Source organism: Zootoca vivipara, chromosome 1 (assembly GCF_963506605.1).
Source record: "Zootoca vivipara chromosome 1, rZooViv1.1, whole genome shotgun sequence".
NCBI classification, from domain to species: Eukaryota; Metazoa; Chordata; class Lepidosauria; order Squamata; family Lacertidae; genus Zootoca; species Zootoca vivipara.
In genome coordinates, this window is record NC_083276.1 from 19,469,867 (window position 1) to 19,722,886 (window position 253,020).

General features: G+C 43.5%; 2 protein-coding genes across 6 annotated transcripts; both read left to right on the plus strand.

Annotated features, from left to right (window-relative positions):
- The first annotated feature begins 49,884 nt into the window (after nucleotides 1-49,884).
- On the plus strand, nucleotides 49,885-118,881 carry CLMN (calmin). 4 transcript variants are annotated; one of them, XM_035106652.2, is made up of 13 exons: nucleotides 49,885-50,984; nucleotides 87,616-87,677; nucleotides 88,802-88,897; nucleotides 90,371-90,454; nucleotides 95,343-95,435; nucleotides 101,775-101,965; nucleotides 103,206-103,399; nucleotides 103,611-103,693; nucleotides 104,406-105,674; nucleotides 108,429-108,616; nucleotides 110,445-110,505; nucleotides 111,544-111,608; nucleotides 113,435-118,880. In XM_035106652.2, exons 1-13 carry the CDS (start codon nucleotides 50,903-50,905, stop codon nucleotides 113,595-113,597), a joined length of 2,631 nt encoding a protein of 876 aa, XP_034962543.2. In that variant the 5' UTR covers nucleotides 49,885-50,902; the 3' UTR covers nucleotides 113,598-118,880. The 4 variants fall into 4 exon arrangements, with proteins under 4 accessions (XP_034962543.2, XP_060128023.1, XP_060128033.1 ...); XM_060272040.1 differs by lacking the exon at nucleotides 49,885-50,984 and adding an exon at nucleotides 60,557-60,811 and having other exon boundaries at nucleotides 113,435-118,881; XM_060272050.1 differs by lacking the exon at nucleotides 49,885-50,984 and having other exon boundaries at nucleotides 88,807-88,897; nucleotides 113,435-118,881.
- Nucleotides 118,882-133,976: 15,095 nt separating this feature from the next.
- Nucleotides 133,977-185,664, plus strand: DICER1 (dicer 1, ribonuclease III). 2 transcript variants are annotated; one of them, XM_035106668.2, is made up of 29 exons: nucleotides 133,977-134,241; nucleotides 143,076-143,142; nucleotides 143,862-143,957; nucleotides 146,135-146,327; nucleotides 147,714-147,876; nucleotides 148,823-148,953; nucleotides 150,180-150,314; nucleotides 151,575-151,735; nucleotides 152,024-152,192; nucleotides 153,598-154,070; nucleotides 156,141-156,273; nucleotides 157,244-157,486; nucleotides 158,521-158,675; nucleotides 159,804-159,936; nucleotides 160,657-160,732; nucleotides 161,923-162,062; nucleotides 163,489-163,668; nucleotides 164,838-165,051; nucleotides 165,907-166,060; nucleotides 166,561-166,743; nucleotides 167,240-167,345; nucleotides 167,818-167,993; nucleotides 169,132-169,912; nucleotides 171,260-171,415; nucleotides 175,456-176,338; nucleotides 176,467-176,735; nucleotides 177,487-177,649; nucleotides 177,742-177,817; nucleotides 178,597-185,664. In XM_035106668.2, the coding sequence occupies exons 4-29, from the start codon at nucleotides 146,184-146,186 to the stop codon at nucleotides 178,760-178,762; spliced, it is 5,763 nt and encodes a 1,920-aa protein (XP_034962559.1). In that variant the 5' UTR covers nucleotides 133,977-134,241; nucleotides 143,076-143,142; nucleotides 143,862-143,957; nucleotides 146,135-146,183; the 3' UTR covers nucleotides 178,763-185,664. The 2 variants fall into 2 exon arrangements, with proteins under 2 accessions (XP_034962559.1, XP_060128036.1); XM_060272053.1 differs by lacking the exons at nucleotides 164,838-165,051; nucleotides 165,907-166,060; nucleotides 166,561-166,743; ... (7 more) ...; nucleotides 177,742-177,817; nucleotides 178,597-185,664 and having other exon boundaries at nucleotides 133,982-134,241; nucleotides 161,923-162,043; nucleotides 163,489-163,625.
- The last annotated feature ends 67,356 nt before the right edge of the window (nucleotides 185,665-253,020 follow it).

The window sequence follows — 253,020 nt, forward strand, 5'->3', positions numbered from 1 at the left end:
GCATCAATTCTTCAGCGATCAGCCTTCTTCATGGTCTAGCTCTCACTTCCATACATCACTACTGGGCTGGGGAAACCATAGCTTTAACTATACAGACCTTTGTCAACAGTTGTTAGGAGACTCCTATTCCCCTGGAGTTCCCAGGGAAGAGGGATTGATTGCTAAACCACTCTGAGAATTGGTTGCCATCCCTGATCACAGATGCATGGCTTGGCTGCAACCCTCTCCATAGTTACCTGCAAGTAAGCTTGATTGAACTCTGTGGTGCTGATCAGTTCCAAGTTGTAAAGCACGTTAGGCTTTAACAAAAGGCCTTCAGCTAGCTGAATTTCAGCCTTTAGCTTTTAAACAATCTTGCAAAGAAGTGTTACCATTTGAACGGCCCGTGTGAAGAAGGAACTCCATCAAAGAAAAGGAAAGATGTGTCCAACCTCTGCTTGTTACCCCCCCCCAATTCTCTGACTCCCTCTATGCTAATCTGTCACAAACAATAGGGGGAAAAAACTTCACTGACAACTCAGTGCACCTTACCATGGTGATTTCATCCCTTCCGCTCTGGAAAAAAAGTCTGGAACTGCACCCCCTTCCTCTCTCTTTCCGCGCCTATTCCTGCTCTGCTATACCACTGGCATCTTTCACTGCTTTTTTGCACTCTGGTCCCATAAAAATTATTCAGAGGAAAGGTCTACTGATATCGCTTAACTGTGCTTAAAAGATTTTGCCGCTGTGGATTAAGACTATTACCGTTTTGCAAATAAGGAGGCTGCTTCACAGGGATGTTAGCAGCCCAACTGCACGGGATGTTCTTATGCTGTTGGCTACCCGAGTGTCCACTGGAGGCTGGCTTTGTTCAGTGCTCAAACCGGCACCGTGTGGTTGGGAAGAAGACTCATTTGCCCATGCAGGGGTCACCTAAGGTGGCAGACTTTCTTGCTTTAACCCAGCTGCTGCTGCTGCAGCTGCTCAACTTTTGTCTCAGCCTCCCTGCTCAGAACCTAGAAATGGTTTGTTTGCTGATAGACTATGACCTGGAAGCTGTACGCTGGCTCCCTCAGCCAGTAAAGTGAGATGAGCGCCGCAACCCCAGAGTCGTCCACGACTGGGCCTAATGGTCAGGGGTCCCTTTACCTTTACCTTTATGATCACTTTAGCAGCCATTTTCGCCTTTAATCACTGCTCTCTGCAGAATCATGGTGTTTTCCAAAATATTACGCTAGCTCTCTCTTTCATGTGATTTTCCTTTCCTTTCCTGTGGAACAAAGAAGTTAGCCTTTTTTTTTCTTTTTCTTTTTAGATCCGTTATATTTGTGTAAGGCTAAGAGGCAAGCAGATCCACTCATTTTCTGCCATTACTCCATGCAGTTCATGTTGTGCTCTTCATTTCTGAGAGAGAAAGAAATCTAGCATTCAATATCCCTCCTTAAAAAAGAAAAAGAAAAAGAAATAAAAACCGGCCTCAGTTCTGTTTAGTTTAAAACCTGGGCATGTGTTTACTAAAGTATTATCAGGGGTCTCCAAAGAATAAGACTTATCTTGGAAAAGCTGAGCTGACCTGTAGTCTAAACGGCACCACCGTAATTGCACAAGGGGATCCATAAGCAACCCATTGTTACTTTTTCTGCTTCGGAAATTGCACAAGGATTGGCTAGTCGTATATTTTTCCAGGCTGTCTTCCCATAAGGCATTCACACATACTGCTGGTGAGGCTGGATTGTCAAGGAGTGGGGAAAGTGGTGGTCCTAACTGGGGTCGCTTCCAGGTAGGAATGGGGGCAGAGGGTGGGGAATTTGATTCAGTTTGCACTTAAACTTACCTAATTTGCACTTTCTGGAAATGCACTAACAGAAACGCGGCCACCCTTCGGAATTCGCACTTTGCCGCATTTTCGCAATGCAGTTCTTCAGACAAGAAATGTGTACAAATAATGCCTATACTAGGGCAAAGTGTTCGTGTAAATGCATATATTAATGAGCAAACAAATGAAACATGCCACGTTTCGTCTTTCAAACTGACTTCAACTCCCAGGGAATGGTGGCGGGCAGAAAGCCTACTTTCTGCCTCCAGTGCAAACTGACTTGTGGAGCTTAAGGATATCGTAAGACAGCCTTTTATTTAAACCTGATAGCTATAGGTTACAAGGGACTACAGTGGTACCCCTGGTTACAAACTTAATTCATTCCGGCGGTCCGTTCTTAAGCTGAAACCGTTCTTATCTTATTCGCTAATTTGGCCTCTGGCACACGATTTCCGTTCGCATCCTGGGGCAAAGTTCACAACCACAAACAGCTACTTCTGGGTTAGTGGCGCTCGTAACCTGAAGTGTTCATAACCAGAAGCATTCGTAACCAGAGGTACCACTGTAAATGCAGGTATGTACAGGTGAAACTCGGAAAATTAGAATATCGTCGAAAAGTGCATTTATTTCAGTAACGCAGCTTAAAAGGTGAAACCAATATATGAGATAGATGCATGACATGCAAAGCAAGATATGTCAAGCCTTTATTTGTTGTAATTGTAATTATTTGTCGTTGGGCGGGTCAATTATAAATGGAATTTAATTAATGAAATGAAATAGCGATGTTGATTTTTGTATTATTGTAACTATTTGTTTTATTACTGTGGAATCTCCAAAAGAAAGCATTTGTAAAAATTAAAAGAAAAAGTTGCATTACTGAAATAAATGCGCTTTTCGATGATATTCTAATTTTCCAAGTTTCACCTGTACAGGGAATCCAGTGCAGGCAAATGAGCAGGCTGGTAGAGGAGAGTTAGAGTACTCCCTCTCATCCCTGTGCCTAGCATAGAAATCAAGCCACCCTCAAGGCAGCACAAGTTAGTGGAAGTCCCCGTAGGGTCTGTGCTTTAGAGGCTCCGCAACATTTGATTTGTCCTGGAGAGACAGGATGCACTTGCTTTTTCAAACAGCGATAGTTGATGAACATAGGAGAGTGCCTTACAGCAGAGATGCAGGATGGGGGGGGGGGCTCCAGATGTAGCTGGACTCCAACTCCCATCATTCCCGACCATTGGGCATGCTGGCTGAGGGTGATGAGAATAGGAGTCAAACCATCTGCTTGACGGCGGCAGCTCTCCAACATTGGGGTACTAGCCTCACTGGAGGTGGTGGGGAGTCAGGGGAAGTGCCCTCTCTCCCATAAATAGATACCCTTTCCTACTCTGCTCTCCCCACAATTAAGCAGCAAATTGGCAGGCGGACATCCCACTTTAGGTACACAGGAAGCGACCCCTGTCTAATGTGTCATTCAATCGGGAAGGAAAGGCAATGTTTTTTTTTCAAACGTGACTCTCTTGCTCCAGCTTCGTCATATGGCTTTTACAAGCTTGGCCGTGCATTTTGATGTCTGGAGCCCCACTTTCTGCTGGAAATGTGTGAAATGGTACTACACAGCAGGGTCTTGTGTTTTTCAGAAGGAAAAGACAGGGGTAACTGTGAGCAGGTGGCAGTAACAAAGCATTTACCCGCAATCTTTCTCTTTTTCACACGTCTCCTTCTGGAATTAGTTTAGATTGGTTCCAAAAAAGGCACAGCAAATTTCTAGAGGAGGAGAAGGCGGCAAACTGGTCTTGTTCCCAACTACTTGCCTAGCGCTTCTGCCCCTTGAAGCCATCATTTTCCTGCAACCCCAGTTGTTACTTGGGGGGGGGGGTGTCTATTTTTCTCAAAACGAAAAGCCTTTGTCAACTCCAATAAGAGTAAAAGAGTGCAGGCTTAGCATTGCCCTGCACATGCATCTGCCTCTTAGCTCCATAAGTAGAGCCTAACCATTGCTGTGATCTGTATATAATAGGAAATGTCATAATTGCACTATTTAAAGGAAGGTGACGTTCCACATCCATATAATTTTCATGCCCAGCTTTATAAAAAGTAAGAATGCTTTCATAAAAGTGGATATTTTTTGCGGGGGGGGGGGGGGCGGACTTATTTTGCTAAGCTTTCCCTTCTGCTAAGGCTTGATCCTGTTAGTTTCAGATAATAAAAAGCGTTCTCATTCATTCCATCCGTGCTATTGGGATTTTGCTGGAATTGACCTCTTTATGGTGCTGCGGGGGGAGGGGTTGAATTTTGAATTGAATATTGTATTTTTCTCAAGATACATGGATACCCATGGTTTTGTGTTTGAATTATCAGGGTTATCAACTTTTAGACATAAATGCAATGTAAATTGTGAAAGTACTGATTATCTGGGGGTGCCTTTTCACAGCAAACTAATATATATAACTAATCTTTATGACAATTTAACTTCCATGGCTCCCTGCCCCACCCCCACCCCCAAAAATTGTAGTTTGGGAAGGGTGCTAAGAATTCTAGCCACTACACACATAATATCATTAGCGCCAGATTTAGTTCTGTCTCTGAAGTTTAATAACTTTCAGTCTGGCCAGTATCTGGATGGGTGATTGGCTAGGAACCTTATCTAAGCATGGTACCTTTCCTGGTATTTATTTTCTCTATGGTTCTGTCCTGGAGGTAGATTTTTCAAGTCCTTTTTGTTTCTTTTTCTTTTTCCTTCTACCCATACGCCACATTTTATCAGATACTCTGCTATTGTCACCCATCTCTAAGAGCTTAGAAACTCCTAGGAAGAAATAACTCACAATCCTAATATGTGACGAAACCTTTAGCTTTACATGATGACGATTTTTCATCTCCAAAGCATCTCAAACAACTTACCCCAAAACTTAACACTTTTATTTATGTGTATCTGAAGAAGTGTGCATGCACACGAAAGATCATACCAATGACAAACTTAGTTGGTCTCTAAGGTGCTACTGGAAGGAATTTTTTTATTTGTGTGTGTGTGTGACTTCACAGTGAGCTGATCTCACATGCAGATATCTGTACAAATGGCTGTTTGAAATGTTTTTCCAGTGTTAAAACAACCAAGAATCTTATGACACCTTAAAGACTAGCACATATATTGTGGCTTAAGCATGTCTCTGATGAAATAACCTCTGGCCCATTGAAGCTGACATGACAATATATTTTTTATTCTTTAAGGTGTCAAAAGACACCTTGTGGTTTCTAGTATGTGAGAAAGACACAGATACCACTCTGGGACTTCTTTAGTCAGTGAACCTGAACCATGCATGAATCTTTCTTATGAACTGGACACAGCTCCATAGTGATTTTTGGGAGGGGAACCATTAGGTGTACGGCTTATTTACATAACACGATATAGTACCAGTCAAGCAAATTGATGAGCTACAGATCATCACACAAAATCTGGTACCAATGACTGTCTAGGAATGCAAACCACGGAGCAATGTTTCTATGCATGATCCATTGAAATGAATGGACTCTTAAGTGTGACCAGTGCTCCAATCCACGGGAATATCGATTGTGCTTTAAATTGCACTGACATCAGTTTCTACTTGCAATTCTGCAACGTGAGTCACTTCACTGGGTGTTCCATCTTTGCTTCTTCTGTGCAGTGCACCAGGCAGCAAAATGCTTTTGTGTGTGTTGTGTGTCAAAAGTAAACCACTTGATTTCTGTAACTTTTGTGTTCGTGCTAACTCGAGTGTGTTGTCTGCTCAGAAAAAGATCATGATCATTGTTTAGCCCAGGGAGAAGATTGTCTTTCCTGCCTTCCAGACATAGAACCTCATTTTTTACCCTACATCACCTAGGAGAGATAGAGATGTGTTTTACATTGAATCAAAACTATGCTGCACCTTGCCCTGGGCCTTCTAATCACCAGCTCAACAAATCTCAGGCAGGCATCCTTCTCAGTTTAGCACCTGAGATCTTGAATCAGAGATGCTATAGACTAGTCTTCCTCAACATGATGCCCTCCAGTTGTTAGACTACAAGTCTCATCTTCCCTGACCATTGGTCATGTGAACTGGGACCAATGGGAGTCAGAATCCAGAACGTCTAGACAGCACCGGGTTGGGAAGGCTGCTGTAGACCAAATCAGAGGCATTAATATGAAGCTATGGCCCTTCTTTCCAAGTTACCGTATAATCTCATCTCATCCCACCTGACAAGGCACATGATCAATGAAGCTTACTGGTGGTGGTAAATTGTTTGGGGCAGAGCATTTCCACATGTTAGAGAGATTCTCCGAGTCCCTTCAGAGAACAATTAAAGCATATTCAACACAGATTTAAAGCACATAGCTTCCCTCAACGAACCCTGGGAACTCACAGGGCTTTAATTCCCAGCACCCATAAGAAACTACAGGTTCCAGGATTCGTCGGGGGAAACAGTGGGTTATAAATGCATGCTGTGGATCTGCCAGTGGATCTGTTACTGTATAGAAAGACTGGCTACATGCAGACACGTGTTGCCAGAAGGCCTTGCGTAGTTCAAGGAACGGGTTTCGTAAAACAACCCAGGTGGCTGGAGAAAGTGTGCATCATTCCCAGCTTTCCTTGGCAATCATGGTCCTTTGACAATGTACTACTAGGACACAGGCTTCATACTTCCTGCTACCCCAGCCCTTTTTTGATGTTTTAGCTTGGGCACTTATAAACAAATACCCCATACTGTAGGGACCATTTCCATCACACTGTCCTATGGTGTGTGGTTTTGAACTATGTTTGTAGTAAGCTGGGCTCATTTTAGCTTAAAAAGTGCTGGAGCCAAACAGATGTCTCGGTACATGTGCAAGCTATTGCAGTTTGTACCTTCTCTTAGGCAGATTTTGTGTCCTGGACTTTTCCTAAAACTTTTTGGCGTCATAAGGAGAAATGTTGACCAGCCTAACTCCTTCACAAGATAGAGTTGCCATATTTCAAAAAGTAAAAATCTGGACACAAAAGTTACGTTTTTGAGGGAAATCGGCAAAAACAACACTGCCAACATGGGTTGCCATACGTCTGGATTTTGCCAACTTCCACCTGGTCACTGCTTCCGAATGCAGTATTCCAGGTATGTCCGGGAAATTCCAGATGTATGGCAACCCTGTCATAAGTCTGTTGTCTTTGTGAAGCGCTGAACTTTTTAAAAGAAGAAGTTCGAAGGAAGAATCCGCTGTGTGTTCATTTAACGTCACTGTGGTATTTTTGTAAATGGCTTTTTTCAATTAACAAAATGCATATATTTTTATTCGAATAAATGCCTTCCTGTTTGTAAGCTGCTGTTTTAGTTTGGTTTTGGGGGGGGGGCGGGGGGGGAGAAACTATTATATTAAAAGGGGTTCTGCACATGCCACATGGCACCCAGATGTCAGAGTGGATGTCTGAGGATGTTGAACAGTGAGCAGATGATGCTGATTTTAGGCACATCCACTGTCAGCTTCTGGAGTCGAAAGGCCAGCTGGCTAGCCCCCCAGGTGGATCGTCTCCTTCTAGCTGTGCCACTGCAAAGATCCATCGACCTCTGGTTCCAACAAAGATCAATGCCCCAAGCCTCCCAGACTTGGGCACACTATACTTAGCTGTGTAACTGCACAACAGATGAGGCTGAGGCTTGTGGATACATACTATTAACTACGAATTTATTAAACATAAATCAAGACAAAGAAACATGTCATCTTTCCATGCCATCTCCGAGGAGAGAGAGTCCAAAGCAAAAGCAATACAGCGGAAGTTCCGCTCACACCAGCAAACTGTGCTGGAATGTAAACAGACACGTGACACATAATAATCCCATGTCTGCAACTAAAGGTGGAATGGAAAATCCCAATATTCACACTATTCATTTCAAACACATTCAAAGCATATGGTTTTCCCTAAAGAATCATGGAAATGGTGGTTTGTACAAACATAGCACTTTTTTGTTACTAAATCAATGAAAAGGGGAATTGTGGTTTGTTAAGGGGAGGCCATGTGTTTTAGACGTATGATGTGGCTGTGACCCTAGTTGCAAATAATAAAATAATCAATTTGGGGACCTTCTTACTATTAGTTATGGAGGAATGTAATATGCCAACCTATTGTAGACAATTTATTCTTTCTCCCCTCAGTCTGATCCATAGCACACTGGTTTCCTATTAAAAGAACAGCTTCTTAACCAGGCATCCCCAGACTTCGGCCCTCCAGATGTTTTGGACTACAATTCCCATCTTCCCCCACCACTGATCCTGTTAGCTAGGGATCATGGGAATTGTAGGCCAAAACATCTGGAGGGCCACAGTTTGGGGATGCCTGTTCTTAACTTTGGCAAATAGTATGTTTTGGCTGCTCTCTCTTCAAGTGCTGCCTTTCGTACTCCTTTGCTTCACTCAGTTTATTCCTCCGTCTCCCTTCTAACACATGGCACTATGAGACAGGCAGTAGTTGGCACCATTAAATATGCAACTGAGTGGTGCAGCAATAAAACAGCTAGCACATTTGCAAAGCTAAGCAGGGTCCGGCATGGTTCCAAAGTGGATGGAGGACCATGTCTTGAGATTGGTTGGTAGACGGACCTCGGGGTGTCCCATCCAATTCTAAGATTCTCCTAATAAGCATTAATACCCGCTTAATCTCCAGCCTGCAGAGTGTACGGAAAAGAAAAGGTGCAAGTCCTACCAACCTCGCGCACAATATCCTAACACATCTTTACTTAATTCTAGCAAATGTGTACAGGATTGAAGCCCTAGTGTGCATTCACTGGGATGACACCACTGGTCATATATGGTGGGGGTAGGTGGCTTCATTTAGCAAAGCACACTTCAGCCTCTCTGCTTGAAAACCGTGGATCTCTCTTTTATTTATTTAACAAAACACTGCTGCAGATGGTTGCTTATCCTGTTGCCGCTGGGCTAGCCTCGGCATTACAAAAATCCTCCTATTTAACCCAAATCTTTTCTCTGCGAGTGCCAGACCAGGGCAGTCACTGAGAACAAGTGGTTACTATTCAGATTATGGCAGCTCTGGGCTTTCCCTCACCGCAGCTTTCTTCCTAGGGCTAAGAATGTTCAGCTTCCTCGGCCTCCTCAGTCTTTTCTAATTAGTTTAACTGTAGTACCCCAGGTGAATGAAAAGTGACAGAATAGCCTTTCGCTGCCCACTTTGACGGCGCTGTGAATTTCTGTTCGTAATACTATCTTTGTTGTGATGCCGGGAGGCAGGCTGAAGTCTGGCCCGTTAGATGAAAAATGGGGACCAAATCGCCAAGGAACATAGTTTCAACCAACGGCACCGAGCCCTCACAATTTCTGCTCGGTTGAACAGCATTTCTGGGTCTGTTTCCAGAAGCAAGGCCACACATCTAGAAGTAAGTAATCCAGGGCCAATAGAAAAACCCCATTTTGTCGAGGTTGAGCCATAAACAGCTGTCAAGAGATGAGCCATGAAGCCAGAGCTGAAGAACACACAGATACATGCCAGGTGGAGGAAAATGTTGAGGCAAAGTCTCAGCCCAAGCAGGAACATGTTTGTAGACCTTTGTTTCCAGGCAGCAGAGCCAGCAGAAGATATTTTGCTGCCTGAGGCAAAGAACAAGATTTCGCCTCTGACCTCCCTCCCTGCCACCATTTCACGTGCAGAGGCTGCATGGCCTAGCAGTTGATTTTTCCTTCAACACTGGCAAGTGGATAGCATAGCTGCCAAGTCTCCCGTATTCCGTTCTCAGCTGGAAAAACGGATTTTTTTGTTTTTTCTCAGTTTACTTACCAGCCGGGGGAGGCTCCTTCTGCACATGTCTGGAGTCTCTGGACATGCGCAGAAGCGATTTCTGGTGTGGCGGCCATTTTGGAACTGGGCAGAGCATGCTCAGAAGCGACTTTCGGTGCTGCTCTACCCAGTTCCAAAATGGCAGCAACGCTACTTCCGGTCTGCCGATCCCTTATTTTTCCGGCAGGAACTTGGCAGGTATGGTGGATAGTGTTCTCCAATGTGCCTGAGGGCAGCAGGCTAGTTTCAGGAAAATATGACAGGCCTGTGGGGCATACAGCTCCGGCCTCCAACAAGGGGCACCAAGAGGGATGACTGAGGGCTCCACGTTAGGGACTCTAGAATTACATTAGAGAAGAAAGCAGCAGTTACCATGTGCAGCTCCCTGCTTCCAGACAGATGGTCAGGGAAATTGTTGTATATACTATTGAGCTACATGAACACAGTGGCAGTTGTCATTATCTTTCCCGTCCTGCACCATAAGGTCAAGAGGAAGTTACAATATTGTTGGACACAGCCTGAAGTTCCAGCTGGCAACAGACTCCATGGGATTCTGAGCTTACTTACAGTTTCCATGTACTGAAGATCAGTGGAGACTGTGGGTTTTTGTATACATTGCATAATTTGAACATAGGTGGGGTGGGGTGGGCAGGGTGTCACATCATTAACATTCAAACAGATATTGCTTCCACATTAGGTTTCCCGAGAAAGTCCAATCCACTGTTGAACAGCTTTTACTGTCAGAAAGTTCTTCCTGATGTTTAGTAGGAATCTCCTTTCTTGTAACTTGATTCCATTGATTTGGGTCCTGCCTGCCACAGCAGGAGAATTCAGGCTTGCTCCATCTTCCCTGTGACATCCCTTTAGATATTTGAAGATGGCTATCATATATCCTCTCAGTCTCCCCTTATCCAGGCAACTCCCTCAACCGTTCCTCTTAAGGCTTGGTGTCCAGACCCTTGATCGTCTTGGTCGCCCTCCTCTGCACATGGCCCAGCTTGACGTACCTCTGTGTCTCCAGCTTCCAGCATCACCCCAACTCTCACATACACAATCCCCCTTGGCCTGCTGTTCTCCATCCTAGGGTGACATGACATCCATAATAATATAACATTAAAATCAGGGTTTTTTTAAAAAGCAATTCAGAATAAGAAGAATAGGGTGGGTCCCAACAATACATATCTCAAGTGTCAAAGGCTGATGGGTAAAAGAGGTGTGTCTTCAGCATATGATGAATGCTATACAATGAAGGTGCCAAATGTGCCTCTGTGTGGAAGGGAATGCTACAGGTTAGGGAACGCCAAAGTGAATGTCCTTTCCCAGGCCACATACATGAACTTCTGAGCGTGGTGGAACAGGAGAAGGGTAAACACAGTTCCCAATCACACACGTGGTTCTCCATCCCACTAGAGATATACGCAAAAAGAGAGAGCCTGTTTATGCTTTCAAATGGTCCCTAGCTAAGTCATAGCATCTTGAGACAGGGAGTGCATCAAATGCATTTCAGTGGATTTGCAGTCTGCGTCTTTTGCTTTTCCCTTCAAGTCGGAAATTCGCTTGCCAGAATAAAAGCAATTTCAGGAGCTGTGCCATGATGCTCTTCTCCCCAATTCAATGGCACCATCATTTAGAATTCTATAAAAGTGAACGGAAAGGGACAAGACTGCCAGAGGTGAAGTGATAGTAATGAAATGAGCACTAACAGGCAGCTACACAATTGGAGCCATCCTTGGTTCAATCACGCTCAGAAACATTTAGCACTGAAATCTGACATTGTCTAGAGGGTTCGGCCAAATGCATCATGCAGGAGAGATTTAATGAAGAGGAATTTGATATTTTTTTGCTTGGTTTTTTATTTTATTTTTTGTCTCCCTTTAGGTTAATATTTCAAGCTTTCAGAATTTTATTTCTTGTGATTCCATGAAATCAAGTCTCCACCTCCAGCTGTGGAAAATCACTCACGATAAACCCATATTGCTGCAGTGGAATGAAGCCGAAGTCTCATCCAGTTTAACTGTAGCATTTGTGGCATTACTGAGGATTGTAATATAATCTTCTTCAGTGAATACACCAAACAGATGGTATCAGCTGGGCTGCACCGTACTGACTATAGACCTCTCGATACAGCTCCCTTAGTGGAAGCCCTGTTCATAAATTCTACTAATGGGCTGTTTAATTTTATTTTTTTAATAATTTTTTGCCAAGTCTATGCATGCACTCCATCAGAGTAATGTGGGAGAGATGTGGTTAACAGTGTCCATAAATATGTATAATTCCCATCTGCTGTGCATTACAAATGCACTAAGTATTTCATGCCTCTTTCTCTCTGTCTCTTCTCTCTTTTTTGTTTTTTTTGTTTGTTTTTTACTATTCCGGCAAATAAAAAGAGAGCTAATCTTTCAGAGGAATGTTTCCTGATTGGCAGTTTGAATGTAAACATACATAACATAAAAAATATGTTTAGCTGTCCATCTTTCTATATTTTTTGGTGGGTCCCCTTAAGGCAGTTAGCTGGACCAAAGCAAGGCTCCATGAACTTCTAAATTACTTTTCCTCCCTCTTCAACTATTGAGGGAGGGAGGGAGGGAGGGAGGGGGAGAGGGAGAGGAGAGAGAGAGAGAGAGAGAGAGAGAGAGAGAGAGAGAGAGAGAGAGAGAGAGAGAGAGAGAGAGAAATGGAGATGATGAATGATCTGTTCCGTCTGCTGGGATTTCCTGACTTCCAAAGAGATAACACAATGAAGTGAAAATGGAGACAGGGAGCAGATCATGACCGGTTGCCGAAAGGGGATCATTTGGAATACCTGGGAGCTACCTAATGGCATTGCTCTTCCCCATCGGCAGTGCTTTTTATTACCAATAACTTAAAGCCACTTTCTCATTATGGAATAATAAAGTATTGCAAAGTTGCTACATGACAACCATTTCTTGCCGTAACATTTCTTAACACAGGGGCTGCAAAGCACCCAGACGATACATCTCTATAATTTAGACATTGTGCTGTGTGTGCATTTAACTTCCAGGCACACATTCAAATCCATTTTTGGGGTGGGGTAGAGGAGCCACATCTTTGATCATTTGCAAATGACAAAGCTGTGCAAAGGTTCTGGCTGCTTCCCAACATGTAGCTAAAGGCAGATTGTCATAGGTTAGAGAACTATGATTGCATATACTGAGAATCTCAGCTTTCTTTTCTTTTTAAAAACAAGTTTCTAGTCCCTGTTGGATTTGGTTGGAAGTATTGAACCAATACCTGATGAAATATTGGAAGCCAAAGGATGATATTTCCAGTGATCAGAGGTGTAGTTTCATTGTCATAGAAGGCTCCTTGCCTTTCCCTGTGACTCAATTATGCAAAGAAGTTTAAAATGTGAAATACATTTTGGAAAAACAAGCCAAACCTTCATGTAGTTTAGGCAGATCATAAAATGATGCTTCTCTTGGTGGATTACCTTTGTCTGTAGCAGTGGCGTAGCAAGGTCAGGTGGTACCTGGTGCAGAAAATTTCTTGTCACCTCCCTCCACATTGAAATCTAGTTGGACTCCCAAGAGACTGCGATATACTCATAGTATAAAAAGACTGGCTGTGATCTACGCATTGTCATTGCCAGGAGTTGCTGAGCTTTTTTTTTAAGGAAGGATTGACCAAAGTTGTTATGGGAGGGTTGGCCAAAGTTGTTGAGTTTGGGGGGTTGCAGGGTTTGGGTCCTGAGTTGAGGGAGCTTCTCTCCTCCCCTCCCCCCTCTGCTTGTTTGCTCGCCTGCCTCCTTCCCGTCCTCTCCTGCCTGCATGCATGGCTCTTCCAGCAGCCCAAGAGCGCAGGGCTGTCAAAACGAAAAGGGAAGGGGGGAAGGCAGCCGGCAAAGCGGCAAAGCTCTCCCCCATCCCCCAATGGCTTGGGATAGGCGGGAGTCGCAGGTGGGTGGCACACCGAATTTCACCCTCCTCAGAGATGACACCCAGGGTGGACCGCCCCCACCTTGCTCCGCCCTGATCTGTAGCTCTGCTCATAAGAAGTTGACCTGATTCAATTACATGTGTGCATCCAAACAGAGGAGACTTGATGCAGTGGCTACATTCGGATGTCACACTAAACTTTGGTTTGATGAGATGTGAAATTAGTCTCGCATCCTGCTAGAGCTTGCGCAGTACAGTACCTCGCTCCCCTCCAACATCCTTAAGGCCAAGAGAGGAGCTTACAAGCTTTCACTTTCAGTTTTAACCATTTGCAGTTTGTCATGCAGTCCAAGCCAACAAACCATGGTTGACGTTAGCCATGGTTAGGATGGAGGAGGAGGTCGGTTTGGTTCACATTTTAAAGGGAACCTTCATAATTTGCTTGTCCTGGGACAGCATGCAAAATGAAACACAGCTATCCTTTGAAATTTGAGGTGCAGTTCTCTAACAACAACAAAAATGGGCACAAAAATGCGTATATTGTTTAAAAATGCAGGTAGTGATAATAACATTTTGTGTGTGCAATTTTGCCTTATGCACACTATTGCCATAGCTGCCAAGTTCTCCCTTTTTTAAAGGGAAATTCCCTTATGCTGAATAGGCTTCCTCGCAAGAAGCCAATAGCTGCCAAGTTTTCCCTTTTCTCGCGAGGAAGCCTATTCAGCATAAGGGAATTTCCCTTTAAAAAAGGGAGAACTTGGCAGCTATGGCAATAGTGTGCATAAGGCAAAATTGCACACACAAAATGTTATATTCCCTGTTCAGGGAAGTTTTTAACGGTTTGTTTTTTTGGTGTTTTTTAACATTTTGTTGGGAGCCGCCTAGAGTGGCTGGGGCAACCCAGTCAGATGAGCGGCATATAAATAATAATAAAAATTATTATTATTATTATTATTATTATTATTATTATTATTATTATTAAGCAATGCAGGAATGATGGTAGCCCACACTCAACACAACAAGCGTATCCGTTAAGCTGTTTGCAGCAACAGTTGGTACCTGGATTATTAAAAAGGAACTGTAACCTTAGGTCATGCCGGTAAATTCTTATGTGCCATTCAGGTAAACTTGCTTCTTTTTTAAAAGATCGGTAATGTTAAACTATGAGTCATAAAAATATAGGAAACAGTACAGCCCAGAATGCAAGTGACCCCGGCAGTGTCTGATCCACTGTCACTGATAATACCCACACGAGACGAGAGTTATGGATTGCACCCTTCCCCCTTTTTTATTCTTGTACAAATGAACTGCTGTAACATGTATGAAATCTCTGCAGGCCATCTGTGGCAGTAATTCATTTAGCTGCAGTTGTACAGAACAGATACACACAGAGAGAAGCGGAGGGGGAAGTCGCGGCGAAGAGAATCTGTGAACCATGTCTAAAAATTAAAATTAAAATATATGTGTGTGTCAATTGTCACTTTTGATGAATCAAGTGCCTGATGCAGATATGGGCAGCCAGTGGAGGTGGGAGGGAGCCATAGCAACTAGATAAATACGTTTTAAAACATTTTAATTTTGACACATTGGAGTGAACAGCAACAGGGGCTGGCTGAGGTTGAAATTAAGCAGGCGTTCCAGTCCCTCTGAAATTGTTTAACTTGGAGGAAATGTTCCTGGAGATAACTTGGAAGCCCAAGAGGAAGTTTCTCTTCAAGCCCAGCAAAGCACTTCTGATGATGGGTTATGATTACCTTTTTTCTTCTAAATCATCTGTTCCTCTCAAGGTGCCAGAACAAGTCAGGGAAGATTTGCATTAGGCTAGACTAGGCCGCTGGCCAAGAACACATCAGACACTTGGCTTCTGACGGTACAATGAAATGAACGCACAAGGTTATGACCTCAGAAGCAACAACTTTGGTGTTGCTATTGGTATATAAAATCCTTAACAACCTGGGACCAGTTTACCTACGAAATCACCTTACCCCCATAGGTGCCCATTCAACCGCTTCAATCAGCAGTCGGCCCTATCACAGGTGCCGCATAATGCCCCTTCCGCGTTTGTAAGAATTTGGTCATTTAGTGCCTAAACTTTGGAACTCCCTGCCCATTGAAATCAAGCAGGCACCTTCACTGTACTCTTTGGGGTTCCTGCTAAAAAAAACATTCTTGCTTTTACCTTACCTAGACTTTTAGAAAGTTGGTTAGTGTTTTAATCTTGTTTTCTGTCTGTTGCTATTTTAACTTTTTGAATGTCTTAGATTGTCGTTAAAATAATTTTTAGCAAGAATATTCTAGTTTTATCTTTTTTGTAAACCTATTTGAGGGATTTTTTAAACAATCAAGTAAAAGGGGTTTGGGGGGGGAACTCTCGTGCTCTGACACAGGGTGTTGTTGGGGGTGGGCTGAGGCCATGGAGACCTCTCCTCTTCTTTACTTAACAGGTTGTTTGGCATACTTTAAAAAAAGGTACAAGCAAGACCCCAGACACCTTGCTCAGACACCTAAATCAGCCATGCACCCAGGTGGTTTACATTTTTTTAAAAAATGTAGAATAGATAGATGATAGATAGGTAGATGATAGATAGATAGATAGATAGATAGATAGATAGATAGATAGATAGATAGATGATAGAGATTTTCCTATTCATATTGAAATATTGCCCCTCACTGAGGCCAAGCTTAGATTCACAAAATGTTTAGGGTATGTGCACCCCTGCGTCCCCCCAGGAAAAAAGCACTGGATAGATAGATAGATATGATCCAAAATGAAATCCATAGGAGCCAGAATGAAAACTTATATAAAGTCTGGGAGAAGAAAAATTCATTTGCCAGTGTGGCGTAGTGGTTAAGAGCGGTGGACTCGTAATCCGGTGAACCGGGTTCACCTCCCTGATCCTCCACATGCAGCTGCTGGGTGACCTTGGGCTAGTCACACTTCTCCAAAGTCTCTCAGCCTCACTCACAGAGTGTTTGTTGTGGGGGAGTAAGGTAAAGGAGATTGTTAGCCGCTTTGAGACTCCTTAAGGGGAGAGAAAGCTAGGGTATCAAGTCCAAACTCTTCTTCTTCTGGCTCCAGAAAGTTTACAGCATGGGTATACCAGGGACATTTAGCTGGGTAAAGGATGTCACAAAGGGGGCATCACCGCTGAAAAAAGCCTTCCATGGCATGAGAGATTTCTCAGAACTCTCCTACAATACACCCTGGACCCTTTCATTTTCCTTTCACAGCAGCATCACCTCAGGAAACTGGCGGAGATTCTGGGGAGGCACTCTGTCCCCAAATATTAGAAGGAAAGACTAGAGTTGCCAACACAATTCGGATTTTTTTACCTCTTTGCAACCCTAGGAAAGACACGAATAGAGTAATGAGACATCTGGGTCCAAAGCATCACCTCTGGTGAACACAGTTCTGGACACACACAAAAAAAGAAACATTGGGGGGGAAAGGGAAGAACCAACCCCGAGTGAGAGAAATTCAATGGAGGAGCTAAGTAGTTAAGGTTAAAATAATAGCATTCGCACATGGATAGTTAAAAGGGGTGTGTGAGAAAAACGAAATGACAGCTTTCTAGCAGAACTAAAGAGAAATGGAAGCAAAAGCAGATGTAAATTCTATAGCAGAACAAAAGCGGAACAAACAAAGAATAATCCAGGAGGAGGCGGGAGTCAAACCAGACGGAAGAGCTTAAAAATTATCAAAGCAAAGCAACGGTGCACAGGGAGAGCGACACAGATTTGGGGCGGGGGTGAGTAGAAGGCCTGGAAAGAATTTTACAGGGGCACTGTGAAGTGTGAATGCAACATGCATGTGTTTTGCCCACATTTACATAATGCAGGCATCTTTGGTCAGGGGGCAACAGAGGTTTCAGGGAGCGCGCCTGAAATCTTCCCTTGGTTTTTCTCCAGAATTCAGACCAGGAGAAGTGGTATGGTTGCGTGCAACCCACAATCATACATACACACAGTGCTTTTTACATGGAAAAGTGAGGTGCTGGTGCTCATATATCGATAAAAGTGCCGTAGATGCCAGCTCAAGATGGCTGCCATGGATGGCAAAGAAGAGGTCCCAGACACCAGTACTCCGTACCAGTGAGTACTGTCACACACAAAAAGCAACCACCACACACCCTCCATCTGGCTTGCTTTCTATTCCCTGCAAATTGTGGAATTCAATACTATTTTATAATTGATTGGATAAATGGATGTCATTTTTTTTTAAAAAAGAGTTTATGTGGGGTTTTTTATATATATATTTGAACACTGCCCGGAGAACTTTTGTTGAAGGATGACTTAAAATAATAACCAAAACATATAAGCCATGGTAATAATTCTCCATACTTTTAAACTGTCTGTTTGCTATTGCTATTGTGGGCCCCTCTGGAGCAGTGTTTTATTGCAGCACAGTCTGCAACATGATCTTGATCATGACCCAATAACAGTGCATTAGTGGCAGGTTTATCCTGCTTTAGCTTGCTCTGTAGTGCTTCCACAATACTACATAGCTCAGTAGTAGAGCATCTGCCTTACCTGCAGATAGGGCTGGGAGTGACTCCCACCTGAAAGTATAGCAAGCCGCTGTGGAGTCGGTGTAGATAATACTGTAACTTGCCACCCCAATCCCCAAGCAGTGCGATATTCCACGGCTTACAAGCGCTTACCCAAGGTTTGTGTTTCCATTTGGAAATGAGGCACAACAGAGACTGTGGTGTCCTTATGATACAGTGGTATCTTCAGTTACGAAAGGGGTCCGTTCTGGAGGCCCGGCCGCATCCTGAAAACTTCGTAACTGGAGGCTCCCTTCTGCGCATGCGCGCTGTGCACAGAGTGCTCCTGCTCATGCACACAGAGCGCTTCTCTGCATGCGCGTGCAGCAAAACCCGGAAGTTCGCAACCCAAAGTTTATGTATCCAGAGGGATATGTAAGCAGAGGTACAGTACGACTATATATGGTTTATTTACACATATGCAACCTAGGCCTATGATGGAGGGGTTCACAGCATGAACACCCCGAAAGGGTCTTGTTTCTCCTATATCCACAGTAGGGTGATGACTTTTTTACAACCTCATTTCCCTGTATCATAATTTGATGAGCTTTCATTAAAGATTAGATAAAATCTTACTTTCAAAGAGATTTGATAAAAAAAAACCTCACGCACAAAATGATTTAAAAAAAAACTATTTATCAGTTTTTTTACCATTTTTGAAGTAACTGTAAGCAGATATAAAATTGAACCCAAGCTTTAGAGTCACATATATACAACATTATATAGGGTCATCAAACACACAAGGAAGCTTTTTTTAGCTGCAGTAACAGTATAGACGCCGCTAGAGGACGATGTTTTGCTACTTCTCCTGTAGGTTCTTTTCCCAGCATGCCCGGCAGGGTCTGCTGGCTGAGTTTTGAGGTCCCCCTTGCGCAGGTGTGACATTTGTATACCCTATGTTGCTAAGAACACTCCCCATTGTAGAATGTGGTGTTGTGTCCAAATTTGATACGAAATATATATAGAATTGTTAATACAATTTTATGAAATGGTAAAACGGCATACAAAAAAATTAAAAACAGTTTGTGTGTGACCTTATTTCAATGGAATATACCTCATTTTAGTCATTAATAGGCAAAGGTTCATTCATTTGTGCTACAGGAAATAATTTTTGAGGGAAAAAAGAAAAAGTCATCACCCTAATCTACAGCCTTAGATTCAAATGGAAATCAACCATTGCACTCTAGCCCTCTGCTCTCAAACTCAGGCTTTTGTCTTTCTCACTAACCGCAGGCTGGGGGAGGGGTCTCACCCATTTGCTGTCTCACACGGAGCTCCTTTCCTTTGTCTCCCTTAATGGCCCATCACCCAGGCGATCGCCTCATCAAGAAGCAAGCCCAGCTTGATTAGCTTTTGACACTTGCTAGATCCAGGGATTAGAGGGATCTGGCACCCACAAACTCATAACACTACTAAGCTACGGTAGATGGGCCAGTGGTCTCATTCAGTATGCTCCTAGGCTACTGAATTATTGCTACCCAAATCAGAACATTTGTGGTATAGAAAAGTTTCGGAATTTCAGCAGGACATTATGGGCTACCCACTGGTAAGAAATGAAGCAGTGTGGCTCCCCCAAAGGCTCAGAATCTTTTGGACTTGATATTCAGATTGTTCTTTGAAGAGGGCACACACTCCATTCTTTCCTACTTGAGTCCTGCAAACAGTTTAAAGCAGGCCTGTAAGTTATCAGAGTCTGCCAACCTTCCCAACTCTTCTGGATCAGTGTCTCTCTCCCTGGGCCAGGCTGGACTTCTGAAGCCTCTTGGGTACAATCATCCTACCCTGAAATCCTATCTAAACTAAGCATTCTCCAACTACAGTCATACCTCTGGTTACATTCGCTGCGGGTTGCGTACACCACGGGATACAAACGCGCCGAACCTGGAAGTACTGGAGTGGGTTACTTCCGGGTTCAGCGATTCATGCATGCGCATAAGCACCAAATGACGTCACGTGCATGTGCAGAACCGCCGAATTGCACGGCGAGCATGCATAGACTCAGCGCTTCAAGTTGTGCACTGCTCAGGTTGCGAACGGGGCTCCGGAATGGATCCTGTTCGCATCCAGAGGTACCACTGTACATCTAGGAAGAGAAGGAGGGTGGGTAATTGCTACACCTTATGCTGGTCAATATAAGCATGCTGGATTTCTGCTTGAGAAAGGAACTACAACATTTGACACCAGCATGGTTAACAGAAACAAACGCAGAAGCAAACTGAAAATGAAATTAGCACATTTATAGTATCGATCAATGTCAAGTTCGGGGCATCTTGCAAGACTACACAATAGAAGCAACACAATAAAAAAAAATAACAGAGTAAGCACGATATCATTTTACTTAACTAAATGACTCACTCCTCTTCTTTTCAATGTCAACAATGAGAAGGCGTGATTCTCTCTGTGTGTGATTTATGATGCACAGAGACCCAATCTCCTGTTCTTCTTTGAAGCAAGTGGGGGCAAGGAGGTAGCAGGTAGAAGAGGAAGAAGAACCATTGTAACCATTTGTCATGCACAATCTACAAGCACTGAACACTGTCAAGTGTTATTGCACCCAGGTCCTGCTTGTGAGCCTCCCATAGGCATCTGCTAGGCCATAGTGAGAACAGGATGCTGGACTGGACGGGCCTTTTGTATGATGCAGCAGGTCTCTTCTAAGGTTCATATGTACAAGAGACAGAGTTCCTCGCTCTTGTACCCACCCATAGCAAAGAATGCAATATGGAGCAAACAAACCCTCAATGTGAGCTCTCACTGAAAGAGGCTTATGCCTGTGCTACACAGATGAAACCTGGCAGGGGAGGGAAGCTGGCAATACTACAGAGTTCTGGCATTTCAATGCAGCTTGTGTGAAATAATTTCCTTGGTAATTATACCACCATCCAGGAAAGTGTATTATTATTATTATTATTATTATTATTATTTGTTGTTGTTGTTGTTGTTGTTCCATTTATTCCCCACCTTTTTCTCCAAGGAGTTGAAGGCGGCATTCACAGTTCTTCCCCTCCCCAATTCTATCCTCACAACAACCTTGTGAGGTAGGTTAGACTGAGAGGCAGTGACTGGCCCAAAGCCACCCGGTGAGCTTCACGGCCAAGTGGAGATTTGAACCTTGGGCTCCCAGGTCCTAGGCAAACATTCTGACTACTATATCACACTGGCTCTTCAGAAAGCACAGAACACATTTTCCTACCCTCCAACACTTCTCCAATGAAAATAGGGATGTCTTAAGGAAAAGTGGGACCTTCCTGAATCAAATCAGAAACTGGGGCAGCTTCTGTAAATCTGGGATTGTCTCTAGAAAATAGGGACACTTGGAAAGTCTATGTTTTTTTTCTACAGGGGGCTGAGGATGAGGGAAATGGACGAACCTGGTAGTCAAAGAGCTATGATGCCAAGACTCATCCGAAGTGCAAGATGGTAAGGCCAAGGCCAATCCAGTTGCAGGCAGTTCCAAAGGTGAACTGCAGCACAGTGCATAAATTGGGGGAGGTTGTTGGAATATTCATTCCCTGTGTGCAATCATAGGTTTATTGTGTATCATATGACTGTACGTGTTTTCATTCCACAGAGTGGAAGTGACGTAGACAGGATGTTTGTCTTACTGTGTTCCTAAGTGGAACTGTTGTTCTTTTGTTCTTTCTCTTTGCTGTCTGTGAAGCTAGAGAGAGGGAGCCATGATGAAGAGCTCTGTGTGTGTTTATATAGTTTATAAACTAGTTTAGCCAAGATGCTGTGCTACTGAGGTCTTGTAAGGACACCAGAAATATAATATGGATGATTGGCTTCCCAAATTGACCAGACGAAATCTCAGGCAGTTGTACATATTATAAAACAGATTTATTAAAACATTTATTGCAATAAATGGTGGCAGTGAGAATGAGTTTCTCATTCTGCCCGACCCATGGGCATACACAGAGTGCTTTTATACCTTTTTGACAGAGTGAAGATCAGCCTTTCTGCAGTACTTCATCAACCAATCAAGAGAGAGCACCCCAAGATGCAAAGTCACCCGCCCAACTCTAGTAGGTGGCGTTATGTACCTGGTACTTTCATACACGTGTCTATCTGGAATTTTACAGGCACAATTGTGGTTGTGCTCTACTTAGAATTTGCGGTGGGCTGCATCCTCTTGCTCTTGTGGTTTATGCTAGAATTTCTCAGAAGTGCTGTGTGTGGTTAGATCTTTGCATTAGATGTGCAAACATGCTGTGCCTGTTTGCTTTCTATCAGAGGCAGAGAGATTTAGAAAATGGAGTTCCTCTTGCTTTTAGGGCCTGCATGGCCTGACCAGGATTATTCTGGCCCTGGTCATTGCCACCCTATATTCCCTCCTCTTCAATATGGAGATGAAGAACAGGTGTGTTTCTGCATCTCCATTTGATTGACCCATCGCACTACAGTGTTTCCTGGTGTTTCCTGTTTGGCAGGGGGTTGGACTGGATGGCCCTTGTGGTCTCTTCCAACTCTATGATTCTACAGAGGAGCCAGCAGCTTCCCATGCTCCAATGTTAGGCCAAAGGATGGGCAACAGAGAGCAAAGTAAGTGAGGAAGCTTCTGCTGACTTTTCCCAGGCTTGTTATTCAGCTTGTCTCAGAAGGGCTACCAAAAGCTTTATACAGACCAAGGTTCTGCATAGGGCTAAGACAATAAGAAAGAAAATTAATATTATGAGCAGAATCTCTTTTAACTATGACCAACCTGGGAGCCAAGAACTAATCTAACTCCATACACTGGGCAGACCTTCACCGTCTAGGCTAACCTTGTGGTACAAATCAGCCTGCTTCTTAATGTTTTTAACATCACTCTCAACACGTTTACCCTGGTTGTATACAGATGTTAGTTCCCTGATCCGTCCAATATCGGTCACCACGTGTTGAGCCTGATTGATGTACACACAGCAGGAGGAGTTCAGAAGGGCTACCTGGCCAGCTGCATCTAGTCCTGAGAGTCTGGCCAAAACCTAATGCTTTATTGAGGGACTTCAAAGAAGTATGTAGGGCAGAAGAAGGCTAACTGGAAGCTTGTTCAAATGTTAGGTTTTGACTTCCAGGGAAATAGTGCAAGGCAGATAGAGAACTTCGGGGTGGGGGCTGCCTTTTCTACTGAACAGTTAAAATACCTGACCAAGGCTGTTAAATGTTTCTTAGGGTCACCAGAACTAAGAAGGTGCTAGGAACTAGCAGTCATTAAAGACATAGTGCATTACTTTCTTAAATCAAATAGCAAAATATTTCACAAACAGACCTACATTTTGTCACCTGGCACATTCAGACCTTCATTTTGAAACTTCTTAACTTAAGGTATACAAGCTAGTGTTTCTAAAACAAGTGAATAATGTGCACTACTAAACAGTTTAAAAGTGCTACCACACATGCACATGGGGTTGGAAATCTTTCCTAAGGGGGAAGAATAATTCACTGTTAGGACAGACACCATCAGCTAATTCATAGGACTATACACAAACTCTGAGAGCCTGTAGATTACGGTAAGGCATTCAGTCTGCAGAACTGTCAGTGTAAAATAACCATGAAAGTTTTTTCCCCCCCGCTTCAGCTTGATGCTATAAACCAGAGTAAAAATGCTTGCTGAATTTAAGCCTGGTTCAGCTTTTGATTAATCTATTTCCATAACTCCTAAGCATTTCCTGTTGAAATTTTTAGCCTTTGTGTTAGACCTAACTGGAAACACATATTTGCATTATACAAACATCATTTTTGTCGAAGCACAAGTGCCACTTTCTACTACATTGCATTTCCATTTGAGGCACACACAAAAAAATCGCAATACAGACTTTTGGCAACAAAGGGTTCTTTCTCTCAGGTGGGTCATGAATCTATAACGGCCACACTAGTCTTCAGAGATACTGGGTGTGTAACTATAGTTGCTGGAAATCTAAAAGCCGAGGGGCTTTGGCCACTGTTTCCAAAACTTTATGTCAGCAGGAAAATACACAGTTCTCTCTCAGCTCAGTACTGGGCTTCAATGCAAATCAGTGGGTTTCAAGAGTTCCTACACAGTTCTAAAGGCCAGGAATATATATATATATATATATATATATATATATATATATATATATATATAACAATTGGAGCTTTGTCCTAGCTGAGCATTTGGCTACAGAAAGAGTGGCTATTGTTCCAGTTTGCCAGAGTCAGGAGAGGCTTGCATCAGACATCAGTGGGCTACCATCATTTCCAAAGCCAGAACTGAGGGGTGCACCTGGCCAGCTCTTCCAATTACATCCCCAACCCAGCTATAGCCCTGTATCACCTAGGGAGTTGCTGGAACCCTTCCCATATCTGTATGACCTAGGGAGTTGCTGGAACCCACCCCATGGTTCAATTTCTGAAACTGTTTGGGGTCTGTTCGCTCAAGTGAGGCAGGTACACTGCCCTTCCTTCCAAATTAAGGATACTGCTTTGGGGGCAGGTAGAGTTCTACTGTGGGTCCCACTCAATTGATGCCTCCCATACAAATATACATACATACATACATACATATATAAGGGTCTAAGATTTACTGCGTCTCCTTGTCTCCTTGATGTTTGGTGCTGCATAAGATGGACGTTCCTCAACCCGTGCGTCGAGTGACAGCCTCCGGAGTGTCACAGCAGGGGCTACTTCGGTTTCCCATGCACTGGGCGTCTTTTGCCGGTCAGACGCTGCAAGGGGAAACTGGTGCACCGTGCGCTGGGTACCCACTTCTGATTAGGTACAGCAGGGTGTGGATCCAGGGGGTCATCTCAGGCACTTTCACCGGATGGAATGGATACCTCACCACCTAGGAATGAAGAGGGTCTCGTCTCCATTCCTTCAGGGATTCACTCAGGGACTCGCTAGCGTCAGGCTGGAACCATCGTGTCAGGCTCCGCAAGGCTACACGCTCTTCGCTCGAGTGATTTCCTGTAGATAAAAAAACAAAGGAGGGGGGGGGAGAAAGAGATTGTCCTTGTAGCTGCCGCTGCTGTTTTAGAACTTCTTGCTGGTAAGTCCACCACCAAACTCTCCGAGGTAGTGCGTCCCACGTATGGGACATTGAGGTGTGTCTGGCACACAGAAGTCATCTCTGGGATGTAGCAGCAGTTAGTTGAGAAGTCATCTCTGGGATATAGCAGCAGTGCCTTACAGCAGTCTTTGCAGAATTTCACAAGGCTTACAACAGGATTCCACGTCTGGTCCATCTTTCAGGATCTCCCCGTGGTTTCTCTTTCCTTCCACAGAACTTCATGCATGTGCAGGGTTAAGGAGGGGTCCTTTAAATCCGTATTTGCCTCCCATCCAGCTGCCGACGGCTGAGTTCTGCTAGGATACTGAAGCCTGTTTTTCAAATTATGCAAAGTCTTGTGGTTTCTAGAAGAAGAAAAACTTATAGCTGCTTTGTAGCAACGGGCTGTTTCCGTGAGACATAAAAATTTTAAAGTCAAAGCATTTAGAGCAGTAGTGTTTTTGTAAGCTGAAACGTGGACCTCCAAAGCATAACATCTTTTTCTCCCTACTTTCACAGCAACGGTCTTGGTCACACAATGTCACACAATAGAATGTCCGAAATGGCAACACCAGCCAGGCACAGCCACAGTCTCTAAGTGCAGGTTGCAGGAGAAAACAAGTTGTGCAAATACAAATCATGCAGAATCGCTTGTGTAACCAAATAAGGGGGGTTACGCCACACATCTCTGCCGGAGGTTTGAGAGTTATTGAGATGTTGCAGCCTGTCTTCCAACGTAGTGTTAGATTCAAACTATGTCTTTACACACAAATCTCAATTCAGTATAACTTCCTTCTACCTTATCCTGAATTCTTTAGTTGACAGACATTCATTTCATTAAAATATGCAGTTCTACAAATTTTCCAACATGTTGCTGTCACAAAAACATATGAAATGGGGTTGCAGGTAGGAGGGTTAAACCCTTTAAACGTAGTTTGTTTTTAAAGGTAAAGGTAAAGGGACCCCTGACCATTAGGTCCAGTCGTGTCCGACTCTGGGGTTGCGCGCTCATCTCGCATTATTGGCCGAGGGAGCCGGCGTATAGCTTCCAGTCATGTGGCCAGCATGACAAAGCCACTTCTGGCAAACCAGAGCAGCACATGGAAACGCCGTTTACCTTCCCGCTGTAGCGGTTCCTATTTATCTACTTGCATTTTGACGTGCTTTCGAACTGCTAGGTTGGCAGGAGCTGGGACCGAGCAACGGGAGCTCACCCCGTCACAGGGATTCGAACCGCCGACCTTCTGATCAGCAAGCCCTAGGCTCAGTGGTTTAACCACAGCGCCACCTGGAATCAAATGTCTCTTTTTCCCCATTCTTGTAAGTTTCCCCAAAAACTGCACAGTTCCAACAGGACTTGGGGAAAAGATGTTAATTGTTCAAATAAAATCTATTGTCTCTTGTGTTGTGAACTACTTAAGTACATGATTTTTTTTTCCTTTTCTTTTCTTTTGAAGCCAGCTGAAGCATATGAAAACATTTTCTGAGCACCGTTACTGGCATTTTGTCAGTATCCTGTGCGGCGGTAGCCTCATTTCTAGTGTGGTGAATAGCATTTTAAAGGTTGCAGAGATGATTTTTCTGAACCAATCCTCCGCTGTCTGTTTGTACAGCCCTTTTAGGCATAAAATCAGTCTGATGCTTCTTTTGGCTTTTTGGGGCTGTTTCAAGGATATTTAAAAACAGAATACTGGGTGCCTATGTTTATAACAAAGTCCAGATGCAGGTAACTCTTAAGTCACCTTGACCATGGCTCCTTGCCATGCCTGCCAAACCGACGAACTCTCTTCTGCTGGGACCCCTTTGTCCCATCTTTCTCCAAACACTCTTCCTTCCTCTTTTACATTGATCGAGACATCTCCGTCCTAGCAACTGACCTTCACCAGTGACCTTTGAACCCCTTCTGGTTCCTCACTGGTCCTTGAGCCATTATTTGTTGCTGTTTAACCACTGCCTTTCTCTTCATCTTCTTTCTCAAAATGCCTTTCTTCTCTCTGGGGGGGGGGGAATACTGGTTTGCGCCACCCTTTTTCTCTGAACTTGTTGTTGGCAGGACTTGTAAATTAAATTTCTTTTATGACATTCTGAATTTATCTATCATGAATTCTAGGGAAATCACATTTTTCCCTCCTCTTGACCATACTCCTCCCATTTATGGCCCTGTAAAGTATCCCCTCATTCAACCAGAGCATGCACTGCAAACTTTGCCACACATACCATGCATTGGACACTTTACCACACTCTACCTCCCAGTTTTTCCTTGTTTCCTAAGTATCTATTTGTCAGGGGACCTCCTCCCTACTGACTACTAACATACACATTTTCCTCCTCCCTTTGCCTCTTACCCAAAGCGCCTGGTTTTCCCAGTTGACCTCTGATTAACTGAGTACTACCAACACGCTGGAGATGTGATCAGGATCTCCCTTCCCCTCATTAAAGGGGGCCAATTCCCTTCAAGGTACCTTTTCCCTTTCTACTTACCCCAGCCGGCTTTTCCTGTTCTTCCCTTCCAACCTCGGTCCTTTTGCCTCTTCGTCCAGGGCACGGAAACTCAAGGGCCACCTCTGATCCTGCGGAAAAAGTCTGCCGGTGTGCACCAGACCAGAGGCGCCGTTAGGAATCTGCGCCCTGTCCAGTGGGGCAAAAAGGGGACTGCCTCTGGTTCAGGGAAAAGCCCTCATCCGAGTCACGGCACCAGAAATATAGTCTGTTACGCAACTGCGCAACCTCTGCGGATCCCTAAAGTGTGCTGGTGTCTTCTGCCACCAGTTGCTGTGATGTTCGGGCTGGAGAATGCTTATGAAGCTCCCGAACGATCGCCCAGGAGGGGGAGAACATGCCAGCCGGGCATGTGTCTCTGCCAGGGTCCTACTCGCAAGTAGGCCTTATCCTGACAGAACCTAGGAAGCTGTCTTATACAAAGTCAGACCAGTGGTCCATCTAGGTCAGTGTTGTCCACCCTGACTGGGAGCACCTCTCCAAGATTTGAGGCCAGAGTCCTTCCCTTTCCTATCTGGAGATGCCGAGGATTGAACTTGGGGCCTGCTGCTGCATGGAAACACCCATGAACAACAGTCCCTTCCCTACGCTGCAGTCCTTAACAGCAAGCAAGCCGCTTCCTGTGTGGCATCTTTGCTCCACTATCGCCCACTGAAGTCTATTCCAGGCACCTAATTGGGGTGCCAATATGAGCCGGGCTGTCAGTTCAGTGACTCATCAGGGCTGGGAGGATTTTCTGCTGCGCCAACCCTGAGGGAGGGTGGGAAGAGCTGTCAAGTTTATTTCTCTCCTAAATGGGAAAGAAGGGAGAGCTATCTCATCAAAAGTAGATTATGAAGTGACTTGTAGGTTTGGTTTACTGTAGGAGATGCTGACTTTCCCCCCTCTTTTTTTAAGCATTTCTAGCACGTTTACTGGGTAAGGCTGAGACCCTGCCGGATTTCCTGACCAGCAAATCTGCTCCTCCCTACAGTTAGGAAAAGTTGGGGGGGGGGACATAGCTGCCAAGTTATCCCTTTTTTAAAGGGATTTTCCCTTATGCTGAATAGGCTTCCTTGCGAGAAAAGGGAAAACTTGGCAGCTATGGGGGGGGGGGAGCAGCTCTTAGGCTGGGGTTATTCCAATTTTTTTAGGCTCAAGCTGAAAGCGAATGTTCCCTGGGCAAAGTCCTCTCTGGTGGGCCACAGAGCCTGTCAGTAGGTTTACATATTAGGGAGGAGTTTGCTTCCTTTCAAAATCCTTATTTCAACTGCTCAATATGGGCCAGGGTTGTGGTAGTTTATGTGGTGCATGCTAGATTTGTTTTGGACTACAACTCCCATCAGCCTCAGCAAGTGTGGCCAATGGCCGGGGATAATGGGAGTTGTAGTTCAATAAATCCCAAGGGCACCCCCATTGGCTACTCCTGGCCCAGGGCCTCCGGTTGTTATTCTCTACAGATGGGCTCACCCAGATGGCCTCGGGCCTTTTACTATGTTGCTACCACAGTCATTTGCCTCACCCGGCTATTTTAAAGGGTCATGGTGTGAAACCAATAAGCCCGCCCACTTTAAAATAGCTACACGTCTTCGTAGTATTGACATTTTGTCATTGTCAATTCAACTGGGCCCGTTCTTAAGTGAAAGCAGCACAATTAATGGAGAACAATACGTTAATTGATCTACATGACCAACTGGTCCTCCTATTAAATGTCTGTTTTGCACATGTCTGGCTCAACGAACTGGAACTCATTAACCAGAGGAGGTGAGTTTCCATGAACCTATTCTAACCTGTTTTTTGTTTCCTGCCCACAACCTTGAGGATTTTCTGCTTCACTAAAATAAGAAATAAAATGTTTTTTTTTTTTAAAAAAAAGTGGGGGACCTGAGCTTTTTCAGTTCCACCTGCCACAAAGCACCAATTTATTTGTGTTACAAGGTGAAATGGAAATGACACAGGGAGAAAGCACCTTGCTCACCTCAGCGGCCAACAACGAGGGACAGATCAAAAAAATTGAGATGTACCTCAGCCAATTCAAACATGTCGGGAAACCTTTGCAAGAGCGCAGAAAAGAAACCAGATTGCTGTAGAAATGGGCGCTTAACATTTCAGCTGGAAAGCACAGCTTCCATGAATAAATAAATAAAAGGCAAGGAAACCAACTAAGGACCCCCAATGGCACACATATTTATTGAGAATCCAATAAAAGTCTCGGAACAAATAACCGGAAGGACCTGTAGACGCAGTCTCCACTGTAATAAAAATGCAATACAAGGCATGAGGGAAATAGTAAAGGGTGAGGGGAACAAGACTGTTCCATGAGAAAAATCAAACAAGAGTCCCATAGCATAAAACCTGGAGACAAAAGCTGAGGATGCTGTAAAGTTGCTGCCTTTGGGGAGAAAGAACAAGAAAAACAACAGGTTCTCTTTTTTTAAGCATACAAAGAAACCCCAGATCCATATAAATGAAGCTAGGAATTCTGCACAAGCTGCTATAAAAACACATCGGAAAATAGGAAGAGAGTAACGACTTCTGAGCAACTAACTCCTGCAGGTTCACCGAGAAAGCACGTGTGCTAGCCTGACAGCTGCAGGGAATGCTGCGTATGCTCAGGAGACCCGTGTGCATAAAGGTGAGCAAGCTGCAGTTGCAAATGACCGGAAGAAATTTAACAGGGTGCTTCTGTTCCATTCAGTTCAACGTGGCTTCAGCTAAGGGGCCATCATTGGTTTTAAAACATGTTCAGCAAACCATGAGCCACCTCACAGCTTGTTTCTCCAAAGCATGGTTGGTTTTCCATCAGGTCCTACTTCATGTCTGTGCACCTTGGCAAGCTTCAGGCATGTGTGTGTGTAACCAAATTAATTTTATTTAATTTATGGTGATTGTTATAACAATTAATTTATTAATATAATGGAGAAGGAAAGCTCTCATCCTAGACCTCCGCTGCCTTGCGGCTATAGTCAGTCATGAGAAAGGGACATTGGAAGAAGATATGGCTAAGGAGTAAACCCTACACGAAATCTGGAGCGGAATCCCTAAGACGGTTGGATGGCACTTCTATGCCTCCTTCCGGCAAATCCTGCAGCCAAGCTGGTGCCAATTGTATTGCTCTGCTTTCCTTTGGAACACATCAGTGAGGCCAAGAGGAGGGTCTTGTTGTCTGGACAGCCCAGGAACCCCATACATCAGTGGTGGCCAAACTTGGCTCTCCAGCTGTTTTTGGACTACAACTCCCATGATCCCTAGCTAACAGGACCAGTGGTCAGGGATAATGGGAATTGTAGTCCCAAAACAGCTAGAGGACCAAGTTTGGCCACCACTGCCATACATAATGCCCAGGGTAGTGTCCTGAGGAGGTCACTTTGGTGCTGCTAACACAGCAAAAACAACGCTGGAGGAAGCTGTTACGAGTCATCTGTTTCTGCAGCCACAGCGGGTGCTGTGATTCTCCAGAGGTTTGATTTCGACCCTGGAGGTGCACTCCATTGTCTTTCAAGACAGACGGAGGCCAACGAAAAAACATTATACAATCATCTCAAGGCTGAGCACCTCCATCAGTCTGCTAAACAGTTCACATGGGCGGTTTTGTCACCCATTCCAATTTCTTGCTTGATGACAGAGATGGAGATGGTGGATACACCACTCATAGAGTCTACATCTACTGCAAGTGATGAAAGCCTACCTCCAGGTGCCCTGGGAAAAAGGGACATCTTGTTTTTTTCAAGCAAGATTGTGGCTGCCATTTTGGGTGCCATGGTCCCTCTTGAGGTGCACTCTCGCTTTTTTCCAGGGCAAGAGTGAGGCCACATGACTCACCCAGAAGACGTGCATCCCGGTTTGGTGCTTTTGAAAAAGTTGGATGCCATGTGAAAGCCCTTTTTATTAAGACTGGCGCTGGGAGGGCAGCCCCGCCAAGAAAAATAGCACACATGCCCTTGGAGATGGACAAGTTATCAATCCAATAAACCAAGCAACTTATAATTTATTGCCCTACTTTTCTCCACTAACTATGGATATTGCTTAAAAAAATAAAGTCACTAGCAAGTCAAGTTTTATAAGAGACTTTGATTTCTCTCATGTTAGCAAAACCGCAGCTAGATGGATCTCTAATGAGCATGCCTCCACTGCTAAATTAGTATTACATAGCAGATATAATTATAGCCATGTAGCAGCATACGAAAAAAACAGACTACAGCGCCTCTCCATTGACTCAGAATGGAGCCGAGCAGGTTTTGGCTCCTCTTCTCACTTTCCCCTTCCTTAAGTTTGTTATAAGAAGTTTATAGCAAAAAGTCAAGTACCTGTGTTTGCTTTGTTCCTCCTCCCTCGCCATCACCTTTCTCTGGTGTTGTGTTCTTCAGATTATAAACTTGACAGTAGAGCTTGTAACAATAATAACAACAAAAACAACAACAACAACTGGAAGCCTTTTTTTTCAGCCAAAGACTAGGATTAGAATCCTTCAAATGAAAAATAAAAATAGTAATTGAGCATAATAAGCCTTGGTAGTACTTGTTAATTCAGTACTACATAATACTGGTATTCCTCTCTATTTGTACCTGTCTGACATCTATTTGTTCTTTAAGACAATAATTTCTAATAAGAAACAATATAATTTACTGCTATACTCTTGCCAACATCACTTTATGAACAGCAAAACGTGTGGTTCTTCTTCCCTTTGATGCCATTTTCAGTCCTATTATGTAGTGATCCTATGATGATTCTGTTATGATTATGTAATTCATTGATTGTAGAGTGTTAGGAAAACCAAGAATGAGCTTAAATGCTTTGCATAACATCTTGCAAAATTCCTGTGCAATTTGTCAACTTCTGCATATCACATTTCATTGCATGTGCTTATTTTTCTTTGGCAACCTCTTCTCCATGCAAGGGATGTGTGTGTGTGTGTATTTATTTCCCTAAAAACAACTTGAGCACCAGTTTCATCTTGACTCACCACACCTGGGTAAAATCAAGATCACATGATCTGGAGGCACTTCTAAACAGGAAATACTCCATTTATTTTTTTAGCTGTGTTTGGGTAATAAAGTCTAGCATCCAAGTGTGAGCAACACATTTTCTTGTTTCATTAAACAGCATGAAAGGATTTATTACTTCTCTCCACCAAATGCATTTCTGGCTCTGAAAAGTGCAGGATGGCGAACCGCAAGGTAACAAGGTTAACAACATTGCAAGGGAACTCCTTTGGTAAGGCGGGAATCAACTGTGAAATACAAGGGAATCTATTTCACAAGTTTGGAGGCTTTGCTTGCTGGTAATGTTCCAACAATGCATTTTTAAAGCAGGTCTCAGCAGTAAACCCCTGTTCTAGCAATGGTACAAAAAAAGAAATTTAGAGGGAGGAAACATTCCCATGAGGAATGAGCTTGATCAGTGGTCATGGAATAAGAACAGAAGAAGTGCCTGTTGGATCAGGCCAATGGCCCATTTAGTCCAGCATCCTGTCCTCACAGTGGTCTGGGACGTAGGTGGCACTGCGGTCTAAACCACTGATCCTCAGTCTAGGGCTTGCCGATCAAAGGGTTGGTGGTTCAAATCCCCGCAACGGGGAGGGGTGAGCTCCCATTGCTGTGTCCCAGCTCCTGCCAACCTAGCAGTTTGAAAGCACGCCAGTGCAAGTAGATAAATAGGTAAATGCAGCGGGAAGGTAAACGGCATTTCCGTGTGCTCTGGTTTCAATCACGGTGTCCCGTTGTGCCAGAAACGGTTTAGTCAGGCTGGCCACAAGACCCAGAAAGTTGTCTGTGGACAAACGCTGGCTCCCTCGGCCTGAAAGCAATATGAGCGCCACAACCCCATAGTCACCTTTGACTGGACTTAACCCACAAGCAGGATCCGAGCACAAAAGCCCTCTCCCTTCCTGTGGCTTCCAGCTACTGGTAGTAAGAAGCATTGCTGCCTTCAGCTGTGGGGATAAGGTATAGCCATCGTGGCTAGTAGCCATTGGTAGTCTTCTCTTGCATGAATTTGTCTGCTCCTCTTTTTAAAGCCCTTCAAGTTGGTGGATATCACTGCCACCTGAGGGAGGGGGTGCCATACTTTAAATATGCACTGCATGAGTAAGTATTTTCTTTCCTCTATCCCAAATCTTCCAACATTCAGCTTCTCTGGATGTCCACGGGACGGGTGTGGTAAACTCATGGACCTCTTTTACAATCCTGATTGCTTTCAATAAGTCAGAGAGCAACATTCTGAAGAGGGAGCACTATCATGGAGGTCCACCATATGATGCAGAACCTCAACAGATGGGGTATGGTGCTTAGAGGCTTAGCACCCTCTTCCTCACCCTCTCGCCCCCACATGTTTCTTCTAGAGTGGAGGATTATAACACCTCAAGAGAGCTCATATGAGTGCCCAATTCCATGGAGGCCCTGCTCGCACAAGTCTTCATCATTTTTGACAGGAATGATCACATAAGTTGTGTCTTTGTGAGATCAGGCAGTCTTGTGGGATTGTTGAGCTCACATAACCTCATCTGCATGATGGAAGGAAGAGGTCTCCACATGGTTCCTCTGCCATGGGATCACCCAGCCCATTTCATATGAACCAAAGGATAGTTTCATGTGACAATACTTCCACGAAAACCAGAGCAGGTTGTCTGATACATTTTCGGCCCAGCAGAGGGCAGCGGGTCTCATCATTATTTCCTTGAGGCTACCTGATCATAGTGCCTGAGAATGGTCCTCCCTATTCACATAGAAAGTGGTGGAGAGGGAACAGGAGAAGGAGGAGAGGGGTGCTGAACCCTCAACCCTCTGCATCTTGCTTTCTCCTCTGAGCATAGCGCTCCAAGTCCTTTCTCAGCTCACTTCTCATGCAGGAGCTGAGAACAGAGAAAAGTATTTTGAGAAACTGACTAAGGGAGAGGGTACAGCACCACTTCCCCATGCACCTCTTTTGTACTTAGATTTGGGCCTCTGTACCCTGATTTATGGGACCCAGGTGGCGCTGTGGGTTAAACCACTGAGCCTAGGGCTTGCTGATCAGAAGGTCGGAGGTTCGAATCCCTGTGACGGGGTGAGCTCCCGTTGCTTGGTCCCAGCTCCTGCCAACCTAGCAGTTCGAAAGCACGTCAAAGTGAAAGTAGATAAATAGGAACTGCTACAGTGGGAAGGTAAACGGCGTTTCCATGTGCTGCTCTGGTTTGCCAGAAGCGGCTTTGTCATGCTGGCCACATGACCTGGAAGCTATACGCCGGCTCCCTTGGCCAATAATGCGAGATGAGCGCGCAACCCCAGAGTCGGTCACGACTGGACCTAATGGTCAGGCGTCCCTTTACCCTGATTTATACGTCATTGTCACAGATGCAGATTTTTAAAAAACGGGTTTGCAATAATCACATGTAGCATTGTCAGCTCTGAATGTTGTGAACTCTCATGCCTATTGGGAACTAGTAACCAACCTCAGCACCATGACAGGCAGTGGCTCTCCAGAGCCTTAGGAAGGGACCTTCCGCATCACCACCTTCATGATCTTTTAATGGGAAAGGTTGGACCAATTCTTAACTATTGCAAAAATTCCCATGGCACTGTCTGGTCACGGAGGGCTTCAGGAGAGGTTTATGATCATGCCACATGTGAGTGCAAGTGCCAACAGTGAGATCCAAAACAAGGTTTTCTAGAGCTGGGGTTGAGCTGGACCAGGATCCATCGAATCCTGATGTAGTCCAGGTGCCGTCATGTGGCAGCGTTGGGCCCGATTTGGATGTTAACACAGTGAGATGTCTACCACCACTTTCCACCATACAGGGCAAGGCTGCAGGCGAGGTGATTGCCCTGCAGCTTCACAAAGCCACACTGGGTTGAGGTTAGGATTGCGCCCTTTCTCTGTATTTTATTTAACGTATATATTGAAGTCTCAAAAGGTACACTGTCCTGTGTTTGTGCATCTCTCTCTCTCTCTCTCTCTCTCTCTCTCTCTCTCTCTCTCTCTCTCTCTCTCTCACACACACACACACACACACACACACACACACACATCATTCTTCTGCCGCTGATTGAATGGCAGATTAGAACATTGCAATCAGCTCTAAACAGAAGGGGATGCCTCTTCTGAGCTTCTGCTTGCTGTAGCACATCTAAAATTACCTACAAAGCATTAAAATGCAAATATATGAAGATTTAGGCAGCACTCCTGTGGACACTTACTTGGGAGTAAATCCCAGTCAATAAGGTGGGATTTTCTTCTCAATAAGTACACACAAGGGGACTGCTACTTAATTAATCTATTTAAACACATACAATTAATCAACTAAGATTTATTCAGTTCAGTGACAGCTATAATGAAAATGTGCGTGTGTGGCAGGGAGGCTCAAAACAGAGTTGGCTTGAGGGCCGTTCGCCTATGATAAATGTGAAAACAGATCACCCTCTGTTCAAAGGAGTTCTGTGTTTAAAGGAGTCCTCTGACTAAAGGACTGTGTCCAGTCTGGTTTAAAGTTAAAATACCATATGAAACCCTAAGAAGAGTGGCCTTGAAGCTACATATCAACAGTGGGCACTTGGACAGCAGATTGAGCTGGCCCACAAATCACCCAGTCACAGCTTTTCCCTGGGGGTACTCAAGGGCACCGCCCCCTTTTTTTCCTAGAAGAAAAGCACTGGGTGAGATATAGTGTGTTTTCATTTACATTATAGTCATTTGTTCTCAATTTGCGTCTGTGCGTATAAAATAGCATATGCAACTTTAATGCAAATCTGTCGCCGTCCCCCCTTTATTGGCATCTCATGCACAGGAGGCATGACAGGTGCCAGGTCTTCTGCCATTTTGGCGCCAGGTGAAAACTCACCCGTTTTGCCTAGGACCAATCTCTGTTGCTCAGTTGGTTTTCTCTGCTCCTGAAATTTGGGCTGAACTGTTTTACTGCATTGAAACCCACCCTGGGATGATCATATGATCAGTAGAGGCTGATGCTCATTGGGAACAGTAAAGCAGAAAGCTGGGAGACTACCAGAAGGTGGTGCCAGAGCCAACTAATTCTGGTTTGGTTCCAATCCTGCTGAATTTTACAAAGGCAACATGGAGGAGGAAGCTGACCTCTGGTGGGTGCTACCCCCTAGACCGGTTCTAAGTAAGGAAGAAGGCAGGTGGGCTATCTGCGGGCAGACTAGGATTGGTAAGGCAGTACCCCATTGCCCTGATAAGCTAGACTTCCTTGCATGTGACAGGCAGGCTAGAAATCCTGTTGTTAATATATGTATTAATTAATGGTTCACGTGACACTGCAACAAATGCAGGTATCCCAACCAAGTTCTTCCATGGCAAACTGAAAGCCCCAGGGCTGTTCCCTGTTGCTTGCCAAACCAGAAATAAATGATTGAGGAAGTGAATTACTTCCTAGCACAAAGTAAACAGTTTCTGTGCTCACTGCCTCTTTTTTTTTTTTTTTTTTTAGCATGCTGATCATGGAGGCTTGCCTTCAAATATTTATGTAGGCTGCCAGGAGACAAAGTGCATCTGATCATTGCAAAAAACAACAACAATGACTCCTCATAGAATTTACATCTCATTCCAACTAGCTGCCGGTGGCCACTGGGGAGTTCTCAATGGTGGTTTTGTGTCTAGAAATGCATGCTGCAAAATGTGCTTCGTGGTGTGCATTGTTACCAGCCTCTTTCAGTGAGAAACGGGAAAGCAAATGTCAGAGATTGAAAACCAGGTCTTCAATAAAGCTGAACGGATGCTGCAAGACTGGACAGTGGGTCTGGTCAGGATTTGAGCCAACAAGGAATAATTCCTTCCGGCACTTCTTGTTGTTGTTTAGTCGTTTAGTCGTGTCCGACCAGAGCACGCCAGGCACTCCTGTTTTCCACTGCTTCCTGCAGATTCACCAAATTCATGTTGGTAGTTGGTAGTTTTGAGAACATCTCCCGGCACTTAATGCATGCTAAATGGCAGACACTTCACATATGCTGAAGACTGCATATTGGCAGTGCAACCCTAGCCATGCCTACTTAGAAGTAAGGCCCTCTGATTTCAATAGGACTTACTCCCATTTAACGGTGCAGAGGATTGTTGCCTAAAACGATTATAGAATACAGTACAGGAGGGGTGGCAAACGTTATCCAGTCCAAGGGGCACATTCCCTGTTTGGGGGTTGTTGCATGCCAGTGGTGTGTTGGGCCAGAGGCAAAATGGAAGCAGCAATGAGGGCAAACTTTGCCTTTGTACGTTAGGCTAGTTTCGGCACACATCCCTCTGAATCCTTCATCCTGACAAGCACAAGGCATCATCAGAGTTCAGAGACATATGCCTGCCAGCCCAGTGAGGGGTGTGGCTAGGGAGGAGTGTGGCCTAGAGAGAGTCCCCAGGCCCACATTAGTGTCGTGGGTTGGTTGGATACAGAGGAACAGTGGGAGGCACCAGTTGGGGAACCCCCAAGGGTAGAAGGCTCAGAGACCGGGATTGGTGGATGAGGGAGAAGAGGAAGAAGACTGGGAAGAGGGTGCATTGGAAGCAGCTGCTTCATGGTGGCAAGACCTGATGAAGATGAGTTGCTGTGCTCATCAGGCCTAGCGCTCCTGCGCAGACCCTGTTTCCCCCCTTCTAATAAAGAGTTAATTCCACATACTTTGTGTGATTTCCTGCTGGCTTGCTCTTGTCTATTAGACACCCAGAGCTTAGGTTTCTCACCTCTGGAATAGAGAATCACACACCCAATCAATCTTGGAGCCAAACTATTTGAAACAGAGGGGATTCTGTGATTGGATCCCATATGTTTATTTCTCAAATGGAACCATGGAGGAGTTAGATGAGGAGTGTGACACCAAATCTTTCCCACCACACCGTTTTCCTAGCTGAAATGTTCCCCCTTTGAACCTGCTATTTGACCTATACAAGACCAAACATCCGTGTTTGATGTTTTATTATGGTTTTTTTATGTGTTGGAAGCTGCCCAGAGTAGCAGAGGCAATCCAGCCAGATGGCAGGTTGTAATTACATATAATTATAAAATTATAATTAACCTGCAGATAAAGCCTGGGAGGCGAGGAGTCTTTCTCAACTATGGTAATTTCCTAAAGGTTCCAATGGCTCAAGTATGGTAGGGCTCCCTTTAGCAGGAAGTTCCACAAAATTGGTGCCAACAGTGAAAGATTGTTTCATCAGATACTGGTTGATCTTCGTTGCACATGGTCCAATCTTTTGAAGTGGTTAACAGAGTAATGACGCAAGACAGGAATTCTGTCCCAGGAGACATTGGACTCACCCGCACCACATAATGACTTAAGCTGTGGTTAAAAACACTTTTATTTCCTAGGCTTTAGGATAATGAAGGAAAGAGGCTTTTAGTGTAGTGGTGCTATGGATGTTGTCACTGCTGTTTCCCCTAAGATTGGATTGTGGCCCTCTGATTTTAATTTTAGATTTATTGACATTGAAATTTATTATTACATTACAATGAATTAAAATTTATTATTACAGAAATAGCTTTGCTGTGAGCACACTACGCTCCTGATTTGAGGAAGGGCAGATTAATGAAAACTGGAAACGAATAGATAACCAGATAGATAAACAAATTGCATAAAATATGAATAGAACATAGTGCATGTTTTTGCTGCTAAGGAAGGCAAAGGGCTTAATGATTTCATGTCTTAACTGTACCTCAGGGCATTCTCTTATTTGGAAGAGGTACAGCATTGTGTTGCCACATATGAAATCCAAGCAAGAAGTGTCGTTTTTAACAAGCTAATGACTCAACTATCAGCTGCTGGGCACGGTGCCCGGGTATCGCCCGGTTTCCACGGAAAGATGTTTACCTTGATAGGTGCTTGCACAGTCTGAAGACGCCGTCTGAATTGCACTTCTGGAGCGCTTGACGAAGCAGGTACTTAAATCAGCAGACGGACGGAAATAAATATTGGAAATGGGAAGAGATTGTATAAGTTTTGACTAGCATCATGAGGACACCCTTCTCTCAGCCAGCTCTTGAAAGCAGCAGGTAGCTGTCAGAGGTAAAGAAAAGAAGATAAACATCTAGACAGAATTTCTTCCTCTTAGCTCTCTCTCAACAGTCTGGCTCTCCTGAGCAAAGCTTTGGGGAAAGTAATGCATATGGGATTTTGTGGAAGTATAATTGCTTTATTGCCCAGTTTTTCAGTCACCCATAGAAAACCTGCTCCCAATTGTGCTTCGTTTTGATTTAGTGTTGTTGTTGTTTATTAGATTTATATACTGCTCTTCATCAAAAGATCTCAGGCTGGTTCACAAGATAAAAATACAAATAAAAAGTTTAAACACAAAAACAACAAAACAATACCCTGCACAGCACAGGGTGAGCACAGCAAATCCCAATTCTCTGACCTCCCTCCATCAATCTTGACAATTCCCGAGTCAGAACAGGTAAATTTTGAGATCACTGCACTGGCTGCCAGTGAGCTACTTGGACCCAATTCCTGGTGTTGGTCCCAGTGTAAAAAACTGTAAATATCTTGGGTCCCAAGGACTATTTATGTACAGTGGAACCTTGGTTTATGAACACCTCGGTTTATGAATTTTCGGTTTACGAACGCCGCGGACCCATCTGGAACGGATTAATCCACTTTCCATTACTTTCAATGGGAAAGTTCGCTTCAGTTTATGAACGCTTCAGTTTATGAACAGACTTCCGGAACCAATTACACCCATGTTTCGGGTTAAGTACGCTTCAGGTTGAGTACTTCGCGGACCCGTCTGGAACGGATTAATCCACTTTCCATTACTTTCAATGGGAAAGTTCGCTTCAGTTTATGAACGGTTACTCCGCGGACCGTCTGGAACGGATTAACCCACTTTCCATTACTTTCAATGGGAAAGTTCGCTTCAGTTTATGAACGCTTCAGTTTATGAACAGACTTCCGGAACCAATTGTGTTCATAAACCGAGGTACCACTGTATTAATTTCATTTTTAAAAATGAAAGCAATTCGCAATATAATAAAAACCATAATTCAGACCAGTTCTGGTTACAGGTAGGTAGCCGTGTTGGTCTGGATCGAAGTAAAATAAAAAAATTCCTTCAGTAGCACCTTAAAGACCAACTAAGTTTTTATTTTGGTCTTATTCAGATACGATCTGAAGAAGTGTGCATGCACACGAAAGCTCATACCAAAATAAAAACTTAGTTGGTCTTTAAGGTGCTACTGAAGGAATTTTTTTATTTTATTCAGACCAGTTGTATACTTAAAAAAACAACCGAAGCATTTGCATATACCGTATAAACACAATTTAAATCAAAACAACAACACACCCACCCATATAAATCCATTGAAATCCAGTAGATACCAAATTGGATAGAAGTCCCCATTCAGAGCTCAACAGAGGGAGAATAGGAATTGTGGATAAGCCCTTAGAAGGCATCTTGAAATATTTTGTTAGGAGCCACCCAGAGTGGCTGGGGCAACCCAGTCACGATGGGCAGCATATAAATAATAAAATGATGATGATCTTCAGCAGGTGGCAGAAGCACAACAGAGAAGGTGCCTGTCTGATATTTTATGGGAGGGGATTGCAAATGGTTAAGTGCCGTCACACTAAAAGGCCTCATTCTGACATAATGCAGAACAGACCTCCAGATGATGTTAGTAAGATGCAGAACAACATACAAGATATATGGGGGATGGGAAGGTAAATGGGAAGGTAAATGGCATTTCCATGTGCTGCTCTGGTTCACCAAAAGCGGCTTTGTCATGCTGGCCACATGACCTGGAAGCTGTACGCCGGCTCCCTCGGCCAATAATGAGAGATAAGCGCTGCAACCCCAGAGTCGGTCACGACTGGACCTAATGTCAGGGGTCCCTTTACCTTTACCCAATTTAAAATGAAGTATTCACCCTTTTTTTTGCATCTCTCTTGATCATGGTTGAAATCAAGCAAGTGACTTTTGTATTATAGGCTAGAAGATAAATGTTTCAGTAGTGACCATCAACAATGCTCCTTGCCTGGCTGAAGATCATTAAGATAAAATTTGCTGGAATGCTATTGCTGAATGTTCTGGTGCTAGATTAGTACAGTAATCTTTCTGTTCCATGTCAGGAAATTCAGCATTCGGGCCATGCGGCTGACCCATGCTGTGCTTAACAGTCATCATAATTGTGTCACAAACTAATGGCAATTTGATGTAATTGGCCAAACTTGCCTCAGGACCTCTGCCTGTCATAGGCTGGTGACAGTTCCTTTATAAGCTTGCTAGAGAACTGCCATAAGCTGCCAACCAGACTACATTAGACCCTTGCTGTCTTTGCAGATTATTGCAAAGTTACAGCCAGTTTGCAGCAATTCAGCAGCCAACGTTTCGACTTTTCATGTGGGCGGAACAGCTGCAGGACTTAATCCCTCTTAGACAGAAATGTGAATTCGGAAACCAAAGAATAGATCCTATCAACAAGCAGTAGCGAACGCTGGCAGTGAGAACGTCTACAGAAAAAGAAAATGTGACACATGGCTAGAGCAATGAGGCTGCAAGTTATTAGAAGGTGACTCGGAAACTACAACTAATCCAGAATGCGGCAGCTAGACTGGTGACTGGGAGCGGCCTCCGAGACCACATAACACTGGTCCTGAAAGACCTACATTGGCTCCCAGTACGTTTCCGAGCACAATTCAAAGTGTTGGTGCTGACCTTTAAAGCCCTAAATGGCCTTGGTCCAGTATACCTGAAGGAGCGTCTCCACCTCCATCATTCTGCCCGGACACTGAGGTCCAGCACCGAGGGCCTTCTGGCGGTTCCCTCGTTGTGAGAAGCCAAGTTCCAGGGAACTAGGCAGAGGGCCTTCTCGGTGGTGGCGCCTGCCCTGTGGAACGCCCTCCCAACAGATGTCAAAGGGGAAAACAACTACCAGACTTTTAGAAGACATCTGAAGGCAGCCCTGTTCAGGGAGGCTTTTAATGTTTAATAGATTACTGTGTTTTATTTTTCTGTTGGAAGCCGCCCAGAGTGGCTGGGGAAACACAGCCAGATGGGCGGGGTATTAATAATAATAATAATAATAATAATAATAATAATAATAATAATAATAATTACAGAAGGAGGGATTTTTTCCCCATAGCAATTATACATTTTCCTTTTGACTCTTTCCATACTGTAGAGTTTGGACTCTGGTTCAGATGTTTACCTAGCCTTCACACGGAGGAAGAGTGTGCAACTTTGCTTCCAGATGCTGGGTACCTCCAGAGTGACTGTCAGGAGGGAGGGATTCCAGCACATACTAGGAAATTTAAGTTTGTGCAACTAAAGGGGATTAAAACGCTGCTGTTGCCCTAGTATTTTTCATTAATATATGTTAGCCACGCTTTCCCTTAATATGTGCATTATTTGGTTGTAGAAGTGCATCACCAAATCTGGAGAAGATTGGATTTTGAAGGATAGCCATGTTTAGTTTTGCATATTGTTTCTGAAAGTTTGAATCTGGTAGGTTCACAATGAAATTCACACTTCCTCTCATGGAAAAAACAAAAGCGCCAAACCTAATCCATTCTGGGAGTCCGTTTGACTTCCAAAATGTTCAAAAACCAAGGTGCAGCTTCTGATTGGTGCAGGCACCCCAGAAACAATAGCCGACAACCACATCGGACGTTTGTTTTCCAAAAATTGTTTGAAAATCGGAACACTTACTTCCAGGTTTTCGGCATTTAAGAACCAAGGCATTTGAGAACCAAGGTACCACTGTACGTTATAAAGAGGAGCCCCTCCCGGCACTTACAGCCACTTAAGGAGGTGGGATAAGCCACAGCTCCTTTTTTGTAACCATTCAGTCAAAACTGTTATTCAAACTTGCATAAGTCAGTGATTAATTTGTTCCAGGCCTCATCTTAGCTTAGGGCATTGTCACACACGACTTGAAAATCACTTTAATTATCACTGGTCGATAAAAGACGTTAAGGTTCAAATCCATTCCCCCACCACCACTACATAAATCCTGCTGGGGCACAAAAAGTAATGGATTTTAAAATTCATTATTATCATTATTATAGATCATTAATAATATAATTCATGAATTGATTTTACATGAGCGTCAATGCAATTTACAAAAACAGCCCAAAAAGTGCTAAAAATATTGGGTTTTGTTTTTTAAAAATGCTTTAAAAGCTACACAAAATGAACAACAAACGCAGCTTGCCGGAACATAAATGTGCTTAATTGTTTCTGGAAAGTACAGATAGCAGGCATCTTTTGTATCAAGGGATGAGGAGTACGTTAGTGTAGACTACCCTTTATTATTAGCTTTACATCACACCTGTATCCTCACAAGAAGTTTCGTCACAAGGCCGCATACAAAATCAACCACACAACATGTAAGATAAGTAACTTGAAATCTACAAAATAAAAAAATTCCTTCAGTAGCACCTTAAAGACCAACTAAGTTTATATTTTGGTATGAGCTTTCGTGTGCATGCACACTTCTTCAGATACACACTTTCGTGTGCATGCACACGAAAGCTCATACCAAAATATAAACTTAGTTGGTCTTTAAGGTGCTACTGAAGGAATTTTTTTATTTTGCTTCAACTCAGACCAACACGGCTACCTACCTGTAACTTGAAATCTACAATTACACCCTTTAAAATTCAGCAGTAAAAACATCATTGAAAACACAGCAGTTAATACATATGTAATAAAGAGCAGGTTGAATTACTGGCAGTCTTTTTAAAAGTCACCAATGAAGGAGCCCTAGGGACTTCACGTGGCTTCATATTCTATAAATAAAAATCCCACTCCTGTGCTGAAACAGTTCTCTACTCCAGAAAGGGGGGGGAAAGTTGAGGGTTCTAGAGAATCATAGAGTTGGAAGAGACCACAAGGGCCATCCAGTCCAACCCCCTGCCAAGCAGGAAACACCAGACATCAAAGCATTCCTGACAGATAGCTGTCAAGCCTCCACTTAAATACCTCCAAAGAAGGAGACTCCACCACACTCCTTGGCAGCAAATTCCACTGCCGAACAGCTCTTACTGTCAGGAAGTTCTTCCTAATGTTTAGGTGGAATCTTCTTTCTTGTAGCTTGAATCCATTGCCCCGTGTCCGCTTCTCTGGAGCAGCAGAAAACAACCTTTCACCCTCTTCTATATGACATCCTTTTATATATTTGAACATGGCTATCATAATGACAAGCAGGCTGCTGCCTGTGCCCTCCATCTTTTGCCGCCTGAGGTAACCACTGTTTAATGGTAGGGCCAGCACTGACTGATGGAGGAAAAGAGTGAGAGATGTAGTGGCTGAATCCTGACTTGTTTATTAGATCTTGCAATAGTCTACAGCACCATTGGGGGGAGAACTGACAATCCAGTTCTCAGGATGGTTGTGAGAGCAAAGTGTAACCAACTGTACGTGAGACGCTTGTTGGTCAGAAGAGAGAGATACTGAATAAACATCAACGTATGTGAATTAGAAGTACTTAGGTGCATAGGCTTATGGACTTATACTTCTTGCCGTTCCTAAATATGGTACGTTGAAGTATGATCCATTAATTTCAATAGAATCTGTTACACCTTTAGCATGCTTAGGATTGTGGCCAAAGTTATCTAAATACTTTATTACACAGAAGAATCTAGTCTGTGAAAGTGCATACCACAATAAATATATTAGCACAATCCTATAAAGGTATATGCACCTCTTTACCCCTTTGAAGCCTGAGAAGTATATTCTTAGGATGCACTCTCATTTTGCAATTGTTCGTTGTTTTAATGCTGCATTTTAAATTGTTGTAACCTGCCCTGGGACCTTGGGGTGATCATGGCCACGTAATGAATAATAATAATAAAATCCATTTTGCTAAGTGGGGCTTATTCCCAGATAAGTGGATGTATATCTATGGCTGATTAAGGTGCAAGAGGGCTTTTTTCCTATCTATGGGAGATTCCCACCAAATGCCTTCTTAAATGGATCTATGATTTCCCTCCTCTTTTGGATGATACCCAAACCAGTGAAAGGAATCAAGTATGGATGAGTACACGAAATATAAATTAATTAAATGACATTTTAATTTTGAATAAGGGGAAGGGATGTAGCTCACTAGTAGAGCATCTATTTTGCATGCCAAAAGTCCCAAGTTTAATCTCAAGATAGGGCTCTGAACGTCCCTTGACTGCCACCATGAAGAGCTACTACCAGTGAGTGCAAACAGAACTGAGATAGAGGGGCCAATAGTCTGGCACAGGTAGTTTCCTATGCATGCAAATCAATACATATTTTTTATAATGGAAGAGGTATCCGTGAGCCGATGCACGTCGTAACTGGCTGGCACCCACAACTGTTGTTTGTTTTACGCTTTGCTTTATGGGTATGATGCTGATACCTGAACCTACCCCATCCACCCTATCTGATTGTTACTACCGATACTAAAAGTTGCTAGACCAGTTATGGAAACTTAACACCATTTGAGTTCTGGCTAAAACATGCCAAGTTCACAGAACAGAGATCCATTTGGAATCACAACAATCTATGGATCTATATAGAATACTAACCGTGCATCCCGAGATTGCCAGGGAAGCCCTGTATGAGGGAAAGTGCTAATAGGTGAACCAGCATGTTATTTTAACCATGATAGCAGCTAGAATTCTTTCAGCCAAGGCACACTGACCTTTCGCCAGCCCTGCCTGGAGATGCCAATGAACCCAGGAGCATTTGCAATACAAAGCAGATGCTCTACCACCGAGCTACAGCAGACCATGCCAATCTCAGTGGGTTTTTACATCTGAGTCAACATGCATGCGGAGGATCGTGCTGCATGTATCTTTATTGCACTTGGCCATGTATTAAGCACACAGGCAAGATGGAAAAGCTTTAAACTGCATAATCAAATATTTATTTCAATTACTAGTGGCCATTACTTATTTAACAGCTCAGGAATTTATTTATTTTTGGAGAGGAGGTGTCGTCATTTCTCTATGGGATAGCCTCCTCCATATTTGCTTAATGAAGGCAGTTGTGCATCAGGAGAGCAGTGCTCTTTCTCCACATCATAGTTAGCAGAGGCTCTGATATCCTACCCACCCACACAGAGCTTTTTCCTTGTGTCTGTTGCAGGAGAATCACTTGGCCGGCCAGTTAGTTTGTATGTGTTTCTGGCAGCAAAAACAAAACAGGTCATAGAATCATAGAGTTGGAAGAGACCACAAGGGCCATCCAGTCCAACCCACTTCCAAGCAGGAAACACCATCAAAGCATTCCTGACAGATGGCTGTCAAGCCTCCGCTTAAAGACCTCCAAAGAAGGAGACTTCACCACACTCCTTGGCAGCATATTCCACTGTCAAACAGCTCTTACTGTCAGGAAGACAGGTGGACAGGTGGAATCTTCTTTCTTGTAGCTTGAATCCATTGCTCCGTGTCCGCTTCTCTGGAGCAGCAGAAAACAACCATTCACCCTCTTCCATATGACATACTTTTATATATTTGAACATGGCTCTCATATCACCCCTTAACCTTCTCTTCTCCAGGCTAAACATACCCAGCTCCCTAAGCCGTTCCTCATAAGGCATTGTTTCCAGGCCTTTGACCATTTTGAGGATTTTTACCATCAGCTTCTGCTTCCGCCCAAAGGTCACAATCATTTTTAAAGGGGTGAAGGAATTTGATGCCCCAGTAGAAAAATTAGCTGGCCAGTGGGGTAAAATCAGTTTTTGGGGCCCAACAGTATAATGGCACTAAACCATAGTTGGTTGCACGCAAGACACATCGAGTGCCGTGTTTCTCTGAACAGGGGAAGACGGCTTATGATGTGGAACCAACTCCTAGTCACCTCTGACATGACAAAGGGAGAGAAGAAACAAAGGCAGAGAAAGGATGAGCAAAGTAGGAACTCACTATAGGGTACAGAGCCACTTGCACATTTTTTAAAAAGAAGAAATGCCTGGTGAAAAAAAGAAATGTATTTGCATATGTCAGCTGATATGTAAAGATGCAAATATTTTAAATACAGACACAATCTATGACCATGTGACCAGTGTGTCTGCTGTGGAACTTCTACCCATTAGTGGGCAACCTTAAGTAGCCCTTTGATCTCCCTTTTTGGGGTCCTTTGGACTGAACAGCCCTTCAGATTGAAGGCATCTTCTAGCAGAGGTTTGTCGTCCGACATAGTCACCCTGCTATTGTGGCTCCAGTTGAAGCTGATCTCAGCTCACCAAGGTTCCTGCTTCTGTTATCTCCCAATACGCACCACAGTGTGCACTGTCTCACACAAATACTTGTTCTTCCCATCATCCAGAGGTTCAGCTCCTTCTCCTTGATGACATAGAAAAGGAGATCCAAACCTGAAAACTTTGGATCAGATCCAGAGATCTGGCAACATTAAACAGGGTAACTGTGCCCCTGAAGGACCAGGTGCGCAGCCTGGGAGTCATTCTGGACTCACAGCTGTCCATGGAGGCGCAGGTCAATTCTGTGTCCAGGGCAGCTGTCTATCAGCTCCATCTGGTACGCAGGCTGAGACCCTACCTGCCTGCATACTGTCTAGCCAGAGTGGTGCATGCTCTAGTTATCTCCCGCTTGGACTACTGCAATGCGCTCTACGTGGGGCTACCTTTGAAGGTGACTCGGAAACTACAACTAATCCAGAATGCGGCAGCTAGACTGGTGACTGGGAGCGGCCACCGAGACCACATAACACCGGTCTTGAAAGATCTATACTGGCTCCCAGTACGTTTCCAAGCACAATTCAAAGTGTTGGTGCTGACCTTTAAAGCCCTAAATGGCCTCGGCCCAGTATACCTGAAGGAGCGTCTCCACCTCCATCATTCTGCCCGGACACTGAGGTCCAGCACCGAGGGCCTTCTGGCGGTTCCCTTGTTGCAAGAAGTCAAGCTGCAGGGAACTAGGCAGAGGGCCTTCTCGGTGGTGGCGCCCGCCCTGTGGAACGCCCTCCCAACAGATGTCAAAGAGGAAAACAACTACCAAACTTTTAGAAGACATCTGAAGGCAGCCCTGTTCAGGGAGGCTTTAAATGTTTAATAGATTATTGTGTTTTATTTTTCTGTTGGAAGCCACCCAGAGTGGCTGGGGAAACCCAGCCAGATGGGCGGGGTATAAATAATAATAATAATAATAATAATAATAATAATAATAACAACTTATTATTTATACCCCGCTCATCTGGCCGGGTTCCCCCAGCCACTCTGGGCGGCTTCCAACAAAACATTAAAATACAGAAATCAAACATTAAAACCTTCTCTAAACAGGGCTGCCTTGAGATGCCTTCTAAAGGTCTGGTAATTGTTGTTCTCTTTGACCTCTGGTGGGAGGGCATTACACAGGGTGGGTGCCACTACCGAGAAGGCCCCACACACTGATAGGGTTTCTCCCCTGTATGAATTCTTCGATGGGAAGTGAGACTGTAGCTGTGATTGAAGCTCTTTCCACATTCCACACACTGATATGGTTTCTCCCCTGTATGAATTCTTTGATGGGAAGTGAGAGAGGATCTATCAGTGAAGCTCTTTCCACATTCCGCACACAGATAGGAATAAAATATTATTATTATTATTATTATTATTATTATTATTATTATCATTATTATCATTATTATCATTATTATTATTATTAACAAGCAAGAGGGGGAGCAGAATGCGTCACTGACTTGCCCTCTGTGATGTTTATGGGCAACTAGGACTATCTTTCCAAGCTCTCCCAACAACAGTACTGGTGCTAGTAGGGAAATTTTTGCAAACTGGCCAAAGATTGCACTTTTTGAATCCTGGACAAGAAACATCATTTTCTTGTTGCTATCCGGAAGAAAGGCATTCGGATTGCCTGCAATAAATTAAAAGAGTTGCGCACAGTGCTTTTCTTCAAGGGAAAAAAGGTGCCGGTAAACCGATACTGCGTACCCTTGAGTACCCCCAAGGGAAAAAAGCACTGGTTTTGCATTCCTTAAAATAACAAGGCCATCATCCGAAGAGACCCTCCGGTTCAGAAGCGCCCCAAACGTGAGAGTCGCCTCCCAGATTAGGGCCATTCGATTCCTACGTAAAAAATATTTCCAACCTGCTCCCACGTGAAACATGAAATCGGCTGAGCATGTGCCCTATGCTATAAAGCTATTTATCGTGTATCGCATATTGAGAAGCACTCAATTGGCAAACGGATCTGGAACCCATCCAGTGCTAAAAGAGATGGTTGGAGGCAAGAAACAATTCAAGAACCCAAAGAAAAGATCTCTCTCTCTCTCTACTGTTGCAGCTTGTTACTGGCAGACGGTAGGACCGGAAGAAGCCCTCGTAGAAATTAACCAGTTTGCCCAAATTCTTCTTCTGGGCATTTAAAAACATTTGCATTATTTTTCCTTGAGTCCTGGATGCCCCCGGAACCTACAGGTTGGAGGGTTTTGCTCCTCCTCCGCCCCCTCCTGCTCTCTCTCTCTCTCTCCTTTTTCTCCTCCCTTTTTTTCTGCTCGGGTGATACGGATCTCCTCCCTCCCGTCCCTCTGCGCTGCTTTCCTTTACTCTCCGCCACACACAGGTTTGAAATCCCTAAGCAGGAATGCAGAGCTTCGTCTCATGTCTTCATTTTGCAAACGGGGGCGGCTGCTGCTGCTGCTGCTACCGGCAGAGGGGACGGTAGCGCTAACCAGAATATCTGCTTGCTTTTCCCATAGATTTGGAGAAACCCCCCTCCCTCTTCTCCTTCCTTCCTGACTCCCACCCACCAATTTGGAATTGAAAAAAATGATTAATCAGATGGCGACTGTTTTTATCCTCTTGCCCAGGAAAAAAAGAGAGCAGAGGAGGCGAGGCTGACGTTGGCCGAGAGAGAGAGAGAGGGGGGGAGGGAGGCGTGTGAATAGTGGCCGGCGCCAGCGTTACGCGTCTTGCTCTCCAGTAAACATTAACCAGGTGGTGTTTGTGTGCGCATTTCTGCGAGGCTGCTCCTTCCTCACTCAAACCAGCGGCTGCGTCGCCTCTGTGCGAAACACCACAATATGCAGCCGAGAATCCTCAGGCTTCACCTCCGTCCTTTAAAAACTTGATCCCACCGGGAGGGGGGGAGGGTTGGGGAGAGCGCGGGGCTTTCCTTCCCGTCCAGATCCCTCTCCAGCCAGCCCCCTCCCCATACCTTCTGCATCCCTCTCCTCCCCGCGCACTGCCCTTTTCCTGTGCGTAAATGTGAGGTCTGGGTATTTTTTTTTCGGACCCACCCTCCCTGTACCCCTCCTGTGTCTGCTCAGTGGCTTTGAACGCCGCCTCCCCCCCCGCTCCCCAAACTCTTCTGGCCAAGCAGTTCCTGCTCCCTCCCATCGCTCCCCTGCCGGTTGCGCTCTCTTCTCTCTGTGTCCCTCCTTCTCTTCCTCGTTCTGCTCTCCCTCTCTCCCCCCATCCTGCCTCCGCCCGAGTGCGCTTTCGGAGAAGGGGGAGAGAGAGAGAGCTCACGGAGGGGTCCCCCGCTTTTGCAGCCGCGGCGTTTCCATCGCCACTTCTGCCTCGCTCCTTCATGGCTGGGAACGAATGGGACTGGTTTCAGCGGGAGGAGCTGATCGGACAGATCAGCGACATCAGAGTCCAAAATCTCCAAGGTAAAAGCAAACAAATAAAATACCTAGATTTTTTAATATTTGTGTCCCCCACCCCCACCCCGCACCCCAATGCTACCTCTGTGTTTCGAATTTGCGCGTGAGGCGTGCGCGTCCGCACCCGAAGAGCGCGCTCCCCTCCGGCTTTGGCTTCCAGATGGATTCGATTTGGGGATTTTAAACTCCGGTTCCTTCCTTCCTCCCCCCCCCCCAACTCCCGCGTCTTAATTCTGCCTGTGCATTTGAGCACAGCTTCCCATTCGCTGGCTGCTTTGATCCGCTGTGCTTGGGAGACCAAAAAATAAAAAGAAAGTAAATAGTCTTAATGTGTGTAAACTTAAGGATAAAATATCTGACGCTGGGGCACGAAGAGGAATTGTTGTTGGTGGGGTGCTCTGTATGCAGGACTGGGGAATCAGAGGAGGCCAAAGATGTAGTGTTAGGTGACTTGTTGAAGGTATCATTAGCTTTTTCTGCTAATTTTTTGCTTGGAAATCATAGAAAGAGAGGCTTGTGCACAGAAGGAGAAGCGGTTATGTGCGTTAGCTTTGGTCTTTAACTTTAGGAAAAGTTGAAGCAATCAGCATTGCAGAAAACCTAAAAACTGGATATACTGTACTGTATTTACGTGAATCTAATGCACCATCGAATCTTAACACGCACCTCCATTTTCAAAACCTTGAAACCCCAAAAGTATTTGCTGGCGAATGTAAATGGGGTATCAAAGCTAATGTGCAACCTAATTTTCGTGACGTAATTTAGCCAAAAAAGGTGTGCGTTACATTTGAGTAAATATGGTAATGTGACGGTAGATCATGGTTCACTGGGAAACCACTGGGCCAATTTCTAGTGCCTCATCCCCCCAAGGCCTGCTGGGATTCTTGCAAAGCATGCTGGACTTGATGGGCCCTGGTCTGAGCAAGCAAGGCACTTTTTTCAGCAATAATGTACACTCAGGAGCGCATAGCACTGATTAGCCATTCCTTAACCTCCCCATGTGCCACAGCAACTAAGTTTAAGTGCGTGCAACTGAAGCAATATATACCATGCTGCTGCCTTCATCTCATCTCTCCCTCCACCACTTTTTCTGTGGTTTTCCCACTGTAAAAACTTAAATGGCAATCTCCTTGGGACAGGTGAGTGCCACCTTACGGTATACTTTGTGAAATGCCAGTCATCTTGATGGTATTTTGTATAGATGGCAGTAGATCCTGGTTGTGCATTCTTGCATTGTACATTGATAGACCATGAAGATTTTAGTTAAAAAGAAAGAAAAAGGAAACTAGACAGGGCAAGGCCTACATCTCACCTAGTCCTGATCTAATGGACTCGTAAGGCTGGATACTCTGATTTCATAGATGTCCTTGCACTGTCCTTCCTTTCTCCTCCACAGCTTCTAAATCCTATCACAAATACTCACATTTTCAATGGATTAAGGGAATAAATGTGCTAAGTATATAATTTGGGGCATGGTTAGCAAGGGCAGTGGGAAATTGTAATGGACTATTTCCTATAATCTGCCCTTGCTTCCTCCTCCACATCAGGTAGCTTAAAAATATTAAGCTTTCATTGGATAAGTAGAAAAGTCCATTAAAATCTCCCCTGACAGAAGACCCACAGTATCATCTAGAGCTGTGGTTCCCAACATGGGGCACATGCCCCACAGGGGGCAATTTGATTTTTTTTTTGGGGGGGTGTAATTCAAGAATGAATTATTAACAGTGAATGGCCTTTTAGGCGTCACGTGAATAGGAGTCCAATTTTTGGAATAATAATAATAATAATATGTCACCGGGGGGCGGGGGTGGACATCAGGATTTTAGAGATGCTTAGGTGGGGCATGGCCAAAAAAAAAAAAAGGTTGGGAGCCACTGATCTAGAGGATAGCTAGGCAGCCTTTTTTCTCTGGGAGAATAATCAGGGGCCAAAGCCAGCAGCGGTTGGGGCTAGAGGACAAATTGGACAGGCAACTCCTTCTATTTTTCTCTGCCACCCATCTCTCTCTCTCTCTCTCTCTCTCTCTCTCTCTCTCTCTCTCTCTCTCTCTCTCTCTCTCTCCCTTCCTCTTCATACCTGGCCAGTGGGTTGCCAAGGGAGGGACAAATCACTCTTGCCAGCGGTCCTGATCAATTGCAGAGGCATTTTGAAACTGGGCCAAGGGCTGAAGGCCACAAGTTGCCAAGCTTTTGATCTAGAGCCAACTTGGCAAGAGGAAGGTCTGTCCATGCTGTAATTCATGGGATATCCATGTTATTCATGGGATAGCTGTGGTACCTGGTCAATCCTCCCAAGAATGTGACATCGTTAGGATGGCTGTTACTCTTGGCAATGGGTAACTTTCAGAAATGGCATCCTTTGGAGCACGCTGTTGATGCTGAACTTAGTGCAGACACCTGATCGGCATAGCAGCCCCGAACTCCTGAGCTCAAGCAATCCTCCAGCCTCCACTTCCAGGATTACAGGCATGTGCCACTGCACTCTTCCTCTTAGGTCACTAAGTATAAAGCATTTTTTTTCTGAACATGGATGATGCTTGAATATAGATAGCTAAAGAGCTAGAGACTACGGAAGCCATCTTTGCAAGTATGGACTCTTAAGTGGGTCTTTGTATGTACGGTATATGTTCATAGAATCATAGAGTTGGAAGAGACCACAAGGGCCATCCAGTCCAACCCCCTGCCAAGCAGGAAACACTATCAAAGCATTCCTGACAGATGGATGTCAAGCCTCCGCTTAAAGACCTCCAAAGAAGGAGACTCTACCACACTCCTTGGCAGCAAATTCCACTGTCGAACAGCTCTTACTGTCAGGAAGTTCTTCCTAATGTTTAGGTGGAATATTCTTTCTTGTAGCTTGAATCCATTACTCAAGCATGCCCTGATTTCTGTATTGAGAGGCTGGGATTGGAAAGCATATTTATATACTTGCTTGGAACATTTTGTACAACTATAGTATTTCTGCAAAGGACTGGACACAGAGTCCATGCTGGTCCTTCCAGTATGTATATCTCTCGAGTGTTACCATTGAACATATGTTTCTTAAGTGCCCATGCTTGCCAGAGTTTTCTGTGTACCCAGCCACCAGATCTGTGCCACATCAGCTTTGCTTGAATTTCTTTACAGCTGCAATCCTAAGCGTTGGACTCGCATGGGGTTAGGCCTGAGTTGACGTGTTTAGGTTTGAGTTTTAAAAGCAATAATTCGCGTGCTTTCATCATGCAGGGCTGAAGGACTATAGCACAATGGTACCGCGCATGCTTTTCCTCCAGAAGGTCCCAACTTCATTTGCCAGCATCTCCAGGGAGGACTGGGAAAGATTCCTCTCTGAAAAACCTGGAGAGCCATTGCCGGTTGACGAAGAATTAGGTGGGCTACTGGCCCAGGCGCAATAGGCTGTTAGTCTTCCTCTTAAGGTCAGTAGGAACTAGGAGGAACTGGTTGCTAACAGAAATACACTTAAATGTGACTTCCATGAACGCTTAGAGGCATGTACATGATGCAGTTTGGCTCCTCAAAATCTCTATTCTAGCTACACCTGACACAGCCATCCCTGAAGAAGTAATTTTAGAGTATTTCTCCCAGGCACTTTCTTGACAATCTGTTATTCAAAGGCCAGTATTTGTAACAATCTTGGTTCTTCTTCTTCTTCTTCTTCTTCTTCTTCTTCTTCTTCTTCTTCTTCTTCTTCTTCTTCTTCTTCTTCTTCTTCTTCTTCTTCTTCTAAGGTCAAATATCGTGGGGTAGACAAAGCAACTTGAGAGCCTGTGATCTTTGCAGGGTTTGAGGGCTCTTGTAGTTCACTTTGAAAGCGAAGTTTAACCTTTGATCTGGAACTTTATTTTCAGATGTTTGCGTTTATGCTGTGTATTTTTTGTGTTTTTTATATCGTGACCCTCAGATGAAGCGCAGTATAGAAATAATTGTTGCTGTTGAGTCTGGCCATAATTGAATGACCTTAAGCCATGATTTTGAGAGAGCGGAAAGCATTTAGAAGTGTTGGGATGCTTGGACATATTGATAATGAAGCTAGTAGGAGGTTAGAGCAGGTATAGGCAACCTGTTGCTGTCCATATGCCTTTGAGCTGCTACTTGCATCAGCCAATGGACAGGGAAGATGGGACTTAGTCTAGAAGTGTCTGGAGGGCCCTAGGTCCTACTTCCCTGGGTTGGAATTTTATTCTGGCAGTGCTGGTCTAAAGGGGAGTCCAGCAGTAGGTCCTTGGCTGGTGATGGAAACGGGTTTCCTTGCAATGGAACCTCGCTGGAGCAAATTAAGGGGGAAATGGCACATTGATTGTTCTGTCCGCATTGCCTATAGATCGGCTAATGCAAAAGCAAAGCTGTATTGACTTTCATTAGCTCTCATTCCGTATGGATGAAATATGTCCAGCAAAGTTTATATTTGCTCGTCTTCAGTATGCCTGAGTTGGCAGGGGCTGTGCCAACTCAAGTAACAGTAAAAGAAGAGCTGTGGTTTATTTGGGGATGGGAAAACAATTTGCTTAATGTAGCCCATCTTTTTAATCAACAGTTGATGTTAAGCTGAAGTATAGCTGTACCTTGTATTAAAATAATGGGTTTGGGATTACATGCCATTATCATTAGGAGCAGGGAGCAAATGTTCTTAATACGACAGGAAAGCATGCAGAGAAAATTGCTGCAGTTGGTGGGAAGCAATGTGGTTTCTGTTTTGTAACAGACTTGTTTTCTACCAATACCAACCCTAAGCACACTTAGCTGAGAACCAAGTTCCATTGCACTCAGTGGGACTCAGTTGGGATTGTGTTGCGCACGAGCAAGTGGCTTGAAACTGCATTCTTACGCATACTTACCTGAGAACAAGCTCTACTAAGTACAGTGGTTGGACTTATTCCTCCGTAATCGTACATAGGATTGCACTGTTTGTGTAGGACTGAGCCGCCACCTTTTTATAGTGTTTGTTGAACAGTGCAGTAGACTTTCATCATTAAAGTCACAAACGAGAATCAAGCAGCCTGGCATAGGAGCCAATTCCAGGGGGCCGTGGGTGCTTGGGCACCCACAATAATGTAATTGTGGGGGGCAGGCACCCACAAAGTCAATAAGAAAAGGTGGCAGGCAGCCGCGGCACTGCCTCTGAGAGAAAAGGAGTTCAGCTGTGCCCTCTGCAGCCAGCCAGCGAGGCACCCTTTCCCTCTAAGTCTGAGCTCCTCCCGCGGAAAAGGGTGTCTCGCTGGCTGCGGAGAGGAGGAGGAAGAGCAGCCATCGCCTGCCAGCACTGCAAGGCAGGCATGCAATGTCAAATACACACGCCATGCATTGTGTACAGGCGTGTGCATGTGACGTAGCACACCTGCGTTGTGGTGGAGGGCATCCACATATCCTGAGGGTGAGATGGCACCCCTGCAGCCTAGTCTGTAAGTGTGTGTGTGTGTGTGTGTGTGTGTGTGTGTGTGTGTGTGTGTACAAACATAAACACACATATATCTCAATACAGTGGTACCTCTACTTACGTTCACCTCCAATTACATATCCTTTGGGATACGTGCGCAGCAAACCTGGAAGTATTTTTTTGGGTTTCGCCGCATGTGCAGAAGTGCTAAACTGTGTGCATGCGCAGAAGTGGCACCTCTGGATACACACACCTCTGGATCCGACCGGAACTCTGGAACAGATCCCGTGCGCAACCGGAGGTACCACTGTATGTGCTAGGAAGGTTGTGAGGTTCAGGTTACACCTGCGTTTCAAGCTCATCGTAGCTCCTTTCGAGGTTTCCTGACCACTGCCGTAGAATTTAAAAGGAAACATTTTAAACAACTCTTAAAAGGTATAAGTGGATATCCAACCAAGTCATGCTCAGAATAATAATAATAATAATAATAATAATAATAATAATAATAATAACAATAACAATAATAACAGTTATTTATTTATACCCTGCCCATCTGGCTGGGTTTCCCCAGCCCACTCTGGACAGCTCCCAACAGAATATTAAAAACACAATAAAACATCAAACATTATTATTATTATTATCAAAATGATTTTTTCTAAAAAATAATAGACAATACCTTTGCAGTATAACTTTTTATAAAGTTTTCTTCAGTTGCTATGTTGGTTGAAATCATTGGCTGTACCATTCCACTCTGTAAGCAGAGAACCTCCTATTTGCTTACATATCTGTTTCATGTTTTTACTGTTCATCTACCAGCCCCTCTCCGGGGGTAAGCCTAGAAAAAGTACAAAATACAACCAGCAAATATTAAAAGTGGTATAAACCAACTACAAACAGTTGCAAACAACTACATACAAAACCTAATAGAAATTTTGCTGCATCTGTATTTGCCACCATGAAGCAGACTTTGCTCTGCTCACCACGTTTAAATGTCTTTTTCTTTCTTTCTTTCAAAGCTTTGTGGAGGAATGCAAAGCATTTAATCTTCCTGTGCCTGGCGGCAGCAGCAACAACACCTAGCCAGCTAGCCACGTACAGGGGATCCGACACGCACAGGAATTCAAGCTGCTGCCATGGGCCCAAATGGCTGTCCCAATGGGCTCCCAGTTCCCAATAGGATATGTAGATGCTTTTCCAAGCCAAGCATGTACATCTGGCAAACTCCAGTACTGAGGACCAATTCAATGCACAGGAGTAGACTGTCCAAGTAGCAGGAAAATGGGAACACTTGAGTGGAGTGTGTATATAATATAACTGTAAAAGCAAACAGAGATATATTTCTGCATGCAAGTAAGCTCTTGTTTGCATTTTACTGTACGTTGCATTACTTGTCCCAGGGCTCACGGGACTTTATAGGTGTGTTTGAATTAAGGGTTGGCACCCGGTTCTTGTCAGTATGTTTATTTAACTGTTAAAAGTATTTATAACCCACCGTTCTTCTAGATACCTGGGCAGGATACAATGCAATATACAGTCATACCTCGGTTTACGTACGCTTCGGTTTGAGTACTTTCGGTTTAAGTACTCTGCGGACCCGTCTGGAACGGATTAATCCACTTTCCATTACTTTCAATGGGAAAGTTCGCTTCAGGTTAAGTACGCTTCAGGTTGAGTACTCCGCGGACCCGTCTGGAACAGATTAATCCACTTTCCATTACTTTCAGTGGGAAAGTTTGCTTCAGGTTAAGTATGCTTCAGGTTAAGTACAGACTGCCAGAACCAATTGTGTACTTAAACCTGGAGAAAGAGATTCCAATAAGGCTGCAAACTGAGGTACCACTGTGTAGACAAATGATACAAATAAAAGGATAAAATGCTGTGTGAGAATTCTGTTGCATCTTCTCCATAGCTGAGAGTTCTAGCCAACTAACTTCTACCTAGAGTAGACCCACCCCAATTAATGGATCTGATTTCATGTCCATTTTTCAATGGGTCTACTGGGTATGATTAACATTGGATACAGCTGGTTGTCTTTTAATGCAAATTTACTGGTGCTCTCTCTCCCCCCCCCCCCCCGGTGCATCATTGGTAAAATCTGTTCAGGGACTACAGTGGTACCTCTACTTATGAATTTAATGCGTTCCGAACGCATATTCGCAAGTCGAAAAAATCTGTAAGTCGAATCCCATAGGAATGCATTGGGAGAAAAAATTCGTAAGTCGAAGCAACCCTATCCAAAAATTTGTAAGTAGAAAAAATCCTATCTAAACCGCATCCAAGATGGCGGACGAAGCTCCGTTCATAAGTAGAAACATTCGTAAGTAGAGTTATCCGTAAGTAGAGGTACCACTGTAATTGGAGCCTGACAAAAAGCTGGAAAATGCAATTCTAGAAGATAAGCAGTGATTGACTATAGCCGAATTATTGCTTTGGGATGACAGGGACTAACTAGTCAAAATATATTATATGTATTCTCATGGGCAACAGGCCACATCGTCTGATGTAATGGACCTGGTGCAGCAGTCATCCAGTTAAAAATCCAATCTGTTTTTCCACCCAATGTGATGTACGATCTGAATGCACCAGTGAGGTTTTTGAAGTGGCACAGAATGTTTGCCTTGCTCTTACTCTGAAGTCCAGGGGGAATTTTGTTTATTGATTTTTAGAGAGGGCAGGGCTTTAAAGCTCCATTTGCTATGGTGCCAAAGGCAATTTCGGCTGCCAAAGTGTGTTCACCAGCAGAGCATCTAATTTTTTAAAATAAAATAATAATAATAAAACCTGTTGTGACTATGATAGTCTAACGTAGGCCTAAAGTCCTTTTATGACCTTGAGCGAGAACTTCACAAACTCATGGAATTCTTTTTGACCAAGTTGGGAAAAAAATCACATCTTGCTTGTTTCCAAATAGAATGCGAGAGGTTATGTTTAGAAAGCTTACTCGAAATGTTTGGATCTAAGTTTGTGAGCGGGGTGAAAGCCACTGACAAAAAGATGCGCATTGAAATTTATGGAGTTACGTGGAATTGCTTTGCATAAACATTATCCTGTTCTGAATCCTTTGGTGAAAAGGGGCATAGTTCAGCGGCAGAGCAGATGCTTTGCATGCAGAAAGTCCCAGTTTCAATCCTAGCATCTCCAAATAGAACCCGAACGTTGGAAGGGACCCCCAAGGATCATCTAGCCCAACCCCTGCAATGCAGGGATCTTTTGCCCAACATGGGGCTCGAACCCAAGACCCTGAAGTTAAGAGTCTCATGCTCTGCCAACTGAACTATCCCTGGCTTTGTAGAAACAGCTTAGTGTTCCTTGCAACATGTGAACCAGCCTGTTTTAGATCCCCTCTTCCAACTCCCCCTCTGTGAATGCAGATCTGAACTAACTTACTTGCAGGATGTTGCGTAAAATTAGGCTGAGGGAACTACAGGTTCCCCGCTCCTGTCTTGAAATTATATCGTCTCTACAATTTATCTGGGCTCATTTATAGCATTTCCAGAGACACCTGTTAACTGAAGGAAGCTGCCACTCTTCATCCTTGGAATAAGTGGAGGAGGGAAAACATCAGCTTTGAAACAGGCCCTGGCACCTGGGACCGCATCCATGCAAAAATGATGATATTCCGTTTGTTGTCTTCTCTTCCAAACTCGGTTTTTACCATGCTGCTGCCTTCCTGCCAACTGAGCGAGACATTAGATGCAGGCGGTGCTTAAATCTGCAGGAGCAGCTTCTGTTTCAGATGGAACACTTAAGCTGTCTGAGCTTAGGAGAATGGGGGTGCTGTTGTGCTGAAGGGCTGCACAGACATGGTCCCGCGACAGATGTTGGTTGCTCCCTCCTTCCAGCTGCCAACTTGGGGCATAAGGCGCAGAGAGTAAATGACATCTGTGGCAGCAGAACATGGTGCTGAGGCCACCTTTGGAGGCTGTGGGTTGAGCCCCCTGCATGTACCATACTTTTTCGTGTATAAGTCATAGAATCATAGAGTTGGAAGAGACCACAAGGGCCATCCAGGCCAACCCCCTGCTGAGCAGGAAACACCATCAAAGCATTCTTGACATATGGCTGTCAAGTCTCTGCTTAAAGACCTCCAAAGAAGGAGACTCCACCACACTTCTTGGCAGCAAATTCCACTGTCGAACAGCTCTTACTGTCAGGAAGTTCTTCCTAATGTTTAGGTGGAATCGTCTTTCTTGTAGTTTGAGTCCATTGCTCCGTGTCCGCTTCTCTGGAGCATCAGAAAACAACCTTTCTCCCTCCTCTATATGACATCCTTTTATATATTTGAACATGGCTATCATATCACCCCTTAACCTTCTCTTCTCCAGGCTAAACATACCCAGCTCATCATAAGGCATCGTTTCCAGGCCTTTGACCATTTTGGTTGCCCTCTTCTGGACACGTTCCAGCTTGTCAGTATCCTTCTTGAACTGTGATGCCCAGAACTGGACACAATACTCCAGGTGAGGTCTGACCAGAGCAGAATACAGTGGTACTATTACTTCCCTTGATCTAGATGCTATACTCCTATTGATGCAGCCCAGAAGTTGAGGGTTTTTTTACTCTAAAATTATGTTCAAAAACGCACCTCGTCTTATACATGGATAGTGAATGGGGTGGATGGGTGATTGGCTGCAGCTGCAAGCAGGAGCTTGTCACCAGTGATTGTTGGCTGCTAGAAGAGCTGCTTTGGATTGGCTGCATCCAAAGCAGCAGCCATCCTGGTAGACCAGTTGCTGATCAGGGATATAAAGGCTGTGGTGGCCAAACTACATGTTACGCTGGAGCTCCTACTTAATACAGCATGTAGCGTGACCCCGAGAGTAGCCTAGGATCTTCGCCTTCATTTATTTCATTTTTAATGGTCCAGCCAAATGTCTTTCATTCATACCTTTGAGCTATTTATGCTGTCGGTGACATCTCTGGGCCATTATCACTCAGAGCAGGAATGGCAATTAAAATAAATGAATTTGACAAGATCTGCAGAGTGCAAAGCTACATCATGAAGCTCTAGAACATTTTGTAAACTTCCCAACCAAGGAATGAGATTTGCATACTTGTGATCTGTAAACTGTGCAAGGAGCAAGCTCCCACTGCCAACCTTACAAGGGTTTTTGCTAAAAACACACGCAGCTCAATAGAATTTGAGTTTTGGAAACACTCTGAAAGGGAAATATTGAGGCTGGCAGCGAGTGTAATTTGCACATTTCACCATGAACTGTGGCATATATTTATGGGTGGGTGGGTGGGTGGGTGGGTGTTTGTTTGTGGGTGTGTATAAACTTCTTGTTGTGGACCTGGTGCTTTAATATAATCCGTGTTTGAGGTTGTCGAAATTTACAGTGAGTTAAGAACATAAGAAAATTCCTGCACACTCCCCACTTGCAATTCGCAGCAACTGGTATTCAGAGGCACACTGCCTCCCACAGTGGAGGGAGAACATTGTGGTCGATAGCCATTGTTAGCCTCATCCTTACCAGCTAAACTGGAGGACTGGGTGAACTTATTTTAACACAGCTCCTTCTCTATTATTTAATCCCTCTTTTTCAGCTAAATTCAGTAGAGGCAGGCGAGTCTTAACAATGAGAATTGCAGGGGAGGGGGTGTACTCGATCATAATTGCTGGTGTGTTTCCTAGCAAGCAGCTGAACTACATCTCCTCGCTGCAATCTGCAGTTTTAAGGCCACGCTTCTTTACTTTTAAGTCAAGCATCTTTCCCCCACAAAGCAGCAGCTAGAGACTGTCTGATGAAGAAGGGCTTGGGGAGGATTTATTTCTCCAAACAGATAGGACTTGCAGCTTTGCAGTCGGGAACTGTCTGTGCAGAAACAGTAATCAGTAAGACTTAAAAGGCAAGTGGGAATTTAGAAGACAATACAGTAAGCCCACAACTTATGTGCATTTACATTTAACTCGTATGCATATAGCTGTATGTGTATGGCCCCCAAAAATCGGGCGGAGTGGAAAGGGGGCAGGGTTCTGAGAAAAATGACTTTGGCGACCCCACCTGCCGTCAAACCCAGGGTGTTTTGACTTTCCAAGATTTTGGCTTTAGGTGAGATCCCTGGGATGTAAGTTTGGGGTTTGCTTTAACATTGGGGAAGCATTTCAGAACCACTAACACAATACTCTTGCATCAGTGACATGCTCTGGAATACAGCTGTAAAAAGAAAATACTGCCCTGGAGGTGCCCAATCTTGACATGCCTATTCAGAAATGCAATTCCTGAGGCGATATGGCTAATAATAATACAACCAATGAGGCCGGACTGATTTTGAAATACATAGGGAAGAGAAGGGTAGGAACTGTACAAAGACAATATAATTTTCATCTTGACAGCCAGCTTTTAATAAAGAAATGCCAAGTCCTAAATCCTATTGAAGAAAGAGACCCTCTTGTGGCAGAAATCTTTTAACACTCAAATCACTCTGCAAACTTCTTCATTTCTTTCCAGTTCTTGAAAGTAGCTTTCATTTTTGTAGGTACACAAAGTTGGAAGGTTGGGAAAGTACTTTTTGTTCCAGTTTCATTTTGACACGTTTGATGCAGGTTCTAAAAGTAACTATCCTCTTGTGCCCATGCCAAGGTCAGAGAAGGTTTTTGCTCCGTAGGCTTAATTTTCTCCTGTGGCAACCATTGTGTGCTTTTTGTGTGTGCTTTTTTTAAAAAATGTTGCATTCTGGCCTTACTAACTTGAAACATTCTGCTTTTGTCAAAAGGATCAAAAGCAGCAAGAAATCTAATAGATGCATATAATTTTGGAGACAAAAAAAGGGGCTCCTTTGATCCGAATTGCTACTAGGATTGAGCACATGATGTACCTAGTCTGCTGGCAAGCACATTATTGGCATAACATTCCTTGAAATCCTAATCCTGTAGCATAGGATCAGCCAGTGTGGTTACCTCCATAGGTTGCTAGACTCTAACTTCCATCAGCCCCAGCTAGCATGGTCAGTGGTCAGGAATGTTGTAGTCCAAGAACATCTGAAGGACAGGATGATGGCTACTCCTGCTTTAATATGCATTGTAATTTTTTTAAAAAAAACTAGAAAGAATGGACAGCTGCAATGGTGTTACAACACCTAGTTAGTTATTGTGAAGAAGCTGGAGTAAGGCGTACGTCAGCAGTAAAACAATAAAGCACCTGATGCCAAGGAAGTTTCTTTGCTCAAAGAAACAAAACAGCCCAGGTGTGGTGATCTCAGCAACACCTTCCAGTAGGTCTTGCCCAAATGGAGCAGTTGTGAGGATGGAAGGTCCCCCCCCCCAGCACTTAGATGCTTCCTTCTCCCAGGTCCTTTCCAAGCAACCTGAGGCTCCTTTGTCTAGCCCAGGGGTCTCCAGACTTACCGGCGTTTGGGCCGGTTCCCACCGCGCCGATCGCGCGGAGGGCGGGGGAGCGTGCGCCTGTGCGGGCCGGAGGGCGGGGGAGTGCGCTCCCGTGCGCATGCGCACGGGCGCTTACTGGCACGGCGGCGTGCTTCCAGGGTGGGGAAAGCGCCGAAAATCCATTGTGCGCATGCGCGTGGGCCTCCCCCAACCCGGAAGTGCACCAGAAATGACTTCTTCCGGGTCGGGAGAGGCCCATACGCATGCGCACAAAGGATTTTCGGCGCTTTTTTCCCAACCCGGAAGAGCGCTGCCGCGCTGCGCGCCGTAAGAGCGGGCGGCGGGGGTCGTCGCGGGCCGGATTGGCAGGCTAATTGGGCCGCATCCGGCCCGGGGGCCGTAGTTTGGGGACCCCTGGTCTAGCCTCTCTCTGCTCCCCTCTCTTCATTTCTCTGCATGTTCTAGGAGGGGAGCTGCCCGTCGCAGCAGGAGGGGGAGACTCCCTGGATTTCTTCAGCATCCTGCCTCATCTCTGTCTCCTGGCCCCCTTCCTTTCCTGCCTCTGATTCTGGACTGCTCTCTGGCCCAGCCTCTTCCTGCTCACTAAACCCTGTTGCCTCTTCAGCTTCCAACACCTCTTCCTCCCAGCCTGCTCCCTCTTCTCCCTCTGACCACTCGTCGTCATCCCACCACCAATCCCCTGGCTCTGAACCTTCTTCCCCTGGGGATTCCCTTTGGGGTTCCCCATCTGGTGCCTCCCACCACTCCTCCGCACCCAGCCAGTCCATGACAGTTCTTCTCATTTACCCAGGCATTTCTACGTGACATGGTCTTTTGTGGGACTCCAGGGATGCCACAGTTGTCACCGTTATGGAAGGGGTGTAGCTCAGTTGTAGAGCACCTGCCTTGCATGCAGATACCCAAAATTCAACCGCCTACATGAAACCCTGCCAGTGACTCAGTATAAGACAGCTTCCTGTGTTTCCATCCTGGGCTCTTTGTGAGTTTCCAGAGCCATTATATAGCTTGGTATGGAAATTCTTGTGAAAATCCATAGATGCCAAGCCAATGAGTTCTATCCGTTGTCTCTATAGGGAAGCACAAAGTGTAAATTTTCCAGAATGGAATGTGGTAAAAGAACGTCACATCTGGCGTTATCAGAGGCGGTGTGCTTCTCGCTATCAGTTGCTGGGAATCACAAGTGGGGAAAGTGTTGTGGTGCTCAGGTACTGCTTATGGGCTTCCCACAGGTGTCTGGTTGGCCACGGTGGGAACAGGATGCTGGACTTACTGTAGGTGGGTCTTTGACCTGATCCAGCAAAGCTACAAGAAAGAAGATTCCACCTAAACATTAGGAAGAACTTCCTGACAGTAAGAGCTGTTCGACAGTGAAATTTGCTGCCAAGGAGTGTGGTGGAGTCTCCTTCTTTGGAGGTCTTTAAGCAGAGGCTTGACATCCATCTGTCAGGAATGCTTTGATGGTGTTTCCTGCTCGGCAGGGGGTTGGAATGGATGGCCCTTGTGGTCTCTTCCAACTCTATGATTCTATGATTCTATTCCTATGCCCTTGTGCAAAAGAAGGAGGGTTTTGCTGTTGCATTCATCCAAATTGATTAATGCAATTTGAGGTCACAAGCAATCCTATCCTCAAAGCAAGCTCTCACCAGAGGAGGCTTATGCATAAGATACAATTGGAACGCATGCAGATAAAAATAATATCTCATCCATAGTAATAGATGTTCGGATCAAAAGCAAAGGCAGATAATTAAACAAATTAGGTCTTGGTACAGCAGATTGCTACCTTAGATGCCTTCAAGTTTGGAAGGGAGCTGTGTTTTTTCCTTCTTTTTCTCCCTTCCACAGAACCAAACTTTAGAATTTAGAATGATTTTTTTACAAATGTTGTAAGTCTTTCCATTTCTGGAAAGCGTTTATTTACCTTGCGTATTAGTTCTGTCCTGATGTCAATTAGGCATTGGGCATTTTGGTCTCAAAAAGCATGCTGTGAGGGAGCCCTTCCTCCCCCCATTTACCTCCGCCGGCCTCCACCCTCGCTTCCCCGACACGCCCTGCAGTGAGGCGCTGTCCGGCCGGGAGCAGCGGTTGGAGGAGGCAGATGGGGGGGAGAGAGCGTGTGTGTGTGTGTGCATCCAGTCTCTGCGTCCAATCCCTGTGTCCGTGGGGCACATGCGCAGTAGCGCGGACACAGGGACTTTATTATATAGGATAGGATCAGGTGAAACTGAAGACCTAAAGCATCGCTGCCTCTGGGTTGCATCGAAACAGAAGCGCAAATACAACCAGCTTTTTTTTTTTTTTAAATTTAAAAACAATCTTTATTGAAAATCTTAAAAAATTCAACATATAGAAAGAATAAAGTATAAATAGCAAGTATGACAGACATAACCAAACAGGAATCAATATCAATTCAAAATTACTTGAAATGAAATGAAAGAAAAAGAAAAGGGGGGGAAAAAACTTAACTTAAAAAACCTAACATAACATAACATAACATAACATATAACAATATTTAGCATAACCTAATATAACTTATATAATCTCAACATATCTTAACAAATACAATTTAAAGAAAAGAAAAAAAAGGAGAAGAAAAGGAGAAAAAGAACAAAGAAAACATATATATTTCAAAACACTTTAACATTTACACTTACTAAAACCTACTGTCCCCCCACCCTTTCCCCCCTCCACCGTATCATGACTTCCAACCACTCCTGTATTCTGATTTTGGTTTCACTGATATTCCGCATACCTTTCTCTAATTTAATTTATTTTCTTAATATTGTGCCCCTCATGAATCCGCTATTAACTGCGCCTTTTCCACTTGTTTTTGTAAATAAATCTTGAGTGGTTTCCATTCTTCTCCTGCTTTTTCTTCACTTAAACCTTTAGATATTCCAACTCTAATTGCTAAGTTCTGATAATTTATTAATTTGGTCAACCACTCTTCTTTATTTGGAACTTTTTTACTCTTCCAGTTTTTAGCGATTAAGAGTCTACCCGCTGTTGTCGCGTGCATTAGCACGCATCTGTCCCTTGGTTTAATGTCTTCCTTCAACATGCTCAGGAGGAAGATTTCCGGCTCTTTTTTAAAGGAGTATCTAACTATTTTTTTTAATTCTTTATATATCTCGTCCCAGAACTTCTTAATTTCTTTGCAGCACCACCAAATATGTAGGAAAGTACCTACTTCTTCCTTGCACCTCCAACAAGTGTTACTGACCCCTCCGTACATCTTAGCTAATTTCGAGGGCGTGAGATGCCACCTAAATTGCATCTTGAGCACGTTTTCTTTTAAATCATAATTTGAAATATAATTTGAATCTCTAATCCATAAACTTTCCCAATTTTCAACCGTAATTGTTTTTCCCAAATCTTGTGCCCACTTTATCATAACAGCTTTGGTTAATTCATCTTTTGTAGCCCAATCCAACAATAATTCATACAAATTTCGAACAAATTTATTTTCCCCCTCCAATAATATTTTCCCGAATTTGGATATCTCTCTTTCGAAGCCAATTTTTTTATCTTCGCTGAATTTTTGATTTATTTGAAAGTATTGCAACCAGACATTGCAATACTTTTTGACTTCATTATATTCTTTCAATTTTAAATTTCCATTTTCTTCTTTTAATAAATCTTTATATGTCGGCCAATCTTTATCCATATTAACCCTTTTGACTGCTATTGCTTCTTTAGGTGACAACCACCATGGTACTTTTGGTTCCAAGACGCCCTGATGTTTTTTCCATGTTTTAATTAAGGATTTCCTCACAATGCTGTTCCAGAAGGTGCTGTGCTTCCCCGGTTTTTCTTTCATTAGGTAGTGGTGCCAACCAAACCCTATTCCAAATCCCTCTAAATCTAAAATTTCAGTATTTTTCAATTCAATCCAATCTTTTAGCCATGACAGGGCCGCCGCATCGTGGTACAATTCAAGATCGGGTAAACTAAACCCCCCTCTCTCTTTTTTTTCAATTAGTAGTTTGTGTTTGATTCTTGGCTTCTTGTCATCCCAGATGAATTTCATTATGTCTTTCCTCCATAAATCAAAACAATTTGAACCTCCCAAGATCGGAATGCTTTGAAACAAAAAAATCATTTTTGGGAGGACACTCATTTTTATCACTGAGATCCCACCCATAAAAGAGATTTTTAGTTTTTTCCAAATTTCCAATTTATGTTTAATTTCCTTCCACTTTTTTTCATAATTTTCTTGGTACAGGTCAATGTTTTTATTTGTCAATTGTATGCCCAAATACTTTATTTTCTTTCTAATTTCAATACCAGTTTTTTCTTGTAATTCTCTTTTATCTCTTTCTTCTAAATTTCTTACTAACAAACTACTTTTTTTGTAATTTAAATTGAACCCTGCTAATTTCCCAAATTCGTTTATTCTTTCTAATGCTCTTGGAACACTTTTTAATGGGTTTTCTGTCGTGATCATAACATCGTCAGCGAAGGCTCTGACTTTATATCTTGTGGTCCCTATCTTTATCCCTTCGATTTCCTTATCCTCTCTAATATTTTTAAGCAAAATCTCTAGTACTATTATAAATAATAGAGGGGACAGGGGGCAGCCCTGTCTCGTACCTTTTTCTATATTAATTTCTTCTGTTGTTATTCCCTTAATTATTATTTTAGCTTTTTGTTTACTATATATCGATTCGATTGCTCTATTCATTTTTTCTCCAATCTCTAGATGTTGCAATGTTTTTTTCAAGAAGGCCCACGACACGTTGTCGAAGGCCTTCTCGGCATCAATTGACAGAAGTGCTGCCTCCTTCCCTCTATTATTTTCAAGACATTCAATTATATTTATTATGTTTCTTATATTATCTTTTAGTTGTCGCCCTTTAACAAATCCAGATTGATTTTCATGTATTATTTCTTTTAGGAACCAATTGAATCTATTTGCCAAAACGCCAGCGAAAATTTTATAATCACTCTGGTTTCAACTCTGGTTTCTCTTCAGATCGTATAAATCTTTCGCCTTTTACAACCAGCTTTTTGTAATCAGTGGAGGAATGTTGAAGAGCTTCCTCCCCTTCCCCTTTTTCTGTTATACATTAATTTAGGTAACTATGGAAGTACCGTAAGACCAGCTGAATGAAGTTGGCAGGCTAACGTGTCCTGTATTTATTTTTAGACTTTTTTCTGACTTGTTTCAAAAATTTAGGGCAGGCTTCAATATAACCCGACATAGATGACATTGGGGGAAGGAGGGGTGTGTGTGAACAATTAACATTGTCCTGGAAAAATCTGACTTGCTAACGTTTTAGTCAGGGCTCTGCTCCAATTATGTCCAACACCTGTAGAATGTGAGCTGCTTAACAACAGGAGTTCTGGCGTAGGCTGTTGGGGTTAAGGTCCAGGTGACTACCCTGATGTGCCTGCAACCTGTGCTTCAGGTTTCCAGCCTCCTCTTGTTATTCATTCATACAATTTCTATACCTCCCTTTATCCAAAGATCCAGGAGTGCTGAACATAATTGACGCAATGCAGTGATAAAAAAACCAATACAGAGCGCTAGAGCATAGTAATACACAGCACAATAATAATTATAATAACTCCCCCCCCAGCCCAGCACATTGAACAGGCCATAGATCATATAATGGCTTGCGTAAAGAGGAATGTTTTCACCTGGCAGCCTACAGACATGTAATGATGGCGCCAGGCAAGCCTATCTGGGAAGAACATTCCATCAACTGGGCCAAAGCAAACAAGATGAATTTTAACAGGGAGAAATGTAAGGTTGGGCAAAAAAAGAGAGAAAGGCACCAAAACAGGATGGGTGACACCTGGCTTGAGAGCAGTACATGTGAAAAGGATCTAGGAGTCTTGGTAGACCACAAACTTGACATGAGTCAACAGTGTGATGCAGCAGCTGTGTGGCAGCACAGATGAACAGTAGATGATTAGCCATCAGTACTGTGTCTTTGTGCAGGTACAAGGATGGGGCAAGCCGTTTAGAGGTGTAGCTCAGTTGTAGAGCATCTCCTCTGCATGTCCAAGGTTCAATGCCCGGCCTCTCCAGGTAGTGGCTGGGAAAGGCCCCTTGCCTGGAACTCCAGAGAGCTGCTGCCAGTCAGTGCTGTAAACAACCTTGAGCTAGCCGGACTAATCACCTGACTCAGTATAAGGCATTTGGTTAGGTCTTCTGCTTACCAACATGTGGCTCATTTGGGATTAACACAACCCTGTGTCAATTGTGCGTATCTAGAAATGTTGAAAAAATAAATGAAGGAAGGAATCTCTTCACAACCTTTAAAAATAGCAGCCGAAGGCCTGGCAGAGAGAAAATTGTTTGGCAGAGCATAATACCTTAAGGCCACACCGTGTCCCATCGCACATCTTCGAAAACCCCATAGCAGTGTGCAAAATATACAAAACCATCAGCTGCACCTTCCCCATATATTATTAAAGCCCAAATTTTGCTGTTCGCTTTTACTATACTGGAGAGCAGTGAAGCTGGCTAAAAATATCAGTTGTAGCGTCTTTTTAAAAAATGTGGCTGTCAAGGAATAATGCATGAAATGTGTGCACCGTGGTGGACTTTAAAATCCTGCGTTTCGATGTATAATTTAAGGGCATCTGTGCACGTTTTGTCTGCCTTTGCTAAACCAAGAGGCAGCTGCTTTTAGCTGTGCAGCTTCAAGCCTTCCCATGGAGCACAAATCGTTCCCTGGAGGTGAGACTATAATTGATGGGTAATTTCAGCCTGTCCTAGGTTTAATTTGAGGGACAGATAGGAATTACTATTTAGAGCAGCTTTCCTCCAACCTGGTGCCCTCCAGATGCTGAGGAAGCCTATTTAAAGAGTGAAATACAGGGTATTCCTTGGAACCGGGATTGGGAACCTGGGGACCAAATACTGATCTTCAGAGCTCTCTGGGTGGCCATTGAGACTTTTTACAGGCCACACACACCCTACTAGAGTATGTGCCTTAGATGCAGAAGATTCTAAGTTCAGTTCCTGGCATCTCCAGTTAAAAGGTTTCAGGGAGAGCTGCAGGGGGTCAGATTCAAAAGTGCTGTGCTGTGCTGTGCTAGATGAAATATACTCGGAGTTGAGAGTGAATTTCATGCTCTTTATTCAGCTTGTAGTAGCAATAGAGGAAGAAGACAAGAATGGCTCTTTTTCCAAAAACGTCTGCTTATATACATTATTTCCACAACGGGCCTTGCGTGATTGGCTACTTCAGGGCTGCACCTGTGGGCCAATCAGGTTGTGGATTGACTTCTGCCAGCAGCCTGATTGGCTGTTCCTGTAGGCCAATCAGGTTGCAGATTGACTTCTGCCAGCAGCCTGATTGGCTGCTCATGCAGGCCAATCAGGTTGCTGATTCACTTCCACCTGGAGCTGGATTGGGTGGCTCCTGCGGACCAATCAGACTGCTGCATTCTGGATCCTATTGTGCTAGGATTCAGCTCAGTACATAACAATAGCCTTCCTCAACCTGGTGTCCACTAGATGTTGCGGGACTCCAACTTGCATCAGCCCCAGGCAGCTTGGTCAGCTGGTTTGGAGATGTTGGGAGTTGCAATGCACAACAAATTGGAGGGCATTGAAGATGACCTCAACAGATTGGGGAACTGGGCCCAAGCTAACAAAACGAACTTCAGTGGGGACAAATTTAAGGTTCTACACTTAGGTAGGAAGAACTAGCTGAACTAATATAAGATGTGGGACACCTGGCTTGCCAGTAGTGCATGTGGAAAGGATCTAGGGGTCTTAGTAGAACACAAGTTTAACATGACTCAACAGTGTGATGCTGCAGCAGCAGCAGCAGCAGCAGCAAAAAAAAAAGCTAATGCTATTCTAGGCTGCATCAATAGTAGTATAGTGTCCAGTTCAGGGGAAGTAGTAGTATAGCATCAATAGTAGTATAGTGTCCATGCCTTGGTTAGACCACACCTAGAACACTGCCTACTGTGTCCATTTCTGGGCACCACAATTTAAGAATATAGACAAGCTGGAATATGTGCAGAGGAGGGAGACCAAGATGATCAAGGGTCTGGAAACCAAGCCTTATGAGGAATGGTTGAGGGAGTTGGGTGTGTTTAGCCTGGTAAAAAAGAGAGATGATGATAGCCATCCTCCAATATCAAGGACTGTCACATGGAAGATGGAGCAAGCTTGTTTTTTCCTGCTCTGGAGGGAGATTCCGACCAAATATCAGGAAGAACTTTCTGACAGTGAGAGCTGTTCAACAGTAGAATGGGCTCCCTTGGAAGATGGTGGACTCTCCTTCCTTGGAGGTTTTTAAGCAGAGGATGGATGCCGTAGTTGAGATTCCTGTATTGCAGGGGTTAGAGCAGATGATCCTTTGGGTCCCTTCCACCTCTACAATTCTATTATTCTATCAGATATGGAAAGGCTGGACTGGGTAGAATTGGCAGCCTGATGCTGTAGTATCATAGTTTCATAGATTGGTTTCTGCCGAGTTCAACCGTTCTCTGTATTTTCCGCAGGTCTGTGTGCTAGTGTTAAACTCAGTTTAGAGCTCTGCCTCAAATTAAGCCCCAAGGGGAATGTGGGTAGATGCACAGTGATTTATTTTTATTTTGGTTTTGGTGGTATATCTGACACAGGTTCTTGCAACAGGATTTGATATTTAGCAGAGAGATAAGGGAGAGGAGCTGGGCCACGAGCAAGCAGCACACAAGCAATTTGGAGCACAAATATGACTTTGACTGTGGCTTTGGACAGAGGACAGTGTGTGTGTCTCAAACACTGATGGCTGCTCTTATCACAGCTCTAGGCAGTAACAGGGAAGCTACTTAAAGGAGCAAACGGAAAGAGGCTGGGTATTGAGGCGGTGAGAGAGAAGAATGCTGTGTCGCTTTGGTTTCAACAAGGCTGAACTTCCTCTGACAGTGCAATCCTTTCTTAACCACTTAGAGTGTGCACTGTTGTCTACATCCGGATACACCTTGTGGTATCCATTGATCTGGAAGCAGACTCAAAGCTTATCTAATCCAGCTTCCTTTGCACAGAGGCAGGAACTGTTGCGCTGAAATGATCCCTCTGAAACTGGCCCATAAAATAGAAAAATGTAGCATGTTAAAAATTAATAGTAGACTCGAGGGAACCGGGTGGGGGTAAAGCAGCGAGGATTTAAGGTAAGCCAAAGTTCTTTTGTAGGGCAAACTGCACTTACAGATGGTGGGTTGGATGCAGCTTTAAATTAGATGCAACTTAGTTACCATAGGACTTAAAAACAGGTAAGGATCCCTGGATGGTTAAGTCCAGTCAAAGGCGACTGTGGGGTGTGGCGCTCATTTTGCTTTCAGGCCAAGGGAGCTGGCATTTGTCCACAGACAGCTTTCCGGGTCATGCAGCCAGCATGACTAAACCGCTTCTGGCCAGAACACCATGATGGAAACCAGAGCGCACAGAAACACCATTTACCTTCCCGCCGCAACGGTACCAATTTATCTACTTGCACTGGCGTAGGTTGGCAGCAGCTGGGACAGAGCAACGAGATCTCACCCCGTCGCGGGGATTCGAACCGCCAACCTTCTGATCGGCAAGCCCAAGAGGCTCAGTGGGTTAAACCACAGCGCCATCCGCATAGGACTTAAGTGCAACTAACTAACAACCAACTCTATGTCTTGCATATTTGGTTGTCTTGGAAGGTCACCTGTGTTTGTTCCAGTGTTAGAAATTAATATATATAAACTAGGTGCCAAATGTTATGTTCGCCACAAAGGAATGTCTATTTCTCAGGTGGTTGCACTAGATGAGCCTTGGGACACTTCCAGTGCTGTGATCTCAACTACATTGCTTGATTGTAGCTTGCTCTTAAAACAATTCACTTGCCCCGGAATGCAAGAAGGAGAGACTCACATAGTGGAAATGGAAATGGTATTAACTACAGTAATACCCTGTTTCTTCTAAAATAAGACGTAACCATAAAATAAGCCATAGCAGGATTTTTAAGCATTCAAGGAATATAAGCCATACCCCAAAAATAAGCCATAGTGATAGGCAGTTTAACTTTGTAGGTTAAACTGTACCATACTTAATTAAAAAAATAAGACATCCCTTGAAAATAAGCCATGGTGTTTTGGTTTTTTTTGAGGAAAAATAAATATAAGACAGTGTCTTATTTTCGGAATGTCCGCCTTGTCTAGCATCCATTCTGGCGAACGTCCACGGCACACCTGGAAGTACCGGAATGGGTTACTCCCAAGTTTGCCGCTCGCACATGCACAGAAGCGAAAACTGATCCATACGCAGGCGTGGCACTTTGCCCTGCGTCCTTTTCAGCTAGCGGCCGGGGCTCCAGAACTGATCCCGGCCGCAAAACGAGGTACTGTACGACTGTATGGAGTTTAATGAAGGGAATGTGCTGGAGAAGCAGTACCAGCAGGAAGGAACCCTCCACTCATCAGCTAATGAGCAGAGGGTTCAGTCCCAGTAGCTGCAGGGTCCTGGTTTAATAATAATAATAATAATAATAATAATAATAATAATAATAATAATAATAAAATAATACTGGTAATAATACCCTGCCTATCTGATTGGGTTGCACAAGCTACTCTGGGTAGCTTCCAAGATAATACAAAAACACAACTAAACATTGAGTATTAAAAACTTCCCGATACAGGGCTGCCTTCAGATGTCTTTGAAAAGTCAGGTCTTTAACATCTGGTGGGAGGGCGTTCCACAGGGCAGGTGCCACTACTGAGAAGGCCCTCTGCCTGGTTCCTTGTAACTTCCACTTCTCACAGTGAGGGAACTGCCAGAAGCACCTCGGAACTGGACCTCAGTGTCTGGGCTGGACGATGGGAGTGGAGACGCTACTTCAAGAATATAGCGCATTCCCAGATAGCCACCTAGCCACATGTCTTCCCCACCCCGGCGCAGATTGCACCATTTCCATTTCTGGATATTCATAGGTCCAGAATTTCAGAGGTTCAGCCAAGTTGCAGTGCACAGCTACTGGGAGCAGCTAGGATCATGACTCAACATGCTTTGATCCAAGCTACATTGACGAGTGGGAGGACCAGGTCATCTTAACCTCTCTGGTGAATCAGATTCAACAGCATTCATTCATATCACGAGGCTGGTATCTATCTTGCATTCTTCTTCTCCCATTCCAAATTCAATTTTCCAAATGGGTGCTCAGGACTTCCGTGTGATCAAATTATGTTTGTTATGGTTGGTTGTGGGGTTCTAAATTCCAAGCTGCTACTGCTTTTCAAAGCCATTTCATAGAAGATAAACACAAGTTACATCTGCAGGTCACACATGCTTCGACTGCTGCTCATCCCCATACAGGCCTAAATAAAACATGATGGAAAGTAATTTTAGTTTGAACAATCATCAGGTTCTCTCTCTCTCTCTCTCTCTCTCTCTCTCTCTCTCTCTCTCTCTCTCTCTCTCTCTCTCTCTCTCTCTCTCTCTCATTTTTCTCCAATCTGTTAGTTGTAATAGGATACATCAGCTGAGAGTATAGGTAACATAGTGCCCTCTCAATGTTCTTGAACTATAACTCCCACAATCCCTAGCCATTGGATGTGCGGACTAGGGATGATAGGATTTGTATCTGAAGAACAACTAGAGGATGCTAGACTAGATGGGCCTGGGGCCTGATCCAGCAGGGTCACCTTATGTTACTGCATGCACTGTGCCCACATGTAGGTTCTGGTTCATGCAAAGGATGCTTCCTGCAAATTCCCGGGCTGTGTTCGAAGATCCCATTGTTCTAAGGCACATTTTGCAACAGGGAATTTAATTAGCACGAGCAGTTTCTGAGCTCTGGGCACTATACTGCACCTAAGATTTTGGATTAAAACTGCAGAGTGGAAGGAAAGGAGGAACTTTTTCTGCCTCCCCACTTCCAGCTACTTTCTGAAGACTGAAGAGGAGACCCTCCTAAGAATACAGGTATATCAGTTTCTGACACTGTTCCTGGGTCATATGCATGGAGGCCACTATCAAAAATGGGCTGTCCCTTTTTAGTTCTTGCTGAAAGAATGAGTCATACTACATATTTGGCATCGTCCCTCAAAAGAGCGGTTTTTGTTTTAAAATTGGTTCCATCTGACGGGGTTACAGCTGGATGGAATCTGAATGCTAATGTAGCTCGGGTTCAAATTCTGCCCTGTTGGACCAGGCCTTTTCTTCTTCTAGGCATCCCACCAAAAAAATAAAAATCATCTGTGATATAAATTGGTTTGGAATATACTGGACCCAGACTTTCCTGTGAAGGCAATTTCATCCTTAACAACTTGATTTTCTCTGGCTGTAATTCATACCTTGTGATCCGAATGAGAAGTCTCAGCAAGCAAGGCTTTGCTATGTAATGCTGTCAGCTTGCCAGCAGTCACTTCTTCAGCAAAAAGGTTTTGGGTTTGCTATGGGTAGGAACTCTCTGCATATATTGACTTTTCCATAAGCAAGCTAGAAAGAACAAAAGGCAGGACCTGATTGATCTGGGCAGGTCTAATTTCAAGTTGAGAAAGGTTGTCAGGCTAGATTACTTGAAATCTCAGGAAGTTTTCCAGAGATCAGAGTTAAATCTTGGGTCTGGCTGTGTTTAGTTTATCTGTTCATATTACTGGAAAATGCATGGGCTGTGCACACTTGTAACTTAAAACTTGACTGAACAGGCTAATTTTTGCACAAGGCAGTGGTCTTCACTCACACTGAACCCCAACACAGGAATAATAATACTAAAGTTTCCCGCTGCTTCTGACACTGACTTGGCCACATTTTTTTCTTTTCGCTTAATTGATATCAAGAGCATGTTTGAGCATTTTACACATCAAGCCAGGCCCCAAAGGATAACAGTGTACTGTACATTATGGCTCTCTGAATCCAGTCCCATTGATTGGATTCTTAGGAACAGCTCACACGTTGCACAAAAGCAATCTCAGGTTTTTCCACCTATCTGCACACTGTGGATCGTTGCCGATCACGGTTCCCTGATAAATTTGCTTCTGTTGTGTACATTTGCATTGTGCATTTCTGGATGTGCACTTTAAAACCTCATAGATTGGGGAATGTGTGAAAACGACCTTTTGCAATTTTGTGGCATTTGGTGTCTACAGCCACGGCAAGTGCTGCAACCTTCCAACAATTGGACCTCACACCCAAAGGTCCACTCCTCCTTTGTCTCCCGACACAGACAGATGTCAACAATTGCTTTGGCATTGCAGGGCTAGGGAAGTGTTCCCTTTTTTTAAAAAAAAAAGGAGTGAGCCCTGAAAAGAGAATTGTGAAAATATTTAAATCGTGAAGGATTGGCGTTAATTCTTTTTCTTTGTTTTCTTTGAGATGATCCCAGACTTTTGCATGATGCCCTCTGCTCCCCCTGACGCTAATCTATGAAGCATTTGAAAGCACTTGTGCACATGCTACCTGCACTTTACAGTCCTAGTGAGAACAATTAAGTGCATATGTGGAGAGCAGTTTTTCTTTTCTTTTCTTTTTGCACTCATCAGAAGTGCCTCCAAAGAGTAACACACTTGGTTTTTCTGAACTTGCGGCCCCCGCTCTTTCTTAATCAGTGTTTGCTGTGTTAAAAGGTAACATACATTTCCTGAGCAGTGAAGGAGCTTTGAGGGATGGGCCAATCTAAACATGCGAGAGCTGCCAGAGGCTGACTCCGGGAGCAGCTGTTCACGTCCTGGCAGCGGTAATATTATGAGGCTTCTCCTAGCACGTGGGTTGCATACAGACATGACCCCTTTGGAACAGGGGAGATGGACATGATTTATGCCTGCACTCTTGGTCTAGCTTGGAAAGCTCAGAGCAACTTACATGGGGCTCCCAACTACCTCCCATTGAGACACTGATTTGGGTCAATAGGAGCTAGACTCCAACACCCATCATCCCTGACTATTGACCATGCTGGCTGGGGCTGATGGGAGTTGTAGTCCTCTAACAGCTGGAGGACCACAGGTTCCTGGTTTAAGTAATACAGCAATGCTTGACACTTCCACCCTCCTGATTAAACATATATTTTGGGGTGTATGGGGGGTTGGGGAAGGGTAGTGCCTCTGGTGGGGAAAACATTGTCCTCCTTCTGGGATAGTTTCTCTACCATTGGTCCCCACCCTGCACTCAGATCTCACCTGTGACTCTTAGAAGAAGTCAGCATGTGATAGCTGTCACACTGCAGAACTGGCTTTGACTAGCTGTCTAAACCAGGCATCCCCAAACTGCAGCCCTCCAGATGTTTTGGCTTACAACTCCCATGATCCCTAGCTAACAGGACCAGTGGTTGGGGAAGATGGGAATTGTAGTCCAAAACATCTGGAGGGCCGAAGTTTGGGGATGCCTGGTCTAAACCAAGTGAGGGTAGCCAATGGGTCTCAAACTCTCGGTGAGTTCAGAACTTCCCCTGTATGTGAATGAGTGGACAAGACCAATAGTGCAGCGTTTCTCAACCGCTGTTCCGCGGCACAATAGTGTGCCGCGAGACACTGGCTGGTGTGCCGCGACGTGTGGCGGGGAGAAGGGCGATTTGAAGCCGGACGGGTCACGACGCTGCTTCCGTTCCCACCGCCGGCCGACTCGGGTCGGGTCCTGCCTGCGCCTCCCGCCCAGCCGCCGCTCGGCCTAGTCGCAGCCGCCTCCGCTCTTCTCCCTCTTTCCCGCCTCCCGCGCTGCTGCCCTTTATGCCACCTGGGTGCGAGCGCCGCGTCCCCCCCCCCCCGATGCCTGAGGCTCCGGGTTAGGAAGTGACAAAGCAGAGCTCTCTGCCCCTTCCCGCCGCCTCGCGTCTTTCTCTCCTCCTAAGCGGGAGGCGGCCTCGGCGGCCTGTTTATTAGAATGCAAGGCCCGGGATGGAGAAGGGGGGTTCCCTTTGCATTTGCTGGTGGGGGTGGGGGTTTCGCCGCAGCCGTACGACCCAGCGGCTGCGAAGAGCCTCCTTCCGGCCCCCGACGAGGTTTGCAGAACAAACTTGCGAGCGAGCGGTTGCGCTGTCTTCCAGGACGAGGTCTTTCTTGCGTGGATGGGCTTGTTTTTGTTTTGCTCGCTCGGGAGCATGCACTGCAGTTCCCCCGCGGTAAACTGATAACGTGTGTGTGTGTGTGTGTGTGTAAATAGTAACATTGCATTTGGGGGTGGGGGTGGGGTGGAGAAGCAGCTCCCTGGAGGAAGTGGCAAGGCTGCCCTTTGTTCGCGTTGAAGCTGTGTGTAATAATGTGACCGATCCTGTCAGCGTTTAGTGAGCAGGAGTGAGGTTTTTGATGAGACAGAGATGGTTTGGGCCATTAAGGAGTTTTGATACCTGGCTGCTTAAAAAAAAAGTTCAAAGTTGAGGCCTTGTATGTAGCACATCTTTCAGTCGTGGCAAACTGCTGTGCAGGGAAATCTTTTAAATACCATTGTTTAAGAAAAATTATTTTTAATGGAAAGTTAATAAAGAACAAAGGTTACTGACAAGGCTGGATACTGAAAATTGTGTAAGTAATGCACACCAATAGATTTCTAATACAGTATGATGTAAAATGTCAAGTAGGTAATACCTTTCTTTAAAAGAAAACCAGAAATGGGTATTCAGCTCTTAATGAGATATGCATACAGTCATAATTATATAGTCAATATAGGGCACAGAGTTAATTTTTTTAACTTTTTAAATGGTGGTGTGCCTCGTGATTTTTTTCATGGAACAAGTGTGCCTTGGCCCAAAAAAGGTTGAGAAACACTGCAATAGTGGGTTCAGTGGTCAAGAAGGCGGTTTCTGCACATGCTTTAGAGCAGGCATAGGCAAACTTGGCCCTCCAGATGTTTTGGGACTACAACTCCCATCATCCTTAGCTAACAGGACCAGTGGTCAGGGATGATGGGAATTGTAGTCTCAAAACATCTGGAGGGCCGAGTTTGCCTATACCTGCTTTAGATGGAAGTGAGGGGCAGAAGGGGCTCGTCAACCTGAGAAGGTAGCCCATCTAGGAGACGGAAAACTCTGATCCTAAACCTCTGCTGCCTTGCAGGATATCTTTGGGAAAAGAAAAAGCTAAGGAGTAAATGCTACAGAAATCTGGAGGGGAGTCCCTAAGGTGGTTGGATGGCACCTTGCATGCTTCCTTCCAGCAACTCCTGCAGCCAAGCTGGTGCCAAATGTATTGCTCTGCTTTCTTTTGGACCACATCAGCGAGGCTGAGGGCAGCCCAGGACCCCCATGCTACACACTGCCCAGGCTTGCGCACCAGGAGGGTCCCTAATGCATCAGTTCAGCTCCAACCCCAGAGGCACACTCCATTGCCTCTTCAGATGCCAACAGCAGCAGGGTTTTCTTTCCTTGTGTTTCAAGCCATAGGTAAGGGGAGGGGACCAGATTCCTTCTGCAAAAAGTGTGATGCTTGTAGGTAGCCTGGCTAATCTCGTGTGCATTAGGGGCAGAGCTCTGTGGGCCTCTCGCTTTCTCAGGTTGATGGATCTAAAGAGTTGTGTTGTAGGAGCTTGGCTATTCCGAGAAATACTGCTTAAAAATTTGTTTGTATGCTAAACCAGCTTCATTAAAGCATGAAATGTTTGAGGCATGGATGAGGAAGTGACTGTGGTGCCATGATGATACATCCTTTTAATGAGTCTGTGTAGGGACCAAAATCTCGTTATCAAACATTTAGGCCACATGGTGATCCGCTGCTGCCTGGCAACATGATTCTTGAACACCTCATGAGGAATCCTAAGTTCAGATCAATATCACATTGAAGGGCTTGGAGATTTTATTATGGCTCCTCTGGTATCTATCCAAGAGGCACAGGAGGTGAGCAGTTTCCTTATCTGCCTCCAGTTTGAATGCCGCTTGGCAGGAAAGCGTTTTTTGTTTTATTGCACAGAAATAGGACCTAAAACAGCTTTTGCCAGTGTGGTGCCCTCCAGATGTTTGGGACTACAACTCCCATTGTCCTGGCAATCATATAGCTGGGCTGATAATGGTTTAATTTTCTGAAATGGGAATGTTTGCTTATTTCAAATTGCTGTGTATTTTTAGCATGTAGTTTTTCCTTTGGCAGTAGCTCGCTCATGTGATTGGCTGACTGTGTGTCACATGAGAGAGGCATTCCATTCTGTTGTGACTGTTATTCCAGTAACTGTCATTTTTTAACTGTCTTCTGTTCTTCTCTCTCTTTGTGAAAGGAGAATGGCTGCTGAGAGAGGCTTCTCTGGATACTGATGAGGACAGTGTGTGTTACTGTGATCTGTCTCAAGTGAAATAGACAAAGAGGAAGATCCCTAAAAGTTAATAGGAGGCGCTCTCTATAAGGAACAAAGTGAATAAGCATGGGATTGTTGTAAATATATTCTCCTCAGTTATATGCTTATGAATGTAACGTTCTTTTGAATATAAAGAGTTTGGACATTGCATATCATCAATACATCCCTTCTGCCAGCCCTGACCAGCATGACCAATGGGCAGGGATTTGAGGAGGCACCAGGTTGTCCTTGGATTTTAAGGGTTGGTTGCTATTTAAGATACTTAATCCAGTTTTGGTGTTGTTTGCATTGCCATGGTTACGGTAGGCCACCTGGAACACTTTGAACCCTTTAAGGTGGAATGTGCATGTACTGTACTTTTTAAAAAGGCAAGAAGGAAGAATCCTGACCTAGTGTTTGAAGTAGCCACTTGCAACACCATCCAGCAACTGGGCAGGGAAGCTTTACAAGAGCTGATTCTCCTTCCTTTAGCCTACAAATGAGTCATGGATATACCTAGGCCTCATAAACCTTTTTGTGGGTTGATAACTCATTTTGCAGAGCTGTCTTCCTCCTCCGCTCTCTGAGGCCAGTAGCAAAATCTTTTGTTGATGGGTGATGAGAAGAATGAAGCCCAATGTGCATGCTGGTGTTGTTGCCTAATAAATGTGATGCTCAGCAGGGACAATTTGTATTCTAAATCAAATAGTAATAGCAACTCAGTTTAGAAATAAATTTTATGAACAACGATTCCTCTCCCTGGCAAGGGGACATGGAATTTCACATGACTCCTGGGACAAATGTTAAGCTCTCCTTTCCTTAATGGACAGAACGTTTTGCTCCAGTTCTGACTTTCCTATCAAGGTTGAAGCAAATGAAGACATGGTGAATTGACACAAACAACGACACACACACTCGCTCAAGTCTTTCATCTCCTCTTCCTAAGGTACAAAACCGGTTCAGCCTCGTGCAGCTTTGCCTGTGTTCTCACAAACTAAGTTAGAAGAACATTCAAACTGTTTGCCATATATTTTTGTATAAACATAGTGCTCTACAAGCACATGATAGTTTGAGATCTCAACAGAGCCTTGTATGGGTGTTCACGGCCTGTAAGCAGTTATGTGAGGTGAAAGGCTGCTGAACTCCACCCTGTCCCATGAAACGTCTTTATTCTGTGTACAGCAAACCATGAGCTTGAGGGCAAAAATCTGAAGTAAGGATCCTTTTCTGTGGAGGAGAGGGTTGTTCAGCAGTGAAACGGTCTCCCGTGGAAGGCTGTGGACTCTCCTTCCTTGGAGTTTTTAAAGCAGAGGTTGGATGTCCATCTATTATGGATGCTTTAGCTAAGATTCCTGCATTGTAGAGGGTTGGACTAGATGACCCTTGAGATCCCTTTCAACTCTACAATTCTATGATTCTATTGTGGTTGCTAGCTAGCCATGATGACTATGTTCTGTGTCCACAGTTGTGAGGCAGCAATGCTTCTGAATACACCAGTTGCTGGAACCCTGGTGGTAAAACGGTGAAATTAACTAAATGACAATATGCCCTTTTAATAATAATAATAATAATAATATATTATTTATACCCCACCCATCTGGCCGGGTTCCCCCAGCCACTCTGGGCGGCTTCCAACAAAACATTAAAATACAGAAATCAAACATTAAAAGCATCCCTAAACAGGGCTGCCTTGAGATGCCTTCTAAAGGTCTGGTAGTTGTTGTTCTCTTTGACCTCTAGTGGGAGGGCATTCCACAGGGGGCGGGTGCCACTACCGAGAAGGCCCTCTGCCTGGTTCCCTGTAACTTGGCTTCTCGTGGCAAGGGAACCGCCAGAAGACCCTTGGCGCTGGATCTCAGTGTCCGGGCAGAACGATGGGGATGGAGATGCTCCTTCAGGTATACTGGACCGAGGCCGTTTAGGGCTTTAAAGGTCAACACCAACACTTTGAATTGTGCTCGGAAACGTACTGGGAGCCAATGTAGGTCTTTCAGGACCGGTGTTATGTGGTCTCGGCGGCCGCTCCCAGTCACCAGTCTAGCTGCCGCATTCTGGGTTAGTTGTAGTTTCCGGGTCACCTTCAAAGGTAGCCCCACGTAGAGCGCATTGCAGTAGTCCAAGCGGGAGATAATAAGCATCCCGAAGCCTGCCATTCATTTCTTTAACTTATATCCTACTCTTCTTCCCAGAGGAGCACAAGTTGGCAAACAGCAAGTGATAAAATAATAAAATAAAAACAATTCTGATACAGATGCAGAGTGGGAAAAACCAAAAGCTTTGTTGAAAGAGGAAGGTGGGGTTGAGGTGGTCTGCTTCATCCTCCCCAATGGTAGGGCTGGTCCTTTGTGAATCCTACAGAGTAGCATTGGCCATGGATGAAATAGCAGTAAGTGTATGTTTCATTATGTAATTTGGTATAATTACCCATTGCGCTGTAACTTCATATTTCAGAATTCCAGGGCGCTTTTCACCATAATTAACAAGATAGAAGATAATCCCATCAAGAATGGCTGTATAACCCATGCCAGACAAAATTATAGCATAAACTCTGTTTTTCGAAGATAGGAATAGATTTTAAAATATGCGGCGTGCTCACAGTGGCCAAAAATAAATCTGAAATGGAATGACATCTGGATTTTTAAGGAAGTGGGAGTGGATGAGATTGCTGTCGGTAGTTAGTAAAGTGTGCAACCAACTTTTCTGACACCAATTTGTCTGAATGAGAAAGAGACTCTTGTCGAGATATGATAGGAGAGTGGAGAATAGCAGGTGTGTTAAAAGAACAACAACACTGACACATCAACAATTCTGGAAAATACCTCTGACAAAGAGCTGAAAGAAATGTTAGTATGCAGGTTTTAAAATGCAAACTTTAGTGAGGTATTTGTGTAATTATTTGCTGGGATCAGAGAGGATGTGAAGGGATTTTAACCCTTTCTTCTTTAACTCAATCCACATCCCATCCCATAATATAAGGAGCCTGCTGGATCCCATCAAAATCCAGCACCATCTAGTCCTCCCAGTGGAGTGTTTTATACTTTTCTACCCACCAAATGAAATCTCCACAGAATTCTGAAATAAAGGAGGGGGAGAGAAGAAAGAGAATATCTGTGGATTTTGCCGCAGCGAATGATTTGAAAATCGGACTAGGTAAACTCATAACTTGAGCAATTTAAAGCTTGGCAACCTCCAGGAATAAAAGAACACAGGGTGAAGTTATTTTTCAATTAAATTGGGCTTTACTGTTCTAATCCACTAAAACAAGAAGGGCTATTTTTAGTAACTAACATCATTTTATTAAGTGGTAGCCAAATCCAGTGCAAACTCAGGAGGCCTTTTTTCCGTTTTTTGTTTAAAGTACTACTCAATTGCAGAAGCAAATTCCCCGCCCCCGCCCCCTCTCAGATCCCTTGGGTAGTAAAAAATGGTGGATGCTGGTCTTGCAAACAGCAGGAAAAGTTGTTGCATTTCCCTCGACTAAAAAGAAAGAAATAAAGGAAACTAGAACTCTACTGCACTCCTAAAGAACAGATGGATCAGTTTTAGAGGCCTCGCTTAAATACTGGAAGAAGGCAATTGCCTAGCTGCATGATCTGGTTAAACAAATCTCCCTTAAATGTGTGGTATTGCACACCCTTAATGGCTTGGCCATATGTATGTCCACTCTGGAAGAAGGTGTCTGGAAGAAGCTCCAGAACTTCTGACTTGAGCCAGAGATGATTCTGCTTAGCCTCAGTAATGTTCCCATAAAGCCAGTAACCATTGCACAGCCTTTTTCAAAACTATTAATACTCTGCCCTCTAATTCTGTTTGCTTTCACGGTCTTCCCACTATCTCCAAGGATTTGGATTGCACTGGCTGAATTTAGTATGTTTTAGTCACATCACAACCTTGAGAAGAGCCTCAAAATGAACTGAGCCATTGCTAATTTCGTGTTGGTTGTGACAAGTATATATTTAAAAAGGTGTTGAAGGGCGGAAACAACTGTAATATAAAAGGGGCTCCTTTGGCTCTCCAGCCCTCCCCCTGCCTAGCCTTCCCCCTACGTTTGCAGTTTGATAGTTGGATGCACATTGTTGAGAGACAATGGAGTGTGCCTCCGGGGGTGAAGTTGTAACGGCTGTGTTAGCAGCACCGAAGCCACCTCCCTGGGGCGCAAGCCTGGGCAGTGTTTATGGGGGTCCTGGGCTGCCCACACAACAAGACACACACACACACACCCCGGGTCTCGCTGATGTGGTCCAAAAGAAAGCAGAGCAATATGTTTTGCACCAGCTTGGCTGCAGGAGTTGCCGGAAAGAGTCCCACCGTCTTATAGACTCCAAATTTCTGTAGCATTTACTCCGTAGCCTTTTCTTCTCCCAAAGATATCCTGCAAGGCAGCAGAGGTTTAGGATCAGAGTTTTCCTTCTCCTAGATGGGCTGCCTTCTCAGGTTGACGAGCCCCATCTGATCTGCCCCTCACTTCCCTCTATAGCAAGTGCAGAAACCACCTTCTTGACCGTTGGACCCACTATTGGTCTTGACCACTCAATGGGCCAAAGCCTGTTTTTGCATGCTTTAGTCATCTTGTCCACATCGTTTGTAAAATTCTTTTGCCACTTTGCTATTCATTTGCCACCTTTAGGGTTGCCAGACTCAATAGAGGACAGGACTTCTGTGCCTTTAATTGCCCTGCTCCCTTTTGAGTCTGGAAACCTTAAAGAGAAACCAGCAGACTCTTTGTTTAATTTCCAAGCAAAGGGTCTGCTGGTTTCTCTTTAAGGTTTCCAGACTCAAAAGGGAGCAGGGCAATTAAAGGCACAGAAGTCCTGTCCTCTATAGAGTCTGGCAACCCTATCCACCTTGCTGCTTCTCTTTCCACACAAAACATCCTTGCCTTCTAAGCAAGATGGGCAGCTTTTAAGCCTTGCTTACTGGGCTCCAGAGTCCAAAATGCTCTTGCAAGAGCTCACAATCCCTGAAGATCTTGTGAGAGTGTCCCAGAGCCTGGTAAGCAAGGCAGATAGCTTAAAATCTCTTTCTGCACCAGAAAAACCTGGTGCAAAAGGAACTTTTAAGCTTTCTGCTTTGCATGCAATTAATTTGCGGGATTTCAACTGGCCGGCTTTCTTTTTTTAAAAAAAGAAATAATATTTTTATTAATTTTACAACAACTGAACATCACATGAAAATGAAAAACCATACATCAAAACCTTAAAACAACTATATAGACAATCCACCTTGAATCCAAAACATGGGACTACTAGAATCCCCTGACTTCCCTTCACCCCCACCCCTCGGTTCCCTTGTTCTGTGTTGTTCATGCATGTCCATAAATTCAACTGGCCGGCTTTCAAGTGCATAAGGTTGAAATTGCACAAGTTGTTGTGGTTGTTGTTGCTTTCTTTTTACTTGCATTTTCAAAAACAGGAACAGAGAGCACAAATTATTTGCACGCAAGATGCAATTGTACTTTATTCAGAACTGATCCAGTGATCTAGGGTATGTGTGTGTGTGTGTGTAGGAAGGATTTATAACATATAACAGGTATTATATGCTGGCAGTAGTTTGTCCCCACAAGCAATCAAGCTACTGACTGCAGCCTCCAGACCAACCTCAAGGGTAGCCCCAACATAACCCCTTCCTCTCCCATGCTGTTCATTTCCCCGCTCCCCTGCTCTGATTTTTGTTAACTAGTTAATCTGAGTTGCCGCACCTGCATGCAAAGCTCAGTGGGTTAGAGCCTGGTGCTGATAACTCCATGGTTGCAGGTTCGATCTCCATATGAGACAGCTGCGTATTCCTTCATCGCAAGGGGATGGGCTAGATGCTCCTCAGGGTCCCTTCCAACTCTATGAATCTCAGACTGGGTGCTGCTGACTCAGTTTGCATCATCTTGCAGAGGCATACCATGGGAACATGGCCTGGGTGCGTCGGGGCTCTAGAATGCCAATGAGCCATTGTCACGTCTTTACACACAAATGCTGATGGGGTTCTGGAGTCCCAAGTCCACAGGGAGAACGAGCAACGGCTGGCCTCGGTGTGCTGCTTCAAACTGAGTTGAGAGTAAGAGTTAAGCCTAGTTTCGAAGTCAGCTTGAGTTCCTGTTGTCTTTTTTGAGCCCGGAAATCTTGGAAGGTTAAAACTGAAATCAGACTGTTCTCTCTCTCTCTCTCTCTACTGTTTATATTACTGAATTCTAGCAAACATGACTTCTTTCTGGCATGGTGCCATGGATTGGTGAACAGGCCTAGCTGTATGTTGTATGTAATTATGAGATTTATAATCCTGTTACTGCTCTCTGGATGCCCAGAAAAACCAACACAGATTCAGTAAACCATATGTATAGTATGTGAGCAGACATCTTAAGACTTGGACAGATTTTTCTTTCTTCCTTTTTAACCGCTGCTTTTCACAAGGATAGGTGCAAAAAGAACATGTTTAATTGGGTTTTTGGAAACGGTATTACCTTTATGGAGCCTCTGTGAGCCATGCAGATTGAAATGGTTCGTTTTGGGAGTTCTGCAATCAAAATGGGGCAAGTAGCAAGAGACATGTGAATCAAATGTGGCCCGGTGATGCTGGGAGCATCCTCTGCTGTTCTTTCTGCAACAGTTCTTAATGTTGTTTTCGTAGACTTCCTGACATATAAGTCCACTGTTGCACTGGAAGCCAAACTTTGCTTCTACTAAGCAGCTTCAATTTGTTATATAGGCACTTTCCCATTTTTAAAAAATAAGCCTGAGTTTCTTTATATCTTTTCTTTCTAGTGGAAAGGGAAAATGTGCAGAAAAGGACTTTTACCCGATGGATAAATCTACATTTGGAAAAGGTAAGCCTGCTAAACAAATTAGCCCATTCAAATATTACAGACACACCTTTCTACCCTGCCTTTAGACATTTTGGATGTTTATTTTTGGGACCCACCTTATCTCTGTGATTCTAAGTTGTTTAAAACTGTTTTGAATATAGTGTTTTAATTGTTGTAACCTGCCCTGGGACCTTAGAATGAAGGGTGGATAAATAACAACAGCAATAACAAACCAACAATCATTTTTAAAAATTGCAGTTATTGAAAAGTGGATGAGAAAGGATGGGGGTTTATATTATTCCTTAAATATTTATTATCTGATATATTTGCAGGTGGTCTGGATGACCATTGTCATTTCCATCTGAGTGCCCATCATGAACTGTTTGGACACAGAGAAATGGTGGGAGGAACCAGCTGGGAAACCCCCAAAGGAAGAAGACTCAGAGCCTGGGGATTGGTGGTGGAACGATGCTAAGTGGTCAGAGGGAGAAGACTGGGAGGAGGAGGTGTTGGAAGCTGAAGAGGTGACAGGGCTTAGTGAACAGGGAGAGTCTGTGGCAGAGAGAAGTTCAGAATCAGAAGCTTCAGCAGGCTAGTGAAAGGAGAGAGGTGAAGAGGCAGAGATGAGTCATGCTGGTGAAGAGTCACGGGTGTCTCCACTTTCCCCATGACTCCCAGAACCAGAAGAGGCATGAAATGGGAGGAGCAAAAACAGACATGCAGGCATAGTCTCTGATTGCTTGTCCTGAAGAGCTGGAGACATAGACAACCGTGGGGAGGTGGGGACCTTTAGTCTAAGGCAGGCATCCCCAAACTCCGGCCCTCCAGATGTTTTGGACTACAATTCCCATCATCCCTGACCACTTGTCGTGTTAGCTAGGGATCATGGGAGTTGTAGGCCAAAACATCTGGAGGGCCGCAGTTTGGGGATGCCTTGGGGAAGGCAACTGATTTCATGGAGTAAGACCTACAGGGAATGAGCTGCTGTGCTCTTTAGGTCTGACACTCCACTAAGTCTGTGAAGACAGTGTTTGCAAATAACGAGTTAACTCCAATTTTGAACTGTGTGATTTGCTGTTTGGCTAGCCCTGGGACAGAGCCAAAGATCACCTTTCTCAATCATGTACCCATTTCTTTCTTCACAGTGCAGCCCCCCTCTGGAAGTGAAAGATTTGTTGGTTGATGTTAAAGATGGCAAAATTTTGATGGCTCTGCTGGAGGTTCTCTCTGGGCAAAATCTGGTAGGTGTAAACCTTCGTTAACAGCCTCGGTTTGACATGATGTTGCCTGTTTTTACCAGGTCAGGAGGGCTGGATTTTGTAAGAGAGCTGTTACTTCAGCCATGAAGTGGTTCAGATTGTACGCTTTATGTAGGAACTGGTGGCTCCACCCCTTTCTGGCTCTCAGCCAGGTCCTGATCTGGCCAAGTGTCCCCTGTGGCTTCCCCTTCCTTCTGTGTGGCCTTGTGTTCAGCTAGCTGGCCTCTTTGATGGTTGCTCCAGCCCAGCTCTCCTGCTCCTATGGGGCTAGGGCAGAAATGGTGGGTCACTGCCCTAGCCAGGAGCCCAGGGAGTTGGTGCAGGGGGATGCCAGTCCTGTGGAAGGGATGATGTCTTGATCCAATGGCTCCTCATGGCCAATGACAGTGTGAGGTTTGCAGCTGGTGGGTGAGTCAAGTTCCCCTGCTCATCCTCTGAAGATACCTCCAGGCTGAACGCTCACTGTTACTGCTTTCCCAGCATTTGTGATAAAATTGAGCCTTTTCACCCAAGGACCACATCAGAAATATATCTTAAGGTGGGCAGCTGCAGCCAGTCTGTATATCTTAGTTGCATGTGGTTCATAGAAAGTGCATGGGTGCAGCAAGTGTTGGCAATTATATTATAACTGCAGTCATAGAATCATAGAATTGCAGAGATGGAAGGGACCCAAGCAACGCAGGAATCTCAACTGAAGCATCCATGACAGGTGGCCAGACAACCTCTGCTTAAAAACCTCCAAGGAAGGAAAGTCGCCATTATCTTCCGAGGGAGTCTCTTCCACTGTTGAACAGCTGTTGCTGTCAGAAGGTTTTTCCTGATGTTGAGTCAGAATCTCCTTCCTTGTAACTTGAAGCCATTGGTTTGAGTCCTACCCTCCGGAGCAGGAGAAAACAAGCTTCTTCTATATATCCTCCCAGTTTTCCAGACTGAACATACCCAACTTCCGCAACCGTTCCTCATAAGGCTTGGTTCCCAGACCCTTGATCACCTCAGTCACTCTTCTCTGCAAACGTTCCAGCTTGTCTTGCTGGTGTGTTTACTTCCTAGTAGATGTGCTCAGAAGAGTCTGCACTGTCTGGCAATGGCTTTCCAGGGTTTCAGGCAGTGGGTTTGAACCTGGGACCTTCTGCATGCAAAGCAGATGCCACAGCCTTTCCCCCTTCTGTTGTTGTTGTTGTTGTTGTTGTTTAGTCATGTCCGACTCTTCGTGACCCTATGGACCAGAACATGCCAGGCACTCCTGTCTTCGAGAACACTGCCCAACCATCTCGTCCTCTGTCGTCCCCGTCTCCTTGTGCCCTCTATCTTCCCCAACATCAGGGTCTTTTCCAGGGAGTTTTCTCTTCTCATGAGGTGGCCAAAGTATTGGAGCCTCAGCTTCAGGATCTGTCCTTCCCCCTTCAATAATGCATTTTAAAAAGCACTAACTGGCTTACTTCCCTCTTTTTTTAGCTGCATGAATACAAGCCCTCGACCCATCGTATTTTTCGACTGAACAATATTGCAAAAGCCCTCAAGTTTTTGGAGGACAGCAATGTAAGTAATTCGAAAGCTGGTTGGATTTTTTTTCACTTCTCCCAGTACAATATATCTCTCTCCAAAATGAGGAATAATAATAATGTGCAAGCTGAAGGAATTACGTTTTGTTTAAAATTGTGTCTGAAAGGCTGCATACAATATGCAGAAGGAGGGGTTCCTCACAACACAAATTATTATTTTAATGTCGTAATGTTCAACTGGATTAAGGGATCAAGAGGCTAATATTAAAAGAAAATAAAAGAAATGCCTGTGTTCGGCAACCTTAAACAGCTGGGCTCAAGTTGCTCGGAAGGTTAGTGATTTGAGTCATTTGACTCCCCCCCCCCCCAAATGCTTTCAGCATCACGAGTTCTATATTTCTCTGCCCAATTTATAGCAAGAGATTATTTGAGCTTTGTTCAAAGAAAGATGGAAACTGCTATTCTAGACTTCTGCAAGGTCTGGGGTTGAACACTGTGTAACTTATGTGGTGGGGATGCCACCCCACACTGCTATTGCTATGCAGGCTGCCTTTGTATCAAGTGCAAAAGGAGGGATGTAGAAAGCTGCCTTATACTGAAGCGGAAGATTGGTCTATCTCACTCAGCATTGTCAGAGGCTGCCCGGGATTTCAGATTGGGTTATCTCCCAGCCCCAACTGGAGAAGCCAAGGATTGAACCTAGACTCTCCTGCATGAAAGCATGCACCCTACCACTGAGCTATCGCCTTTCCCCTAAGCATAACTCACACCCATTTTGGAGTCTTAGGTGAAGGTGAGGAGATGGATCCAGTCCCCTGTCAAGGCTGGGCGATGGGCAGCAATGTACAGGGGTGCCTCGACTTGCGAATTTAATCCGTTCCGAAGTCACCTTCGTAGGTCGAGTAATTCGTAAGTCGAAAAGCGCCATTGGAAACCCGATTTCCTATAGGGATGCATTGGAAACGGAGAAATTCGTAAGTTGAAGCAACCGCATCTAAAAATTCATAAGTTGAAGAAACCCTATCTAAAACCGCCGCAGTTTCCGTTCGGATGTCAAGTAATTCGTAAGCGTGCGGCCATTTGCCCCATCCGAAAAAGTCAAAAAAATTGGTTGTTGAGTCGTTCGTAAGTCGAGGTACCACTGTAAAGCAAGTCAGGAATCGGCAGCCATGAGAACCGCATCAGCAAAGAAGCACCTCTGCCATCAGTGCCAATTTGGGTGAGATCTCGCCTGAAATCAGCATGATCCCGTCTGAAATGGGTGCTGATGGCAGTGGTAGTGGTGGCAGGAGTGACAGGGCACCTCTTCCTGTTTCACCTCAAGCAGTTAAACACCACCACTGCGTATACTAAGTTTGGCAGTTGACCCAGCTAGCTCAGCGTTGTGATAGCCAACATAGTGCTTCCTGTATGTTTTTGGACTACAGCTCCCATCATGCCCAGTCAAATGGTCATAGGTGATGGGAGTTGTGATCCAACAAGCTCTGGAAGACACATTGGCTGTCCCTGGTCTACCCTGACAAGCAGAAGGTGTCAGGGATTGGAACTGCAAAGCAGATGCCCTGCCACTTAGCTGTGGCCCTATAAATCACCACCCAGCCTCACAGCAGCGTCTCTGTTAGGCCGTTGTTGTTTGGCTCCATTATCACTGGATTCTGCATGTGCTGCTGACATCACACATCACACGCTCATGTTGCCAGGGGCCTTGGTATGTCATAGTAAGGTGCCTTGCCTTGCTTTAAAAGCTTATGCAAGGTGAAACACTCCTTTAGGCACACTGAACTTTTCGGAGGCCAGATGGACTGACTTGGTCCCTGTGTCCAGTCCCTTCCAAGGGTCTTCACAATCTTATTCTTGTAAGTCATGCTTAGTTGGAAAGGATGTAGAAGAGTTATTCAGGTATGGTGGTGAAACCAGGGCCACCAGGGCCCAAATCCAAGGACTTGCAACAGCTGTGTGACTCGAGAAATCCAGTGCTGGCAAAATTTCACCAGCTTCCCATTTACTGTATAGGCAATTTTAAATTCCAAGACAGGACCCACCTTGGGCGGTAGATAAGAAAAGTCAGGCTTGGTCTAATGATGAAGGTTTTGTGGAAGAATGGAAATGCTTTTGGATTATTTAAAGAGATATTATTATATGATGAACACATGAGCATGATTTGAACTAGGAGAAACAGAAGGGATTAGAGGTTATGGTATTCTTGTTAAGGTTTAAGAGATAAAAGACAGTGCAGCAGAGGGAAAGAAACAGAAACACCATGGAAATGGGGCTGGCAAGTTGGGGGGGGGGAGTTTTTTATTATGCATTGAAATGTATGTATGAAATTTTGGGAAACTTCAGCAAAAACCTTAAGGAAAAAAGAGAAGTCAGGCTTGGGACTGGAAGAGATGGGCTTCAAATTGCCCACAATAACTGCCCATCTTCAGCATGGGATTAAGAGTGATCCACCTCCTGTGGATGTTGCAGCAAGAACCAAAGATATGGGTGGTTATATACTTTGCAAACTGTAAGTGCTACAGTGGGATAGAGATGTGCTTAAATAACTGCTCACCGGATTTGGCAGTGGGCGAGGTTTGCGGCCCAGCACACGAATTAAAATGAACAGGGCTATTTGCAATGTGACTCTGTGTATTGGGGGCCGAGGGATTAAACATGCAGACATTAAAATGTACAAGCTGGAATTGTTTAGAGCTGACGGAGTGCACCTGATCCCATTGGGAAATGAACACTGGTTGTGAGATGTAAAGCAGGGCCCTGAGGAATGGTTGGTGAGGACATGAGGTGTGGCGGTGAGGCGGCGATTTTGCAGTCTTGGCTGGCAGTTTTAGGCCTTGGGCAGAATCCTTTAGTCCTACAGTCGAGGAAGGGATGTTGCGGTGACTCATCCCTTTCTGCGGTTGCGATATCAGGGTTCCCTGTTAGAGGGGTCCTGAGGGGAGTCTCTGACCACAAGCGCTCCCAGCAGTGCAGGGAGGGGGCCAGCTATGTAAACGCACGTTTTGCAGTGTCCCCATATTCCCGATTGACCCTGTCTTGCCTCAGACCCCCAGATGGGGGCTGAGAGGGATATACACCCAATGCCTAAGCCAAGGTTTCCTACAGTTGAAATTCAATAAAGTTGTGGCCATTTTAATCCCAAAATATGTTGTCATGTGTTTTCCTTGGTCTGAGGTCTGACTCCCGGAGGGGTGCGGGGTGCGACTGTGCCCGAGCACGCAAACAACGCCCCCCCCCCAAAAAACAGCCTAAAATTTATCCATGAGCATCAAACATGGTGCCTTCCCCATGTTGCTGACTCTCGTCATCTCTCACCATTGACCATGCTGACTGCAACTGGCGAGATTTGTAGGCCGGAACATCTGAAGGCGCCATGTTGCCTATGATGTTCGGGACTGAACCAGTCTTGCAGTTGAGCCACAGGTTAAAAGGTTTGATCTCTTGATCTCAAGCCTGTTTAACCAAATTTTAGACGGCAGGGAAATGTTGTTTCCATTCCCTTGGCAATGGAGTGCCAACAGTTTAAATATTAAACCACCATGAAAGAGGTGGGAAAGGACAGCCATGGTTAATGCAGAACTCGAGAGGAATTGTGACAGGTGGGGAGAGGCTCAATATTCTTACTGTCAGCATTTCAGAAAGGTCTGAGGCCCTGTATTGCAACACAAGGGTTTAGCGCTGTAATGGGCAGCCTGGGGATTTCTTTCTTTCCTGCTCTGCCATCCTGCTTGCAATGAAGAAGCAAGAGAAGAGAGTGTGTAGTTTGAAGGAGAAACATAAGCTGGTCCTTGTCATATGGATTAAACCTCTCTGTGGGAACTCTGGGTCCTGCCATGGCTTCAAACCCAGAATCCTTGGTAACTTGATAGGAATGTAGGAAGCTGCCTTTATACAGAGACCATTGGTCCGTCTAGCCAGGGCCGGCCCTATGGCCAGGCTGGGTGGCGCAGGGCCCCACGGCGCTGGCCCGCCCACTGGCCGGCCGGTCCACCGCGCAGCTGTGCCCACCTGCCCACCGCGCAGGGGAACGGGGCGGGAGGGTGCCGGAGAGATCGCACTGTGCCTGCCCGCCCGCCCACCGCGCTGGAAAACGGGGCGGGAGGGTGCCGGAGAGATCTGGTGCACCACGGCGCCAGGGGTGCTTAAGACGGCCCTGCGTCTAGCTCAGTATTGTCTACACTGACCGGCAGCAGTGCTTCAAGGGTTTCAGGCAGGGTTCTCTCCCAGCCCTACCTGAAGATGTCAGGGATTGAACCTGCAAGCAAAGCAGATGTTCTGCCACAGAGCTACGGCCCTTCCCCAGATCGTGCTGAACAAGCATTTAAAAATGGAGATAGCTGAGCCTCCCAAGATAGTGGGGAGGTGTTTCTGTGCCCAGTTAGTATTAGAGGGGCATTCTGTTCCTCTTTTCTATCGCCCCCAAAACTCAGATGGCACCTTAGAGGAATAATGCCCCTCCCCGAACCACACATGCTGCACGTCAGCCGGCTGTCTGCCAAGATGGACCTGATAAATCTGACTTCAGTAGAACAATGGCAGCGGATTATGTAGCTGCAAATATGCATAATATAATCAAGTAAATACTTCATCACAACTGAGGGTCAAACTACGTAGTTATATGAGTGCATAGCAGCCATGTGACTTCACTCTTTATTTCTCCCTCCCTCCCCCCATAAAGAAAACGGGCCTCCCTCCAGTGAGCCGCTATAATGCAACCATATCGTGTGAACTAGATATACATAGAAGCAAGCAATCCAGCTTTATACATTGCAAGCCAAAACCTCGCCCAGTATAAGTGCAAAATGCAACTCCCTGTTCCCTGGCCTTTAGATGTGACACATGTGCATTCTGTAATTAAAACTGCACTTGAGTGCATTTGTCTGTTTTTAAACGTCTTTTCAAACCTGCAACCCCCTTTTCTGTAGGTGAAGCTGGTTAGCATTGATGCAGCTGAAATAGCAGATGGAAACTCTTCCATGGTCCTGGGCCTGATATGGAACATAATCTTGTTTTTTCAGGTAAGGAGCAAATGGCAATGTTGTTACACGTTGGCTTTTCCATTAAACCTTTCAGCAGAATACAGATTTGTTATGTCTATAAGACTAGGAATGAAACAGATTCGTTTCTCCCATGTACCTAGTTTTGTGTCGGGTCTTTATTTTTATTGCATTAAAGACTCCGTAAATGTATGAACAAACCTGGATAAACCGAAATAGATCAGACACCTGGGTGTCGCTGCACTTTCCTCCCCCCACCTTGCAAACCCCTCAGTCTACTTCATTTCCCTTGCAAATGGATTTCTGCCTCAAAGTACTTGAGTCCAGCCTGCCTTGTGTGCATGTGGCTCCTGGCCAGAACCCAGATCAGAAGATCTTGTTTTCCATTTTTGTGCTGAAAACGCTTGAATGCTGCTTTGTGCATTTTTAGCAACATGAGTCTTAAGACCTGAGTCCTGAAACGAGGCTTTAAAGCCCTTTAATATGCATTACTTGCACTACTTTCATGTACTAAGATGGAATCTGATACGCATTTCAACAATCTGGGAGCCTTGAAATGCCAAGAATTGAATGCAGCCAGTGAACTTGACCATTCTCAAAAGTCTGGTGCAGATGTAACCTAGTTCAATCTCTTTAATCGTGGATAAGAGCAGACAATGGGCTAGTGTATTCCCCCTCTACCCCCACCCCCACCCACCTCTCCTTCCCTGGGCAAATTTTGAGGGAGATGAAATATAGAGGATCGTCCATTACACACACACACACACACACACACACACACACACACACACCACACACTTTTTCCTCTACACCAGCTTTACACCCAAATTAGGCTCCTCTCCAGGAAGCGCTTAGCTTAGGATCCAATAGATCCATAGCCAGCACAGTTCTGTGCCCACCCTAATCCTGGCATGTCCCATTTCAGGGTCCCCTGTCAGTTACCATATCTTGCCCATCCTCTGCAAGATCCTTTGCGGTAGGGTTGGGCGATACCTGGTTTTCAGCGTTGCGAAATGCTGATATATCACGATATCTGAAATAAGGATGGAGCTATCTAGGGGCACGGTTTCCCCCTCACCATGATTTCTGCCAGCGCCTGATCTTGTGATTCGCTGCCCCCTGCCTGAGGCAGGGGAGAGCTTTGTCGGCAGAGTTAACAGGCACTGCCGGGATCAATAGAAGGACTGGCTGGCTTCGCGGTTTTTTCCACATTGTGATTTTTGCCTCTCACACACACACATCATGATTAGCGATATATTGCCAGGTCAATAGTTATGAATCCGATACAACATTGTGGACTTCAAACCAGTTTGGGACAATAAATTGTTATATTACCCAGCCCTACTCTGCTCTGATGCTGCCCCCTGTTGGCAGAGCCAGGCAGAGGGCTACTTCCGCTGAATTCTAGCCACCCTCCCCAGCACTACTACCGGTACTTGGGAGGTTAGGATTGTGCTCTAGGCTCATATCCAAACATGCTGATATTTTTTCTTACTTCTGATTAGTGTAGGGAGTGAGCGGGGGGCAGACAGTAAAATTGGTTAAAGCCAGAACCCCTGCAGATTGTGAACAATGCTGGGATTTTTCAAAGTCACTTACGTGCTAGCTGTCAAATTCAAGGAGCACCTGACTAATAATGTGATTCAATTCCAGAAGCAAATAATAGAAAAGGAAAAATGCAAGGAGTGATTCATAGCAGACAGCTGTCTTTTTGACTGCTTTGTTGGGGAAGTTGCGGAAAATGAAATCCTGTGTGAATATGTCGCCCTAATGACGATAACAACCCTGATTTCAGGATTAAATCATTTTAATCCCCAAAGGAGGCTGATTATTAGGCTATAATGATATTTGTCATTGTATAATAATATTACAAAAATTTATTAGGAGGTAACCCTGATTTCTGGCTTTTAGCACCATGCTGAATTCCTTGTTGTTATTATCTTCAGGAGACGTTTGTAGATTGGGTTGTAGGTGGCTCTTAGTAGAAAACACCCCAGTAGTGCAAGGCACGGCACCCCATTTTTTACCAAGCCACTTGATTCCCACTGTCGTTCTCTAACGCTGCTCCTGAGGGTAGTACGCAAGGATAATCTGAAAAAACTGGGCAGTCTAATTTGTGCAGTGAAATAGAGCTTTCAAAACCATCATTGGGTACAATCCTTTACCCTTTCACAAAATCATTCCACTTGTTCTTTTACTGTATTGCTGCTTCTTCTTTGGCGATCACTCGTATCCGAGTAAGATTGTCTTCCATAAACACGGTTTTAACCATGAGTCCGTAAGTGACTGCGGAGGCCAATTCTGGATCCACATGTCTTTCCATAGTGGGGACATAGGTTTCCGGGTGGGAGTTGATCATGGTGAGGGTTTGCGAAGCATGCCTTCCTCTTCGTTTGTTTCTCCTTTTCACCCTGAGTTTGTGCTTCTTCAAAGTCCATGGCTGCTATGGTAAAGGCTGTTCTCCAATTGGAGCACTCACAGGCCAGTGTTTCCCAGTTAGAGCAGTGCTCATGCTACATTTTAAGAGATTTGCCCTGAGAACATCTTTAAACCTCTTTTGTTGTCCACCAGTATTTCGCTTTCGATTCTTGAGTTGGGAATAGAGTAGTTGTTTTAGAAGATGATAACCAGGCATCCAAACAACATGACCAGTCCAACGAAGTTGATGTTGAAGAATCATTGCTTCGACACTGGTGATCTTTGCTTCTTCCAGTACACTGACATTTGTTCGCCTGTCTTCCCAAGAGATGTGCAATTTTTTCCGGAGACATTGTTGATGGAATCTTTCAAGGAGCTGGAGATAGTGTTTATAAGTGGTCCATGGTTCGCAAACATACAGTAAAGTTGGTAGTACAATGGGTTTGTAAATGAGCATTTTGGTTTCTCTGTGAACGTCCTGGTCCTCAAACACTTGTTGCTTCAATCAGGAGAAAGTTGAGCTTGCAGAGCTCAGGCGATGCTAGGTTTTGGCATTGATGTTGGCCCTTGTGGAAAGATAACTGCTCAGGTAGGAAAAGTGGCCGACATTTTCCAACGTTACACCATTAAGTTGGCTCAAACTTCCCTGTTACTCAAGGAAGGTGTGGACTGTTGGATCATGATAGAATGGCCACAAGCAAGCACCTTGTTTCTTGTGCCTTGGGAGCTGGATATCACTTTTTGAGAGCCTTCAAAATTTAAGGAAGGACACTGACATCTATGGGCCATTTCAGGAGACTGGTCAATTCCTAAACTAGACCTTGATGGCCTATGGGAGAGCCCATCAAAATGTGCCAAGTTCTTCCTAGTATTTTTAAAGCTTTTAAAGTGTCACATTGATTTCTGAAAACTCCTGGAATAATTTTTTCTGCTTAAAAGGCCAGAGATTAAACAACAAGTGCCCAAACCATTTAAAATAGACACATTGGAGGGTTTTTTTTAACAGAGGTTGGATATGCATCTGTCATGGATGATTTAGCTGAGATTCCTGCATTGCAGGGGGTTGAACTAGATGACCCCTGGGGTCCCTTCCAACTCATAAGAGTCTCTGATTCTTTGAAAAGCATTGATATGGTCCTGAGCTTCCTTCAAAAACTATGACGTCTCCATACAGGGGCATTGTTGGTGCAAACAGGTACAGTATAAAAGCACAGTACTAGTGAAGCCCTATTCATCTGCCAACCTCATTTGCCCAGAGATACCTGTCTCAGTTTTAATATCAGGCAAGGTGGAGGGCACAATCCACATACAGTACTTGGCCTAGAAAATCTTGTTGGCATTCCACTGCTCAGGGTTACCATTAATGGCCAACAGTCCCCTTCCCTCTGAAAGTCTGTCTAACTTTGCACCTATACTTATAAATTAACATATGTCATTGTTATTCAAATTTGCCCTGTGCCTCAAGTCTTTTGAGGGCCTAGCCCTCTCCTCCCTGTAAAGCCTACCATCCCCTTCTAGGGAATCTGAAAGCTCATAGAGAATTTCAAGTGAAGAATCCAAATTTCAGATTCGGGTCAGAGGAAGAGGAATCGCAAGTGGAGAAAGTGCTGTTGCGCTCATGTTGTGCCTGTGGTCTTCCCACAGGCATCTGGTCGGCCACTGAGAAGACAGGATGCTGAACTCGATGGGCCTCTGGTCTGATCCAGCAGGGCACTTCTTACATTCTAGATTCCAGTATCCTCCCAAATGGAACTGATGTAAACATGATGGTGGGGGTGGTCCTGGGCAGATGTAGTCAGTCAACTAAACAAAATCCAGCTTGAACGCTTAAAATCTTTTATTTCCCCCTTCCCCCACAAGAAGGCCAAATCCAATTGGCATCACGAGCATCTCTTATCTCACCCTCTTAGCCACACAATTCCCATCAAAAAAATTCCGACATTGCTTAACAAAGGGCAAAAGTAGACATGATGATACTCGCACAGCTGGTAGCTTGTGTGATTGTTCTTTGTTCAGTTAAATAGCAACCACACTCATGGGCGTGTGTGTGTGTGTGTGTGTCCGTGTCCGTGTCCAGATTAGGACTGCAGCTGGTGATAGGTAGAGAGAAGGGAATTTACCCTTTGCTGCCACCAAGGTCCCAATCCAAATTCAATCGACCTCCTGGCAGCTGCTATTTACTAAACAAAGGACAATCATGCTTACCAAGCCAGCTGTGTCATTGTAGCCGCCTCTACATTGACCCAGCCTCTGTTTCTTTAAAGGTGAGCCAAGTTTTCAAAAACAGGAAAGCAGATCCTCCCAAGTCAGCAAACCCAGCAGGACAGATCTCCTACCCCCAACTCTGCCCCTTAAATCGGAGAAGCTCTAGATGTTGCTGGACTCGTTTCTCCCATCATCCTTGACCACAGGCCATGCTGGCTGAGGAGTCCAACCACCTCTGGAGGGCCACAGGGTCTCCACTCCTGCCCTATGTGAGCTCATATAAAACCTAAATAATAGAATTGTAGAGTTGGAAGGGACCACTAGGATCATCTAGTCCAGCCCCCTGAAATGCAGGGATCTTTTGCCTGACGTGGGGCTTGAACCCACAACCCTGAGATTAAGCTTTACCAACTGAGCTATTAAGACAGGAGGGGCAACTTGGGGATTGTGTAAGATTGGGGCATGTCTATGACTGAACTCTTTAACTGTCCTTAAGAGATCAGGATGAGACGTGTGCACTCACCTAAAATGACTCTGGATTTTTTTTGTTATCTCATGCAGAGGAATTTCTAACACTAGTTTTGCTGATGGGGGTCTTCTGGCATCACAAGATCAAATGACTGAGAAGCAAGAATTCGCTCTTCTCTCCAGCACTATATGGTTCATTTACGCCAGTCTGTGCCCCAACCCCCAGCTGCCTATATGTTCCCGAAAACTCTGTTGTAGTTTTCTTCTCACCATTTGATCTCTCTCCACTGAGAGAATTGCTTCTCTGTATTCTAGCATTCTGTGTCTTCTATAGTTTATGAGAAAATCCATTTTGTCTATACAAGGAACATTTTTGGCTCCAGGAGTGAGATCCTTATCAGGGCCAGCCTCACAGGCCACATTTGACTGGTGGGCAAGGCTGCGCCCATGACATCACAGGGATGCCATGAGAAAGGTACTTTGAAGTCCCAAAGTCAGGACTTCCAAGCCCCTTTCAAAGCAGTCACTTTAGTAAACGTTTGCTGTGTGAGCGGTCTCCTAGCAACTCTCTGCAGCATTAGCAGACTGCAGTTCCCAGGACACTCTGAGGGAACCCCTGACTGTTGAAATAGCATGAGAGTGCTTTAAATGTATGGTACGGATGTGACCTTTCTTCTTGTGGTTCTTGTTGCTATACCAGAACTTAAGAAGAGCCCTGCAGATCAGATCAAAGGCCCATCTTAGCACTCCTGTTAACTGCAGTAACCAACTCAGAGGAGCTTAAACTGACCTTAAGACATGTGGGCTGTATTCATTCCATTGCAGGATCCTTGCCTTTAGAGCAGGAATGGGGGGGGGACCTGTGGCACTCCTGATATTGTGGGACTCCCAACTCCCCCCAGCTCCCAGCCAGCATGGCCAATGGGCCAAGTCCAGCAACACCCCTGATTTAGAAGTTGCTATGCATTTTTACTCCTGTGTTTGGAATGCAGCGGCCCAGGCTGCTGGCTTGAGTCTTGCTGTGTGTCTCGCCGAGGGGGCAAGTGCTCTTTCAGATAGCAACAAACCGGGCCCCAAGTCAACGCTGCCATTTGCGCGGGGCTAGCTGGCATGACAGGGCTGTTTGTGAAGTCTGGAAGCGGCTGCTTGCCTGAAGAAATGAATAGGGTTGCTTGTCCTCGAGGCAAGGATGACAGGATGATGGATTCTCTGCTCTGTTTTTCTGACCCTGGCTGCTGCCTTCCCCCCACCCCCTGCCCCCCGCAACAGATTAAAGAGCTCACAGGCAACCTCAATAGGAACTCCTCGTCTTCCAGCCTGTCATCGGGACCCAGTGGCCCTGATTCAGACACCTCTCATCCCAACACGCCTAATGTCGAAAGAAGCATGTCTGTCTCAGTGAAGGACCAGCGAAAAGCAATCAAGACCCTTTTGACATGGGTCCAAAGGAAAACAAGAAAGTAAGCCAACTTTTCTTCCCTCCCCCTTAAAGGTCGCTGCAAATCCCACTGCCAATCAGATGGAAGAAGATTTCCATTCGTTATCTGTGTGATGAAATGCATTGGATGCATACAAAGTGGATTCGAGGGCAAGCAATAGAACAGGCTCTGTAGGTTTGCCTGTATCAGCCGGGAAGAGCTTGGGATGTGCAGCTGGGTTTTTCCTGTCCTTCCTGTTTCACAGTTCTGTGTTTTGTGTCAGTAATAACACCCTATTCCGACTCTTCGTTGCAGCGTACGTTGCCTTGGGGGGGGGGGGATCACAAGTATAAAGATGTGCTCATGGCTGGCCCTTTCATTAGCTGACATGAGGCACAAGGCCGTCTCCCGGCTAATGTAGAACAGGGGTAGGGAACCTTTTTGGCCTGGTGGGTCAGATCCCTCCCTGTCCCCACCACTGCGGGACAACCCACCTGTGAAATCATCAATGGCATCAGGTGACCGACAGGTGCACTGTCCTGTCCACCTGTCCAAGTTTCTCATGCAGCGCTTCCCAAGTGCCCGGTGGTCAACGGGTTGTTGGATGCTTGGGAAGTGATGTGCATAGCCAGTCCTAAGTAGAGGGCTTGGCCGCATGATCAAGCTCCCTGCAGGGAACTTGCTTGTGAAAGCCAATCCAGCAGGGTTGAACTGACTGCCCACCTGTTGATACAAGGTGACTTCAGCCCTGCTTTCTACAGGGGTTGATTCTGTGGTTCAGCTCACCTGTTCCAGATGCATCTTTTATCTGCTCCACATATATAGGCAACATCACGTGTGGGGCACGCGAGTGTGGTTTTGGGTGGGTGGCAGGGACAACCTCATGGCCAAACTGGGACGCATGCCAGGCCAAATGTGGCTGGAGGTTCCCTACTCCTGGTGTAGACTATATTGAGATAGAATGGACCAATGGTCTGCTTTGGTCAGTTTCCTACATTCTTTTGCTGACAGTTACCATTTGCCAGGCAAAAGCTCCCAATAAGGTTTTCTGAAGGCAGGCAACAGTGCTAAGTAGCTGGATCTCTCTCACCCCATGATGGAGGAAAAGGCACCTTGTGTACAAAAACTCCCTCTTGTGAATGCTTTTAGAGTATGATGCATTTCCCTAAAGCTAGAAAGCCTTTGCACTGGAATAATTCTCTTTGTTACGAGAGTCTTGAACATGTCCATCTCCGTGTATGGATTTTCATACCGCCTCTCTCCTTGGTACTCTCGCCTCCAGGTATGGGGTTGCCGTTCAGGACTTTACCAGCAGTTGGCGAAGTGGCCTGGCTTTCTTGGCCATAATCAAAGCAATAGATTCAAGCTTGGTAGACATGAAGAAAGCTTTGGAGAAATCACCCCGGGAGAATTTAGAGGATGCATTCACTACAGCACATAACCACCTAGGTATTCCAAGACTTCTGGAACCAGAAGGTAACATGTTCGTACCTAAATGTCTTCTGCAGGCTTTCGGGATTTACAGGCTGATCAGTGGGACTTTGTGATCATTACATTGTTTTATCTTTTCTTGTAAACCACTCTGAATTTTTTTTCTACAATCCAGTGTCATACAATTTTAATGAAATCAATAAGTAAAAGGAAATAAATTTTGATTCATCACGAGACAATATGTGTGTCTCCCCAGACATCATGGTTGAGTCGCCCGACGATCAGTCCATTGTGACCTATGTGGCACAGTTTTTGGAACATTTCCCAGAGCTGGAAGGGGTACGTGTGTTCCTTCACTTTGCTTTTTGAATGTTTCTTTCCTGTAAATGTAGTTAGGTCACTCTCGGCGATAAGCACCTCCTCCACAGTTAGGAGGAAGTTGGGTGATTGTTTCCTCCAGCTGGCCTCTTTCACTTCAGTTCAGTTGTATTTGATTCACTAGGTCAACCCAGTTCCCAACAATATGGACAGTGGGCAGCAAATGTGGGTGGCTTTCCTCTTCTCTCCCCACCCCCTAGATTGGAAATAGCAGGAATCAAAGAGACACTGTTGGGATCTTGACTCTGCATGAGCAGTTCCTTAACCGCACCTGGGAAACCAGGAAGTTGAGAGGGTTGCAGGTATATCATTAGATGTTCATCAACTAAATACTCCCATAACTCAAGGTAGCCCCCCCCCATGCATCTCTGCATAAGGTGGCTTGGTCACTTCTGACTATTGCAGAGACACAGCAGAAACACCCTCTGCCCTCAGAGGAGACCAGCTATTGCATCTCTGCATGTGAGTCACTGCTCTTGGTTTGCCGCCTTACAGTTGGGAAGCATGCAGCAACTCAGGCAGAGATGTTTCACTGTTTCATATGATGATAGCAAGTCTTTGGTGGGTGGGTAGAAGCATGGCCTAATTGTTCCGACAACTACCTTGCAAAAATAAATATTATTTATCAAATGATTGTGATGGTGATTATGGTGATTTATTTAATGTCGCGTAGGAAGATTTTTCAGATCCGGATAAGGACTTTGCAGCTGAATCTCCTTTCCATGTCAAAGAGACACCAGGGGAAGAAAATCAAGGGAAGGTTTTGATTTTGAATGAGAATGGGAAGCACACCTATACCGGTCACCTGGACAGAAGCCAGTCTTCACCTCCAAAAATCCATATTCCTAGTTCACCCCTTAATCCAGAGAACCCAAGTTTTCATATAGCAAATGAGGAGATTAATGACCATCTGCAGCAGCCACTATCAGATCATTCAGAGACTTCTACAGAAGGACCTCAGAGGCCAAGCTCTCTGCCAATAACAGAGCCTGTTGATTATCAGTCCAATTCTGTTGCCGAGATTCTTGCCAATAACGTAAACGGCTCTGAAGGGGATCAGCTGAGTATGTCCGATTCACCATCCCAGAGCGATGACCTTCCGCCAAGCTCACCTCCATATTGCAAACATTCTGTTGAACCTGCTGACTCTTCGGGAGTCGACCCCGAAGAATTCAGCAAGAACAAGCCAGCCACTAAAACAAAAGAATCATCTGATGGAAAGGCTTGCTCTTCCCCTCTACCTGAAAATGTACTGGAACATCTGACAACGGAACTTGAACATCCAATTCCAACTGCTGATGAGAAAGAGACCACAAAGAAATATATATTAGAATTGTTGAACAAGGAAATATCTAAGCTCCCAGTAAAATATGACTGTGCAATGCAGTCTTCTTCTGTAAAGGAAGGACATGCTACTCACCAGGAAACAAGTAGACCTGATTTCAAGGATTATTCAGAAGAGTGTTACCCAATGGAACGTTTTTCTCCGGTTAGAAACACTCCCAAGAGCCTAGATATTACTAATGAAGACAGCTCGGTGGGTGAAATGACGCCAAACCCTTCCAAAATCTCCATAATCCCTCATGACCTCTTCTATTACCCCCATTATGATGTTCCCATATCGGCCGTCTTGGATGCTTTTGCTACCCCCGGCGCAGACCATACCCTCTTGGAAAACAACAAGATCTGCGCTGAGCTTTTAGTAAACTGTTTGGCAGAGAAAGAGTTGCTTGACCAAAACGCTGAGAAGGACATTTCAAAGGCAGGCCTACACACGAGTAAGGCAGCACCAACGCACTTGGATGATAAAAGCCCAGAGAAGCAGAAAAAAGATGCTCGTGGTCACACCAAGGCTTCCCTCAACAAGGCTGCTGCAGAAGGGAAGAAGAATGTGATACTCAACGCAAACAGCGTGGATTCTGCTCACTCAGATGTCCCTGTGGTACGGTTGGTTTTTGCATTTACTTGTTTGCTTGTGCCAAATTCTTCCCTTGCGCTTGATGCCATCTAAATTATTATAGAGACGCTTGCGCCATAGTTCTTTTTCTGAGGGCTCTGGTGACTAGCAACTGCTTGTGTCTATCCCCCTGGTGTTGCACCTGGAAGTAGTCTTTAAATGCAGAGATGGGGAACCTGTGACCTTCCTGGTGCTGTTGGGACTCCAACTCCCATCAGCCCCAATTAATTGCCATTGGTTGGGGCTGATGGGAGTTGTAGTCTGGCAACATCTGGAGAGGCCCAGGCTCCCCACCCCCGACTTACATTCTTATATTTAAATATCTGGGATCAGGCCCATTGACTGGTCAAACACACACTAACCAAATTGGGTGGTTGCTGCTCCCATAGTTATTCCCACGAGAGTCAGGTAACTTGTCTTCCACCAATGTAACTTCTTCTTGGCAGGAGTAGTAGATGGTACTGCAGGTTAGATTGTGAGCCTCTGGAGCAGTGCAGTATTTTCATGTGGTATACTATTGGTTGTGTCCAACTAAATCCTACTCAAAGTAGACCCATTAAAATCAGTGGTCGTGACTAACTTAGGTCCACTGATTTCAATGACTCTACTCCGGGTAGGACTTAGTTGGATACAACCCTATGACCTGATTTGGTAGCCATTAAAATAATGTGTAATATCAGCCTAAAAGGATAGTTTAATTTGGACTTGCTTCTGTTTGGCTTGATGTATTGTCCTAAGAGGTTAGCTCTGATTGGGGAAGTGAGATCTTCAAGTGGCAAGTCTCCCACTGTACGTACTGATCCTGCAGCTGTGTTCATAGATGTGTTTGCCTTTTGTTGGGTGTTAGAAAATCCCAAGGGTCATTTCACAAATAACACAATCCCAGATTTACCATGCAAGTGTACTCTCAACAGGGAGCTGTAGCCAATCCTGCCTTTTCTTTTGAGTTTGCCTCTACGGTGCCCTTAGTTTCAAAGACCTATCTGTCACAACTGCACTTTACATGTTGAGGTGTACACCCAAACACCAAGCATAAGGTTGGATCCAGACTAACTTAGTTGCACTTCATTCCCTTTGACATCAGTGGAACTTTAAGTCAGAATTAATTTGTCGCGTTGATTTCAAGGAGGCCAAAGTTCAACTAAATTAGCCGCGATGCAACCATGATGTGTGAAGCAGCCCCGAACCTGGATACAGTCATACCTCTAGATGCGAATGCTGCGGGTTGCGTACAACATGGGTTACATACGCGCCAAACCCAGAAGTAACAGAATGGGTTACTTCCGGGTTCGGCGATTCGCGCCAAATGATGTCATGCGCAGAAGCACCGAATCACGCGGGGAACATGCGCAGATTCGGCGCTTCAGGGTAAGTACTGCTCTGGATGCGTACGGGGCTCCACTGTACTTGGTTACATTTCTCCTTCACTTTTCTTGAAAGTGCCCCAGGCATCATTTGGCAGTGACGCTGTATATATTCACTTGTTTAGGAAACAGTTGTCCAAATGAGAAGATCAGCATAAGGATAGACAACATGTTCTGTCCACACATAACCCCACTTTGTTCAGCTTGCTGTTTTGGTATTAGTAGAGCCCTACTTGCATTCTGGCGCATTAAAACACCCTCTTGAGACAGGTCGTCAACATGGCACCCCTCAGATGCTGTCGGACTCCAATTCCCAGCAGCCTCAGCCAACCTAGCCAATGCATAGCAATATTGGGAGTTGGAGTACAGCAACATCTGGCACCAAATGAGTACGTTTCCGAGCACAATTCAAAGTGTTGGTGCTGACCTTTAAAGCCCTAAACGGCCTCGGTCCAGTATACCTGAAGGAGCGTCTCCACCCCCATCGTTATGCCCGGACACTGAGGTCCAGCGCCAAGGGCCTTCTGGTGGTTCCCTCACTGCGAGAAGCAAAGCTACAGGGAACCAGGCAGAGGGCCTTCTTGGTGGTGGCGCCCGTCCTGTGGAACACCCTCCCATCAGAGGTCAGAGAGATAAACAACTACCTGACATTTAGAAAATACCAAAAGGCAGCCCTGTTTAGGGAAGTTTTTAATCTGTGATATTTGATATATTTTAATGTTTGTTGGAAGCCGCCCAGAGTGGCAGGGGAAGCCCAGCCAGATGGGCGGGGTATAAATAATAAATTATTATTATTATTATTATTATTATTATTATTATTATTATTATGGAACCCAGTATGTGAAATTATCTGCCCCAGAAGAATAGATGGCTTCGTACTTCACAATTTTTCCATTGCCACCTGAGTTGTTTGTTGTGCAGAGTTCTTCTAGTTGGTCTAGGCTTCCACATGGGTATCTCAGTGTTAAGATTGCTGCCTTTTGTATTTTCATTGACTTTTAGTTTGATTGTTGCTTGTTAGCCACCTTTATTTTGTAGCGGTGGGGAGACAGGGCAGAAATCACTCCCTCCACCCAGCTACCCATCTCTGTATCTATTTTATTTTGATGTTGTTTGCCAGCTTCCTGCCACTTTGGGCACCTCTTATTTTGCGGGGTGGTGGGCAAAATAGAAATCCCTCTGTCTAAGCATGTATGTGTCTAGGTATCCATCTAGCTAGCTAGTTAGCTTGCTAGCTAAACAAGCAAGTGAATGTAGTTTGCCAATATAAAGAAGGAAAAAAGGAGCTTCAAAGATTAAATAGGTAGATCTTGATAAACTTGTACAAACTCTTGCTTTTAAAAACCTGAATTATCATCATTTTTATTTTTAACAGATAGTGGTAAACCAGTTTGATACTGCGGCTGAAGAAAGAAAACTGCCAGAAGAAAGGAGCAAAAAGAAAGAGAAAAGGAAGAACAAGTCAATTTTTCAAGGAGAAAACATCCCAAGTCCGAAAGCTGGCTCTACCCGGCTACTAGATAAGCTAGAGGAAGACTATACAGACCATCAGGGGCTTTCAAGGTGCTTTCCGTTTGCTTCTTTGGTTCCTAACACAAAACCCGTCTTGCCACTTTTTCTTGTCTGGTTTCCAGGCAAAGCTTATTTGCCTGCCACGTCCCATATTTTACTGGCCTTCTTGGCTGCAGCCCTGGACAGCCATAGCACAGGCAGGGGAGGAAAAGTCCAGGCAGCTGGATGCATTTGGGAAGGGTGAGGTGCAGCCAAAATCTAAGCACTTCTGGGACCTGCTGGGTGATCAGCTTCCGTAAGTGCCGAAGTGTGTTTAATCCCTGTTGACTTCAGTGGAAGAATTTAGCACAAACATGCTTCGGTTCTTAACGATGTCTGATCTCCAAGCAGAATGAGCAAGTTGCTTCCCCCACCCACCTGTCCGCCCCTGAAATTGGCTCTGGAGGGTCAGGAGAACCCCCAGATCAGCGCACAGGTGGAGGAAAGAGGGTCTCGTTTCATCTGGCAAACTGAAATACTTGCACAGATGGAACAGTTGGATGAGCACTGACTGGCAGCAGCTCTCCAGGGTTTCAGACAAGGACCATTCCCAGCCCTATCCGGACATGTGAGGTTTGAACCTAGGACTTTTCTGTGTGCAAAGCAGATACTGAGCTATGGGCGGGCCTTGACCCATCTCTGCAGTAGCACTCAGTGGGAGGCTATTAAATGTTGTCTAGATGAGTTGTACATGTGGAGAGGGGGGGGGAGAGGGAGGGAAGGAAGAAAGAGAAGAGACTTTGTGGTGGACTCACAGCTGAATATAGGATTCTGATCCTGTTCTACCAGAATCATCATTCAGTACAATGAACCAAACTGGTTAAACCTTGTTAGCACAATGGGGAGTCTCAAGCCAGCTTTCTGCATTCAAGTGACATTGTTTTATATGTATTTTTAATCTCCTGTTGGAAGCCGCCCAGAGTGGCTGGGGAAACCTAGCCAGATGGGCACGGGGTATAAGTAATAAATTATTATTATTATTATTATTATTATTATTATTATTATTATTATTCTACCGTATTCACCCGAATATAAGCCACACCTTTAAATTTGGAGGGGGAAAGAAGAAATACCCAAATATAAGCCGCTCTCTTCCTTGCTCTCTCCCTTCCTGGCCTTGGATACGGATGGGGAAAGATGTGCAGGGCAGGCGCCACTTCGCCATGCTCCTGGCGCTGTTTGCCCCACACTCCTGGCTGCATACCGTAATGTTGCAAATATAAGCCACACTCTTCACGGTCGGAATTTGGGGTGGGGGAGTGCGGGTTATATTTGAGCCAATATGGTATTCTCCCCACCTATTCTCCCCATTTATTCGCTTCCAAGAATTTTTGTCCTACTTAGCAATTTCACTGGGCCACCTCAACACCATTTCCTTTTCCTGCTCTAAAACCCCCAGGAAACGTATTTTGGACGTTCCTCATTTCATCCCTTAACCCTCACTGCCTTGTCCTCTTCTCCATAAGCTCTACTCAATCTGGAGAAAGAGTGCGGACAACAGCAAGTTCATGCTTCATCCCTAGATGCAAACTTGGGAGTTCGGTCACTTTCTCTCCCAGAGCTATGGTTTCTCTACAGTGTTGCATATGAATTTGGGCTGGGACCGTTAATTAGATTGTAGTAAATGAGAATGCTGGTTGCGGAGGAGTTTAAGAACTTGGACCATGCAGGAGATAAATGTCTTCAGACAATACGGTGTTGTGCATAACTTGAAACTGGGGTGGAGAAGAATGTCTAGCCAGTGTTTTGTCTCTTTAGAGCATGCCTTGCAAAAGTGTTAGAGCTGGGCTGTCTTTCCAATCAAGCTTCTCTTACATATTGATTCAATTAACCTTTTCAGGGTCAGCCACAGCGACCCCAATGTCGTTTCCCAAAGATATTTAGCAGAGTCGACCAGTAAGGTAATTATATGCACGTCTCTCTCTCTCTCGCATATTCATTCAAAACCAAGCTAAATAATTCTGGTTAGCAAGCAGTTAGACAGCCAGTGGCTTTTATCTATATATATGTGGGGGATCTATTTTCTGTCACCCTGAGTTGAGATCTCTCTTGAACTGAACTGCTTACTGTGCTCCAGCATTGACGTGGCTTTGCTCTCACCATGCATTTAGCAGACCTGTTGTTGTTAAGATAAGATTGCAGGAGAAGATCTGCTGGATCAGGCCAATTGCCCACCTCCTAGCCCTACCTAGAGATACTGAACCAGGGACCTTCTCATGCAAAGCAGATGCTCTGCCACAGAGCTATGACCCTTACCCATGTTTCAGGTTCTTTCAGCGTGTTCTGCCATGGGATTTGTGGGATTACACTGTTGCTTTTCAATATGCCTTCCCCGTGTCAGTGCTATTAAAACAGCAGGCTGCCTGTCTGTACACTAAGATGATCACTGAAGGACATTCCCCAAGTTCTCCTATCAAATGAGGTGTGGTGGTGACTACTGTGGTCTCCTCTCCAAAGTGTCTTGCATTTTTGAAAATGTTAATAATGAGGGTTCTCCCAGTTTAATCCTTTTATCTAGGAATACGACATCATTCCATTTCGTTTTGCCAAATCTTCTTATCTGAAAAAAATAAAGCCTTTTTACAGTTCTGAAATCTACTACAAGTCACCACGTTCAAATGATCAGTTACTGATTTAATGGCAAACGATTTGAGCTCCATAACAGCTTACAACAATCCTAAATTCTTAACCAGTAAAAGATCTGTGAAAGTTCGGGTACTGCAGTGTTTCATTTTGTTCTCTGCTGCTGGCTTATTGCTGTGTTTAGATTTCATGGTTTTCATTTTTTTAATGTAACCATTTCCCCTTGATTCTATGTTGTCCAGAAGAGTTTTATTATAGTGTGGGATATAAATACTGTAAATACACCTGCTATATCTTTTACAGTCCAGGCTATTTAATTATATTGTTGTGACTATTTGGTTTTGATTATTTTCCAGGAACTCAACAGCACGGATGTTCCAAAAAGCACAGCTTCAAATGAAATTGCTAGCTCCTCTTCCAGGTGGGCACTTACCCTTTTTCATAAGTTGAGCCTCAGGGTGAAGACAAACACCAGCTTTGACTGCAAGCCTCGGTTTTGCAAAGGATAAGCTCCAGCCAGGAATGTGGAATTGTGTGTCTTTACCTGCAGTACACCTTATGTTATTTGGGATTAGGTATGGGGCAGGTGGGCGTGGCTTGGGGAAAACAGCCTCATAAGGACCCTGCTTGGCCTGATTTGCCCCATAGGTTGGAGGTCCCCCATGCCTGCAGTGGAGTCTGAGGACAAGGAGGATTATGCCCTGGTTGTTATTTATTCCTTGTTAAGCTTTCTTTTCCCATCTCCACGTTGCCCCCTACGCATGGCACACAGAAACCAAGGCTTAATTTAGATTAATGCCATAGCTGCCAAGTTCTCCCTTTTTTTAAAGGAAATTCCATTATGCTGAATAGGCTTCCTCGCGAGAAAAGGGAAAACTTGGCAGCTATGATTAATGCCAATCAGAGCAGCAATCTGTCTTTTTGCTTCTTCCTCCATAAAGTGCCACGTATTCCAGCGCTATGTAATGATTGGTAATTCTGACTTTGCATTTTTACTACCCATTGCTGCACCTGCATATTTATTTATTTTACACTTGAAAGACCCGTTCCAGAAAAGATTTTCTACTTCCTGTCAAACACCGATTATAGGGTAACCCACAAGGTCTCTCTTTTTGCCCTAGCAGTGTTGAAAATCCAGGCAAGGGTTTTTAAGGAGATTGCATTCGATTGCTTTGGGGATAATTATTAATGTTTTTGTCTGTATTAAATACTGTATGTAAGTTCTTAATATGTTAGAGGTGACTTATGCAGTATTTCAAAGATGTAGGTTTTATGTATGATTCCAGGCAGCAACGTGGTTTTATGCAGTATTTTATACTGTTGGGTTTTATATTGCATTTATTTATCTTATGTGTCAATGGCCTATGGCCCAAGCATTAAAAAAAACCTGACTTGAAGCATTAAAAAATCTTGAAAGATCTGTGTGCCACCTTTTTCTGCCAAATGGCATTTCAACGTGAATTAACGAAATTTCTATTATTTTTTAAAATGATTATCCTAATAGAATAGCCAGCCAAATTAATAAAAAATAAAAAAATCTGCCATTGTGGGCTAAAAAATAGATAACAACAGCAACGAACTAATTCAGCAGGCTCTAAACCAGGCATCCCCAAACTGCGGCCCTCCAGATGTTTTGGCCTACAACTCCCATGATCCCTAGCTAAGAGGACTGGTGGTCAGGGATGATGGGAATTGTAGTCCCAAAACAGCGGGAGGGCAGAGTTTGGGGGTGCCTCCTCTAAACTATCCACAAGCCAAATGAAGTAAAGCAAACCAAATGCTGCGATGCATTAAACCAATGAATCTAGCTACTGAAAGCTCCAATAACCAGGATTTTCCTTTCCTTGGAGCTGGAAGGGTAGTAATGAAGGTGTCCGGAGTAGAAGTGGCTTAGTGGATGGGGTGGAGCCTGGCATGTGAGTCACTGCTTAGTGAGAGGGAGATTGGAAAGTGGCAAGGAGGTCAGCACAGTGCAGTTGCATTGGCAGGAGCACTGGATTGAGTCTGATGATGTGTTTGCACCACGCCAGTCTCCCTGCTGCCTTGCCCCTCTCTTTCCTCATAGGCAACAGCAACCCACCTGCTAGAAAGCTACCATAATGTCCCCATGCCAGTGAGCTGCTTCTGGCCTGGGGGGATCATCTTTGGAATCCCACAAGGCTCCCTCTCTGCAGTAGCTGCCCACCTTCAGGCAAGGTACTCTGAGATAGGCCTCCAGTGACTATCTTTCGTCTTATTCCTTTGCAGAAAGAGAAAAGACCTTGAAAAGAAAGACGCTTCCGACAAGGCCAGCGTGCCTAGCCCCTCTCCGCGGACAGAGCAGCCTGAGCTGTTTTACTTCATTGTTTTCCTCTGGGTGTTGGTCTACTGCTTATTGCTCCTTCCACAGCTGGTTAGCAGCCCACTTTGATCCCTGTGAGTGAGCCAGAATAATAAAAGATAGCGGCTTGATGTTCTTTGTTTGATGTGCCCCAAAATGCGTTTCTTCAGGAGGTAGAAGTGTTAGCCAAAGTACAGGACTCCACACACCCCTCCCCTGAATTCAGAGCTCGTTCTTTTACTCAGGTGGCTTGTTACATTATGAAGATTCAGCTCACCTGACTTTGTGTACATATAGTATATATATAGATAGGTAGGTAGGTAGAGATTATATATATATAGGAGAGAGAGAGAGAATGAAGACATTGGGTTAATTACTTAATACTTGCAATTTTTGTATGTCTGTGCCTTGCTTTATAGGATGTTAAATAAAATGAATAATCTCTTAGGGAAAGATTTAGAGCGTTCTAGTCTTCAAAAGGAATCATTCTTATACTTCGGATTTTATCTACAGCCATGAAATCTGCCAAAAATATATGTGTGTGTATTTTTTGTGTTGCCTTTTCAGTAGAACTTTTTGATTGAAGAAAGTTGTCCTTCCTCCATAAACTGAAACAAGATGTAATTATTTTATTATCTAGCACGTGCAGCTAGAACCAATCTAAGGCTGCAGTCTGGTCCCCACTACTGAATTCATTGGACTTGCTTCTGAGTAGACATGTATCGGATTGCACTATATAGTCTATGTTAGAAGAATCTGGAATAGCTCCAGAGAACTTTCTTCAGAAGTATGTGATATGGCTCAAGACCAGAATTTAACCAATTTTGAGGTTAATGTATATGGGATTGTGAAGGAATGGCAGACAGTGATTTAGGTCAGGAATGGGGAACCTGTGGGTCTTCAGGTCTACACTGTTGTTGTTTTCAGTCCTCAAACAATGCTTAATTGATGACACACACAACCTTTGCATTGTGTTTCCTTTTTATCCAATGTCCTTTGCATTTAAATGAATGATGTGGAAGAGTATCACAATCGTTGGCGTCTGTCTGTTTTGGGAGACAATGGAGGAGTGCGCCTTTGGAGGTGAAGTCAAACCATTGGAGAGTTACAGCGCCTGCTGTGGCTGTATTGCAGGCGGGGCAGATGAAGGCTTCTGGTTTTGCTGCTTCAGGTGCACCGTGGATTAATTACATAATTATGTAAAATGTCACCACAGTGGACAGCAAGATGAACAATGTGGCTTTGGATGGAAGTTGAACTGCAGTGGTACGGAACCGGCGTGGCGTGCTATGGACATGGGGTAGAATAGAAATGGATGCCTCCTTACATTGCTAAAACTCCAGTTCCCATCAGGCAGTGGCAAGGCATGATGGGAGTTGTAGTCCAGCATCTCCTGGAGGGCCACAGGCTCCCCTCAGCCTTGCTCTAGATAAAAATGAAGGAGGGACCCTTTTTATACTTTCAGTGGAAATGTATGGAAGAAATGTTGTTATTTGGAACCGTATCAGTGTCATGAGGGTGGGTTAGGAGAGAAGATGAGCCATATACTGAGATGAGGTGAGAGACTTGTGTTTTATTGACCAAGGTAGGAGAGTTGTTAGCCTCTGGTTGCCATATTAGAATCCGTAAAATGCTCAGTCCATGGTTCTCTCAGCATAATCCCGTAGCACCAGAGCTGCAGTGTCAATGGCTGGCATTACTATATAGTGGATTCCAGTGTGTGTCTTGTACATGCTGCTTCCTCTCCCTTCGCACAACCGGAATTTGTTCCGTGTGTTGACATGTCAACGAATGTGAACCAAAGTTAGGGTGTCAGCAAGCGTGAAGGGTTTCAGTTAGGGTTAGGTTTCCCGGATAAAACTCATAATGTCCCAATGGATGGGAATAAGGACATAAGAAGTTGGACCAGACCTATAGTCATTTCGTCCACCATTTGGTTTCCAAAAGCAGCTAAGCAGATCCTTTTGGAGAGCTCAGAAATGGGGCATGAAGGAACCTGCTCCCACAGGAGGCAGTGATGGCCACCAGCATGGATGGCTTTAGAAGAGCATTTGGCAAATTCATGGAGGACAAGCCTATCAATGAACTACTTTCCATGATGATGATGCTCTACCTCCCCTGAATCCCTGCTACTGGGAATCACAGCTGGGCAGTGTGCTCATGTCCAGTTTGCAGGCTTCCCATTGAGGCATCCGGTTGACCACTGTGAGATCAGGATGCTGGGCTGGGTGGGCCATTGGCCTGATCCAGCAGGCTTGACCTGTTCTGAATACAGAGGGTAGAATCCGTTGCACGTCTTTGGGGAGCCGATTGAATGCAGGCTCAATCGTGCACTCCCTGGATTCATGCAGCAGAATGAGGGAGTAGAATGGCCTGTGCCACTTCAGACTGCAGGTGGGGAAAATACCATTTTTAAAAGCTCTCCTGTATAGATAAATTGATAGATAGATATAAAAGTTCCAAAGAATCAACAGCCTTTCTTTGTGGTGTCCTGTCAGTTGCTAGAGACAAGGAGTACGTAGAAATGATGTCTCCTGCCTGCAGTAAGAAATAATGCTGCCAATTCAGCTTGCCCTGGGGAAGGTTTTAAATTTAAAAGGCCATCCAGCCTGTTGACACCCCAAGCTTACTTAGTTTCAATAATTTGAATAATTTCAAATTATTCGAGCCTCTTTGATGTTCCTGAATTGACCCAAACGCATGGCGGTTCTGCCGGGCTTTTCTCAGCCGCATTAACTCCATTACTGTTGCCTCTGCTGCCATCTGCATGTAACAGCGGCCAAACCTCTGGGGTCTTATTTCCATGTCAGATTAACGTGGCAGGAAGAGGACCTTCTCTGTGTGACATGATTTTGGCTGTTTTGAATTGTGCACGTCCGTTTTGGCAAGCATCCCGATTACTGGGAGAAATCATTTGGATGCAGTCCTGCTGAATTCCCCCTGAAGCTGGGCAAATGTGCCATAGCTGCATTTTTGTTTTCTGAAAAAGTCAAGTCATCCATGACGAGCAGCACGATAGCTCAGAAAAGTGTTTCTCTTGATGCTACTGATATTCTTCCAAAATGATTCCTCTGCCAGGAAAACAAAGGGCTGCAGGGATGACTGTATTATTAGTATTATTATTTCTCCCTTTCCACCCCAGTGCTTACCAACTACCCATTCAAGCGGCAGAGCGCTCAGATTAAACCAGGCACAGTCTGCAGCTGCTGCCTGAAACATCATGCAGTTGATAGAGTATGCGGGTTAGCAAAACAGAATTTGTCTCTTGGGCAGTGCCGAGAAACCTAGCTGAGTTTACGGGAAGGGGAGAATGCTGCGAGAGAAGCAAACAGTGGCGTGTTGTCTGCCTACTCGGTTTTCCCGTAGCTCTTAGTGAAATTTGGAGGGTGCTGTTGTATGAGGCTAAGAAATCCATTTCTTAGGTTTTGCAGCACATAACTGCCCTGTTGCAGCTGCAGCCCTCCTGCCAATTAACAGCACAATCCTAAGCATGTTCACTCAGTGGAGCTTGCTCCCAAGTAACTGTGATTAGGACTGCAGGCCCAATCGTGCAACAAGGGCAGCTAAAACCATCCAGTGCTGTCTAGCTTAAGAAATGGACCGAATTCAGCCAAGTATTTAAATAACTGTGAAATCCTTCACTTAAAGCACCAAAGGAAGAAGCTCGCATTTCCAGAGGTGAAATCTTGAAACCCAGAACTTTCGTTTAAATATATACTGCATTCCAATATTCTAGTCCTCAGGGTTGTAGAGAAAAATAGAGAACCTTATTTTTAAAAAAAGGAAAAGAAGATCCTGAAGGTGCTTAACCAGAGTTTGTAAATGAAATGGAGCAAACCAATGTGATGTAGTGGCTCCACACTCTTATTTAGGACTGGGGAGTTGCTGGTTCAAATCCCCACTCAGACGTGAAGCTCACAGGATGACATTAGGTCGGCCAAACCTACCTTGCAGGGTTGTTGTGAGAATAAAGTGGGGCAGCAGTTGTGTATGTTGCCTTGAGCTCCTTGGAGGAAAGGTGGGATATAAATGTAATAAACATACAAAGCAACAAAACTTCCTTTATGAATTTGCACTACTGCACACCAATATTTTTTTCTTGGGTACATAGTGCAGTTCATTTATTTAGGCTGGACATTTTTTCGTGGGAGAAATCCTTGACAGATCTTCTGAGTAAATATGCAAAGGATTGTGCTGTGATTTGAACTCTACAAACTACTGGCAACCTTTGGCTTATTCAGGTTTTGTTCTGTGGTGCATTGGCATTTCTTTTCAGCGGGGACAATCTGAACATGATGTTACTAAGACAGAAGGATTTGTTTTTAAAAGCACAGAAATAAGCAAGCACATTATGTACTCCTGGTATGTTTTCCTGGCCACTTCTATACACTGAATGTTTGCACTTGGTCTCCAAAAGTATTTTTTTAAGAATAAATAAAATGTTTTATGTATAGTTGGAACAAACAGCAAAGGGGACGTGGGTTGCCCCCGCCCCAACCATTGATCTGTAGTTATATTAAAAGGAGAGTGCAATAGTGAACAGCTTGAAACTTTATTTTCTAATGCCTCTGATTTTCAAATAAATAGATGGATTTTCTGTACTAAATTGGTTTGTTTGCCTACTTTCCTCTTTGAAATCCATGTTAACCTCTGATTTAGGAAGTCAGAACAGCTTTTCATACCGTTTTTGTCACAAGCTGAAATAATTTGGTTTATTATTATTAGAGTTTATATACTGCCCTATACCCAGAGGTCTCAGGCGGTTCACAGAAATGATTTAAGAAGAGGAAGACAGGTACCAGGGCTTCCAAGCAACATCTTAATCCATGGTTGGGGAGCCATTTTTCCTTCAGATATTTGCTGGACTACAACTCCCATATTTCCTGACCATTTTTCAGGATGGTTGGGGCTGCTGGGAGCTGGGGTCCTACAAATATAAGGACCCCTAACCCTCTCTTAGTCCCTGCATACAACCACAGGGCTTCCCAAAGTGTGTGGTCCGGGAGTTTCATTCAGGTGGTCTGTGGACGTGAAAGAGAGAGGAGGCTTTTTCTTCCCCAGATGAATAAACTTTGGCTTGCGCAGGATAGAGATAAGTCCCAAGTTGGGGAAAGAGGCCGACAAGACACTTGAAAAGGAGCAGAGGGAAAGTCAAAAAGCATACACAGCATATCACGATTCCTAAACAGGCAGAGAAATCGTTGAGTGGTCCACCAAGACCCTCCGCAATTTTCAAATGGTCTTGGGGCAGGCAGCTGTTTGGGAACCACTGCCCTTCTGTAACAAAGAATAATACTTTAACAAAAATAAACACAGGCTACACCTTTCCCTCACCTGTCTTCTGTTGCCTCCCATGGGTTGAATTGTAGATTGTAAGTTCCTCGGGGCAGAGGGCTTGTCCTCTTACACTTTGTAAAGTGCCATGCATGCTGGTACTGGCACTATACAAATAACAGTATTGGGAAGAATTGCATATTATAATAATTACTCAAGCCACGGCGTCCTTAAGAAGCTCTCGCCAGCCTCTCCAGAGATGATCAGTGCGACATGGGTGGAGCAAGGATGCGCGATTCCTCCGGCACTTATGCATGTTTACGGTGAACATCTGTGGCACAGGCGCCTCGTGTGTCTGTGGAAGTCTGTGGGGAGGAAGGCAGGAAGGCCAAAAGTAGGTGGAGCCAGAGCCAGTGATAGGTGGAGCCACCGAATTCTACTTTGGTCCCCATCCCTCCCTGCTAAATTCTGCAAAGGCAACCCTAAGGTGTCAGAAGCTGACAGCCAGGTTTTCAGTTAGGAGGTAGGCAGGTTGGGGCTGCCTGAGGACAGACTGAACATGGCAGGGCAGTGCCCTGTTTGCCCTATTGGCCCAGCTTCCCCTGCATGGAGGCCACCTGAATGAATGAGAACCTGGAAACTCAGCATTCTCACTTTGTGCCGGGAAGAAGTTTGCTGCAAATACACCAAGGGGACAGTGAAAGAGGTGTGACGTGAAACTGGGCCAAAGGCACAGCTCCACTGTATATGTGTCCCCACTTCCTATGTTTCCATGAATGTTCCTGAAGAGGGCTGGTACCTTGCTCCAATTTAGCCATCAATTCATCATTCTAAAAAAATATTGTAAGGCATTTATAAACGATGACAACTTGGTCTTTCGATTCGACTTTTCCTTGTATGGAAGTCACACTTAGTGGGTCAATCATTAAGGAAAGGGTTCCTGCAATTTCTCCTTCTCATAGGGGGAAAGTTGATTCTTAGAGGAATCCCCACAAGCTCTCCATCGGCATGCTTCAGTTCCGGTCTGATTGACAGGACTGGAAGACCCCACAGGCCAAATCTGGCTCATAGCAGCTGGTCTATTAATTTCCATCCCAACATTTGATACATTACAGACTTGCCGCCAAAAATCAGTCCAGCGACACCAAATTTAATATGTCTGTTTCAGACACCCTCCCCATGTCCGTGCATCCTCTCTCAACAACAATAGACTTGGTTTCTTCCCCTCCTTCCCACCCCAAACTTGCCTCCCATTTCCCACTCAACAGCCTCACCGTTTTCAGCATTCTGTTCCATAGAATCAGCTAGTGTTCATTAACCTTCCATGACATCACAGCAGCTCAGCAAATAGCCAAAGGCACTCAGAATTTGTGTTCATGGTAAAGGCTAAATGGCATGTTTATGGAGGTGGTATGTTTTTAATGCTTCCGTGTGTAAAATAAATACATTTTAAAAACTAGCATACTGTGACAGTCTCCCCGGCAGTCTAACTTTTGATGTTGGCAGGGGACTTTTAATGGGAGGGAGCATCTTAATAATTGGTCCACCATCTGCTTTCTCAACTGGTGCACTCTAGAAAGGGCAATTTTTATGCTGCATTCTTGTAATTCTGCTGCTGGAAAGACTTGGTGAAAAAGCTTCATCCTATTGTTAAGATTCAGATCACCAATGCAGTTTATTTTTAAAAATCCAACTATTATACCATGTTATACCATATTATACCATGAGATTTTACTTTCTTGGGCTCCTTGATCACTGCAGATGGTCACAACAGTCACGAAATTAAAGGACGCCTGCTTCTTGGGAGAAAAGCAATGACAAACCTAGACAGCATCTTAAAAAGCAGAGACATCACCTTGCCTACAAAGGTCCGTATAGTTAAAGCTACGGTTTTCCCAGTAGTGATGTATGGAAGTGAGAGCTGGACCATAAAGAAGGGTGATTGATGAAGAATTGATGCTTTTGAATTATGGTGCTGGAGGAGACTCTTGAGAGTCCCATGGACTGCAAGAATATCAAACCTCTCCATTCTGAAGGAAATCAGCCCTGAGTGCTCACTGGAAGGACAGATCGTGAAGCTGAGGCTCCAATACTTTGGCCACCTCATCAGAAGAGAAGAATCCTTGGAAAAAGATCCTGATGTTGGGAAAGATTGAGGGCACTAGGAGAAGGGGACGACAGAGGACGAGATGGTTGGACAGTGTTCTCGAAGCTACGAACGTGAGTTTGGCCAAACTGCGGGAGGCAGTGCAAGACAGGAGTGCCTGGCGTGCTATGGTCCATGGGGTCACAAAGAGTCAGACACGACTAAACGACTAAACAACAACAACATTATACCAACCGTTAGGTTCCTTTACAAGCTAGCCTATCATCGTATCCTCCTCCTCATGTCCTTCTAATTAACGGTGTGATAAAATTGCCCCCCCCCCAGTGCTTATTTCCTGCTACGTCTTGTTCCCATAAGCAGCAGGTGAAAACAGTCTGTGTGTACTGCACTACTTCAGCAAAAATAAATCCCTTACGTAGAAAAAGTGTCAAGCTAGCACCTGCCTTCTCCCTCACATTCTAATCTAGAAAACTTATCCTGTCCATGTGCAGCAAAATTCTATTCTATCCCCACAATCGAGTAGTAAGGTTACTGTTTCATTATGCTGTCTCGTGACATCTGTAGCTTGTAGAGTTACCAAACTGAAATGCCCAAATGGACAAACATCTTGAGAGCTGTGCAAGAGAAACTCCCTTCCTTTACAGTGTTACAAGCCACACCAATTTTTGCCAAGCAATGCCCAAGATTCCAGGGGTTTGGGCCCTCTTCCACGGTCTGTGTTCCTTTGGGGAAATGAAGGTGTGGCAGAAAAGTTAGTGACTTTTAAGATATGTGGTTTATTCACATATATATACCCTGCCCTTTCTCTCTACCTGCCAAAATGGTTCTGACCTTTGTTGTTCTTTCTTGTTCTCAGCAAACCTTTCTGGCAAGCAACTCCTCCCCTGCTATCCCAAGCCTTGTTTTTAGAGCCACCTTTTTCCTGCAGCAAGGGACCCAGGTGGCGCTGTGGTTAAACCACTGAGCCTAGGGCTTGCTGATCAGAAGGTCGGCGGTTCGAATCCCTGTGACGGGGTGAGCTCCCGTTGCTTGGTCCCAGCTCCTGCCAACCTAGCAGTTCGAAAGCACGTCAAAATGCAAGTAGATAAATAGGAACCGCTACAGCGGGAAGGTAAACGGCGTTTCCATGTGCTGCTCTGGTTTGCCAGAAGCAGCTTTGTCATGCTGGCCACATGACCTGGAAGCTATACGCCGGCTCCCTCGGCCAATAATGTGAGATGAGTGCGCAACTCCAGAGTCGGTCACGACTGGACCTAATGGTCAGGGGTCCCTTTACCTTTTACCTTTTCCTGCAGCACAGTCTGCCAGGGTCCAAGGATTTCTCTCTGACGTTGGTCATCAACACCTTTTGTCATGCTAATGTCTCTATCAGGTGAGGCCCTGGCTTGAAAAGAAAGCTTAGCCTGTATTCTGCAATGGCTCGGAACCTTCCCTTCAATATTCCAAATATTAGCTAGATCCTGACATTCATTCATTTATTGGGGTTTTTTGGGGGGAGGGGGATCCTCCCTGCAAATTTATAACAATACACACTGCACAGTGGGATTCATGCTTAGAGCGAGGAGGAAAATTGTGCAACTGGCTCTACCGGTGTTTCCCAAATTTGAGTCTCCAGCTGTTTTTGGACTAAAACTCCCATCATCCTTAGCTAGCAAGACGAGTGGTCAGGAATGATGGGAATTGTAGCCCAAAAGCAGCTGGAGACCCAAGTTTAGGAATCATTGCTCTACCCCATAAGCAGCCCTGGATTTAGGGAGGTACAAGCTGTGCCCCCGCACGGGGCAGTGAGCCAAGGGGGCACAAAATTGAGAAGATCAATACTTGTGTGAGTGTCTGGAGGCAGTTGGAGGATGGATGGCGGCTAACAGATTGAGGTTGAATCCTGACAAGACAGAAGTACTGTTTGTGGGGGACAGAAGGCGGGCCAGTGTGGAGGACTCCCTGGTCCTGAATGGAGGACCAGGTGCGCAGCCTGGGAGTCATTTTGGACTCACAGCTGTCCATGGAGGCGCAGGTTAATTATGTATCCAGGGCAGCTGTTTATCAGCTCCATCTGGTACGCAGGCCCTACCTGCCCACGGACTGTCTCGCCAGAGTGGTGCATGCTCTAGTTATCTCCCGCTTGGACTACTGCAATGCGCTCTACGTGGGGCTACCTTTGAAGGTGACACGGAAACTACAATTACAGTGGTACCTCTACTTACGAATTTAATGCGTTCCGAACGCACATTCGTAAGTCAAAAAAAAATTGTAAGTCGAATCCCATAGGAATGCATTGGGAGAAAAAAATTGTAAGTCGAAGCAACCCTATCTAAAAATTCGTAAGTAGAAAAAATCCTATCTAATCCGCATCCAAGATGGCAGACAGAGCTCCGTTCGTAAGTAGAAACATTCGTAAGTAGAGTTATTCGTAAGTAGAGGTACCACTGTAATCCAAAATGCAGCAGCTAGACTGGTGACTGGGAGCGGCCACCGAGACCACATAACACCGGTCTTGAAAGATCTACATTGGCTCCCAGTACGTTTCCGAGCACAATTCAAAGTGTTGGTGCTGACCTTTAAAGCCCTAAACGGCCTCGGTCCAGTATAACTGAAGGAGCGTCTCCACCCCCATCGTTCTGCCCGGACACTGAGGTCCAGTACCGAGGGCCTTCTGGCGGTTCCCTCGTTGTGAGAAGCCAAGTTGGAGGGAACCAGGCAGAGGGCCTTCTCGGTGGTGGCGCCCGCCCTGTGGAACGCCCTCCCATCAGATGTCAAAGAGAAAAACAGCTACCAGATTTTTAGAAGGCAGCCCTCTTAAGGGAAGCTTTTAATGTTTAATAGATTGTTTTATTTCATTTTTCTGTTGGAAGCCGCCCAGAGTGGCTGGGGAAACCCAGCCAGATGGGCGGAGTATAAATAATAAACTATTATTATTATTATTATTAAAGAATATTCCTTTGGGGGCACCAAATTTTGGGCTCACAATGGGCACCGTATTACGGAAGATGACCAAAGCCTGTCCCTGCCCTATTCTCAGATGGCTGGCTCAGTCCTGCTCCTAACAGGTAGACATCGGAAGAGGAACCTAGGGGTTCCTTGGGGAAGGGCCTTAGTTCAGTGCACTGTAAAGTGTCTGCCGCCTTGCATGCAAAAGATCCTGGGTTCAATTCCTAACATCTTCAAGTTGGGCTAGGGGAAAACCTGCATAGCCTTTGGCAGTTAGTCTAGACCAGGGGTAGCCAACATAAGGGCATCAAGATCTTGTTGGACACCTCCATCACTCTTGACCAGCAGTCTAGTGACACCTGGAGGGCAGGCACCCCGTTGGCTGCCCCAATGTAGACGATAGTCATCTAGATCAGGCATAGGCAACCTTGGCTCTCCAGATGTTTTGGAACTACAACTCCCATGATCCCTAGCTAACAGGGCCAGTGGTCAGGGATCATGGGAGTTGTAGTTCCAAAACATCTGGGGAGCCAAGGTTGCCTATGCCTGATCTAGATGGAACAATGGTTTGACTCGGCATAAGGCAGCATCCTGCGCACCTAATTCTGCAGGCACCTCCATCACGTGGAGTCCCATCTGTGATACGTACCTGTCCATGCTCAATGTGCAGACATTGGGAAAAGGAAGGATGGACTGACCACACAATATGAAGGGTTTGGAGTCAGCACCATTGCTGTGTGAGTTAGAGCAGGATATACTGGGCTAGATTGTCTCTCCTGCTTTTAAGGCAGCTTGCTACGTTCCTTACCTTCTGCGCACAAAGTTGTCCTATCATTGATTCCTCGTAGACATTAGATACCCTTTCTTTTTATTTTATTTCCCTCTCCAATCAGCCCATGCTAACAAGAGGCACAGGCCGCACGGCAGGTGCTTTCAGGGGATAAGGCGCCTGCTGTATTTGGTTAATGTTCTGCGACCTTTTAATCTTTTACAGACTTCTCGATGCAGCTTAATGCTAGAATTGAATTTACTCGGGAAGGAGTTCCAGAAGCGGACATCTAGGGCCCGTAAATTCAGGCTGGCATTGTAAAAACCAATGCTACAAAGTGGGAGGCACTGACCTTTTGCAAAAGCGACAGGAGAATGAGAGAAGGACAACAAGAACAAGATATACAAAAAGCAACCTGCACCTAGTTGCTGCGTTACACTCAGAACTCAGCGTCACTGCCAAATTAAGCCTGCAAGCCAGAACAAGCCCAATTAAAATTAATGAACCAAAGAGCCTGTACCTTAGAGAGAGCCTTCTCTCTTCCACATTTGACATACAAGTGCACACACCTCCAATCATTTTACATAATTAAAATTTCCCAGTTTACAGATGGTAATCATGCAGTCTTCAGTGGCCTTTAGTGTGGCCAATGGGGGTGTCCTACCTCCAATTTCCCTCCAGCTGTTGGGTGAGTTGGGAGGGAGTGTGGTTGAGATCTTGGCTGTGTCCTGGAAGACCTGCTCCCTGCCTTGCTAGCCTTTCCCACATGACCTGAGAGGGCAGCCTCTGGACTGACTCCAGCTACAAAAGCTGAGGCTGCTGAACAGACTCCTGGGCTGGGGGCAATATTTAAGGGAGGGGGTTGTTATTGACATTTTTTGTATTTTTATTTTTGATCTTATGATTTATCTGGTAATGGTTCGATTTGGTTGTGTACTTTTGATGTTTTATTTATTGTTAATGACTACTTTTACTATGTTTGTAATTATGTGATTTCCCCCCCCCTTCATGTTGTAAGCTGCCTTGAGCATGGATTTAACTATGGAAAGGTGGCATACAAATAAATTTATGTATGCATTGTGATGATGGGGTGAAGAGTCATGCCCATAAAAATGAACACTCCACTCCCCATAAGTGTATGTGGGAGAGAGAGAGAGAGAGAGAGAGAGAGTGCTTGCTTGCTTGACTGATTGATTGATTGATTGAAGTTTGATTGATTGACATGAAGTTGCTACCGTACAATAAGTGCCACACTTTTAACATGGGGGGGGGAGGTCCAGGGTCTGCATACCCTTGAGTACCCCCAGAAAAAGCACAGCCTAGTGATAAGCCTCCATTGGGGAAATAATGAGGCCACACTTATTACAGTATTAGTAGTAGTATTATTAAATTAAATTTGCATACCACACTTCATCCGTAGATCTCAGGGTAGCTCACAAGATAAAAACAAAATACATATCAAAAACAACAAGAAAAAAGCCAAATCAATAACTCCCTCCCACAACACATTTAAAAGTGTATAGGATGTTAATCAGCCAAAGGACTGGTTGAAGAGGAACATTTTCGCCTGGCGCCTAAAGTATTATTAGATTCTGTAAAAAGCACAGAGGTTTTTCACCCCTACATCCCTGCTGGATTTACCTGTTTTGAACTAAATTGTTTTTCAGGCTGAGAAACTCGACCTGTGTTCTGGCAAAGCCTACCAAAATCAAACCTTCCCAACACCTTGAAGGCAAAAGCCAGGTACAGTGGTACCTTGGTTCTCAAACAGCTTAGTTGCTGAACAAATCGGCTCCCAAACGCCGAAAACATGGAAGTAAGTGTTCTGGTTTTCGAATGTTCTGGTTTTTGAATGTTTTTTGGAAGCCAAACGTCTGACGCGGCTTCTGCTTGACTGCAAGAAGCTCCTGCAGCCAATCGGAAGCCGCGCCTTGGTTTTTGAATGGTTTCCGGAGTCAAACGGACTCCCAGAATGGATTAAATTCAAGAACCAAGGCACCATTGTATAGCGGGAAAATAAAATGGCAATTAAGAGTCAACAACCATGTGCTGCTTATGTTACCCACTCTCACTTGGTTAAAGCACCAGGATGGAGGAGGTAGTCTCTGTCCAGGGCCTCTTCAAACCCGCTTCCTTCTGCAATGAGGCAGAAAACAGCAGGAGGAATAGAGGAGCACCCTTAAAGAATCCTCATCTCCCTATCATGTCTTTTATCATGGGTCTATAAATCCTCCAGGTTGGCCTTTATCTGAACTTCCTGCACATCATGATAAACCACCTCCTTTGATGGTAGCCTGCAAAGCACTTGCATGGGTTAGTCTTGGGGTTTGTGTGCGTTCCCCCACTCTTCCCACCTTGCTGCTATATTTTACTTTAAAAATACACTGAAGAATGCAAAATCCGCCTGACCTAAGCAGACGCACGGCCTCACATGTTCTGACCAACTCCCACAGCGTACAGCAGAACAGCTGCGCCCCTTCCTTCGGTCTCCTCACAGGACATAATTCTTCTTCCAGCCACTGAGAGCAGAACGATGCCCCTGGAATGAACCAGAGATACTTTACAGCTTTAGCGATTAGTACCCGAGCACCGCTGAAGAAGCGGGTGTAATTTCGGAAACGGATGAAGAATGGCTTTGGCTGTCCCACCCGGTAAAGCTCAAAGTGCTAAATGAATGCGCACAGAAACAGTCTTCCAGCGTGTTATCTGCAAACAGAACAGTTGGTACATCTGTGGCTCAGATGTAGGAAAATGGGGACACAGAGGCTCCTTTCTGATGCAGCGCTGATCAGAGCACATTTGCATCGGGACTTTTGAGTCTTCTGATGCTCCCGTATTGGAAGATCATCCATCAGCCCCATCCAAATGGTCAATGGATGATGGGAGTTGTACTCCCACAGCATGTGGGGGGCACCAGCTTGCGGGCAGGCTGCAGGTTTCTTGTGGGACAGCAGGAGCTTCCTCTGAGGTCTGTGAGCCTGGTTACTTTTTGCCATCTTCCCTCATTAAGTGTGAGTTGCACATGACCCACCAAGGCAAGCACAATCCTCCAGCCATAATTTGAGACCTACCTGGCCCTTGTATATTCTCTCCCTGCTTATTTAACTTATATGCAGAATTCATCATGCGAAAGGCTGGACTAGATGAATCCCAAGCCGGAATTAAGATTGCTGGAAGAAATATCAACAACCTCAGATATGCAGATGACACAACCTTGATGGCAGAAAGCGAAGAGGAATTAAAGAACCTTTTAATGAGGGTGAAAGAGGAGAGCGCAAAATATGGTCTGAAGCTCAACATAAAAAAAAAACCAAGATCATGGCCACTGGTCCCATCACCTCCTGGCAAATAGAAGGGGAAGAAATGGAGCCAGTAAGAGATTTTACTTTCTTGGGCTCCTTGATCACTGCAGATGGTGACAGCAGTCACAAAATTAAAAGACACCTGCTTCTTGGGAGAAAAGCAATGACAAACCTAGACAGCATCTTAAAAAGCAGAGACATCACCTTGCCGACAAAGGTCCGTATAGTTAAAGCTATGGTTTTCCCAGTAGTGATGTATGGAAGTGAGAGCTGGACCATAAAGAAGGCTGATCGCCGAAGAATTGATGCTTTTGAATTATGGTGCTGGAGGAGACTCTTGAGAGTCCCATGGACTGCAAGAAGATCAAACCTATCCATTCTTAAGGAAATCAGCCCTGAGTGCTCCCTGGAAGGACAGATCGTGAAGCTGAGGCTCCAATACTTTGGCCACCTCATGAGAAGAGAAGAATCCTTGGAAAAGACCCTGATGTTGGGAAAGATTGAGGGCACTAGGAGAAGGGGACGACAGAGGACAAGATGGTTGGACAGTGTTCTCGAAGCTACGAACATGAGTTTGACCAAACTGCGGGAGGCAGTGCAAGACAGGAGTGCCTGGCGTGCTATGGTCCATGGGGTCACGAAGAGTCGGACACGACTAAACAACAACAACAACCTGGCCCTTCGGCACACCTCCATTTTTACAGCCCCAACCAGTAGCAACAGGAGGTTGACCTCATGGCGGGCTGAATTCTACTTAGTAGGTTGAACATTCTGCAGGCCTTTCCCTGTATAAACCGTCCCGTTCATCATCTGAGGCCCTTATTTGTGTGCCAGCTCCATGTGAAGTTCAGAGGGTGGCAACACAAGAATGGGCCATCTCAATAGTGGAACCCCATTTGTGGAATGCTCTCTTCTGGAGCCTTCATTTTACACACACACACACACACACACACACACACACACACACACACACACATATTTAGGTGCCAGGCGAAAACAGCCTTTGGCTGATTAATATTCTACAGCCCTTTTAAATGTGTCTGTGGGAAAGGGAGCTTATTGTTTTGCTGTTTTGTTTTTAATTACTGTACCGGTATTTACTTGTTTTTATCCTGTATTTTATTCTGTGAACTATGATGAAGGGTGGTATATAAATCTAAATGAATGAATGAATGAATGAATGAATGAATACCAATACTACATACACCCTTTCCTAAAATATGTCCCTTCTTTTTGATTTTCAGAACACACATTCTTAAATAACCAGCATTCTGCTCAGATAGGGAAGGAGATGTAAAGAAGCCAACACTCTGTTTAGCAACATGGAAACAGTGGTTTTTCATAGCCTTTACCCAATCCTCATTCTTAGGACTGCAGGAAACTGCCCTATACCGAGTGAAACCACTTGTTCATCTAGCTCACCATTGTCTACACCAAGGGTGAGGAACTGCGGGTTTCCACATCTGAATCTACCCACATATTAAAAATGCTGTGAAAATGCTTTTTTTATTAAAAAAAAAAGTTTTGAAAAACACATTGAAATTGACATAGCTCACTTTTGCCATCTAGTGTCACATTTGTATATTGCACAGTTATTTGCAGCTGTCCCTGGTTTAGTTTCAAAGCCCCCGTGTCCCAGCCAGCATGGCCAGTGGTCAGGGATGATGAAAGTAGTATGGTAGGTAAAACAAGTGGAAGGCCACAGATCTCCCAGGCTTCATCTCAGGCATGGGGAACCTTTGACCCTCCAGATACTACTGGACTACAACTCCCACCATCCCTGACCATTGGCCATGCCGGCTGGGGCTGATGGAAGTGACCCAGCATCCTCTGGTCCAAAGGTTCCCCACCTCTGCCTTGCTACACTGGCTGGCAGTGGCTCAGGTGTCAGGCAGGAGTCTTCCTCAGCCCTACCTGAAGATGTTGGGGAGTAAAACAAAGACCCTTTGTGGGCAAGGTATGTGATCTGCCATTAAGCTATGATGGCCCTTACCCCCAAGTGATTACTGTATTCTTGCTCTTCTGTCTGTCTATATAGAAAGTTGGCTCTTTTATAACCTCTCCTGTATCCAAACAAGATTACTTCAATAACATATACGAAGTCCTCTGAACATTGTAAACATCATATAAATGCTAAATAGTACTATAATCCTTTAAAATTGCATGGGGTTTTTTTAAAAGGAGATTGGACGATGTACTTCACATGGCTCTTTAACAAAAAATAAATTTAGCTTAGAAGCTTTCCACTGCAACAAGCACACTGCTAGCCCCTTACCATTTCCTGTGTAAGCCATTGGTTGATATCAAATAATGAGAAACATATAAATGCACAATTTAACACTATCATTCTTTCATTTACTAGGTAGCAACTCTTGCCACTGAGTAATTGAGATTTTAATGTTTACATGTGGCTCTTTTAACAGAGAAGTATGGGCGTATGGAATCCAAAATATTTTTTTTTCCATTCTGGAATTCTAAGAGACACAGGTGGCGCTGTGGGTTAAACCACAGAGCCTAGGGGCTTGCTGATCAGAAGGTCGGCGGTTCGCATCCCCGCTCCAAGCAGGAAGGTAAACGGCGTTTCCGTGTGCTGCTCTGGTTTTCCAGAAGCGGCTTTGTCATGCTGGCCACATGACCCGGAAGCTGTACGCCGGCTCCCTCGGCCAATAAAGCGAGATGAGCGTGCAACCCCAGAGTCGGTCATGACTGGACCTAATGGTCAGGGGTCCTTTTAACTTTATGGGCATATGGAATCCAATCCCCCCCCCCATTCTGGAGTTCTAAGGCATTTATGTTCCCTTGGATGAGACACTGGTATTTTAGAGGCCTCAGGACAGCTGAAGATGAGACTTGACACTCATTCATGAACCGAAGGAAGGGAATGCTAACTGCACGGTATACAGTATGGTAGTTGGAAGCAGCTGTCAAATCCTTTCCAACCCCCTCAAATGATCTGTAGTCCACATATCTTCTAAGTTGCCACTGATAGGAGCCCCAAATCTAAACATTTTCTGCAGACGTCTGCTGGGGTTCTAGATTGTGGGGGGGGGGGGCTACACAAATAAAACACACTCCCAAGTGCTCGATCTTTTTATTAAGTTATTGCTTCCGTCATTATGTTTTGTTATCCAGTGCTGAGTATTTGCTGGAGTCTGTTCTGGTCTGTTTCATTATGTAAATTCCTTTTCTGCTTAAAGCTTCAAAACCAAAACAAATCTACAAGGATAGATGCCACATGCCACATACGCAGCCCGCAATCTGAAACAAAATCACTTTGTCCCACTTAACAGCTGATTAGGCATATGTGGAAATCAGGATACTAGGAAATTCTTCATGCTGCCTTGACCTGTCACTTTTAAATGGGTTTGGCTGCAGTTTAAAATTTGTACGGAGAGGGGCTTGCACCATAAGGCTTTGAAGAGGAGAGACTGCTTTACAAGTAAATATATTTAGGATCAGGGTATTGGTCCCTTAGAGGCTGAGTTGGTGAAATTGTGGGTACTGTCCTGTGTGCATTTGCTTGGGAGTCTGCCCCATTGACTATAATGGGATCCAGATTCTTAGAATTGTAGAATTGGAAGTGACTCCCAAGTGTCAGCTAGTCCAAACCATAGGTGCCAACTCCTAGATTGATAAATCCGGGATCGGAAGTCGTGCTGCGACTGGAAGTCACGCTGCAGCCATTTTGGAACTGGGCAGAGCAGCACCGGAAGTCGCTTCTACGCATGCTCTGCCCATTTCCAAAATGGCCGCAGCGGCCTCCCCGGGCCGGTAAGAATCCGGGGGATTTACGGGGTTGTTTTTTTTAATCCAGGCTGCCAGCGGGAAACGACTGGAAAAACAGGGGTTTCCCGGGGAATACGGGAGACTTGGCAGCTATGGTCCAAACCCCTGGTATGCAGGAATAACATGTATTTGAATAAGCATGCTTAAGATCTGCAAACAATAACATTCTGAAGAGCCTGGGCCCCAGGAAAATTAGACTGGCCTCAACCAGAGCCAGGGCCTTTTCAGCCATGGCCCCGGCCTGGTGGAACACTCTCCCACAAGAGACTAGGGCCCTGCGGGATTTGACATCTTTCTGCAGGGCCTGCAAGACGAAGCTGTTACACCAGGCCAAGGTATTTTCCGAATCCTTTGTATAAAAACAAGCATTAAGGAGGCCTCCCAGCCTGTTCACAGGTCCTTATATGATCAGTGAAAACAGTTGGTCTTGGCAAGTATTAACTGCTCTCAATCTTAACCTGATAACTGGTATTTGTCCAGATTCTAATTTGTCTGAATTACAGTGGTACATCGGTTTATGAACACAATTGGTTCTGGAAGTCTGTTCATAAACTGAAGCGTTCATAAACTGAAGCGAACTTTCCCATTGAAAGTAATGGAAAGTGGATTAATCCGTTCCAGACAGTCCGCGGAGTACTTAAACTGAAGCATTCATAAACTGAAGCAAACTTTCCCATTGAAAGTAATGGAAAGTGGATTAATCCGTTCCAGACGGGTCCGTGGAGTACTTAAACTGAAGCGTTCATAAACTGAAGCGAACTTTCCCATTGACAGTAATGGAAAATGAATTAATCCGTTCCAGATGGGTCTGCAGCGTTCATAAACCGAAAATTCATAAACCGAGGTGTTCATAAACCGAGGTTCCACTGTAATTTTAAGATGTATTTTAATTAATTGATGCCTGTTTTTATGTACACTGTGTTATTTATATATGTTAGCTGCTCTGAGCCCAGCTCTGGCCACGGAGGGCGGGGTACAAATAGATTTTATTATTATTATTAAACATGTAAACATACCTTCATATAATGATGGGCATTTGTAAGAATGGAATGAACACACACATTGTAGGTAGCTATGTTGCTTCATTAGGAAAAAAAACAGAAAGCCAGTATAAATGTTATGATCCCTTTATTAAGACCAACCAAAATTCATAGTTATTAGCCACAATAACAATGTTCTACCTCCACAGTTGGAGGCAGTATGCCTCTGAATGCCGCTTGGTGGACATCACATATATGGAAAGCACTGTTGCACTAAAGTCTGGCTTTCAAGCTTCCCAAGCTAAGTGGGAGAGGACATTCCAGATAGGAGTTTCCATCTCCATCCAATCTCAAAGGCTGGAAGAAACATTTAAAAGTAGCTTGTGGGGATGGGGGGAAAGTGTTTTCATTTAGGGCCCCAAAAGGATGTTGCCAAAATGGAACTGGCTCTTTTGTTCCCAGAGACTTCAACAACAGTAATTTTCCGTTTAGAGAAAAGGCAAGGGTGTCATTTTAAAAATGTTGGGGTGGGGTGGGGTTATGGTTTTTTTTTGTTTTATTATGGTTTTTTCTGCTTTATTTATTTTTATGCTGTGAACCTAGGCTATGGGCACCACAACGGAACATCGAGACGTGCTTTTTTATATAACTAGAATACAAAGCTGAAAATGATTGAACTGACTGCAGATAAATGTTACCCCGTATGTTCATTTTTCACATGGTCTGGTCCTTCCCCTGCCCACCCCCCTAATATTTTTAAGAGCGTCTCTTCTCCAGTCTTCAGAGAGTAGCTGTAGGTGGGGAGGCAAAAAAGGTCCCCCCTTTTCTTCCACTCTGCAGTTTCAAATCCAAAATCTTAGGCGCAAAATGCACCTTAGAACAATTACAGTTTCGAACGCTGACTAGAACTCATGGGGCATCCATGCAGTCAAGCTGAATGCTGGAAAATTCAGGGCAGAGCACATAGTCAAACTGCAGCAATGCTTCCCAATAACTGCTTCTGAAAAGCCACAGGGTCCTGCTTGCGCGTTTCCCACCACGGGCTGCTGGACTGACCCAACAGGGCTTCCCTTGCGCTCCCTTCACTAAGCGAGCGCTCTCACCACCCGGCACCGCAGACATCAGCGCACGCGAGCCTCTGCCCAAGCGAAGTCCCGCCCCCTACCCGTTTACGCTGCCTCCTGTCACCCGATTGGTCCGCCCCTCCACCTTTCACCTCTCACCCGGGCCCTCCTCTCCAATCGCGCCCGCCGTTTCATCGGCGCAAACTAAGGCGAGTGTGGTTTCTCTCCTTCTCTCTCTCTCCTGTGCGTTGGTATACGTATAGCGGCGGCGGCAAGCCCGGATTCTCGGAACGCTTCTGCGCCAGCAGCGCAGAGCCGGGCCCTATAAGCGGAGGAGGGTGGAGCTCCTTTTGCGTAGGCAGGGGCGGGGAGGAGGCTTGTCCTAACCGGGCCCAGGTGAATGGAGGAGCCTGACAGTTAAAAGAGGCGGAGGCGGCGAAATGGCGGCGGGGGCAGGAGCGGCAGCGGCATAATGAGGCGACGCCTGTAACCGGGGCAGCTCCAGGCTGGGTCCCGCCTGGCAGGTAGGAGACTCCACCCGGCCCTTCTCCTCCTCCTCCTCCCCTCACAACCCCCTCGCCTCCTTCGCTTGGCTGCTCCTTAGCGGGCCTGCCCTGGGACCCAGCACTTGCCGGGGGGGGGCTTCCCTTTCTTTCTTTCTCCCCTCAGCGAAGCTGTGGGCCGCCGCCGGGTGGGAGGAAGAGGAGGGGGAGGAAGGGCGCCTTTGTCTTCCTCTCAGCCTCGCTTTCTTCCTCCCGGTGTCTGTTTCTGTCTCGCCCAGGCGGCGCGGTCGGGGCCTCCGCTCAGCTTAATCTGCCTCCTTTCCGTTTCCCTCAAGCGGGTGGGCGGCTGTGTCGCCTTTATTTCGCTTTATTTCCTCCTCCCCACACGCAGCAACCTTCCTCCCGCTGCTCTTTGTCTCCCCTGGGATATCCCGCACTCTTTAGTTTGGCGAACTCCCGGGGGGGGGGGAGAGGGGTTCAGAATTCCAACCTTTTCTCTTTTCTTTTTTTTGATCAAATGCTCTTCCTTCTCCGGCCACCCGCCCATGAATTCGAAATGCTTCCCCCTTAAGGCTGCGTTCCTTCCCAAGAGTAGATCGACTGGTATTAACGGGGCCCATGTGAGCCCATGTGCGCGATGAACGTTGGATGCAGCTTTAAGTTTCACCTAGCAGTTCCGAGAAGGCACCCATGCCACTGACACATTTCTGTCTTAAACATCCGCAGTAATGCTAAATAAAACATCCTGTGTCTTTATTGTTTTAAAAATAATGGTGGTGCTCGATAAAGCATTTGCTTCCTGTGGAGGCAGACGAAGCCTCGTTGGAGTCTGTGAGGCTCTTTTCTCTCTCTCCATTTTCTTCTTTTTAAAAAATGAGGTATGGATCAGGCTGGAGGGGAGGGATGTTCAGCAGCCATGTGCTCCTACGGGTATAATTCATGAGGCGGCCACACTTTGCATTAAGAGCAGCTAGATGTGCTTCCCTGTCTCCCACCCCAGCCAATTGTGTGGGCCATAGCAGGGCAGCAGCAACAGCAGCAGAAATTGGTTTTCGCAGGCTTGTTCTTCCTTTCTCCTCCCAGTTCCTTGTCCTGCTTCATCCATTGTCCTTTAGGATTACCAGAACACAATGTCCCAAGAAATAAGGGGTCTCACTATAACACTGTGGGCTTACAGGGGTTTGAATTGAAGTGACTGCCATTGATCCATGTCAACGAGGCTAGAATAAATAAGAGATGTCTGGTAACCTCAATTTTTCCTGTGCACGCTGCTGCCTCATGTCTTTTCTGGCTGGCTGTCTCTGGCATTGTTGGGATAACAGGAGGGTTCTTTCTTTTACACACACACACACACACACACTTTAAATTAACTCAGTTTTCTTGGAATAAATACATTTTCCCTTCTCATCCCTCTGTTTGCAACAGAGCAAAATATGTGAATTTTATTCACAGCTGCTTCTAATGTTTCCCTCGTGGCTCCATGAGAAGATTGGAATTGTAACTTCATAGTGAGGGCAAGGTGGTGGTGGGGATTTGTTTACTGTGTTTACTGTATCAATCAAGCTTTAAGTAACACTAAATAATATAAACTGGATGTTTTACTGTGGTAGAGTAATCTTTTGAAAGGCATGATTTTTAAAGCAGAATTCCCTTGATGTATTTTGGTAAATTTTCTGTGGCTGCTGAGTGTAGGGAGACACTAATCACATGATACAGAGGTAGTGTTTTATATTCTGGATAATCTTGGCCCATTAGTCTCAGTAATGGGAAGAAGCTAGCTCTCCATGCTCATTATATGTGGGCTATGCGTTCGATAGTTTGCTATGGAACAGTGATCCTACAGTTTATCTACCGTGTTTCTCCGAAAATAAGCCATACCCCGAAAATAAGCCATACCCTGAAAATAAGCCATACCCTGAAAATAAGCCATAGTGATAGGCAGTTTAACCTGGTAGGTTAAAACTGTACCATACTTAATTTTTAAAAAGACATCCCCTGAAAATAAGCCACCGTGTTTTTTTTTAAAGGAAAAATAAGTATAAGACAGTGTCTTATTTTTGGAGAAACATGGTAGTAACATTTCATGATGTTCTTTGTTCTTCCAAGCAACAATAAAGCAATTTTGCCCCTTGGTAACACTCTACAAGTACAGGTATTATCCTGATTCACTGCAAATTGTATGTTATGCATTCTCTTCAATATACCAGCTATTACCTTTAAAGAACTTAAGGGATAAGTGAAATTTCACAGCTTTAACAAAAGTGCCTATTGCTACCGCTGGGGAAAAGGAATTAATTATTCAGGGAGCTGGACTAGATGATCCTCAGAGTCCCTTCCAACTCTACAGTTATATGATTCCCGTTAACTACAGTTTCTGACACCTGGTGCTGCTTAAATACCTTTGTCTTTTCACCCTTTGCCTGAAGAATCTCTGCACCATTATTTCTGTTGCCGCCACCCTGTATTCTTTTCCCAGGGGAAAAGAAGCTTGAGGGGTGAGGCAATTTTGGGAAAGCAAAATTACGAGCAGAGAAGGGGTTAATTAACCCCTTCTCTTTTCCTAACTGCAATTTCAAATGCCATGTTTCTTAACAAAGGAAAGGAAAAAGTTGCTGGCAACTCTGTAAAGCAGTCATGGGGAACAGATGATCCTCCAGAAGTTGTTTGATTTCATCTTCCACCATCCTTGACTATTGACCATGCCAGCTGAAACTGATGGAAATGAGTCTGACAATATATTCAGGGCCACAGGTTCCCTACTCTTGATTGTATGTGTAATTTGTCCCTCAGAGTACAATTCTACACCTTGAAGGGCAAGTTGTGAAGGTTGGAAGAGGTTATAAAGCTTATTTTTGAGGAAACTATCCAGAAGCCTACTTTCTGTGGTGATATAATGCCCTCTCACTAGAACTGGCAACCCCATAGGAGCCATAGTATTTGAATGTAAACTGCAGAGAAATGGATGTAATTGCTAGTGCATTGAATTGGTGGAGGTGGACAGGTGCTGCCAGGACTACAGTCAGAACTATCTATCAGGACCGTGTGATTGTATCCTCCCCAAATTGAAATAAGCCTTTTAGCATTTACTGAAAATATATTAAATGGAAGCTGATTCTTCAACAAATCAAACTCTAAAACCATCAGAGATCAGTTATGACACCGTCGCAGTGTGAAGAGTGCTAAAAGAATTAATTGCTGAGCTCACAACCAGAAATGATTAGTCCTTTTAACTATTTCTTTGAACTCTGGTTTCTCTTCAGATCATATAATTTTTTCGCCTTTTATTAACTGTATAGGTATTATTCAGTTCTCTCCACTGCCTATGTCTTTATCTGAAAGGTTGATGAGATGAGGTGAGGCTGAACTGTGCAAACTTTGCCCTCACCTGCTATTCTTGACTGTCAGAGGCAACTTCAGCTGGCCATCCCTTTCTCTATAAGAGTGGCTCCTACTGCTGCAGCTCTGGGGAATACTGTGCAGCAGTTTCCCTGTCCATGCATGCAGTTTCCCCTCCAGCTTAGGATATGCATGAATATACCTGCTTCTCTGTCTGTATAGTCCCTTGCTGAATTGGGCACATGTTGCAAAGGATATCATTTAAAAAATAGTAATGCATCAGAATCGTGTATTGATACAATTCTTTCTGATTGTTGATGCTTCTAGCCAAGAAGTGTTGGCAGCAGTAGTAATTTGGTGAACATTACCATATTCCTGTGATTACTTAGTTTTAACTGTTTTTAATACTGAATTTTAAATAGTTGTAACCTGCACTGAGTCTTGGTGGTGAAGGGTAGGTAATAAATATAATAATAAATGAAATCATTTGTATAATAATCATACTGTCAAAGCAGGCATTTTTTAAAAAAAGGGAGGGATGGGGAACATGTGGCTCTCCAGATGTTGGTGGTCTACACCCCTGTCATCTTGGGCCATGTTGGCTGTGGCTGATGAAAATCCAACAGCACCTGGAGGGTCACAGGCTCCCCATTCCTCTTTCAAGGGGAAGTTAGAAATTCCACAAGATTGATCCTGTCACAAAGTGGACAGAACAATAAATTAGGGTGGTGGTTTTAGAAGATACTTTTATCTGAAGCAAAACAATGAATGTCACGACAAGTTCATGAACTCTGGTGGTTGTCATCTAGAACCCAAGAGATATATTGGAGAGAAGCAGGGAGCTAGTCAGTGTTTCCAAATTAGGAGTATTATTCACATGCTTCTAACCTTAGCTGAAATTACTTGAGTGGGTGGTGGCAATGCAAAATTGGTATTCTGCATCCTGTATTTGGTTTCTGATAGTTTAGCTGTAAGTAGGCCCAGCTAAACTACGTAAATCCGTGAGAATGAGCTCTCTCTCTCTTCAGTCATATGTAACATTTACAGGGCAAGAGCCCTTTAATACATTCCTTTTCTGATCTTGCTTAATTAGGCATAAATGTGGAAGGCTAACCTGATCTATGGAATAAACCTTCATCCAGTAAATGGAAGTGCTTCAACAGACTTTCTGTATTCAAAGAAATTGTTTAACATCCTATTATAGCACAGCTAGGAGCGCTTGAGAGGTATATAAAGTGAACAATGTGATTGCAGCTAGAACCTAACCCACATTTTCTTGAAACTAGGCTCTGGACCAGGAATCCCCAAACTCTGCCCTCCCGCTGTTTTGGGACTACAGTTCCCATCATCCCTGACCACTAGTCCTGTTAGCCAGGGGTGATGGGAGTTGTAGTCCCAAAACAGCGGGAGGGCCGAGTTTGGGGATGCCTGCTTTAGACTATAACTATTCCATCAGCCCCAGCCAGGTTGATAAAGGCTGCTTTAAATGCTACAGTTGAAACAAAAGTCTTCCCCTGTACCTTGAAAAATAACAACAGAATGGCATGGCACCAAATATGCCAAACATTGCCTTCACACATAAATGTACGGTATATAATTATATATAAATTATATAATTAATGCACTGGCAAAATTTCTGTAGAGAAGAAAATGTGGGAGAATAAACTTTAAAGCACATTTCCTTCAAACTGGCGCACGGAAATGAACAGAGTTCTGAAATCAGTGGCAACCATTTGGATAGATCTCCTGTATATGGAAACAAGGCTTCCACATGTAGATTGATCATCCTTTCATGCAAGAAGTTTTCATGACTTATGCTCGTAAGGAAATTTTGCACTTGCATGCTGAACCCAGTTCTCAAATGCGGCATACTTTTTTGGGTAGCAAAATAAAATGAATAGATGATTGAGCACCTCAACAAGTCTGGGTGCCATTTTTGGCTGACACTCAAGGATTACTGAAATGTATGTACTTCGAAGCCTCAAAGTATATGTTGAGTTTAACAATAAAGTAGATAGTGTTTTGAAAACTGAAGTATGGTACCAGTATTTTTATTGTCAACACCAAATTAAACATATATTAACCATTTCTGATTAAAATGTGATATTAGCAATGTGTCCCTTATGTGAATTGTGTATAAGTTCAAGAAATAAAGTGTTGCTGACCCCCCCCCCCAGGGGCGACTAGACTGTTTTACTAGCACTTTACCTTTTTACCTTAGGGAATGAATGACCCGAGACTCCATTGCTGTCCCGATACAACCAGTAGAATGGGGAATGGTGACAAGATCTTTTGTCTCCAGGCAAGATATGATTATAGCCCCTTTAGGGTAAACTTTTGAAGTGCCTTTTAAAATTGGGAGCCTTATGAGAATTACTCTAGTGACCATGTGCTATATGTTATTTCAGGCCTCAGCAGTGGATATTGTTCCCCCTGTACAAGAAGATAATTTATAAGTTGCCCTTTGCCTCCAGAAGTTGCTAGATTTTCTCACATTAGCTGCCCAAGTGAGTTCACTCAGGGGAATTCATAAACATGCAGATTGCAGTTGATACAAGCCTCTCCAGCTGTATGCACAAGACACTAGGTTTGAGCAGGAAACATCCATGAGCTGTAACTCTCGGAGTTTGTTCTGGGGCTGGAAGCTTTCCAGTTGGTGTAGGGGAGGGGTACTGTGTTCTGTTGGGGGGGGGGCTTCCTAAGTTTCAAGACCCATGCCATGCTACAGGTCTGGGACATTTAAGCCCATGTTTAAGAAAATTAGCTAGGGCTGATGATGTCTGCATAGAAAGTGCTTGTTTAAAGGGCTTCTTTGGTGAGAAATGTGGCACAGTCATTCCTTAATGAGTAGGACACACACACAGTTCCTTTGAATAGTTTGGCAATTTGCCAGCTCCAACTCAGTAGTGTAGAAAGGAGAAGTACGTATATGATTTACATTTATGCAAATCTTCTGTCTGGAAACCACACATGGGCAGCTGCTATGCTCCCATGAAGTAAAAAATGGTTGAGGCTCTGAAAAGACCCCAGCTCTACCTCTAGTGTTGTTATGGAAAAGGAAGCTTACCGGTATATCAGTGGGCCCTAAGTTTATACAATACTGAAAAAAATTGACTCTGCAGATCTGACTGCAAGATTAGTCTCAATTTGGTTTATCACTTTTTTTTCCTTAAGTGAATGATTTAACAGTTGGGGGGAAGTGTTAAAGGTATTTCTAAATAGTTTTTGTGTTCAAACTCCCATAACTATATTTCACATTATTATTTGAAAGTAATTGCATCCTGAAAAATCAGATGCATTTTTTAAAAAAGCATTTAATTTTAAACTTGGATAGTAGGTTTCATTATACTTAAAACTAAGGAGTTGCCAAGTTTCAGTGTCTGCATTTTAAAGGACCAGCACTAAGAAGCAATATGGAGCCTTTAACTTTTAAAATATTCTTAGAGCATAGGACTTATTATTGGGCAAGCATGCTAGGATTAAACTAGCAGTTGCACAAATATAAACACATTTATATGACACACATGGCTTTGTACTGTCATCACACAATCTTTCTCCTTGCCTTGAGCAAGGCATAAAGAACTAAAATGGAAAACAGCATGCTCCATACTTAGCAGATACTCCTTTTTCTTTCATTGGATCTTTACCGGTATCTGTAAAGTAAATTTACTGGTGATTGGTGCTGCTTTTAGGACCAGGAGTATTGCTTCTGTGAGGCTATGCTTCCTGGCAAAAGGTATATGACTTTGACCATCAAACAGAAGGCTGGCTGGCTGCTGCAACAGGCCTTTTGTCCAGAGGAGAGCACCAACACAATTGACATGATAATATGATGTAAGCTTGCAGTTTCCTATTAGAACTTGGCTCAGTCTTTTGCATGAAGCCTGTCTGGCAGTATGTTAGCTTAGGAACTGAAAGCGCCTGCTGCACCGAGGGCAGCAGTATCCAGTTTATATTTTTCTGTCAGCTACACTTCTACTCTTTTGTTTACACCACTTTGAGGAAAACTAATGGCCCCCATCTTAATCTTAAATATTTGGCGATTTAAGTGATGGGTTACCAGTGTCAAGGTGAGACAGACCAATGAAATGTTTCTGTTCAGACTAATGTTCTGATTGTAATGAAAGCCAGCATTACCTTTTATCTTGCCAGGGTAGACTAAATTCTGTTTTAATTCAGTGAAAGCAATTCAGGATTGAAAGCAACCACAGGAGTGCTGTGGAAAAAGGAAGCAGGCTTGTGTTCATTGGCATAACCATACCTATTTATTACAGAGACATTGGGCAGAAAGTACAGCTCAGATTCCTGTGGTTTTGCCATGGTTTTAGCAAGGGCAGCCATCTGCTGCAAACTTTTCAAGTTCTGGTATCTTTACAGTGGTACCTCAGTTTAAGTACACAATTGGTTCCAGAAGTATGTACTTAACCTGAAGTGTACTTAACCTGAAGCAAACTTTCCCATTGAAAGTATTGGAAAGTGGATTAATCTGTTCCAGATGGGTCCGCGGAGTACTCAACCTGAAGTGTACTTAACCTGAAGCAAACTTTCCCACGGAATGTAATGGAAAGTGGATTAATCCGTTCCAGACGGGTCCGCGGAGTACTCAACCTGAAGCGTACTTAACCCGAGGTATGACTGTAATTGGTTCTGGAAGTCTGTACTTAACCTGAAGCGTACTTAACCTGAAGCAAACTTTCCCATTGAAAGTAATGGAAAGTGGATTAATCCCTTCCAGACGGGTCCGCAGAGTACTTAAACTGAAAGTACTCAAACCGAAGCGTACTTAAACCGAGGTATGACTGTACTTGGAATAATAATCAGTTGTCCCACACAATCACATTGGAATAATCAGGATGGTGAATCTGTGGTCCTGCAGATATGATTGGATTGTCATTTCCATGGTGGCTGGAGATTATGGGAGCTGGAGGGCCACAGGTTCCCCACCCTGCTTTAGCGGGAAGGGCATAATAAATTTATGAGGAAAGAAGATGGTGTAGTCTTACACATAGCTGCCAAGTTCCGGATTGAAAAATCCGGGACCAGCAGCGGCGCGGTACCGGAAGTCGCTTCTATGCGACTTCCGGACATGCATAGAAGCAACTTCTGGTGTCGCTCTGCCCATTTCCAAAATGGCCGCGGCGCCAGAATTTGCTTCTACGAACTTCCGGACAGGCGTAGAAGCGACTTCTGGCGCCGCGGCCATTTTGGAAATGGGCAGAGCGGCAAACGTGGCCGCCGGCAGGAGCTGCTTTCCGGGGGATTTATGGGAGATAAATCCATTTGGGAGACCAGCGGGAAACGGTAAGAAAATACGGGGGTTTCCCCGGGCAAACGGGGTATTGGCAGCTATTGTCTTACAGCCTATGACACAAAATAGTGTATGGTGCTGTGTGCTGAATTTCTGTCACAAATTGGGGCTATGTTCATTGCAGAAGGACCACGTAAATTTTGATGTTGTTCCATGCTACATGGTTTCATTAGAGTTTTTGAAAATGTGCTGCCTTTTTATTGCCTTCTAGGATATCTAGGTTTGAAACAAAGTTACAGGCTTGGAACCTCTGGATAAGCTCAATATCAAGATTCAAGGTAGAAAAATGCTAACATGTGCTCCTTAATGCTATGGTGCTCCTTAACTTTTAAATGCTACTTGGGGTAGAAGTTCTCATTAAGATTGTTTCCTTTTATTCTAACTTCATTTTAACTTTTAAAAATAATCTGCCATCAGCATACTATTCCTCCCCCTCCCCCCGAACAATTCATTAGGAGTAGGAAATTGTCTTTCTTTCAGTACATAAAATGTAAAACTTTGACTCTAACCTGTTGACAACTGTTAATGACTGCAATTGGTCTTACAGGAAAAAGCAAGGGGTGAGATGGGGAGTCAACAGGTTTACACACCTATCACCCAATCACCCATTCCCACCACCCTTCTGAGTAATACCCCTCCCCACCCTCTCACTACGGTATATATAAGGGTCTGATAACTTCTGTTTCAGTGTAGAAGAAGTGTGCATGCACACAAAAGCTCATACCAATGACAAACTTACCGGTAGTTGGCCTCTAAGGTGCCACTTGAAGGATTTTTTTTATTTTGTTTCGACTACAGCAGACCAACATGACTACCTACCTGTAACTAGATTTATGTACTGTACATAAGTTATCTGAGTATCGTAAATTGTTTGTTCTAAAGAGAAGCTACAAATAGAAATCCACTTTTGACTGAAATATTGAATGGAATCTTATTCTTAATATTTGTAACAGTATTTTAGCACTTCACTAAAAAAATTCTTATATTGATTGAGCAGGAGCTGAGCAGCAATGTGATTAGCCTCGAAGCAGATATAATGGTGTCAAAATGCAGTTCAGAGAACATATACTTAGAGGGCACAGAAACTAATACGGTAAGTCTGTATCTAATTCAATCAGAAATCACTATCTTTTAAAATAGTCTACGTAATGCTGGCATTTCATTGGAAGAAAACTTCAAATCACATTGCTCAATTTCTCTTATGACTATTGGGAGGAATTCAACTTTGGGCTCTTCTGATCGTTCCATCAGCACAAACATTTCAGCTTGCTAGATAGAATTATCGCCCTTCTCTTCTGTAGTGGAGGGAGGTGGTAAGCCCTGTTACACAAGGAGAAGTCCTGGCGCTGACGGGCTTCCACTGACGGGAATTGTTAGGTGAATTTCACCCAAATAAAAAAATATGAGTAACCATGGTAATGTTGCAACTTAAATCAGCAGCTACCAAAATTCCATATTTTATTTTATTTTGGAATTGCTGTATATTGCTAATAATTCTAAAACAAAACATTTGGGGTTTCTGAAAAGCAATCTATATTGTGTTAAATTGAGGAGTTTAGTTTTGAAACTTTATATACCAGTTATTATTAAAGTGGTGATAGTACAGTTTTGTAGTTATGTTTATTGGTTCATAGCTTTTTCCAATATCTAGGTTTTCTTTTCTGTACAGAGAAAACTGATATAATTAAGTACTTGCAACATACTTGTTTGGAGTGAATGCTCCCTTAAAAAATAAAAACCGGTATAAGCAGAATTGAACTAATGCAAAGCACAAAACATATGTATGACTTTATATTGAGCTTAGTCCATGAACTCTATTCTTGTAGTAGCTGGAAGTTAATAGCACTATTTTCCAGTGTGTGGCCTTTATCTTAACAATGATTAAGGGATCAGGTTGGGTAAAGCAATAGCAAGCTACTGTATATTCCCCTGTCAAGCATTATTTCTCAATACCTTCACATAGAATTTGCACTCTAGGCAGAGATTGGGTGAGGTTGTAGGTGGTGGTGTGGCTTATCCTGCAATTTCACCAATGCAGTTAGTGGTGATACCTATTTTGATTTTGTTTGTGGACATTTCTATTTAAAATAAGTTCTCAAAGGAGAGAACAGTATTCATAAGATCACTTCACAATTGTTTAGTTATTGTTTGACATTAGTAATAGCAATTGCTTATAGCAGTGGTTCCCAGTCAGCTAAGTACTGCGGACCCCCTGTTTTTCAAAAGCCAAATCATGGAACCACTACTTTTGAAAATGTTGATATCTCTATGGTGGTTTTTGTTACATTAATTTCGCCACACACCTCCTGGGTGGGTTATGCAGAGCCCCTGGGGTCCGCAGACCACCAATTGGGAACCACTGGCTTATAGCACTAGTATTTTTCAAAGTGCAATTAAATAGAGGCTCTCCCCCACACCACCACTAGAAATCTACAGTGAGAACGTAGAGGAATAATTGTTGTCAAGTGCTGTAGGTTGAGAGAACATTCCAGTTTAATTTGGAGAATAGCAAGGACAGGTTTAACTCAGGATTACAAGTATTTTCATCATCTGTGTTCCTCTTCATTTCACTGAATTGAGCATATTATAGGGAAAGTGGGTACTGCCTTGTTTGCTGGGTATATCTGTGGTGTTTTCCATTACTTGTTTGGTCTCAATTTTCCAACCGTGGCATGTGGAAATAACCTTTCAATTATTTACGGATTTTTGAAAATGTTATATGATATTCTTTGGTGTACTGCAAGACCATAAGGAGGTAGGTATGCAAAATTCAAGTTGAAAGTCCATGAAATGTAGCTTAGTTAGTCCTTAAATGATTAACATAATCTATCCAGGATGGAGAGCTCATATAATGTAGTGGTGAAAGAGCAATGATCTGGAAGGTTGCCAGTTTAATCTAATATTTGCTGCTAGCTCCCTAAGTTACTTTAGGCAAGCCACTTTAGGCATTACCTAGTGCCCATTTGCACTACTTACATAGCTGTTGTGAGTATTTACATAGCACTTGCAGTGGGATATGATTTATATGACTCGTTTTGAACATTGAGAACACTATGCAAATACTCCTTCTTTTATTCTATTATTATTACTGTTGATAGCATTGCTGCCTGTATTCAGCTGAATTTTATCATATGTTAAGTCTGAAATATTGCCAGTAGTTTGTCTTTGAAGATTCCATGGGCATATTTAAAAATGTAAAACATGAGCGGAAAAGTAATTCTGTAAGATATGATTAGTAACTGGTTTCAACACTCTTTCCCCCCCTCACAGTAAGCTGTGTTGGAACAAAAATGCAATGAAAGAAACACTGGATGAATGAATGAAAAGCCCTGCTTTGCAGTTCCTCAGCATGGCAGGACTACAACTCATGACCCCTGCTTCCTCACCAATGGGTCCTTTTTTTGGACTTCCATGGCAACAAGAAGCAATTCATGATAATATTTACACGCCAAGAAAATACCAGGTACTAATGACAATGCTAATATTTGTTAAGCAAAATGAAGTCTAGCTGCTTCCTCTGGAGACTGACCATGAGGCTGGTATCCATGTCTTACATGCATTTCCATTAGAATGAACCACAGTGAAAATATACCCTTTTCACTTCTTTGCTAATGCTAGAAGCAGTGAAGATAATAGCACTAGCGTCTTTGGCTTACTGAGATAATTTATTATAGCGCCAGCAATTAGCTTTTCACACTTGAGGGATATTTGACTAAACAGAAGAGTATTTGATTAAGTGCTCATAGTCTTATCATGAAGTTGCTATTTTGATATCGATTAAATAAATAAGATTGAATAAAAATATGTGAGGAAACATCTGTGACAATCAACAGTCTTCCTCTTTGCATAAATGAAACTTTCTTTCCTATCATTATTATTTGTCACCTATGTCTTGCCTTTGTCCGGGACTGAATAATTCCAGCTGCTCAGCCCCCCCCCCTGCCTCAGAGGACTTCTCTGGTCTCTACTGTGTAGTAGACAGGGTCTATGTGGCAACACCAAGGGAAAAAAAGATGAGGGCAGGAAATGCCACCTGTATAATCCTGCCATCGTATAATGTTTCTGTTCCTGATGTCAGGCTTAAGTATAATTTTTATTTTGGAAGCCTTAAAACTTCTTTGAGAAACTCTAAGGCAGGCACCCCCAAACTCGCCCCTCCAGATGTTTTGGGACTACAACTCCCATCATCCCTAGCTTACAGGACCAGTGGTCAGGGACGGTGGGAATTGTAGTCCCAAAACATCTGGAGGACTGAGTTTGGGGGTGCCTGCTCTAAGGGATATAAAGCGGAATATAAGCATTCTAAATAAATAAAAGCTCAGGAAAACTTTCAGAACTGCATGTTTCAAGAACACTGCTCTGCATTTTAAAGTGATTCTGGCAAATTACAGCTTTTATGGAAAATTCACGTAATGTCAGTTGTTTTAAAGGTTTGAATACTAAATCTTTTAAAGCTGGTTTAGGTAAGCTATTTGTTGCTCATACTGAAGTCTTTAGGTAATTACTCCGGTAAGCTCATCCATGCAACAAAGTTATATTAGAATAGGATTTCAGGGGATAAGGATCTTAAGATCCTGTTGAAAACTTTACATGAGAGTTCGCTGTACTGCAACTATTCCGTGTGTAAAGTGTTCACAGAAAAATTCCAAAAGGTGTATCGCAGGTGGGAGGAGAAATGTCAGATAGACTTTTAGATGTTTTAGGTATGCAGTTCATTGACTTTCTTTGGCTGATAAATCAGAGAGACATCTATGTTTGGATTGTCTTTCATTGAGTCAGCTGAAACCTGTCTACATGTAATTTTAGGGATTCTTTTTTTTAATAAAGCATTTTGTATTTGCCAATACAGGTTGAACTGCTGGAAGCAGCTCTGGATCATAATACAATAGTCTGTTTAAACACTGGCTCAGGGAAGACTTTTATTGCAGTACTACTCATTAAAGAACTGTCTTATCAGATCAGGGGAGATTTTAACAAAAATGGAAAAAGAACAGTATTCTTGGTCAACTCTGGTAAGGATTTAATACACATTTTTGTACGGGACATAATTCATAAGGATTGAATAAGTGTTCAAACTGTACCATAAAATTAGTGGGCATTTTCTATAGCATTTTCAAATTAAGTAGCACCATAATTTTATAATGTTAATTTTGTATGAAGGTGTTATAGTGCTATACTACAGTTAACACTATACTAAAGGAATGTTAATTCTAGTCCTAACTAGTTTCTTTAATTTTTTAAAAAGAAAGCAAGGCCATGTAGCACTAATTAAAAGCTTGTTAAACACCCCCCATGCCAAAACTTTCTTTTGAGAGTCAAATGTTTTGTTGGGTAAAAATAGAAGAATTACAGAAAAAATAAAGATGACAGTGATTGGCTGACTGCATTTTATGCATGCCCTGTAAAATGTGAGTGAATGAAGTATGACAATCCCACACTAAATGCTTGCTATAGAATCACCCCTATAGTTGCATGTACAGTCATACCTCGGTTTGAGTATTTTCAGTTTAAGTACTCCGCGGATCTGTTTGGAGCAGATTAATCCACTTTCCATTACTTTCAGTGGGAAAGTTCGCTTCAGGTTAAGTACACTTCAGGTTAAGTATAGACTTCCGGAACCAATTGTGTTTGTAAACCGAGATACCACTGTACACAGTTGGGATCCCATTTCAAAATACAGTGGTACCGCTGGTTAAGAACTTAATTCATTCCGGAGGTCCGTTCTTAACCTGAAACTGTTCTTAACCTGAGGTACCATTTTAGCTAAGGGGGCCTCCCGCTGCCACCGCGCCACCACCGTGTGATTTCTGTTCTCATCTTGAAGTTCTTAACCCAAGGTACTACTTCCGGGTTAGCGGAGTCTGTAACCTGAAGTGTTTGTAACCTGAAGCGTTTATAACCTGAGGTACCACTGTACTTGCTTTGCTGCCTAAATTCTATTTTTTCTTCCCTATACAGCAAACCAAGTTGCTCAGCAAGTGTCAACTGTTAGGACGCATTCAGATCTCAAGGTGGGAGAGTATTCAAGTTTGGAAATAACTGAAGCATGGACAAAAGAGAAATGGAACCAAGAATTTGCTAAGTATCAGGTAAGGCAAATTAGTATACCATGTTATTGTTGTTTAGTCCTTTAGTTGTGTCCACCTCTTCGTGACCCCATGGACCAGAGCACGCCAGGCACTCCTGTCTTCCACTGCCTCCCGCAGTTTGGTCAAACTCATGTTAGTAGCTGTCCAACCATCTCGTCCTCTGTCGTCTCCTTCTTGTGCCCTCAATCTTTCCCAACATCAGGGTCTTTTCCAGGGAGTCTTCTCTTCTCATGAGGTGGCCAAAGTATTGGAGCCTCAGCTTCAGGATCTGTCCTTCCAGTGAGCACTCAGGGCTGATTTCCTTCAGAATGGATAGGTTTGATCAGGCATCCCCAAACTGTGGCCCTCCAGATGTTTTGGCCTACAACTCCCATGATCCCTAGCTAACAGGACCAGTGGTTGGGGAAGATGGGAATTGTAGTCCAAAACATCTGGAGGGCCTAAGTTTGGGGATGCCTGGGTTTGATCTTCTTGCAGTCCAAGGGACTCTCAAGAGTCTCCTCCAGCACCATAATTCAAAAGCATCAATTCTTTGGGGATCAGCCTTCTTTATGGCCCAGCTCTCAATTCCATACATCATTACTGGTAAAACCACAGCTTTAATATACCATAAGCCTCTGCAAATTATAAACCAATGTCATAGTTTAAGGTTTTGTTGTTTTTAGGATGATTTGCAAAGTAGACAATAGTGTCAGTTCAGGGAAACATGGGAAGATCCAGTCATGTTATGGAGGTCATCTGTAGGCATTTCATACCTATATTCCAGTACTACCCCAGCCCACTAAAAGATGAGCACAACAGTAGAGACTACTTAACCACTAAAAACTGGATAGATTAAAATGTTTAGGATGGCTCCTAAAAACTGACAATGATAGTACCAGATGTGTTTTCCTGGGGAGAGCATTCCACAGATGGGGAGTTATTACTGAGAAGCATGTTCAAAAGATTTATACCCCACTCTTTAGCCAGAAAAGCTCCTGGAGAGACTCACAAGTCTAGTTTGGTCTTAGATGGAAATGGAATATTTTATTTCAGTTGAGTGGCCTTTGGGCAGAGTTAAAATGCACTTCACTTAATGTTGTCTCAGGTACAAGTAAATGGTCAGTTGTTTGTTTTAACCTACATTTTGTATAGAGGGAAGAATGAATACTTAATTTTTATTAATGCTGACTAAAAATCTAAAAAAATAACATTGATTTTTTTTCTTGCATCTCTTTATATTTCAGGTTCTGGTAATGACCTGTCGTGTCGCTTTGAATATTTTAAAAAATGACCATTTATCTCTGTCAAACATTAATCTTCTTATTTTTGATGAGTGCCATCTTGCAATTCAGGATCACCCCTATCGAGAAATTATGCAGGTAGGTTGTGACCCGTCTATATAGCTTTTAACCACTAACAAAACAAATAAGTAGGCAAACTGAAGAGTTTGCATATTACACATTAATATTTAACTTAACCTTGGCATTTATTAATTTTGATCCGTTTTTGGACTGGCCTTCAGATTACTCTCTTAATTGGGGATATCCACCTCCCCCTTGCTTCTAGAATAAATGAAACACCATAATAGACAGCACTGGTTGAAGTGTGTGTTTTTCTGTCGCCTTCACTTGCATTCCTACCCCCATGTGGGCACTCAGTGTGCACCAAGCTTCCTTCTCTGTATTTCTCTCATTCTCGTGTCAGCTGCTTTCCCTTGAGGAAATAGTTCTCCCACTTGCCAAGGATTGGGGTGGAGGGATTGCATTTCTTTGCTCATCAGATGCTGCAAAGTACTGGGGAAGGAAAGGAACGGAGCCAGTGCAGACAGAATGGTCAATAATAAACTATTTTTGTCCTCAGTGTGCAAGGGTAGTTGTGCCTGTTACATTTCAAAGTTCTCTTCAGTCACCACCGACTGTAATGGTTAAGAGTGAGAAGCCTGCTTCAAGTTTTGGGAGGCTAATGAAGGTGGAAATGGCATGATTAAACATGTTCCATCAAGCAGGTCTAAAAGTGGAGCACTAGATGCTGTTTTAAATGTTGGCAGGCTTCCTTGAAACTATCCAGTTGAACTATCCAAAAACGAGTTGGCAGAAAATTTGTGGTGACCTCTCATTGCCAAATGTTAAATCAGAAACATCAGGAGAGTTTACTAAGTAGCCATTACATTGCAGAAATCAATGAACCTGGGCTTGCACCTGATTCTGCAGAGTTATTGGGCTTCCTCCTTTGGAAGCATGCAGTTGAGGGATTGAAGCTACATTCATTTTCTCTTATTTAGGATCTCATGACCTATAGTACTTCAAAACTGTTACCCTACTACACTAACTTGAAAAGTTGTTGTTTAAAACAAAATTCCTGTTACTTTTAAATATCAAAATATTAGAAAGATCAGTTCCAGTTCTGGGGTCACCAGGTTTATGTGTGTGAGGCATGAACTCTTTTTTTCCAACCCTCTGGAAGAGTTCAGTAAGCCTCTTCTCTCTTTCATTCTGCTCCTCTAGGATTTGTGTCATGCTGGAAAAGAAGGTGCAGAACTCCACTGTCCTCCGCTGGGATCCTTTTCTTGATTTGGATCCCCCCACCCTACTTAAGAGCAAACTTAACAACCTTGTGGGTTATTCTGGTTTATTTTTCAGCTTTGTGAGAGTTGTCCATCATGCCCCCGAATTTTAGGATTAACAGCTTCCATTTTAAATGGGAAATGTGATCCAGCAGAGTTAGAAGAGAAGATTCAGAAATTGGAGAACATTCTAAAGAGTAGTGCGGAAACTGCAACTGATTTAGTGGTTTTGGACAGGTACATTTTGTTGTTATTGAATTTTGTGTTGAATTCTATTCATAAAAATTTTTTTGTTGGAAGAGGTGACTTGATATCTACATGCTTGGTGTGCTGTTGTTGTTGTTTTAAATAAAAATTAATCTAAACGGCAACGGAATTCTTTAAACCTATTTCGATAAAGTAAGGCCAGGTTGAATTTGTATTTTGCTGTGCAGCCCATATAGCTTTTTAGATTGACCAAATCTGTAATTGTGCCATTTAAACAGTTTAAAATGTGGCTGACAAGCTTGTTTGTTTGTGTTAAAGGTATACTTCTCAGCCTTGTGAGATTGTGGTAGACTGTGGACCATATGCTGACAAAAGTGGGCTCTATGAAAGGTTGTTAACGGAGCTAGATGATGCACTTCACTTTCTGAATGATTGCAACATTTCTGTACTGTGTAGAGAGAGAGATTCTACCTTAATTTCTAAACAGGTATGGGCACATGATTTATCATTTTTCCTGCATTGTTTAACTGCAGTTTGGTCTAGCTTCTTAAGAGAAATCTTTACTGCTTTCTTCCAGAAATACTGCCACCTTTAAATTATTAATACTCATTAGGTAGCAAACATTCTCAGTTACTTCTCCAGAAGATCAGACTTTAATACTTCAGCCAAGTATGGGAAAGAAAGTGCACTTCAAATAATGACCAAGTGATAGGCAGGGGACTGAGATCACGCTTGATGCTAATTTGCTCAGTACCACAAAACTTTACATGCCTCAGAATCTGTCCCTTGTTGACCTAGTCTGATATTATTTTATGACATCTGAACAAATATACAGTAGAAATTTCCAAGTTTTTCCCTACAAGCAGCTTGTACTTGAGTGAGAAAAAATAGTTCAGACAGTGATCTGTTTCAGTCATGAACTTGCTTTATGAACACATTCCCAGCTGTTCCAGTTACCTCCCTCACATCCTTGTTCGTGATAATTATAGTTTTCCTTTGCATATTGAACCAGTGTGACCATGAGTTTCTGGTTATGTTATGGAGGCATACTATAGTTTGTAGTAATGATAATTTGTGCAGTTTGGACATCAAGACAAATTATGGTTAGCGCATGATACCTTAGATCAGGCATCCCCAAACTGCGGCCTTCCAGATGTTTTGGCTTACAACTCCCATGATCCCTAGCTGACAGGACCAGTGGTCGGGGAAGATGGGAATTGTCGTCCAAAACATCTGGAGGGCCAAAGTTTGGGGATGCCTGCCTTAGATCATACTTTTTGATCCCAATTCACCCCCATGGTGTTTCCACAATATCGCTTACGAAACTAACAAAATTGTGAAAGCTATTTTTAACTAGCAAAGTGGAACTACAAAGAAGCAATTGTGCATCACAATTCTCGCCCCACCCTCTAAATCAGGGGTCGGCAAGGCTTACCAGGCATGGGCCGGATCACTCCTGTGGAGATCCTCTGTGGGACAACCGGTGCAGCGTGATGCCGGAAATCGCATCTGCACATGCCCAGACGCCGAAAATCGCTTCTGCGCAGGCACAATTTTTGGCATCTGGGCATGCACAGAAGCGATTTGCGGCACTGCGGACATGCGCAGATGTGATTTCTGGCGTCTGAGCATGCGCAGAAGCGATTTGTGGAGCCGAGGAAGAGAGTCCCTGCGTCGCGCTGCGCTGGTTTAGCGCAGCACACGGAGTCGCCAAGCGGGTGGCTTGGTTCGGGGGTGGCTCGGGGGCCAGTTAAACGGCCTCCATGGGCTGCTTCCGGCCCATGGACTTTAGGTTGCTGACCCCTGCTCTAAATAATGGTTTGGGGACTCAGTGTAAGCTGTGTTGACTGCTACAGTGCCATACCAAACTGATGTATTTAATTTGTTTGCAGATACTGTCAGACTGCCGAGCAGTGTTGCTTGTTCTGGGACCCTGGTGTGCTGATAAAGTAGCTGGGATGATGGTGAGAGAGCTACAGAAGTACATAAAGCACGAGCAAGAGGAGCTGCACAGGAAATTTTTATTGTTTACAGATACTTTCCTAAGGAAAATACATGCACTCTGTGAAGAGCACTTCTCGCCTGCCTCACTTGACCTGAAATTTGTAACCCCAAAAGTAATAAAACTGCTTGAAATTTTGCGTAAATACAAGCCCTATGAACGACAACAGTTTGAAAGTGTTGAGTGGTATAATAATCGGAATCAGGATAATTATGTGTCCTGGAGTGATTCTGAGGATGAGGACGAAGATGAAGAAATAGAGGAGAAAGAGAAAACGGAAACTAATTTTCCTTCTCCCTTTACTAATATTTTATGTGGAATTATTTTTGTGGAAAGAAGATACACAGCAGTTGTTTTGAACAGGTATGATTTCTTTAAAAATAAAATATATTGTGAATTGCAAAAGAGCTAATTGAACGCTAATCCGGAATTATTATGGAAGAAATATGTCCAAATAGTCATGAAGCCTGCTGGTTTTTCAAATCTCTGCAAACCACACTTCATAAAAAGGAGAAAAATATGGTCAATATAGCCACAACATAATGTAGAAACCATTAAAAGGTAAAGGGACCCCTGACCATTAGGTCCAATCGCGGACGACTCTGGGGTTGTGGTGCTCATCTCGCTTTATTGGCAGTGGGAGCCAGCGTTCAGCTTCCGGTTCATGTGGCCAGCATGACTAAGCGCACGGAAACACCGTTTACCTCCTTGCCGGAGCAGTACCTATTTATCTACTTGCACTTTGGCATGCTTTCAAACTGCTAGGTGGGCAGGAGCTGGGACCAAGCAACAGGAGCTCACCCCATTGCGGGGATTCGAACTGCCAACCTTCTGATCAGCAAGCCCTAGGCTTTGTGGTTTAACCCACAGTGCCACCTGCGTCCCTTAAGAATTAGTAAAAAGAACGTCTAAATATATTTAAATGATTTAAATGTAGTAAGGCTATGTTGAATATGCAGTTATCAACTGTTTAAAAGGATAGTTTTTTATAGAATTCAGAAGTTTACCACACATATCAGGCACGCAAGCAAAGGTGATAATATACAGAGTAATAAGAGAAAGGCACTAAATTATATAGGGATATAGAGATAAAACAACTTCCACTTTTCTATTCTAAAAGTATCCTGACTAGCTTTGTGTATTGCCACAATTCATGTTCTCTTAACAAGGCTTTAGTCTTTCTGTTTATTAACAGAAACAAATTTAATTTTGGCTGCTTTAGGTTATACAAGATATGTAACAAAGCAACAACTAAAACAGTAAATAAATAATGAACAGATTACTTTTACTTACAATGAAGTTTTATGAAGTCAAACTAAATTATTAAGCTTGTTGGGGGAAAAGTAGCAGGGAAAATGATACTGAGTAAAATTTTATTTGCGTATAGTACTCCATAAAAACTAGGTTTATTGAAATGAGGGAGGAAAGGAGTCAATTGGAAGTGCTCATTATGATTTAAAAGAATTTTACTTAAGATCTTTGTATTTCATGAGACTGGATTTTTCTTTCATTCTTGAACCAAAGGCCACTGCAGGGGGGGGGGCAGGGAAGAGCAGTAGAAAATTCTACTGTATGTATATTGGGGGGGGGGGTAAGGAATGGCAAACTTCATTTAGCAGCTCTGTTTCAGCAATCGCTTCTTATAAAATGCTTCTCGAGGTATGAGGATTCTGTATTATATGCATGCATACGTGCCATATTTATAGACATGCAAAGCCATCTAATTGGCTGTATAGCAAACCATGTGACCATATGTGTTCTGGTACTTCCCAATGAGGGAGAAAATTAGTTGCTGGCAGAGAGAGCAAGAAAGGAAAACACTTGTAATTTCCTTGATTTCTCTGCCAAGGAAAAGAGAAGCACTGCTGTGAGTGAATATACGGCAGCACTCTCCTTCACAGAAATGTAGGTCAGGGCAAGGTCTGGCCATGGCCACTTGTAGAGGCTGTTAGAACCACAGGTCACTTAAAGCACGAGGGATTTTAAAACATAATCTTCCCTTGTCAAGTGGGTAATGTGTAAATTAAACCAGTGGAAGCTTGTCATCAGAATGACTAAATCCAGGAACAGGTTTCCAAGAGAATAGGAATTTCCTATGGATTGCTTTTCTCAGAAATAAGAACCTTGTATTTGCTGCATGGTGGGGTTATGTGACCACCGGTCCGTACTAAATTAGCACTCACTATTGGGATTTGTTAGATATAATATTTTCTGTTCTAGACTTTGGGACTATTAAGAATACATGAACTAAATGTTCTTGATACCTTTTTATGCTTCGAAAGTAAGGCTGTCTTTCTCTGTCGGGTAGAGAACCACTGGAGGAATTTACTTTAAGAATTTTAAATACAAATGCCTCCTTGATATCAAAAAGACCTTTAGCTTACATTTTCTCAACTATATATGTGACTTCCAAAATGTGTATAATGTGTTTAGGTTGATAAAAGAAGCTGGCAAACAAGACCCAGAGCTGGCTTACATCAGCAGCAATTTTATAACTGGACATGGCATTGGAAAGAATCAGCCCCGTAGTAAACAGATGGAAGTAGAATTCCGAAAGCAGGAAGAGGTAACTTTAATGAAAATAATTGTACAAAAATGCTGTATAGTTTCTTAACCTTTAGAACCTTTGCAAAGTCCAGAGATTCTGCATCTTACAAATTTTGCATAGTTCTTATTGATCAATATGTAAAAGCGCACAAGTTTCTGAAGCAAGCCTGAATTTTAAAACAAAAATGACTTTGTACTGCTTATGAGCTAAGGTTTATGTTGAAAATACTACAGACTGAAAAATGTTATTCCTGGTTTAAAACTTTAGCTATTTTTCAAAATGTTACTTGGATAACAGATTTGCAGTCTCCGTGGAAGTACTGTAAATGCCCTATTTCTGAAATACTGATACAGTTTTAGTTCTTTTTGTGTGAGTGACACACAAAAAATGAAATGCAAAGAAAAAAGCAACTTAAAATAAATTTTCCCCCCTAAAAGCAGAGATAAAATTTAACAGACTGGGTCCCTCCTCTCCAGAAAAATATAACTGGCTTTAGTTTTACACTTTGGCAAAAGTGTGGCAGTCTGCTTTCACAGGTGAATCATAACTGTTTTTAAGAAGGAATAGAACACAACATCATGGAATTCTTTGGTAGTGTGTCTCCCCCCCCCCCCCCGCCCCAGGTAAGACCATAGTTGCTGTGTGATCTGATTTCCATCGTCTGCTTCAAAGACTTCAAAACCAGTGGATTTCTATCAAAGGCCTCTATGGTGATAAAAGTAGTGGTTTGCTTATAGGGCTGTTATAATATTTACCTTGTTAGTATGATGAAGAGCTGAAAGTATTCAAATCCCACTTTTTTCTAGTAAGCTGTTTTTCTAATTATAAAATTATTTTCTGGTTATAACCTGTCTTTGCTAACTGATGGCTTGTGAACAAATTTGTATACTTGATTATTGAATTCTGAAGTATGTATTAAACTTTTGTCAAGCTGATGATTTAATAACTGATTGGTCTTAGATATGTATCTTCTTGGTTGCTTTTGTAGGTACTTAGAAAATTTCGAGCACACGAGACCAACTTACTAATTGCAACTAGTATTGTAGAAGAGGGTGTTGACATACCAAAATGCAATTTGGTGGTTCGTTTTGATTTGCCCACAGAATATCGTTCCTATGTGCAGTCCAAAGGAAGGGCCAGGGCACCTATCTCGAATTACATCATGTTAGCAGATTCAGACAAAATCAAATGTTTTGAAGAAGATCTTAAAACCTACAAGGCAATTGAGAAGGTATGTGGCAAAAGAGAATGGGTAACAAAAAAAATTGCTAGACACTCAAGCAGCAATAAAAATAGGGGAATAGGTCCTTGGCCTCAATCAAAACACTCTGTTCTTTGAAGAAATATGGTAAACCTGGTTTGAAGAAGACTTAAGGACTGGAAACTTGGGAATCCAAGCTTAATTGAAAATTATGCACTGAAAAATGACAGGAGGAAGTGACTATGGCAGAAGGTTTGAATATCAATTGTTTGGAAGGGTTGGAAAAGCTGCAGGAAGGACTATGCAGGGTCTAGTGAGAAAGGTGTGAGGGGTGGGTTAAATAAAAATTCAGTCCCTGAGTGCCTCAGGGTCTGAAAAAGGATCTGGCCAGCCTTTCCCCCCAGGCCTACTACATAGCAGATGAGTAAAAGGATGGAAGACCTTTCTCTCTCTCCTTATTTTAGACAAATATTCCAGGTATGAACATTCATTTGAGACTCCCACGTCCATTTCTGTTTTCACTACACTCTGTAACAACTTGCAAATTTTTCCTCAAAATGTACTGTTGGCCAATACTGATTCAGCCCCTTCCATTTGTGATGCCTAGGGCAAGTGCCCTCTTTAAAGATGGTGGGGGTAGCTAAAAGTAGCAAATCAGTTATTGGAGCTAGTCAGTAACTTTTGTATACAGTATGAGGAGGTTGTAACATAGGCTAGGGCCTAGCCACAGTTGCTTAATACAGAGGTCTAGGTAGTTTCTCTCTTCATTCCCCCACATTCTTATACTTAATTATTTAATAATAGCCAAGTGTCTGGGAAAAAATTCATTGCAGTTTGGAAAGGTTTAGTCTGCCATCTTGATTCAAAATCATGTCCAATTGTATAGACAGAAACCAGCTTATTGATATTGGGAACCAATTGATATTGCAAAATTTGGCTATATTTTAAGAGGTGTTGAAATGCATGGAGAACAGGAAAAAAGAGACATTAAACTTTTCAAAATACATAGATCAGTTCTGAGTTGCATAGAATTATCACCATTCTCTCATATGTATATTTTAAAGATCCTGAGGAACAAATGCTCAAAGTCTGTGGATACCAGTGAAACCGAAAATGAACCCATTATAGATGACGATGATATCTTCCCACCATATGTGCTAAGACCAGAAGATGCTGGTCCAAGAGTCACAATAAACACTGCTATTGGGCACATTAATAGGTATGAAATCTATTGGTGTTTCAATTTTGACATAATTTGCTGAATTTCTAAGACAGCCTGCTTTAGCCTGAGGGGAACTGTCTTTAGATCTGAGGAAATTTTTCTGGTAGTGCTATGGATTCCCTTTATTTTAAAAAATAAGGCAACCAAATATTTAAAAATACTGATTTATATCATTATTAGGATACTCATGCAGAAGAATGTTTTTAATGGTACAGAAGAATCTGCTTATGTTTTAAATGTTTGAAATTGTTCCCCTTAGGGAAGCAACTAATCATATCAGTTACCCTGCTCTCTTGCCATGCAATCCTCCACTCAGTGTGGCTCACTGGCATAAATAAATGCTGTGTATGTCTTACACAGCAATCCAGTGTATGTCTTACACAGCAATCCAAAGCCCCTTTGTGCTGGGTTGGAGTTAGAGCCAAGCACTGGTGGGTGGAAGTTCTACTGGCAGGATCCTTTCTGGCTGCAGACAGTGGGCAGACCCCAAATTTGATTGATCACTGCCCTTCCCTCACTGTTTATTTCTGTAACACTTGCTGGTGTACAAATGTTCTACTAAATCTCATTTTTAACTGAAATTGTATGTAGAGAATCCAGTTTAATTTAGTTGTTAAAGCTTAGGAAATCATTGACACTATATATTAGAACTTCTCTGCCCTTAAGCTCAATTTGTTCCCACTCAATGGCTGTCAGATGGTTATTACTGTTCATCCTTAACAGTGATTCCAGTTGAGGACTCTGAGCCTTGACTTTTAACATATTGGCTCCTCCATCCCCGATCATTTCTAGTATCTGATTTTAAAATGCCCACTCAGTCCCTGACCTTTCCTTGTTTAGCAAGAAGGTCTGAAGGGGGCTTATAAGTACATTCAGCCTCCACATGACCAGCAACCTTTCTGATTATGAGGCAGTTTGCAACTGTGTTCAGCTGAACATTCAGGTTTCCTGTAGACTTTTCAAGAAGATCAGAGATGGAGCAGCTGCAGGGATGTTGGAAGCAGGGCTAGCATGTGATGCTCACTTTCCCCTTCCCAGAGTAAGCCCAATGCATTATTTTAAATTCTTCAGTGGCATGGCTCTTTCCTAGAATAACTTAATTATATTTAATCTTGTGTTATTTAGGTACTGTGCTAGACTGCCAAGTGACCCGTTTACTCATCTGGCTCCCAAGTGTAAAACTAGAGAACTCCCTGATAACACATTTTATTCAACTCTTTATCTACCTATCAATTCTCCTCTACGAGCATCAATAGTTGTAAGTATTTCAGTTTTATTTAGGTTACTTTATGCTTGGAATATATTCAAAGTTCTTCTTTTTTCCATTGGCACTTGTTTAAGATAACATTTTGCTGTAGTGCTTATTTTGCAGCCCTGCTCTGCTTGGCAGCTTGATCTCATGGATTTGCCATAAGCTCAATAATTGGTGCAAGCAGCAAGTTATGCTGCATCAGCTAAAACTGTCAAATGGGGCACAATTGACTGTTCTAAACACTGTAGAGCATAGAGCTCAAACTAGGAAGTGAGAGAAGATAATCTTAATCTTTCTCATCATCCTGACTAGACTAGCATATTAAGACTTGAATGAACTCATTGGAAATTCCATAGGTAGTGCTACATTGAGCTGGGTCCAGGCCCAGTTTCTGTTAGCAGCTGTCTCAGCACAGAGCTTTTGGAATCTAAAGGAAAATATATTATTCCTTCATGTTCGGTGTTCACTTGAAATAATATCTGTGGTTTGGTATTTATTATACGGTAAGATCCCATGTATCTTATTTGCTGCTGCATGAGAAAAAATTAACAACTTGTGCTGGTAATCAAAGTTTTATCTATTCTATTTAGGGCTATGTGTTTTTAATGTGATTTCATTATTGTTAAAGGTGTCCTTTGCATTGGAGCTGTTCTTTTATGCGCTTGTGCATGTGCGAATGAGAACATATGCTTCCTTTAATATAATTGGTTCAAATTTTATTTCTAGGGTCCTCCAATGAATTGTACAAGATTGGCAGAGAGAGTTGTTGCTCTTATTTGCTGTGAAAAATTGCATAAGATTGGTAAGCATATTTGGAAGCGAGGAACATTTATTTAGTCATGAAAAACCTAAAGGATACAATTTTGTACTTTTTTATTGATATGCTTGTCAACGCCTACATATTTGCTGCCAAAAACATTTCATGCAATTGTGGAAAGCACAACAGAAATTTTGGAGTGCTTCCTCCAGATATATATATCTGATAAAATCATTAGCTGCAGGGAAATAGGATTTGGAGCAAAAAACATGTGAGTGGAAGGCCATTAAGGTTTCCCCCCTCCTCCTTAATGCAGCCCCTATGTGCCCACCCCTAACTCCTGAGGGTCACTTGTAAGGTATCTCAGCTTGATTTCCCCCAATTCTCTCCACCAGTTGAAACTCCTCTCATCTCGTCCCTGCTGTTATGGAGGCTCTTCAGATCCTCTGCAGCTTTTTTGTGTTGTAGTAAATATTTATTGATTCTCATAGCTGTCTAGTTACATTTTTAATATATACAACTAAACATAATTATAACTCTCCTACCCCACAACATTTTTGCTAACTTTTGCAGCTTTTTTTAGAACATTGGGGTTATCGTCAAGACGAGAGGCCATGCCATTTGCTTGAGTGGACTTCCACCTTCACAAGTCTGGACCCCAGTCAATATGTTTGGGAATAATTGAAACATGTGTATTGGAAATAAAGCCCAATGAATTTGGTGGGACTTCCTTCTGAGTAAACATGAATAGGATCAAGTTGAATATATTACTTTTAGATGCTTAGTGTTATAGATTGGTCTCTAAAAAATAGCATTTAACAAAATTAGTGTAGCGTCTGAGAACCTTTAAAAGCTTTTCCTCGGTTATTTAAATTTAGGCAGCTTTCACCAAGCCATTGGTGCAGGAAATTAAGTTCTCTGTCACTTCCAACAAAGAATTATTTTTAATTCTTTTGCATGTACTTGGAAAGGGTTTTTTAATAAAAAAAATCAACCCAAAAAACTACAATGCCTTTAAACAAATGAGGAATTTAAGACCTTTCATTGGCAAATAAAATAAGGTGCATGTGGACTGACTCCTGATGCTTTGTTACTGAGTTCACTGAAATGTCACAGTCCCTCAAAATTTTTATCATAGGTCTTATAAAAGTTTTTTTTCCCTGGAGCGATAGATATTTCCACATTTTATGAAATATAATTGGATTTATAACTTCTTCTTTATCAATGCATTTTAGGTGAACTGGATGATCACTTGATGCCTGTTGGAAAAGAGACAGTGAAATATGAGGAGGAACTTGATTTGCATGATGAAGAAGAAACCAGTGTTCCAGGAAGGCCAGGCTCTACAAAACGAAGGCAATGCTACCCTAAAGCTGTTAGTATAGTTCTGTGCCCTCACTATGTGTGACTGTGCTGTGGTGTTGAACCATGTTTGCTTAAGATTCTTCTAAGTTGCATAGCAGAGGCAGGATATGAATAGACTAACCCCGAGGTCCTACAGGAATGTTTTGCAAACAATAATTCTCATATGTTTGGGGAAAGGAGTCTTGATACTCTACTATGGAGTAATGGATACTATGATCACATAGGCTAAGACATCAGACTTTTTCCATTCAAATCTGAGGGTGTGTGTGTGTGCAGGTGTGGAAAAGGAGATTGGGGGAGGAAATAATTTTGTATAAAGTTTTATGTTGTGGGCACTAATATGACATTGTGGAAAATTAATACTTCATTTAAGAATGTATAGTACTTTTTTTGTTTAAATGACAACAGAGTAACAAAAAGCAGGATGCTACTTCAGGTTTTTGCTAGTGTGATACAAGAAATGGTTGATGGCACATGTTGCAGCATCCTTACTTAAGCCAAGTAGATGTAGGACTAATTAGTGCCTGTGTGAAAGTCTGCAGAAAGCCAGAGAATGAAGCTCTGACTTCTGGTGTGCAAAATAGGTGCTCTACTTTATGATGTAGTAAAGTAAGTTTAGGGACCCAGGTGGCGCTGTGGGTTAAACCACTGAGCCTAGGGCTTGCTGATCAGAAGGTTGGCGGTTCGAATCCCTGTGACGGGGTGAGCTCCCGTTGCTTGGTCCCAGCTCCTGCCAACCTAGCAGTTCGAAAGCACGTCAAAATGCAAGTGGATAAATAGGAACCGCTACAGCGGGAAGGTAAACGGCGTTTCCATGTGCTGCTCTGGTTTGCCAGAAGCGGCTTTGTCATGCTGGCCACATGACCTAGAAGCTATATGCCGGCTCCCTCGGCCAATAATGCGAGATGAGCGCGCAACCCCAGAGTCGGTCACGACTGGACCTAATGGTCAGGGGTCCCTTTACCTTTACCTTTAAAGTAACTTTAGCCTTTAACTCTTAACAATTCCATCTTTTAAACGGTTGCTAATGAACTTCTTTATTACAAGAACAAATGTATTCATAAACTGCTTTTCATGCCCAAGTGTGCAGCTAGAGTCCTTGCAAAGACTCACCAGCTTATTGGATCATGTGCATTTTGGATCATGTACATTTGTTCCATTCTGCTGCGGTTTATTTGCAGGTTTATTATTTTACTGTTGTTGTGGCAGAACACTTGTAAGGTTAGAGATTATGCATGTTGTGGAGCGGGGATTCTGATCTTGATTTGTTTACACTCAGGATGCAGACTGAAATGTATTCCTTTATCCTGATGTCTTTTCCATTTTAAACTACTTGTGTACAAAGATAGACTTATAAGTAAAAAAAATAAGCACAAAAGTAATTCATAAGGGAACTTTTGATTTAAAAATAAGTTCAATTTATTCTATTCCTATAGATTCCAGAATGTTTGACGGATAGTTATCCCAAACCTGACCAACCCTGTTACCTTTATGTAATTGGAATGGTATTAACTACCCCTCTACCTGATGAGCTCAACTTCAGGCGGCGAAAGCTATATCCTCCTGAAGATACTGCAAGATGTTTTGGAATACTGACAGCCAAACCTATACCTCAGGTAGTAAACTTGTGCTTGTAGTCCCTCTAGTCTGCTTTGAGATGTTGCAGATTTGGAAGCAGCTCATTGTGTCACATCACTCATTCATATTCATGAAACAAACTTGATCATTTCATTTTAGTTCACTACAAAAAGTTGCATCAATCATTCCACCATAATTTATCCTTTCAAAGCAGTAGCTCAGGGCTTTTTGGTATCTGTGGCTTTACATGTCACAATCCAGTGTCTTTTGTATCTTATAAAAAATGATCTGGAAACAGACAGTGGTGTATTTATTAAAGGTAAAGAACACCTGGATGGTGAAGTCCAGTCAAAGGTGACTGGGGTGCAGCGCTCACCTCGCTTTTCAGGCCAAGGAAGCCAGTATTTGTCCACAGAAGCTTTCCAGGTCATGTGGCCAGCATGACTAAACCGCTTCTGACAACAGGACACCATGACTAGTTCGAGAGCGCACGGAAATGCCGTTTACCTCCCCGCTGCAGTGGTACCTATTTATCTACTTGCACTGGTGTGCTTTCAAACGGCTAGGTTGGCAGAAGCTGGGACAGAGCAACGGGAGCTCACCCCATCACACAGATTCAAACTGCTGAGCTTCCGATTGGCAAACCCAAGAGGTTCAGTGGTTTAGACCACAGAGCCACCCACATCCCAGGCGGTGGATTTATAGGTATGCTCGACTGAGCCTCCCCCCCCCCAAAAAAAACTTACTTAGTTTATATTGTTAGCTGAGAGGAAACCTTTGAAACATGACTAAAAGCAATTAATGGTGCTCAATGAATTCTAGTATTTTAGCTTGTTGCATTATTTCCACTCTTCATTTCTTCTGCTTCATGATTAAAGTCAGTGGAGGCTGGTCCATTTGGTAGCCCTACCAAGTGATATGCCAAGCCATTAAAAAAAGTTTTCCCCAAAATCTCAAAGCCACACTTACCTTCCCATAATCCATTTGAATTTAGAGATGCTTGGAGAGACATTTCTGCCCATCAGTCCTCTGCTCCACTCAGCCAGTCTCAGTCCAGAAGTATTACTGTGGTTATGAGATCCCACACATTTGTCTTCAGGTAGAAAAACTATGCATACCAGTAAATAGTTGCATGTTGGCACTTTCACCAGTTCTTTGTTGGAACAATCTCATATTGACTTGTCTTTCCCCCCCATTCTTCACTCAGATTCCTCACTTTCCTGTGTATACCCGCTCGGGAGAAGTGACCATATCTATTGAGCTAAAGAAATCAGGATTCACTTTGTCTTTACAAATGCTTGAGTTGATCACAAGACTTCACCAGTACATTTTCTCTCACATTCTTCGGCTTGAGAAACCTGCACTAGAATTCAGACCTACCGATGCTGATTCAGCCTATTGTGTTCTACCTCTTAATGTTGGTGAGGAGAAGACTGTTGTAAATATTAATTTGCTATTATCGTTATTGTCATTATTATTATGCATCCCGGAAGATCCCGTGGAAATTTAAAAATTATTATTAAAAACAGTTAAAACAAACTGTACTCAGAGAAATTGGGTGGGTCTTGAAAACACACACCTCAGGTATCAAAGGACAGGGTAAAGAAGTATGTTTTGAGAGTTCATTGAAAGCGGTATAGTGATGGTGCCAGGCGCACCTCTGTGGGTAGGGAATTCCACAACTAGGGTTTTACACACACACACACACACACACACACACACACACACACACACAATAGGTTGGATCCATCTGCATGCGGAAAGGGTTTTCTGCTCAAGTGAGGGGCATTGTTCAAGAAAAATAAAGTAAATCCAGCTTTGTTCTTCCACTTAAAAACAGGATGTTGAGAACTGTTGTAGAAGCTACCTCTTATATCACTTCAGGCACTCCTTTGCAGAATCTTGTGCATATGTTTGCATTGGCTAATTTCTATTCAGTCTTCTTTGTATCGAATGAATTGTTCTGTTTATTTTAGATTCATAGTTTGAGAAAAGGGTAATGATTATAGTTGGAATTACATCAGAGGTATATAATACAGCAGGGATAACCAGCTTGGTGCTCTCTTAGAAGTTGTGGGCTACAGAATGCCCTCCAGATGTTGTGGATTACAACTGTAGTTCAGCAAGAGTCCTATGATACTAACAGCTCTATTGCGGCATTAAGACTTAGTAGGTTTTGCTACAATAGTTAAATGGCTGATGTTTGGGAATGTACACAAAGGATGTTTAAAAAACGTGTTTTGACAGCGAAAACAAATAAAATTTTCTCTTTCAAGTTGATGGCTCCAGCACTTTGGACATTGATTTTAAATTTATGGAAGATATTGAAAAATCTGAAGCACGTACAGGCATTCCCAGTACACAGTATACAAAAGAGACACCTTTTATTTTCAAATTAGAAGACTACCAGGATGCAGTTATCATTCCAAGGTGATTATACTCTTTGTGTGTGTGTGTGTGTGTGTGTGTGTGTGTGTGAGAGAGAGAGAGAGAGAGAGAGAGAGAGAGAGAGAGAGAGAGAGAAGTATTTGTCAGCTGCTAATATTTCATAGAAGCAAACTTGGTTAAAGAGGCTTAATCCTGGCTTACAGCAGCTCACCTCCTGATATGCAGGAGAGTCTACAAGTAAAAATAATAATGTGATTAATAATATAAATAAAATATGTTACCAATAAAATAAAATTCTCATTGGCACAGATTACTGGATGTGCCCAGAGTAGCCCTTTGTGTCCTGGCCAATGCTTAACTGTTTTGATAAATCCAGTCATTCCACTCAGCATTAATGGAAATAACTCACTGTATATTTTATTTTGGATTTGCTTGTGGTTGCATAGTAGGACTTCTTTTCTGATGTATAACTTCAGGTCATGTTAGGGAACTTGTTCAGCAGAACATTTGACATTGCAACCCAAATATCTGCTTCTGTCTAGGTATCGAAATTTTGATCAGCCTCATCGATTTTATGTTGCTGATGTCTACACAGATCTTACTCCATTGAGCAAATTTCCTTCCCCAGAATATGAAACTTTTGCTGAATATTATAAAACCAAGTATAACCTTGACCTGACCAATCTCAACCAGCCATTGCTGGATGTGGACCACACATCTTCAAGGTAAAGAGGGTTTTGGTAGTTTAAAATAGTTCTAATTTGTATTGTTTCAATATAGTCAACATGGGATCTCCCAAGGTTTGCAGAAGTGCAAAAAAGTGGCTGCAGAATGCTGTATGTTTGAGAGAGGATGGATAAAAAGAGATGGGCTGGAAAATGGGAAGGGGGATAATAGAATGTAGTGCTTGGAATCCAGAACAGCTGCTTTCCATGCTGCAATATTTTGCTGCAGGCCCCACTTGTTAAATAGAGTTGAAAATAGTTTTTGCCTGGAATGCATTTGGTGGTTCCTGCTCAGGAGAAATATCTGGGGAATTTCAAGGGAAACTAAAATAATTTCTGTAAGTCTGGTAACATATCTAATATTATTTTCCCACATCCCTGGTTTTAACATCTTTTAATCAAGCTTTCCCTCATTTTTCCTTGCACCACCTTCCAGGGTGAAATGCAAAGTTATACTGCATATTTTAAAGAACAGCCCTTCCCATTTTCTCTTTAGACTTAATCTTTTGACTCCTCGTCATCTGAATCAGAAGGGGAAAGCTCTTCCCTTGAGTAGTGCTGAGAAGAGGAAAGCTAAGTGGGAAAGTCTACAGAACAAGCAGGTAATGATGATTTTCCTATTTTATGGTGTTCAGCACCTCTTTAGTACCCTAAAATGGGCTGACTAACCACTTTTGGTCTGAGGACAGGTTTTGCCCCAACCCTCTGGAAGCTGCATCTCACGCATGCTTTTGCACGCCCCCCCCCCCCGCAAGGCATGCACTCCCCCACTTACATTATCTGAAGAGAGGCAGTTTCCCACTCCAAACTCATCAAATGTTTTATCTGATGAGTGGAGGGTGGGATGGGAGCCTGCAATTCTATCAAGGTGTTGGGCTTTTATCCTTCCCAGTGCTGTATATTCTCCCTTTTTTCCTTTTCCTTTTGGCTGCTGTTGCCAAAATTAGTTTGGTGTTGGGGAAGGGAAGGAGGTAGAAAAAAATCTTGGCAGGAAATCAGGCCCTTGAACTGTGGGTTGCCACCTCTACTCTGAAATATCGAGAGACTAAAGGCAAATTTTCTTCTTTATTAAAGATTCTGGTTCCAGAACTCTGTGCTATCCATCCTATTCCAGCATCACTGTGGAGAAAAGCAGTTTGCCTCCCCAGCATTCTTTATCGTCTTCACTGCCTTTTGACAGCCGAGGAACTCAGATCCCAAACCGCCATTGATGCTGGTGTAGGAGTTAAGTCACTTCCTTCAGATTTCAGGTATTAGAATACTGTAGTTTATCTCTATAAAGTTATGTTGCATAGTAATCTGACATTTTGCCATTGCTATGTCCTCTGGCAGCTTCTCATTTGCCAAAGGTGTGCCTTTCATATGTAGAAACCATCTTCTGCTCATGGAAGGGCTATTTATACACCTCGCACTTAATGTGTGCAATAATTGAAGCTAAATCAAGCATAATGCTCTCTACGCACAAGCATGAGATGTATTATATAGCATGCCTCTTAGACCACTCTGCAAACTCTTCCTCTGTGGTTGTGTCTTTGAATGATTTTTATCCCATGCATCCACCAAAAAAGTCTTCCAGAGCATCTTACCAGGATCAATAAAAAACTATTCCTAATCCCAGGCTTTATCATCTAAAAGGCATGATAGAAGGAAAAGGAATTGGGTGGCAGGGAACTAACTTAGGCACTTAGTTTCAGAGTTCTTATAGTAGCACTTGGCTCACGTATTTGTAGAACAGTGCAAACAACTATATTGTTCCACTTGTGGTTCTTTGGATTTTATAATCAGCATCTATCAAAATAAATAGGTATCAAACTGTTATACTATGGCCACTGTCCAACATAATGAAGTGTTACAGTGGGATCAGGGGTGCCAACTTGAATAAAAAAATTGGGGTGGGGGGGGGAGGTAAGCCCAGCCCCACATAATCAATCACAAGATGCAGCATACACACACCATTTGTATGTCCCCTCAAATATTTTATAGGGAGGGAAGGGTCATTATCCCCTAGAAGTTGGCTCATATAAGCGGGATCTTCCTTTTTTGCTACCAGGAGTGGCTCAATTCCTGTTCAGGAGCTGACTTGGAATGTGAGTTCCCAAAGCAGTTTTCTGTTTGGGCTATTTGGGTGTGTGATTGTTGTAGGTAGATGGAAAGCACCAATGTTGTGGCCCTGTGCCTTATTTATTTAGTTAACAAAATTTACTGGTATATACTGCTTGGTTGTCATAAAACCTCTAAACTGTTTACAAGAACAATTAACATTATCAGTAAAAAAAATCAATTAAAACACTTTCAGATAATTAACATTTACAGTAAAAAATAATAATCACATCAGCATCTGTCTACATGTATGTGTACACATGATTAATCAATTAATTTATTTTACAGATATCCTAACCTGGACTTTGGGTGGAAAAAGTCTATTGACAGCAAATCCTTCATCTCTGCTCCTAGCTCTTCTGTAGCAGAGAATGAAAATTATTTTAAGCACAGCGCAATTGTAGTCCCTGAAAATGCTGCATATCAAGGTGCTAATGAAACCTCTTCTGCAGATAAGCATGACCAAATGTCTGTGAGCTACAGAACATTGATCGAGTCACCTAGTAAACTCCAAAATGACGTCTCGGTAGAACTGGCAACAGTTAATGGTGTTTCTTACAATAAAAATCTTGCCAACGGCAATTTTGACTTAGCTAGCCGAGACTTTTGCCAAGGAAATCAGCTAAATTACTCCAGGCAGGAAATACCTGTACAACCAACTACCTCGTATCCTATTCAGAATTTATACAACAGTGAGAACCAGCTCAAGCCCAGCAATGAATGTACTCTCCTGAGTAATAAATATCTTGATGGAAATGTTAACAAATCTACCTCAGATGGATGTCCCAGAATGGCCCTGAACACCAGTGCTTCAGATGCTTGTGATCTTACAAAGGAAAGAATGGATTCTGTAACAAGCCCTTCCAAGGGATACTCCTCAAAAACCCTTGGCCCAAACCCTGGTCTCATTCTTCAGGCTTTGACTCTCTCAAATGCTAGCGATGGATTTAATCTGGAGCGTCTTGAAATGCTTGGTGATTCATTTCTAAAGCATGCCATCACTACATATTTGTTTTGCACTTACCCTGATGCTCATGAGGGACGCCTGTCATATATGAGAAGCAAAAAAGTGAGTCATACTTCCATGATCCTTAACTGTTCCAAAAATAACAAGTCCACATACAGGATTGAAAAGGATGGGTATGCCAGTAGCACTGCAATGCACAGTTTTCTTAAGAACTTCAGCCACTGGATTTATTTGTTTGTTAGCATGATTTATGTATTTTTGTGGTTTTATGTTACAAACCACCCTGTGATCCTGGGATGGAGGGCAGGATAGAAATACGCTGTGTGGAAGGACCATAGCTCAATGGAAGAACACCTGCTTTGCCTGCAAAAATCCCTACATTTCAATCCCTAGCATTTCTACCTTAGGAGAGACAAAAACCTGGAGATCAGCTGCCAGTCAGTGTAGACCAGGCACCCCCAAACTTCAGCCCTCCAGATGTTTTGGACTACAATTCCCATCTTCCCTGACCACTGGTCCTCTTAGCTAGGGATCATGGGAGTTGTAGGCCAAAACATCTGGAGGGCCGCAGTTAGGGGATGCCTGGTGTAGACAGTATTTAACTAGATAGACAGCTATTGATGTTACATAACCAATGCTAGTATAAATTAATAGGGATTTCTAAAGGCAAGCAGCTTTATCATCACTGAGAAGGAATGGCTAAATATATCTGACTAGGGGCAGCTAACCTTTCCCCACACCTGAACAACTCCCCCTCCCTTTAAACTTACCCCACCCCCTGCTGCTCACCCAAATCTGCAGAAGCACTTCACACAGTGATTTGCATAATTAGGGATTACCCAAATTCTTAGATTAGAACTAGAGAGGGAAAGAGACTTTTATCTATCCACTTTCTCCACACCATACATAATTTCACACACCTTAGTCATGCCCCTTACTCTCCTTCTTTTCCCTAACCTAAAAACCCCAGATGCTGTAAACCCTCATGGGTGAATTGCTCCAGCCCCTTGATCGTTGTGGTTGCCCTTTCCTCAACCTTTCCCATTTCTACAATATCCTTGTCCACCAATAGTTTTTCTTTTTGAATCGAGTGTGAAACATGTAGCTTACTGTTCCTGATTTCAATAAAATATAGAATGCAAAAATTAGGAGCATGGGATTTTGTCGTATATCTTGTCACCCCAAACTTAAGAGCAGCTTTGTTTTGTCCCAATTCCTTGTCCTTCATACGCCATATCTGAGCATAGTTGGATAACGTGTGTGTGTGTGTGTGTGTGTGTGTGTGTGTGTGTGTGTGTGTGTGTTTAAATTCTGTGGTTTTGATATATATGGGGGAATTTACCACAAAATTAAGCTTATAAATGGAAGTTTTAAATCAAAGTTTGTGTTTACTGTGTTCTCAGAATTGTTGATTGCCTATAGATTATGATAAATTCTTTTTCTTTAAAGGTCAGCAATTGTAACTTGTATCGTCTTGGAAAAAAGAAAGGGCTTCCTAGTCGCATGGTGGTTTCTATTTTTGACCCACCTGTCAACTGGCTTCCTCCTGGTTACATAGTAAACCAAGACAAGAGTAATGCAGACAAATGGGAAAAAGATGAAATGGTAAGCCTTTGTTGAAATACATGTAGAATTGAATGTCTTGGTGTATAAGTATATCATTACAAGTGAAACAGGCAAATGGGGCTTCTGCTTCTTATCATACTTCAGCAGAATATCACCTACTACATCTTTGTGTTTAACTCCTCTTAAACCACTGCTTTAATTAATAAAAATAGAGAGCAAAGTGATGTTGGAGTACTAACAAAGGGCAATTTGTGGAAATTGGTTCACTAATAAAGTGGAAAAGAACATAAATACTTGCAGTGAAAATATACTGTTAATATTTTCCTTGGCCTGCTGTTAGGAAACTCTTAATGTCCCTCAAGAACATTTATCTCTTTGCTATGAATGAGCATGAATACTCATGAAAAATAAGGTTTTTTTAAAATCTAGATGGCCTTTTTACCTTGGTGCTAGCACCTATTATGGAAATTGATAAAGAATGTGTTTTCAGCAAGTCTAGCCTCATGTGACCAAAAGAGCAAGATTGTCTGGGTTAAATATGTGTGTATAACACAGTTATGCAGCTTTTAATACATCTCACGGCAGAGGGTTGTCTTTTAAGAAACCCTCTCTGCCCCGTGCACTTGCTGCAATGTCTAACACAAGGTGGTTCAGATGTAGCCCCCACCATGGTTTGGTGTTACGTGAACTACTAATCAGTATCCTCAGGTTCACATGCTTCTCCCCTCCTCTCAGGAGCAGTAATTATCTGCTTCTACAGATACATAAATATGCATGGAAATGTTTGTAAGACTGCATATACAGGTTTGCATGTTGTTTACTGAACCTAAGCAATCCTGTTCTCTTTCCAAGAGGGGATGTGAGGAAAGCTGTGAGTGTACATTTATCTTTTCATATGCTTGTTTCATATGTGACATGCATTATGTAGTGGTTGGTGTGTTTATCCCAGGGAGTACAAAAGTAAAGGTTTTACTTGTGCTGCTTTCAGGGTGGGGTGTCATCTTGCTGGCATTTTGCAATGGGATTGTTACTCATTAACATTCATTAAATCTTCATTAAGGATCAAAAACAGATCTGAACTAATATTTGGATTGCTTTGCCCAAACTGTCACTGCATAGTGGGATTTACTGGGGTTCTGAAGCCCTCACTCAATTTACTGGAAGCACTGACACAGATAGTGTTTGGACAAAGTCCAGATGTGTCTAGTACTATGAATTGTTTCATTGTTGAGTAAAGAATATCGACTGGTAAAAATAAGCGGATGTCAAATCACTAGAAAAAGATTGCTAGACATCTGTTGATTCATTGGTGATATAACATACTGAATAATAGCCTTGTCTGTATTTTATTATTTCTTCTTCAATATTCGTATAAAACAGCTCAATATTGGGGGGGGGGGGAGGAGGACTACAGTGGTCCTTTGCTTTATGATTAGCTTTCCTCCATAAAAAGTTAATATTTTGATTAGGAAAAGCAAATAATACTTTATTTGAGCTCATCAGTTTTCTGAAATTCATATTTTGACTACAGAACCACCAGAGGGCACACTAAAAGTCTGTTAATGTTTGCACTGTGAAATATTTATTGTAGAGTAAAACATTTCAAGTATACTCACTTCAAACAGTATTATTTTATTATGCTCTTAAAATAGAATGGTTTTAATGATATAACTTGTGCAGATAACATGTAATATAGTTTGTATGTTATAATCTCTTAGCAGCATGTGAGCTGTTATAGAAAGGGACGGTACACAAATTGAGAGGGGGGCATGAAGGTGGGGGGATGCTTCTGCCAACATATGAAACAACTTGAAGGTATATGGATAGGACAAGCAGTAGCACACAGGGAATCCAATACACTCTAGCAGTATAGATTGAATGCACTGATCATGGGAATTCCTCAGGAAAAAAGGGAAGAAGCTGTCCTGTCCATCTTGAGTCTTGTTCACTCACTCTGCAATAATAATAAAATAAAAATCTGGGAATATTGAGATTGCCAAATCAGAACTGCATTTCCGTGCAGATATCATCTTGGCCAATGGTAAGGGGTGGTGGGAGTTGTAGTCCAACAGTATCAGACTATGCTTGGTATATTTCAAATGTGACTGTGCTAAAATTGATCCCTAACATTATTTTCTCTGTCACTGTTTTCTACATTGGCATCTTCTTCATCCATCAAGACCTTAGCATCTCTTTCATAGTCACAGCCTTTTAAGGTCCTGTCAGTTGATGTTTGTTTGGAAGGGCTCTTTGGAACTCTTCAGTTTCACCCCCTGAATAGTTTGGTGTCATCCACAAACTTGACCATCTCAGTACTCACACGATTCCTCATTGCTAATGAGCATGTTAAAATAACACTAACCCTAGTAAAGATCATTGTGATAATCCACTGATCCCCTCCATTGTGAAAATGTTCTTTAACCAGTTACTGAATAGTTTGGTGTCATCCACAAACTTGACTATCTCAAGGAAGGTAAACGGTGTTTCCCTGCGCTCTGGTTTCCGTCACGGTGTTCCATGTTGGTTTTTTTCTTTATCTTAAAATGCTCAATGATGCTACGCAGGAACAGGGTTGCTTAATTGAAGCTCACAGGTGTATGTTTGCAGTTTGACCTACTTAGCTGCACACCTGTGGTCTCTTGACTTTTTGCCTAATTAGAAAGGGGAGTTACTTTCTGCACCGGATGCAGGAAGGGATGTGATAGGATAATTGATTATTTGAAACTGTATTTAAGTTGATCAAATGTTTTGTAAGCTGCTGGTGAAGACTGGTGATGGCTTGCAGCTTTTGACTGTTACGTTTTCAAAAATAAAAATAAGCAAAGATATTGCAGACAGCCTTTTATTTCTATGCTCCAGTCGCTGCGCACACTCTGTGTTGACGAAAAAGTCCCAACATTCCTTCACGCCACTAGCAGTTTAGTCATGGTAGTCACATGACCCAGAAAGCTGTCTGCGGACAAACACCGGCTCCCTCGGCCTGAAAGCGAGATGAGTGCTGCAACCCCATAGTCGCCTTTGACTGGACCAGGGGTCCTTTACCTTTATCTTTTATCTTTTATTGATATGTTGCCCAGGCCTGTTGCTCAGGTCACCTAACCATCCAAAGCAGATTTGGGAGGCACACAAAGGGACTGCAGGGGTGAGAAAACCCGATGTACAATTGTCCATTCATATTACTGGTGCAAAGGCACAATTGGATGTCCCTCATTGTCTCTTCTTGCTCTATTGTAAAAACGAGAGAGCAATGGAAAGGAAATGGCTTGATTGTATCAATGTGGCTTATTTCTGCTTGGATTTATTTCAGTCTTAGCTTCGTTTACTTTGCAGATTTGAATACAATATCATTCTTGTCCTAAATCATAATTGAAAAAATAATGTGTTGGCAGAATATCCAAAATGTTATGTGTAAAAACTAAAAAATCATAATTTGTTGTGATCCCCCCCCACTGCCCCAAATATAATATGTATCTGAAAGCTAAAACTTTCTTTAAACCTATGGCATTTACCAAGCTATCAAATTCCTAGCATGGTGTTTCAGTACTATCCAAGTAATTGTTTACATCAATGTCAACCCCTGCTTAAAATATTTGGTCTACAGCTCTTGCATCTGTTTATAGATATAATTTAACAATAGTCTAAACTGGTTTCATTCATGCTGAGCAAATCGGCTTCTCACTGATTTGCAAAAAGCTCTATTTACTAAAGTGAGAAATTGACATTTTTCTGCTTAAGCACAATATAATTGCAGTAGTCCAAGATAATAGAGATTTCTGTTTTCTTGGTAGTTTTGCTGTGCCACATTCTGAGACAAACTTTCCAAAAAGGAAAGTGTCTCCCTATGCCTAGCATTGTTTCTAGGTGGTTCAGGCATCTACTGTATAGTTCTTGGACCGCATAAATAATAATGTATTTGGATCTAATGTAGGAAGGAAAGAAAGAAAGAAAGAAAGAAAGAAAGAAAGAAAGAAAGAAAGAAAGAAAGAAAGAAAGAAAAGCATAGTTAATGCTGTCCATAACCATTTTATTGTGATGCTGACTAGGTGGCCCTTCCTGTTTTATTTTTTTCCTACTTTCAGGCAAAAGAGGGATTGATGTCTAATGGAAAGGTTGATGATGATTATGATGATGACGACGACGACGACTTAATGTGGCGAGTACCCAAGGAGGAAGCTGACTTTGAGGATGACTTTATGGAATACGATCAGGAGCATATCAAATTCATTGACAATATGTTAATGGGTTCTGGAGCATTTGTGAAGAAAATATCCCTTTCCCCATTTTCACCCACTGATAACAGTTATGAATGGAAACCACCCAAAAAATCAACCATGACTAATGTCCAGTTTGCATCAGATTTTGATGATTTTGATTACAGCTCATGGGATGCAATGTGCTATCTAGACCCTAGCAAGGCTGTTGAAGAGGATGACTTTGTAGTAGGTTTCTGGAATCCATCAGAGGAAAATTGTGGTATTGATGCTGGAAAACAGTCCATCTCCTATGACTTACATACAGAACAATGCATTGCTGACAAAAGCATTGCAGACTGTGTGGAAGCCCTTCTGGGCTGCTATCTGACCAGCTGTGGTGAAAGAGCTGCCCAGCTTTTCCTCTGTTCACTGGGGCTAAAAGTGCTTCCGGTTATTAAGAAAACTGATTGGGAGAGTGCTCTGTATTCCTACAGAGAGCATTTTAACAGCCAGCAGAAACATTCTTCAGCAATCTGTGTTTCTGCCTCTCTAGCCAATCAAGAGTCTTCTCTGTATAAAGACTTGATGTATGGCTGTTTAAAGATTCCTCCAAGATGTATGTTTGATCATCCAGATGCTGAGCGAACCTTACATCACCTTATATCTGGCTTTGAAAACTTCGAGAAGAAAATTAGCTACAGTTTTAAGAATAAGGCTTATCTACTTCAGGCATTTACTCATGCCTCCTATCATTACAACACCATTACTGGTAAGTCATGTGAAAAATCCTCCTTTTGACTTAAGCTTACAGGCCTGAAGAGATGCAGATTATTTGGGAGGATTGTTAATTATATTGCTATCTATTTCTTGCCAATCCCTCAACCCTTGTTTGTTAAGATTGTTACCAGCGGTTGGAATTCCTGGGAGATGCAATTTTGGACTACCTCATAACCAAGCACCTTTACGAAGACCCACGGCAGCACTCTCCTGGAGTTCTAACAGACCTGCGATCTGCTCTTGTTAACAATACCATCTTTGCCTCATTGGCTGTAAAGTACGACTACCACAAATACTTCAAAGCTGTCTCTCCCGAGCTGTTTCATGTTATTGATGACTTTGTGCAGTTTCAGATGGAAAAAAATGAAATGCAAGGAATGGATTCCGAGGTTAGTGGCACTGGAAAATAATTTGTGTGTTGAAGCTCATTTTAGTGTGAGTTTATATTAAAGAATTTAAACATCTAGCACAACATGGCAAGATTAAGTAGAGGCTTTCTACTGAATAGGACATTGTGAACAGCAACTACGGTAGTTATTGGATTCTGGCTGCATTCTAAATTTCGTCCTTGTCTGTGCCACATACAAGCAAGGGCTTTTGTCACGCTACTTCAGAATTATTGTGAACTACTGACCCTATGACCAGGGCTGTGTGATGCATATTTTTTTTTTTAAAAAAATTAAACTTTGTGGCCAAGTAGTTCAAATTCTGTGCCAATAAAAACAGAGTTCTGAGACCAGTATAAATTACTTAAATGGTGCACATTGACACCATTTCTCTTTTGCATAATACTGCAATTTTGCATATATTTGGGGGGGGGCACACACTGAAACCTATTCCCAGTCACTGATATCTTAGTCACCCTCTTGCTTCTCTGACTAACAAACATTTCTTCATAGCTGTAAGGACAGAAAACTTTTAAGAAAAAGAAGACTGATGTCAAGGAACTTGAATAGCATACAGGAGGAGGACTAGACATCGAAGCTATCTTAATACTTATTGCCAATTTAATGTTTAATTGTTTAATCCATTCTTGCTCATCTAGAAGTTGAAAATTTGCAGTTCTGAGTGAATAAATCCCTTTTAATTGAAAATTTGCAACAATTTTGTAACACAGTTTTGTTTTGGTATTTGCTTTAGCTCCGAAGATCTGAAGAAGATGAAGAAAAAGAGGAGGACATAGAAGTACCAAAGGCCATGGGGGATATATTTGAGTCACTCGCTGGTGCCATTTACATGGATAGTGGAATGTCTCTTGAAATGGTTTGGCAAGTGTACTATCCAATGATGAGGCCATTAATAGGTAACATTAGAGCTCTCAGAAGAAATATTCAGTAATACATTGTTTGTCATTAAGACAGTTTACAAACATGGTGGTGTTGTTTTTAATCACAGAGAAATTCTCTGCAAATGTGCCCCGTTCCCCAGTACGAGAGCTGCTGGAAATGGAGCCAGAGACAGCTAAATTTAGGTAAGATTTAATCTGCTTAATATTTCTGTAAAATATTCCTGAAGTCATGTACCTTGCATTGAATTATAATTGTGTTTTTGTGTAATAGGAATTATATTTGTATTATATTACTGTATTTTAAAATTGCTGCATTTTAAAATTGTTTGCAACCTTATGTTGAAGGGCAGGTAAGAAATTGAGTTAATAGTAATATGTGGTGTCCAGCTAAACAGTTCTGCTGGCACAAGCTTTCTTTCTTTCTTTTTTTGGCTTAACAGTGGACCTCCTCCTCTTGCTGTACACCCCTTTAATGTGTTCTGGGGTTTCCTCCAATCCTTTGGAGCAGATTTAGGGAGCAGAGAGGAGAAGGAGGGGGATGTTCTGCTGCACAGTTAGAAGTGCGTCTGCTAGTAGAGCTGCTTAGCTGGATGCCACCCAGTGTCCTTGTAATAATTTTAATAACATACTCTTCTGGAAAAGAAATCTCAAAACTGAGAAAAACAGTAACGAACTTCCAACTACACTTTTGCTTCCATTTGAAGTATGTGAAGGGCTTTTATTTCCTCCCACTGGATGCATGTGTGTATATGTACACAATGTCTTTCTACTTCATGCATCCCTGCAGTAGGCTGTTGCTTCTACAAAAGCTCATGTTGCAATAAATTGTGTTTCACGGGACCGTACACTTTTTCAGATTAACTTGGTTATTCTTCTGGAATTGATTCCACTTTGAGTATCTTCGTTTTAATTGGCATATGTGTTTATTTCTGTTTTTCCTGCTTCCCATTCCACTCACGCAGTCCTGCGGAAAGAACCTATGATGGAAAGGTCAGAGTAACTGTGGAAGTTGTAGGAAAAGGAAAGTTCAAAGGTGTTGGAAGAAGCTATCGGATCGCCAAATCTGCTGCAGCAAGAAGAGCTCTACGAAGCCTCAAAGCAAATCAACCTCAGGTTCCAAATAGCTGAGACACCTCTTAAAAACAACAACCACACACTCAATAGAGAAATTTAAAAGATATATGTTGAGAGGAACAAACTGAAGACAGCATTTAAAGTTTGATAACAAATAGCTAACAACATTTAACATGTACACATAATTTTGGAACGAAATGTAGTTATAGGTTTTTTTTGCGCAAACACAATCTTGTCTTCTTTCCTCACTTCTGCTTTGTTTAATCACAAGAGTGCTTTAATGATGACATTTAGCAAGTGTTCAAAATAATTGTTGTCAGGTATCTTTGGTTTACTTTGTCAGTACAGCTTTGCTTAGTGTTTAAAGGCCAGGGAGCTTATGCCGATTGCAGTTACTATATATATATATATATATATATATATATATATATATATATATATATATATATATATATATAGAAATTCCTCAAATCTGTGCACTAGTGCCAGTCACGAAGCAGTTTATAAACTGCACCGGATGATTTGGTGTAAGGATTAAGTGTGCCAGTATTGTCCTTGTTCTTTCCATGCCATCTTTGCATTAAGATGGCATTCCCAATCATTATTGCACTTGTTTGTTAGGGACAGGTTTAAATTGAAATGTCTGGCATCAGATGGATTTTAAAACTGATGCTGCATAGTCTTGCATCAAAAGGTTCTTGCCTTAAAACTACATAAGCCCTCACTAATGCAACCTTTCATTTCTGAACTCCTTGGAGCAAACTGTATTACATTCCCTTCATTTTTAGAACGCATTTTACAATGATGAAGCTCCATATTTACAGTACAACATGTTAGTTTAGCTGTGACCTAACTTATTACAGGACTGTAATAGAAATCGTATTCATATATATGTAGTGAGGTTATTTTTTAACAATTCAGAGGAAATGGTTAGTACAGATCTTACTTGTTATTGCAAACAGAAAAGTCTCTCGCTGATTTCCATTGTTACAGAAACCGAGACTGAGCACAGTCCACCACTCTTGTGGAACCTCCTTTCCCTTCAAGGGACTTGTGCAAGAGATTTTCTTGGTGGATTGCTGGCATTGCTTCCAGTATTGGAACTTTGTAATAATAGCTAATTGCACAGTGCAAACTGTTGCTTTAAAAAGAACTTTTGACATATCTCACCTAAAATATGCTGCAGATTTTATATTGGATACATATTTAACAAATGGAGCACCTTTACACATTTAAGAGCGATTTCCACGTAAATTTCTTACTGTACTTTTCAGAATTGCATGCATATTTCACCTACCAAAGCTGTGCTGTTAAATGCCATGGAAGTTGTTGTGTGAGAGAAATTGCCATACTTTTGATACATCTGTGATTTAAGTCCTTTACCTTAGAATAACTAGCTCATTATTGTTGTTTCAGTTGATATGAAAGCATACTTTGTAGGCTATGCCTAAGTTTCTTTAGATATTTGTAGGCACCCTTCACTTAAATACCTCAGTTCTTCTTTGTTCTTTTTGTGTCTTTTTCCCCTTTTGCATGCATTTTTGTTTGTTTTTGGTGCTATGTGTATGTATTATGCTTGAAATTTTAATTTTTGCACTGTAACTATAATACCTCTTAATTTTACCTTGTTTAAAAAGCTGTGGGTCGTCTTGCACTCCCACCAATATCAATAGAGGTTTGCTGCAATTTTACCCCATTAATTATGCTTGAAGTTTGAGAGAGCTGAGCAAGTTTTTTTTTTGTTTTCCAGCACAGTGGTCTGCTCTTGATGCTGTTTTATGTGTTAAATTACAGATAATACTGTATTCTGTGTTAAAGACACCCCCCTTCCTCACACATGTGCATTCAAAATTTAAAGAGGGAAAAACATCTGGCTAACCTTTCTAAAAGAGAAGAATCATACCTTAGTGGCAGAAGACATTAAACTTTTTCTGAAATACAGAATTTAGTTTAACAAATCTTTCTAACGAGGACAGTGAAATGAAAGATTTTTGTGTGACTTCAGTCACAGTGAGCAAGTAAAATGTCATGGAAGGATTTAAAAAACAAGCTCATGTGCAAGGATGAACTACACACATGGCTCAAAAGTTTCTTTGTTTTTTGCTGCAGACACCCCATCCCCACCCCCCTGGATGAGGAAGCAAGCCTCATTTTCAGTTTGGAAAATGACCATTCTTCCATGCTGGCACCCTGGATCCAGGTAGGTTAGTGCTGCCTAGAGCTCGAAGACGGGAATGTCATTAGAGTCACAGGATGTTTTAACTGTTCTTGGAATTGGTCTTCAAATACGTTCCTCGAGAGCAGCAACTTAGGAAGGTCTCTGATTTCTCCTCTGCTTCAGGCTTGCATTTTCTACTTTCACCTGCTTATTTCTTTACTTGCTCTTTTTGTACTGTGTAATTGGCCCAGGATCCTTCTAATTTCCTTTGTTCTTGCATGCTTTGATCTGTTTGTATTTTTCACTGATTGTTTTTTGTGTTCCATGGAGGATACTCCCATCAACCCAAGTCCTAGTCAGAGTTCAGCGTCCTGCTGCTTTTTAGCTCACCGTGGCTACCTCAGATAGCTTTGTTTTTCTCTTACAACTTGTGTTGTCTGTGTGTGAGAGAGGTTTGGTTGTTGTTAAAAATCAAATTTATTCTGAAAAAAATATCTTCCACAATAGATTCTACCACTGCCCCCTCCCACTGTTGATTTCCCCACGTTTTCCCTCTCTGATTAAACTCCCTAGCTATTGAGTCAAATAATTTTCCCTATTCATGCAGCTACAATTAACTAATGACATGCATTTTTTGTTAGCAGAAATTGCAAACTTCTTTTCCCCCAACTTAACCTATCCAGCAGCAGCCTACTGCAGCACCTGTTGCACAACAGCCAGGGCCTGGGCATGCTCTGCTTATGCTACTGCGGCCTGCCCTTGTATGTCATGACTACCCTGATTTGCCTTCAGTGGCCAAAAGGAAAGTTACTCCACCCACCTAGTGACACTCCCACTCTAGGAATGCCTCAGATATGCATGTCATTAAAGCAACGCACTGAAGTCTCCGTATGAATGAATCAAAATGGGCAAAGTTGTGGGAAGCAGGTCCACTGTGTCCAAATGTTGGGCATCCAAGTATTTTCTGGAGCCTTGCAAGATACCCAAGTCTCTGTATTGACAAGACTAGTGGCTTCATTGGCCAAACATTTGTGCACCTTCCCAGACACGTGGGTCCCTTCTTCATCCCAAAAGCCGATTTGACCTTCCACTGATACCAAGAGGTCATCCTGCCTACTTTCTGCAGCTCCCCACTCCACCCCACTGAGAAGGTGCGGCACTCCCTAAGATGCCTTTAAAGTGCTACATCTCTATGACTCAAACATAAAAAGACTTCTTGTTGTTATCTTTTCTGCCCTCAACCCAGGCAAAGCGGATTAAGGCTGGCATTTCCCTGTCTTGTGACTCCCTAAAGTTGCCACCACAACAAATTTACCGCTCGCTCTAGCAGCATTTTTCAACCAACACACCTCTTTAGGAGGTATGCCAGGGAGCTACGGGGTCATTTGTCATTATAAGGTAGACCTGTTTGCTTCAGCTGAAGTGGCCTTTGGAAGATGAGTCTTACAAAGTGTGCTTCCTCCACCCTAGGCAGCCACCAATAACCCTATTGATATTGGTCAGCTTTCAAACATCCCATCTGGGTCCAGTATGCCAGTACAGGAGAACAGTCTGTTGAATCACCTGAAGGCTGTTTCTCCTTGCTGGCATCCAAGACCCGGGGCTGCATCCTGCTTTTTCATGAATGGCTGCCTACAGATCAAACTTGTGGGGAGTGATTATATGCACACGCAGAGATGTTTAACTGAGTTCAGCCTATCTCCATTGGTATGTGTGGTCTTCTGTCTGTCTCTGCTTCTTAGCTTGGCAAAACTACCTGGAGACTGCTCACGGGAACGCAGAGGTTAAAACTTCCTGGGAACCTATTGATATTTCTGCCTTTGACTTCTAGGCAGCACTAACCTACCTGGGTCCAGGACACAGAGAAACACCCTTCAGGTGATTCCAGCTGATTCCAGTGGGCCCTTTTCAGCTTCAGTATGAGCAGCTGCTGTGAAAATGTCTGTGAAAATGCCTACTACATGCATAGTATTCCCAAAATATAGCTTTGTATTGTGACATTTGTTACAACGTTTAGGTAAAGCTGTAGTCCTCAAACCACTAATCTGATGTGCTGTAAAAGTATTCTTACAAACAGTTTAACAAGACTTTTCAGTGCTAAGTGGATTGAGGATTACCATCTAAATTCTATTCATGCATAGGTAGTTTATGAATAAACACTGTTAAATCTACAATTGCAGCCCAAAGCGAGGATTTTGCAGCTCTATTAAATAATAGTTACTAATGTTGATAGTTTTCTTTGCTGATGCCCAGATCAGCATTTAAAAACTCGCAAGTTTCTGTAATTCAAAAAAAGGGGCATGTATTATCCCAAGCAAATATATAAGCTTTGGTTTTTCTTTTCTTTTTGTGAAATGCCATATGTAAAATCAAAACCAATCTCATGAGACTGAAAGATAGTAAATGCTTCGCATAAATGTTTCATACTTGGATAATTTCAAAGGTTAAGAGTGTAGCCTGATGGCAATAGGAATAATTACACTCTCTAATCAGAAGTATTCAATCCCTCCCTGTTTAAGAAAGCTAATGAATTGAAACTGAAAATACTGAGTAGGGGCCAATGATAAATGTAGGTCCTGCTGCTGTTTGTGTGTGTGCGTGTTTAATGCAACAACCTTTTTGCTGTATGATTTAATTCAAATATTACATAATGCTGTTAGAATGCAAAATCACACTAGTTTCCATGCTGTGCAACTGCTTTACCCACCTCCCCTTTTTAGTACAGTTGGAGTATTGGAAAATGTATGCTATTTAGACCTAAATCTCACCCTTTGAAGGTTGGGATCGAAATCCCTTGACATGCTACAAGCATGAGAGGAAATGGACTGTTGCAAGCCTGTCTTCACAATGTATCACACAGACCCCTCAGGTAGACAGCAAAGGGGTTAATTGGCATGAACCTAATTTTGGATTTGTGTGTGTGTTTGTGTGTGTGTTCTGTTACACTATATACTTAAAACAGTCCTCCTAACTATGCTGCATTTTTATTTTTGTTATGGCTTTGTTTTGTGCTGTTCTGTTCATGTAGCACAAATAAGCATTGCACTTGGTACCGTGCTTTACCTCATTTCAAGGAGAAATATACTTAATTAGAGGAATTAATGTGGTTTGGGCCTTGCTGCTGCTTTGATTTACTGAATTTGAAAAAGATGATTAGAATACCTGCAACGTGTCACTTAAATTGCACAACTGAAATAGGCTATTTGTTGGGTTTTTTTGTCTGTAACTTTTTCTATATTTTAAGGAAGAAAGACTTTTGTCTAGGATCCAGAGAGCCCCTTGCATGACTGGAAGGTGCTTCTGCAAGTGGGAAGGGAGGGGTATTCTCCAGTTTCCAATGAGTCTTCTCCCCCAGATACAGCTACTCACACCTCGTCCCATACCCTTCTGAAGATCCACTAACCCAGACACGGGGAACCTATGACCTTTGGATGTTGCTGGGTTACAATTCCCATTATCTTTGACCATTGGTCATTCAGGCTGGGGCTGATTGGAGTTGTAGTTCAGGAACATTTGGCTGGCCACCAGTCCCTGTCCCTCCTCCATCTTTTCAGTGGATGCAAAGGGCTGCAAAAAGGAGGCGTGAGATCCACACTGCACAAGCAGAACACTGCCCAGGGACTCTCAAGGTCCCAGCAGTATCTTTTTTTTGCCATCCTTTGTGAAACGGTCTTGTGAAACGGTTGACATTTAAAATTGACTCTTTCCAACCCCCCCCCCTTGCTGTAAATTCACTGAACATGCATACTTAACAGTCAATAAGATTTCTCCTTCATTTTGAATCTGAAGGGATCTATCTGTAGGTATCATCTGGTCAAGTGCAGAAGGCAGAATTTTTAACCAGATTGAACTGTGAGAAGTCCTGTAAGGGGTAAGGCCACATCTGCAAGTGGCATAAACTGGCAGTCCCCAAAGTCGCAGCCTTTTCTAACTGAAAAAAAAAGTTATTTGACAATATTTGAGCCATGCGCTGTTCTCCATTCCTCATTGAATGTAATGGAATTAGTTGTGTGTGAGTAATTAAAGAGACTGAACCTAGGGCAATGTTACACTATTAATGGCAAATATTTTCACTTTCAGTGAAGCGAAGATGTGTTAATATTTATAAGACTGTGTCTTTAAATCCTTAAGACTTTACAACCATGAAATGTAACTGAAACCTACATTTTCACCAGCAGAAGTCTGATAACAGATATCCATAAAGTCAGGTAGAAAACAAAGGGTTGGATCTAGACTAAGCGAGTTGAACTTAGTTCCCATAGATATCAGTGGGACTAGCTTAATCCATTGCTTTCAGTGGAACTTAAGTTCAACTAACTTAGTTTTGATCCAGCCCCAAACTGTTAATTGCAACTTCATGCAAGAGTAACTCAACATTAATCTATCTGTTTTATTCCCCAAGTCTTTTTATAGCTTCCCCACTTGCATATGTTTAATTTGGATAACCACAGACTGTTTAAATTGATATGATCGATGCACTCAGTTTTACTACAGCAGCAAGTTATCTAGAAAAACAGAAGTTGAACAAGCATTGAAAATTGCAGGCTTTTTTATTGTAAATAGTTTGACTGTAAAGATGGTTAAAATCAAGTAGAATGAATAACATAATTTGATGGACAATAAAATATTTCCCATCACATGCTGCAGCTGTCTAAGGGACATAAAATGTAATTCATTCATACTGTAATCATGCTGCAGAAATTTGCAGTCTGCACCTTATGGATCACAATTACCTTTAATAGATTTTTTTGTAATAATTGTAGCTGAATATATCTCCAATAAAGTTATGGTCTGTTCATTTTTTTGTTTACTGTTTTCCTTAAAGCCTTATGTAATGCATGTAAATGTAGAAGTGTTAGTATTAACATGAATATTGATCACGTTTTACCTTGCCCTTCAAATAGCCTGGGGCAGTGTACATAATTCTCTGCCTCCTCTATTTTATCTGCACAACAGACTTGAGAGATTGGTTAGACTGACAGCTGATGACTGTGCTGAGGTCATCCAGTCATTTCCTAAGCATGGCTGAATGGGGTGACGTTGGTCCTTATCAGACATTAATCACTACAATTTCAGAAAAAAAGTTGTAAATTATGAAAACTCACAACAGTGACTAGGATATCTAAGTGTGACTGCATTTCGTGGTTTGAAACCAGTTTGGGAGGGGGGTGGTATCTATTTTCAAATATTCTCACAATGTATTTGGAATCGTAACTTGACACTCAGATCTTATGGAGTCATATACTGTACTTTAAAAACAACAGCACTCCAGGTAACTATCTTCATTGCACTTGAGCATCAGTAGTGTGGAAGTGAAGAGCTTGTTGCTGAGTGATCAAGGTTGCCTTATTGATCTTTCCAAAACTTCACGTTAATTGATGGGCTCTTACCCAGTGGATAATAGTGAGAATAAGAGGAAAATGCCATCAGTGAGCTAATCTTACTGACTTGTGATTCCCAGCAGCTCCAACCCTGGAGATGGAACGTAGCTCACATGGCTAGTAGTTTTTGATAGCCTTGTTGTTGTTTAGTCATGTTCGACTCTTCATGACCCCATGGAGGTGTCAATTTGCAGATGACACCAAATTGGGATGGGTGGCCAATGCCCCAGAGGACAGGATAACACTTCAAAATGACCTCAACAGATTAGACAACTGGGCCAAAGCAAACAAGATGAATTTTAACAAGGAGAAATGTAAAGTACTACACTTGGGCAAAAAAAAAAAATGTAAGGCACAAATACAAGATGGGAGACACCTGGCTTGAGAGCAGTTCATGTGAAAAGAATCTAGGAGTCTTGGTAGACCACAAACTTGACACGAGTCAACAGTGTGATGCAGCAGCTAAAAAAGCCAATGCAATTCTGGGCTGCATCAATAGGAGTATAGCATCTAGATCAAGGGAAGTAATAGTAATACCACTGTATTCCGCTCTGGTCAGACCTCACCTGGAAGACTGTGTCTAGTTCTGGGCACCACAGTTCAAGAAGGATACTGATGAGCTGGAACGTGTCCAGAAGAGGGCAACCAAAATGGTCAAAGGCCTGGAAACGATGCCTTATGAGGAAAGGCTTAGGGAGCTGGGTATGTTTAGCCTGGAGAAGAGAAGGTTAAGGGGTGATATGATAGCCATGTTCAAATATATAAAAGGATGTCATATAGAGGAGGGAGAAAGGTTGTTTTCTGCTGTGCCAGAGAAGCGGACATGGAGCAATGGATTCAAACTACAAGAAAGAAGATTCCACCTAAACATTAGGAAGAACTTCCTGACAGTAAGAGCGGTTCAGCAGTGGAATTTGCTACCAAGGAGTGTGGTGGAGTCTCCTTCTTTGGAGGTCTTTAAGCAGAGGCTTGACAGGCATATGTCAAGAATGCTTTGGTGGTGTTTCTTGCTTGGCAGGGGGTTGGACTGGATGGCCCTTGTGGTCTCTTCCAACTCTATGATTCTATGACCAGAGCAGCCTTTTTTTGCCTGAATTTCTCTAATTTTTTAAAGCTATCCAATTTTAGCTGTGCCCTGTGTGAAGAACTTTTGTATTTGTAGTGAGACTGAGATTTCCACCAATGGATCCCCGGATTGTGGCCATAGAAACAAAATTGTGTGTGATCAAATCTAGCTTTGAGAGGTCTAATCATGTGCTTGAGGGGCAGAGCCACTGTTCTCTGCTCCTTTCCCACTCCTCTGTCAAAGTTGACTTGGCATCCATTTATTCAGCACGAGAGATTCTCCTGCCCAGCAACACGTGCACAGCTTTTTATGGTGTGAGAGCATCTGGGGGCTGGGGCCATGGTTGTAAAATGCCGACCTGAGATTTGCTGCTTTAAAATAGAAACTGCAAGTTTAAAAGCCGGGGGAGATTGGAGGGGAGAGAGAATAAGACTTCTGCAGAATTTCTCCACACAGCCTTCTAATTCATTACATTAAGGTTCATTATATACCGTTAGTGAACAAATCCCAGTGAAAATATTTTAAGGTCTAATCATGCTGCATGAATCCAGCTTCAATTCTTGCCATAAGCTGTCATAAAACTGCTTTTTGTGTGAGAAAGAACTGTAAAAGCAATTCATAAACACTCTTCATAACCAATCTCTGCAATAACTCAATGGAGTCGCAACTGCCTATTCAAAATTCACAAAGTCAGAATTCATCGCCTATGATGAATGGAGTTACGTTGATTTAATAGCATATATATGATTCTTTATTTCACATACAGTCTTACCTCCTATCCCAAACCACTTTTAGCAACAGGGCATTCAGGCTAGAATCATTTCACTCAGTAATGAAATGTCCCCATGAAAAAGGACCACAGCTCAGGGTCGGAGCCCCTCTAGTTATAAGGATCTGAGAACCAGCAAGCTGACGAGGCAGCTAAATGGCAGATAGTCGTGACTGCCTATGTGCCATTAGGCAGGGTGAAGCTGCTGCCTCAGACAGTGGAAGCTCCCAAGACATAGTTGACTTCCTCCCATTTGCAGGTGAAAACCATTAGGCAAGTTGAGGTAGCTGCCTCAGACATCAAATACTGAGGAGTGTGGTGACCAAGTCGGTAGCCCCCGCTGTTCCTCCTGAATGCTGCTCCTGGGGCATTCCCCTCTGTTGGAGGACAGAGCTATTTAGGCCACCCAGCCAGTCTGCTGCCCTCGGGTTTGGCCCCCACAACCTGTTACAAGGGAGCATTCAAGTACCTTCCTGCAGAAGTGCCAACTTGAATAAAATATTGGGGCGGGGGGGGGGGTAAGCCCTGCCCTACGTAGCTGATCACAAGACGCAGCACATGTACACTAAGGTTACCAGATATTTTCCAATGAATCCAGGGACTGTCCCCGGGAAACGGGGACATCTGGTAACCTTGATGTAAACCATTTTAATAGCAATGCCCATCAACTTCGGGAAACACCCCCCCCCCAATGACCAGTTGGAACAGTGTATGGGATGGATCTTTTCCTTTGCCTCCAGCCCCAAAAGGTCCTGGGCTGGCCTTGTGTGTTGAGGTTTATTTAAGACTAGGGTTGACATATTAGAGGACAATTATATATTTCTATTATAGCATTCCGTAGCCTTTTTCAAGTGGTGTGGTGCAGGCTACTTTGGAGTGAATGAATACAGCATATAGTAGGGTTGCCATATATATTTATTTTTTTGGCCAAACTTGTTTAGCTTTTTGGGCAACATCGCCACACGCCGACATTTCTGCGATTTCCGCTCAGAGACTGCTACCAACTGCAGTATTCTGGCTATGTCCCAGAAATTCCAGACATATGGCAACCCTAGCATATAGCAACTGGAATACAGTCTTCATCAAAGTGTTTGGTGTGCCTGGAGTGCTTGGCCAGTGATTCTCGGAATGAGACTATACATTAGGCTACAGCAGGCATAGGCAAACTTGGCCCTCCAGATGTTTTGGGACTACAACTCCCATCATCCCTAGCTAACAGGACCAGTGGTCAGGGATGGTGGGAATTGTAGTCCCAAAACATCTGGAGGGCCAAGTTTGCCTATGCCTGGGCTAGAGCTTTCCAAACTTTTCATGTTGGTGACATGCTTTTTAGACATGCATCATTTTGCAACACAGTAATTCAGTTTTTGGGACGCGGGGGTGGCGTTGTGGGTTAAACCACAGAGCCTAGGACTTGCTGATCAGAAGGTCGGCGGTTCGAATCCCCGTGACGGGGTGAGCTCCCGTTGCTCGGTCCCAGCTCCTGCCAACCTAGCAGTTCAAAAGCACGTCAAAGTGCAAGTAGATAAATAAGTACCGCTCCGGCGGGAAGGTAAACGGCGTTTCCGTGTGCTGCTCTGGTTCCCCAGAAGCGGCTTAGTCATGCTGGCCACATGACCTGGAAGCTGTACGCTGTCTCCCTCAGCCAATAAAGCGAGATGAGCGCCACAACCCCAGAGTCGGTCACGACTGGACCTAATGGTCAGGGGTCCCTTTACCTTTACCTTTAATTCAGTTTTAACTATCAAACGAGGTTTTTACTAGCAAACTGGGTTCCCTTTCAACCCTACAATTCTGTGATTCTATAATTCTAGGAGACGTAAGGGCATCACAATGGTGCGTCTGTTTTCACTTGTGAAATATGGAAGTGTAATCATGGCAGCTAATCATGTTCTGATCATGCATGACGATCCTGTTTTAATTATGGGTGCTTACCTTTTAATGTTTTAGTAAAATTGTTTTATTGGGTATGTTAATGTGGATTTTTCTATTTCAATGCTTGTGTTACTGGTTTTTAAACTTGCAAGCCACTCAGCAGCCAATTTTGGCATTGCAGAATAAAGCACAAAAGAAAGACAGGATACATATACCTTATCACCAGATCTCAAAAGTATGGGGAAAATACAGGAGGGCATTCTTAAACATCTTGCAGTTGGCAGGTATGTATGCAACAAGCAGGGGGAGCCTCATAATGGGTTAGAATCATAGAGTTGGCCATCCAGTCCAACCCCCTGCCAAGCAGGAAACACCATCAAAGCATTCTTGACATATGCCTGTCAAGCCTCTGCTTAAAGACCTCCAAAGAAGGAGACTCCACCACACTCCTTGGCAGCAAATTCCACTGTCGAACAGCTCTTACTGTCAGGAAGTTCTTCCTAATGTTTAGGTGGAACCTTCTTTCTTGTAGTTTGAATCCATTGCTCCATGTCCGCTTCTCTGCAGCAGCAGAAAACAACCTTTCTCCCTCCTCTATATGGCATCCTTTTATATATTTGAACATGGCTATCATATCACCCCTTAACCTTCTCTTCTCCAGGCTAAACATACCCAGCTCCCTAAGCCGTTCCTCATAAGGCAGCGATTCCAGGCCTTTGACCATTTTGGTTGCCCTCCTCTGGACACGTCCCAGCTTGTCAGTTCATCCAGGGTTTACTTTAAAGGATGGGTGGGGAACTTTTGGCACTCCAAGATGATGCTAAAATTCAACTCCCATCATCCCTGGCTATTGGCAACACTGTCAAAGGCTGATGGGAGTTGGAGTTAAAATAACATCCAGTGGGCCATGTGTTATCTACCCCAATGGCAAGGTATGAAAGGACCGTGGAGAGGATTGCAGGTATTCATTTGGGATTTGGGAGAAGGTGAAAGGGCAAGAGGAGAGGTCATTTAAGTCCTTGACTCAGAGATGCTGCTTTTGCCATTGGAAAGGAAAAGGCACTTAACCGCTCCAGCATAATTACAAACCCAGGGAAGCACAAGGGAAATCCATCTTCTTTAATAGCACTTGCTCGTCACCGACCAGCCGGCCCTGCCATTAGGTGACGTTTGCTCAGACACCTTTAGCCTCAGGTTTTTAATTTTGTGCGACGCATCCCCCCCCCAAAAAAAACCCCAGAAAGGAAGGTTTGGGGTTTACACAAAGCCAGAGAATGACATGAAAAGTTTTAACTTAAGCAGCAAAATAGAAAGGCTAATCTTATTTAAAAGTAATATGTGTTTCTTGATTGAGTGCCCAGATACACTCAACTGGGACATTTTAGTGGAATCGGTTCTAAGCTGTTACACTGAGTTATACAGAGTAAGGTTTCCTGAGCTCACATTGCCAGACCTGAAATACTCTTGTGGCTGCATTTAATAAAGAAACGAAAGTCTCGGGGTAAGGGGATATGATTTTTTATGACAGAAGGAATGCAAATAACTTTTAGTCTCGTTGCCTAGACCGGGTTGGGTCTGATTTGATGGAGTTTAATAATGACTTATAACCTGTGCTGACAATGTGCAGGCCCCCGCAACGTCATTTAACTCATTTATTCTGCTTGCTGTAAAAACAAAGAGATGGCAAATAAATATATGGAAAGTTCATTGTTTGTCAGAGGGCCCAAGCCAAAAGTTTTCAGTGACCTTTTAAAATATGGTCCCTTGCTAGTACTAAAATGTCTGTCACTCAACGCACACACTTGCACGCTCTGGCCTTTTAACCCGTGCATCTTGTTTTTCTCTCTTTCAACTGGTTGTATGAATTTCAAATCAGCTGCAGCCCTTTAAGTCCGACCCCCTCCCTTCTTCTTCTTCTTTTTTCCCCCTGCATCGGAGGATTACTGTAAATTGCAGCCTGACAATTACAATGTACAGCGCACTGGAGAGTTATTAATGGATAGGCCTACTGATGGCCTTTCAGCACAAACCCAGGCCTGGTATTCCTCACTCCTAATTGGATCCAGGGCTAGCGGCCTAGGTGGATGACGCTGGGGGGGGGACCGTGGGGGGGGAGCGGGTGTCTTCTGCGGAGCCCCACTTTATCAGAGGAAGGTATCAATTGATCATAGATAGCTCCTATTGGCAACGTCAAGATCTCTAATTCACCTCCGTCCTAATGACTTGTATTGGCTTAAGCAGGCCCATTATTTGACAGCCTTCGCCTCAGCTGACAAAGCCCTGCAGGTGGTTTTAATAGAAGATTTCGATTGCGGGAGATTGTACTAAAGACAGAGCAGCAGTTCAACAGACACAATAGAGGCTAGTAAAATACCCCCCCCCCTTTTTAAATGCTAAGTCTGTTTTACAGTACTCCCAGAGAATGCTAATAAGACTGGAACTGAAGTTAACCACAACTTCCATTTACTTGGCACTTTTTTTTTTTTTTTGGTGTGCGTTTCTGTTTTAACGTTACAAATCCTGCACAGAGCTTTCCTCTTGGGCTTCAATATTTATTTTAAGCAATGAATTATGCAGGGGCATAAATTACGGTTGACAAATGTAAACTTGAATGGGGGTAACATGCGCAGAGCGAAGGGATGGGCGAATCTGTCAAGTTTGCTTTCTCTCAATTTCTCCTTTTCCCACTCTTATGTTCGGCTCTCCATCTTTCCACGCCGGTTTGCAATTTCTTTTTTTCTTTTTTTAAAGCCCTCACAAAAATTCATCAACATTTCATGACGAATTTTACTAACGTAACACATTTTGGTATGCAACTTCCCCTCACGTACATAATTTCGCAATGCAAGTTTCCCTAATATAATGCATTCTTGTATCCATCAGTGATTCTTTAGCTGTGATTCTTTAGCTGTTGGAATAGATGATGCTTGCGGTCCCTTCCAATTCAATGATTCTATGATTTTAACCATTAATATCCAAACTGCACTGATCTCTCGTTCTTTTTTTTTAGCGTTCCTGAGCCACTGGGTACAAGGTTGCTGGTATATATATATAGTATTCAAAACAAATAAATAACACAAGACAAGACAAAGAAACAAAATTAAAACCTGAAAAACTAAACTGCAAAATATTTTATTTCCATGTTATCTTCTGGGTCCGCACTTCTGTCTAAGTCATATGACCTGTGCAAGTTCACAAGCCCCTAAAAGTGCCTTTTGGGGGCACATTGCCCCAAAATGTTTGTTTTTGGGTGCTATGTCCGAAAAAGTACAGCCTGAAATTGCGTAGGATAGTGGCAGCCATTTTGCACCATTGTCCTGCAACAAAAAATGGATGCCTCATTTTTTCTGGGGCAGTTGATGGGTATGGTGTAGTGGTTAGAGTACTGAACTAGGACCTGGGATACCAGGGTACGAATTCCTACTCGGCCGTGAATCTCATTGGGTGGCCTTGGGCCAGTCACTGCCTCTTAGCCTAACCAACCTCACAGGGTTGTCGTGGAGAATAAAATGGGGAAGGCAAAAACCGCTTTGAGCTCCCTGGAGGAAAAGTGGGATACAAATCAAATAAATGAAGAAATATAAGGGTATGTATATGTGACCTTCTCACCCGCTTTTTTTGCCCTTTACCCTTACTTGCGGGAAGCACTTTTTAAAGAAACCTGACCATATTTGCGCCCAGTTTAAATCAGCTTTTGCCAACCTGGTACCTTTCAGAAGTTTGGGTCTGCAACTCCCATCAGACTCATTGGGTTGGCCACTGTGAGAACAGGATGCTGGTCTATTTGTGTCGCTGCCCTGCTCCAGCAGGCTCATCTTATATCCTTAAAGTGCCAAACAACTCTGCTCCGCTTGCCAGACAAATATAATGCAGAGCCCTAAGCAAAGGCTAACAGGTTTTAGCCTTTGTGGAATCAGCCCTTGAGTCCTGATTCAAAGCCAGTAATGTGCCATTCAGCCCTTACATAATGGCTAATGTGGGAGTAGCGTTGCTTCAGGGGATTGTGTCTACCGCTTAAAATAAAAACTAAACAATGGAAAATCCTGTGTGCAATCCGGAGAAACCCAGAGAGGGCACATAAAACCGGCAGAGAGCAAATCAGAATGAATAATGAATTGTCCAGTTCATTTTTTTTTGTTGTCATTCTAAAGGGATTTTGAATTGTACTGCTTTAGAGCTGTGGACATATTTTTTCTTTTTCTTTTCGATGGTCCTGATTTTTTCTTCATACTGTGAGCTGTGTTACATAGCTGGGATGGGAACAGCAGAGCAGAAATGATATGAGAAAATGCATAAGCTCCTTAATTAAATGTTTTTAAATAAGAGGTTGGATGGCTATCTGTCAAGGATTATTTAGCTGTAATTCCTGAATTGCAGGAGGTTGGACTAGATGACCCTTGGGTCCCTTCCAACCTCTTGATTCTATAATTCTACAATAACTGAAATGAAAAGGCAGTGTTCTCCGAATGGAAGAGAGGAGGTCGCCTTACTGGTGTTTGTTTTGTTTTAAGGCTGTTTTATGTGAGTGCAGGTGCAAGACTGCTCAGCTTCTAAATGCAAAATTCAAAAATTATTTAGACATGATGGACATCGCCATTCATCAACAATCATATCACAGGTATGATGATCCAATAGATCAGGCATCCCCAAACTGCGGCCCTCCAGATGTTTTGGCCTACAACTCCCATGATCCCTAGCTAACAGGACCAGTGGTCAGGGATGATGGGAATTGTAGTCCAAAACATCTGGAGGGCCGAAGTTTGGGGATGCCTGCAATAGATGTTCACGATGCTCATACAATCATACTGCACACAGCCCTGGCAAGAATACTTGTGATGTACTATAGAGGGAGGGAAATACCTCTCCTTCCACATTGTGGTTTGAGTGCTGGAAAAGTTTCGCTTCTGCAACAGAAGCACAAACCTTGGGGGAACTGTGCAGATCTGCTGTGACAAATGAGCAACAACTGCCCAATTTGCTGCACTACAAGCTGATTGTCTGGAAAGTCCCTTAGCTGTGGTGGAGCAAGGCATTGTTTGTTTCACCACTGGAACTAATGGGGATTATGAGGTTGTGCTATAGATTCACTTCAGTGCAAGCAACCGCTATCCTGGAAGAATGGAATGGAAGAACAGAAAGTTTGGGAACATAAAGTCAACATGTCCCTAGTTTTCCCATTATCTCTGCAGACAAATCATCATCTTAACATGGTTGGTTCATTTCCAGGATCCTAAAGTGTCCAAAAGAATTAAGGATCCAGTTCAAAAAAAAAAAAAAAGTTTTCTGTGCATCTTGATTGTTGCCCAAGATTTCTAGGGAACTTGCCTTCCTTTTACAGGCAAATGCGCTTACACGCTACAATTCTGTTCCCAAATCCCAGGCACATAACAACTTCTGTGTCAGCAGATCAGAACAGAACTGCTTCAGAGCCTTCTGGATCAGCGTGGATGCATGCAGAAGCACTCATCCACATGCTTCTTCAGGTATACTGAGAAGGCACCTCCTCACTGCCATCTTTTATTTTATTTTATAGCATTTCTTACTGACCATGGTGATGAACTCCTCCCCCCACCCACTCCGGCTTCTCTCTGTGATATTTCATTTGTATTCTGGTTTGTTGCTACCTTTTGACAGACATTTCCTCCACTAACTTATAACTTGTACACTCGTGGATACTCTAAGTTATATCCAGTATCTCCAGGTCTTTATGCTGTCTTTGTGCTCCCATACATTCTGCACTGAATGTCAAGGATCAAAGGTACCACCTGTTCTGTGCTAAGAAAGGAAAGGTAGAGGTCTGCCAATTGACACCATGAAGGAATGTTTAATTAAACATGCTCAATGTGCAGATTATCAGTCCATGGTATGGAGAAGGTGTTTGGAGCGGGACCCAAGAACACCAAGTCCTGTGGGCAGGGGCTGGAAGTCAGAAGTCATGGAATCATAGAGTTGGAAGAGACCACAAGGGCCATCCAGTCCAACCCCCGGCCAAGCAGGAAACAGCATCAAAGCATTCCTGACAGATGGCTGTCAAGCCTCCGCTTAAAGACCTCCAAAGAAGGAGACTCCACCACACTCCTTGGCAGCAAATTCCACTGTCAAACAGCTCATACTGTCAGGAAGTTTTTCCTAATGTTTAGGTGGAATCTTCTTTCTTGTAGTTTGAATCCATTGCTCCGTGTCCGCTTCTCTGGAGCAGCAGAAAACAACCTTTCTCCCTCCTCTATATGGCATCCTTTTATATATTTGAACATGGCTATCATATCACCCCTTAACCTTCTCTTCTCCAGGCTAAACATACCCAGCTCCCTAAGCCGTTCCTCATAAGGCATCGTTTCCAGGCCTTTGACCATTTTGGTTGCCCTCTTCTGAACACGTTCCAGCTTGTCAGTATCCTTCTTGAACTGTGGTGCCCAGTCAGAGATGGGTGGCTAGCTGTACGCTGGCTGGAGAGTATGCCAGCATCTGAGGCTGTGCTTCGTCTACCAGCCTGCAATTGCGCAAGGAAGTGCGAGCTACCAAAATGTGTGTGCCTAAAAAATGCGCTCATGCACATGGATATGTGCAAACTCCCCAACTGTGGTAACCAGGACTTAAGTTCAGCAGACGGTGAACATCTATTTTAGGAGGAAATGGATGATCATTATGATAGCTCATCTGAAAATAAACAAGTAGTGTTACAAAGATGTCTGGAAATATAACATGAAGGCTGGCAACCTTGCCATGCGGGAATCTCTTGCAGACAACCACAGTGCCTGGAGACAGGCAGCCATGTTGTGTATCCTTAGCAGTGACCAGAGGAGGAATGACCATTGAGAGGAGCACAGAGAGAAGAAACGCCATAGCATATCTGCAGCAGCACAACTGGATGCCTTCATCTGCCCCAGCTGCAGCAAAACATGTCTCTCTACAACCTTCCAACAGCTTGACTTCACCCCAAAGGTGCACTCCTCCATTGTCTCCCAAGACAGACAGACACCAAGGGACTATATACGCCCAGGACAAACTAAATAAACCTTTCATTAACATGTTTATGTGAGGTTTTATGTGAAGTTGCTATAGTTGGCAGTGCCTAGTGGGAAAAGAAAGAATTGGGTCAGACTCAGCTCTATGGCATGCCATAGAGGACATATCCTTTGTGGTGTGGAAGCGGCGTTTGGGGTGGCCTAATGCTTCTTTTCGGGTGCATAGCTACAGTTCCCTGATTCAGTTATGGCAACTGTGGCTCCAAAACATCTGGAGGGGCCCAAGTTGGCAAAGGCTGTGTTATATATATATATATATATATATATATATATATATATATATATACTGGATATTCAGCATCAAGGAGAAAGGCTTTCCTGCAGATAATTATTGTGCTTCCCAGGTCAAATCCAGACATCTGGCGCCTTACTTTAGCTCTTTCATTAGCTTTAGAAAATCCATTTGATTTTATGAAACGCCAAGGCTCTCAAGCTTCCTAAGTACTGACCTAAAGGCTACAGGGAATACTGGGAAATACAACATGATATTACAGAGAGGAAACAGGATCGTCTTGTGCAATAAAGGCATGACATGGAAAAGTGCTGCTTGGTGAGTGGTATTTATGGGTCTGGCTCCAGTCACATGACACGGTCCAGACTCCTTTCAGGGGTTAGAACCCTGTCATGTGACAGGACCAGAATATCTACCACCTTTAATGGCAGCCGTAAGAATGCTGACAGATTAGACTGTAGCGTATTCTGGAGGATTCACAACGGATGGGTCAGCCCTTGAGCTTCCTAAGAGCCATTAGCGATGGGCTGTTCTTGAGCTCTGTAAGAAGAGTACTGTGTGTGCAATTGTTCAATCCTGAACCTCCTCCTCTTATGTACAACAGGCAAAATAACAATTCCGGCTGTCTATTATTGTCTTGAGGGCAATCATTTGTCTATCCACTTTGCCCCCACCGAAAGAACTCTGTGTGAGAAATATGACAAATCGGCCCCATGGCAGGTTCTGCAAAGAGCGCGATGCTGATCAATCCCAGAGAACGCGACCAAAAGGGCAAGAAGCAAATGAGGGTCTGTGGGGATTGGTAGCCTTTCAGAAGGAATAAAACACCTGAGAAATATTGAGTTAGGATTAATGTCCTTCAAAAACTTTTGTATTGTCAGAAATAATAAAGTCCATGTCAGCAGAGCATATGGAGATAAAACAGGCACGTCTTCGATCAGTAGATCTGCAGGCTGTGTCACACAGATGAACAGACTCCTGCTGAACCACGTCACCTGCCACAAATTCGGTTCATTTCAGACCCTTCTCTTCACCCACACACAGCAGTCCTACAATCCAGCAATCACTGAATGAGCAGTGCTGGATTATCAGATTGGCAGAGTAGGCACTGGCCTATAGGCCCCACACCTTTAAGGGGCCCCATGATAATGGGTCAAAATAATCTCAAATTGCAAGCAAGTTTTCTTAATTCACGAGAAACCTCCAGATACGAAGCTTTTTGTGAGTTAGTGTGTTGCTCTCTGGGAATTCATGATGTTCTTAAAAGAGTCTTCTAAACCCAAGCATAATGACATCTTCAACATTGTTTAAAGCCCTAAACGGCCTCAGCCCAGTATACCTGAAGGAGCATCTCCACCCCCATGGTTCAGCCTGGACACTGAGGTCCAGCGCCAAGGGCCTTCTGGCAGTTCCCTCACTGTGAGAAGTGAGGTTACAGGGAATCAGACAGAGGGCCTTCTTGGTAGTGGCGCCCACCCTATGGAACGCCCTCCCATCAGATGTCAAGGAAATAAACAACTATCTGACTTTTAGAAGACATCTGAAGACAGCCCTGTTTAGGGAAGTTTTTAATGTTTGATGTTTTATCGTGTTTTTAATATTCTGTTGGGAGCCGCCCAGAGAGGCTGGGGGGAACCCAGTCACATGGGCGGGGTATAAATAAATAAATTATTATTATTATTATTATTATTATTACGAGTTCCCACTAACTCCAGATCCTAGTAGAATATTCAAGAGTTGTCGTTTAGTCGTGTCCGACTCTTCGTGACCCCATGGACCAGAGCACGCCAGGCAAGAGTATTAGGAGATAATTTTCAAAGCCCCCCACCCCGAGATTTTGACTGCCTAGGGGCAGACTGCCTAGTAAAGAGCAACAGCAACTCTTTGTGTCAGATTGAAGTTAGTTTGTGACATTTAAAAATGACTGTGTGTTTTCTTCTTTGGCGATCACTCGTAGCCGAGTAAGATTGTCTTCCATAAACTGATGAATTTTCATGAAGATTTTCTTTAAAAAAACCAAAACCCACAAATTGCTGCAGAAATGTGGAGAACTGAACTGAAGGTTGGAAACCGAGAGAACTGAAATTGACAGAGATTCCTGCATTGCAGAAGTTGGAGTGTTTCCCAACCTTGGATGTCTAGCTGTTTTCAGACTACAATTCCCATCATCCCTGACTACTGGTCTTGCTAGCTAGGGATGATGGGAGTTGTAGTCCAAAACCCGCTGGATAACCAAAGTTGGGAAACACTGAACTCAGGGTCCCTTCTGACTTTATAATTCTATGCTTCTATGACAGATGCTACTATCCCTAATGAAGAAATACTTCCTCCTGAATCTTCTTTAGTTATCAGTTTCATTGGATGACCCCAAGTTCTATTACGGTATTTCTCCACCCCTGCAAAATTGTATAGAGCATTATTATGACCTGTTACCACAAGCTGTTCTAATGCTAGTCTGTAAAGGATTGATTTTTGTTACAATTAAAAGTGTATTCCCATTATTCTTATGCCTCTAAAGACTGCTTTGTGCTTTTGCAGAAAATAATTACAGATAGAGTTCACTCCGGCTGGAGGCAAGAAGTGCTATGCTTCATAATACAACCCATTTAATAATCTTCAGACTTTCTAATTTCTGATTTATTTATGTTTTATGATGGTTTGGACGTATTGATGTAATTCTATAATCCCATTGTCCCATGTTGTTACTGCTGCTCTCTGTAAACAGCTGTTACCATGCGAGACAGAGAAATGTTTACAGAACGGAGAAATAAAAACAAGTGGATTTACTGTTTCGCAGAAATTGGAAACAGCTCCCAAAAGCTCTCCTTACAATTTGTGCTCACGGGACCCTTTACTGATGGAAGTTGACCTCTCAGACATGGCAGAAACAAGGAGGCTTCTTCTAGCCCCCCTGCCCCCCAGCTCTCTTTCAAGGAAAACGTAACATACATGCAGGACTAAATTTCTATAACCAGATGCTCCTTGCGAGTAGGATGCGGGAAGCAAATTGCTGTAAACCAGGAGTGCCACTCTCCAAGCTTCTCTGCCTGGCCTTCAGGATTCTCCTTAAGCCACACCCATTGCCCAGATGCACCTGTTCCTGGCCCCTACTTTGCATCCTCCTCGAGTGCCTTTGCCTGACTGGAATTTGTCCTTGAACTCTGACGATGTATCTTGCTTGCTTGTGTGGATTATAGAGAGGGGTGCATAAGTGTGCATAGAAACCAGATTGTATTACCCAAAGGGAACATTAGCATCCATCATTCCACTTACTTTTGACGGGATATCCCATTTCCGGAGGGGTCAGGCAGAGACTACAACCTCCGTGCCAACCAAGACTATGCCTGTCCAGTGCCTAAACTGCCAAAGTTGTGACAATTGCTATGAGGATGGTGAAAACCAGAGGGCTGGAGCCAAGTTTCCAACTGGGAAAATTCCAACCTGGCCCCAAATGTGGCAACTGGCTGTGCCATAGCAAGATTGGGCAGAACAACATGCAGTATAAAGGGTGGTAGGGTGACCCAACAAAAAGAGGCTGCAGAGCAAGCCACATGCCTATGGTGATCCATGGACCTGGAATGACACTCCGAAATGTCTCTTGCACGCTGTGCTGCTGCCTGCTGCCTTGGTAAGGCAGAGACAAATCAACCTGGCCACCCACTACTGTAATGATACCGAACTGCAAGTCACCCTAGATCAACTATTGCACTTCAAAAACCCTGAAACTAAACCAACTTTTGATGGACAGGAAAGGGATGGACAAATGCACTGAAAGATGCGGCAGGGACAAATGTTTAACGGGAAGCAAATCAGGATGAATGATTGTTGTCGCATAACCACCCAGCATACAAGTCAGAATGAATGCTCATTAAAGACTGGGCGTAGTGTAATCTCTGCAAAAGTTTTGTGCAAGCCAAAAGCAGGTCTTCTGGATGAGCCCAGGGTAAGCTGGTAAAAGCTTTCCCAAGCTGCTTTTCAGCCACTTGTTCCAAAGCTTTTCTTCTTCTTTTTTGCTATGTGCTGGCACCTTATTCAATTCCATCCTCCTTAATAGCTATGATTCTTTTGCTAACCTTTCTGCGTTATTTAAAAAAGAAGTGATTTCTGTATAATGAATGCTTGCCAAATTGATTTTTGGCATCTTTAGTCAATGTGGGTGGATGTGTTAAGCAATTTGCGCAAAGAAAGAGGCATATGACATGATGACTTGCAAATTACAGGGAAGCCAACAAATTTGTCAAATGATTCTTGGTTCCTTCTGAATAAACAGGTATTGGCTGTGTTTACTGCTTCACTCAAAAGGAGAATAACTTCAAAATCTGGGGCATAAGCAGCGGAATTGAGCTCTTTTGAAATGAGGCCATACCATTGTGTGTTTATATTTATATAAAATAAGTAAATTCTTTGGATCAGACTGTAATAGGAAACATTTGCAGATAATTTTTTCATTTTTTTGGGGGGGGGGGGAAATCAGTAATAAATATTTTGGTTAACCCTTAATAATTCCGATTTCTCCTCATATGTTTTAATCTCTGCCAACCATATTAGATGTGGAAATTATACTTGTGGTATAAAAGCACGGTGTAAAGCAGAAGGGTAAATGAAAGCAGCATTCCATTATAATAAGAGTGGGCCTTTTTTTTGTTAAAAAGAGAGAGAAATAGGAAGTTGCCTTATACTAAGTGAGAATATTTGTATATCTAGCCAGTGTTGTCTAGTCTCAGGTTCAAAAACTCTCTCAAGGCAAATCTAAAGAAATGTAGTATAAACACTGACAACTGGGAAATACTGACTTGTGAGTGCTCCAATCGGAGAACAGCCTTTAGCAAAGGTGTCATGGGTTTTGAAGCCGCTCGAACTCAGGACGAAAGGGAGAAACGCGCTTAGAGGAAGGCACGCTTGGCAAATCCACACCATGATCAATTCCTGCCTGGAAACCTATGTCCCCACTGTAGAAGGATGTGTGGATCTAGAGTTGGCCTCCACAGTCAGGCAATCTTACTCGGCTACAAGTGATAGAAGAAGAAGAAGAAGAAGAAGAAGAAGAAGAAGAAGAAGAAGAAGAAGAAGAAGAAGAAGAAGAAGAAGAAGCCTCTAGACCAGTGGCTTAGGAAGTGGGGTGGAGTGGGTATGGATCGCCCCGGGTGTCATCACCGAGGGGTGTGTGTGACAAAATGGCAAAAATATGTCTTTTAAAAATGCAGCTGAGTGCAAACAGACGCCCCCACAGTGGACTCCTTCATCGGAGCCTGGCTCCGCACCAGAAGCTGCTGTAGCGCTTGTGCCTGGTGCAGCTCCGCCCTGAACCAGGGCGAGAAGAGCAGGCGAGTGGACGGCAGCGCTGCTGCCCACCTTCGTTAGCCACGGCACACCCGGCAGCAGCAGCCCTTCTGACCCGGCAGTAGAGAGCAGCCCTCCTCAGCCGTGGTGAGGTGCACCTGGCCGCAGCAGCTCCATTGCCGGGTCATGTCTGACCTGGTAGCAGAGAGCAGGGGGAGAGTGAACAGCAGCTTCCCTGCCCCTCTCCTACCTTGAACTGTGGCGCGTAGGAGGGCACCCTTCATGCCCTGCCCTCCTTGGGGGCATGTCCCATGCGCCTTCCCCGGGCAGCATGGGCATATGCTTTGCTGCTGCTCGAGGCAGGAATAGAGAACATTGTACCCTACAGGTGTTTTGGACTCCCAACTCCCATCAGCAAGGTCAACAGTCAGGAATGATGGGAGTTGTAATGGAGCAACACCTAAACATAAGAACATAACAAGAGCCTTGCCAGACCAGGCTGAAGTCTAGTCCAGCATCCTCTTCTCACCGTGGCCAACCAGTTTCCTATGGTAAGTCTGCAAGCAGGACCTGGGTGCAACAGTGCTTTTTCCATTTGTGATTTCCAGGCATACTGTTTCCAACAGTGGAGGTAGAGCATAGCCATTAGGGACAGCAGCCACTGATCGCCTTATCGTTCCATAAACTTGGAGGGCAAAAGGTTCCCCATCCCTGCTCCAAGTTCAAGGTTGGAGGTCTTTCCCATCGCCTGCTTCCCGATCCTTTTAAGCAGATGGTATTGTGGTGGTGGGGATGGAAAACTGGAGAGAAAGGCAATGGGGTATCCTGGAACAGGGCACTGCTGGCTGGCTGGCAAAACAGAAGCATTCTGCCCTGGAATGTTATGATTCAGGTCCCAGAATTCATTTTATCTCTCTGAAGTCCTCTGATACAAGGGCATGGTGTGGGGGTGGTGTGGGAAGACCAGTATTCAATATAAAGCATTTCAGCGGACAACCCGATTTCCAAGCAGAGAAAGTGACCAAACGGCACAGTATCTCATCCAACAACCAGCTGCGTGGAACCGCTTTTCAGAAACAAGTATAAAGTATTTCTAGCCTGCAGTCCAGTGGTTGCAGGAACCTAAATCCAAAGGGGGAAAGTCAGGAGAAATCAAAGTGGGGGAAATGGAGAAAAATGCATGAAACCCCAACAAGTGTAGGTTTCACAGTGGAATATCAAAGGAATATTGAAATAGAAGAATATCATATACCGATACTTGGGGTTTTTCATGTTTTGCATTTGCTGACTTATTTTTCAGCCCAGCGAAGCCCTCTGCCCTTAAGCCTCACAACGTACATTTTATTGGGTTTAAAGGAAACAGATTGGGAATCTGGGTCAATAATATCTCTCTTCTCCCCACCCCACCCCACCCGCATAGATGTTATGGTTTAGCTAAAGGAAGCTTTAAGAATGTTTGATGTGCTGCTTATTAAGAGCTATTTAAAGAGATGGGGAAGTGAAAGTACAAAGACAGCTGGAGGAGGGCTGATTTCTGAAAAGAAGCGTTCCTATCCGTAAGCAATGAAATAGTTAGATGCTTGAAGGTGGGCCTGGGGAGCAAGGGAAAGACACACATGCTTTTTTTGACCCAACAAAAATGATGCTTCAGGATTCATTGGTCCTTTGAGGCTCAAGTTTCTTAATCCCAGTTTCAATTGGCAGAAGATAGGTAGGTGTCCTACAAAACAAAATACTTCTACACGCAGCGTTAAACTATGGAACTTTCTCCCGTAGGAGGCAGTGATGGCCACCAACGTGGGTGGCCTGAAAAGTGGATTATGCAAACACATGGAGATTAAGCATTTCAATGGCCACTAGGTATAATGGCTCTCCTCTCCTTCCATGGTCAGAGGCAGCAATGCTTCTGAAGACCGTTTGCTGGAAACTGCAGGAGGGGGAGAGTGGCCTTGTGTGGGTTTCTGATAGGCACCTGGTTGGCCACTGTGAGAACAGGATGCTGGACTAGAAGAGCCATTGGCCTGATCGAACAGGGCTCTTGTTATGCTCTCGGGTTAGTAGATTTTGGGCATCTAGTAAAAAATAAAGTAGGTCTAGCAAGTCTGAAGTCTGCTCCCTCCTGAAATGAAAAGGTGATATTGAAAGAGTTTAAATATGATGCCCAGTGTAGTGCCCTCAGACTATAACTCCCATCATTCCCGGCCATGGGCCATGCTGGCTGGGGCTGATGGGAGCTGTAGTCCAACAAAAGCTGGGATAGCTCAGTGGGTAGAGCAAGAGACTCTTAATCTCAGGGTCATTGGTTCGAGACCCATGTTCCTGCATTGCAGGAGGTTGGACTAGATGGACCTTGTGGTCCCATCCAACTCTACAATTCTAACATCTGGAAGAGTCCAGGTGCTGAGATAGTGTATAATGTCCAACTTTTGGAGACCAGGAGATGCTCCCAGACAAGTCACTTGACCCGTGCCTTGCTCTCACCCTGAAAAAAGTGCTTTACCCGGGGCAAAATCTCACCATGATCTCACATGAGAAACAGGATGTCCCTATTCCCCCCAGGCCACTTGGCGGGTATGATAGTGTTGGACAAGGCCTAGGGAGATCCAGTTTCAAGTCTGCACTGAGCCACAGAACTCACAGCGCAACTTTAGTCAAACCTACCTTACAGGGTTGTTTGGAAGATAAAAGAGGGATGAGGTGAAGACTTGTGTATGCCACCCTGAGATCCTTGGAGGGTGGGTGCAATCAAAAATAGAATAAAATAAATGAAATGATTCTACTGGAAGCTATTTTATTTTAAATGTTCCAATCTTTTGGTTAATAAATTCTTCTAATGGTTTTGATCCCCCCCCCGGCCACCTAAAGCTGATGCACATACACATCCTGACAACTTAAAGCTAAGTATACATTCCTGCAGCCACCATTGTATATACATTTTGTGCAAATTGAGAAAATAACATGGTGTGTGTAATTTCATCAGACCGGAGGGATCAGTCTAAGATTCGCATCTGAAGATTAAATGGTGCAATTACCGTGGCAGACCATCTTTCTGGAATCTCTTCAGTCAAAAGACCAAGCAAACCATAATTGAGGATTCTAGTGGAATATAGATGTAACAAAAATGTTCTCGACCACTGAGATTACATCATCTTTATTTCAAAAGATCCCATGTTGTTCACTCCCAAAGCCAGAGAAACCACAGCTTGCTTTTTTATGTCATAGAGATCAGTGACATTGTACAGATGAACAAAAACACAAACAAAACACAATTAGGGCTTATAAGGATTAGTATATATATACATGTGTGCTTACTTGCACACCCAGAAGGAGAAGAAAAAGGCTTAGTGGTTTGAACTTCAGTTTAGACTCTGGAGAGCCACTAGTTCAAGTTGGGAGTAGAGAGACTTCAGCCACTTTCCCTCCGAAGCTGGCGTTTGGGGCTGTGTTTGGGACCTTCATATAAATACAGGTACTTAAGAGGAGCTCTGCTGCAACAAATCAAAGTCCAGGGTCTCGATTCTCCCAGTGGTCAAGCACAACCAAGTGCTTATGGGTCCTACCCTCTGGAGCAGCAGAGAATAAGCTTGCTCCATCTTCCACATGACAGCCCTTGAGATATTTGAAGATGGCTATCATATCACCTTTCCTTTTCTCCAGACTAAACATGCCCAGCTCCTTCAAGCCTTCCTCATAAGGCTTGGTTTCCAAAACCTGGATCATCTTGGTCACATTCCTCTGCACGTGGTCCAGCTTGTCAATATCCTTCTTGAAAAGATGCCAGCTAACTAAGGATCACAAAGCCCATGCAATTACATCATGTAGATATATTACATTTCTGCATCTTGCGTGTTATTTGTGTCATCATCCCTGAGTGTTATCAATAGGGACTGCAGGAGAGAAATCAGATATACTTCATAGCTAGTGGTTAAACAAACACACTTTTGCATTCACACTGGTCTGTTGAGTTCTGGGTTCCTCATCTGAACCATCCAAAGGAACTTCTTCCTTCCTGACATTATTGCAGAAGCAGACAATGTGATGGAGCAAGAGTGGGAAAATACACACTACAAAGGCAGAAGGACACTTGGTAAACTGGTCTAATTATGAAGAGGGAACACAACATGGGGCAGCCTTTTTGTTGTTGTTGCAGCCCCACGTTCCTTGCACTGTGTAGTGCCACACTAATTCCTACTTGAATATACTGAAATTCACAAAGATGTGATGAGTATGGATTAGATTGTTGCTGAGATCACAAGTCTTCTGGACCAAGAATGGTCCTTTCTATGCTGCCTACACAGTTGGTTGATACTGTTCTCTGCCTCTAATAGCAGTTGTTGGTTGGCTTAACATTTGCTCCATTAAAAAAAACAACAACTGGTGGAAAGTAATATTAAAGATAAAATTGCCATGCGCAGAGAAGAGCAAGTCTTGCTGAAAAAGAATGAGCTAGGTTTCCGAAAAATGTAAGTGCTGTTTAATTAATGGAGTGCTGGTGAGGTCCTGACCCAGGATGTTGGCCTCTCTCAGATAAGGACCCACCACACTTTTGTCTTGGTGTGAGATATGCCAGGTAGAACAGACCTCCGTTCCCCCTTGAATAGAAGAAGTACACACCATCTTCAGTAGAGCTGAAAGCACAGGAGAGGGATAAGAATATGCCAAAGAGACTTGGAGCGAGAACACACCCTTTTCACACTGCTCTTTATAGGGAAGGCATCCAAGGATAAACCGTCAGACTGGGCAGCGTGGGGCATGCTCTCACGGAAGGGCACAATAATCTTGTGGAGCTTAGGTGGGCATCCTATCTTGCCAAGGGTTGTGAAGTGTAATAATGGCCACCAGCTTGGGTGGCTTTAAAAGGGAATTAAATTCACACAGGTCAAGGCCACCATCAGCTACTCTCCCTAGTATTGGAGGTGGTAAACTCTCATAGGGATGGGGGTGCCACTGTGGTATAAACCAATGAGCCTCTTGGGCTTGCCGATCAGAAGGTCAACGGTTCAAATCCCCACAACCGGGTGAGCTCCTGTTGCTCTGTCTCAGTTCCTGCCAACCTAGCAGTTCGAAAGCATAGCAGTGCAAGTAGATAAATAGGTACCGCTGCGACGGGAAGGTAAATTGCATTTCTGTACACTCTGGTTTCTGTCACAGTGTTCCGTTGCGCCAGAAGCGGTTTAGTCATGCTGCCCACATGACCTGAAAAGCTGTCTGTGGATGAACGCCGGCTCCCTCGGCCTGAAAGCGAGATGAGCGCTGCAACCCCATTGTCGTCTTTGGCTGGACTTAACCATCCAGGGGTCCCTTACCTTTTACCTTTTTACTTCAGTTGCTGGGAAACACGAGTGGGGGAGAGCTATTAGATTCAAGTCCCGCTTGTGGTCTCTCCTTGGGCATCTGGTTGGCAACTGTGAGAACAGGATGTGAGAAAAGCTGGGTAAATCGAGCGGGACTCTTGAATTCAGGTTCTGAATGCCGGTGGTTTTGAAGCAGAAACAGCATCACTGAGAAACAAGTGGGAGGTTTGCAGAAGTACGAAAAACTTTTATTAAAAAAAACCCCAGACCTGTGTTCAAAACTACAAAAACCAGCCTGAGGATGACTGAGTGTGCTCAGGAGCCATTGGCTGACACTTTGGAACAGACCCACCCCAAAAAACTGTGGAGTTGGGAACTGGGGAGGGCGGGGGAAGCATGGCTAGTCGGCTGAAACTCTTAATGATGCACTGCACCATTTTGTTGCGGGTCTCATTTATGGATGTTAAATAGTACTAATTCCCACTTTTGTCTTGGAGTTCCTTGGCTTGTAGCCTTTCCTGACCCATTAAGAGCTGAAAATGGAAATCCCTCCCTTTAGAGGGACGGGTTATCCAAATACCCGTGATCCGTGTCCCTTCTCCCCCCTCTCCAGGTTGCCAGAGTTCTATTGAACTTCTCAAGGAATTGAGCATGAAGTGCATATCCTGCCTTCTAGTCATAATAGTGGGACCTGAGGTGCTGTATCTGGTGCCGTGCCCTGTCGTCCGCCTCTAATCCACGCTGGCGCAGAAGTGTTGCCACCATTAGATCACCCGGACCCTTTTGAATGCGGCCGGCGATTGCCTTTCTAATTTCTCCCACACCTTTGAAGCTTAATAGCTTTAAAACCATGCAAGTTGTAAAAACAATCATAGCAGGAATATTAAAAACAACAAGCAGAATGGGAACCTTCAAAAGAATGCGAACTTTAGCACTCTGCTGGCGACGCGAGGGCCCCCGTAACTCAGTCATCTGAAGGCCAGCTCTGAGAAAACGCAGAAGTATCCTGCGAATTTGTTGATGCCAGCTCAGACAGACTGTTTATTTTCGTGATTTCATGGAAGAATTTTAATTTAATGAGTGTTTTATACACGAATGCAAAGCATAGTTTCAGCCCTATAATTATTGTGTCAAAATATTTCTGCTTAAGCGGCAGCAGCTGACTGCAGAGATGTGATTTACATCTGAATTGTATCAGGGGGACGCAGCTAAAAGTAATCAGCATATGCTTCTTAATTGAATAAAAAAATTAACAAAGAATAGCATGGCCTTTACAGGCTCCCCGCCACTGCCTCCCCCAAGTGCCTTTCGATGAAACTTTACACTTATTTAGTACAGAGCCCTGAGGACTAAAACTTTCAAAAGGTTTTAAGCAGTCGCAAGGGTGTACCAATTTGCCGCCTGTGGTTACAATGCATGTAGCCAGGCGGATCGTACAAGCATCTAACTCAAAGTAGTTGCTGGTCTGCCAAAAGATTTTAAAAATCTGACTGTCTAGTTCATTCACTCATTCAGTTTTTTTAAATAGCCCAAATCACACTTGTTGTTGTTGTCTCATATATACAATATGGTCCTGCCAGGAGTCTCATGTACATTGGGGGTCGTATGGATGGTCAATTCCAGAAGTGAAATTCTATGTCAAGAAGGAGGTAGATTCTGCCCTCGCGCAGTTGATACAAAGCTCTGCTATCAAGGTAGGCAGAATCCAGGCTGGCGCAATGCACCAAAAGGACCAGACAAGAACTAGACATACAGTATATGCAGCACCAATAACTAAATTATTATGATGTTTTATTTATCTTGCCCAGGGTGACCCAGTGTGACTTATAATCAAACAAACAAAACAGTAGGAAAATCACAACACAAAACTTCCATGATTCTCAAGGTTAACAGGGGCTGCAAACATATATATTCCCCTGGAAGCAGTTAACATTTGCTTCTTCAACACCCTCCACCTCAAAGGCAGGATTCCTGGGGAATGGGAAGAATCTCATCAGGAGGCGGATGGGAATGGAGTTTCTGATTTCGAGTTTAATTAGTGCAGTGGGTGGCCAGTAATCCTGTGTCCTACATTACAAAGGTCAGTCCTCCATGAGTAAGATGGTCAGAAGACATAGCTGCCAAGTTTTCCCTTTTCTCATGAGGAAGCCTATTCAGCATAAGGGGAAATCCCTTAAAATAAGGGATAACTTGGCAGCTATGTCAGAAGACAGTCTTTCCTTTCCAAGGACCCTCTAGTTCAGGGGTTGTCAACCTGGTCCCTACCACCCACTAGTGGGCGTTTCAGGATTCTAGGTGGGCGGTAGGGGGTTCTACGACACAAGCTGAATCCTCCTTCCATTGAGCACTGGTGGGCAGTAAGGAAATTTTACCATCAAGAAAGATGCATTAGTGGGTGGTAGGTATAAAAAGGTTGACTACCCCTGCTCCAGTTGAAGGATTATCTGATCCAAGTCCAGCTGAAAGATTATATTTTTTAAAAAAACAATTGGGGGAGGAGCAAGAGCCTTGAGGTTTCCATCAATGGTGAGCACTTGGACATTAGACACACAGATCACCTAGTCCCAGTCTTTCCCACTTTGATGAGCTGTGTTGCATTTCTATTTACATTATAGCAATCATTTCTGTGTTTTCATCTTGACTCATTAGCACATGCAAATTGCATGCAAAGTTCTGCCCTCTTGTGTCCTGCTTTCGAGGCAATGTGTCAGTACTTTCCCTTTTGGACCTCAGGAATATTTCCTTCCACTTGCCCCATAAATCAGGGATAGGAAGCTTGTGAGATCTGCTTTCCAGCTCTCCCACTAACACAGTTTGATGATGATGATGATGATGATGATGTTTAGTTTATTCTAGATAATTTCTTCAGACTAAGACACTATAAAGGGAACAATATCAAAATTACAATAAAAGGCTCAACCCACCCACCCCATAAAATCCAGCAGACCAAGATTATACCCAAGGGACTGGGAAACCTTTTTCAAATAGAGACCCACATTTCCTTATAGGCTGTCTTCCAGGGGATCATGCCAATGGTGGGCAATGCCAGAGTCAAACACAGATGCAGCAATGACTCTCACCTTTGTACAGTTGGGTGCATTCTAGCCACACAAAAGTCAGAGATTACTAAACACACATGTGCCCACCCCACCTTTCCATTTAGGCAATGGATCACAAGCTATGCAGAGGTTAGATAATATTCAGTCTTCATTGAATCTTTGTTCTGCATTCATCCTGATTTGCTTACAGGGTGTTTACAGGCCTTCCCATTAACCACCTATTCATACCATACTTTTCAATGCGTCTCCCCATCACTTTCCTATCCCCGGGAAGTCTGTTTTCTTTTTTTAAAGTGGATTATATGCACTAGGGCAACAAGAGTGTTTTAATCCACTTTAATTGCACAAACCTTAATTTCCTGGTATGCACTTGAATCCCTCCCACAAAATTACTGAGAGTCTGGAGGCTCCAAGGGTCTTTGTTCTTTTATTTACTTCAGGAGTACTTGATGTAGGCTAAGACGGCGATATTCAGTCGTGCGATGCTTGAAATCTGTTCTCCAGTTTTTCAAAAGTTTTCTTCACCTGTGAAAGCAGGCTTCCATTTCCCCCTGCCTCTTTCACAGGGTGCTTTAGAATTTCTTTATACTTTTGGTGCGTGCAGGATGCAGTTTTATTTATCGTTACAAAGCGGCTGTGGCTGGAGTTTTTCTTCCTGTGGAGCATTTCTCCAAAACTCTCCAGCCTACCCAGCTGCCTGTTTGTCATCATCTCAGGAAGCTCCATGGGAGGAGTTGCCTTGTGGTGTCTTCCCCTGGCGTTCGGAAAGCTGGGGGTGAGGGCTGCTAAGCACGGAGATCTTGCCCTCATCAAGATCAGTCTGCCTTCAGCCAGTCTTACCTCCTTTCTTAAAACCATTCTAGAGCCACCTCCTCCTCCGCCTTCTGTTCAGTATTGTCTTTGCAGAACTCAATAGAGAGGAGGATGGGAACCGAAGCAGAATTAGTTGGTCTCCCAGTGCTAATGAGCACCAGCCTCCACTGGTCTGGAGGAGAAGGCTTTTAATGTCTTCTAGCCATGATGGCTATGTTCTGCTTCCATAGTTTCAGGCAGTAATACCAGTTGCTGGGAACTGCAGGAGGGGAGAAGGCTCTTGTGCTGATAGTCTTGCTTTGGGGCTTCACAAGGGCATCTTGTTGGCCACTGTGAGAACAGGATCCCGGGCTAGATGAGCTGTTGGCCTGATCTAGCAGCCTCTTCTTACTGTCTTATGTTAGGTGTCAGTAAAGTCATTAATTTCATTGGGGGGGGGATTCTTTAAACTTTTTGCACTGATTTCTTTAAAAGTAAAAAAGCTGTTGCTTCTAAACATTAATGAACAGCAGCCAGGCACATAGTAGGCTGCATCCCACACTTGCAGTGATGCCCAGCTAAGGACATCATGGTGTTTTCAGAAAGGTTGCAGAGATGATTTGTAGAATGAAAGAAATGACATTCACAAGCATCTCTCCGAAAGTAAGTCATCCACAATGGAAACCTTGAACCCCACCCATGGGATTTCCTCCAAAAACTTATCTTCCCTGTCGCAATTTTCGAACATTAAATTCCTCATTAACTGATGGAGAATGGTTGGGGGAAAATACAGGAGATACTTTGGGCAACGGGATAGCATTTAGTAACCCATGCAAGTACAGTATAACCCTTGGCCCAAGTGCAGCTGCTACACTGTTGAACTCAGATCTTGCTTGCAGACTTTCCGTAGGCATCTGGTTGTCCACTCTGAGAACAAGATGCTGGAGTAGATGGACATTTGGCCTGATGTAATATTGACTTCATGGACTAAGAGGTGCAGAACACCTTAATTTCTTTTCTTGAACTGTCTCCATGTGATGAAATGTTCTGCAAACTTTTGAACTGCTTGTCGCTCTCCTGTGTGCCATTGCTGGAGCCATAGTGTCCAATTTTGATGAGCACTGCTGGTGTTTCTATGGGATGTTGGTGCCTCCGTGAAACCAATATAAACTCTTTTATTTTGAGATTCCACTAAAATTTCCTACGGGTTTATTTTCAAAAGGCAGAAAAAAAAACCCAAGAAAGCAGCAAAGATTGCTCTCTGTATACTTTAGTTGCTTTTTAAACTCAATTACATTCTGACAATTCAGTATGAAACTTTGGAGCATGTCTTTGTTTAAGCTGTATACTTTCCTTAGGAACAGTTGGTTAAATGGGCATGGCTAGTGTCAGGCATAACTAGCTCTGACAAGGGCATTTAGTGGCTGTAATTCAAATCTAATTCAGAACATCTTAGCGCCGTACCTGTCAAGCGGTTGAAATGCACTGGAACTGCAAAAACCAAAGGGTTTGAACCCAGTCTTGTTCTGTGTGGCATCAAGTTGGTGTGTCAACAAGAGGAGAAACAATTACAGGGTCTTTCAAGCATACTAAACTCATTTACAGTACTCTTGGAAAAAAATATATGGGGCGAACACAGCTGCGTATCTGAAAGGGAGGGGAACTTCATAGTTGCAAAAGCATCACAATTAAAAGAGCAATCCCACTAAGGACCTGATTATTGCCCAATTTAATTACCACATTAGGAACTCTGATTCAAATATTCTTTCCATTATGGGTCTCCCCCTTTCCCTTTCTCTCTAGGTACTACCCTAGATTTAATTTGAGCCGGAGATCACCAAAGCCCAGCTCTGGAATCTGTTTCAGTCTCAGGGATCAGCCCTGTAAGATGTGATAAGTATGGAATGTGTGAGCATGTACAGGATACACTTCTCCCCCTGAATAGGAGTAACCACAGCCATTTTGGGCCTTGCTGGGGAAGGCAGCTGAATGCGAGTAGTTCCAATACAGGCACACTTGGAGCCTACTATTCTAGAGCATGGCCTTGGAGGGTGGTACTGAGATTTTTGTTGATAGCTTTCATCCGGGATGTCTGCCTCAAGACTGATATGGGCAATTGCATCCTATTGATCCTGGTAGACTTCTCCACAGTCTTTGACACAAGGCCTTTGCAACATGACAATGGGAGTGGTGGGTTTCTATAGAATAGCCTTCCCCACAACCTGGTGCCCTCTTACTTTTGGACTACAACTCTCTTCAGTGAGAGCCAGTGTGGTGTAGAGATTAAGAGCGGTAGACTCGTAATCTGGGGAACCGGGTTCATGTCTTCACTCCTCCACATGCAGCTGCTGGGTGACCTTGGGGTAGTCACAGTTCTTTGAAGTCTCTCAGCCCCACTCACCTCACAGAGTGTTTGTTGTGGGAGAGGAAGGAAAAGGAGAATGTTAGTTGCTTTGAGACTCCTTCAGGTAGTGATAAAGCGGGGTATCAAATCCAAAGTCCTCTTCCTCCCTTCTTCTTCTTCTTCTTCTTCTTCTTCTTCTTCTTCTTCTTCTTCTTCTTCTTCTTCTTCTTCTTCTTCTTCTTCTTCACCAGCCAAGACAGGCTCCTCACTGATGGAAGCTGTCGTCCAAACCACTAGGTTGGGGCACTAGGTTGTGGGGAAAGGCTACCAAACAAACAACATTCAAACAGATTCCATACCCTCCAAGTGTCCCTATTTCCCAGGGATGGTTTCCCAGATCTACAGAAGCTGCTGCATGTAACTTCATACCCTCCAACATTTATCCAATGAAAATAAGGAGTAGCAGGACCTTCTGGGATCAAATCAGGACCTTCTGGAAATGGAAAAATAGGGGCACTTGCAGGGTCTTGTTAAATTATTTCCTGGTGCAGCACGTATAGTTGGTTGTGCGCGAGTTGCTTGTGCGCCACTGGGAAAAGCCGAGCATAGCCATCATGGCTCGTAGCTATTGCTAGACTTATCCTCCATGAATTTGTCCAATCCTCTTTGAAAGCCATCCGATGTCAGATGCAGCCCAGTGTTTTGGCCTCACGCAATCTGGACGGTCGTCTCAGGCAGCAGGAATCTCCTGCAGCTCTCCTACGGTATTAGTGATGGAACCTGGGGTACAAGTTGGCTACCTATATCTGAAAGGCATTTATTTGATAATCCCATGTGTTTGCCTTTAATCCTCTCTGCTCTGATTTGTTTCTATTTACATAATTAGCACTCTTCGGATTAGTTGGGGGAAAATGCTTACGGCTGGATTTATTTGTGTACATTTAAGATTGTTCCCGTTAAGAGGCTTCTTACTAAGAAATCCCCTCGGAAACGATGGCCGCAAAATAAAAGGAAGATAGCATTAGAAGAGCCAATATGTAATTTAACTTCAAAATATATAAATACTAGAATTTTTTTTTAAAAAAATGCACCAGTGATTTAAGGCAGCTGCATGCATTTAAAAAGCATTACTCTAATGTATTAACAAAAGGCTAATGGAAGCTTTTACCAAATAAATAAACGAAGCTCCCCCCTTTTTTAAATAATGATTTATCTACTTTTTAGGCACAACAATACAGGCCCTCTGCTCCAGGGACTCATAAAAGTGAATTTTACTTCCCAGATTACAAAGCTAGTCAATTATATGGGAATGAGTCATTCATTCAAAAGCGCCTGTAACGTGATGTGTTAACCATCAGGAAATTTTACACCAATTGGAATTATAAACACCAGAGGGTCTTCTTTTTCATTCACTCCTGGCCAGCCAAGTCCATTTGCTAAACCTCCAGGTGATGCAATTCATGTAGGAGAAGCTCAGGCAATGCTGCTTTTTAGAAAAAGAGTTTTTAGGTTTTTGGATATTTTTAAGGGGTTTTGTTTTGTTTTCCAGTAAAATGCTCCACACCAGTGGATATCATTCATTGTATGTTTTAGCGAGCCTGTGGGGGTTTCCTAGAAATCTTATTGGAAATTCCTTGCAGAGAACAGCATTAAAGTCATGGCAGAGAAGTTTCCTTAAAATATAGCTTGATGCAACCAACATGTTCTCCGAATCCAGTCCAGTTGTCCCTAGATTTGCACATTTCAAGACGATATGTTTATGCATATCAGGGCCAGTTTACCTGGACCACTGATGACACACAGCCACCATGACCAGCCCCTTGGCACTGACACCAATGTCTGTTTGCCCTGTCCTCCAACCAGACTTTTCCCTCATCCACAGGCTTTTCTGGGTAGCTGCATCTGGCAAAGCTGTTCACCATGTTCATTACCCATAACGCCCCAGAGTTAGGCCTCTTGCAGCATTGCTGGGCTAGGCTCTTCAGACACTGTGTGAATTTTGACACGGTGGGTAGTTTCCTAGACTCAGCTGTTGCCTCCAAGTAAGGCCAGGGCCAGGGCAGGGCCCCCTGATGGAGATGGGTCATTGATGGCAATTTTGCTGGTTGTGCCATAGTCATTATATGTGTCGGGTAAACTGCTGTGTTTTGTGGGAAAGAGCTTATTCTTGCTGAAGGAACTACCCAGTGACACCCCAAGGTATTTTGCTGACCGATCCAGAGTCCAGAGCTACAGCATTTCTATATCATTTTCAGACATCAATTCCTGTTTTTATCTATCTCCTTCCCATTCCCAGTGTCCCCTGAAGCATGTTTGTTTGTTTGTTTGTGTTCTTACCTCCTCTTTATTGTAAGGTCCCAGGGTGAGTTACAAGGGCAAAATATACAACTATAAAAGCATGTCTCCTAATATATCTGAAATGATGGAGAAAATTTGGTCCTTAATAACTACGATCAAGCTAGCTTGCTACAATAAAAATAAAAATACATATGAGCCAGGTTTATGGGGAAATGGGCATTTCTTGTAATGTTTTGGAACAACAAATTCAGTGATACCATCCAAACTTATGCTGCTTTCAACCTGCTGTAACAGTATTTATTTATGCTCTTTGCCTTTGGTTTATTTTGTTTATTAATAATATATCCAGTTACAAAACAAATAGAACAATTGCAACCATAAAGCAAGGAAAGTGTAAAGGGGTAAAAACACAGGTGCATCTATAAAGCAACTTAAAATTATTCCAAATGTAAAACAAACAAACAAACAAAACAAGACGAACATTTAAAAATAATTCCATTCATAAAGATAGTCAAGAATAGTTCCAGTACAGATGTAGACTGGGATAAAGATTTCCCCTTCTTCTTTAGCAACCTGGGGCCAGTTTACTTACAAGGTTCTCAAGGTGCCCACTTGACTGCTTCGATCTGTGGAATTTTGTGGAATTGGCACTACTACGGGTGCCAAATAATACCTGTTCTGCATTTGTAAGAACTCAATCATTTAGCGTAGCAGTACCTATTGATATCAAGCAGGCATCCTCACTGCACTCTTTTCGGTGTCTGCTAAAAACATTCTTGTTAATACAAGCCCATGCAGATGCTCAGAAGGTTGAGGTAATGTTAATCTGTTTTAGTATTTTAACCTTTGTATATCTTAAAGTAAGGTTGTGAACTTTTATTGATTTTATTGTTGTCTCTTGCTGTAAATCGCTTTGAGTTTTTAAATAAAAAAATAGCAGGTATTGTATTGATAAATTCATAACCGCAGGGTTCTTTCGTGATGGTCACAGCCACACAACCCTTCTAAGCTTTCTACGGTTACACAAGAATCTTATAATTATACAATAATAATAATTAGCAATGTTTTGCAAGTTCAGTGCAGATCTTCATTTGTTGCCTTTCAGCTTAAGTCTATTTTCTGTGCAGATGATGATTTGAAGTTCTCCAGTATCGAAGTGTCTTAAGTTGTGGTTTCCTTGAAGTTACATTGTGTGTAAAACAAATTGCACACCATTCTCTTGAAACTGAAGCACCTTGTGTTTTCAGTGTTCCTAAATGGAGCAAACAGTGTTCTTCCCGCACACTTTCTCCAGAGCGATCCTCACCTCCTTTCTATCCGATTGGCTCCATTAAACACAAGGAGTAAGAAGACTTCATCTCAGTAGCTAAAAAGCTTCCCTTTCATGCAGATTGGGTGGCTCTAAGATGCTGGAAACTGGGACCCTGCTTTAGAAATAGAAATGGATCTTTGACCCCCCCCCTCCCCGTGACCCTGGGCTACTACACCTCCGAGCACAGCTGATGGCACTAGAGAATGAAAGGAAAGGGGAAGAGAAATATCTAGCATGTCATACTTAGCAGAGAGCTATTGGAGTAAATGTTCTGAAGTTAGTCTTGTTCATTGATTTCAGTGGGTCCGAGTGTTAGTTGGAGTCAATCCCAAAGCTTCTTTTGGGGCTCTGCAATCCAGCTATACTAAAGTGGTAGGAATGAAGCTGATTTAATCTCCACTGACTTCAGAAGGATTAATTCCCCCACACCTACACCCCAATTCAAGTCCTTCGCCTTAAATTAGTTGTGCCTGCTTTCTCACAAACTGGTTTCCTATTTAACCTAATGATGAGCCTTCCAGCTCCTTTTGAGACAATTTAAACCCGAGCTTTGAGTGTAGCGTAATTAACCTGTCTAAAATCTCCCTAGAATTGCTCCTGATATGCAATTTCTATTTTCTTGAGGTCAGTTTTTGATGTTCTTTGGATCACATTTCCCCCCCCTCGTGTGGTGTGGGGGTAGTGGCTTTTCATCTTTCCTGCTGCGACAGCCTCTCCTCTTAAATGAGGGGTGGAGGAAGGGAATAAAGATATATGAGGTTTTAGAGATATGCACACTGACATTGCTTTGTGCTTCTGCTTGATGGTGGAATAGTATATTATGGCTCTTGCTGGAGGACATTTTCCTAATTCCCCAGTGTGGCAACTAAACCTGAAACCTGCCTGCAAGGACCTTATGTAATCTAATGGAATTGTTCTGACAAGCAACTCCATAAATCCTAAATCACCTTTAATCTCAAGTCGATGGATTTCTTTAAAAGGGTGATGCCCAGAGTTCTGTTCTCTATGCAGTCTTACAAAATCCTTTAAAAAGAACTGCTTCTTCAAAACATAACTACTCATTCAAATCATGGAAAAGTCAAATGCACTTGCCTACTAATACATCTTGGGGGATTTTTCAATGTGTGACCCCCGCACACACTTTTTTCTTATTTTAAAGAAAGGATAGACTCTTCCATCTTTGCTCTTTATAAGAGGTTTTACTTGATACTGAAAACACTTGTGTATATTTAACCATTTGGATAGTACAGTGTAAAACAACAACAACTGTACTTAATACTGAAACTACTGTTTGATTGAATGGATAGTGGAATCAAAACCATTACTGCAATATTAAGTTGATGTATAAAAGTTTGCAATAATGAACTTTTCAATCAGCTAAGTCTTATGCTTAAAATGAGGTTTCCCTCATAGCTGCCCGAAACATTTAAATAAGGCTAGTTGGTATTGTATAGAACCTGTCGTTCACAGAATTAAGCTCTTTGCATACCCCTCTAGGTTTCTGATGGACCTAAAATCTGAATTGTGTGGATGGCAGAAGCTACATACAGCCATAGTCAACATATGTATGAAAGTCTGCTGTGATGCAGAGAATTAAACTCTTTTGCATGCCCCTTGGTAAGTCCCCAGCGCAATAAGATCTGAACTATATGCAATGCATTCATACAACCACAATCAACATACATATGGATTTCAAGGGTCTATTGCAAACCCAGTGTTTGTGTGAATGAGTCCTTAGTGCAGGCATGTTCTCACGCATCCAGTTCACAACAGAGCACCGCTATGCAATCATGCTATGGCAACATCTGCACTCCCTACCACATTTCCTCTACTGAGCATGTAAATTGTCATAGATAAGTACTGGTAGTTACAATTTCACATGGAAAACTGCCTCATACCAGGCCAGACTACTGTTCCACCTGATCCAGAACGGTCTAGGTACTGTACTCCAGGATCTTGGGTAGATATATTTTTTGTCACCTGCTGCTTTGTTTTGTTTTTTAAAAAAACAACAAAAAAACCCCTGGGGATTACTGGGATTGAAACTGTGACATTTCACATTCAACATATGTCTATGGTCATCAGGCTCAACACCTGTTGGCACATATTTTCACATATGGTGGCAATGTCCCTCCTATGCTGACTGTTTTTAGGTCTTTGATCACCTTTCCAATATTGCCAGTCCCCAAATCTTTCTCCCTAACTTTGCTATTTCTCCAACTGGACTAGTTGCCAATTTACATGGACCTTATATACTTTTTATTTGTTGTGACCACAACGACGCTGGAAGATGTCCTCTGACTTCACCTTGGACAACTAGTAAACTGGAGCCAGTCTATGGCTCTCTCCGCAAAAGTGATTGAGTTGGTTATAGGCCCAGAAGATGTTCCGAGAAAGACTCAGTCACCATAACAAAGCTTCCTTTTTTCTCATTTATTAATGACTGAGTTGATAGAAGGAAGTGTCCAGAGGCTCAAATAAATTTCTGGAGAGGTTTTCTGCAATAGTTGTTTTGTTGGAGAATGGTCCTGCTCAGGCCCCCTATGCTTAAACTTCCAACTCAGCTTCTTTGCTGGAATCTGTATTTGAGACCTGTATCGTTTGTTGCTATTGTTTATCTTATAAAATGAATTTAAAATATTCATAACAAACCACCCAACACCTGTTGGGGGGGCTATATGTAGTATTTGGCCTGCCCATCTCTAAACGTGTTTCTCCCTCAAAATTTTCTTTTTCTGCTTAAAAAGGGTGTTTTCTGGACATGTTCATTTAAAACCAAATCTGAACTTGTCCAAGGGATTGGAAATGTGTATTATTTACAGTGTAAATCAAGGCAACTTCTCCTCCCCCTGCCTTTAACCTGATGCACACGCCAGGAATCTGACACAGGATTTGAACCACAACATTGGAAAATTAAGGAAACGCAAAGGCCTATTCTCTTTGTCATCATACTTCCCTTCGCAAATGATATGCTCTTTTGTTATTAAGCAGACCCAATCAAAACAAAAGGGATACTGTTTCTTTTATGAGTAATGCACTAACTCAAAAAAAGGGAGAGGGGGGAGGAAGAAAGTTCATGCAGGACGTATGAATTCAGACAGCATAAGATTTATTACAATGGCTGCAGAAATTATTCCTCCTTAACAGCACTTAAATTGTCTAATTATTCCCAGCTGTTTTCAATTTGTTTCAGGTTGTTAATTAGAGGGTTAGGGTCCTTCTGCACTGATCTGGCAGACCAAGTCAGCAGTGAGCAAAGAACTGCCTTCATGTCAAAGACACACAACAACCCATTGGGAATCTGTGGAGGAGAATTTGATATTCCTCCTTACCCATCTCCCTCCCACTGGACTGACAAAAAGAGTTCTGCTGCACACTATTTCCTAGTCATTTGGAAAATTAATTGCACCCATTGACGCTGAAGAAAAGAAGGAAAGTGATGTTTGTTCTTTTGTTTTGTAAAAGGAAGAATATAGGGGTAAACAGATTAAACTGGGACCAAGCTACTGATAATCTTAATTAATCCCTGGATGGAGAGAGTTAGGGAGTCTTTGTTACAGTTTAACATAACTACAGAAGGCTGAGCGGTTTTCTTTTCTTTTTCCTTTAAGACAATAGACAGACAGGTCTAAATACTGGGGAAGAATCTTGGGAGTCTCTTGAGACATCTGTTGCAGAGCAAATGGGTGAAGGAGAAATTGCTTTCGTTGATGATGTTTCTCTTTGATGTGGGAGCATGTTATTTTCCCCTGGAAAAGACCCTGATGTTGGGAAAGATTGAGGGCACAAGGAGAAGGGGGTGACAGAGGACGAGATGGTTGGACAGCGTTCAACTTCTCGAAGCCACCAACATGAGTTTAACCAAACTGCGGGAGGCAGTGGAAGACAGGAGTGCCTGGCGTGCTCTGATCCACGGGGTCATGAAGAGTTGGACACAACTAAACGACTAAACAATATAATGAGGCATAAGGGTGTGGCATAGGTTTTTTAAAAATCTGCATTTGTTGTGTGCATCTGTCCAGGAGACATATTCAGAGCCACTGCCAATTGAAATAAGTAAATTGTTGTGATTGGTATAAAATTCAGTATGCCATTGAGAAGGGACATAACTGAGGTTTATGCATTCATGCACATTGTGGAGAAAGTGGTTAGGGATATATGTTTTGCTCCTTCTCTCATAATCCTACATCTTGGGGTCATCTTATGCAGCCGGGGGCAGTAATACTTCTGTAAACTTGTTGTTATAGATCAGAGGAATGGAGAGTGGTCTTGTACTTGAATCCTGATTGAGGGTTTTTCACAGCCATCTGATGGGCCACTGTGAGAACAGGATGCTGGACTAGATGGGCCATTGGCCTGATCCAGCAGGCTCTTAAACTAAAGGCTGGGAGATCTAGTGTAAACAACCGGAATGACTTATTCACTCAGTGCATAATTAAACTGTGGAATTCAGTACCACAAACCAAAAATTCCTGCATGCCTCTAAATGACCAGTCTCTGGAGAACAGCAAGAGAGGATTATTCCCCTTCATGTTCTTCTTGTGGGCTCCCCAGGGCACCTGGTTGGTTATTGCTGGAAATGGATGTTAGCCTAAATAGGCCATTTATCTGATCCAGCAGAAATCCTCCCCAGGCCACCCCCTCACTGGCCTTGTTCCTGACTCTTGCTTATGCTTTGGCCAGGCTGGAAAGTGTTCTTGAACTTTGATAATGTTTCTTCCTTGCCTGCAGAGGTGCCAACTTGAATAAAAGGGGGGGGGACAGGTAAGCCCCACCTTGAATGATCGGTCACAATACGCGGAGCAGGCACACTATTGGAATGGCAATGCCTATAAACTTGGGGGGGACAGCACCCTCAAATATTTTATTAAGGGGGCCAAAGAGATGTTGGGGCACAATGTGTAGAAACCACTGGATTTGTGTAGCTGGAATATAGGCTACTGAACAAAGGTTGAGTTCCATCCATTGCTCCACCTACTTGTTGCCTCTGGCCCTACCAAACACTAACATGCAATCTCTGAAGGTTGCCCAATGGGGAATGTTGAAAGTTCCCTACTTCTGGCTTGTCTGCCTGTGGGCTTTGTTCATGGGGATGATGAACACAGGGGGGTTGCAGGTAGAGATGGCAGGTGCAATCCTGCTCACCTCCTGTGCATTATTACCTGTGCTTGCAGACCGTTTCATAGAATCATAGAATCATAGAGTTGGAAGAGACCACAAGGGCCATCCAGTCCAACCCCCTGCAAAGCAGGAAACAGCATCAAAGCATTCCTGACAGATGGCTGTCAAGTCCCCGCTTAAAGACCTCCAAAGAAGGAGACTCCACCACACTCCTTGGCAGCAAGTTCCACTGTCGAACAGCTCTTACTGTCAGGAAGTTCTTCCTATTGTTTAGGTGGAATCTTCTTTCTTGTAGCTTGAATCCATTGCTCCGTGTCCGCTTCTCTGGAGGAGCAGAAAACAACATTTCACCCTCTTCTATATGACATCTATATGACATCCTTTTATATATTTGAACATGGCTATCATATCACCCCCTAACCTTCTCTTCTCCAGGCTAAACATACCCAGCTCCCTAAGCCTTTCCTCATAAGGCATTGTTTCCAGGCCTTTGACCATTTTGGTTGCCCTCCTCTGGACACGTTCCAGCTTGTCAGTATCCTTCTTGAACTGTGGTGCCCAGAACTGGACACAGTATTCCAGGTGAGGTCTGACCAGAGCGGAATACAGTGGTACTATTACTTCCCTTGATCTAGATGCTATACTCCTATTGATGCAGCCCAGAATTGCATTGGCTTTTTTAGCTGCTGCATCACACTGTTGACTCATGTCAAGTTTGTGGTCTACCACAAACAGATGCAGCCTAGGTGAAGTCCATGCAGACCTCTTGAGTACAGTGAAACTGCATTATTGTTGCATATTGGATGGTGTGGATAAGGCAAGGTGTCAGAGCATGCTTTGAAGACCTGTGGACAAACGAACTGTGGGAAAGCCACATATTGCCAGCATGCATAGTAATTTTGTTGTTGTTGTTGTAAGCCATTAAATCACTTAACTCTGAATAAAAAATAGTGTCCCAGTTTCAAAAATCTAGACCTTGCTGTGATAAGCTCCCTTAATCTGGAACTGATGTACAGTACATTTGGCTACAGGTCTGTTTTGATAGGAAAAATGGGCATCAGTGACTTTGAATTAGATGACTTCATGGTGCAGTGTTGGTTGACTCCAGTTTGGGGTGCTTATGATTACAGCTTGAAAACCGTCCAGTAAATCCAAACCATTTTGGAGAGAGCCTTCAGTTAAATGAAAAAAGAAAAAACCCAAACCTTAGACCAATATAATTTTATGGTTGCATGAATCATCCCACTGTTTTGCTAAGTCTTAACTTAGTTTACTTTGCAAAGGTTCACTATGACACCAATAGGAAAGAAATATCCATAAAGGGGGAACAGCTGGCAGTTTGGAGTAAAATCATGCTAATATTTTTTTCCCTTCAATAAAGACTGAGATAATTCTTGTGGAGGCAAAGTCAAAATTGTAGAAAGAATTTTTTAATACTTTCTAAGCAGCGCCTGAGAACTTTGTGATTACATAAGGAGTAGCAAGTGAAACACAGTTTAAAGGAATGTTTTGCCAAGAGAGTAGGTTCTTAAGTGCACTACTTCTGATGAAAGAATTAAATTGCTGGTTAAAATAATGCCTTTTAATTTATGGTATGTTTTGAGGATATGTAAAGAGATTAAGAGAATCAAGGAGATGGACATGTTCAGCAGATTCAGATTCATGTATATTATAAGCTACAATATGTCATCATATACTACAAGGTGTTCATGCAGCAGATACCTTGATAATTTATGAGTAAATTAATGGGTTGAAGCAAGAAGCAACATATTCTAAGCTGTAACAAGACACAGGTCTTCTAGAGTCTGAAACAATGGTAGCATTCAGATGCCACCACAATCGTGTGACCTCAGGTAAAGTAGAGATGATGAAAAAGCATGGGCTGCTCCCTTAGAGGAGGTCCTCAGCACTTCCCCCCAAGTCCTCCAAGGCCTCTTATCATCCTCAGACTCAGGAGATGAGCCTTCAGTCACATCTCCTCTGCATCTTAGAATCCAGAGTTTCCAGAATTTATTAAGGGTCCCATACAACCACACAGCTAGCTCCTCCAAGGAGGCAGGGTCAACTGCAGTACAGGCCTTGCAAGACTAAATAAAGCTTTAGATGCCTTCAGCTCTCTGCTGAGGCAACATTTCTCCATAGCTACAGTGTGGGAGAAAGCTTCAGCCAACAGGACCAACAAGGATCTGTCCATGGTTCTGATTCATCTGACATCTGCTTAAAGAGATCTGATCTGACTTTGCCTGACAAAACCAGCCTGGCAGAGACTCTGGTTGGCAGTTCCTACTTTCCCTGCCTGCCCCGAGCCCCAGCAGCACAGGAAACATGATGCACAATGGAAGTTAACTACCACTCACCCTTTCATGGTGTGATATCTTGGCTTGGTAATTAACTCTAAGTTTCCCATAACCTATTCAGGAGAAATGTGGAAGTGCAGTGTGTTACAAACCATGAAGGAGGGAGGGGTGTGTTAGCCCAAGTTTTGAGCTAGGTCATTCCGGCCTGGTGGAACACTCTCCCACAAAAGACTAGGGCCCTGCAGGATTTGACATCTTTCCGCAGGGCCTGCAAGGTGGAGCTGTTCTGCCAGGCCTTTGGCCAGGGTGCAGTCTGACCTATTTTCCTTTGTACAGTATAAGAACAAGCACGAAGGAGACCTCCCAGCCTGTTCATAGGTCCTTATATGATCAGTAAAAACAGCTGGTCCTGACAAGTATTAACTGCTCTCAGTCTTAACCTGATAACTGCCATTTGTCTAGATTTTAATTTGTCTGAATTAATTTTAAGATGTATTTTAATTAATTGATGCCTGTTTTTATCTATACTGTGTTATTTATATGATGTTAGCTGCTCTGAGCCCGGCTCCAGCTGGGGAGGGCGGGGAACAAATAAAATTATTATTATTATTATTATTATTATTATTATTATTATTATTATTATTAAGATCATACAGTCAAACCTCAGTTGTTGAACATAATCTGTCCTGGAAGCCCGTTCGGCTTCTGAAATGTTCAACAATTGATTTGTGGCTTCTGATTGGTTAGAGGAGTTTTATGCACTCAGGTGAAAGTTGCGTCAGACGTTCGGCTTCCAAAAAACGTTCGGAAACGGAAAACTTTTGGGTTTTTGGCATTCCGGAGTCGAAACGTTCCAAAATGGAGGCATTTGGGAACTGAGGTTTGGCTATACTGACTATAATAGTAAGACTAGGAGGAGCCTGGATCTCACTTACTTTCTCTCCTATCTCTCTTTGTTCTGATGTTTTGTCTTATTATAAGTTTGTAAGTTTTATTGTAAGTGCTGCAACTGGGTTTTTATGGACTGTGCTAATCCTGAATGTTTTGGATTTGTAACCATTATGCTCAGTTGCCTTCAGTACCAGTAAAGCCCTGCTGGATGAGGTACAATTGCCTCTAGTCTATATTTTGGGATTCCTGCTACGTGTTTAGGTTTTTTCCTCCTCTGGTGCTGAAGCGACAAAAGGATGCTCTGTTTTCTGTGGTTATGCTTTTTGTATCACTACAGTGGTGCCATTTTAGTATGGCATAGTGATTAGACAATTACCAGACCTTTAGAAGGCATCTCAAGGCAGCCCTGTTTAGGGAAGCTTTTAATGTTTGATGGATTTCTGTATTTTAGAATTTCTGTTTTTCTGGAAGCCGCCCAGAGTGGCTGGGGGAACCCGGCCAGATGGGCGGGGTATAAATAATAAATTATTATTATTATTATTATTAGAGTGCACTCAAACATGAGACTTGTTGTGTGACCTTGGGCCAGTCACTGCCTCTTAGCCTAATATCTCACTGTTGTGAGCAAAGGATGGGGAGAACCATTGTATACCATTTTGAGCTCCTTGAAGGAAAGGTGGGATCTAAAGGTCATAATAAATAAAATTAGATAATAACAAGTAACTTCTGGGGCGGGACCCAAGCAAATGCTTGAAACACATTCTCAAGGCTTGAATGATTTGCCATGGACCAGTGGTTCCCAAACCTTTTTCTCTCTTTGAAATTGCTGAGGGTTTCGGTGGAGCACCTAATTATTTCTTGCCTGTTGTAGTCCATAGAATTAAAATTGTAATTCAATAAAACACAACATAACAAATAAAAAGCAATAGAAATGTAAATAAAAGCAATGTGAATATATTTGCCATCTCCCAGCTTCAACCATAAATCCACAAACAAATTTAATAAATAAAGTAAATAACAAATAATAAATAAAGTAAATAATAAATGAAATGCCACAGGCCAGCTGAATGAAGCTCACTGGTGGATTCGTCGGTCCCTGTGTATTCTGCTAAGTTTTGTGTGATGCAATTGTCTCCCATTTCTCTGTTCTCATTCTATATGGGGCTTCCTCTTCTTAGCTCCTTAATCTATTGCTTCTTGTCTTTCTCTTTGCAAAATGAAAAGAGAGAGTATTCCCTTCCCATCCCCAGCCCGTTCAGTAGCAGGGGAAAGAGTTGCAGAAGCTCTGGAAGAGATCTGCTGCATTTATGCATTAACTGCTTTGTGGCGATGCCGAGTCCCTAATTACAGAGTAGAAGAAAAAGTGACCGGGGGGAAACGAGTAGCATTTGAACATTCTTCCCTTTGACAAGTTTCTGTTCTTGTGGATTTGAAACTATGAGCAGAAGGCAAAGATGTTATTAGGCTAAGTAAAGCAGCATGCAAGCAAAGAGAATAAAACAGTGAACTAGGATTACACCAAAGTACACCTTCTCCATCTTAACCTGTTGGTTTAATGCAAAGAGGCAGGTAGGTTGGAAATGACCATGTAGAATTGCATTTAATGAAAGTGTGCATTTAGAGGTTCTATAGCGATACTGTTATCAAGGCAGAAGAAATCACCCTGGCTTTTCAGTGGTTTGGTTAACACAATGAGGAATCCAATGTGGCCACCTCAGATTTACTTATTAATGTAATTATTTTTTAAATGTACAGTGCTACCTCGGGTTACAGATGCTTCAGGTTACAGACTCTGCTAACCCAGAAATAGTACCTTGGGTTAAGAACTTACTAGATTCAAACTACAAGAAAGAAGAGTCCACCTAAACATTAGGAAGAACTTCCTGACAGTAAGAGCTGTTCGGCAGTGGAATTTGCTCCCAAGGAGTGTGGTGGAGTCTCCTTCTTCGGAGGTCTTTAAGCAGAGGCTTGACAGGCATATGTCAAGAATGCTTTGATGGTGTTTCCTGCTTGGCAGGGGGTTGGACTGGATGGCCCTTGTGGTCTCTTCCAACTCTATGATTCTATGATTCAAACTTTGCTTCAGGATGAGAACAGAAAGAGCAGCGGCGGTGCAGCGTCAGTGGGAGGCCCCATTAGCTAAAGTGGTACCTCAGGTTAAGAACAGTTTCAGGTTAAGAACGGACCTCTGGAACGAATTAAGTTCTTAACCCGAGGTACCACTGTATCTGCCTTTGTCCTAGAAAATAATAGTAGAGTACCCAAATCAATTACTGTAATACAATTTGACATAAAGCATTGATAAAAAAGGTAATAAAGGAAACAATGAATTTCCCCCTACAGCTGTAAATGCAGTAGAAAAATGTGTAAAACATAGGCATGGACAATACAATTGGGCAAATGTCAGTCACCCATGAAAAGCCTTAGAGCACCCTTTGCCAACCTGTCCAGATGTTTTGGAGTACAATCCCCATCAGCTCTGACTATTGGCTATGCTGTCTATGACTAATAGGAGATGGAGTCAAAAGAGTTGGAGTCCACTAGGTTGGGGCAGGCTTCCTTATAGTAAAGAGCTCTGTAGATACTGCCATTGTGGTCAGCAGTAGTAAAAATAGGAATTAACTGCCAAATAGGTACCGTAAAGGTAAAGGGGCCCCTGGCCATTAGGTCCAGCCGTGACCGACTCTGGGGTTGCAGCGCTCATCTCGTTTTATTGGCCGAGGGAGCCGGCGTACAGCTTCCAGGTCATGTGGCCAGCATGACAAAGCCGCTTCTGGCGAACCAGAGCAGTGCACGGAAATGCCGTTTACCTTCCCACTGTAGCGGTACCTATTTATCTACTTGCACTTTGACGAGCTTTCGAACTGCTAGGTTGGCAGGAGCTGGGACTGAGCAACAGGAGCTCACCCCGTCGTGGGGATTAAAACTGCTGACCTTCTGATCAGCAAGCCCTAGGCTCAGTGGTTTAACCCACAGCGCCACCCATGTCCTTAACTGCCAAATAAATAAATAAAAACAATTTGTTACAATACCACTAATGCACGATGCGCTAATACAAAATTATTACATTTTACTTTGTTCCATCAATGGGCAATGGGCATGCGTTTTAAAGATTGTGTTTTGTTTTTGATTGCTTTGTTCCTTAAGTATTCTGATTGCTTATCAAAGAGCAGAGAGTGCCCTGACATTTGAATACGTCAGGTACTAGCTGCAGCAACTCATTCTGGGAACGACTTCAAATATGTGCTTTATCCCGACTTTAAGTGTTTTCTGTATGAAGTGTCATCCCCTTTAAATAAGTGACGTTCCAAATGTTTCCAGGGGGGGAAAATGCTTTCTAGGTTTTCCTTGTGGTACTAAGTTTTAGTTCTATTGACACAACTTAACTCAGCATAAAAATGACTCATTAAACAGTAAATCTCTTTTCGAGTAAGGGAGTGACTAAACGCCAAATTAAACACTGCACTACCCACACTAAGGTCACCAAAAAGGTAATTCTCTTATATTCAGGCACAGTGAATTAACTGCGGGTGCAACCCCTTAGGTGGATCCTACACTTCTTCCTCCACCATTCCACACATGCACACACTTTAAAAAAAAACTAAAAAAAACCTCCTCTATGGCCAGAGCAGCTGCCTGCTGCTTGCTCCACAAGACCAGCAGGCAGCAAAGCAAAAAGGTAGCAAATGAGACCTGACGCTTCTTCTCCCTTCCCTTTTTCAATAAGCCATTTCGTGTGCAGCAAAGCAAAGAGAAGCCAAGCAGGCATGACATTTCTTAGGGCTTGTCCACACCTCCACTTGCCCTATTGCCTAGAAAGCACAGGTCTGAGAGGTTTGCTGCTGCTGCTTTACATTCCTTGGAGGCTGGATCTGCTGCCCCTGTGGATCCTGCTGCCCGAGATGGTTGCTTGGCCCCAGGTCTGACATTGAAGGAGAGCAGGGTCCTTTGGCATTCAAGCAGTCAAGCACTTTTCTAGCATTATGGGGAAAGCTTCACCTTTTGAACATTCTGCCTCCCTGATATCTTATTACTTATGAGTGGTCCTTAGAGCCTTTATATAGAACCCTACCCACAAAGGGAGTATAATATTTGCATTTCACCCCAAATCTATGTACATTTTATGTAGATTTGTGTCCTCTGTGGTGAGTGAGGCCTGATCCACAGACATTGTTGTGGGTCCAGAAAATGCTGTGAGCACCCCTGACTCCAGGCCTACTTAACTGTCTCCACTGTTCATCTTCCCCTCCACAGAGGAAGTGGCACAAACATGTGTATATTATGCAGATTTTAAAAGGAACAAATATCTTTGAATAAAGCTAGACTACTGCTAAATGACTGAAGCATTTCCCCCTGGAGTGTAGCTCAAAACGCTAAGCCGGAAATTGAGCCACTGATTCGCCAAACAGTTCAGATTTCTCCAAGGGCAAAAGCCGACCAGGCTGCCAGATTCATGAGGTAATTTCAGAATGAGATAATTATCTGAACCTCATTCGGAACATGAGTTTTGTTTCTGGTATGCGTGTTTAGTTCCTTCATTGACTTTACAATTGATCTTTACATTTGCTAATTTACCAAGTGTGACCATTTTTTTAATTTAAAAAAACAGCAATTGTAGCTTTTTTGGCCAGATTGGGTTATTACCATTCTTCCAGATCACAGAAAAAGAGAGAGTGAAAGAGAATTGGAGAGGCATAGACTGGCCAGGAATTACTCCTAGAAATTCTTTATAGATTCCTACGCTGCAAAGCCTGAAAGGATGATTATGAAGCCAAGGTTTGATCTACAGAGCACTGTATTGGAATGCTGGCTCTATTAGTAATGAAGGCCAGCTTTCAGACATTACATTTCCCTTGTAGCAAATTAGTGGTAGATGGTCCATGCATACCTCTCATATGTCTCTCAGAGCCGGAGGCCTTCCTGATTTCAACCTAATGTCTGAGCCCTTTGTGGTTACTCTGGTTCACCCTTCCCCAACATGGTGCCTTTCAGATGTTGCTGGATTGATGAAGAATCCCTGTGATTCCCATCTTTCTCCCTCTTGCATAGCCTGATGGAATCACGGCTGTAGACAGCAGTACAACTCCCATTAGCCCAAGGCAGCATGTCCAAAGGTCAAGACTGGGAGATGTGGGATTCAATGGGCCTTTCCATCAGTTCTGATGAAAGAGAGACACGGGTGGCGCTGTGGTCTAAACCACCGAACCTCTTGGGCTTGCTGATTGGAAGGTTGGTGGTTTAAATCAGTGGTCCTCAACCTTGGGCCTCCAGATGTTTTGAGACTACAATTCCCATTATCCCTGACCACTGGTCCTACTAGCTAGGGATCATGGGAGTTGTAGGCCAAAAACATCTGGAGGCCCAAGGTTGAGGACCACTGGTTTAAATCACCGCGATGGGGTGAGCTTCCATTGCTCTGTCCCAGCTCATGCCCACCTAGCAGTTCGCAAGTGCATGTAGATAAATAGGTACCACTGCGGAGGGAAGGTAAATGGCGTTTTCTGTCATGGTGTTCTGTTGTGGAAGTGGTTTAGTCATGCTGGCCACATGACTTGGAAAGCTGTCTGTGGACAAATGCGGCTATCTCGGCCTCAAAATTAAGATGAGCAACACAACCCCATAGTCGGCTTTGACTGGACTTAGTCCAGACCAGGAGTCCTTGACCTTCTGATGGAAGACCAGCCACTTTTTGCTTCTCCTTCCCTTGAAATATTTCCATTCCAGGTGGCCATTACTGTAATACTATAACTAAGAAATAATGCCTGCTTTCTTTTTTCTGCTTCCCTCCCAATAATTGTACACAAACTGAAACACAACCATCCTTTGAAATCTGCTCTTTTCTGAATGTTGCGATGCAGTCTTCCAACCAAGTTATCTGCAACAAATTGCATACATTAGGATAAAGTGTGCAAAAGAATGGCTATATTAGTGAAAATAACACACAAAAACGCATTATATTTGGAAAGCTTGCTTTGCAGAGGAGGGCATCTTAGGGAAAATTGCATTGAAATGTATATATTAGGAAAATGCTGGTGAATTTTCATGAGGAATTTTTTTTTTTTTTAAAAAACCCTCACAAACTGAAATTTGTGCAAGTATGGAGAACTAAACCTCAGACTGGGAAAATGAGAGAAACAGAAATTGACAGATTTGCCCATCCTTATCTGGAGGGTACCAGTTTGGATAAGGGAAGCCTGCCCCAGTATCTCACCATGTGCCAGTGTTCTTCAGAATATTACCACAACAATGTCAGATAGCCATAGACTCATAGTGGTGCTCATCACAGAAACTAGGAAGCGGTCTGTGCTTGTTTACTTATTGTCACTGCAATACAGATGGTTTCAGAACTGAGTGGAGCAGTCTTAGTGCAAAAAAACTAGTTTTAGTATGGATACTCCAAGCAGCTTTGTATTGAGTCTGGTCAGGGCTCGTTTTGGCAGTGCTACCACTCTCTGGGATTGGGTGGGGCAAGGCAGGGCAGCACTCACTGCCACTACTAACCAGATGGTCCCCTGCCCTAGTTGCTATCCTATCCTGTTACAGCAAGCAACCCCAGTGTGGCAGCTAGGAGGGTGGTGCCCCTCCTCACATCCCACAGCTGACTGAGCCCCTTTTCATGGTGGGTAGGACTCTCCTGCTCTAGAGGGTAGGACTTGAACCAACGGCTTCAAGGTACAAGAAAGGAGATTCCTGCTAAACATTCGGGGGGGGGGGGGACTTTCTGACAGTCAGAGCTGTTCGCCAGTGGAACAGACTCCCACAAGAGGTGGTGGACTCTCCTTCCCTGGAGGTTTTTAAGCAGAGGTTGGATGGCCATCTGTCATGGATGCTTTAGCTAGGATTCCTGCATTGCAAGGGGTTGGACTGGATGACCCTCGGGTCCCTTCCAACCCTGAAATTATGTGATTCTCTGATTCTGTGACTCAAGCCTGCAGAATTGGAAGAACAGCAAGCAGGAACTTGCCTTGTGTGTCACCATCCATCTCCGCCTTCGGCAGGGAACACAATCAGCTGATTTGCTCTACACAACTGGCATGAGCTTCCAGTGCCGATCAGGTATTTAGCACTAAAAGAATTGGCTGGTGGGAAGTGGTGGGGCAAAGGCAAAACCACTTGGGCCATGTATACAAAGGATGGGACAAGCTAAAATAGCTTGGACCCGTGCTTTCTAGACATAGGACACCCAACATGCCTGTCGCACGCACATGACATTGCACATGTTCACATGTCACGAGTGTGAGATGTCATGCGTGGTGTGTGTATGACTGGAGGAGAATGACCATCGGTAAGTCCGACCTTCGCCCTGTCGTGTCCCTTGGACAATTGGGAAGGTGTGCTGGTGATCTCAAAGGGATGTGCCAAGGCAAACCGCCTTCACCCTGCCCATCCCTTTGAGATCACCAGTGCACCTTCCTGACCATCAAAGAGATTGTCAGGAAGTCTGACATTGAGGGGGTCCAGCCCCCTGCCCAAAATAAGAGGGGGCTGAAGACACTTCCACCCCATGGGGTTGGCACACCTCTCTGCATGTGCCATTCTACTGCCCATTCACCCAGTTTGGAGACATCCTTCTGGAGCCCTTCACAACCCTGTTTTGTTTTAACTACCTTGGATAATTTGGTGACACCAGCATATTTTGCCACCTTACTCACCCCAACTAAAGAGCATTTATGGGCAAGGGAAAAGCACTGGGCCTAAAACAGATGTTTTTGGGGAACCCACTTTTTCCTAGGGGTGGAGGGGAAATCAGGTTCACTTTATGTTTAAATATAGAACTCTGATTAGCACTTCCTGAAACATTACGTGAACTGAATTTTGTGGTGCAGTCTTCCAACCAATCAATGTGTGCAAAAATGTTTATATGAATTCCTATATCAGTGAAAATAGCATACAGAAGCACATTATATTAGGGGAAATTGTTTGCAAAAATGTGTCTTTTGGGAGAAATTCACTCTAAAATGCTGGTGAAACTTCATGAGGACTTTTTTTGGGGGGGAAACAACAAAAACTGATGCAAAAATGTGCCGAATGGAAAAATGGGAAACTGAAATTGACAGATTTCTCCATCCTTATCTCTTATGTTTGCACATTACTCTCCCCTCTGCTTCCTTTTTTTAACCAGCTCCCAGTTAAAGAATGCTATTCATTTCATTAGATGCCTTGGATAAATTAAATTTGATGTTTATACCTGTTATTATTATTTTTTCCCAGGCAGGAGAGGAAAAAAACTTCACAAAGGAGATTAAATTATCTCACTAAACTGTTCCTCTTTTGGCCTAAAGCACAACCTTTAGACAAGGGAGAGATTTGCCATTACAAAATGCAGAAAACATGCCGAGCTGGAGGACTGCATTTTGGAGAGGGGAGTTCTCTGAACTGATGTACTTTGGACGCCGTCATGAGTTAAAGTGAGTAATTTGTTCCAAAGACTATAGAGCCGCAGTGCAGAAGTGACATCAGAATTGCGGCCTCTGCAGCCAGGACTGAATTGAAGAAACAGACTCTCTTTTGCCCACCTTTGATCCATCCTTATCTTTTCAGCTGCACACTGCAATATTGTATATAGATTTATGGGAATTCTTTCCATGTTCACAACTTATAAAGTATTAATAGTCGGTCCAAGTTGGAAAATAATACACCATTCCTAACTCTATTAAGGACATAAAAATCTGGCTTTGGTTAAAATGAGATTCCCTTTAGCAATGGCCAATATACAGTATGTATTATGAGTATATAAAAAACCAGACCTCTCCTTATCTGACGTACAGCAACATTAAGATTACTGCCCGAGGCTCAGCAAACTTCAAACTTAGAAAGTAAGATTGAGAGAGAGTGAAGGGGTGCAGGCAATCATTGGAAAGTAATTACTGGTAACCCGAGCAGTCACTTTCAAGTAGATTTCATCTAATAAGACCTATACACAAATGTAGTTTTATGTTGATAGACTGACGTTTGACAGGAACGCCATGGTACAGATGCGCAGCACAAAGCTTTACTGCCCTGTTATTCCGCAAGCTGCCTACATCGCCTTCCTCTTTTAAGCCCTTGCATCATTGGCAATGGCGTTTTCAGTAAACAAGCACAGAAGATTCTAACCAGAGCTGAAATCCTGCACCCAATTGGGCTGTTGAAATCCTACTGAAGTTCTTGGGACTGAAGCAATCTAAGGCTGCCATGGAGAACCACCACCACCAGGTATATCATTTAGATTGTACCCAACATAGTGCTAAGTTAACGTCACTTGGACTTGTTCGGCTGGCAAAATGTTTTGTGCCTGTGGAACGCTGTTGTGCAAGGAAATGCCTAAGCAAATTGCTGTTGTCTGTTTCGCAATGGGTTTCTGCTAGTGCAACTGTAGCACTGGATCCCTCCACTGGGCAAAATAAAACTCACCCATCTGCTAGCGCAATAGGACTTGCACACCGGAGGACAGAGAATGTCGGGTGTGGCTCACTTTTCCGGAGGTACCAAGATGTGCAGCCCAATCCCGTCTAAGGATGGGTGATGTACCAATACAACGTCCAAATTTGTTTTGAAGTCCACATTGTGGTGATGGTTTCATAATATTCAAAATGGTGATGTATCACAAATCACAATGTTGGGGGGGGGGCGGGCTTTGTAAAAAAAATTGTGATGTGGGGAAAACTGTGATGCCTTCCATTGCTTCTTCTCATGATTCCTGCTGCCCCTGTTGCTCTGTACAGTCATACCTTGGTTGACGAATGCCATGCAACTCGAATGTTTTGTCTCCCGAATGGCACAAACCTAGAAGTGAGTGTTTGTGAATGTTCTTTGGAACCCGAACATTCGACGCGGCTTCCGAACGTTTTGGAAGTCGAATGGACTTCCGGAATGGATTCCGTTCAACTTTCAAGGTACCACTTGATATCAGACCCTGAAGTTGTAGCAGTTGTCAGGACATTACAGCGTTTGCCTCTATCCTTATTTCAGACATTGTGATATATTGATATTTTATAATCGATATTAGCTGGTGATATATCATGATGCTGAAAACCAGACATCGCTCAGCCCTAATCCTGTCCAAAATAATCCCTACTGTGTTCAGTGGGACTTACTCCCAGGGTAAGTGTGCACAGGACTGCAGCTTTATTTTCACTTATTACACTACATTTTGGGCACCTTGTCTCCAGGGTGGATCCTGGACCTCTGCATTTTGAACCAAATCAAAGGCTGAACATTAGCAGCATCTTCCTAAAGGGAAGTGCTATTTGACAATGGAACAAACTAGCTTGGGAGGTGGTGGGATCCCCTTTGCTGGAGGTGTTTAAGCACAAGCTGGATGCCCCCTTGGATTCAGCTGTACAGCTGCAAATAAAACATTTTAAGTGTGTTGTAAAGTGCATTATAAAAATGGGGCACTAGATGGCGGTGGTGAGCTATGACAAATTCAATATATATTTCAAAACGTTTTTTAAAAAGCATTTTCACAGCATTTTTATATGCATGTAGATTCCACCCTTGTCAGGGAAGCTGGGGCTCAGTAAGAGTCTGCGGGGTGTTGTTGTTCCCATGGCTTCCCAATGTGGAGGTCACTGCTGGTGGGGGTTTTAAGGTGGTATTTCTACATTTCTGGAATGTAGAAATAGAGGGATACAATCTATTTAAGAGAAATAGACCAAACAGGAAAGGAGGAGGAGTAGCTTTATATGTTAGGGATATGTATACCTGTGAAGAGATCCAAGATTTAAAACTTCAAAGCCAAATTGAGAGTATCTGGGTCAAAATTAAGGGAGAGAAAAACAACAGTGATCTCATTGTGGGAGTTTACTATAGATCCCCAAGCCAAACTGAGGACACAGATGATGCCTTCCTGGAACAGATGGCCAAGCATTCCAAAGGAAGTGAGATAGTAGTAATGGGGGATTTCAACTATCCTGATATTTGTTGGATGTCAAACTCAGCCAAGAGCATAAGGTCGAACAGATTCCTCACTGGCCTTGCAGACAACTTCATTGTCCAGAAAGTGGGAGAAGCAACAAGAGGATCAGCCATTTTAGATCTGGTCCTAACCAATAGTGATGATTTGGTTAGTGGGGTAGAAGTGGCAGGATCATTAGGTGGGAGTGACCATGCTCTTCTGGAGTTTATTATCCAGCGGAAAGGAGCAACCAAGCATACTAAGGTCCAAATTCTAGACTTTAAGAAAGCCGACTTCAGAAAACTTAGGGAAACGCTGGGTGAAATCCCATGGACAGTAATACTAAAAGGGAAGGGAGTTCATGATGGTTGGGAGTTTGTTAAAAGGGAGATATTAAAAGCACAACTTCAGGCAATACCAATGAGACGGAAACATGGAAGGTGCCTAAAGAAGCCAGGCTGGCTATCTAAAGAACTTTTGACTGAGTTAAGATTTAAAAGGGATATGTACAAAAAATGGAAAAGGGGGGAAATCTCCAGAGAGGAATTCAAACATATAGCCAGCACGTGTAGAGACAAAGTCAGAAAAGCTAAAGCACAGAATGAACTCAGGCTCGCCAGAGAGGTTAAAAGCAACAAAAAGGGCTTTTATGGGTATGTCCATAGCAAAAGGAAAAACAAGGAAACAGTGGGATCACTCAGAGGAGAAGATGGTGAAATGCAAACAGGGGACAGAGAAAGGGCAGAACTCCTCAATGCCTTCTTTGCCTCAGTCTTCTCCAAGAAAGAAAAAAACGCCCGACCTGAAGAATATGGAGCAGATGATTCAGCAGGGGAAACACAGCCCAGAATAAGTAAGGAGGTAGTACAAGAATACTTGGCTAGTTTAGATGTATTCAAGTCTACAGGGCCAGATGAACTACATCCAAGAGTATTAAAAGAACTGGCAGAGGTGATTTCAGAACCACTGGCAATAATCTTTGAAAATTCCTGGAGAACAGGCGAAGTTCCGGCAGACTGGAGGAGGGCAAATGTTGTCCCTATTTTCAAAAAGGGGAAAAGAGAGGACCCAAACAATTACCGCCCAGTCAGCCTGACATCAATACCAGGAAAGATTCTAGAGCAGATCATTAAGCAAACAGTCTGTGAGCACCTAGAAAGAAACTCTGTGATCACTAAAAGTCAGCATGGGTTCCTGAAAAATAAGTCATGTCAGACTAATCTGATCTCATTTTTTGACAGAATTACAAGCCTGGTAGATGAAGGGAACGCTGTGGATGTAGCCTATCTTGATTTCAGCAAGGCCTTTGACAAGGTGCCCCATGATATTCTTGTAAAGAAGCTGGTAAAATGTGGGCTAGACAATGCTACCATTCAGTGGATTTGTAGCTGGCTTACTGACCGAACCCAAAGGGTGCTCATCAATGGCTCCTCCTCATCCTGGAGAGTAGTGACTAGTGGGGTGCCACAGGGTTCTGTCTTGGGCCCAGTCTTGTTCAACATCTTTATCAATGACTTGGATGATGGGCTTGAGGGAATCCTGAGCAAGTTTGCAGATGACACCAAATTGGGAGGGGTGGCTAACACCCCAGAGGACAGGATCACACTTCAGAATGACCTTAACAGATTAGACAACTGGGCCAAAGCAAACAAGATGAATTTTAACAAGGAGAAATGTAAAGTACTGCACTTGGGCAAAAAAAATGAAAGGCACAAATACAGGATGGGAGACACCTGGCTTGAGAGCAGTACATGTGAAAAGGATCTAGGAGTTTTGGTTGACCACAAACTTGACATGAGTCAGCAGTGTGATGCAGCAGCTAAAAAAGCCAATGCAATTCTGGGCTGCATCAATAGGAGTATAGCATCTAGATCAAGGGAAGTAATAGTACCACTGTATTCTGCTCTGGTCAGACCTCACCTGGAGTATTGTGTCCAGTTCTGGGCACCTCAGTTCAAGAAGGATACTGATAAGCTGGAACGTGTCCAGAAGAGGGCAACCAAAATGGTCAAAGGCCTGGAAACGATGCCTTATGAGGAACGGCTTAGGGAGCTGGGTATGTTTAGCCTGGAGAAGAGAAGGTTAAGGGGTGATATGATAACCATGTTCAAATATATAAAAGGATGTCATATAGAGGAGGGAGAAAGGTTGTTTTCTGCTGCTCCAGAGAAGCGGACACGGAGCAATGGATTCAAACTACAAGAAAGAAAATTCCACCTAAACATTAGGAAGAACTTCCTGACAGTAAGAGCTGTTCGGCAGTGGAATTTGCTGCCAAGGAGTGTGGTGGAGTCTCCTTCTTTGGAGGTCTTTAAGCAGAGGCTTGACAGCCATCTGTCAGGAATGCTTTGATGGTGTTTCCTGCTTGGCAGGGGGTTGGACTGGATGGCCCTTGTGGTCTCTTCCAACTCTATGATTCTATGATTCTATGGTGCAGTGCAGGCACAATGCTAGCATCAGATTGGCTCTGAATATAAGAATAGCCTGCTGGGTCAGGTCAGTGGTCACATAATCATAGAGTAGGAAGGGACCCAGTGAAGCATCTAGTCCAACCTCCTGCAATGCAGGAATATGCAATTGGCCCATATGGGGATCGAACCCACAAGCTTGGCATTATCAGCACCATGCTCTAACCAACTGAGCCACCACACCAGGTCCACCCAGTCCAGCATCCTGTTATCACAGTGGCTAACCAGATGCCTGTAAGCAGGACCCAAGTACAAGAGCACTTTCCCATCCCGTAGCTTCCAGCAACTGGCATTCAGAAGCACTGCACTCAGTTTTACATGTAATGAAATGCAAAGGCCAATTGTTAAGGTGTCAGTTTGTTTGTTGGTTTCAACATTTACATCCTGCCTCCTTTCTCCTACTTTAAAATTAAATTTAAAAACAAAAACAAAATAAAATTTCAGTCAAATAAAATTGAAAAAGTGGAATATAAAAAATGAAAATTTAAGAATGCAAATTTTCATTTTTTATATGAAATTTATATGAAATATGGGTGCTCACTGGAAGGACAGATTGTGAAGCTGAGGCTCCAATACTTTGGCCACCTCATGAGAAGAGAAGAATCCTTGGAAAAGACCCTGATGTTGGGAAAGATTGAGGGCACTAGGAGAAGGGGATGACAGAGGATGAGATGGTTGGACAGTATTCTCGAAGCTACGAACATGAGTTTGACCAAACTGCGGGAGGCAGTGCAAGACAGGAGTGCCTGGCGTGCTATGGTCCATGGGGTCATGAAGAGTCAGACACGACTAAACTACTAAACAACAACAACAACAATAATAACAATGCAAAAATTAAACTGAAAGCCTAAAATTACAGCAATAACAAACAGAAGCAATAAAAATAGGGCAATGAATGGCAGCAGTGCAAAAAAAAAAGTGGCACTAACTATGTATCTTACAAAGTGCACTGAAACCGAACAGTTTTGAATGCAAGCTTTAAAGCAAAATAAAAAAATTCCTTCAGTAGCACCTTAAAGACCAAGTGAAGAAGTGTGCATGCACACGAAAGCTCATACCAAAATATAAACTTAGTTGGTCTTTAAGGTGCTACTGAAGGAATTTTTTTATTTTGCTTCGACTCAGACCAACACGGCTACCTACCTGTAGCTTTAAAGCAGGAAAAGAAAGGGTCCAATGAAACCCTCTAAGACGGCTGCCACATTGGGGAAGGGTCAGTGGCACATCAGCTAATTTCCATTCATGAGATTCTGTATTTTTCCGGGGGGTGGGTGGGGCTGGGGAAGACCCCAGGATGAAACCCGGAGAGCCGCTGATGAATGATACTGAGCTAGATAGAGCAACGGTCTATGTTCCTACAATCTAGAGCCCTTTAGGAAGGCTGTTCTACAATCCAGGTCAGGGATGGGGAACATGGCCCTCCAAGTGTTGTTGGACTCCAACTCCCATCTTCGTTGGCCATGCAGGTGGGGGCTGATGGGAGTTCCTGGCAGATGAGTCATTATTGCTTATCAACCCATCCAGCACTCCTGCTGGTGCATTTGTACCACGATTCACTCCTCATTGCCTCACCCCTCTCCCTCCCAGAAAGCAAAAGCAACCCACCAGTGGTGAAACTTTTGCGTGAAGCTTTTTCTTCTAGCTGGCTTTCTGGTAGCTGAGCTGTCCATAGGATAGGCACCAGGCCCACTGGCAGATCAACGGTGTGTTACAAAGATGTATTCAAACGTGACATGAAGGTTGGCAACATCGACCCTGCAGCGTGGGAATCCCTTGCAGATGATGGCAGTGCCTCAAGAGAGACAAGTTGTGAATCCATAGCAGTGACCAGAGGACGAATGACCTCTGGGAGGAGTGCAGAGAGAAGAAAAGTCGTGGTGCATCTGCAGCAGCACAACTGGGCATTTGCATCTGCCCCAGCTACAACAAAACATGTCTCTCCCATGTCGGTCTCTACAGCCACAGAAGACACTGTAACCATCCAACAGTTTGACTTCACCCCAAAGGAGCACTCCTACATTGTATCCTGAGACAGACAGATGCCAACAAGAAGAGCTTGGGACTACTAGGAATGTCCTTAGTGCATCTTCCTAGAGCTTTATTTCAGTGTCTTCCATTGTGGAGGGTAAGTGGGATGCAATTTAGGTTGAGTTCACTTGTTCTTCTCTATGAGTGAATGAAACAACTAATTTTGGTTTTTCTGAGCTGCTCTATTTTCCCAGCCTGAAGTTCAGTTCTCTACAGTTCTGCGTCCGTTTGCAAAATACTTTCTCATAGGAAAATGTGTTGCTGTTTTAGTGCACATTTATTTCAATATGCACATTTTTGTATATTTTCTTTCATGAGTATATCCATTTCTATTCAGGCCTGTCCTGAATATATGCACTTTTGCACACATCTTTTGGTTTCGCACACCTTTACTGCAAAATTCAAAGAAATGTGAATTTCACATTCGATGAAATGTGCGTTTCTGTTTCTGTAATGTTTCGGGAGGTGAAATTTGCATTAAAATGTGAACTGAACTGAACTTCTCCCCCACCCTAGTCTATCCTTAGCCCAACTACCGTGTTTCTCCAAAAATAAGCCATACCCTGAAAATAAGCCATAGTGATAGGCAGTTTAACCTTGTAAGTTAAACTGTACCATACTTAATACCGGTAAAAAATAAATAAGACATCCCCTGGAAAATAAGCCATCGTATTGTTGTTTTTTGAGGAAAAATAAATATAAGACGGTGTCTTATTTTTGGAGAAACACGGTAGCATTGGTTGCCCCAACCATTCTGGGCGGCTTCTAACATATATAAAAACATAATGACACAGTAAAAGGCTTCCTTATACAGGGCTGTCTTCAGATGTCTTCTAAAGGTTATATAGTTGTTCATCTCCTTGACATCTGATGCATAATGGCTGGTGCAGGTTTTCTATGCAATGGATGGGCCTTCCAAATGTTTCTCTTTTTTTAATGCAATCCTATTTAGGTCTATTCAGAGGTAAACTCAGGTAAGTGAGTTTAGGCCTGCAGCTTCAAGATTTAAACTCATTAATTTGTGTTTGTGGGTGCAGTGTGTGTGTGTAGAATAGAGGAGGTCTACATAGCTAGTCAAATATCGAATAAACAACACGATAAATTTCCCAAGCCAGATACCTGTGAATTTGCTTGTTATTGAAACAACCCCCTGGCCTGTTCATTTGCCTGCCATCCATGTGTTTGTATATGCTGGAGCCCTCTATAAAATTCAGGGCAAGTGCTTAGACCTGGGCCCTTTTTCCTATCCATTACTGCCGTTTTGAAGAGTAAATCATAGCTGTCAGTATGGTAGCAGCTTGATTAAAGTTCAGGGGTTTAATAGATCATTTTAAAAAACCCAAATTACTCCGGCTCCCTAGTCGATCCACCTGGACCCTTGCCCTAGGTGCATGGCAGTTTTCAACCAGCACCAGAGAAGCCAAGTCTGGGCCCCGAGGTTCCTGCTTATTCCCCCAGGATGCCTTGTTGCAGACCTAGACCAACATTCTCAGCTGTATTTAATCTGCTCTGAGACAAGCTGGCTATGAGAAAATGCAAAGGGGGGAGAGAAAAAGGCACATAAGCAGAAAGACGCAGGGAAAAAAGTTGGACAGTTGGCCTGCTTTGTTCACTTGGTAAACTGGAGGCCAATAAGTAAGGAGGTAGTACAAGAATACTTGGCTAGTTTAGATGTATTCAAGTCTACAGGGCCAGATGAACTACATCCAAGAGTATTAAAAGAACTGGCAGAGGTGATTTCAGAACCACTGGCAATAATCTTTGAAAATTCCTGGAGAACAGGCGAAGTTCCGGCAGACTGGAGGAGGGCAAATGTTGTCCCTATTTTCAAAAAGGGGAAAAGAGAGGACCCAAACAATTACCGCCCAGTCAGCCTGACATCAATACCAGGAAAGATTCTAGAGCAGATCATTAAGCAAACAGTCTGTGAGCACCTAGAAAGAAACTCTGTGATCACTAAAAGTCAGCATGGGTTCCTGAAAAATAAGTCATGTCAGACTAATCTGATCTCATTTTTTGACAGAATTACAAGCCTGGTAGATGAAGGGAACGCTGTGGATGTAGCCTATCTTGATTTCAGCAAGGCCTTTGACAAGGTGCCCCATGATATTCTTGTAAAGAAGCTGGTAAAATGTGGGCTAGACAATGCTACCATTCAGTGGATTTGTAGCTGGCTTACTGACCGAACCCAAAGGGTGCTCATCAATGGCTCCTCCTCATCCTGGAGAGTAGTGACTAGTGGGGTGCCACAGGGTTCTGTCTTGGGCCCAGTCTTGTTCAACATCTTTATCAATGACTTGGATGATGGGCTTGAGGGAATCCTGAGCAAGTTTGCAGATGACACCAAATTGGGAGGGGTGGCTAACACCCCAGAGGACAGGATCACACTTCAGAATGACCTTAACAGATTAGACAACTGGGCCAAAGCAAACAAGATGAATTTTAACAAGGAGAAATGTAAAGTACTGCACTTGGGCAAAAAAAATGAAAGGCACAAATACAGGATGGGAGACACCTGGCTTGAGAGCAGTACATGTGAAAAGGATCTAGGAGTTTTGGTTGACCACAAACTTGACATGAGTCAGCAGTGTGATGCAGCAGCTAAAAAAGCCAATGCAATTCTGGGCTGCATCAATAGGAGTATAGCATCTAGATCAAGGGAAGTAATAGTACCACTGTATTCTGCTCTGGTCAGACCTCACCTGGAGTATTGTGTCCAGTTCTGGGCACCTCAGTTCAAGAAGGATACTGATAAGCTGGAACGTGTCCAGAAGAGGGCAACCAAAATGGTCAAAGGCCTGGAAACGATGCCTTATGAGGAACGGCTTAGGGAGCTGGGTATGTTTAGCCTGGAGAAGAGAAGGTTAAGGGGTGATATGATAACCATGTTCAAATATATAAAAGGATGTCATATAGAGGAGGGAGAAAGGTTGTTTTCTGCTGCTCCAGAGAAGCGGACACGGAGCAATGGATTCAAACTACAAGAAAGAAAATTCCACCTAAACATTAGGAAGAACTTCCTGACAGTAAGAGCTGTTCGGCAGTGGAATTTGCTGCCAAGGAGTGTGGTGGAGTCTCCTTCTTTGGAGGTCTTTAAGCAGAGGCTTGACAGCCATCTGTCAGGAATGCTTTGATGGTGTTTCCTGCTTGGCAGGGGGTTGGACTGGATGGCCCTTGTGGTCTCTTCCAACTCTATGATTCTATGATTCTATGGTGCAGTGCAGGCACAATGCTAGCATCAGATTGGCTCTGAATATAAGAATAGCCTGCTGGGTCAGGTCAGTGGTCACATAATCATAGAGTAGGAAGGGACCCAGTGAAGCATCTAGTCCAACCTCCTGCAATGCAGGAATATGCAATTGGCCCATATGGGGATCGAACCCACAAGCTTGGCATTATCAGCACCATGCTCTAACCAACTGAGCCACCACACCAGGTCCACCCAGTCCAGCATCCTGTTATCACAGTGGCTAACCAGATGCCTGTAAGCAGGACCCAAGTACAAGAGCACTTTCCCATCCCGTAGCTTCCAGCAACTGGCATTCAGAAGCACTGCACTCAGTTTTACATGTAATGAAATGCAAAGGCCAATTGTTAAGGTGTCAGTTTGTTTGTTGGTTTCAACATTTACATCCTGCCTCCTTTCTCCTACTTTAAAATTAAATTTAAAAACAAAAACAAAATAAAATTTCAGTCAAATAAAATTGAAAAAGTGGAATATAAAAAATGAAAATTTAAGAATGCAAATTTTCATTTTTTATATGAAATTTATATGAAATATGGGTGCTCACTGGAAGGACAGATTGTGAAGCTGAGGCTCCAATACTTTGGCCACCTCATGAGAAGAGAAGAATCCTTGGAAAAGACCCTGATGTTGGGAAAGATTGAGGGCACTAGGAGAAGGGGATGACAGAGGATGAGATGGTTGGACAGTATTCTCGAAGCTACGAACATGAGTTTGACCAAACTGCGGGAGGCAGTGCAAGACAGGAGTGCCTGGCGTGCTATGGTCCATGGGGTCATGAAGAGTCAGACACGACTAAACTACTAAACAACAACAACAACAATAATAACAATGCAAAAATTAAACTGAAAGCCTAAAATTACAGCAATAACAAACAGAAGCAATAAAAATAGGGCAATGAATGGCAGCAGTGCAAAAAAAAAGTGGCACTAACTATGTATCTTACAAAGTGCACTGAAACCGAACAGTTTTGAATGCAAGCTTTAAAGCAAAATAAAAAAATTCCTTCAGTAGCACCTTAAAGACCAAGTGAAGAAGTGTGCATGCACACGAAAGCTCATACCAAAATATAAACTTAGTTGGTCTTTAAGGTGCTACTGAAGGAATTTTTTTATTTTGCTTCGACTCAGACCAACACGGCTACCTACCTGTAGCTTTAAAGCAGGAAAAGAAAGGGTCCAATGAAACCCTCTAAGACGGCTGCCACATTGGGGAAGGGTCAGTGGCACATCAGCTAATTTCCATTCATGAGATTCTGTATTTTTCCGGGGGGTGGGTGGGGCTGGGGAAGACCCCAGGATGAAACCCGGAGAGCCGCTGATGAATGATACTGAGCTAGATAGAGCAACGGTCTATGTTCCTACAATCTAGAGCCCTTTAGGAAGGCTGTTCTACAATCCAGGTCAGGGATGGGGAACATGGCCCTCCAAGTGTTGTTGGACTCCAACTCCCATCTTCGTTGGCCATGCAGGTGGGGGCTGATGGGAGTTCCTGGCAGATGAGTCATTATTGCTTATCAACCCATCCAGCACTCCTGCTGGTGCATTTGTACCACGATTCACTCCTCATTGCCTCACCCCTCTCCCTCCCAGAAAGCAAAAGCAACCCACCAGTGGTGAAACTTTTGCGTGAAGCTTTTTCTTCTAGCTGGCTTTCTGGTAGCTGAGCTGTCCATAGGATAGGCACCAGGCCCACTGGCAGATCAACGGTGTGTTACAAAGATGTATTCAAACGTGACATGAAGGTTGGCAACATCGACCCTGCAGCGTGGGAATCCCTTGCAGATGATGGCAGTGCCTCAAGAGAGACAAGTTGTGAATCCATAGCAGTGACCAGAGGACGAATGACCTCTGGGAGGAGTGCAGAGAGAAGAAAAGTCGTGGTGCATCTGCAGCAGCACAACTGGGCATTTGCATCTGCCCCAGCTACAACAAAACATGTCTCTCCCATGTCGGTCTCTACAGCCACAGAAGACACTGTACACATCCAACAGTTTGACTTCACCCCAAAGGAGCACTCCTACATTGTATCCTGAGACAGACAGATGCCAACAAGAAGAGCTTGGGACTACTAGGAATGTCCTTAGTGCATCTTCCTAGAGCTTTATTTCAGTGTCTTCCATTGTGGAGGGTAAGTGGGATGCAATTTAGGTTGAGTTCACTTGTTCTTCTCTATGAGTGAATGAAACAACTAATTTTGGTTTTTCTGAGCTGCTCTATTTTCCCAGCCTGAAGTTCAGTTCTCTACAGTTCTGCGTCCGTTTGCAAAATACTTTCTCATAGGAAAATGTGTTGCTGTTTTAGTGCACATTTATTTCAATATGCACATTTTTGTATATTTTCTTTCATGAGTATATCCATTTCTATTCAGGCCTGTTCTGAATATATGCACTTTTGCACACATCTTTTGGTTTCGCACACCTTTACTGCAAAATTCAAAGAAATGTGAATTTCACATTCGATGAAATGTGCGTTTCTGTTTCTGTAATGTTTCGGGAGGTGAAATTTGCATTAAAATGTGAACTGAACTGAACTTCTCCCCCACCCTAGTCTATCCTTAGCCCAACTACCGTGTTTCTCCAAAAATAAGCCATACCCTGAAAATAAGCCATAGTGATAGGCAGTTTAACCTTGTAAGTTAAACTGTACCATACTTAATACCGGTAAAAAATAAATAAGACATCCCCTGGAAAATAAGCCATCGTATTGTTGTTTTTTGAGGAAAAATAAATATAAGACGGTGTCTTATTTTTGGAGAAACACGGTAGCATTGGTTGCCCCAACCATTCTGGGCGGCTTCTAACATATATAAAAACATAATGACACAGTAAAAGGCTTCCTTATACAGGGCTGTCTTCAGATGTCTTCTAAAGGTTATATAGTTGTTCATCTCCTTGACATCTGATGCATAATGGCTGGTGCAGGTTTTCTATGCAATGGATGGGCCTTCCAAATGTTTCTCTTTTTTTAATGCAATCCTATTTAGGTCTATTCAGAGGTAAACTCAGGTAAGTGAGTTTAGGCCTGCAGCTTCAAGATTTAAACTCATTAATTTGTGTTTGTGGGTGCAGTGTGTGTGTGTAGAATAGAGGAGGTCTACATAGCTAGTCAAATATCGAATAAACAACACGATAAATTTCCCAAGCCAGATACCTGTGAATTTGCTTGTTATTGAAACAACCCCCTGGCCTGTTCATTTGCCTGCCATCCATGTGTTTGTATATGCTGGAGCCCTCTATAAAATTCAGGGCAAGTGCTTAGACCTGGGCCCTTTTTCCTATCCATTACTGCCGTTTTGAAGAGTAAATCATAGCTGTCAGTATGGTAGCAGCTTGATTAAAGTTCAGGGGTTTAATAGATCATTTTAAAAACCCCAAATTACTCCGGCTCCCTAGTCGATCCACCTGGACCCTTGCCCTAGGTGCATGGCAGTTTTCAACCAGCACCAGAGAAGCCAAGTCTGGGCCCCGAGGTTCCTGCTTATTCCCCCAGGATGCCTTGTTGCAGACCTAGACCAACATTCTCAGCTGTATTTAATCTGCTCTGAGACAAGCTGGCTATGAGAAAATGCAAAGGGGGGAGAGAAAAAGGCACATAAGCAGAAAGACGCAGGGAAAAAAGTTGGACAGTTGGCCTGCTTTGTTCACTTGGTAAACTGGAGGCCGGCCAGCTACAGCGGAGCTCCCTTGGCAATACAAGTCTGTTCCAATTAATCGTGTTTAACCATTCTAATCACACTTTAGCACATTAATCCTATTTTCAATCCAAAACACATCTGAAAGAGCGGCATGTGGGCCTTTTTATAGCAACCGCAAATCAGATGTAACGGAGAGACAGAGGGCCCTAGTTTACTCTGCACTTTCACTGAACTTAGACTTAATAAAATATGTGACTGACTTGTGGTTGGATTTACTGCATGATGTTGATGCTTCCACATATAAATAGATCCCCTAAGCAACTTAAAAACCTGTCAGAAAGAGCAGTGAAAATTTGATTATAAGGTAACCAATGCACAGACTGTGCAACAATGACACCGTTCGTCTGGGCTTGGGGCTGGGGAAGAAGATGAAGGGACCAACCCAAATTTCTGGGTATATATATATATATAGATAGATAGAGAGAGAGAGAGAGAGAGAGAGAGAGAGAGAGAGAGAGAGAGAGTTCGGTATCAGAACTGCACAAGGCATTGCGTCGACTCTTAAACTTAAGCCATATTCATATGGCATTTAAAGCACACTTAAAGCCACAGACATGGCTTCCCCCAAGGAATTCTGGGAGCTGTAATTTGTTAAGGGTGCTAAGAGTTGTTAGGGTTTTCGCCCACAGAGCTACAGTTCTCTTTGTGAAGAGAGATTGGTCATTATACCACTCTAGAAATTGTAGGAGAATCTTAACAAACCTTGGTACCCTTATGAAACTGCGGCTCCCAGAGTTCTTTCGGGGAAGCCAAGGTTGTTTAAAGCGGTACCGCAGTGTTTTAAATGTACGGTGTGACTGTGGCCTTTGCAGCAGAAAGAAAACAGTACTGGAAACTGTTTTCCTCACAGGGATACCGGGACTTGATTTCATCCTTGTTTGATTCCACCCACACCATAAAGCAGGCATAGGGGGGACCTGTGGTCCTGTAGATGGTTCTGGATTCCAGTTCCCATCAGTCCTGACCAGCACAGCCCAATGGTCAATGGTGATGGAAGCTGTGGGTTGAATCAAACAAATAGAAACAAGGATGAAATCAAGCTCTGCCATACCTGTGGAGAAGTTGTCTGCTGTGTTGATTCCTTATTATTATGATGATTTAACTGCTTTCATGCCAACTAGTCATCCATTGAAGGTAGCTTGCAGGTTTGTTTAGAAAAGCAGCAAAGATATAAGATATAATGTTTTTTTTTTAAAAAAAACCCAACACAATTCAGTCAAGTGACAAACATGCTGTAGGTTACAGTGTTCTCTGAGGAGTGCTTTGGTGGCTTGTCAAACTCCAGGCCCACCTATTGAAGTAATCAGTGCTTTTTTCCCCTTAAAAAATGTTTAGGGGTACTCTCATTTTGACTCATGAATATCACCATTTTGCAATTCAAATCGGGGAAAATAATCTTAATCTCAAGGATAACCCAGACCAAATGTTTGTAGTGAATCAGGATTTCCCATCTCCTAAATTTATCTAGCAGTACTGTTGCTTATGTACTGAAATCTTGATCTTGACCTGAAAGAAACTCAGGAAACGGTGTTCTATTTATTTGCATATTTAAAAAATTGTATTTAGCCATAAGCTGCTTCTTGTGAAGATACACATAACATATCGTTAATACTGTATATAATACTGTATATAATACTGTATATAATACTGTATATAATACTGTATATCGATCCTGTTCTGTTTGGAAAGCTGGAATCTGTAGTGCTCATGGCTGGACCTTTTTATTAGTGGTAACTATGATTATTAATTACAGGTAGGTAGCCGTGTTTGTCTGAGTCGAAACAAAATAAAAAAATTCCTTCAGTAGCACCTTAAAGACCAACTAAGTTTATATATTGGTATGAGCTTTCGTGTGCATGCACACTTATCTGATGAAGTGTGCATACACACGAAAGCTCATACCAAAATATAAACTTAGTTGGTCTTTATGATTATTAACTCTCTCTTTTTTAGGGGAAATGATTTATGATGCTCCAAATTTATTAAGCTGTATCCCATTTTCTTCCAGCATGAAAGTCAAAGCAGAATGCATATTGCTCTAAGGAAGCCTTCCACACAAGCACCTGACAGACACTGACAAGTCGTTGTATGGAGGGCCTGCACAATAAAGAGGCACATTGAGGCAACTGTTTCAGGTGGCAGGTGCAGGGACTCAGGAAACTGACACAACCCTGAGCCCCTGGATGCTCGCTTCATTTTGACCGGCTCTCATTACTGCTGCTGCCACCACTCATTCACCCACCTTCCTGGTGAGGCCCTCTGCTCCCCCTGCCTTACCCTGCAAGTGTTCTGGAAAAACTGGTGAATCCCATCTTTTCTCGCAAGACAACAGCAGGCATTTCGGGCACTGTGATCTCGCGTGATTTAACACTGCGACACCCCCCCCCAGTGCCAGTCTTGCGTGGCAGCCCAAAACATGTATTTTGGGGCTCCATCCCTGAACAAGTGCCTTTTCCTGTGGAAATTGCAGCTCGAAATCATGCGAGATCATGGCTCCCAAAATGGCCGCCGTGCTCTTGTGAGAAAAAAGCGGGAAGATGGCGTCCAGGAAGATGGTGTCTGTTTTGGTGTTGGAGGGTATGCCCTCCATCCGCAAGCCTCACTGTAACTCTGACGGTCCTTCCTCAGAATGAGGAATTCTGGGTGAGGTGGTGCTGGTGCCATTGCTTACAGTTTGGAAAAAGTTTAAACTTTCACTTTAAACTAACTTCATGCCCCCTCCCTGTATGTATAAACAGTATTTCTAGTCATTGCATCAGCAACAAAAGCAAATTCTCACCCACCTCATCCAGAATGGCTTTCTCTTAGAAAACGCCAACCTCGACTTACGAAGATGATCCGTTCCGCGGCGCTCTTCATAAATTGAAGTCTTCGGTTGTCAAAGCGCCCGTTCTGCACAGGTGCGAAGCATGATTTTGCGCTTCTGCACAGGCTCGCAACACGCGCACGGCGAAAAGACTTCCAGGTTTGTCGACTTCGGAAGTCAAGTCGTTCGGATGTAGAGGTATGGCTGTAAGTTCCTGCTTTGGCTACTTCAAGCTCAGATTACTGTAAGGCACACTGTGTTGGGCAACCCTTGTGCTTGATCTGAAAGCTACAGTACGTGCAAAATGTTGTGGCACGATGACGCTGCCAGGAATGTGACGATGTCATCATATAATCCTTCTGCTCAGAAATTGCTGTCTGTTCGCTCCTGTGTGCTAAGTTCAAATTTTTAGTACAGTGGTACCTCTACTTACGAATTTAATGCGTTCTGAATGCACATTCGTAAGTCGAAAAAAATTGTAAGTTGAATCCCATAGGAATGTGTCACAGTGACCGGATAGGGCTACTTCAGAGTAACGACTCTGCACCGCTCTGCATTTTATCTTTTTATTTGTGTTACGTATTTACAGTGCTAAAGGTGGAGCTATTTACAGAGACACATCTTCTCAGCTTGAATCAGTACCTCCGAATGGCGTTTGGCGTGTCTTGCGCCAGCATAACAACTTGGGGAGCCCCATCCTCTTCCCCCGACGCTTTCTGCGAAGTTCCGGAGTTGGGGGGATGGGTCTCCCCCCTTTCTTCCTCCTTCCTGTCCCACCTGGGACGCTGGCTCTTCTACCCTGCCAGAGCCTTGGACCCCACTTCCTGTTTCCCCACTGGAGCTGGAGCTTTCCCTGATCTCAGTCGTGCTCTGGGCTGGGCTGGAACTCAGGAGGGGAGGGGCTTCGCGATACCCCTTGCCCCTCACATCCATCCCCCTCCCAGGCCCCCCTTCCTCCCTCCCGAGAGGCTGCACGGGTGTCGGTGGTGCCTGAAAGCCTAAAAACTCCGTGCTGTCCGAGCCGGTTGGTGTGAACACCTCCCCCCAGTTCCCTTGGCCCCCTCCTTCCTCCTGGGAAGAGGGAAAGCCCAAAAAGTCCGTGGCCTCAGAGCTGGTGGGGGTGAAAATCTGCTGCCAGTCCACCTCTTCTCCTGACTGAGTGGACCTCGGAGATACCCACATCTCCTCCTCCGTGTCCTCAAACTCTGCTTCCCATCTCCATGGTGAACTGCTTTCCCCCTCCTGTGCTTCCTCCTCCTCCCCCTCCCTTTCCATGTGCCAGGGCTTGGGCCTGTGTGGGAAGAGGGCGTGGAATTCTTCCACTAAGAATTCCTCCTGTATCTGGGTGGCTGGGACCCATTCATTTTGGGATGGCGGGGCGTCCTCCCATGCCATAAGGTACTCCAGGCCCCCCACCCCCCTTCTTGAATCAAGGATGGCCGTTGCTTCATTGAGTGGCTCCCTACCTCCTCTCTCCCCCCCTCCCTCGGGGGTCTGTGCGCTGCCTCGGAACCTGCTACTTTCCCTGTACGGAGACAGCAGCGATCTATGAAACACTGGGTGCACCCTCATGTCCTCTGGCAGTGCCAGCCTGAATGCCACCGGGTTAACCTGCTGCGTGACCGTGAAGGGGCCCAACCTTCTGGGTGCCAGCTTCCTGTCACAGTGACCGGATAGGGCTACTTCAGAGTAACGACTCTGCACCGCTCTGCATTTTATCTTTTTATTTGTGTTACGTATTTACAGTGCTAAAGGTGGAGCTATTTACAGAGACACATCTTCTCAGCTTGAATCAGTACCTCCGAATGGCGTTTGGCGCATCTTGCGCCAGCATAACAACTTGGGGAGCCCCATCCTCTTCCCCCGACACTTTCTGCGAAGTTCCGGAGTTGGGGGGATGGGTCTCCCCCCCTTTCTTCCTCCTTCCTGTCCCACCTGGGACGCTGGCTCTTCTACCCTGCCAGAGCCTTGGACCCCACTTCCTGTTTCCCCACTTG

Coding starts and splice junctions, on each gene's coding strand:
- DICER1 (XM_035106668.2), top strand. CDS start 146,184: ATGAAAAGCCCTGCTTTGCAGTTCCTCAGCATGGCAGGACTACAACTC. Junction 148,954..150,179: donor AAGAATTTGCTAAGTATCAG/GTAAGGCAAATT, acceptor TTTATATTTCAG/GTTCTGGTAATGACCTGTCG. Junction 158,676..159,803: donor GCTATTGGGCACATTAATAG/GTATGAAATCTA, acceptor TGTGTTATTTAG/GTACTGTGCTAGACTGCCAA.
- CLMN (XM_035106652.2), top strand. CDS start 50,903: ATGGCTGGGAACGAATGGGACTGGTTTCAGCGGGAGGAGCTGATCGGA. Junction 90,455..95,342: donor AGTTTTTGGAGGACAGCAAT/GTAAGTAATTCG, acceptor CCTTTTCTGTAG/GTGAAGCTGGTTAGCATTGA. Junction 103,400..103,610: donor AAGACTTCTGGAACCAGAAG/GTAACATGTTCG, acceptor GTGTCTCCCCAG/ACATCATGGTTGAGTCGCCC.